Source organism: Bactrocera dorsalis, chromosome 1, assembly GCF_023373825.1.
Source record: "Bactrocera dorsalis isolate Fly_Bdor chromosome 1, ASM2337382v1, whole genome shotgun sequence".
NCBI lineage: Eukaryota > Metazoa > Arthropoda > Insecta > Diptera > Tephritidae > Bactrocera > Bactrocera dorsalis.
In genome coordinates this window covers 30,905,344-31,193,701 of record NC_064303.1, presented here as the reverse complement: position 1 = coordinate 31,193,701, position 288,358 = coordinate 30,905,344, and the positions used below count along the sequence as shown (strand labels likewise).

At 36.1% G+C, this 288,358-nt stretch overlaps 20 protein-coding genes and 1 long non-coding RNA gene across 46 annotated transcripts in view; 8 read left to right on the top strand and 13 right to left on the bottom strand.

Moving 5' to 3' along the window:
* LOC105223375 (uncharacterized) overlaps window positions 1–59,745 on the top strand; it is a 178,979-nt gene extending 119,234 nt beyond the window's left edge. Inside the window, exon 11 of one of the 2 annotated variants that reach the window (XM_049458302.1) lies at window positions 57,826–59,745. The gene's annotated coding sequence lies outside the window, so the exon portion shown is untranslated. Of the gene's footprint in view, window positions 1–3,414; window positions 4,916–57,825 lie in introns of those variants that run through there. The other variant, XM_049458307.1, reaches the window with a different exon arrangement.
* LOC125779481 (uncharacterized) lies at window positions 2,776–4,339 on the bottom strand. The gene is made up of 5 exons (XM_049460868.1): window positions 4,210–4,339; window positions 4,010–4,153; window positions 3,781–3,943; window positions 3,434–3,692; window positions 2,776–2,784 (listed from the first exon to the last, which is right to left on the bottom strand). Exons 1-5 carry the CDS (start codon window positions 4,229–4,231, stop codon window positions 2,776–2,778), a joined length of 597 nt encoding a protein of 198 aa, XP_049316825.1. The 5' UTR covers window positions 4,232–4,339.
* Window positions 9,040–9,953, bottom strand: LOC125779406 (uncharacterized). Its single transcript, XM_049460788.1, has 4 exons — window positions 9,797–9,953; window positions 9,504–9,733; window positions 9,278–9,431; window positions 9,040–9,216 (listed from the first exon to the last, which is right to left on the bottom strand). The coding sequence occupies exons 1-4, from the start codon at window positions 9,951–9,953 to the stop codon at window positions 9,068–9,070; spliced, it is 690 nt and encodes a 229-aa protein (XP_049316745.1). The 3' UTR covers window positions 9,040–9,067.
* LOC125778855 (uncharacterized) lies at window positions 15,695–17,888 on the bottom strand. The gene is made up of 2 exons (XM_049458365.1): window positions 16,117–17,888; window positions 15,695–16,018 (listed from the first exon to the last, which is right to left on the bottom strand). The coding sequence occupies exons 1-2, from the start codon at window positions 17,557–17,559 to the stop codon at window positions 15,992–15,994; spliced, it is 1,470 nt and encodes a 489-aa protein (XP_049314322.1). The 5' UTR covers window positions 17,560–17,888; the 3' UTR covers window positions 15,695–15,991.
* Window positions 59,746–68,036: 8,291 nt separating the features above from the next.
* LOC125779361 (jerky protein homolog-like) lies at window positions 68,037–69,023 on the bottom strand. Its single transcript, XM_049460708.1, has 2 exons — window positions 68,726–69,023; window positions 68,037–68,670 (listed from the first exon to the last, which is right to left on the bottom strand). The coding sequence occupies exons 1-2, from the start codon at window positions 68,755–68,757 to the stop codon at window positions 68,037–68,039; spliced, it is 666 nt and encodes a 221-aa protein (XP_049316665.1). The 5' UTR covers window positions 68,758–69,023.
* A 4,177-nt stretch (window positions 69,024–73,200) lies between these two features.
* On the bottom strand, window positions 73,201–74,694 carry LOC125779318 (zinc finger BED domain-containing protein 4-like). Its single transcript, XM_049460616.1, has one exon. It carries the CDS (start codon window positions 74,692–74,694, stop codon window positions 73,201–73,203), a length of 1,494 nt encoding a protein of 497 aa, XP_049316573.1.
* An 18,183-nt stretch (window positions 74,695–92,877) lies between these two features.
* LOC105232940 (long-chain fatty acid transport protein 4) lies at window positions 92,878–123,448 on the top strand. 2 transcript variants are annotated; one of them, XM_049451213.1, is made up of 5 exons: window positions 92,878–94,326; window positions 94,391–94,546; window positions 120,862–121,485; window positions 121,542–121,743; window positions 121,989–123,448. In XM_049451213.1, exons 2-5 carry the CDS (start codon window positions 94,518–94,520, stop codon window positions 122,928–122,930), a joined length of 1,797 nt encoding a protein of 598 aa, XP_049307170.1. In that variant the 5' UTR covers window positions 92,878–94,326; window positions 94,391–94,517; the 3' UTR covers window positions 122,931–123,448. The 2 variants fall into 2 exon arrangements, with proteins under 2 accessions (XP_049307170.1, XP_011213151.2); XM_011214849.4 differs by lacking the exons at window positions 92,878–94,326; window positions 94,391–94,546 and adding an exon at window positions 100,744–101,187.
* Window positions 123,449–132,294: 8,846 nt separating this feature from the next.
* LOC105232938 (uncharacterized) lies at window positions 132,295–178,611 on the bottom strand. Of its 2 annotated transcripts, none has more exons than XM_049461500.1 (10): window positions 177,336–178,611; window positions 158,795–159,213; window positions 153,723–154,046; window positions 153,453–153,636; window positions 153,286–153,384; window positions 151,723–153,222; window positions 147,604–151,652; window positions 138,993–146,797; window positions 135,511–137,339; window positions 132,295–134,219 (listed from the first exon to the last, which is right to left on the bottom strand). In XM_049461500.1, exons 1-10 carry the CDS (start codon window positions 178,090–178,092, stop codon window positions 133,234–133,236), a joined length of 17,952 nt encoding a protein of 5,983 aa, XP_049317457.1. In that variant the 5' UTR covers window positions 178,093–178,611; the 3' UTR covers window positions 132,295–133,233. The 2 variants fall into 2 exon arrangements, with proteins under 2 accessions (XP_049317457.1, XP_049317459.1); XM_049461502.1 differs by lacking the exon at window positions 177,336–178,611 and adding an exon at window positions 170,065–170,081.
* Window positions 168,918–170,856, top strand: LOC125780027 (uncharacterized). Of its 3 annotated transcripts, none has more exons than XR_007423527.1 (3): window positions 168,918–169,386; window positions 169,469–169,990; window positions 170,075–170,856. It is a non-coding gene; the product is annotated as an uncharacterized LOC125780027 (long non-coding RNA). The 3 variants fall into 3 exon arrangements; XR_007423526.1 differs by having other exon boundaries at window positions 168,918–169,774; window positions 169,832–169,990; XR_007423525.1 differs by having other exon boundaries at window positions 168,918–169,990.
* Window positions 178,612–178,808: 197 nt separating the features above from the next.
* Window positions 178,809–180,775, bottom strand: LOC105232937 (putative nuclease HARBI1). 2 transcript variants are annotated; one of them, XM_011214845.4, is made up of 6 exons: window positions 180,466–180,773; window positions 180,127–180,396; window positions 179,886–180,063; window positions 179,679–179,817; window positions 179,465–179,609; window positions 178,809–179,392 (listed from the first exon to the last, which is right to left on the bottom strand). In XM_011214845.4, exons 1-6 carry the CDS (start codon window positions 180,657–180,659, stop codon window positions 179,164–179,166), a joined length of 1,155 nt encoding a protein of 384 aa, XP_011213147.2. In that variant the 5' UTR covers window positions 180,660–180,773; the 3' UTR covers window positions 178,809–179,163. The 2 variants fall into 2 exon arrangements, with proteins under 2 accessions (XP_011213147.2, XP_029409119.2); XM_029553259.2 differs by having other exon boundaries at window positions 179,226–179,358; window positions 180,466–180,775.
* A 256-nt stretch (window positions 180,776–181,031) lies between these two features.
* Window positions 181,032–182,497, bottom strand: LOC105232935 (GTP-binding protein 10 homolog). The gene is made up of 3 exons (XM_011214844.4): window positions 182,340–182,497; window positions 181,766–182,288; window positions 181,032–181,708 (listed from the first exon to the last, which is right to left on the bottom strand). Exons 1-3 carry the CDS (start codon window positions 182,379–182,381, stop codon window positions 181,122–181,124), a joined length of 1,152 nt encoding a protein of 383 aa, XP_011213146.2. The 5' UTR covers window positions 182,382–182,497; the 3' UTR covers window positions 181,032–181,121.
* A 179-nt stretch (window positions 182,498–182,676) lies between these two features.
* Window positions 182,677–185,039, top strand: LOC105232934 (tRNA-dihydrouridine(47) synthase [NAD(P)(+)]-like). Its single transcript, XM_011214843.4, has 6 exons — window positions 182,677–182,834; window positions 182,895–183,051; window positions 183,117–183,417; window positions 183,476–184,233; window positions 184,294–184,434; window positions 184,505–185,039. Exons 1-6 carry the CDS (start codon window positions 182,803–182,805, stop codon window positions 184,928–184,930), a joined length of 1,815 nt encoding a protein of 604 aa, XP_011213145.4. The 5' UTR covers window positions 182,677–182,802; the 3' UTR covers window positions 184,931–185,039.
* Window positions 185,040–185,526: 487 nt separating this feature from the next.
* LOC105232933 (fructose-1,6-bisphosphatase 1) lies at window positions 185,527–195,016 on the bottom strand. 2 transcript variants are annotated; one of them, XM_049461518.1, is made up of 4 exons: window positions 194,835–195,016; window positions 190,098–190,133; window positions 186,555–186,895; window positions 185,527–186,455 (listed from the first exon to the last, which is right to left on the bottom strand). In XM_049461518.1, the coding sequence occupies exons 2-4, from the start codon at window positions 190,114–190,116 to the stop codon at window positions 185,778–185,780; spliced, it is 1,038 nt and encodes a 345-aa protein (XP_049317475.1). In that variant the 5' UTR covers window positions 190,117–190,133; window positions 194,835–195,016; the 3' UTR covers window positions 185,527–185,777. The 2 variants fall into 2 exon arrangements, with proteins under 2 accessions (XP_049317475.1, XP_029409120.2); XM_029553260.2 differs by lacking the exon at window positions 190,098–190,133.
* Window positions 195,017–212,020: 17,004 nt separating this feature from the next.
* On the bottom strand, window positions 212,021–213,162 carry LOC125778371 (submandibular gland secretory Glx-rich protein CA-like). Of its 2 annotated transcripts, XM_049455642.1 has the most exons (3): window positions 213,056–213,162; window positions 212,578–212,996; window positions 212,021–212,514 (listed from the first exon to the last, which is right to left on the bottom strand). In XM_049455642.1, the coding sequence occupies exons 1-3, from the start codon at window positions 213,108–213,110 to the stop codon at window positions 212,041–212,043; spliced, it is 948 nt and encodes a 315-aa protein (XP_049311599.1). In that variant the 5' UTR covers window positions 213,111–213,162; the 3' UTR covers window positions 212,021–212,040. The 2 variants fall into 2 exon arrangements, with proteins under 2 accessions (XP_049311599.1, XP_049311589.1); XM_049455632.1 differs by having other exon boundaries at window positions 212,021–212,996.
* A 3,709-nt stretch (window positions 213,163–216,871) lies between these two features.
* LOC105232932 (uncharacterized) lies at window positions 216,872–217,700 on the bottom strand. The gene is made up of 2 exons (XM_011214841.3): window positions 217,568–217,700; window positions 216,872–217,499 (listed from the first exon to the last, which is right to left on the bottom strand). The coding sequence occupies exons 1-2, from the start codon at window positions 217,620–217,622 to the stop codon at window positions 216,988–216,990; spliced, it is 567 nt and encodes a 188-aa protein (XP_011213143.2). The 5' UTR covers window positions 217,623–217,700; the 3' UTR covers window positions 216,872–216,987.
* Window positions 217,701–222,519: 4,819 nt separating this feature from the next.
* LOC105232941 (germ cell nuclear acidic protein-like) lies at window positions 222,520–223,695 on the bottom strand. The gene is made up of 2 exons (XM_049448986.1): window positions 223,548–223,695; window positions 222,520–223,487 (listed from the first exon to the last, which is right to left on the bottom strand). Exons 1-2 carry the CDS (start codon window positions 223,600–223,602, stop codon window positions 222,637–222,639), a joined length of 906 nt encoding a protein of 301 aa, XP_049304943.1. The 5' UTR covers window positions 223,603–223,695; the 3' UTR covers window positions 222,520–222,636.
* Window positions 223,696–227,917: 4,222 nt separating this feature from the next.
* Window positions 227,918–228,368, top strand: LOC105232931 (ribonuclease E). Its single transcript, XM_011214840.3, has 2 exons — window positions 227,918–228,074; window positions 228,142–228,368. The coding sequence occupies exons 1-2, from the start codon at window positions 228,020–228,022 to the stop codon at window positions 228,327–228,329; spliced, it is 243 nt and encodes an 80-aa protein (XP_011213142.2). The 5' UTR covers window positions 227,918–228,019; the 3' UTR covers window positions 228,330–228,368.
* An 8,780-nt stretch (window positions 228,369–237,148) lies between these two features.
* LOC105232930 (S-antigen protein) lies at window positions 237,149–256,577 on the top strand. 17 transcript variants are annotated; one of them, XM_049448148.1, is made up of 4 exons: window positions 237,149–237,287; window positions 237,350–237,586; window positions 251,298–251,434; window positions 256,518–256,577. In XM_049448148.1, exons 1-4 carry the CDS (start codon window positions 237,233–237,235, stop codon window positions 256,560–256,562), a joined length of 474 nt encoding a protein of 157 aa, XP_049304105.1. In that variant the 5' UTR covers window positions 237,149–237,232; the 3' UTR covers window positions 256,563–256,577. The 17 variants fall into 17 exon arrangements, with proteins under 17 accessions (XP_049304105.1, XP_049304104.1, XP_049304101.1 ...); XM_049448147.1 differs by having other exon boundaries at window positions 237,350–237,595; XM_049448144.1 differs by having other exon boundaries at window positions 237,350–237,604.
* An 8,761-nt stretch (window positions 256,578–265,338) lies between these two features.
* On the top strand, window positions 265,339–277,591 carry LOC105232928 (myosin heavy chain IB). Of its 2 annotated transcripts, none has more exons than XM_049448132.1 (2): window positions 265,339–265,437; window positions 276,975–277,591. In XM_049448132.1, the coding sequence occupies exons 1-2, from the start codon at window positions 265,383–265,385 to the stop codon at window positions 277,514–277,516; spliced, it is 597 nt and encodes a 198-aa protein (XP_049304089.1). In that variant the 5' UTR covers window positions 265,339–265,382; the 3' UTR covers window positions 277,517–277,591. The 2 variants fall into 2 exon arrangements, with proteins under 2 accessions (XP_049304089.1, XP_011213137.2); XM_011214835.3 differs by lacking the exon at window positions 265,339–265,437 and adding an exon at window positions 276,763–276,912.
* On the top strand, window positions 271,113–271,585 carry LOC125776431 (probable H/ACA ribonucleoprotein complex subunit 1-like protein). Its single transcript, XM_049448263.1, has 2 exons — window positions 271,113–271,258; window positions 271,321–271,585. Exons 1-2 carry the CDS (start codon window positions 271,204–271,206, stop codon window positions 271,509–271,511), a joined length of 246 nt encoding a protein of 81 aa, XP_049304220.1. The 5' UTR covers window positions 271,113–271,203; the 3' UTR covers window positions 271,512–271,585.
* Window positions 277,592–283,662: 6,071 nt separating the features above from the next.
* Window positions 283,663–284,147, bottom strand: LOC125776428 (translation initiation factor IF-2-like). Its single transcript, XM_049448260.1, has 2 exons — window positions 284,049–284,147; window positions 283,663–283,986 (listed from the first exon to the last, which is right to left on the bottom strand). Exons 1-2 carry the CDS (start codon window positions 284,101–284,103, stop codon window positions 283,745–283,747), a joined length of 297 nt encoding a protein of 98 aa, XP_049304217.1. The 5' UTR covers window positions 284,104–284,147; the 3' UTR covers window positions 283,663–283,744.
* Window positions 284,148–288,358: the final 4,211 nt, after the last annotated feature.

The window sequence follows — 288,358 nt, the reverse complement described above, 5'->3', positions numbered from 1 at the left end:
TCAAATATATGAAGTTAGCATGTCAAATGTAAAAAACTATGTGGCCCGACATTCCCCGTAATAAGTGGCCCGAGATTCCCCAAACGCTCATATTTACAAAATGGCGGTGGATAATGAACACAATGTAAAGTCGTGCAAAATTTCTTTTGTGTGTCGAAGGCTAAAGGCTCAACTAATATTATAAACATATTTACCTGGATGAATTTATTGGAAAATGTGAAAAAAATCAACTGCACACAGAGTTGAAAAAAAACTTTCGGAGTGTCGAATTTCTTTTTGTTGTCGCAGAGAGGTTATAACACGTGTTCACAGCTTGAGTGCTATATAAAAACTGAGCTTAGTATGAGACGAGCCGATGACAGTTGGTTGCAGCTCTCAACCTATACTAGGGAAAAAAATATCGCGCTGGCCCGGGATTCCCCACCTTCCCCTATACTATATATTAAATTAACTTAACATTTTATTTAATTTTACTCTCCTCTCTGCACTTCAAACGCAGCTTGTAACATTTTTTCGATAGCCCTAGCTTGTTTTGCCTCATCCATTTTATTTAAAATGGACACGGCTAAAGTGCTAAATGATTGCACAGCCGGACTTGTTGATTGTTGTTGTTGTTGGATCTGCATGGTTGTCTGTGTTGACCATTTATTTTTGAAAATTTCGTTGGCTTCCATCATTTTCTCGCCAACCTCGCTATTGGTTGGCCCAGATTGACCTCGCTATCTGCCCTTTTGGGTAGCCAACTGCGTAGAGCAGGATGGTGAGGGAAGCGAGGTGGATGAGGAAGGAGTCGGGGATGACGCTACGGCGACAGGAGGCTATGGCGACGGCAGCGATATTACTAGTGGATTGGGCCATAGCGGTGATGGCACTTCCACCTCCTGCACATGGACATGTGGCTGCAATCCACTGTCTTCAGTTGCAATCGGCAACTGACTCTAATCGGTTTCACAAATATTTTGTAAGAATCTAATCCTGTAAATTTAAGTTTTTATTAATACTTTTTCAAATATAAGTATGTATATTCAATTAATATACTAAAACTTACGGCCGTGATACAATATGTGGCTGAATGAACTTCATTGCGTCCAACAAATGCCACTGTCTTTGGACCTCCATCCCACTGCCGCTGGGGGCGTTAGCCTTCCGTACTTCCCTCCCATACCGGTCGCGAAGTGTGAGCCATCTTCTGCGACACATTTCTCCTTTATAAAAATAATTAATTATTATTAACAATATAAACAGTTATAAATAACATTGCAACTTACCACTTGCGTTCAACTCCCTTCCGATTTCACTCCATAAGGCATCTTTCCTTGATTGCAGCTTATAGAATGGACTGCCCTTGTTGTATAGTTCGGTTTTAGCTTCAACTAAAGCAACCAATTTTTTGTCTTCCATATTAATATTGTATTTTGCACAACGTATTTTACTACTTGATTCAATCCAATAAACGTTTCATTTGACGTTTATTTTAATGGCGCTTGTTTACATTTGAACATTGTTGCCATTGCTCAATGTGCAATATTATCAAATATTATTTATATTTGTGCTGTAAAACTCTGCAAAACGTTACACTTACGCAACATACTTACTTTCTTAATCCACGGCATATTGAAATATTTTAGAAACGCCTGAAAATAACTTTCGTTATTACTTCTTGCCATATATTTAGGATTCTCGGCCTCATTCATTAAAATTTTATGTGCTGCTATTATATGCTCGGCTTTCAATAAAGGCAAATAAAGAAATTTCTTAAATAGATTTTTGGCTTCTTTATCTTGATTGAGCTTTGCTATAAAACCATGGATTTTGGATGCTTTTCTTCGTAAAGCGTTTGTGTAGTGGAACCAGTAGCCCACTATTTCAACTGTTTTGTACACATTTTTTACTGCGTTACGTAATCCACTTTCAAAATCAGTGATTACGGTTTTGGTTGCAAGTCCAACACATTTGATTTCAGATATTGAAATAAGTGTGTATATGCCTCCTCCGATTTTGTTGACATCAAAATATATACGAATGGATATGCCTAAAAGCAGAAATATATGAAATCATCATTAAAATGGATAGATGTTCTTAATAAATTTAATAAACTTACATGTTCTGCATGAATTAAATGAAGTATAAGCAATTGTTTAAATAGCTTAGAAGCTGGAAGGATATTAAAAGTCCAATTTAATCTTGTGTTATTCTCTAAAGCTTTCAAAATATTAGCACCTCTGTCAGTCACAAACTTAATTTGTTCCATATTGTTAATGCCGAACTCACATAACAATGTGCTCAATTTTGCATAAATATTTGCAGCTATAGATCGCTGGAAGTCCATTGTTGTAATTTATCTTTTATAAATATAATTTAAACACAAGCTTTATTTCTTCTTTTAGTTATTTATTATTTCTTATTTTATATCGCAGCAGCACCAGCACCACAACTTCACTTACACAGCACAGAAAAGAAAAGGGCAGAAGCTAAAAACAGTGTTACCATAGTACACTTATTCAAGCATTTAAGTATTGCTGAATAAGTGTTGGTCAATGTTGTTTTGGAGACAGGAATAGGGGTATTCCAACATCCATAGATTTTAAACCCAAAATTAGATCGTAGAACTGTGATTTTTTTTTTCGTAGTGCATAGTGACTCCTAAAAAATTTGCAAATTTCATTATGTTCACTTACTTACCCTTTCTGCTGCCAGCAAACAGGGGACAACACATCAATTTTTTCTCGCCGAGGCCTCCAGATACTTCCTTCTTGATTTCTTCATGCGATCCTGCTAGGAAGTCTGAAAGAAAATATTCAAATAAATATGTAAATTCAATTATTTTTACTCACTTACCTTTTTCTGCACGTGTGCGCACTTAACCAATAATTAAAAATGTCATTCATGACATAAGGTGATGCCATGCCGTCAGTTTTTAATTCGCCTTAAAAATTTCATTCATGACATAAGGTGATGCCATGCCGTCAGTTTTTTAATTCGCTTTAAAAATTTTACAAGAGTGAATCTAAAACTTTTTTTTTCCAAACTATGAGGCATAACTCATGCTTATGAATTTTAAATTCAATTTTTATTGCAAATACCATATTTGAAAAATATGCTTTGCTAGCAAATAACGCAATTGCAAACCGAAAGGCTCCTTCTACAGCAGTACATGTATGCATTGCCCTTGAACTTACTGAGCAAGAGGTACTTTATTGACAAGTAAGAATTAAAAAAATAATTATTAAACCAAATTGTATTTAACATTTTCTTTGGTGGCAGGTCACTTTGTCGAAAACATACGACAAATAAAACAATAACGATAACATAAATTTGATGCTAAAGGCAAAATGTTTTTTATAAAATACAAATACAAATACAAAAATTACAAATAAATTTTTTGAGCTTGAAATATTTTTTGCATTATTTCAGATTTAAGCTCAGATTTGACATTCTCTGGTAATTTTTCCATTTCTGATTGAAAATATAAATAGAAAGGATCCTGTGGCGCACTTAAAATACCTGATGCTAAGGTATTCAGTTTTTGCAAGGCTGTTTGCATTTCGGTGTCAAAAGTTCCATGTTTTGGCTTCTTGCGTTTAAATGTTGGCGTAGATGAAGATTCATCCATGGAGGAGCTTATGACTTCAGGATCTCCGGCCATTTCGTCAAAAAGTTCTTGCATGCCAGTGTAGTTTGTAGTTGTTGGTCTGTAAATATATTCATGAAATTTAATACCTGCGCGTTTCTTACGCAATTTACTTTGGACTTGGTCATGAAACTAACAACAAAACTTACTCCTCATCTTCTACATATTTCCGTAAAAATTCCATTTCTGATAACAAAAAAGTATCCATCTGCTTTTGTACTCGTCTCGCGCTTCCACTTGAGGCGTTACTGCTGGCAAGCACGTTTTTAAATTTATTTCGGGTGCGTTTCCACAGCACTTGCATTTCATCCTCTACATAATAAAATTAATCAACACATACTTATTAAAGAACTATTTAGTAAATATAGTGCATCTTACTTGGCAATTCAAATGCGTCCGCGATTTCACCCCAAGCTATTTGCTTAAGCTTATTATTTTTGTACTCTTTTTGGCTGAGATCATACAAGAAGGTGTACTTTTCCTTTTGCACTTCTGAAAAAAGCTTTTTGAGCAACGCAAAATCTGAAAACGATTGACTTTAATTAAATGCTTAATAAATTGTAATAAATTTTAATTACTTTGTCCAGCCGGCGAAGACATTGCGAACTTTTGATGAAAGATGACAACAGCTGCCAATGGTTTACATGGTTGCCTACATGTAAATTTGTAGTTTTTATTCCAAATCGTACATCCAATTTGGCTGAAAATTACAAAAACATGAGTAATGGCAATCCTGATCATCAAGTTGTCCGGACAGAAAATCAAAATCAAATTGATTCGAACAAAGAGAGTTCAGCACATTTTCGTTACGCTCTCACTGAGACAAAGTGGGAAAAGAACGTGTAAAATTTCCAACAAAAGTTGTTCGGACAAGAACGATGAATCCGGCTTTACTTTAATTTTTGTGTAGGCATAAGTTATGTGTTCAGGATCGTTTGGCCTTTGAAAAATACTTTCACTCTTCTTGTTGGTATTTTTACATCTTAATTTTCATTTTGGATTTGATTTCCACCCTTATCATCTTTAAGATTGGCACACGGGAGCGTACGTCTTCCATAAGCTCCTCCATTGTAATCTCTGTGGGAATATCGAATATGATGCCCACTTTGGATATACAATGTTGAAAGATTTTTGGTTCGTATCCCTTATCTCGCAGTAGTTGGTTGTTGTATAGATCGTTTGCAACTCTTGCAGTCTTGCATAGTACCTTGACTCTCCCATAACCAGCTTTACTTATTTCATTAATGTCGTCGTATCCATATTTTAGTTTTTTTTTATTAAACCAGCGATCGAATTAAGAATGCTATTTAGGCAATTCTAAAAAAATATATATTTTACCAGGATATTACTCCTAGGTTTCTCTTTATTTAATATAAAAGTATTATACAATACATCTGACTATATCTAAGGTTTATATTAAACTAAGTTGAAGAACACACAGTGCGCGCGATGCACTGTATTTATAGCTTTATACTGATGTAGCGTGGCGTGCTGATTGGTTGTTTTAGGTGGCGTGATATTTGCTGTAGATTTTTGTGGCATGATGTTATCTCCCTTTGTTTGATTGTTCACGTTGTATGTGCGTGATATGCTGTTGCTAGGTGATATTGTTACATATATGTATATATTATATATATAGGTGAAAGTATTAACTATCGCGACCGCATTTATAGCACTTCGTTCATTTCCTCTATTTATTGTATCTATGTATACAATGAATGGACCTTGGTGATCATCGTACGTGTTTTTTTTTGAGGTTCGAATCTGCTTGGTGTGTTTGCTGTTGAAATTGGTTTTATAATAATATTACTTTCAATATTAATTTTACCATTGCCATATTTTGCTTTTTTGCCGTTTCTCTCACATTATAAGCCCAGGAGCCCCCGGGCTCCTCAGCCTCTGTATCCATTTTATGTTTTATGTTTTTGTTTGATTTTTTTTTTTTTTTTTTTTTAGATTTTTTTCTTGTGTTGTGCATACCGCTCTATAAACTGAATGGATAATTTAAAAATAAAAGAATCATCTTACCTTTTTTGTTCGCCACTTTCTCAAACCGGCTTAAAATTTTATGCGTTCTCCGAAATATTTTGCGTCACATCTATCGAAAAAAGCGTCAACGTCGTCAATTTGCATTTTCTCAAGAATGAGAAAGGAATTAACCCCCCGTTCAATCAATTATTTCGTTTAGCAAGCCCCAAGACTTTAATAATTCCAAGAATTCATCGTTGCCTTGGCCTGGTTCACCATAAATATCGCACATTTTGAATATAATATAATAATTTTTACAACACAACTAGCAAGCAATACAACACAAGAGCAACTGAAATGTGGCACGTGCCAGTTACGTGTTACTGCAGGTGTTTAATGTATGCAACTTCAGAATAAAAAGAACATCACTGTCGCCAAGTAAAATTTTTCTAAATTGGCTGATGCATATACAAACATTAATATGTATGTATGTACGCATTTTGAGACAAATTTTAGCAAATTTTAAATTAATAAGAACTCTTTTAAAAATAAAAAGTTCTTCTTTTTAATCAATTTAATAAGTATTTACTTTTCAGTTTCACAAATTATTGAATATTTACTAAGCACCGCACTCTACTTTTAGTTACAATACATCAATTCATCTTACGGGCACAGATTCGAATAAATTTGAATTTGTTAAAAATATCTCATAACTTCTGTGTTGTTTAATAATTTTGAAATCTCTTTTATGAACGTACAACAGTGACTTCACATAAGCACTTATAAATTTAATCAAATTATGATTTTGGTGTAAAAAGCAAGAGTTATAGGTATAAATGAAATGTTATAAACGCCATTGGATAAAACGGGTATTTCTCCGATTAATAATATATATATCCATGTATTAATTTTTCTCAAACGGATAGAAGCCAAACACCAAACGAATGCTCTCTATATAAAAAAGACCGGAGGGTGCCAAAAATGCAAAGTTCAAAAAAATGGTTTTAAATAGACGGTGCGGGCGCGTGTGTAGCGGCGAACGTGACTTCTAGAACTGTGTAGAACAAAAAACGGCACAGCGTCACCTTCTCGTTGGTATAAGATGAAAAATGGAACAAAAACAGTTTGGTGTGGAGATGATCAATGATGCCCTGTTTTTCTAATTAACGCGTTGATGTGGAGAGTGTTGTATTCACTGGTCAGTGATGCCCTGTTTTTTTCCTAATAAACATGTCGATGTGGAGAGTGTTGTATTCACTGATCAGTGATGCCCTTTAGTTGAATTAGTTCGGGCGACTGGAGCTCATCTCAACAATAAGGTTCTAGTAAAAATAAGTGGATGTCCTTATTGATTTGCTCTTTAATAGTTTTCTCTGGTCCACTGGCTTCTATAGCCTGGGAAACCATAGCTCGTATCATGTTCGCCAAGTCTGGGGAAATTTGTTGGGCAGGTGAGGGAGTTGTGTTATTCCCTAACACGGGTGGTCTGATTAAATTATTTGGATTTGCCATTTTCTTTTGTCGTTATTATCTGCTTTTTATTTTTTATAATTAATTTATCCTTTTAGATTTTTGTTTAGTTGATAAATCACTGGAGGGTCCTTGGGTGGTGAATCGCAATGTTTTTTTTATGTTATAAGCTGGAGGGTCCCCCCGAGGGTGGCGAATCACAGCTTCAGTAATATTTAATATTATAGGCTGTACAAGCCAATTTGTTATTTCTAGATTTTAGCTATGTACCTATTTTTCAAAAACTTCCTTTATTTAAAAAATTTTTTACTACTTATTTTCCTTTGTTTAAATTTTACACTATTTTCTATTTTTTCACAAAAACTTTTCTTTATTTAAATTTTTCACTTTTCTGACGTACATATATCTAAATTCCTTCTCTAACTATTTTTATTTCATTAAATTTAATTAAGAATAGGGTTTATATGGTATAATTAGTACTTATAATCTATTTTCTTACATTAGAAGCAGCTGCATTGTTGATAGATATGCCGGTAAGTGTGCTGATATCCTTTTTTCTTTACGGTACTCGGGAACACTTGCTTACTCCTTGCTGTTTTACTCCGGGTCGGCTGGTGTCGTGCTGTCGTTGGGGCGTCAAGGAAGTTCCACGTTCCTCTTCACGCCACTTTATGCTGATTTTATGTTGTTTTCAACAATTTCTTTGTAGTGTTATTAGTGTAGGATTGGGCGTTGTGGTTTTGGTTGCATTTTTGGCAACCTCGGCGTATGAGCGAGTTGGACCTTGGGCTCGTGGTTGGGGTTGGGGTTGAGGTTGTGGTTGTGGTGTGGTCTGTGCCGGGGGGCGGATAGCTCTTTGTGCGAGAGCCTTGGGAGGGGTTATGTCTTCGCTCTCATCGGAAGAGGATGAGGAAAGAAAGTCATCAATTTTGATGGTTTCAGGAGGGGATGTGGTGCGGCGCCGTTTTGGGATTTCCCGTTTGGATTCTTCCCGTTTGGGTTTTTTCCGGCGGCGGACTTCGATGAACACGGTGTCATCGGGCGGATCGATGCTCATTTGAGCATTTTCGGGAGAGGTAGTAGCGTCGTTGTCATTGTCGTTGTCGTTGGGGTTTGTGGTGATGGGGTTGTGCTTACTGAGTATGTGCTCTACTCTGAGCAGATACCCACGGAGGTCTTTTACGAGGACGGTAAGCTCGACCTCGCTCAGGAATTCAGGGTTTGGGAAATTCAATGCTGAGTTATTGCAACTCGCAATGTTTTTCCCTTTCAATATTTTTAGTGTCAATTTATCACTATGTATACACTGTGCACTGCACTGATCACTAATCACTGCACTGTAATGTTTTTCACAGCACTGTTGTATAGTTTCACTGCACTGTTGCTGTATAGTTTTCTGTAACTAAGCAGGCATACGGCCTGGCTAAACTTTATGTTTTGCGTTTGTTTGCGCTACTACACGTCCGTTCGCGTTGCTGTCAGCTGTTAGACTGTGTTAAAGCTAGCGTCTCTTGTTACAGCTATATGAAACGTTTATTTATTTATGTTTGCTGTCAGCAGTTTTGATGAGAATGTTTATACAATAATTCTCGTTTTTAAAAAGATCACGAAAGGCGTGAATCTATTGAGTTTGGTAAATTGAAATATCTTTATTTCACTTATATTTATACAATTGACATCTTAACCCAACATACCAAAACGCTTTGAAAATAACTTGTAACAAGCTTGTTGCCCTAAGCCTTATGCTTAGGAAACTGTAGTGACTACTGTTGTGAAAGGCTTTTTAATAATTATAGAATAAAGAAAAACGATCCCTCGCTATAAGCTTAGTAGTCGAAGTATACAACAAGCTTAGAAGTCTAATTATAGAACAAGCTTACTGAAATAATAGTTTTCTAAACATGCTTACAATAAGCTTAGTTTAGCAAAATTTTTATAAGCTTGTGAAAAATTTAAAAAAGTAAGCGTTTTTAAATTGTTGTATTTGTTATTTCTCATTTATTTCATTTCATTTGAGATTACAGTTGAGCTAATTTTTTTTGATTTATATTTTTCTTTGCTTTCTTGGCGGTTTTTGGCAAATTGGAAGAAAGACTTTGTGTTCCGGATGAATTCATCCTCTTCGATTCCAATAGCAATTGCAGCATCTGAAAAAATTGTGAAAAATAAATTAATATATACATTTAAAAAAAACATTTAAGTATTTACTTCTAATTGATTTCGATGTACTTAGACTGCGTACACTTTTTTTTTGCTCCGTCCCTTTCCAGCATAGTTTTTCCGCCAGTTCATCTACCAATAATTTTCTCCAACAATTTTTGGTAAAGTTGGGCTTTTTTGCAACAGTTTTGAGTTCCATTTCCTTTGATTAAAAATAAGAAAAAACAAATGATTGATTATCCAACAAATTAATTTAGTATTTTAGTACACTTACGAATGAAGCAAACAAATTTGGATCTTCCTGTAGCTGTTTTTCAAAATTTAAAAAATCCTCCATTGTTTGAAATGGCTGTTGTGGGATGACCAATTCTATGTTATATCTGTCCTGTTTTAACTCACTGACTTCCTTACGCAGAGATTTGACCTCCTGACGCAATAAAGTTATCTCGTTCGTCAATCTGATGAACATGGGTTCAAGACTCGCAGCAAATTTTTGAGATATTTCTAGAAATTAATGAAAAAAAGATAGAAAGTGCATACAAATTTATTATAAGCAAATATTTTTACCATCAAATGACACAGCTTCAACTTGTAAAGGGTTTTTAATCGAATCGTTATATACTGTTTGGAGTGTAGATAAATTTTGTGTTTGTTGAAAGATGTTGTTGAAATTATTAATCTGTTTGTCCGCCATCATGAATGACTGGAAAAAACCCGAACTCATTATTTTTATTGGAAAGAGCACAGATTTTATTTATATTTTTAGAAAGATGTTCGTAAGTGTCTTGCGAAAGTGTTAAATTTGATGTTTCCCAAATGTTGAGAAGAGATGATTCTAGCGGATTTTGAAACATAGATCTCAAATTCAAAACTTGATGACCAATAACTTTGCTATTTATTATTGATGAGACTTTATAAATATTATTTCCAACGCTGTAATAATTGTTTGGGTTGGTTTCTGACAGAAAAGGTATTGTTTTTTTTTCAAAATTTCCTTGACTTGAGGGATTAATGCTTTGCTCCACCAAACGATTATATAGTTGTACCGACATGTTGTTTTTTTTTTTTAAAAGTCTCTTTAATATTCCAAGTTTATTTTCAAATTTGAAGGCGCTGATAGTTTCGCTTGATCCATACAGCAAACAATCATTAGCCAGGTGAGTGAGACAATGAAAGTTGTAAACTGATATAGATGCATCATAATACTCAGGCAATAACTTCACAAAACTCTGCAATAACTCATCAGCACATCTATTGTTAGTTTGGCATTGCTTACTGTCCAATAAAATCCTCATGGATAAACTGAGTTGCAGAAAATGTAAATACCGTTTTTCGTCTAAAACAGTTTTTAATACAAACGGCCCAACATACAGCAGAAAAGTTCGAAATTCAGTCGCTTTATATCTTTCGAACTCTTTCAAATCTCTCGTACTTCTCCGGAATTCGCGTGGTAGCTTTCCTTTTAAAAACAGTAGCTGATCGTTAAGGTGAACTATATTTTGATTTGTAAGTGAATATGGTTGGTTTTTTTTTTGAATCCAAGCATTCATCAATGTTTTCACAACACCCAAACAAACAACATGCATGTAATCCATAGGAAAGGATTTTATAAGGTCTACGGATAAGTCTTCTATGGCCATGTGATTAAATTCTTTGTGGAAATTTGTATCCGATCTTTGTCTGAAACTTTCATCCGTCCGCAATGTGCTGTTTTTTTGAAATTTGAACACCATACGGTGATTTATGTGCTCACCTCTTTGGTTACATTTATGGCAAGAACTGTAGCCTGTATGACTTTTTATTCCCATTAGCAGCGACCTAGCTGGAGCATCACATATGATGGCACGACAATTAATTTTATATATTTTGTTTTTGTATGCAAAATTTTCGTTCATTAATTCTCTTAATTCGTCCACAAAAGGTTGTATAAACTCGTTAACATCTTTTGGCTTGCTGTTTCCACTATAAATGCCAACAGTTTGTACTGCCTCCGTACCATTAATGTTAATTAAAATTGGCCAGGCCTGCGCTAAGGAACTTTTCGCTACTGGAAGTCCGTCTATGTTTATATTTAAATCAATTATATCATTTAAATATGTTGTTTGACTTAAAAAATCGGTAAGGCAATCTCTTAGGCCGTAATGAACATAATTGCCGCCTTGTATTTGAGTTATAGGTGCATCACGAGGTGTTTGTTTTAAAGTTCTTGCATCCCGTGGTAGATATGGAAAAGTTTTTCGTAAGATAATCAGTAACTCATTGATTGCACTATTTGATATAGTATGCTTAACTGACCAAATAGCAAGATCTCTTTTATATCCGCGTTATTAATTAAGAGCTCAGCATTATCATTTTCCTCAGAACTGTAAATTTCATTTTCTGTTTCATTTATTTCATCACAAATAATATTTGCTTCACTAAAATCATTTTGACTGGAGCTGGTTGCAATATCCTCATCTTCATTATTCTTTTTTTTCTTTTTTGCACTTAATAACAAACTAACAACTTCACTAGACTCATTACGAACACACTGTTTTATTTTATATGGCATTTTAAATTATTTTAAGATATTATGTTCACTCTCACCTTATTCACTTCGTATAAAATTTTACAATGACAATGAAAAATGTGAAGACGCTATAGCGTTATAACAACGGCGCGACAGAATAACGGTAAACGAAACAGTAAGCTTAGGAAACTGTATTGAGCCTAAGTCTGTTGCAAGTGTTGTTGCAAAACTGTAGCGAGCGTAAGTTTTTTGTAAGTTTCATGTACACAACGGAGCTACAAAACTATAGCGAGGCCTAAGTCAATTACAATCATATTTGTTATGTTGTTACTATGTGAATAATTTTTCAAGCACGTTTATAAAAGTATTATTATTTTAAAATTAAATAAACTTTTCATAAATATGCTTATTAAATGTTTTCGAAAAATCATTACAATAAGCTTATTCTATAACTCTATTGTCGTTCGCTTATGGAAAGGTTTATTGGGAAGCCTAGATCAGAGGTGGGCACTCACACATATTGTTACATTTGTACACGCATATTATTACTATTTGTGTGTGAAGCAGCGAAAGCACGAATTTGAGCATGTCGTTCGGCACAACAACAGTGTACACTGAGTCTTGCAAGTTAACGTACAAATGTGCTATTCATGATTATTATTTATTGTTATTACTTTTTATTCTTATTATCTCATTATTATATTATTATCATTATTATATTATTATTAAGTTTGTGATGGCCGGAATCAATTAATTTAAATTTTTATTTCGTACGTGCGCAGCACGTCTCGCTTCGTTGACAGTCAGTTTAAAGAGAACGATAAAACTCATTCGCCCAGCAAAGCACACAAGACATTCCCAATTCACAATTGACACTTCTTACAGCAGTCGTTCATTCTATTACATTCATCGCATTCTCTTACATTCTATTACATTCTATTGCACTCTTACAGTTCGGCCGTCCTGACATTAAACCGACCTCGGTTTACTGATAATATATATTTACTTAATATTTGTTATTCTTGTTTTTTGTTTTTTTTTTTTTATATATATAAATATCTTAACTAATATTAATATCGGAAGTGTTGTCTTTTCTCACCTCTGGCACACATTTAGAGTCTGGATTAATCCATAATTTCAATTTACTTGCTTCTAACACTCCATCGTACGGCAGTTGTGTAATTTGACACCCCTCTATATCCCGTATCACATACCGATCATTCGGAAGTTTTTTATATATTACGTAAGGACCGCGAAATCGCTGAATCAGTTTTTTGTTATTACCCGCCGTGGTATCCACATTTTTAATAACCACAAAATTCCCCACTGAAAATTCGGGTGCCGCCCTGTGGTGTTTACCGAAGTACTTAAGGTTATACTCTTGAGATTTTTCTATGTTATTCAGCGCCTTTTTTCTCATATCGTATAAGTCTGTTAACTGTTCATTCGACTTCTCTTCCAAATATTCCGTCAGTTCGTCTACTATTTTACCTCGTTGTCCTATCCCAAACAGAAGTGCTGAAGGTGTATATTTTGTGGTGGAATGTACTGAATTGTTAATGGCATATTCTATCTCAATTAATTTTTTTGCCCAATCCGCATGTTTAAGAGGTTCTGATAATTTTGCTAACATCGGTGTCACTACTTCATTCACTCTCTCCACTTGTCCATTTGCTTTCGGGGATGCGGTTGCATTTCGCACTTGAACTATGTTGTGCTTTTGCAAAAACTCTTCAAATTCTGCTGAAGTGAAGCACGTTCCTCTATCATCTATTATTCTACGTGGCCTACTGTAATTCATAAAATAACTTTCTAATGCACTGCAGACTTCTCTTGTACTCGTTGCTGTTGCCGGGTATAATTTCACATATTTTGTAAAGGCATCGATGACCACTAAAATGTACTTCTTTTTTGATATTATCGACGGAAGGGGGCCTAAGTGGTCCACATGAATCGTATCGAAAGGTATCGGTATTTTGGGAATACTGTGTAGAGTTGCTGCATTATTATTTGAAGATGCTGAATAGTAAATACACTTTAGGCAATTTCGAATAAAATTATGTACGTAAGTTTTCATCTGCGGGAACCAATAATATTTTTTAATTGCTGTACAGCACTTTTCTGTAGCTAAGTGGCCCATTTTCTCATGCGTCGTTCTAATTATATTATTTATCATTTCATCAGGGACATATAGCTGTGAGTGACCTGCAGGTGATTTATGGTACACCAACCCATCTTTCAACTCAAAATTTTTCACTTCAGATTGTTCTAAGTTTTGTCGCAGTTCTACAATGCGGGGGTCTCTATTTTGCGTAACTTGCAAGTGAAAATCTAATTCCGCAGTGTCAATGTATGCAATTGTTTGATTAGTTCTACTTAAGGCATCCACGTGAGCCATGGATGTACCAGGTCTATGCTGGATTGAATAATTATAATTTTCTAAGAACAATGCCCATCTAGCAATTTTTGCTGAACTGCTTCTATTATTTAACGTCATAGCCAACGAATCACAGTCAGTAACAATTTTGAACGGAATGCCCATTAAGTAAGTATGGAAGCGCTTAAGTGCATAAATAATTGCTAAAGTTTCTAATTCGTAACTGTGTAATCTAGATTCAGGGGCGGAAGTAGTTTTTGAAAAGTAAGAAATCGGATGAAATTTTTTGTCATCTTGTTTCTGAAGTAACATTGCCCCAAAACCCGAGGCACTGGCATCGCAATGTAATTCTGTTTCAGCTTCAGGGTTGTAAATCGATAAAATAGGGGCCTCTAACAATTTTGTACGCAAGGTAGTGAAGGCTTGTTTGCACTCTTCAGTGAACTGAAATTGTTCATTTTTCTTCAATAATTTAGTCATTGGACGGGCAATCTTGGAGAACGAGGGTACAAAGCGGCGGAAGTATGAAAAAAGACCATGGCAACGTTCCATTTCCTTTCTATTCTTAGGTTCTGGATATTCCTGAATTGCTTGCAAGTGTGACCGTTTGGGTGAAATGCCAGCAGAGTTGGCTAAGTATCCTAAGTATTCTAATTCGTCGTAAGCAAATCGGCATTTTTTGGGCTGAATTCGAAGACCGTTTCGAGCCAAAATTTCAAAAAGTCTCTTAAGGGTTTCCAAATGAGACTTAAAATCTTTCGAAGCTATTAAAATGTCATCCATAAATACTACCACTAACCCCTCTTTGATGAGGTCACCTAAAATCAATTTTACGAAGCGCATAAATTCAGCAGGAGCGTTGCATAAACCGAAGGGCATATATAAATATTCGTATTGACCATCAGGAGTCACGAAGGAAGTGTATTTTATTGAATCAGGATGCATCTTCACGTGATGATATCCACTTTTTAAATCAATAACCGAAAAATAACTTTTCCCCCCCAAGTGTTCAATGCAATCGTCGACTAATGGCATAGGAAAATTATCGCGTATAGTTATTTTGTTCAGTGGTTTATAATCTACACATTTCCGGAGGGAGCCATCTTTTTTCGGTACAGGTACTATTGCAAAGGCATAAGGTGATCGACTTGGTCTAATTATTCCTTCTTTTAACAAATCATCTACTATTGCTTTTATTTCATTTCTCTCTTTATGGCATAATCGTCTTGGTCTACAGTATATAGGAGTTTCATGCGTAAGGTTAATTTTCATAAGATATTCTAAAGGCTTAACTTTTTCTGAAGGAAATTCGAAATAAACTTCTGTTATTGTTTGTCGCAACTCTGATGACAACCTTGACGGAAGATGTGGATTAATGTCTAAGGAATTCAAATCGGAAGGCACAATAGCACATAAATTTGCAAATTCTAACTCCATCGGGCTGATATTTGACTTTTCTTCAGTGTGTTTCACTATTATTTTCTCTTTCTCCCTTGTAACACCCCCTTGATTAAGCGATTCAATTGTACTCCTTGTGTGACAGAAGTGAGTGGCCAATAAATCAAATGAACACAGAACATCAGTAAGTTTTGACTCTAACTTCGTACAAATGGCAGCTTTATTTAATTCTTTCAATCTTTTCGTATCATAAATGTATTTTATTTGACACATTGTAATATTTGCTTTTTTCATAAAATCACGGCCTACAAGCATCGGTATTGACATAAGATTATTCGGCAAGGTTAATAATTTCTGATTGATTGATTGATTTCGGAAGTTTATTTTGCAATTGATATTCCCATACGTCTTGAGTCTATCATTTCCTAGGCCATTGTACTGAGTCTCTTTCAATTGATTTGGTAATTCGAATGGAACTTCACTCCGTTTGATTAAACTGCGGGGGCTGCCCGAATCAAATAAACAAAAAATATTTTTATTTAATTTAAAGTTTTTACTGTGTTCACTGTGTTCACGGTTAGGCTTATCAAAAACAACACTTACCATTTGCATTTCACTAATTGGTTCCACTCTAGCATCATTCATTCCGTTGGCATTAAGGACGGCAGCAACAGTGGTACGGTGTGGGCATTCACGATACACATGTTCGGTGGATGAGCACTTAAAACAGGAGTTCGCTGGTCGTTTCGGCAGTGGACATTGGCTTTGATAATGCCCGAATTTGGAGCAATTGTAGCATCGGATTGTTTCCATGGTTGGAGCTGCGGTAGGGCGAACTGACGTGGCGTTGGCCGCATTTGATCGATGAGTTGTTGGCTGAAGTGCACTGGCCGCATTACGATTAATTATTGCTATTTGTTTTGATCCTAATGGTGGTTGGAAGCGTAGACGTTCATATCGTTCCGCAAATTCCTTCAGTTCATTAATAGAGCGTGCTGGAAACAAATGACCGATTCTTGATGAAGTGTCACCTGTTCCACTAATAATCATTTCGATCAATTCGTCTTCCGTAATTTTTGAATACATCGCTATCTCTTGCATATCCAAAATGTAACGATGGGTGGTTTCATCAGGGCGTAAGCGTCGATTTTTCAGCAGTTGATACACTTCATTCATTGTGCGCATGCGGCCAAATTCACTAATAAGTTTAGCTTTGAGCTCTTCATAATCGGATACCGTAATCGTGCGTGCAAAAACCTGGGCTGTTCCACTCAACATACGACGACATGCAATGAATTTCATACGCTCATCGAATTGCAGCATTGCAAAAGCATCATCCAAGTCACTAATCCACTTATTCACATCGTAATGGTCATCGGCTGTAAATTTAGACATCATTGATTCAATGACACTTACGTCAGTCCAACGGGTTTTTGCAGCAGGTGCTTGCTGTTGTAGCGTAAGTTGATTAATCTCTGCTTGAAGCATCAACAGTTCGCGTTTTTTACGCAATTGGATCAGCAATCGTTCGGTCTCATCTTCGTCCAAATTGTTTGAAATTGTAGCACTTGGAACAACGGTATTCATTTGCACGGTTGTTACAGCAGTGGACAATTGGGCACTTGTTGTAGCAGTAGCCGATGGACCACTTGAAACAACAACACTCATAGCGGGGGTAGTTACCAATGCACGTGTATCAGCAGTTGACAATTTAGCACTGACATAAGCGGCAGTTGTTGTTACATCTGTAAGCACATTTGAATTTTGAACACTCGTAGTGGCGATGAACGTAGGTACACTCGTAACAACAGGTTGAATTGATTGCACAATCGTAGCGGGAATTGAAGTTTGAGTATTTTTGTCGGCGGCGGCATCTGGATCTTCAAGGGCATTCGCGTTTTCCTCTTTTTCACTTGCTTTCGTTACCTCGGAAATGTATTCATCATATAGCGGTCGCAACTGGTTCATCGTGGCATCAGGATCGAATTGAATACCCGTTTGCAGTAGCACTTTCATGACTTGGGCACGTGATAACAAATTCGACATCGTGGCAGCAACAACAACAATCAGGAAAAAAAAACGTGGTAAATGCACTGTCTACAGAAAACGTGAAATGAAAAACGAAGAATTCTGGTTTCGGCAGTGTTTTTTTTTGTTTAATTATGCGGCAGTCGATTTAAATTAACCCGATCCCACTTCTGAGATGTGATGGCCGGAATCAATTAATTTAAATTTTTATTTCGTACGTGCGCAGCACGTCTCGCTTCGTTGACAGTCAGTTTAAAGAGAACGATAAAACTCATTCCCCCAGCAAAGCACACAAGACATTCCCAATTCACAATTGACACTTCTTACAGCAGTCGTTCATTCTATTACATTCATCGCATTCTCTTACATTCTATTACATTCTATTGCACTCTTATTATTATTATTTAATAAGACTATCTATGTCTATTTCGCCTTCATAGGTCTTAATCCGGAGGAGGTCTGCTAAATGCTGGTCCGTCATTCGCTTTCTTTGTTTGTTAAGTATAAGTTTCATCGACGAAAAGGCAGATTCACAGTTGTATGTCGATCCAAACATAGAATACAGTCTGTAAATCTGATCCTTTGTCTTTGGACACTTCTTTTCGTCGATTGCCCTCCAAAATTGTTCGCCAGTTAGCAACGGAATTGAGAAATCTTGTCTCATGTTAACTAACTCTGGTTGCAGTTCAGGGTCTTGCTTTTCAATATCGCAGATAAGGGTATATTCGTGCAGATCTATTATATTCTTTATAATTTCAAAATCTTTAAATCTTAAATGATAATCTGTGTATAAGTTTTCTAGTATGTTGCAGTATTCTATGTTCCTATCAAATGTTTTAAATTTGCTATAGATTTCTGTTACTTTTTTCAAATTTAAAAGATTTCCATTTTTTATTTCATTTATTAGAATTTGAATTTTCCGGCTGAAATGGTGTACTGTGGTTACTAATTGTGTTATTATCGGTGCCACAGAGGCAGTAAAATTTGTATTTGGTACATCTTCGTAGGAACTAACTGATTCAGCATTTTCATCATCCTCATGTGTCTCATGTCCATGGTGCAACAACAGTCTCTTTTGCAACTCTGCTTTACGTCCAGTAGTGGAAATATTTAGTTCACGTAGTGCTTGCTGCAATTCCCTAATGTTTAGTGTCAGTATTGCTTGTCTGTCCATTGTCGCAATAGACTGTTACAATTCAACTTTTCACTTATAATTAAAAGTATTTCTAAACAAACTGCTAGAAATGTAAAAGTTATGAATAATTTATGTGTTAAATATAACGATTTTATATTCGACTTATCTGCTTTCTACGTCCCACTTCTCTGCTTCTTTGTTCAACTTCTATGTTTCTGCCTTCAGCTTATTCAACTTCTCTGCTTCTCGCTTCACGTATTCAACTTGTCTGCTTCTTCCCTCAGCTTATTTGACTTGTTTTACTTCTCTTCTTTCCCCGTTCAACTTCTCTGCTTCGCGCTTTTAACTTCTCTGCTACTTCGTTGGACTTCTCTGCTTCTTCGTTCAACGTGTTCACCTTTCGTTACTTTCAAACTGTTGGTTGATGCCACCAATTGGTTTCTATTGCTTACTTCTTCACACGATCGCTGTTTTTTCTCTTACTCGAATTCGCTGCTACCACTTATCGCTGGATCTGTATTTCATACGAGTGGACTATATTAGCTGCTTTTTCGCCATTAATTTTGAAATGGCGACTTCGTATGACGACGAACAATCAATGAGGCTTCCCGAACTTCCCAGAATTTTAGAATGTTTGAGAATTTGGAAATTTTTATAGCGTTTGGAGACGCTGGCCGACACTTGAAATATGTTTGTGTATTGCACTGCGTTTGACGACGCTTACAATTACAAAATAACGGACGATTAAATGTTGAATGTTTTTATAGCGTTTGATGACGCAATTTTTCAATGCACAGCAACAAATGATTTTAAAACTTTTTTCTTTCACAATTCCACCGGTTGAGCCCCCAATTTGTAGGGGTGGATTCGTGTTTATTTTAAAAAGGTTTATCAGTTGATTTTAATTTTACAAAAAGTGATATTATTTGATTATACGAACGAATCTTTTTTAATTTTACAAAAACTGATTTTATTTTTACCAACTGCTTGCATGTACAATGGTGCTCGTCCACGTGTCGACTGACTGTCGTTTCCAAAGTCTTCGTTACCCGTTTCTTTGTCGCTACTCGTTGTCTGTTGTAGTCAGTGTTGCATGTCACCGTCCATACGCTAGTTGTCTATTGTACCCTGCGAGAAGCATACTGGTAAAATGACTAGTAAAACGACCTGGAGCCGTGACGGGGACTTTCCGTAAATCTTTCAGTCACACTCTTAAGAGCCATGGGCACTTTTTTGACCGTTTCTTTTCATTACGTACCTAATTGTGTGATTGTATATACCGTTCTTACTCAAAGCTTAGTAGCATAACAAAATGTATAGCTGCACCGCTCATTCACGTTATATGTGCCCGGTGTTTTACCAGTAAATTAACTAGTAGCTTTTCCGCAGATTTACTAGTTTACTGACGGTCATTTTTTGAGAAAATGTGTGGTGAAATGAGAGTAAAACTTCTAGTGATTTGACAATTTTTTTGACCGTCATTTTGCAGTTAAGTACAAAGTGAAATACTAAGGTTTTTTACTTGCCATAATGGAATACCGCAAAATATATTTAGAAATAAAAATCCATTTTTTTTGTATGTTTTCTTTTATATTAGTATTTTAAGAAAAATTTACAATTTTGTTATAAGTTTTTTTTGTTCAGCAAATAGCGTTTTTGCTTTTGCCTGTTGTGGCTTTGCTCAACGCTCTTTCAGACTTCCTTTTCGAAGTCGATGTGTCCATGCAGTTTGAAAATTTCTGAAACAAATAAAACATAATAACAGAAAACTTGGTAAATAAAGTTAACAATAGTATGAATTACCAAATAGAGCCACGCTAACTATTTTTAATTCTGAAAGCGATTTCTTCCCGCACCTCCCATCCCAATTGAACAAACTGAGGACTTCGTCGCCAAAAACTCGCTTCACAACCTCGCCAATATCCCCAGAAGTGCCCTTTAAAGTGAAAAGATATGTTATCTGCAAAGACATTTGTGATTTTGTTAATTCATAAACATGTGTACTCTAAGAAAAAAAAAACAAAACTTTTCTTTCATAAATTCATTTGTGCAATTTGGTTTCTGTTTTCCTGAGAAGCAGGCAATAGTGAAAGGAGTGGTTTTCGGAAAGCCAACAATTGAATCAAGAATGGGCCATAGGGCTCTGTTCGAACTTTTAAATAGCCTTAAGCCGTCGATTCCAACATCTATTAACACTTCACCTTTTTCATTCAAAAATGGAAATGAATTTGATTCAAAATGCTTTTGAATGCCAATATACGTAAATTCTCCGCCGGAGATATTCTTTATAACTGATTTAATTTTTGTTGTTTCAAGCACAGTTTTTGCAGACAAGGGCAAATCATGCACTCCTATTTTTCTTAAAACACTGAGCAAATCGCTCAATTTGTAATTCAATTTCACTTTATTTTATTAAAAGTTATTCATTCGTTCACAATTCGCAAAAGTTGTATTCTCACCTCCTTATTTCACTTTTTTTTTTAAATTAGAACGAGATAAGCACTTCACTCACCTTTCCATCCTTAAAATATCCTTATAATATTGCGGGATTCCAGCTGTTTCACGTTCTAGTCTATCAGGTAGTGGTGCCGAAGAACTCCCAGGATTATCGCTGGTGATTTCGCTCCATCCGCTGCCCAAGGGTAATTTGGGTTAGATAACGCTGCCCAAGGAAAATTCGTTCCTTGGTGACTTAAATCTTCCTCGTTAAGGCTGGAGTGTCCTTTACTGCATTACACTACTGTTTGTTTGTAAACTTTCGACTTAATTTTCGCGAGCCCCACGTTGGGCGCCAATTAAACGATTTAAATTTAAGGCCTTTATTTATTACAGTTCACTGGCTGTTCGTTTGACGTGAGTCCTAAAAACTAACTTTACAATGATTTCTTAGTCTACAACTAACCATCGGCGTCGCGCTGCGTTGCTACCGTTCTGCCACCGCTTTGCCTGCGCGAATTCTATTCTGCTGACATAGCGATTCGATGGAACATTTATAGTCGTTCACCGTGTGAACGCAGTTATGCTGACACAGCGGTTCACATGGAATATTTGGCAGTCGACTGCGTAAACATAATTATGTTGCCTCAGCGGCTCGTGTAAGGTATCGGATTACATTAGTGTGAGCGACCTGAGTGAAGGTTGCGTCGACGGATGTGTCGTCGACTAAATGGTCATCGTGAGAGTTAATTCACGATAACTTATATATTACGCATACTGCTCCAATCCTGGGGTCAAATCGTTATGTCCTTGAACGTATCACTCGTCACGTAAAATCCTGTATTTCGTATTATGACATACGTGATCGTAACGTAATTTTTGTATTTTAGTTGACATTAAAAATAAAAGTATTTTCAAGATTAAGGACATATACATATGTACATTTTTGAATTAAATTTATTAAAGAATACTTTATTCGATTTCTTATCGTTTGGTTGATTGCATTGAGGAGGTGTCCATTTCTTGTGTGTAATAAGAATCGCAATTTTGAGGTTCGTAACTTATTGTAAATTTTATGCAGATGTTATGTAATGCCTCACAAACGTTAGCAAATCTTCCACTTCTGTGAGGTGATACCTTCCTCTCTTGCCATATCTCCACCGTCTTTTGTTTGCTTTGTTGAACGATACATCTACAAAGAAAATTTTGTTAATGAGGATTCAAATTTTTTTTTATACCTACGCTATTTCTACGATCTCTTAGCTATATCCGCACTATTTTGTTTATCCCCATCATTGTCACTAGAGCTCAAATAAAAAAACAAAGTTGGATCCATTTTAATATTTAATTAGCTCTTGTTAGTTTATTGAAAATTTCGCGACAGTTTTGACAGTTCCACATCTATTGTGACCTAAAAATTACTTTTCATTTATTTTGTTTTTTGACGAGTTTGGTTTGTTTCAAATTGCCTACAATGCCACCATTATTATCAATCGGTAACGAACCAAATACTTTAAGATGTGCAACACTTGGTTTCCTTAGGGCAGCCGCATTAATTGTTATGTCCTGTGGAAACAAATGTAATAAATATTTACAAATCTATTATCTATCTATTTACAATCTTCCAAGACGTTTTATAAGCGAACTTTTTCTTCCGCGCATGCAGCAACTCATCCTTCCTCTCATTGTAGCACTTTAGGAATAGAAGTGTCTCGGCCTTTGTCCGAACTTTTCTTTTGCTGTATATACATATATAAGTGTATTTTGCACTAACTCACCTTCTCTACCACCACCAGATTTTGTTTTATCAAGGAAAAAAAATGAACTTGTATATATGAATATATGTATTTATGAACAATGGCTTCCACTTTATAAATGTATAAATGTAAAAAACTATAGTAGGTAGTTAAATTTGTATCACTCCAAAACTGGATGAAAACGGCGAAACTCGGAATAAGCGCTGATGCCGCTCGATGATGAAAAACTCAGGAAAAACGATGATTTTAAATTTGATATAATTTGGAAAAACGCTGAGGTTGCTTGGTTTGACTGTTCGTACACGCGCGCTCACTGCTAAGATCCAAAGCGAAGTGAGTTGCCGTTCTTTTTTTTCCTTTTTTATGTTTTATGCGGAATCAGCTGGATGTGTGTATGTAGTGCGGAATGTGGGTTGTAAGCCCGGCTGACTTGTAAAGGGAGTATGGTGAAGGTGCGTGTCCATGATATGAAGTTGGGTTGATGTGGTGTGTGTGCGTATGTACGGGGGAGGATGCTCATTTATACAATAAGTATATAATTTGTGAAAAGTTTGTTTAAAAATTCAAATTTATCTTTTCTCCATGACAAACATTTCGTCGCAATAAATTGAATATCAGCTGATTGTTATTGCCCGCGTTGCCAACATAATGCATATATAAGCGAAAATGTGAAATAAGCTAAATGCGTTTTATTTGTCCATGATTTAGCTATTCGCTTATGATGGTCAAATAAAACACGGCTATAGTATTTCGCCTTCATCCTACACTTGGCACCACATCAATGAGATTTAATATTTTTTTTCTCCGTGCACTTATTAATTTTACTACGCTCCTTTTTGCTATTTATTAAGATTTAATTTAAAAAGAACACACCGCTTTTTAGTTTTTAACTTTATTTCATTCACACTTTAGAATTCAGGCGGTGGCGCGACCGCATTGTACGTCTTCTTAACAACTGATGCTTAAACAATGAATCTTATTTCTAATACAAAAATGGATGAACCATATGGACCGTTACAATGATGTCTGCTGATAGACGCTTCGTCAATTAACAGCTGATTTGCAGTGTTGCCATCTGAACTACATTATTCGTTCAGTGACAATACTGCCACATGTTATATATATTATTTCTTCCTACATATACTTCTTTTGTTTGTTTGTTTTTTTGTTCGGTTTTTTCCGTGCTCTTCTTTCCTTCACCAGTGGTGAATCACCACTTTCTTACGCAAATGACTTTTTTTTGTCAAACATTTTTTTTTTTCATTTTCATAAAGCAGAACCGACAACAAATCTGTGTAGCGTACGAATCCTTACGTCTAATCATCCTAATCACGTCTTACCACATCTAATACGACGCCTCTAGGTGTTCTTATAACACAATGCAGATAAAATATTTGGTTTCTTCTGAAATCACAGATGACTGTGGCGCGCATACGAAAACGTTGCGTGAATAAAGTTTACACTTTATTATTTTCTAAAAAATATATTTTTAGCTCCGTAGAGCGATCTTTATTTAATCACTTAAACAGTGTGAATTTTATGAACAGAAAAGATGTTGTATACAAGCGGGTGCTTGTATTTATACAAAAATCTTAGCTTCAAAGTAATATATTTATCAGTTGTAGTTTTGTGGTTTCTATTCTATTGTGGAAAAGTACTGAAGTGGAAAAGTACTGATGTGGATGACAATTAGTTTAGTTACTTGGATAGTGTTATCTTATAGTAAGTGATGGCAGCTTATTGCTAGGCAGATGTATATGTGTGGTAGCTATTATCAGTTCAGTGTAAGTCATGTATTAACTCGTGTGTATTTCTCTTAAAATTTTGTTCCGTTAACTCGCTGAAGCAGTGACGTTGTATTGGCGTCGTTTCGCCTCTTCGTTTCACAGCTTCGTAGCAGCGCATGATATTATACTTATAAGCAGCTAAGTTTGCCTCGCTCGATGCACGTTTGAGCTTTCAACTTTCTGCCGCAATTAATTAATTACTTTATTATTTGCAGTTAGAATGTTTTTATTTTTCATCGACACTTCATTTACAATCATTTCACGATTTTTAGCATATGTGAAGTAGCATCCGAATCAACAAACCATTCATCTTTATTACGAATGTCGTGAGAAAGCAAAGATTCGAAAATAACATTTTTTTTTATTAATGTAATTTGCTTAGTCTTATTAGAACAATAACGAGCAAATTTACCAATTTTCTTACAAGAATGACATCGAAACTTATTAGAATTCACTTTCGAATTTGATTTTTCTTTCGAATATAGTACATTTTCACCACTGTTATTTGAACTAACAAATTTTACATCTTGCAACAGAAGAGTTTTGACACTATCGTTGGTGAATTTCTCTTTTGTATTTTCAACCGCAAGTACGAGTGTGTGAAATTCGTCCGATAGACCTGCTAACATTAACGAAGCTGTCTATATTGAGACCACCGTTTTTCACTTTAAGTGACGTCATCACAATAACATTAACATATTCTTGCAATCATACAAAGTCACTAAGCTGGCACTGCACTAATTGCTTCGAAAGTTCTACTTTCCGCGTAAGATCCGTGTCTTCATAAGCATAGAACAATGAATTCCACCCTTGATATGTCGTTTGAGCTGTGGCAATATGAGAAAAGTTATTAAGTTCAATCATCAAAGTTATTTCAGCCAATGCACGCTCATCACATTCTTTATCCTTGTCCGGTAGCTCTTTTTCAGCTACCTTCCAGCAATTTTTTAACACAAGATATGATTTTGCGTGGTGCTTCCAAATATCAAAGTATTCACGCCCCTTCAATTTTTGGAACGGGAAAGCTACCCCGTTTGTCGCCATTTTCTTCAAGCAACAAAATCCGAAATTATTTAGTTAAAAATAATCAATCTGCGTTTAACAGATACAAAAATGTTTAGTTTACATGATTTCCGACATATTTTCTATAATATTCTGTGTCTGTGTGCTGTATAAACGTTGCGTACAAGAAATTGCTGTACTTTTGCCGTTGCGCGAGTTAAATAATAATAATATTGTGTTTATTATTTTATCTATTTGTTGAGTTTAATATCTACACTTTCACGTTTGATGGCAATACTAAGACTAATAATTAAAGGCGAAGCGAGGATATCTGCTGCCTCTATTTATATGTATGCAGGATTATTAAATATAATGTCAATGATTTTCCGGTACACTTCTTCAGCTTACTTTATTCACTGTGTAATTCTTTATTGGCGATATTTTATAGTGCATATATGTAGGATAGCCCTTCCAAATACACGCACTTGGTTCAACTTTATAATTAGTATACACTTTTATTTACAATTCATAAATGTTAAATGTTCATGTATAAACTGAATATGTGAAGTCCGTCCGTTTGACCGTCCTATATGTGTGATGACTGTTTAACGACTGTGCTCTTGTCCTGTTTGTTAAGTTGGTTGTGCCCTATCAGTGCTTTTTGATTTTCATAAAGCAGAACCGACAACAAATCTGTGTAGCGTACTAATCCTTACGTCTAATCATCCTAATCACGTCTTACCACATTCTTCTGAAATCACAGATGACTGTGAATATGTGAAGTCCGTCCGTTTGACCGTCCTATATGTGTGATGACTGTTTAACGACTGTGCTCTTGTCCTGTTTGTTAAGTTGGTTGTGCCCTATCAGTGCTGCCTATTGGCATAGGTCAGTGTTGCCCTTTGTAAGTGAAGTGAGTATGCGTACGTATTAAAAGGTGTGTCCACTACGTGTTGTCTTGTCATCCCTTCCCACATATATGTAGTAATTGTTATTAATTGACGAATACTACGTTAGCAATGTGTTAATTTATTTATTAATATTTCGACAGTTTATTTTGTACAAATATATATACATATATAGTAATTTCACTTTTATTTTCAATTTATTTTTAGACGTAAACTGCTATAAATACATGCCAGAGTTATATGTAAATGTTCGGTATCGGTATATATGTGTTCTATTCCACTTTTCATTTTCAACTGCCGTCTTTTGCCACGCGTTCGTCAGGTTCAACATTGTCAGGGTTGCATTAAATATGTTCGTTCAACATTGTCAGGCTTGTATTAAATATCTAAGTCTTTCGTCCACTGCGGTGTTGCCTTCCCACATATATTATATAATTAATATGCAAAATGAAGCAACGATCGCTTAAAGTTTAAACACTTTGTCTTTATAAACTGAATATTACCCGGCCTCTCGCGAGGCGGGACGTCTTTACGATCTTTACAAGGTGACGTTACAATCAGGAATGAATAATAATTTCCTCACTATGATGGACGCTAAGCCAAGCTTAGTAAGCCTTAACGCCCACGAAATCTTGTAATCCACTATTTCGAATCCACTATTCGATGTTCGAATAAGTGGTTGCCCATTATTTATTAATTATGATAAAATTCGGATGTTAATTCTAATCCCACATGTATCTGAGTAATGCTACAATAAGATATGAATATTGGCTCTAGTTACGCCAATGGAAAAGTACCAAAGTGGTGTTATCGCTTGTGGCTATGCGGTGCTGCTTCATGTGCAGAGTTCGTAATGTAGGCATTAACTTATTTGTTTAATTGTCTTTCTATCTTTATTGTGATAATTTAATACTCTTCTTTGATTTTTGAGTAAAATATCTTCTATTTCCGGATACTTTTCCCGATTGAAGAATACATCTTCCAGTTTGTATACTGTAGTTGAATGGATAGTTTTATTGTACTTTCGTACCGCGTTAAACAATTCTTCGTCAGGAGCTGTTTTGTTTTCGCTAGCTAAGCTTGTCGAAATTTCGATTAGCATACTGTGAACCTGTTTAACTTCACCGTTCGTTGTTGAATGTACACTCATTTTACTTTAAAAAGTTTGCATCATTTGTTTTGTGATTTGATTATCTCTTGAATCATATTTAGCATTGAATCCATAAGTTGTGTCATACATTGGGTAAGGTTGAAAATCATAGCTTCAACGCTTCCATTTGGTTGGTTTTGGAGCAATTCCATTTGTGCAGTATTGCTTTTCACAACGTTTGCATAGCTCCCTTTACGATTTACTGGTTTTGAAATATGGGACATTTCAATATTTTCATTAGGAGGTTACGACGTGCTTGAATCCGACAGACAGTTATATTCTTTATACACATTGCAACCCCTATAGTTTGCAGTGTGATTTCCCCCACAATTACTAGATTTTTTATTTAGATCCTCTTTTTTGATGTAGGATGTAAATCACCACACACCACACAGACACTGCGTATAGTGCAATATGCTTTCGTGTGTCCATACTCTTGGCAGTTTGTACATTGTACTGGACCATTTCTCTTATGTGGTTCCTCAACAGTGATTCTGCGATGAAGCAGATATTTTAAGTTATAAAGAGGGTGTGTTGCGTTTTTCTTTGTTTGATTAGAATTTGGCATCAATTCAATTTTAAACATTGGTTGCGGGACTTTGTTCCTGTTAAAAATATTTACTACTCATTTTATACTAAAACCTGAAAACTCTATACCTTTTATGACAGTAAATGTATGGAAAACCGTGAATTGTTGGGCTCCTTGGTCGGAGGCTGCACCAAGTGTATATATAAAACAAATCGAAACTAGGTTGGATGAGGTGCGAAAATCAAAAATGATGACACACGATGGTTGTGAAAAACTGAGAAAATTGCTGCGCATCGAAAATCAAAAAGTCCGCTGATGTTGCACGCTTCTTTCAGGACGAGCCCTTCTTTGCTCGTTGGGCTGTGGAGAGTGTGGTCTCCAAGTATGGAGAGTGTGCCAGTGTTGCTTTTTGAGTGTGACAGAGTTGCTTGATGAGTGGTGTGTTGTGTGGTGTAGTGGTGTATGAGGGCGGAAAGCTTAACTCATTTAGCCAGGCACTATGTGAAAATTGTTTGTGCCTATTATATTGCTTATTTTGGAAACAATCGCATTTGAGCTAAGCTCACGCAAATATATTGGAGGTGGTTTGGCAAGAAATATTCAGCTGAATTAAATACTGAATATTGCGGTTGAAAATACAAATATATGAATCCTTATTGTTTGATTATTACTCTTCAACTAACTTAACGATTATCAAAAATCTGTTAACAACGTTGAGTTCAAAATTAAAAATCTAAGTATTTAAAATCAGTAGTAAATCTTATTCGAGAGTGAGTGCGAGAAAAGAAAGAGTTTAACATATTTATATATAACTGGCATTCACGACTGTGGTGGTACTCTTTGCATCGTCGTTTGCTTGCTTAGTAAGGCAAATCGTTGCCATTCTTCTTACTATTTGGCGTACCTGGTTGAAATTTTTTGGTATTGACCGCTGATTTAATAGGACTCGGTTTCCTTTTTACATTAATGTAGCGATCAATACCAGACTGAACTGATGGCTTGTTACATTCTCATCTTGCATTTTATCTTCCTTTGCTATCCGGGTGATTGCTAGTACCTGCATGGTGGCTGCTGTCAGTGGGTTTGTTGTTGCCCGATTGCTGTTTACTGGTGCTTCTGCTGATTGCGCTTGCTTAGTCTCCCTCTCACCTGATCGCTGCGATGACTCATCATCGTCGTTACATTTGTTTTTGCCAGGAGTTGCTTTTGTTGGCTCGACAAAGCTGAAGTAGGCATTTAAAGTATGCTTACGGTTTTGCTGGTTATGAATTTCAAATGTACTACCAAAAGAATTAAACTAAATACTTGATTGTCATTTCCAATGATTTGCCACTTCTGTCCCGTTTAGATTACAGGTTATTAGTTTGGATTTTTCTAATATATTTTGTCTCCACCTGAATCGATCAAAAACTTCATCAAGGCTGGCGTGTCATAAACGTAGAGTCGGTAAAAGCTTTTTTGTATCAGAGTGTTTGCCAGTCTTTGATACTGAATTAGCTGGACTTGCCTAGTGTGAGTGGTTTCCTTGCTTCGGCTGTGGGTAGGAGCATGGCTGACGACATTTGGTAGCCTTATTACCAAACTTGCCATGATACCAGCAAAAGTCCTGTGCATTGCGTTCTACTGATCTGTTACGCGCTACACATACTGAAATAACCTCCTCCTCTGACTCCTCAAAACCAATTTCTTGCATAACCTCAGTATGTTGCTGTGACTGTAACTCTTCACGTCTCTCTCTTCCGACTCTAGACCCATGGATTTCCCCAGAGATACAATCTCCTCCTCTACTGAAACATTGGGCTTTATTAGATCGGAAAATGTTTTAATGTAATCCTCAGCTGCCTTCATATCTGAACTTGCTACCTCACCATGTCTGACAACGGAGTGAATACCGCTTTACCTTTTAATTCAATTATTATCTAAATACAGTATAATATGATCTCTAATTTTACGACCAATTTAGTTAATTGAGTCTCATTTCCCGTACGTATTTCTGTATTATTGCTTTCATTTAAAAAATATTTGCAATATGTTGAATTTTTAAACTGTATGCAGTTGTTATGCAACGCTGGACATACATTGCCGAACTTTGCCACCTTTTCAGGACTATACCGACTTCTTTTATCATTACTGAGAATTTTTCACCGGCCCACCGGCTGATTCAAGCATTGATGGTACTGCGGTTGATAAACGCCCGTTGAATTTTATTTTCCTATCCGTTGAAAGTAAATGCGTCTTTGGTCAACAACCGGAAAATTTAACGTGGGATCCTACCTGCGAAGGTCTAACTCCACGGTACTCAAAAAGTACAACGGATCAAATCAATGCGTTGATCAGCGCCCTGAAAATGCCAGGCATTTCCAGTACCAATTGGCAGTGTGGAATGGACACACTAACCACCTTGGTAGGGTTCGAGGCCCATCTAAAACCTCTGCTGTACTATGGGTCCGACACCCGGTTGCAATGCAACTCCACATCAAACTGACAAAATGTCAATTCTACCCGCAATTGGGTATAAACCACAACTCCCCGAGGGGCCTGTCCGCATGAGCAGGTTGGAGTTACCTCCAAGGGCTCCTGCTCCCCGTGGTACCAGAATTAAGTCTCCGGTCAGACTTCGTAGCCGAAACTACTACCAGTTGAGCTTCCATACTGCTCCGGACTGGTGGCCAACAAAGAATATGAGGTTTGGACCCCACTGTCACATCTAATACACACAACATAAACACACACCAACCATACTAAAAACTAACCCTAACTCACAGTTAAACGCCTTCGCCGCTTAAACAATTCACGCGCATACAACCCTAACAACTCGGTATTCCGATTGGTGGAGATCACACCAATAACATCTAAATGTGCATCAATACAGCTAATCCCAATACCACCCAGATTCTTAATACCTGAGTACATCGGGCATTCTGCAATAACATGAACCCAATCCTCAAACCGCGTCCCACACAAATACCATGACCCATCAGAAAGGTGCTTGTGATTCAAAAATGCATTCAGAGACCCATGCCCGGTAAACAAAAAACCCAGACTTAGACAAAAACTAAAATCTTGGGTTATCCGCAACAAAACCCAACATCCCGAATGTACTCATACGTCACACGGCCATTGGGACAATTGTCCCAACGTTCTTGCCACCTACACCCTAACCCTATCATCTAGAAGCCTCTTGCTCCCTAGATAACCCTCCCTCTCCACATCATCGTCAGAGATCCAATCACACCGCAGCAAGGAAACACTCAAAGCCCTTCTCAACCTGAATGCAACAGCACGCTGTATGACAATCAGACCAAGATGGGTGTGCTCCTAACAAAACCTGCATAGCATCCGTCGGAACAGTGGGACATACAGGCCGACATCATACAACGTGGCAGCGAGAAGAGTTTTTGGCGACCCGAGACCGTCATGCTGACTTCCCACCCATACAGCAGCTCCATAAGTGACACAGGCCACAACACAAGCCACGATATATGATGCGAACAGCACGACGCCGAGACCCCAATCACTCCTCAAGATGCGCCCGTATTTTGCCTATGACCGCCAGTATGCGCTCCTTAACCCTAACCAAGTGTGGAGTAAAACACATTCTTTCACTCACAGTCAGTCCCAGATACCTGACTTGCGTCACATATCTGATACTGACCCCATTCACAGGACACAATCGGTGGGACGAACCGGCGACAATCTACTTTCAGCAGCATTGCCACCGTTTTCTCCATCGATATGTCAACCCCCACACCTAACCCCCAAGAACTAACGATCTCCATGAGATCTCCTCCCACCCGCTCTAAATCACACCTTGAGCGACCTTCAACTATTAGAAGAAAGGTCGTCCGCATACGCACAACACCTACAAAATGGCTCGAGCTGCCCAAGCAAAGTGTCCATCATAAGGTTCCAAATATATATGTATGGACCACAGATGGAACCCTGCGGGCAGCACGAACCACTTCAATCTCCACACTATCATTCATACCAACCAGAGAAGACTTTCTGTCCGAAAAATAGCTCCGCCAAAGAGCCCACTTTCCGAACAGCCAAGCTCCTCCAATCGTTGCACCACTCGATCCTAGCTTCGGTAGTCAAACGCCCCCTTAAAGTCTACAAATATGCCAAGGACATATTTGCTGACATTATCCCTAACAGCACACCCTGAACATATAACCACGCATCCTCTACACTGCGTCCTTCCCTGAACCCAAACTGCCTATCCGACCACATACCCAGCGTTAGCTCCTGAAGCCGTTCCCACCATGACCCTTTTCCAGCACTTTTTCAAGTACTGGAAGGAGACTGATGCCCAGATAAGAACGAGGATCGCTCCTGATCTTATTAGGGGACTTCAGGAGAGAAACAATCCTAGCACTTTTCCACTCACGTGGAAAGTATCCCTCACACACGCAGTTATCGTAAATGGACTGCAGGTATTCCGGAATGAACTTCCACAAGCTTTTGCACATCTCTCCATTTCAAACCATCAAAACCAGGAGACCGTTTAGACCTGACCAGGCCAAAGGCGTACCCAACTCCCCATCATCTAATGGAGGGACAGGCACCTCTTGTGCTTGAGGTACCTGCACCTCCGACCTAGGAAAAGAACGCACCTAACAGAAACCCCCGCACACTCTCTCCATGACGATAACAAAGTGCCACCGACACGAAGAGAGGAGATATCCTGAATTTTGCGACCCCGGCAGATCTTATAGACCTGACCCCAGGGGTCGTTCCTATTCTCCCTAACGAAACTCCTCCACTCATCTTCCTTAATTTTAACTAACATATCCTTATATACCCTACTCACACAACTAAACTCATACCTAAGCTGGGACAACCTATCAGAATTGGACCGCCGGGCACGCTGAAACTTTCGCCTCAAACCGCCTGACAGCCCTCCTCTTCAAGGTTAGCTCACGCGTCCACCATTTAATTTTACTAACCCTACAAGCCCCACACCTACCAAAAACCCTATCATTAACCCTCCAAACTACCTCATAGAGACGAGCAATTTGCTCGTCAACCCCCAACTCCTCAAACTCTCGAAGCGGTATACTAAAATACCGCTTCCCTAACGGAGAGTCCATATTGGTTCCAGTCAGTACCAGCGGTTACGCCATCGCCGCAATGGACTCTCATAAGGGGGGGGAGGAGACCGAGGGGTAACCACAATTTGAATCAAATTATGATCACTCAATCCCCACTCCCCCCTTACCTCCCACCTAACACTAAAGGCCCTACTTACTGCCTCATTCATAAGCGTCACGTCAATATCACTCACACCTCTAGGCCCATCGAAAGTATACCACTCACTGGGCCTCATTCATAACGTGGAGGCTATTAGCGACCACCCATTCACTTAATGCCTCACCCCGACTGTGGCTCCGATATCCAGACGAATGCCGGGATAACTTACTGAACCACATCGGAGATGAGGCATTCGCATCCAACCCTAGGATAAATGGACTACCACCTACAAGAAGTAGAAGCATATCCATGTATCCTAGGTAGGGCTCTAGAGGCTCGCTAAATTTGCAGTACAAACTAGCCACAACCATTCTACCGAACACCCCCTCAATAGCCACACAAAACACCCAGCTGTGAAGAATCCAAAACTACACAATCCATAGCTTGGATTATTCACAACTATTGCAGCATTAACCCCAAGGTCCGAAAAGACCCTGAAACCTCCAGGAAGACTCCAACCACACCATTAGTGGCGTAGGGCTCCTGGAGTAAGGCAATACTGCACCCACCCTCACTCATACAAACCCCCAACCCACACATCACGGCGTACGAACCCCTGACAGTTTAAACTGTATAAACCCCCCCAATCAATGTCTGGCGAGGGCACGCTCAACAATGCCACAGTAAATCGGGCAGAACAGCTGACATCATAAGATGTTCAGCTGGCCTACCCTTGAATGCACAGTTGCGGCAATGTGGTGCATTGACACAAACTGGCAACCCTGTGGCCTTCCTGACCCGCACCTCCGACAGACATCAGACTTAGCCCTACAATCACGCACTCTGTGATCAAAACCCCATGCACCGGAAGCAGCCAGCAACAGGGCTGTCCAGTCGCACCCGGAAGGAAAACCACTTAATGTACACCCGACCTACCTCCAAGAGAGCGGACATCAACTTGTCCGTCCCCTCAAGGACGACATTGGTTCTACCATCAGTGGCCACCGTCTAGGGGCGACTGACCATCCTTACATCAGACTTTAGGCGCCGCCGGGCTGAACTCCCGGAGGTTCCAACGGAATAACTCCTCCATGAATTCCTCATGAGGGATTTCCGTATGAACCCCCTGAACCACAACCCGAGGACCCAACTTCCGGGTGACAGTGACGTCCAACCCCACCTCCTCAAACTTCTTGTTCTTCACCACTCTTTCCCTCTCCTGAGCAGAAGGAGTGCGAAGAATCGCCCCACCCCCCTTAAAGGGCCGAACATCATGAACCCTCACACCAAGTGAGGGACTCACCTCCTCGACCACCTTCTTAATAATCTCCTTAGAGGAAGTATCAGGCCCCTTACTCCTCACAACCACCGACCAAGTCTCTACCGGCTTCGGCGCAACCGGTGCATTCGCCTCAACACCTGAGCTGCAGGCGCTGGCATCGGTGCCGACGGAGCCGGCATTGACGCCGGCCGGCGTCAAGGAGCATCCCCCGCAACTTCCCCCTAAGGGCATCAACCTGCCCGCGAAGATGGGCATTCTCGGTAATGACCGTCATCAGGAGCGCCTCATATTTAGAGGCAAACTCCAGCAGCCCCTTCGCAACCTCCTTATCAAAATTCTTTGCCCCAAAAACTAACTCACTCAGCTCCCCGTTTAATTTCTTCGCAGCCACAACATGGCTGGCTACCCCCCCCCCAACTCCAAACGCTTCCTCCTCACCTTACCACCATCACGCTTACCATCACCAGACTTGGCTGGGTGAGCAACCACTTGTTCAGCGGTGCCACCCTTTACCACCCCCACTACCCCTACCACTCCCACTCCCACCCCCATCACTACGCTCCGCACCTGGAGACGACAAACGCGCCTTACGTTCGGTGGCGACCTCAAAGGAGGTCCCATCCCCTCCTCCCCGGATGACATGTCTGCCACCACGGTTGCAGACCCCGAACTATCAATCCCAGCGAGGGAATCACCCTCTTCTTACGTACCAGAGGCATCCCTGCCTTCCGAACTGACCTACCAAGCAGGCTGATCCGCCGGCAAACAAAAACACCAACGCAGAAAGAAACCACGAGCACAAGAAAAAACCCGGAACAGCTGCTCGCCGGGCGCGTGTGACTGAACACGTAGAAAAAAAACCTCTCAACCGCGCAAGAATGTTCAGTGGCAGTCGCCACCCAACCGGTTGACTAACGCGAAAAAAAAAAAAAAAAACAAAACGCGAGGGCCACCACCCACAAACCAAGCACAAGGCCTGAAATGGCCACTCAAAACGGGTGGCCGGACGGAACTTTGTCCCCGTACCACCCCGAGTCGACCGATGCAGCAGTGCACCAAGTCACACCGTGGGCACAAAAGCTCACTACCACGACCAAACAAGTCGCAAAGTTAATTTTCCCACACAAGGACAGGCACCAACACCTTTTGAACAAAAACTGCCCAAGTCCCCTCGCAACAACGGGTAACTGAACGCTGGACGCACAGCACAACTCTAACTTAGCAGGCAATTCAGCCGGCAGAGGATACCACGACACGGGTACAGCACTGAAACTGTGTGACAGCTCAGCACCTACAACCGTATGGCAGTCCACGCAACCGCAAAAAACCACTTGTGGCAAAAACCACTTTGCCCCCAAACCCAACAAAAAAACTGTCTGCACTACTACCCGCCTTACAAATTCAAAACCTGAAAAAAAAACTGCTATAAAAAAAACACCTCACTCGAAAAACCTACTCCACCAAAAAAACACTTGCCTCAAAATTTTGTGCAAGCACACACACCCAAACAAAACTACCTGTACGCAACAAAAAGCTACTCGAGCACTTGTGAAAAATTGTGTATGAACAAATAAATGTTTCACACACACAAACAAGTTTTCACTTGTTATTTCACAAGGCCTACGATTCAAAAAGTGTGAAAAAATTATTAAAAATTAATTACAAATGGTCACCCAAATGAAAAATTATGCCTATCTTGGCCTGCACCAATACAAAACTAGGCCTACCAATGCCCAACGAACACAAATATGCTTACCCACAGATAAACACAAGCACCAAGCACAATTCCAATAATTACCTATATTATTCAGCGTTTTTCTATATTTTTCAATTCAAAAAACTCGGAACTACACAAGCACACGTCTGCTCACTATGAAACACAATTATAGAATGGCCAGTCTAAACCGCTTCCTGAATCTGTAAATGATTTAAAATAATAAGAGCTATACATAGTTAAACGGTATATTTAAAAGTTTTCTTACGCTGCTTCAGCCAAACCCATGAGATTGCTTTTATCACGAAACTGAACCTTATGGCCATTTGGCGATATTTTTCATCTGAATCAGATGAACTTGCATAAAAAAACTGATGCGTGGAGTCCCTACGCACGGAAGGAAGTTAAACTTCTTGGTGATATTCGAAGAAATGCATATCATTTTGTATGAAAGAAAACTAGCGAGAGGGAAAGGATAAAAATATGGTTGAGTGACCAACACTTTCTTAAATTCACATTTTATAAATTTATTATGCAGAATTTATAAAGCAAAGTCTAAATCAATTATCATTTCTGGGTTCTGTATTTACAATTGGATTATGATAACTAAAATACGATATGAAATGTCTTACATCTATTTTATCTATTTTTCTCGCGAATACCGCATCAATAGTCGTACCTCCTTTTGTCGTATGATCATTTCTTCCATTGATCATTTCTAATGAAAATTTCTCTCTGAGGAATGCCAGTAATGGTTCAGCTTCTGGCAATGAGAAATTTACATTGAAATCTCTAGCAAGGAGTACCGGTTGTTCGCTATACTCTCTCTGATATTCCACAGCTGTTTTTCCTCTTCCTCGGTTGGCTGCCAGCTATCATTTCCAATTCCTCCTTTTCCCGCTCTGCTTTCTTTCGTGCTCGGTATTCACGATAATATTGTGCTGTTTTCCCTCCTCTTGAAACACGGGCTGCACTGTCTTTTTCCGCTCTAAAATCAATTTAAAATCAAACCATTAAAATTTTTTCCAATCCAATATTAGTTTCAAGAGCATTGAATGCACAAGGTGCATCTATTACGGACAATTGAAATATTCAAGAGAAACGTACCATCACATTTATTATTCTTATTTATAACAACTTTCATATCGACTACTGCTTCCACGCAAATTCGAAGTTGATCTAAAATAAATAAATAAATATAAGCAAACATACAATAGTATACTATACTTATGTACAGCCTTGGCCAAAAGTATTAGGCACCCCACTAATTACTGAATTTTTTGTTTTAACAACTGAAATAATGAAGTTTTATTAGTAAAACAGTGAAAATACAATGAATTAGTGATAATAACATTAATATTTAGTAGGTCCACCCTTCGATTTAATAACGGCAGCAATTCTCTTAGGCATGCTCCGTACAAGCTTTGCACATTCGTCCGCACTTATAGCGTACCACTCGTTAATTAAGGCATTCTTTAAGGTAGTTTTTGATGTTACACTGTGTTCCTTAATCTTGCGTTTTAAAATAGCCCACATGTGCTCAATGGGATTAAGATCTGGAGACTGTGCAGGCCAATCTAACAAAACAATGTTGTTATCTTCAAACCAACGCATCGTAGTCGCTGATTTGTGAGAAGGAGCATTGTCTTGCTGAAATTGAACCCCGTCTAAATTAGTATCGCCGAAAATGCGCGTTAACGAAGGCAGTAAAACAGCTTCTAATACATTTATGTACTTTTGACTGTCCATGCGACCCTCGCAAACGAACATTTCGCCGACACCATCAACAGCCATGCAGCCCCAGATCATAATACTGCCTCCTCCATGCTTAACAGTGGGTACAACGCAATCTGGATGATATTCTTCCCCAACCCGTCGCCTCACGAACGTCGCACCAGGTGTTCCAAATATCTATAAAAAAGAAAAAATAATGTTTTCATAAGATTTGTATTATGTCTTTAAAAATGCTCTAGGGTAAAAAGCTATGGCTGTTAATTCTTTAAGACGATCTAAACTAAGCTTACCTCGAAGTTTGATTCATCAGACCACAGAACATTCGACCAATCTTCTTCCGTGAAATGTTGGTATCGGCGAGCCCATTCCAAACGATTTTTCCTATTCTTTTCTGAGAGCCACGGCTTCTTTCGGGCTTTACATCCTTTTAAACCTGCTTCCAGAAGTCTTCTTCTAGCTGTTCGAGCACTAACTGGTTTACTAAATTCATCCGAAAGGACAGCTGCAAGGGCAGAAGAAGATTTTTTGCGATCCTTGAGAGACTCGCGTATAAGTATTCGGTCTTCTCGTTTACTGGTTAGACGCTTTCTTCCACTTTTTGATTTATTATTGTGGGATTTCGTCTCCACAAATCGTCTGATAGCACATTGGACCGCGCACTGCGAACATCCAAATTGGCAATCTCAACCTGAGACTTACCTTCTTCACTTAAAACTTGAATTCTAACTCTATCGTCGTAACTAATTTCACTTTTTTAGGCATTTCGGTAAATATGAACTGTTTTTGTAAGATTAGTAACTTTTCACTAAATGTAATTTACACTTTCACTCTCAAATTTTAAATGCGAAAATATTTTGTGAATTTCTTAAAAATGACAGTTTTTAGTTTTAGCTTACCCAGAGTGCTATGACTTTTAATATTACGCAATTTATTCGTTTAATCAACAGTTAAACACCCATGTAAGACATTTACAAAAAGAAGTGGTAACTTTGATAGCCACATTTGAGAATATTTGTATTTTAATGGGGTGCCTAATACTTTTGGCCAAGGCTGTATATAAAGTTCAGATGATTAAAAAAAAGTATTTAAGTTGTCTTTCTCTGGAATTGCTTCTAAATCTATCTCACTGCTTAAAACACCTTTTTCTATTTCTACCACATGCTTATCTTTTTTCCATTTTTTATTTTCTTTAATTTGCACAGTTTTCTCCGTATTTTCCGTGATTTTCAATAATTTTAAATATCCTTTCCGCGTATTGAAGGCGCTTCAAATGCCTTTTACTTTACATTTCCTCACTTTTATTCACTTTTTATTTACACGATTTAAAGGTTAATATTACAAATAATATAATTACCAAACACGACGCGATGCTGCATGAAACTATAATGCCGAAAAAGTACGACTTGAAAATTACGAATAAAACGCTTTCTCCATATGTAACGGATAAACATTTGTCGCGAAGTTTACAAATATTTTTACAGTAAATCATGCTTGTGATGATCGACATGTATGTGGGGTTCGTCTCTCCCTCCCTCTTTAATTATAATAACAACGTTCAAAATAAGTATTTATGTTTTTAGTTATAATATATTTATTCGTTCAGTTTATAGTTATAATACACATATTTCTTCCTTCACTCTTTTAGTTCTTGATTTTTAGTGTCTATTTGCTGCGCGCGTCTAACTTTTAACTCTAACTTCTGTTCGCTCACCGAAATGGGAGCAACCCACGATTGCACAATTAACGCTCTTGTGAAGCACCTCCATGAAGTTGTCTACATCGTATTCCATGAAGCGCTTCTGCTCACTGGTATTGCTCTGAAAAGCTGGTCCTTCCGTACAACTTGTGGCCATTGCTAGTTAATGAACATTCCTTCCTTTGTAATAAAAAAAATATTGAATAAAATGTGTTAAATAATTAAACAATTAACGCTCTTGTGTGGCATTATACTCACCTCCATGGAGTTCTCTACATCGTATTCCATGAAGCGCTTCTGCTCACTGGTATTGCTCTGAAAAGCTGGTCCTTTCGTACAACTTGTGGCCATTGCTAGTTAATGAACTTTCCTTCCTTTGTAATAAAGAAAATATTGAAAAAAATGTTTTAAATAATTAAACAATAAACGCTCTTGTGAAGCATTATACTCACCTCCATGAAGTTCTCTACTTCGTATTCCATGAAGCGCTTCTGCTCACTGGTATTGCTCTGAAAAGCTGGTCTTTCCGTACAACTTGTGGCCATTGCTAGTTAATGAACTTTCCTTCCTTTGTAATAAAAAAATATTGAATAAAATGTTTTAAATAATTAAATTCAACTCGACTTTTGCTTTACTGTTTGAAATGACTGGCATTTGAGACGATGAAATATAGTTTTTTACAAATCAGAAAAGAAATTCGAAAAACTTAAATCGAACTGTAAGTTATCAATCCCTCAGATACCGAATATGTACTCGTAGTGTCCAGGCGAGATCAAAATATTTGGAAAACCTCTTCCGTAATTTTTCATCGAGCTGAACTGCCATGCTATTCAAAGCGATTTTTTTATTTTGGCTCAACTTTTGCAGTTTATTGCTTAATGTCATATACGGGGGTAAGAGAAATCCAAATTTAATATTTTGCTCTCCTTGGAGGAAGTCCAAAGTTTCGGCTATTGGTTCCACCAGCATTTTATAGGACTCTAATTACTGGATATCCCCTGCTGTGTGTTTAAGACATCTTTGTGCTGTAGTAACTTTACGACGGCATCATATAATGAGTTCCATCTAGTTATTACAGGCAGAACCAATGATGAACCAATGGTACTCACTATTACCTCCGACGATTTAGGCCAACTGGATTTCTTCCACAGGTTATTACATTTTTCAAATATCTGGAAATATTGTATGATACAGTGTTTAATTTTAAATTAGGGAAATAACGCATATACATGCAGATTACCAATTAAAACATTTCTTCCAAGAAGACAATTATTAATTTTCTTAGAATAGCTCTTGCTTTTGCAGTGTTTGGCGGTATGACCAAGGCGTTGACAAGTTTTGCACCGCATTGGGTTAGGGTAGTAGGGTTTCACTTTAGCGCTACGCCAAGAAACGTCAACTTTATCTGGTAGCTCGAACAGATCAAAAGTAAGTAGCACAACTCCAGTGAATTGTGAAACTCCTTCCGCAGTTTTCGAAACTTTGTTCACTCCGACTACGCCTTGGTTACTCATATTTTCAATTATTTCTTTTTCACTGACATTGTTTAGGCAGGGTGCAGGTATTTTACAACAATTTCGCACACACCATGTAGCTTTTTAGTTGAAATGAACCTTTGGGCAATTTGGCTGTTTTTCACAAGCAGTAGCAGATTGCCAGCACGTAATTCAGAAATCGAAATAATTTCTTTACAATAGCTCCTAATGCTTTATGTACGGCGAAACAAGAATAATTAGAGATAGGTTTCGTTGAATCGGAAGCACTAACAATAATAAATTTCGGGATTTTTTTTTTTTTTTTTTGTAACAATAACTTTGTAAAACTTATACTTATAATATATGCAAATAACTCACTTTATACAGGATTTTTCGTAAATGTTGTCTTCTTCTTGTAGGGATTTCGTGCCAATAACTCACTTTATGCAGGATTTTTCGTAAATGTTGTCTTCTTGTAGGGATTTCGTGCCAATAACTCACTTTATGCAGGATTTTTCGTAAATGTTGTCTTCTTTTTGTAGGGATTTCGTGCCAATAACTCACTTTATGCAGGATTTTTCGTAAATGTTGTCTTCTTCTTGTAGGGATTTCGTGCCAATAACTCACTTTATGCAGGATTTTTCGTAAATGTTGTCTTCTTTTTGTAGGGATTTCGTGCCAATAACTCACTTTATGCAGGATTTTTCGTAAATGTTGTCTTCTTCTTGTAGGGATTTCGTGCCAATAACTCACTTTATGCAGGATTTTTCGTAAATGTTGTCTTCTTTTTGTAGGGATTTCGTGCCTATAACTCACTTTATGCAGGATTTTTCGTAAATGTTCTTTCTTCCACTAAGATTTTTGTTTTTTACTACCTTAATTCTTTAAGGATAGTATGTTTCACTGCCTTAATTCTTTAAGGAGTTTTTTTTTATTTTTTTTTTTGTAAAAAAAAAAAAAATTATTTCTCGCAATTAAGACTAACGATTTCTTCGTTGATACGTCGGTAGTTTCATCAACAATGAACGAAAATTTTATTTGTTTTAATTTTATCCCTTGCCTTATTACCTAAATAAATAAATAAATATTTTCTTGTGCAAAGAGGAAGAAAATGTGAATGTATATTACCTAAAATTTCCGCTACATTTGCTGACTTGGTTCTTGCCATTTGAAGAGCAGCTGCAATTTTTGAGTCCGGGCAGCATTCTTTAATAAGAGACGGCAAAGAATCCATCAACAGAAATGGCAAATTATGATATATCAAAAACATGACCAATGTCAGTTCAGCTTGACCCACTTGCTGGGAAAGTTGCTGCTTTTCCACATTCATGCATGATTCGATGTTAACTTGATCTTTTTTACGCTCAACATTTTGCAAGTGGCAGGATAAATTAGAATGCTTGTTTAAGTACGTCACGTTATTTGCAATTTTCTTTTCGCAGGCTATACCAAAGCTGGACCCATCGTTGTCTTGCAGCCAAGGAAATTTACTTAGCCAAGCTGACCTAAACTTTCGTTTAGTTTTTTTTGCTTGTGCTTCATGAGTGTCGCTATCAAGTATGAAAAAATAAGCGTTTGGAATATAATAATGTTTCCAAAGAACTAACCTGCTTTCAGTATCAGATAGTGAGACAATTATTTCCAATGGCTCTGACGGCTTGTTTTTTTTAATCAAATACGTCAATAACGGGATTATAGCTACTTTCTTCAAATCATAGCACAGCATACAAACGTCAAAAGTGAACAGTGCTGCCACTTGCATTAATAACATGACTATGAAATGTATAAGTGCTTAACAGTGCTGTCACTTATTTAAATTTATTTGAAGTACTTAAAATCAATAAATAATACACTTCAATTTAAAAGATCTAAAGAAAAAAGTAAGCAAAATGAGGGAAAAGTGCACAACTTAACATTAAGAAAAAAGTAAGCACTTTTGCTTACAAGTAATCAAAACGGCAACACTGGTGGCGTGACAAAGCGATTTAGCAAAATGGTACCGCTTAATGTGCGGGACCGCTTTCAATGGCGAAAATGCTGAATTGAAGCACGTTGGCAATGTTGCATTCGATGCTTTTGCTGACAAAAGTATCCAATGCAACATTAGGATATGTCACTTGAAATTCGATATAATTCTTAATATGAAAATTAAAGAGTTCGATGCCTCTCATGAAAAATACGTTGCCCACAATTAAGTGGAAAACAACAAAAGAACTTAGTTTATTTCAATTTATGTATTAATGACGTAAGTATGTAAACTAAATAAAAAGTGTTAAGTGTTTTAACATACATGTATGTTTATGTTAATATTTTGTGTGATGGTGAAGTGGATATCATAACTTATAACCTCTGAAGTGATGTGGGCCTCTGAAGTGATGCTGTCCTCTAAATGTACTCTGACCTCTGAAATTATTCTGACCTCTGTTAAATCCACCTCTGTTGAAACCTCTCTGTAGTCCTCGCTGACCTCTAACACCTTGTTGTCCTTGATTATACTTCTGACCGTGCCAGCAGTCCTTAATGAGATGACCAGCCTTGCCACAAGTGAAGCATTTGGATCTGAGTTTGGTTGCAAAAGTGACCATATTTTTCTCTTGCTTGCTATTTTCATCACTTGGCACTTTTGAGTTATTATTAAATAATTTACCAACGCAAACCATGTTTGCGGCATTATCGATTGTTATTGAATAAACCCGATCTATATTTATTTGAAATGATTGAAGAACATCCGTGATTGTATTGAAGAGATTCATTGCGGTATGTTTCACAAATATTTCCTTCATTGCCAAAGTTTCAATTTGTATTTCTCCATTTGCAATACATTGTGCGTTGATGCCTATTATAGATCGATCTAATCTACTTACCCAATCAACTTTAAAAGAAAGTAACCTGCAATTAGAATAAACATAGAAATTTAATTTGACAAAAACACTTACCCAATCAACTTTAAAAGAAAGTAACCTGCAATTAGAATAAACATAGAAATTTAATTTGACAAAACATTATAATCTGTAACTTACCGATTAGTTAATCTGTTTGTTATTTGAGAACGCAGCGCAGAGGCTCTTTGGGTAATTTCTTCTTTTATATTTTGTCTGTTAACCCTTTCAGGACCATAAGGTTATGGGACGTTATGCAAGTATTTTAGCTATTTATATTGACTCATTAGGTCTATAAAAAATAAATTTTCAAATCAAAACACACTAAACTACTTATTATAGTTTTTTTTGGAATTTTTTGGGACACCGATGTCCCTATGGTCGATAAGAGATACGTTTCACTCAAACAATCTCAATTTTACTTTTATTAAGTTTGCTTGTGAGAATGGGGTAATAGGTTAATAAAAACGCTTATATTATAGAAATACTGTTTATTAGTTATGATAATCAGCAAAACAATTTCTCTCATTGGTATAACATAGGTGAACGTTACACAGAACACACATATTGTTTGTTCGATTTTCTTTTTTATATTTCGCACACCTCTTTCTGGTGGAGGATTTTTCTATGGGGTGCATCGATAATTGCCGCTTCACATATTTGCTCACTGCACTATTTTTTGTAGTAGGGACTCCACGTTGTCTAGTATTCTAGCCGTTTACCAAACTCCTGGCGACTACCTGTCTGAACTGTAAGGTGGACAGCAGGCTTCCCTCTAATTGCTTTTTACTGTGCAGCTTAGTATATATGGTATGTGCATTATTTACCGATATATCGAACAAATCGAAGAAAAGGCGAAGGTAGTACTTTATCTTCGATCTTCGATCTATTTCATAGCACACCTTACGTTGATCCATAAGAAAGATCTACTCTACCCATATTTCTTATTATAATGTGACACAATCCTAGGACATTTGACATCAATTTTGTCGGCTGAACCAGCTTTGCGGCGCTTTACGATGTCCGTTTCTACAGGTGACAAAAAGTTGGTCAACAAATGTACTCCTTTATTATCCATCCATTTGACATAACTTATGCCATGGAAACTCGTTGAGTAAATATCGCCACGCTTCATTGTTTTGTCAGCAGGTGCAGTTTTTGGAAGTTGTTTCCTGTTAGTTCGAAGTGTTCCACACGCCTTAGTATTCTGATCAATCAGCTTATATTGTAGTAAAGGTGAATTGAAGAAGTTGTCCATATAAATTTCACATCCTAAGCCTTCAACCTTTTTCGTTAGCTGTAGTACTATTGATTCACCTAATCCATACTCGATTCCAGAAGTTCGTTTGCCCGTATATATATCAAATTCAAATAGATAACCGGTCGCAGCATCACATCGGCACCATAATTTGAAGCCCCATTTGACAGGCTTATTTTTATGTATTGCTTCATTACATTATGACCCTTAAATTTTATCATATGCTCGTCGATTGATTGTTTTACTGTGTTATTGAGGGCATTTTGAAACGATACATTGAAATGCTCTATTATTGGCCGAACTTTGTATGCCCTATCATAATTAGAGCTAGTTGTGTCTCTTACCTGCTAGTATGATCGCTTCTTCACATTCTTCGAACTCGACAAACATATTTCGATCGTAGCATAAATGTGATGAGGCGCCGTTGTCGACGCACTAAACGCCGGCATGTAACTGTTTCAACTCGACTGCCGCAAACAATCCGTTACTGTTGCTGTTGTCACTCTTCTGATTGTTGTATTGTTGTTGTCTTTCTCTGCACTGAGCAGCGAAATGCCCCTTTTTGCCGCAACTGTAGCATTTGAAATTTTTCCTCTTGTTCTTTGACCGCTGCCAGCTGTATTTTGCATGTTTGTATGTACAGTTTTGCCATTCTTTTTATCGCATGTACTTTCGCGCACCATAAACGCTTGCACATTACCTTCGGTCTGTTCCGAACTGGTACACTTTCGACGTTCACCCTCTTCGATCAACTTTATCTTTACAGCACTAAGCTTTGGTAGCTCATCTCGAGATTCTAATGCCACAACCAAATGCTCGAATCATTTTGGCAGGCTGGCGAGTAACATTATCACACAGAACTCATCTTGTAAACTAACTCTCCAAGCTTTTCAGCAACTGACGTAAAATCGCAAACATATTTCTGCACACATTTGCCGTCGCTCATACGCATACCAAGAAGACGCTTAAACAATGTCACCTTACGCACCGGTCCCTTTGGCCTATGAATCTCACGTAGAGTATTCCATGCCTCACTTGACGTCTTGCAATTCTTTACATGAGCTACATACCTGCGTCGACGCAATGCTCAACATCAAAGTTGCAATCGCCTTCTCATCCTTGGCCTTCCAGATAACAACCGCTTTGTCATCCACAGCTCCTTCTGGACACGTTGCTTCTCCTGACGTTACTGCCCACAACTCTTGGTGCACAAGTACACCTTTCACTTGTATGCTCCATGAGTCATAATTAGACTCATCTAATTTTTCAATTAAATAGAGACGAACTCATTATTTTTGTTGGAATGAGGATATTTTTATGTTTGAAATTTGTTGAAATGATGATATATTTACATATATTTGAAATACAATTTAATCTCTCTATTAAATTTTGCCTTTTTTCTTCGAGCACAACGTGTTCTTATTTCTTGTGAGTGAGTGTGTATAATAGTGAGTATGTTTAATTTAACAATTCAATCATAGATGGCGCTTTTCATATACCAATCATGTTATAGATTATAATATTTACTAAATTACAACAATTTTATATTCACTTTATCACTTGAACCGCAGGAATTTGGACCTGGGCCCATAACCTGTTAAATTTTGTTAAACCTTTTTATTTAAAGTATGTGTTTATTCTTTGGTGGTTGAAACAAGAGTGAGAAAATGTGTAGGTACAATAATGTTCAGTTACAATGCTAATTCATTTTAAATACATCAGAGTTGCATGTATATGTACGTTGTTATATGCAGGACTGCATTTCAACACTAGTCCAGGAGAAGATTTTTTTTTATTTTATATATACATATATATATGAATTTTTTTTATTTTATTTTGTTATTTATGTATATAAATTTTAAGTCTTTATTAATTATTTTGTTTTTCTTATGAATTATTTTCTTTGTTAATGAATTAATATTGTTATATTATGGTATATTAATATGAAAAATGAATTGACTGTAAATGAAAAAATGAACTGATAAAATAAAACACATAAACTTACATAAAAATAGAGTTATAGATTTTCTGATGTTCTCTGCATTAGGGTCGTCGGTTCCAGAAATGAATAATGGATCAGGTTGCTCTCGTGGGTGTGCGCTTTCGAAATTTGTTTGCATTTGCAACCATTTCGTGTTTATGCTATCATTCATTTCATTTACAAAATTGTGCAAGACGCAAGAACATTTTATTATTAATATAGCGTTTTTAATATCGTTGTCAATTCCTTTCCTTATCCTTCTAAACCTTGTCTTTAAGGATAATACATACAGACGCTTTGGAAACCCCGAATAGTCTTCCAACTGTTCTGTACTCAGCAGAAGAACCAAGGGCATACAAAGCGATAGCAATTTTTTATTCTAATGGAATACAATACAACATGTATAATATTGAGTGCGCCGGTTTTGGCTGTTACACCCCACGTTTATTGCCATGAGGGCTGATCTATTAAATCAGCCCTCACTTTATACACAACCTTTGCACGTACCTTACGAATAAATAATTTCTATAACAGGTTTCTTACGAAATATATATTTAGATTCACAAAAACGATGTGTAAGTGATTATCTCTGTGATATGATGTGGTCCGATTGCCTCTGTGATTTATTCCAAGAATATGACGTTGATGATTGCACTTATCTGCTCGATGATTGAAAAAATAAGAAGGAGGAGAACCAAGCCACATTTTCCCTTTTATAGCTTGGCTAGAGTGTTGAAACTGTATAACAGTGTGACCAGAGTGTGGGCAATGCATTGGCAATTTCATAATCGCGTGACTAGAGTGTGGGCAATGCATTGGCAATTTTATAATAATGACTAGAATGTGGGCAACGCATTGGCAATCCGTAACACAACGTCAAGTGGAAATTTTATAAAATGATGTAATTACTTACGTGTTTCCATAAACGTTTTGGGCTATTGTTATTTATTACAAAAAGCAATAAGGAATTTTGCATTTTTATCTCAGTTAATATTTTTTCCAATCTAAATTGTCGTCTTTTCCGTATTTCTGCCAACTCCTTATTACTGGCAGCAATCTGCGTAATAAAGTATACAATCGCGTTCTTTTGTTTTTCTTCCACATCTTTAATTTTTATTATTTTTTCTTTTTTAGTTCACGAGTAAAAATATTGATTCACGAAACTTTACAATTCTCCAAGAAGAATACAAATACAACAAATTTGACAGTTGATAATCTCATTTGCCTATGTAAACGGGTAGATTATTGAACAATCTTATAACGAGATTAAATTCATATGTAAACGTACTTCTAGTAATTAGTTATATACTAGCTTTGAGTGATGTTCAAAATCCTATTAGCAATAATTAGCATCTATTAATTTCATTTTTTTTTTAACTTACAAATTTTTATGCAAGTAGTAGACGTCTAGGATTTTCTGAAGCGATGCACGCTCATCAGACATAATCCAGATAGTCTCTCTTCTCCCATCGTGCTCCGAAGCCAAGTTTTAACTCTCCTTAGCGTACTAAATGAACGCTCCACCGTTGCTGTAGTGCATGGTAATGTACATAATATTTTGAGAGCTTTTCGAATTGAAGGGTAAAATTTATCTGCCTATTTGATCAATTCAACAACTTCAATTTCTCTTAATTCCATTTCTGATAAATTTTTATTTTTCCATAAATTGTACCAAAGTTTCAATTCATTGCTGACATCTAAATCGTAATGCTTTTCGAATAGTTTCGAGTTCTCAAAAACGGCTTCAATTGAACTTTTGAGCATATACAATGGATGCAACCGAGATAGCGCAAATGCCGATTTTAAAGGGTGATGTATCGATCCAATGAATCGATCAAGTACTACACTTGGCTCGAAAAATCGATTTTTCGATTAATCGATCTCAGATTGCCATCTCTAGTCGTCATTCTACCGCTTTCGTTCTGCTCATAACGGTCTCGTCTAACGCTGTCGCCTCTGTCGTCGTTGACGCTTGCGCTATATCGTGTTGCTCTGTCTTGCGCTTGCCTCTTTGGTGTTGAACTTTGGTTTGCTGTGACTGAGTGATTTGTACTTCTTACATCTTCGTATGCCTCGTTGTCGGTTTAGTCATCCGACTCGTCGTTTGAAGCATCGTCGTCGTTTACGTCATATTTCATCAAATTGCCCTCTTGCAAGTTGCGCAAAATATTACCAGCCAATTGCTTACCATTATGCCTCAGGCCCCCAAGACGTTGCAAATCGACACCAGATCTGCTTGAGTTAAATTGTTCTCAATGTACTTCATTTTTTCGACATACTCCGCGCTCTGCTCGGCGAAATTAAAACCAATAAACTCGCGCAACCGCTTTCGATTATTTCGGTCACCGTCGTACCCGAGCACAAATTTATGCAAAGCTACTGTGCTTGGTTTTTACTAGAGGTGGAGAAACATCGATGTTCACGGGCATCGATGTTTTTGGCGAAAACTTAATATAAGAAAATCGCTGTGTAACATCTGTAACAGTTTCAAAACGTGTATAAGAAAATTAAGGAGCTCTTACAATTCATTAATTAATGTTACTTAAAAAGTTAACAGCTAATATCAAGGTCATGTTATTTAGCTGGAGATGACTGCGGTGTGGATGCAAAAATACCATTACATTTCGGAGTTGGCGCATCGGCTTGAGAAGTCAAAAAATTACTGAACAATGAATCAGATAGCACTGCACTACGTGATGGACCCCCAATTTGGTGGGGATACCACATTGATGTAAGTGATGGCGGCTGGATCATGCTGACCATGTTTGAAAACATATTAGCTGTCTCACGACGATCCTCTTCCAGCATTTTGGCTGTTTCTACGCAATTTTTTTCCAATAATTTTTCAATGGTGCTTAAATAATTTGTGTTCTGCTCCTTTATTGCGCCGATTAAATTGTCCTGAGTCTGCTTCCAGTCTTTGGTAAAAGACTCCATTACCCTTTGGTAGGTTTTCTTTTCTGAAACTTGAAAATGATTGATCAATCAAAACTAGAAGTAACCAGGTCTACATACTTGGATTTTTAAAAGTTTTCGATGAACTTGCTTGGATTTGAGGGGGTTCAGATTCAGTTGTACCATTCTCCGAATTATTGTGTGAGGTGTCCTCTCCGCTATTGCTGGGCGATGGCTTAAAACTTCATCCAGTAGGTCAAAATATTCGCGTGTCTGTCTTTCAGCGCCACTGGTGTTATTATTACGCTTTACTTTATAGTATTCACTTTTTAATGCCTTAAACTTCGTTCTTATTTGTTCTGCATCCCTATTATGTCCCTTTGCCTTCAGTTCTTGAGCCACTTCTTCAAATACATTTTTGTTGCGTTTTACCTTACTATCAAGAAGTTTCAACACATGGTTCTCTTTAATTACTGAAAGCATTTCATTGAACCTCCAACAATCCGACCGATTTCGCGGTATGATTTTCCTTCTTCGTGAAGTTTAACAATTATTTCTCTTTCAGAGGAGCTTATTTCCTTATCTTTAGGAGACATTGTGTGTACTGAATTTAATTTCGAAGTGAAATAAACAAAAATCTTTTAAAATTGCTTCTCTTACAAAAAAGAACTAAAACTATAACTTATCGCTACTTTTACACTTTGTTATTACTCGGATAGTTCCCGTTTTAATAATTGTAGTACGCAGACTTTTTCTGCGCTTCCAGATGAGTATTTTTTGTAAATTTATCGATAAAACAATGTTGCCAGGTTTTTTATTGCCTTAAACGCTATGAGATTATGCAATATAATATATACAAGTTATTTTTTAACAAAGAAAATAAGATATAAGCATGTACGCAGACTTTTTCTGCCTAGTGTATATGCCATGTCATTATATGCCGAAAATACATATATTTATTTCCCTTCATATTCTCTGTTTGAGTATGTGAGAGAACTGTTAAAAATGTTAGTATTTCACAACGTGAATTCTGTAGTTGTGAGGTGAAATTCCGTATCGCAATTTTATAAAATGTTCGACATCGAACCTGCACCTTCTCTATGTTTTACATTCTCTGGTTCAACGATGGCTCACCATTTTCTTGCTGATTTTCATCACTTCCCTGCGCCACATGATTCACTTGTCTCCATAACTTGCTTTAGCAAATCTGTATTTACGTCTTGGAGTCGGCTTATTAGTTCGGTTTTTGTCCCGCTGGTCTTTAAATTTAACTCTTTCAACGCTTCTTTCAGTTGCACTACCGTTGAATTATTTAGGTCAATCCTGCTTCTGAAGTCTGTCCTTCAAGACAGAGTCAGATGACCGTTCTTTATTGAATTCAAAATGCGACTGCCGCTTACATGTTAAAAGAAACTTATTCAAAGTAAATATGAATGAATGAGTATATACAGTAGAACATTTAAAAATGAATGTGTATTATAATAAATTACAGAGATGCCAATCGTGACAAATACCTGTTGCTTGCATCTAGGATTTAGTTTATTTCTCTCTCCTGTAATCTTTTCATATATAACATCTCCGCATAAATATGTATAATAATCCCCCACCACCAATCGTATTGAATTTATTTTCAAAATAATTTTCCTTACAATTTGTTACTTTTATTAACTTCGAATTTATTAAGGTTATATTTGAATCAGGGTCATAGATACCTGTGCATTTTAGTGTATTATTCAGTATAACCTCAACTTCTATTAGTGAGGGAATATTTAGTTTTTTGTATCCTGAAATTGATCAATCTCCACCATCAAGTTTTTGCAGTGTTTTACGCTGTAATTTTTGTCTTCCTTGTACCAGCACAAGTCCCCAGGGTGAAATCTATTTTTCTTTCTCATCTTATAACATATTTGACAAGGTGTTTTTTTTTTATTTTCTATTTCTGGTTTAGTGAAGCGCTTTTTATGCATTCACACACTAAATACTTAGAAGAGTTGGATCTGTCATTTCTTGACGATCTAGTTTATTTGTAATATAAGTTGGCAATCCTGCGATAATCAAGTCAACAAGAGTTCTCATATCTATACCACTATTATATTATATTAGCAATCTCTGCTTTTTCAATGCGTATTCAAGCAGTGAGCCATTTAAATGTTTGAAATTCAGTGCATACATTACAGAAGACTAACTTTTATCCGCGAATGTTTTAAGAAAACGCACTTGCCATTTTTTCCATAGGGTGTTTAAACCATGTTTAATTAACATGGACTCATTCAAGAATAATCTCAAAATGCTAATTCTCTATCAGTATCACTATTTAAATCAAATCTTGCACATTCACTTTCAAAACTTTGCAACCATTGTTTAGCATTAGTGGTCTTGTTATCAAACTTCTTTAAAACATATTTTTCATTTAATTTGTTCAAACTGTTAGGTTTTTCTTCGTTTACCTTGGATTTATCACTTAGTTTCTCTGAGATTTCAAATAATTTTTCATCTGTAATAGATCATCTTGTGACATGAGTCATTTCTTGTAATAAATAATCATTAAACATCATATTTCCAACATCATCTTTGTACAGTGCTAAAATATAACTTGGTATGGACACCCACACTTTTCTATTATTACCTCTTCTCTGTAATATCTTTTTTATCTTCAAAAATTCGGGTAACTTTATCAATTGAGGGTGGTGTTTTACTGCTTGAAAACCTGGTGGTATGAGGTACGTTATTCCGTCCTCTTTGGCAATCGACTTTATAATCATTATGTTATTCTTTGGATCTTCATCTGCAGCCAACTCAACCTTAAATTGTAATTTCTCCATGATCTACTAATATCGAATCAACTCTGACAATTGTCGATTTATAATAGGGGTATTCAGACCGAAGCCTGTTAATTTGGTAATTCGTTAGTTGATACTTCGTTAAAAGGTTTAACTGTGAACATACTTTTTGCTCTACCTTGGTAGTATGGTAAATTTTATTCCGAAACAGCTGATTCAATTTTATTAAAGAGTTAAAATGCCTCAACAAAGTGCAAAATCAAAAATTTTCAATAATTTAATTGAAAATTATGTGGATCAGATCAAATTTATTACTGGTAAGTACTTTAAATTGATGTACAGAGGAGCATGGAACTAACTTTCAAATTATTTCAAGACATATTTAGTGAAGATGAAGATTTGGTAGAGGATACCATTGACGAGGTGTATGAGGATTTGCTCATTACACTAAACTGTCGTAGAGATATAGAAAATATTGTTCCAAAGTCAATTCACTGGTGCGATGATATTTTAACCACAATGGATGACAATCGGTTCCGTCAAATGCTGAGTGTAGACCGAACTCAATTTACTCACTTATTGACCCTCATATCAAGTGACGAAGTTTTTAAAAAATGTAGTGGCAAGCAATTCCCGATTGATATACAGCATATAAGAGCCCAATCTATACAGAATGACAGCTATTCTGTATAGATTGGGCTCTTCTGGAGAAAGTGCATCGATACGAAAAATTGCGTCAACCTACAGAAGCAACTCTCAACAATTTAAACTACTTAAAATAAAAAAATTCAACAAACAGCATAGCAAATACCGTGTAAGAATTGAACACTGTTTCGGCTTATTAAAAGAGCGATTTTGCAGTTTAAAAGAGCTCAGGATTCGAATTCGAAATAAAAGTAGTCAAAAATACTGTAACGAATGGATACTAGTATGCTGCATTCTTCACAATATACTACTTGATAACAGTGAAAATAAGAATTTCAATGAGAGTACAAATGAAGACATTTATGAAGAAGAAGTGGAAGAAACGACCTCAAGTAGCTTTGAATTAAAAAGGCAATCGTTATATCATCTTATGTTTCCAAATGCTGTTTTATTAAATAAAAAATTATGATCACATCAAAAATTCATTTTTCATTTTTACATATAAAAAGTTGTTGCATATAAAAAGTTGTACTTCAAGTTATCACATTTAGATATATTTTGTACATTCTTAAATTCTTACATATTATATTTACACTTTAGTTCAATCATCGCCAGTCTTTCTTTTTGCTCTAATTCTCCAATTTTTTTTATTTCAAAATCTTTATTTATCTTTTCTCTGTCCAATTCTAGCTTTAACTTTTCCAAATTTAACTTTTCTTTTTCAATTTCTATTCGTTGCTCAAAAAACTGTTCTCTTTTCTTTTGTATATCTTTAAGTTCACTAAGAATATTTTTTGGAGCACGTTTTTTCACTTTTTCGAGGAACGACGGAGTGGTAGGAAGATCTGTTGCTACCTCTGCTCCTACTGTTGTCTGTTCTGCATTGTCGTTAAGTGAACCCGATGGTTCCGCAGATGATTGTGATGATGCTGGAATTTCCACTACCTCTACAAGGTCTGCAAAATCGCTGCAGTATTGTGACACTTCAGGGTTGTACGTCTCTACAACACAATGGCTTCGGATTTACTCCCAAATAGAACCGAAAACCGTTCATAATTCGGCCACATTTGTGAAAGTTTTGCTGAAAGAACGGAGAATTATTAAAAAACCAAAAAAGTTTCACTTAACATTAAAGCCGCATTTACCTTTTATTTAGGAAACATCATCGCCAACGTCTATTCCAGCTTTGTTATACATCTGCTTCCAGTACCGGACCTTGCAGCGCAACATGTCCGTAGTCGCATCAATATTTGTTATTTCAACTAATTTTTTATAGTACAACTGGGCGTTTGGTTTCAATAAAAAATGTATTAAAGTGTTTAGTTAAAGCTAATTGTATAACATAAAGAACTACCTCAATTTCCACATTTTCTAGTAAATATTCTAGAATTAAATCGTTTTCCTCCTCACTCCATTTTTTTTGAGGCTTTGCCCTCTTACGTATCTTCTTTTGAGGTTCCACTGAAAATAAGTATTTAATGAAACTATTTGTTAAAGATATACTTACTTTTGCAAAATTTTTTCAAACTCACGAGTGTGCACCAAATTAATTTTTCCCTTTAAAAATAAGCAACGAACGCCACTTATTTTTCCGTTGAAAATGAATAAAGCAACGAACAACAAACAAGCAGCTGATGTGATATTACCGAGTAACGAAACAATTATCAAGCTTGGCAGCTGGATAGTTCGTTACTCGGTAAAACGATAGTCTGTTAATTTTACAAAAACAAAATACATGTAAAAACTACCGAACTAACGACTAACGACTAACGAATTAACAAGGCTGGTCTGAATACCCCTAATATGTGAGATGGTACTGTAGAATAACACACAATTGGATTTATCTAAAAACAGAAAGGTTTATTGTTATTATGTACACAACTTGAATTGGGATAAAATGTTTAAGTATGTACATTGTAAATCCCGGTCTATTAACCTAAAAACAGAAAATCGACAATTAAAGGTTTCTTCCTTCCAATAGCTTAGTAGACCAACGCTTTACTACTTTAACTTATTAAATTATTTAATTTATGCAGTTTACTTCTCTTACACAAATATTTTAACTATACTATTTTATATAATGCGAAATAAATGACTTCCTGAGCATGCTTTTCTGATTTTATCTCTGGTTAATGCCGTCTGTCAAATATCATGTCATATTTGTAAGGGTAGTGTTCACTCATTTCATTGTAAGGCTGCGTTCACAACATACAAAGCTTAAATATGTTTTATTAATTCTATTTTTATTGTGTCTTTCTAGCATCTTAGTTGGTGCTGATAAAAGTTTGTCTGGTATATTAACATGAGAGACTTTATTATAAAGTACTTCAAAAGGCTTCTCATTAGTTACCGAATGTATAGTTTTATTATATTGTTGGGCAGCTCTAAATATTGAATCTGAAAAGCTTATTAAATTATATTCTTATTTAATATAGCAACTTGTTGCTCCCGTATCTATTAATATTTTAAAATTTTGACCAGTAACCCTGTCATTTCGAAAAATATATGGCAGAGTTAATTTTGGCCTAAAAAATGACCCTCCTTAATATTATTAATGCCTGTGTCTTAATCGGTGGCTGCACATTCTGTTGTGTACTTCCTTGTGTCATTTTTTCTAAATTGTTTTGGTTAAAGGTTGTTGGCTTTTGCAACATACGGTTGCGTGTATGGATGCTTGAATCGACATCCATTGGTGTAGGTAGTGGTTGGTTATTCTGATAAACCATTCTTTGGTTGTAATTCCTTTGTGGCTGGACTTATGGGAACCGTAAATTATTATTGAAATTACCGTTATTGAATCTGTTGTTATTAAAAGTATGTTGCCTGTTATTGTTGTTAGGATTTGAACAGTTTTGATTTTTTTCCAAATTGTAATGCGAACGTCGCTGACATATTGTTAGATTCTAATTCTTGTGCTTTTGTCAAAGCATTTGGTAAATCGCTTGGCGATAGTGAAAATGGTATCTTTGCTTAGTTTCCATTTAGCCCCGTTATGAATGTGCGCAAGGCATCCCGCCTATTTTTGGTATTAAACTCTTTAGTTACGCCACTATCTGATCCGTAAATCATTATTGTTTTGTTTATTAGCAAGGTTAATTTCTCATTAACCTTTTTATAATATTCAATTATGGAATAATTTCCTTGACGCAGAATACTAATTTCTTGCTCAATTATGTGAGCTGGTCACTTATCGGCGTAAGCGAAATCTAATCGTGCTAAAATAGCATCAAAATTTAAAACTGTTCCGTGGTTGGACAAAATGTCATTAGCATCGTGAGTAATTTTATTTCTTAATATAGTCGATGCAGCAAAATACCTACGGCTGCTTCTTACGTATAAACTCATTGCATTGTTAGCCGATTCCCTCCAGCTAACATACATATTTATTCTGTTTTCCCCCAAATTCTGGTAAAGACTTTACTACTTCTAGGGATTCGTCACAGCGAATCTCTGAATTTATTACTTCAGGTTTGTAATCTGTTATTGTTGTAGACTTCGTTAAGTCTTCTATTTGTCTGCGCATTTCAGATATTTCTAATCTAAGTGATGCATTCGTTGCGGCAATTAGTCTTGCGACTAAGGTCTCATTTTCGCTAGTTAAAGCCATTTTTATTTATTAATTTTCCTTTTCTTTAAATATAGGCAATTTTCAATTTTATGGTTGCTTTTACAATAATCGCAATAATGCAACCTTTCGTATTTTGGAGCATTTGTATTACTCCCCATTTAAAACAAATATTCCTTTTTTGATACTTCTATCATCTCTATAGTCTCAGACATAACTGTCTCTTGATTATAATAATCCTCAAGTGTGACCTTCTTATCTTTTCCTATATATTTAAAAACTTTCTCCATACATTTAATTTTAAGTTTATCTTTATTTACATCCCTTTCTTTTTTGTTAATGCTATCGACTAATACAAATCCTTCAAGATTTCTAACTATTCTGTCTATTTCGTTATAGTCCAAGTCAGTTGGTAGAGCATCCGTCATTTTGTTTTTTATTTTCTAATTTTGATTTTAATTTTTATTTTTTGATCCTTTCTAGGAAAGGAGACTTTTATTCTGGAGGGTCTGGAGTTCAGAATCGCAGAATTGAGTTTTTATTATAAACCGGAGGGTCCCCCTTGCGGTGGTGAATCGCGGTTTCAAAATATTTTATTACTTGGCTGGTCGAGCCTTCAATGATTCTTAATAGTTTAAACTTAATTGCTAAAATTGATTGTGTTATATATTAATGTACTAATATATTTGATAAATATGGATAATAAAATCTTACTCCTTCTTCTCCTCGTCTTTTGTGGTGTGTTGTAATTTCCTCAGTCCTTGGTTTCCTTCGATAGCTACGCCGCTGCTTGACGTGCAATGCCTAATGATGTTTTGTTTTTTAAATATTTGTATTTTGCGATTTAAGTCACTCTTTTCTTTTTTATTCACTGTTCATTTTTAAAAATTTATTTAAAAAAAAAATTTTGTTCTTATTTATTCTGCGATTGTCACAACACAACAAGCAATGAAGTTTTTGCTCACTTTACTTCAAGTTTGGTTTGGCTTTTCTCCCTATTTTTAGGATACTTGTTTTTTCTTTTTAATTTTTAATGCGTTATTCGCATATGTACTACCTCTCGTATGAGGTTTATGTACGTTTACCGGTTAGTGTTCACTAATCGCGACCGTTATGGTTCTAGGGATACATTTCTCTCCATTTATACGACGAACACGTGCCTTAACGTTGGGCGCCAATTAACTTCCCTTGTGTGGGAAGTATTAAAAAAATATATTCCGTTCCGCTACGCACGGTAGAAATTAAACACAAGTGTTGATTTGAGCGTGATAATATGTGGTGCGCTTTGATCATGAAGATGATCACTCAATACGCTTGCCAATTATACACTGATCTTTATTAGTAAAATCACTTATATTTATATTCTTATAATTCTATGCTTATTACTAAAGATGCTTTGGCATTACAGTAAGTGATGAAATGCCAGAGCATTGGATTTCCAATTATTCTCATTATCAAAACAAATAATGGAATATTGAATTTTGCTTACTTATCAAAACAAATGATGTATTGATTTCTTATTAATTAAAGTATTCTGCTGATCAAGCAGTAATACTGTGAGAAGATACAATTTATTTACATTTATCATTAGGTCTCTGTGTGGCTGCTGCCGTTAACTTGTATACATATGTACGTATTTGGGGCAATAATACAGAAAAGATTTGATGAAACTCACCATGAAATCGGTCAATTTTTTACTTACATGTACATATACTTATGTGCTTTGAAACCCACAACTACGAACAGAATATCTATATACATACTTACATATTATGTGCGAGTTTTTTGCGTATTGCAAATATAAGAATCGTACATTTCTTAACTTTGGATCAGAACAAAATAAATAAGAAAATCTTGTTTTCAAGCGAATTTAAAATCGCACGTCATCGTTTTAACAAAGGACAACTTCTATAGGCAATTTAAGAAATCGAGTAATATGCAACTTGATATATTTTTGTTAATACATACGGTTATATTGTCTAGCACAAACTAGCGATGAATCACCAGCAACTGATATAATCACACTGTTCCCAATGCACAATTTAAAGAAAACTCAACTTATCCAGAGAACTTAAAACATAGAGGAGGTGCAGGTTCATCAGGACAGCGAACATTTGTTAAAATAGTAGTAAGGAATTCATATACATATGCTCCGCTGTATATACTTATATATGTTACCGCTGTTCAGCTACGCCTCCTCTGTTGCTACCGCTTTCTTCATGTGTTTCGATTTCACACTGTTGCCGATGCCGCCTTCTTATTTTTGCAAATGTTTCACCAACTCATTGGCACTGCTATTTCTATTACCAAGCCGTTATTTTTGCCGTTAATCATTGGCGTTCTAATGGAATCGCCTGACGCTCCTTGGACTGTCGGTACAGTACCTTCGTGGTCTTTACGTACCACCATCGCCTAACGATCCTTGGACTGTAGGTACAGTACCTTCGTGGTCCTTACGTACCGCTTATTACTTTTCAAAAAAATGTCTTCACTGATTCACGAACGCACACTATCATCAAAGTTTCGCCACTTTACTCGCTAGTATGTCATTTATTTTTGGCAAAAGGTTCACTTTTATTTCTATTATAAATCACTTTTAACCTTTTCCCGAAAATCTTACTTCGAGGCCATATCGCAAGTATGCCTCATAGTCTTTTAGTTTTAAAATCCGTTCACTTTTCCCGGGGTAATTGCACTTGGACATCCCGGACGAGCCCCCATTTGTAGGATTTTTAAATTAAAGTACATTTTTAAATTTGTAGAATTTCTCCTTTCTAATTAACAGTTTATTTAATTGATTATATATAAAACTTACCACTTGGTTTTAATACCCACTGCTTTTGGGACGCAATATATATATAAGTATGTGGTTGTTCACTTCACGTTAACAATTTTATTAAAGAAACAGAAAGGTTATAATAAAAGTCTCCTGGTCGGATACCAGTGAAGGTGACAATGTATATAGAAAAATGGATTATGTATGATAGATGTATTGAATTAGTGGACTCCCTGGTCGGGTACCAGTGGAGGTGTATATGTTTTTATAAAACGATATGGTGATGATGTGTTGGTTCAGCTGCTGCGCGTAGAGGATCTCCAGATGAATAACAAATGATGTTTTAGATGCGTCGAATAACGCCGGATGAATAGAAACTGATGTTTTAGATGCGTCGAATAACGCCGGATGAATAGAAAATGATGTTTTAGATGCGTCGAATAACGCCGGATGAATAGAAACTGATGTTTTAGATGCGTCGAATAACGCCGGATGAATAGAAACTGATGTAAAAAAGTGTTTTTAACCGCGTGCCGAATATGCAACTAGTATAACGTCCGCCGATGTGTACGTCTCGAAACAAGTGATCGAAAAAAGCCACGCTGCTTTCAGGACGAGCCCTTTTTTGCTCGTTGGGCTGTGGAGAGTTATGGTGGGTTGATGTACGGCGTGTATTGGTGTGTGTGTGTGGGTGTAGACTGCTGCTTCCAACGATGTTGACGATGAGTGTGGTCTCCAAGTGTAGAGAGTGTGCCAGTGTTGCTTTTTGCGTGTGACAGAGTTGCTTTATGAGTGGTGTGTTGTGTGGTGTAGGGGTGTATGAGGGCGAAAAGCTAACTCATTTAGCCAGATTATTTTAAAACTTGGAAAATGTCACTCAAACTTCACAATGACACGAGTGTGTTCCGCCGCGCTCGGCGTTACAATCCAGAATGAATACTAATGTAACATTAGTAATGTTCGCTATGATGGACGCTGAGCCGGGCGGTAAGGCTTCTACTACGTAATGCACAATTGACATCCACTATTTGACATTCGGATAAGTGGTTCCCACTTATCTGTTAATTTTAATGAACTATGGAATACGGACCTCAATTCTAATCTCACATGTATCCTCTTGTGTTTTGTCCTCAGCAATTCCATATTGACATGTAAAAATAATTATGATATGAGTTTAATTTTGTATGAATGCATGCATAGTAATATTTATAGTCAATTTGGACTTGCTTATTTAATAATTTTATTTGATTTTTACATAATATACTATACTATAAATATTTTTGTATTATATTTCTTACTAATAGAAATTAAATTTATCGCAAGAATATATACATATGGGTGTATGTAAATAATGAAGTCTCTTCACTTATAATTTTTTAAACTTTTATTTCTCCTGCTATGCAGGAGCAGCCAAATCTTTTCGATTACAGAGTCGGTCTTAGACTAACTATTTCCCTAAACAAAAGCCAATTCCTAACTTAACGCTACCTTAAGCGTCGCTGGCGCTGCCACTGCGGTTCGCCGTTGTTGTCGTTATTGCTGTAACACGCTACTCTGCGACAAAGCGTCAGCACTTTCCGTACCTATGGGAATGTTATTGTCGCTGATTTCGCATACTGATGTTATTGCTGTTGTTGTCATGCGCGGAAGGTAAGTTGCATCGTAAGCACTTCGATGCACTACAGGTGAAATGAATAAGCAGATGGTGGTTTGGCTATGTGTGTTAACTTATTCATACATCTTCTATCATATTAATCTTATGTCTTTGCACATGCTCATATCATAACCTTATTATCTGCTCATATAAATGTATGTATAGTATACGCATGTGCGCATTCAGAAATTCAAATCATGATTTTATCACTTATCAATGTATTACACGTGAATTAAGAATGCTATTTAGGCAATTCTAAAAAATATATATTTTACCAGGATATTACTCCTGGGTTTCTCTTTATTTAATATAAAAGTATTATACAATACATCTGACAATATCTAAGGTTTATATTAAATTGAATTGAAGAATACACAGTGCGCGCGATACACTGTATTTTTAGCTTTATACTGATGTAGCGTGGCGTGCTGTGATTGGTTGTTTTAGGTGGCGTGATATTTGCTGTAGATTCTTGTGGCATGATGTTATCTCCCTTTGTTTGATTGTTCACGTTGTATGTGCGTGATATGCTGTTGCTAGGTGATATTGTTACATATATATATTATATATATAGTTGAAGGTATTAACTCCCCCCTCCTTTAATAAAAAGATCTCTTGATCTTTTCCTTCATACTGCGGTGATGGCATCTTTCTTTATTAGATGTTCCATTCCTTGTGATTCCAGGATTTGTTCATATTTCTTCTGCTGTTCTTCCTTTAACTTAAGTGATTTACATTTTAATATGGCATAGGTTAACTTAAATCCTAAGTAGTATGTCAGTACAATGATTATGCAGAGAGTAAATATGGCTATGCAAGTATTCCTTATCGGGTGTTCCTCGAATGGAATAATGAATTTGTGCAGTTTTTCTATGTTATTAAATTAATATTTTGATTCTGGACTTAGTATGTCTAAAATTTCTATATTTTGATTTCCTTGAGATAAAATGTATTTTTTAATCTCCTCATCTTGATTGTGGAACGTTATGTCTTAATTTTTATATCTTCATTCTTTTCTTCTATCGTGTTGCATTGTGCTTTATTATTTAATAACATTGGAAGGGTGCACATATCTAGTTGTGTTTCTTTACAAATGTGGGGTCGTAACCCGGTTTTTGCGGGTTCAGCCCTAATAATAACGCACTTTGTCTTTTCTTTAATGTTTATTTCACTTTATTTGTTTATTTAATTTGCATTACAATAGCAGCTTTCTTGAAGCAGTAGTTAATTTACAGACACAAGTATGTGAGCGTTTGATGTAAAAAGTAAATATGAATAATGGCAAAATGCACAAGTACGTTTGATGTAAAAAGTGAATATGATATTTTAAAAACACAAGTAAAACTGATAATTCTGGTATAATGGCAAAATGCACAAGTAAGCGATAAACACAAGTAAGTCTTATATTGAATTTTTCCATGTCTGTATGAAATTGGTGTTATGTCATATGTTTCACATTTTTTATTGATTACAGGATATTTGTATACTATTATAAATGTATCCCCTATTCTACAAATATGAATATCTGGGTATTCCATTATATTTATTACCGGAACTTCGTTGTTTTCCAATTTCATAACTTGTTCTATGTCTTTCATATTCAGTGATGCTGAATAGAAATTTTTGTTTTTTGCGAAGTTAATCGAAGAGGTTTAAGTCTACCTCCTTTGGATCATTGTAGATACAAACTTCGTCCTTGGCTTCCTCTATGGGAACTGGTCCTAGGTGAGCTTTTGCGTTGTAAATCTACCACGATAGCTTGGAGAGCTGAGAATTCTGGTGATTGAGCCATCTTTGTTTTTAATTTGAGACACCTTTGAATACCTTTTGAAAAATTTGTTGTTTTCTACTCGTATTCTCACTTTGAACGAATTTATTTTGATTCCTTTTAACAGTGGGTCCCTGCTCGGGCGCCAATTAAGAATGCTATTTAGGCAATTCTAAAAAATATATATTTTACCAGGATATTACTCCTGGGTTTCTCTTTATTTAATATAAAATTATTATACAATACATCTGATTATATCTAAGGTTTATATTAAACTGAATTGAAGAACACACAGTGCGCGAGTTAAAGAAAAATAAAAGTCCACGAACTGCGAGTAAGAATAATATGTCTTTATTCGTTAACATCCGAAACTACAATTCCAAATTATTTCTAACTGCTTAGCCTATTTATAGTAGTGAGTAAGCAAATATTTTATATCCGCTATCCTTACAATTTGTTGTTTGCTTAATCGGACCATTTAACAGTCGATCTTTAGTTTGATCATTACTGCTATGACAACAACAACATTAGCTACTGACATTTGTCAGGTGATTTGGCGGTTGTCCTGATCGCCGATGAATGTTATTTTATCACAGCAATGTTGCTGCACATGTTGTTGTCAAACAAGTATCTTCATTATTTGTTGTTGCATTATTTTGTATTACTTGTTATTGGTTTTCGTCTAGCGGTGCATGTACATATATGTATGTTTATATTTAAGTAATTATGTGTAAGTTTGTAAATTATTATTTATACATATTTATATATATGTATATATATATATATATTTTTTTTACCGCTTCACGCCGACTCTGCTGCTGCAACCCGTTCGTTGCCAACTTGATCGTAACGCGTAACGCTCGCTGTCTGTTACGCTTATGCACCTGTGTTGCCGTATCCACTGCTTCTGCTGCGCTGTTGCGGCGGAACCGTTTCCACACACTGCTCGTTCGAAAACACGAGCCAATTGCAACCTATTTGCTGCCGACTTGTTGCTGACTCTCAACCTCGCTTTTTGTTACACTTGTGTACGTGTGTTGCCGTCGATCTTGCACTCTTCGCTGTTTCTGATGCGCTATTGCGGCGCAACCGTTTCGCTGTATGCTTGTTTGCCGATGCAAACCAACTCCAACTTGATTGTTGTACACGTACCATAACGTCGCTGCTTGCTATGCTTCTAGAAGACTCAAGTGTACTAAAACTGTACTTCACCTGTATTTTGTGCACCTCCAAAAACCGCTTCCAACGCTTAGGTTTGTCTCGCTGCTCCACTGTACAGTCTACCGAGTCTCGATCTGGTGCCAAATGCTGCTGTTTCGAGTTTGTTTTTGCAGTGCACAATATGGCCAATAAAGTTGAGTTGAGCCGAGTTGAATCAATTTATATCAAGATATAGCGTACGACCAACCGACCAACTGTAGAAAACGTAGCGGACTCGGTAAGTCCGGTTTGCTGAAACCAATGGCTGATGCGCAGGAATAAAACTGGACCAACTTCGCTTCAAAATAGATTTCACTTTATTCCATTCACTTTATTTTATTTCACTTTATCCAACTTTACAAACGATCAATGCTTTTATTAAATAACTGGTGCTTTACAATATATTCAACTAGATGCTTAATACACTTTACTGGTCGCCGTCCGCTATTCAAGTGAAGTCCGTTATTGGTTTTATTCCGTTCTAGTCCCTTTTTCGTTCAGTCAGTGTTGTCGTGTGTCAAAAACGTTCAGTTCGCACGGTCGCATTTCTTAGTCCTACATGTATGTCAATATGTGACTCCTCCACTCCTAGATTCAATGGTCTCCATTGAATATCTAATATTGAATGCTGTCAAGTTTTCTTATTATTACTTTTGTAGCTCTACATTTAAATTCATATTTTTATTTCTCTTATATATTATACATTTTACCAATATCCCTATTGCTATTAATAATGTTATTAGTATGCTTATGCCATAGTTTACATTTTTGTGTATTTTTAATTCTTTCAATTTGTTACGATAGCTATTAGGGTTAGGATCCTCCCTTTGTTGCCATAGCGCTGTGAAGCCTTGATGTCTAGCTTCTAATATTATTTTGTTTTCAACTCATCCAAAAATTCCGCTGAACTTCTCTTTTCCCCGAAATTGCTCAGAAGTATTTGTTTCAATGTTTCCCACTCACTAACTTGTCCATATCTGTGAATTATTTCCCTAGTTTTTCTACGCATCTTCCTTTCAGAATATTGAATAAAATTTTTTGATTACCTACATAAAAAGTTAGTATTGTGGGTAATATGTCTTCAATTTGCTTAATGAAGTCTGTTTGTTGGTTTGGATCTCGTCCATCAAAGTCTGCAATTCCGTTAATACAGTTCAAAGTGAGTTGAAAAATGGTATGGTGGATGCTTCCATTTTGAGAAAATTTTATTTCGAGTGAAAATTATATGAAAAAAAAAAATGTTCGTATTTATTTTGATTGAACTTAGTTTTATGTAATAAGTTCCTACTGGGTATATTAATTGCTTTTGTACAGTTTGAGAGGTACTGTCTACTCTCGTAGTGAAGATGTCTATCTAACAGTTTCAAAGAAATCTGGTCGAGACACATTAACAATTTTATCATTTTTGGAGTCACTGTTTTAGTGAAACATTATTATTTGACTTCGATTTTGCAACACTCTGTATACGAGCGATTGAATTTTTATTTTACACTATTGTGCGATAATTTTTACACATTGTTTTGTATTTTCTTACTTACCATAAAAAATTTTAATATGTTTTTATATATGTAGAATTAAACTTTAATAAATGTAGAGTTCACTTTATTTAACAAATGTAGAGTTCACTTTTATTTAATAAATACACTTTTAATGTTTGTACAATTTCACGTTCACAATGGTTTGAATGATTTGCTCGCAATGGCAACGAGGGCCGGATAACATGCGGCGCTTCCTTTATTAAAAACGAGTTACTTATGTATATTCGCGGGCCGAACGCGCTCGCCGTTACAATCAGGAATGCATTATATATCTTACGCTATGATGAACGCTAGCCTTACCGCCCACATCTTCCACCTAATCCACAGATGTCATCCACTCTTTGACATTTGGATCAGTGGTTGCCATACTGCCCTTATTTCTCATCCTACATATACAGTATTTTTCGGATATAAGAGCCGAGCGAAATGCTCAAAATTGGAACACTTTATCCGGGGAAGTCTTATATGAAAACCCCGGTTAAAAGCACTTTTGGGGCTTATATGAAAGTCCCGCTTTATGTACCTTTTGAAGCTTATATAAAAATGCACATATGAAACAACTACTTTTTTAAGCTACGAATATGTAAATATTTATTAGATACTTTTTAAAAGTACTTTAGTATACATACATGTGTATGTATTCATCACTACATAGTGAAAAGAAAAAAACAAAAGTAATATTCATGTAAAAAACAAAACATAAAAATGTAAGGAGCAAATGAGATCTTTGTCGACCATGCTTGAAAAAATTTTGCACAGAACGAAGTCTTAAAAAATTACATTATTTTGAAAAAAGAAGTCTTAAAAAATTACGTTTAAAAAACCAATTTGTTATTTTAGTTTGGAAAGACATCTCATTATGGAGAATGTCCTCCTTCCATGCTTTCTAATTCAGCAATGTATTTATTTTTTGGCAGGAAGTGGGCTCTGAGGCTGTGAATACAATGCAGAACTTCTGCAAGTGACGCTGTTTTTAACACTTCCTCAGTCTCCTCTTCATCTTCAGACCCGTCGTTATCAATTTGCAGTGGATCTGCTTCTGTATCAACAATGGAACTGACAATTTCCTCATCAGTCCAATTGCCATAGCACACAATGTCGTCATCACATACAATATATGTTTCAAATGAGCTTTGTGTATTTGCACCTGCCAGGCTCTTAACGATTTTTTCTACTTCAGCACTTGTATCTTCAAATTGCTGATCAGTGGGTGTAGTTATAAATTTTGCCTATCAAAAAAATAATAAAAAAAAATTAATGAATATAATAAGCAAAAATTGTGAAATTTTAACGAACGTACCTTTTTGAAACAGTTTGAATTGATTCAGGTTTCACCATCCAAAAGCTATGTTTAATCATATGAATAACTTGAAATATATTGAGTGATTTTTCAAATTCAGCCACTGTTTGTCCGCGTTCAATTGCAGCAACCTGTTTCCGAATAATACTTTGCCTATAGTACGCCTTAAAACAGTGGATATTCCTTGATCCAGAGGCTGAGTTATTGCAGTTGTATTTGGTGGCAAAAACTGAAGGTTAATGTTTGTCAAAGTGTCAGAAATCTTATGACAAGCCGCATTGTCAACCAGCAGAACAATTTTTCGATTCTGTTCTCTCATTTGTGTATCCAACTTATTTAAAACTTTACCCCAAATCTCCTGCGTCATCCACGCTTTCTTGTTAGAGTAATACTTTAATGGCAAAACTTTATTTTTAAAGCATCGCGGACTCTTTGACTTTCCAATGACAATGACTTCCTTAAATTCTCCCGTGGCATTGCAAATAAAAAGAAAGCGTTAGCCGGTCCTTAGAGGTCTTGAACCCTTTCACTGTTTGTCCCTTATGTGTAAGCGTTTTTTGCGGCAATGCTTTAAAGAACAAGGCACTTTCGTCTGCATTGAAAATATTCACCTGATCATAGTTCGCTATAATATGTGGAAGAGTTGTGCTCAGAAATATTTCTGCATTTTCCTTATCAGTGGAGCGTTCTTCGCCGTGAATATTTCTTAACTGAATGCCATTGCGCTTCTGTAATCGCCAGAGCCATCCTTGCGTTGGCGTAAAATCTTTTTTTAGCTTCACTGCAAGCTGCTTGGCTTTTTCCAGCATTAAGTTTGAAGAGATTACTGCTCCAGAGGATCTCAGTTGATTAAACCATATCATTAACGCCTGCTCCACCTGGGCTTCTTTACCTTGCTTCATTCTTTTTGCAGACAATTTGCGCGTGGACGATTTGTTAGCAATTTCGCCTGCGTTTCTTAAAATTTTATTTAGTGTACTTGAAGAGCACCCATATTTGGAACACAGTTCAGGTTTTGATATGGTTTTACTTTCAGCGATAACTTTAAGTTTCTCCTTTATGGAAAGCGTCTTTCTTTTGTTACCAGCCATCCTGTAAAAAAATAAACGCTACTAAATTTTGCAAACTTAAAAATTATTTCACTTACACTTTTGCCAAAAATTTTACATTTGCCGCCATTAATCAACAAACATATGTTTTTACAGATTGCCATACCGCAAAAAAAGAAAAAAATCAAATAAGTGTAGCCAGATTTTTCTTTTTTATATCCGGGGATTTTTGTACGTATTTCTTTAAAGGGCTCGCACATTTTCAATGTTATAAGCGGGTAAACCTTTTAAACGGGGAACACATTAACCGGGGATTTTTCTGTATATTGCTTATGTGCAATTTTTTGTGACCTGCTTTTATTTCCTTATAAGCGGGGAAATCTTTTAACCGGGAGGCTTATATCCGAAAAGTACTGTATATGTATTTTTCTTACTCTTATTTGTTCTGCTGTTGCTTTTGTTGTAATTGCTGTAACTGCTGCAGCTGTTGCTTTATAGGTTGCATCCAAACTCAAATAACCGCTACCGTTGTACGAATATTTTTCAGTAAAAATCACACTTTATTTATTTTTATATTTTGAAAGCTCATTATTCGCTGATATTGTTTGAGGTTTTCTTGCTGCGCATTTAACACGATAGGCTTTCTCCTGATTAAAAATTGGTTTTTTAGTACATCAATGCTGTTAGTTAATGCAGTTTCCTTTGCTAATCCCGCAGTGCTTTGTATTGAGTCATAAAGTAAGTCGTAGTATGATAAGATTTTGGTTAAATTAATCATGTGGAATAGGTAATCTGAATTTTCGTAGATGTAACTGGGATACGTTTCTGTTACCAAATATTTTTTATTTTCCACATTGGTCACTTGTAGCGCTGTTGCTTCCTTTAGGAGGATCATTATTACATCATGCGATACATTTTTAATGTTGTCTTTGTGTATTATTTTATTCTTTGTAGTTAACACTGTATTTTCTCTGTCTTCTTTAACGATGTGTTTAATGTATCTTTTATTATATTTTTCACGTCTACTAGTTTTTTTCGTAGGTTGTTTGTCCCGGTTTAAATTTTTTTAGAGTTCTTTTCTTGTTATGGTATTCTTGCATTTGTTGCTGTTTTTGTTCAATATTATTTTTCACTGTTTCACTAGTATCCTTGCTGAAAAGAAGATCGACTTGGCTTCCTTTGTGACACTGAGTGTATGGTTATATTCCTTGATGGCGGGAAAGATTTGTTCTTCCGTCGTAGATTTTTTATCCTGAGCTGAAGTGTGAGCTATCTCTAGAATGGTAGAGTGGAACCGTTCAACTTGCGCGTTGGACGTTGAATGATTATTTGCCGTACGCGTGTGCTTTATTTGTAGTTCGTTTAGCATACATGTCGTACAATACCAATGAATATGTTTTCGTTGTCCGTCATCACTTCGGTAGTTCGGAATTACTTGGCATAACACTTCTTCAAATATTTCGTGAAAATGTCTTTTTGTATCAAGTTTACGAAAATATGCATATTGTTGTGCCATTTTATTTTATTTTTTTAATTTGTTAACCGTTTTGAAATAAACTCGAATTTTATTTCTGAATTCACTGTTATTTCTTAGTCGCGAAGGACTTTTTACCGAATCCTTTTATTGACCGGTCCCTGCTCGGGCGCCAATTATGAATAGTCTTTAATTATTCTTTAAAAATATATTTTCCTTCGATTCCTCGAAGGTTCCTTTATTCAAATATTTAATACTTGTATACACAAAATATCATAACTGACTATGTCTAAATCTATAGTATTGTTGATTCTCGGTAGAACTATCTTTCTTTATGACATCATTCAACTTCCTATAATCTACGCAGAAACGGGTGCTACCATCTTTCTTTTTAACTAAGACGATAGGTGAACTCCATGGATTTATTGAAGGTTCGATTACACCGTTTTTGTGCATGTCTTCAATAATTTTGTTAGCATCCTCACGTTTTCCTAGTGGAACCCTACGCGGAGCTTGTCGGATTGATTTAGCGTCTCCGGTATTTATGCGATGTTTGACAATGCCGGTTCTTCCATTTCAACTCTTTGTACTTTGTGTGCTGGTATACTTAGTAGAGAAGCTGTTTCCTGTGTGAGGGCGTGCGAAATCGTTTCAGCAAACGTTCTTTTTGGCAATGCATATGTGGCGCGTTTGGTGTCCACATCACGAATTCTATTTATGAAACTTTGAATTTTCACCCTCTCAATGTAATCCACAGGTGCATCTGCATTTGCCAAATGAGCCAGTCGTTCTATTTCAGTTGCGAACTCTTGTAATGACTCGTTCATCTTCTGACCCCTATTTTGCAGTTCGATCTGGTGTATTTGTTTCCGGTGCTCACTACCATATCGTCTTTCTATCGCACCCATCAATGCCTCATAATTGTCCCGTTCACAATCTGGAATAGTCTGAAGGATTTCTGCCGCAGGTCCTTTCAATGATACAAACAAGGACGCCACTTTGTCCGCTGCATTCCAGTTATTGGTCATTGCTGTCTTTTCAAACTGAAGTTTGAAAATTTGAAATGGAATACATCCATCGAATGTGGGTGCCTTCAATCTTGGATTATTTGTTGATGGTGCAGAGCCATGCAGTTGCAGTTCTCGCATACGATTACTCAATTGAAGAACTTCTGATTTTAAATTTTCTTCGTCATTTTTTAACGTGCTTAATTCGTCTTCAAATTTTGAAAATTTCTATTGCAGTTGTTTTTGTACTTGTGTAGTATTTTCTGTAATTGTTGTAATTGTACCAAACGATTTTCTAACTGCGTATTATTTTCAGTCATTTGTTTGTAACTGTGATGTATTTTCAGCTATTTGCGTCATTTGCTATGTCAGACGATTTTCTGTTTGCACTGCATTTTCTGCCATTTGCTTAATAGCCACTAACAGCATGTTCATGTCTACACTTGATGATGTTCGTTGTTCTTCTACTTTTTCTTCTACCTTTGTAGAAGTTTCTGGGCCATCAAATTCGAATTCGTCCACATTAATTCCATCCGCTTCCATGCTACACGTAATCGAGCCTGCAGATACGCCTTTTGTCCGCTTATCGGCAAATTACGCTCCTCCAGTTCCTTTTTTAATTTCTGAATTCTCAATTCCCCGAATTTAACCATCTTGAATTTTGATTATTTGACAATCCCACTTCTGACACCAATTGTTACGAATTTACTGCTTACTAGTTGACTTTACTAGGTTCGTACCTATGGATTGACAAATAAAACCAAAAACCGTTTAATTCAATTTAACAAAATCTCTTTATTTCGCAATTCGTTTACACTATAGCAGTTTACTTTTAGCACTGCTTTATTACGTTGGCGCTGCTACGGCTTATATAGCCACGCACTCCTCGCTGATGCCGACGTGTACTTCTAGAATATCGCGTCTGGCAATTATAAGAACAAAATGCTTTACGTTCCATATACAGTTAATGTTTATGTTATAAGTAGACAAGCAGACAACCGCGGCGCCAAATGTTTATAATAAGAAATGCATATAGCAATACAAATACAAGTGGTACCAAACTTAATACTGCTTTTGTAACAGTATTTTCAAACTGAGGACAAGAGTTGCCTGCGCGTCGTTCTTTTATAGATGCGTGAGTAACTCGAGTTGGCTTTTGATTGGTTGTTACGGGTGATGTGATGTGAAGAAATGATGTCATGCTTATCGTTTATGCGGCAATCGCTTGTTCCAGTACAATCTTTACCTATGATGTCATGCCTTGTGTTCATGCTTTGTTCACGTGGTCTGCTGTTGCTATGCTGTATATATGCGTACTTGTAGGTAATGTGAGTCATACGTGTATGGCTGGGTGTTAACTCCCAAGCGCGAGTTAATTCATATACTTATGAATGGTTAAAAAAATATGTATTTACTTTTGCAGAATAAGATCTTTATTTTAGGCAAATTCACATACTTTAATGAACATGTTTTCGTATTATCCTATGGGTTATATATTATTCGTTAAGTTTATAACATATTCATGTTTTGTGGCGTAGGTCTAAAGTGTAATTGTATTATTTGTTGTAAACAAGTCCTTATCGTGCGGCCTATGCATGTGTATGCATGTCTTGCATTCGGGTATGGTGTGGTATGAGTTAGGGGTGTCCATTGCGGAAATACATCGATTTTTTTTCCGATTCAATGCATCGAATATATACATCGATGGTGTTCGATGCATCGTTTAAGAAACATCGATGTTTTTTCAAAATCGAGTGTTTTTTTTTTAAATTTAAGAAAATGGAATTATAAATAATAGAATTATAATAATAAAAATAATGTCATTCTTTATTAATACCAATATTCCTTAGGGATAGTTTGCAAAAATAAAAGCTTGTTTAATCTCTTGCCTTTAAGCCTATTTCTCTGCTGAGTTACGATTTGGGCCGCTTTTGAAAACAGTCGCTCTGACGGGACTGACGTTCCCACCATGGTTAGATATTTATATGCGATTGGCTTCAATTGTGGGAGCTGTATCTCCAAGTCCTTCCAAATTTCCAATGGGTTTTCAGTGAGTCTACCCACTGGGCAACGTAGATATATGGCCAGCTCATCAGAAAATAGTGTCATCGGCCTTTGACAATTTCCAACTTTTATGGACTAGCTTGTGGTGGTCCTCCCACAATGAATAGTTATCCTCATTTTTATCAGAAAGTTCCGATGACTCCGAATCTTTGGTCGTGTTGTGGCTGCGGCTTTCATGAGATCTTTTATTTTTCCTACAGCAGCAGAGCATGCAAGCGGATCCGTAAAATGCATTTTCTTGAATCTGGGGTCCAATACCGTGGCTATAGCGAGGGGAGTTACGTTTTTCGATGACACCCATTCTCTTCTGAATCTCCTTAAGAACCAGAGACTGTAGCTCTTTGGCAATCGAGTCGTCGAAGCTCAGAGGCTTAATTTTTAAAACGAGGCAATGAATAAGTGGTATTACTTTGCTGCTAGTGCAATACTTATCACCTGAGACCTCCTTCGTAGCAGCTTCTATTGGACGTAGTACCTGTAGAACTGAACTTAGATGTGCAAGTTCTGACGCATGCAGCATAGCTGGTGCATTTTTGTGTCTGATGATTATATTGTTAACAATCTCACGAAGTTCGATGAATCGCTCAATCATATAATATGTGCTATTCCATCTAGTAGGCACCTGTTGAATTAATTTAGTTTCGTCTGAGGTTGATTTACGGAGTTCGTTGCTTGCTATGTTGCTCTGTTTAAACCACGTCACAACATCTTTGACTTTGCTTATTAACTCGCGTAGTGGTTTGCATTGTTCTATTGAATTTTGTGCAACCAAGTTTAAAATATGAGCAAAACAAGGTATGTGCTTTTTACCAAAGGCTAGCTCTACAGCTTTCACCATATTTGGTGCATTGTCCGTCACCACAGCCGAAATTTGGTCTTTGTCAATACTCCATTCGTCGCAAGTGTTCAGCAGCATTTCAGCAATGTGTTGTGATGTATGGCGTTCATTTGATTGGCTTACTCCCAGAGTGATAGAAAACAACTCACTGCCAACACCGAAATGAGCTGTGACTCCAAGAAAGCTCCTCATGGACATCGATTCTGACCACATGTCAGTTGTCAAAGTCAGATTTTCAATGCCCGACAACTTTTCACGGATGATTCCTGATAGGGCGGCGTATTTGTCATCAACCCAACGAGTGAGTGTTGTTTTATTGGGAAGTTTATAACGCGGCTCAATCACTTTAAGGAAATTGCGAAAGCCTTCGTTCTCTACAATAGTAAATGGCTGATTATCCTTACACACCATATATACTAAGGCATTATTAATTTTAATAGTTTTGTCACCATTGGCCGAGAAAGCATAAATCTCTTCAAAACTAGCTTGGATAGTTTTTTGGCGTTTTGGTGGACCAACAGTTTTATTTTCAGGTTCTTTCAAGGCGTCACTTCTATCTGCTTCTTTAGTGGGTTCCTTTATAGATTTAAAACTTGTTGAGGGTAAAGAATCCGTAATTTTTGTTGAGCCATCATCGGTAAGCTCTCGGAAAGCTGCCTTATGAATATTTTTTAGGTGCCCCATCAGGTTGGTTGTATTTCCGCATGATTTAATGTTTTTTCGGCAAAGTCTGCACTTTGCCAAGTTGTTTCCTTCTTCTTTGTCATAAAACTTCCATACGCCGCTTTTTTTGGAGCCATAATGTTTGTTTTTCTAAAACAACAATATTAAATTCCATACAAAAAAAACATCAACTTATTCCATTACGATACTTATTTTTCCAATCAATTCCGTATTAAGATAATAGTAAAAATTTATATTTTATTCTTTTCCACACTTTTATTTTGTTAAACGTTTACACAATGTTTCCAAGTAAAAGCCCGGCAAAAAAAGTTATCCGATGTTTCTTGAAAATACATCGATGCATCGAATACATCGAATGCCTTTGAAAACATCGGATTTTTTCGATGCATCGGAAAGGAAACATCGATTTTTTCGATGCATCGATGTATATCGGACATCCCTAGTATGAGTTCAGTCTTGTGTTGATACTCTTGTTTATTTGATTAGGACAGATCTGGCATTTATTTTAATGGTAAATCCAAAGAGACTTGCAAATTTGCTATTGGAGGAGTAATTGAGTGCCTTGTACCATACCTCCAGTATGTAGCTTCTCTACCGGAAGAATTATTTCTTTTCTTAATGCGCTTGTACATTACCAAGAGATTTAAGAATTTTCTCTGCGCTGTGGTGCTGTCCAGTCTTATATGTAGATTTACATTTTTAACTTCGGTCACAACTTTCTTCCACAATACATTTTTTTCCTTCTACCCTACTCGTCCTCCATATTCAACCGTACTCTCAGCAATAACTGTGTCTCCGCATTACTGAGATTTTCTCTAAAAATTTAAAAATAATAATTTATACAATTATTATTAACATAATTTAACTAAATTTCAATACAAAAATTAAAATAAAACAGTTTTGCACTTACTTTTCGTCAGACATCGTAGTTAAATGCAGTAAACAATTTTTTGATAGAAATTATGAGTGACAGCTGATAGAAGTGTTGTCTTTTTGAACGCTTGATTATTGCAGTGCTGCAATATTGGCATTTCTTAACGTTCTGTTTGTTATGGAATCGTCATGATGCGCGTCATGATGCATTTACGAACGTAGCCATATTCGGTATCTTCATATAGGTATGTGTCGTCAGTTTCGGTGAAGATAATTTTTTTTATTTTTTAGATTGCTCACTGTGTAAATGACAATACCGGTTGTTTATAAGTTTATAATGTTCTTTATTTCAATGACAAGACCGATAGTTTATAAGTTTATAATGTTCTTTATTTCCCTTGCTTCGGAGCGAGGGCAGCCGTAAAGGTTGAGCGAGTAAATACAACTGAACTTTTTTAAAACTATTGCAGCGGCGACTACGCCTAAATATCTGTCTGAATAAACTGCACACGCTCTGCCGTGTGACTTGCCAGCGCAGTAGCAGCGATAGGTGTTTGTTGTTGTCACGCGCAACTCGTTGAGCGCGTCGTCAGCAATATCGTTGGCAGTGGAGTACCTGGCTTCTGTAGTTTGAAAAATAATTTCCGCACGCTCAGCTCCAGACGCATCGTCAGCGATTTCGGTGGAATTGAAATGTTGTCCGGAAGCGTGTTGTTGCTCTTGTTCTTTTGTTGTTGGCTACTATGGTGTGTTAACTTGTATGCTTTTATGTTTATTATTAAATTCAATAGGAGTGTTACGAATGTTATCTTTATGTAAGACATGTTGTCTTCCTCCTCTCTCTACTAAAACTGTGTCCTCCTGGTTTTCTATGACTATGTATTTTAAATATTTCTGTTCCGTTTTTGTACGTCGTTTTGACAGTGCGTAAATTATTTGTTTTGGTTCATAAACTTTTTGTGTTCTTTTTTTATTATAATATTCTAAAACTTTGTCTTTGTTTTTTTTTTTTCAATCAATTGTTATATTTCCGTATTAGTACACATTTTGACGTTTTGTACGCGTGAAGTAATCCTACTTCTGATTTAAAAGGTATTTTCAATGTTTTTATTCGGACACTTTCTATTTGCACAGGATGGTCTTTTATTAAATTTTAAAATTATAATTTACAAAGTTTATTGAATATAATATATTATCGCACGGGAGACAGCGTTCGCTTTGGCGGTTGAAAATCAAGTGTTGCTTTTGATATGACGTTGATGCCACTCAGATAAGAATTAATATTTCGCAAAGGGTTAATCTTTAAAATGAGAACTAGTCTTAGGATTTGCTTCCCGTTGCTAAAGCTTACGAAACTACTAAAAACTTCAGTTTTTAGTATCGCTTAACTTTGCAGTTTGTTTTTACTGACTGCGCCAGTTTTGGTTCTTCGAGCGGAGGAGAAAATAAAAATGCCGATGATTTTATTTCTGTGACATTATATTTTATTCTCTCCTAGTTCCTTTTCAATTGTGCTGTAATTGATTTCGTGTTTGTTAAGAGTTCGACTAATGTAGCTGATTGGATGTCCCAGCAAGATGGGCAAAAGCAAAGCTGTATATCGAAATTCTTTTCGTACAAAATTCTGAAAACTAACGTCGCGAAATTCTGTAGTGACAAAATTCTGCATTTACAAAATTAAGTATTTACAAAGTTCTGTAAAAGCGAAATTCCGCACTGACAAAATTCTGTATTAAAAAAATTCTGTATTGACAAAATTCTGTATTGAAAAAATGGTGTATTGACTAAAGTCTGTTTTTTATTTGATAATTTCATGTGCCAAGTGAGTTGCTATTAAATAGTCGTAAATCTTATCAATAAAAACAATTAGTATTTAAGAAAAGCAAAAGATTTATAAACTCCAATATTAACTTAAGCGATATTTATACAAAGAAAAAAAAGGTGCGTGGAGTCCCTACGCGCGGAAGAAGTTATACTTCTTAGCGGTGTTCAGAAATGCATAACATTTTCTATGAAAGAAAACTTAAATTCACATTTTATAATTTTATTATGCACATTTTTTAAAGCAAAGTCTAAATGAAGGAATTTTAATTCGGAAAGAAGTTCTGTCTCTTCGTTGCGGAAGGGAATATGCAGCGTAACCATATATCTTTTGTAATCCATCAACACGCGTTGAAAGCCCAGCAGTTATCGGTGAATTGACGACAGTTGATACATCAGTCGTTTTAGATGCTTCCGCAGAGATTGATGGAACAGCAAACGTTGAATCTTTTTTACGCGCTCTCTGATATTCCGCAGCTGTTTTCCTCTTCCTCGGTTGGCTGCCAGCTATCATTTCCAATTTCTCCTTTTCCCGCTCTGCTTTCTTACGTGCTCGGTATTCACGATATTATTGTACTGTTTTCCCTCCTTTTTAAAACACGGGCTACACTGTCTTTTTCTGCTGTAAAATCAATTTAAAATCAAAACATTAAAATTTTTGCCAATCTAATTGATATTAATTTCAAGAGCACAAGTTTAATGCACAAGGTGCATCTATTACGGACAATTGAAATATTATGGTAAATTTTGTGCAAACCGGACTTTTTGGTTATTTGATTCTAATTCCTGAGCTTTTGCTAAAGCATCAGGTGAATCTTGTGGGTTTAGAGAAAACAGTATGCCCTTAGTGGGGTATTTAGACCTGTTATAAAAAATTCTTCCCTATTCTTTTTGTTTAATTCTTTTGTAATATCCACGTTGTTCCATGTGTCATAATTGTTTTATTTATTAATAGAGTAAATTTTTTTTTTTTTTGACCAGGTTGTAATATTCTACAATCGACCCTGCCTTAAGATGCTTAGTTCCTGTTCTATTTGCAAAATCTTAGCGAGATAGAATTGCATCGAAATTAAGTACTGTTCCATAGTTCGTTAATGCATCGTTTGCATCATACGTTATTTTATTTCGAAGAATTGTGAGCGCAGCGTTAAGCGCTGCCTCCCTCCAACTAACATATGAATTCATGCTACTAGTAAATTCAGGTAAAATAAACTTCATTAAAAAAACGAGAGAGATTGCACTCCGGGAGTGCAGGCAGAAGTGAAAACTTGAACTTATGGCGCGTTGGGCACTTTTTTGGTTGAGCATTTTTAGGTGCGCTCGCGACATGAGAAATTGTACAAAAAAAAATCAAGTTTATCAAAGCAATGTGAACACTTTTTGAATGGACTATATTCGAAGGAAGTGGTTTTATTTAAATGATTAAATATTAGTAAATAGACATCGTTAAATCAAATTCTTCATATAAAAATTCAATTAATGATTGATGTTTGACATCTGCATAAACTTTGCAGATTTTTATATGAAATTGAATTTTATATGAAATCTCCCCTCAAATTCATAGGATAATGATAAAATCTTTTATTAATTTTCATCATAAATAGTGCGGAAGCAACATTAGAATAAATGAATAAATTTGAATACAAGAACTCTCGTATTGCTTGTAAAGACTGTTTTGGTGAAATATAAACGGCAGCCATTAATATTATTTGTCCATTAGAATGGCATTGGGAAATACATACTATATATCACCACATGTCTATAAATTCAATTACACCTATTTCACTTTGCACCGCCACTGCACCTGAACACAAACTTTTGTGCCGCTGGTCTTAATTCTATTTGCACTTTGTTACTCGCAATTCACCATAAATTGTATGCAATAAACGGCTACTTGAAACCGCTCAATCGTAATGATGCGCTGAGTAGCTACGGCTTGATCGTAAATGCATATTGCAAAGCATGATGAGAAAGCATAATGTTCATTTACAACAGAGCCGCTCAAAATAATGCGCAATTTTTCATGCCTATACTCGGAGTATAGGCAAGCAAATGCAGTCGAAGCATGTACGCTATGACGCTAATTCTGCCAGCGTCAAAAATTCACTCGAAATACAGGAATTCAGTTTCGAATAAGCATATAGAGGACTTAATGAGAATCAAAACTTACGATCTTGAAGTCGATATGGAAAAAATCATGGAAAGTTAAAAAAAATTAACTTAAAATTATTGTTGTTCTTAATTGCTTTTTTAATCAAAAACCATAATTTTTTATTTTTTTTCTAAATTTTTAATAACAAAATAACCAAATAGCACGATTTCACTCAGTGGCAGATATCAAATGTGTGATTGTATGCGTTGGTAAATAAATTGCGTATTATTTTGAGCGGCTCTGATTTACAACACTGCTTTATATTCTGACAATGCGGTGTGTTCATTTGCTAATGGCAACTCTTTTTCATGCGCATCATATGCTGATTACAATGCTTACGACACGACACGACAGTACGACAGTGAACTGAAAATGGCTGAGAAGCTGGAAGAGCTAAAGCAGATTCGCCTCTTATTCGAAAGAATGGCAGAAAAATGAAATGTTTATATAGGGTATCAACAAGGGTGTTCTGAATAATTTAAATGTATGAGTATTATAAGTATTGAATTTATAGCATAAAACTTATTTTAGTTTTTTTTATTATTTTTGTATACTATTGGAAAAAATGTATGCGAGATTTTAAAAAGCATTGACTGTTTTTCTTTTATTTATTTAATATTTGCTAATTCTTTATAAGTCTAACTAAAAAATATAGCTTCAAACTTAAAACGGTTTAGAAAGAGTAGAAAAATTCAACTAGAATTTCTAGAAATCTTTTTGGTATTCAGTTTTAAAGACTCAAGTTTAGGCGTGAATATTACGAAATCATTTGTTTTCTAAATTTACGCAAAAAAAGTGTGGCAGAAGCATCTCTTTTAGATTCAGCTTCTCTTCTCTGTCCTGACTGATGTATAGCTTCTTGTGTATTATTATTTTCGTTATCATCCTGTAGGTCTTCATCGATTTCGCTGTCTGTTCCTTCGTTCATAATAATTATGTTATGAAGTATAATACATGCCATTGCAATAATTTTCGGAAGGTGCGGGCGCTGCACTTCAATAAATTTTAAAATTCTGACCTTCTTTTTTAAAATACCAAAAGCTTGCTCAACGAAAACGCGAGGTGAACTCAAAACTGCATTAAACTTCGATTGTTGTGTGGTTAAAAAGCCATTGTTTCGATAGTGCACCATTAAGTTCATCTCGAGTGGATACGCACCATCTCCAAGCAGATGATAGTTGTGAGGTATTACAATAACTATTTGCTATTGATCTTTTAAAGGGGCTGTTTTGCCATACTGCTGCATCATGGCATCTGCCAGGGCAACCTATGAATACATCAGTAAATTTCATTTCACTGTCAGCAATAGTCTGTAATATATTAATTATAACTTTATTATATTTATATTAAAAAATTAAACAGTTAATGTAATTACTTGTATAATGTGGAGTAGGTTCCTTTACGATTATAGAAACTGACCGCATCTCTAAGAGGTTGGGATATCTGGACGTGGGTACCATCAATGCAACCCAGAACAAATGGGAACGGATTGCGGCGACTTGCTAAAAATTTCTAGCTTGTTTTCCTTTGTTCGTCAGGCGTATTTGGAAACTTTGGAGCGAGGCGATTCGCTGCCAAATAAGTCCGACTAGGCATATTTTTTCCAAAACAGTGCCGTCTCATCCGCATTGAATACTTGGTTAGCCTCATAACCTCCCAACGTTATTGCTTCTAAGAACTCTTTAGGAAATGCTCCTGCCGCATGTTCATCAGCTGAGGCTCCTTCTCCTGTAACTTTTACATTGTGTAGTGAATTTCTTTTCAGGAAATTTCGTAACCAGCCATTACTGGCATTAAAATGGGGTCGCTCGCTCTATTGAAGTGGAAGGCTCTTCATTTTTAATTGTTACATAAAATTGTTGCATCTTTGCTTTTAGAGATCTTGTATCAATAGGCATCCTCTTTACTGCATGGTCTTCAATCCAACATAAAAGGACACGTTCTGCTTTCAAAACTGCAACATCGCGAACATAAAACCCACGTAAAAAGCACCCAGCACTAGCGGCTGAAACCACTTTTCTTATCATTGTTTCGTTTTTCCTTATGGTAATAAGGAAATATTGTTGCTTCATGTATATTTGTACGCTTTGAGATTGTTGCAATCTTTTCCCCCGCTTTTAATTCATCTAAAATTTTAATTTTTTCATTTCAATTTAATTTTGTTCGTTTGGACGCCATTTTGCTATGTTTTCTTATGACATTTCTTTGTTAACCTTTTATTCAATTCTTTACTTTGACATCCAATAACAGCAGTGTACAGGGTGGTAGCTACAGCAGCGATTGTTTCCTTCGTTCGAACTGAAGGGTTTCGATGGTAAGGTCTTCTGTTGACTGTCCCATGCTCGGCAAAATTGTTTACAAGTCTCATTATGGTCCATCTGCTCGGAGCCGCCAAACGTGTATTTTTAAGTACATACGTAAAATTGAGATTTGTACTTGCTTGAATAATGAATCTTTATATATTCGAATAAGTTCAGAAACTACTGATTAAAGTCTGACAGGTTTCTTTAGGTATCTCATACCAAGTTTTTTGTATGCACTCCCATAACTGGTCTTAGATTAGAGAAAGATTGACTCGCCAAATTTTTTTTTTAGTTCTCCCCATAAATTTTCTATTGGATTTTAATACGGGGATTGGTTTGGCCACTTCAAAACGTTAACATTATTATCTTCAAAATATTTCTTAACCAGTTTGAAGATATGTTTTGGGTCAATATCTTGCTGATATACCCAAAGTAATGGTAAGTTTTCTTCAGCATAGGGTATTATCATGACATTTTCAAGTATTTCCTTGTACTCCGACGCTGTAATTTTGTTAGCTATCCGGTATATAGGACCTACTCCATACCAAGAAAAACATCCCCACACCATGACGTTTCCACCTCCATGCTTCGCATGCGACATTTAGTGGCATTTGCACCAAATTTTGCATGATACCAACAAAAATTGTTTGTATATTGAATTACCGGTCTTCCACGTGACATAGATCTACTGCGCTACCGTTAAGTGGATTTAACGTTCCGCATCAACTGTCCTACGGTTTTCGAAAGAGCAGCAATTTCATTTCGTATATCATTTAACTCACCTGCGATTGCGATCTAACCTCAAAAATTTGTCCACTGTCCTTCAGTGATAAGCATTCTGTGATAGAATCAGCAATTTTAACTTTGTCGCTAATTGGAATGCTCGTGGCGATGATAGGTGTTTGTTCGTACGGCGACAAGCGGCTGAGCCAGACATCTTGTAGTATGCCTTCGCTGAGCGTGGTACCTGCTGTTCGTCGCATTTCGTTGTACAAATCGCTGGGCCTTCGGCCACACAGTGGAAGCTCTTTCAATACACGTTGAAGACGGCGTTGTTGACTCTCGGCGAAATTTTCGATAATTCTACGACGAATGTAGCTAAATTTGTACATTGCTGGTGTATCTTTAATAAGAGGACGCATCTCTAGTAATTTTGCCAGAGGTACGCTTGCAAGTACTATGTTGAATTTGGCTGTATCAGAGTAAGTACGTGAGGCTTCAAACCAAAACTTTAGCGAGTAAAAGTAAGCCTCAACGCTATCCTCAGACATCGCCGGAAGTGGAATTCGTGGTGGAGTATTTTGCGATTCAAGCTGTTCCACGTCGCTATTACTATCCTTTGTTGATCTCGTTTTGACCATTTTCGCAATTTAAACGTATTAAACAATTATTTTTTTTATGTCTGGGATCACAAATGTAGTAATGCGAAAGTAGGCACGTGCTACTTGCTTGGCAGTTGATGTGAAAAAGGGGAGATTTATTGACATATCACAACTACGTACAATAGAATAGAATAAAGGATAAACAAAATGTCAAAACGCATGGTTGCATTGAGAATTAAAAATTAATTATTATTTATGGTGTTGCCACATATATTTATAACTGAGCTTGTACTCGAAAATCTCTGCATATTAATTTTTTGATTTGATTATTGAGTAACCATGAGGAGTTTTTATTTTGCCTGTATCCCTGCAGTGGAGTTGCAGACGCCTAAAATAATACTCCCTGTTTCAAACCCATCATTTTTGTATTCTGGTTTAAGTGATTCTCATTATGGTCCATCTGCTCGGAGGATTGCCGTCAAACGTACGCCTATACTCTCTTTGAACCGAAACTACGGACTCCAGTGCGTGATAGCGGCGGGCAATCCAAATTTTTGTTTCAGTGTCCCAGTTATCCATTTTTGTTAAATGTAGAAGTCAATCTGCAAAATAAAAAAAAAATTAACCAGATTCATTAAATAGAAAAAAAGTTATTTACTTTTTTTTTGGTAGCGGTTTCCATCAGCCACCCTGTAGTTCTTCGTCGTACGAGTTACGGTTTCTTCTCTTATCCGTCTCAGCAAATAGATACAAGTAATTGCTTTGGAGTCAAGAATCAGACTGATTCTGCCATCAGATCAGCAACTCAAGCCTGCTATAACGTGTGGGTGTACCGCACATTTCAACAAACTCAAAATATGCCGAGTCTGCTGTTTTGGTCACATACTGGCGGATCATGTGATGAAGCTTTCTTGTCGCCTTCTCTGCGAATCCAGCGTGATGTGAAACTGTTGGTATAACGTGGCTTGAATATTTTACCTGTATATCAAAACTTATCTATTTTTCTTTTGCCAATTTTTCAGGAATCTTAATTTTTTATTTGTAGAATTTTAAGCACTTTTTTCAAAGATCTGGCGCTGGAAGGACTTCTTCCCGTAGAATTTTTCCTATATTTTTCCTCAATGAATAGTGATGGCTTAAAGACTGGTTCGAGCCGAATATACAAGTTACAAGAAAATCGTTATTGAACCGAAACATATGTAGGTTTGTGTGTTGTGCGGTCCTCAGCCGCACTTTTCTTGGAATTAAAAAATAAAAGCAAAATTTCCCGCAATTGTCGAGAAGTCGGCTCAAAAAGTGACATTTTCAGTTGAGAATAAGTTTGGGATGCAAATCGATCTCCACACATATACGTGAATTATGGTAGGAAAATTAATTATACAAAAGTTTAAGTTTAGTATTCACAAAAGTGAATTACACCCGGCGTTGCTGCTGACTCCTCGCGTTCTTTGTATCTCTTCACTTCTTCGTGCCAGGCTGTCCTATTTTGTCTACCTGCCACCTTACATATATATTTTAATTATACACGATTTTCCAAGCTTATTGATAACTATGGAGATGATGCTGATGCTGATGCTGTTCAGTGGTTAACTGGCTTGTCGATTGCCCATGGCATGAATGTATTGCGCTGCCTAATGGCAGAGGACTAGCTGCAGATGATGCAGGTAATGTTGGGCACTCAACTGTCAAAGGTTCAAACGCAAAGCTTTGAATGTCCTTCGCTCCATCCACAGCAGCCGAACCAAGTGTGGCTAAAGCCCTTTGTTCAAAATCGCCCATCGTCTTTAAGCTTGGCCCTGCACCAATCAGCCTCTGGCTTATTTTCCAGCGCCTTACCCGCGTGTGTAGTTGGCTTTTCCAAACAATACATAACATATCACACAAACTAATATAAAACACTTACTTCTTTCCATTTTGTTGCTGTTCGTGTTGGCCCTCTACTTGCTTTTAACACCTCCACCAGTTCCTACCATAATTCACGCATTTTTTTAGGCGTCTTTGGCAAATTTATTCCTGTGCCTATTTCCGGCTGCGCCTGGCAAAATGATACATACGCCTCTATTTGCTCATTAGTAGCCATTTTTTCTGTTAAATAAAACTTAGTTAACTAAATTATCTTCCATTAAATATGGAAATATACGTGTACACTTACGTTGTAGAAGAATCTATTTTTAACGAATTAATAATTCGAATAGAAATATCAGCTGTTTCTGTATACATTATTTTGTTCAACACACGTGTGGGGGAAAGTTCTGCGTACTGAAGCTTTGTATTTTGTCAAAACTGTTACAGAATATCAAAAAATCTAATATTTCATTGGATACTATTTGTTGAATATCTTTTAGGTTTAGAGTTTATGAATAAAAGTTTCCTTTTTTGCGAAATTAATTGTATTAGCAATAGAGGATAATTCATTATACACTTCGGTAATCAATAACTCTGCTAACTTTGATAAAAGATTGAGTTTCTAATATTTTTTCTAAAAGAGTATTAATTTTTTTTTTGCTGTTTATTGTTTTCTATTAGCATATTTAATCTTGTTTTAATTTCAATTATATTGTCGGCTCTTTTTTTCAATAAAAGAAAATTTAAGGCATTATTTCCTCCATTTTTGCACCCTTTGTTTTTTGTGACCTGCTTCACATTAGTGACTGATATTTCTCGAATAGAGTTGAGACAAAAGCGACAGAATACCAAATAGTCACTAAAATAATTTCACCATAGATGAGTTCTTATTTGTGATTTGAGACTGTTCGCAGATACCTGCATTACTATATATATTTGTGGGGTTCGTCACCTTCTTCAGTCCGCAATATTCAAATATGTCTCTTTTGGTTTGAAAACATTTATTAGTTTACTTTTATCTAAAAGATACAATCCGCTTCTTAGTTACAACAACGTTATTCTTTTCGCTTTTAGTTAAAATGTACAATAATCTTCACTTCTTCTTAATTACAACAACGTTTCACTTTTGGTTAAAATGTACAATTCGCTTATTCTTTCCACTTCGCTGCGCGCGTCTGTTCTGTTTGGTGACCGACTTCTAACTCAAACTCTTTTTGCTCATCACCATCGGAGCAACCCACGCTATGACATTTCTATATTGTCCAGTTAAATTTAGTCTTTTCATTTTTAAGTTTTTATTACAGAAAAAGTTAGTTGTTATACATTTTTTTCACAGCTTTTCCATAAAAGTGAATGTTGGAAGTTTGGTTATAAAATATTTTTTGTAATTAATTTATAGCAGCTTTATGATGTGGAGGAATGAATTTTAGCAGGTCTATCATATTTTTCCTTCCTTTGACACAGTGCTGCCTTTAGGATATAATAAAGGCTGATATATATTTTTTAAACTTTGCGGTCTACCCACTAAATAGTTTCTTATATCAATGGAATGAATTTCTGTATCTTCATTATAGTCACATTTGAATTGTATGAGATAGGGTTTAGATCTTTATAACTTCATCCAGCGTATTTTAAACCAATTTACTGAAAGTACTGTGTCGGTTACTTTTCTGTTAATGGTAGACTGTTTTAAAGGTTTTGTTGACAAAAAATCTTGGTGGGTCATTTGGATTAGATGAAACATATAACATACGGAAGAAACGGAGGGAGAAGGATTGAGTGTATGTTGGTGGGGGATGAAGCATTATTGTTTGAAGTTGTAGCTTTAATGTTGTCATTAGAATCATTAGTGTTTGAAGTTTTTTCGATGTTGATGTATTTTTTTGAGTAAGTATTGTTGATGGAAGCTGTTAGATTAGCATAAGAGAATGGTGAGGGAGTAGAAGGCATTAGAGATTTGAGTAAATTGATGGCTTCACGCATCGAACACTTGTGGATAGTTTTAATTTTAAGTATCTCTTTAGACTGGACAAATTTTGGACAGGCGTTAAAGGAAGAAGGGTGTTCACCATCGCAGTAAGCACATTTGACTCTAGAGCATTCTGTGGGAGGGGTATGATTTGGGGGTAGGTTGCAGATAGCACGTTTGGTTTGTAAAAATTTGTCAGTGATTTTTTGGTTCTTAACCAAAAGAAGTAGGCTGCCGTCACGAAGCGATGTGATTTTGTTAATGTCTTTGCTTATGGCCTGAATACCTTTATGTACTGCAAAGCAAGAAGTGTATGCAATAGGTTTTCTGGCGTCCTGTGATTTGATTACGAGGTACTTGGGATCATCCTTCTTAGAAATAGGTAATTCCGGGAAGAATTCCAGCGTTGAATTTTCTGGCTTTTTCCTTTTGTTTTTAGGACCCGGGGATAATAGTGCAAACCTATTATCCCCCAGCCTGTTGGCCCCAGGGGGCATTGCGAAAGAATTTACGTTCTTACCCGATTAAATTGTGGATTTAACTTTATAATGAAAAGTATAAAAAACACGTGGAAAGTGTAACGAATTGAAGCTCAAAATGTCAAAGATAGGTTAAATTGCGCGTACACCAAGTAACGAGAAGCTATGCAGCGAGTACGTATATGTGCGCTCGATATGATAAAATCAACCGTACGCAACCAAAAACAACGAACGAACGAGGTCTAAATATAAATAAATAACTTCAATTCTTTTTGGGGTTCCATATTAAAAACCTGGGTTCACCGCCAATAAGTTCGTTACAAACCACGATTACAAAATAAAATATTCAAAGTCAAATTTTAAAACATGTCAATGAGCTGTGACAATATTTTTAAAATTTCCCTTGTTAGTTATATAAATTTACTTGTTAAAATTGTTCTACTACGAGGAAAAATAAAAATAATGCGCATATACTCGTATATAAAATTGACGAAATTATAGAAAGCAGAAAAGTTTGGTTGATTTAAAAATTTTGTCAAGCCTTATAGAAATAAATTTCGTAATTAAAATTGTATATTAAATAAAAAAAAAAAATTAAGCGTAAGCCACTTAAATAGATAAAGAAGTAAACACCTAAATGTATATAAAAAATATTAAATATGAATAAAAATGAGTTCAACAGAATTATTTTGTATTAAGATTTTAAAAAGGATAAATTATAATTATTCCTGTAGAAAATGTCAAAATCGATTACTATGAAAATAGGAATACCCAGTGTTTTCAAAAAGTTTGTAACTAAGAACCTAGTAGTACTTTTGAACTACTGTAAATATGTATAAATGGTTCTTGAGAGCTTACTTGTATATGGAAAAACTGGTTATAGTTAATATTAATATATGGGATTAATTAATATTATTTTTTCCTGGCATTTTGCAATTAAAAATAATCCTTTGTTTACATAAATAACCTATTTTCTAAAAATAATTAATCAAAAAATGCTGAGTTTTACATAAAAAAAGTTTTAAAGATAGAAATTAAATAAGCCAATAATAATATTGTTTTTGTATTAAGCGTTTATATACAGTTAGAAGGCCGAAAAAAGCGAATTTTCCAGAATTTGTACACATATTATGGTATTTTTTACTGTATTTTAAGTCTTAGTATTAGTAAAAATATTTATTTGGAAAGGCACTACAGCTGATTTCCGAGAGCTCCTCTTAAAACAGTCGTTTTGCGGTGGCCACTATACCTCTGAACTGGTTCCTCCAAAATTAAAAAACCAAGTAGATTTTGTTAAAATAATGTTAAATCTAGTAATTATTCGAAGAAATAAGCAATACATATTTTTTTTTACATAATGGCGGTTTCTAAAAAATTAGTAGATTTTTAAACTAAAATTGCAATCTTAAATAAAAAAATATAAAAAAAAATATTTATGGGTGAGAAAAAGTCTTCGACTAATTACTAAAAAATATATTTAAGAAACTCATGATAAAATTTAAGACTAGCCGTTTTCGGGTAATGTTGGCCATCGACTTTGAAAACACTATTTTGAGAAAAACGCTTTGGGAATGCAATTCCAAGCACTCTGAAACGCCTTTTCAAATTTGCGTGTAACTTCGAAAATATTCACCGGAACGATGTGAAATTTTCTTTGCATAATATACACAGTAAATATATCCACATTAAGAAAAAAAGTAGATTTCTGGGAATTTCTAACTGTATATAACCCTTTAATTTCTATAAATTGTAAATAAATTGTGTGATTGTTTAATTACATACATGTATAATTTATAACTGTTTATAACCATGATATTACATAGTAAGCAAATATTATATTTTTGTTGCTATTAAATTTAAGTACGCACTTGTAATACATTTTATAAAAAAAATTAAAAAATAAATATAATAAAAACACATAAAATTTAATAAAAATCGACGCTCGTTCCCTGCTATTACTAAAATATTTATTTAGAATAGGAAAGTACCATTTATGTATATAAATTTATTTTGTTTGCCAAAAGCAGACGAAAAGATATTAAAACATAAACTATAATTAACAATTTACGAAATTTTAGCAGGTGGCAACCCTTTTACTAATATTTTCAATTGTAAACATTTTTTGAGCCTACAGCTTGTAGAGTTTCTCGCGTGGATTGTTGTATTGTCACAACCTTCGCATTAGGATTAACCACAAAGTTTGAAGCTAATTCAAACCGATACTTTGGGTAAGTTATCTCGTCAATACAAAACTATGAGCATTGGAAAGTTTTCGGTGTTTAAGTCACGAAATTGTGAAAATAAGTCGACAAAACGTTCAGTTCGTCGACTTTAATTTTTACCGAACAAATAAAATTTGTATCCTCATTACTTATACGCCCTGTATAACCACTTTATATCACATTTTGATAGAGGATTACCGCAGCTTTGTTTTGAATGCGTGGGAAAAAGGTCGTGTACGCGAATTTTAGAAAAATATACTGTCGGTTTGAAGCCGCCACCACGAAGACCTACTTTAAAGAAGTTGGAGAACCGCTGGATGAATATGAATCGAGCTAAAAGGAGATTTTGTTGAGAACTAGATCACGATTTTACCAAATTTTCGTTTTTCTTTTCAAGATTTACCAATTATCGGACCACTTTCACTATAGTAAGTTATTGCGGTCTATATATTTGAGGTAAAATTAAATTTTAAGAAAAATATGTGAAAAAGAATGCTTCTACAGAGTTGAAGACAAATCGATAATAAACTCTAGTTGTAAGGAAAAGTGAAAAAAGTTAAAATTATCTCATAATAGCATTGGAGAAATATACAATCGGTACTAGCGTTGTAAATAATGCATAAAAAATAATTGAATTAACATTTGAACAAATTTTTTTTTGTAATACCGAAAATAATTAAAAATAATTTTTAAATTTTTAATCCCACCGGATATCGGATTGAAAAATAAAATTTAATGCCAAATAGGAGATTGAAATATAAAAAAATTAATCCCAAAAACCGTATTAAAAATTTTATTTCAAATTACATCCTTTTTAAATTTTAACTTCAATTTTATTTCAAATTACATCCTTTTTAAATTTTAACTTTTAAAAATCAAAAAAATTTAATCCCAAACTTAAAAAAAAAAAATTGTTTGAGAATTTAAATTTGTTCACAAAAAACTCATATTTTAAATGAAATATCTACATAGTTTAGCATGTTTTTTCTTATTTATATTAAATGGCTTTTAGTCCCATTATTTCAGTAAGAAATATGTTCATTTTATCCCTTTTCTTACCAGATTTTAATGTGAAAAATAATTTCCAATTTTCGAATGAAGTGTTTTCCAATTTTTGTAGAAGGTTTGGGACAAAAAATTAAATTAACAAATTTTAATTTGATTTTAGGATTAAAAATTAAATTTTCCATTTTAAACTTGATTTTAAATTAAAAATTTGGAAATTTATTGAAAATTTAATTTAAAATGAAAATATAATTTTTAATCCCTGTTTCAATAAATTTTCAATCCAAACCAACACAGTTCGTTTTTTTTCCACACTCCTGACCGGTACTATACTATACGCTTAAGGAATTGGTAAGAATATTTCGTATAGTCTATTAAGACTCAACTTGTCTTCGCCAACCAATAGCCATGCCGATCGTTCGAAGTTACTACAATACTATAGATGAACCTTAATTCAGTCACCAAAATCTTTTACAAGTACCCAATGATGCATGAGGGAGGTAGAGGTAAAAAATATTGGATAAATTGATGTTAAATTTCAGTTTTTTATGACCTTTTTTTAACAGGATAATACAAATACATTATTTGATTTATAAGCTTGGGCAATGCAATTGGAGTTTGGCATAAAAGCGCTGCATTTTCTCCAAAAATTTGACAGATGTTGCCGTTAACCGAGTTAAGTGAAATCTTAGCTGTATTAATTCCCAGAGAATCAAGTTGAAATAATTGTAATATCTCCTTTTAGTCATAGGACTGATGATCTTCCTACTACGATCTGTACTTAAAAAACAGTTTTTACGGATTGGAGACATTCATCCGGTCGTGTTCCTGGATTAACGCGATTTCCCATATTAGTCACAATGTAGGTGATATCTTATATTTCTCTTATTCGATATATTCATACATTAATAAGTTTTTTCTACTTTTCTAGATTTCCGTTCTTTATAAAATATGGTAGTATATCGCATCATAAAGTACATGAAACGGATAGATAACAAAAAATATAAGCAGGTAAGAAAACCGAAATTCGAATACAATAACAATTAAGAAGTAGTGGATTAGGTACATCCTTATTACATCACTTTGAACTCCGTTTACGCCGTATTTGCGACACTAAAATTCTTACATTTTAATATAATTTACGCATTTTTGTTTTACTACATTTTGAAATTTTTCGACAAACAAGCAAATTTTTTCTGCCAAAATACACTCGTGGCCACGCAAACCTTAGCACTATACTTTCTTAAAATTTTTTCGGACTTTTTCGTTCGTTCGGGATTTTTTTTTACATTTTTTCTTATACTTTTGGTAAGCTTAAGTAGACTAAATAGACTTTTCAAATAAGCGCAACACTTGAAATTTTTGAGTGGTAAGGTTTGCGTGGCCACGCGTGTATTTGGCAGAATTTTCAAATAATGTTTTTCCATAATTCCAGTGATCATATTTAACGGGCTCCGTAACAAGAGACTGCCGCCACCATATTTTACAGTTTGTCGCACACCAGTAGTACTGTTTACCATACGATTGGAAGCGATTGATCCAACCACATAACATTTTTAAAATCTTCTACGGACCAGTTTTTATGTGCCTTACAAAAGCTTAGACGTGCCTTTAATGTTTTTATTAGAGAGAGAGCATGGTTCTTCTGTTGAACGGTGACCCCAAGATCAATTCTTTGAAGAGCTCTCCGAGCTGACAGTTATATTTATGGGTATTGCTGCCTGTTGGATATAGTTAATTTTCATTTAATTTTCATCAACAACCGTATCTAATGATTTAAGAAGAAGAAGAAGAATTAACTCCTACTTTTTTTCTCCTTTAAGTTGGTCGCCTTGACGTGGCAAAGGAGCTTAAGTAATAGTAATGTGCGCATCCCAAATGGGAACGCACTCTACTCTTACGAACCAAGAGGGAGATCTCATAATTCCAACAATGGTGATATGGATGAATAAACCCTCGGTTTTACGCCCATCTCCTATTGTGGAAGTATGAGGATACCCGCACCAACACCACCCTAAGCCAAGGTGTTGAGGTACCCGTGCCGATGGCTGAATGGTCAGCGGGTGGTAATGAATAGCTGATCGCTAACGGTCCCCTCCGATGCCCGGGCGAGGTCGGAGGTATTAAATGCCTTCTCTACGCATACCGGCTCTGCGGACGAGTGACCAACTCTTTCCGGCCTACTCGTGGGACCAAAAATGAACAATGAAAATACAACAACAACAACTACAGCAACAACAACGAACTTGACGCCAACAACGACAATTACGGGAACATCTATACTACTACCGACATATCGGAATCCAATAATGAAATCCGAGGAGGACGACCTAATCGCCTTCAACCAGGAGACGATTAAGAGTACTACCGGACGTACCAGTAACAGTACACCGATAGTGACAGCAGCGGAAACCGCCAAACCAAGAGTGGAAGCCTCCACTTCCAATGCTGCCATTAGCACCAACCAAAGTGCACTGGTAGCTAAAGTAGACAACCGCCACAAGAAACGCAAAAAAACACAGAATCAACTGAGGAAACGCCGGTACCAGCAAGCAGTCTTTATACTTGGTAAGAAGGCCAAAGATCAGGAAGCCGGAACCCCAGTAGATGAGGACGAAATCAAGCGCCTTAAACAGATAGTGGAGGATTACGAAATCTTCCTGAAAAAGAAGCAATCCGAATCTCAAAACGAAAGTACAAATCAAAGCAGTTCCCTAAAAAGGAATCACTCAATCACCGAATCGCAAGGCACTCTGCCCAAAAAACCTAGGCGGAGTGAAGGGGAACAAAGCAGCTCAACAGCGGCAAGACATTTCTGCGATGTAGCCAGAGATGGCCTACAAGTAGCCGTTATAGACGTCAACTCCTCCTCACCAAGCACAGTGCAGGAACGATGGGTGGAGATCGACGTCAGATTGTCGAGTATGGTGCTAAGCTATGTACTTGACAATCCTGCGGGTCCTTACCCTGAGTTTGACTCTTCTGAAACCGTCAGGGGTTACAGGGTCATCAAGTGCGCGGACCAGAGCTCTCTAGATTTCCTAACGGGTAGCGTTGCTAAAATTAGCAACGCCTTTGTAGGCCTCCAACTGAGGCTTATACCCGCCAAGGATATCCCGAAGAGACCTCGTGCTCGCATTTGGCTACCTCCTCTAGAGGACCCAGGCGAAAAACTCCTCAAGTGTATCAAGCTGCAAAACAGAACTATACCAGGTATAAATAAGTGGCAGCTGATTAAGGAGGAGAAACCAAACAAAGCAAGTAGACCAATTCTAGTGGCGATTTGCGATGAGTCCATAGAAGCTCTTACGAAGGCTGACAACAAAATCAGCTTCGGCATTCGCAAGGCCAGGATAAAAATCTTCCAAGGCGACAAAGCGGCTGACGAAGACGACACGGACGAGGTCGACGACGCTAGCCAGCTGCTAAGGAACGGTGACATCAAGGAACCCCAAGATGAACAATAACCTTAGATATGTGCAGATAAAACTGCAGCACTCGAATAGTGCTACAGCCAATCTGACAACGCTTATTAACGAGAGGGCATCGACATCAGCCTTATACAGGAGTTTCGGTTAATGAAGACACTATTAAAGAGCCAAACAGCAGTAACGGTAACATTATTTACACACGTAACGAAGGTAAATCTAGGGCATGCATTCTTATCAATAAAATTATAACTTCATTCCTTTGTCCAAATTACAGTAGAGCAGATATCACAGTAGAGCAAAAGAAAAATACCATACCACCGGCATCACTCATTAAAGTAAGCGAGGACAACAAAAAAGGATGACTTCCTAATAAGGTGTGATGCCAACGCAAGGCACACCTTATGGGGAAGCGCCAATACAAACACCAGAGGTGAGTCACTCTTACAATATATTTTAAATAACAATTTAAGTATAGGCAACAAGGGGGAGAGGCCGACTTTTAGTTTCCCAAGCTCTGAAAGGTTTCCTGGTTGGGAGGAAGTACTGGACCACACGTTATTAACAGACACAGATAATCTCATTTTGAATGACTGGAGGATGTCCGATGAGACTTCCATGTCGGATCACTCCTGGATACTCTTCCGAATTCGCGATAAATTCGGTACTCTCAAAAACAGTATGAGAAAAATTTACTAGAATAGCCAATACTGCCTATATAAAGGCGGAAGGAAATGCTTGGACCTCCTCTGCAGAAGAGTCCCTGGCGGTACTTATTAAAATGCATTTCCTTGGGAGTCAGCAAACGGCGACAACGGAGGTTTAACCAGAACCACTGGCAAACGCAGCTGACCACCTAGGCCTGATAGTAAACAAAAAGAAAACTAAATACGCCATAAATACTTTCTCATCATTTAAAGTGGCAGGACCAGGCGAGATTATGCCAATAATGCTGCATAAGCATTTGACTGTCTTACATCCAAGAAGTTGGAAAAGAATTAAAGTGGTGTTCCTATAGAAAATCAGGCAGAATAACGCACGATAATGCTAAGAATTTTAGACCTTCAAGCCTCACATCATTTATGTTGAAGGTTTTAGAAAGGCTAATGGTCATACATATAAGAACAACCATGGCGGATACGTTATCGAAGTCCCAACATGTATTCAACCGAATTCTCTGACACATGGCGGCTTAGATGGCGAAACGATGTGCAGATGGATACAATTGATGCTCAAGAATAGGAAAATTATAGCATTAAACGGCGCTGCAACACAAACAAGTTATGCGGGTAGAGGGAATTCTCAAGGAGGGGTTCTCTCCCCGCTTCTATGGCTTGTAGCGCTGAACGAAATACTACTCCAACTAAACGGTAGAGGGCTGAAAGTAGTAGCACATGCAGACGATATAGTGTTGTTGGTATCGGGCATGTTTCCTGCAACAGTCAGTGAGATTATGCAAAGAGCACCACGCAGGTTAAACCAATGCAGAAATGATGCTATTCACAAGCAAAACCAAAATCCCCCAGTTTCAACTTGCCGTACTAAATGGTACAACGCGCTCTCTGTTCTCCATAATAATCTTTATAAATATCCGAAACCTATAAAATTTAACAATAATAATGAACATAATAAGACTCAACATTTAATAAAGGGTGGTCCATTTTGGGGGAAAAAACACAGAAATTCCAAATTTAATCTAGCATTTATTTTTTTGAAGATCATCTCGTTCAAATGTTGGCCGCGACTACATCTCAGATAGTTGAGTTCAATTTTCGATGATTCGTTCGAGCATTTCGTCTAATAACTGGCGAATGACCTGCGTGATGTTTTGCTTAATCTTAACAGTGTGATATCACACGAACTTGACGTGTTGTCTCAATAAACCCATTGAGTGATGCGATGTGTGGGAAGCAAACAAATACAAGCAAACCCGAAATCCCCCAGTTTCAACTTGCCGTACTAAATGGTACAACGCGCTCTCTGTTCTCCACAGCTAAATAACGGGTGATTTTTTTGAGGTTAGGATTTTCATGCATTAGTATTTGACAGATCACGTGGGATTTCAGACATGGTGTCAAAGAGAAAGATGCTCAGTATGCTTTGACATTTCATCATGAATAGACTTACTAACGAGCAACGCTTGCAAATCATTGAATTTTATTACCAAAATCAGTGTTCGGTTCGAAAATTTTTTATCGACAAATTTTGTTCAGCGATGAGGCTCATTTCTGGTTGAATGGCTACGTAAATAAGCAAAATTGCCGCATTTGGGGTGAAGAGCAACCAGAAGCTGTTGGACGCAACGTTACGGTGAATGGCGATCGCTATCGTTCGATGCTAACAAACTTTTTGTTGCCAAAAATGGAAGAACTGAACTTGGTTGACATGTGGTTTCAACAAGATGGCGCTACATGCCACACAGCTCGCGATTCTATGGCCATTTTGAGGGAAAACTTCGGACAACAATTCATCTCAAGAAATGGACCCGTAAGTTGGCCACCAAGATCATGCGATTTAACGCCTTTAGACTATTTTTTGTGGGGCTACGTCAAGTCTAAAGTCTACAGAAATAAGCCAGCAACTATTCCAGCTTTGGAAGACAACATTTCCGAAGAAATTCGGGCTATTCCGGTCGAAATGCTCGAAAAAGTTGCCCAAAATTGGACTTTCCGAATGGACCACCTAAGACGCAGCCGCGGTCAACATTTAAATGAAATTATCTTCAAAAAGTAAATGTCATGAACCAATCTAACGTTTCAAATAAAGAACCGATGAGATTTTGCAAATTTTATGCGTTTGTTTTTAAAAAAAAGTTATCAAGCTCTTAAAAAATCACCCTTTACTTGGGGGAGGTGATTAACACCAAACTGACATGGAAAATAAATATAGAAAAAATAATAAATAAAGCATATATGCCCTACTAATTGGGGCCTTAAACCTAGTACAATCATGTGGATGTATACGGCTGTTATATAACCGATACTTATGTATATATGGAGCACTGGTATGGTGGCCAGTGCTAAAGAAACAATACAACATCAGAGAATTAAATGGAATACAAAGAGCAGCAGGTGCTGGTGTTACTGATGCAATCAAGCCAGGTTCGACTGACGCGCTTTGTGTGGTCCTGCATCAACTACCCATAGATATCTATATTCACAAAATAGTTACAAGTTCTGCGATAAGAATAAATTAATTGGGTGGTTGGAAGCAGAAGATCTATGGGCATAGTGATATCTGAAACTAACTCAACGTTAATAAATCAGATTACACTCTCCTAATGCTGGGTTTCAATAGATACTTCCATGTGAGGATACCCTCTAGACGAGAATGGAGAAGGGGCATAACAGGGGAGGAAAATACTATTTCAGTCTATACCGACGGGTCCAAAATGGACTGTGGAGTAGGCACGGAAGTATATTCCGATGATCTAGACATTTCTCTCTCTATCTGTATACCGAACTCGACTAGTATCTTCCAACCGGAAGTACTGGGCTTAGAGAAGACCTGCAAAGCTCTATTGAATAAAAGGGTAGAGGAGCTCTCCTGGCCTTGTTATTGTCCATGACTAATTCCAGTCCTAGTCCTTAACTGCAGCAAAGCACTGAGCTCACTAGAAGACAAGCTACCAACCTAGACTTGATCTAGGTTCCCGGCTACAGGAACATTTTCGGCAACGGAAAAGCAGACGAGTTGAGAAAGGCTGGAGCTTTTATAAACGAATTCGAGGCAAAGCTAATATCAAGCCCGCTAGGATCAATCAGGAGAGAGCTCAATATACAATTTCAACAAGTTGCAATTAACAGATGGAAAAATATAACAATATGTAATATAACTAAACAGTTATGGTCAATACATGATAGGAAAATAACTACCGACTTATTAAATAGGTCGAGTATCCACAGACTAACAGCTACCACAGCAAGGCATTGACCATTTGGATAACATGCATCCAAAATTGGAATTCCCTACAACAACATCTGCCAAGGTTGGGAAATAGTAGGGAATAAGGAAACATTTTCCACTTTCTCTGTGAATGCCCAGCCCTATCGCTGATCCGACACAGAACTTTTGGAATCCATCAAGGAAAACACGTTGAATGCAAGTCTACAAAAAGCATTACGGACATTAGTAGCTTCATCGAAACCACAAAACCGAGAAAGAGAAGGTGAAACGTGATAGCAATAATAAAAAGGTCTACGACTAGTGCAACAAAATGGCACAGCTAGTGCTAATTGAGCCCGAAATACAACAGGACTGCACTCTTAGATACCTACCTCTACATTTTTAGCCATTAATAATGTAGCCCGATTATTCAGCCAGTTGTGGTACAAACAATTTATTTTTACTTTCATGGGTGATGGTTGCAGTTCTATTCTCTCATTTACAATATATAAAAATTGTATTATATCTTAGACTGGGCCAATTTGCAATTGTTCGCACATATATATAGTTGCCTTTAGTGAATAATGGTAACCCAAGACAGTGATAATACAGCACCACCGAAAACTTCATCGTTAAGGATTAAACCTTTTAAATCTTGCATTGTTCTGCACTCATCTCAAATTATAATTGAACTTTTCATCAACACTGATATTAAAAATGTCTTAGCGGTTCCACACGGAACATTGTTCAGGTGCAACAATCACTATAATTCATGTATACACAAATTGCTGTAATTTTACTGATATTTTTCCGCTTCGATAGTACTTCGGAGCGTCCGAGCACTGACTAGATTCGGTAGAGGGCGTTCCTAGCTAACGAACGAGTGGCTGGTCAGTTGTCTCCGAGCACTTAGGGAGTCAGGGCAAGCATTTTCGCGCGACGTGTTTCTGTGAGTGGTGCAAGCTGAAAATGCAGCGTTCGTTAAATTAGGGGTATGCGATTAAATTCTGTGTGAAACTCGTTAAATCTGCGACAGATACGTTTGATATGATCAAGCAGGCCAAATGTTGCTTTAGCAAGAAGTGGTGTGTTTCGGTGGTACCAGGCTTATTTGGAGGACCCGGAAGAGGTCGCTAATGAATGAGCAGATCCAAGTAATAACGATGCTCATTGTCTTTTTTTACATCAAAGGCAACGTCCACTAAGAATTTGTTCCTCCTGGACAAACCGTCAACGCCAAGTTTTAAGAACTTAAAGTTTTATCCTTGCTTTCTGAGATGACAATGCTTAAAAAAAAAAAATATTTCGATATAGCTCAGAAACTGAGAACTATATCATCTTTGGTCGACTAGTAGTGTGTGACTGTGAGTAAGATCAGTAAAATACGCCTCTGTAATATTGTATGTATACAAAAACTAAATGAAAGCCTGAAGAGGACACCTAATCTGTGGAACTACTTACCTAATTTTGACTTCAAGTTGTATATGTATAAAGAGGTAGTAAAAAGAAATCCATTATTTTATCAATAGATGGATAATGGGATCTGTATTTCACGTTGTATAAATGTGATATTTGGACCTGCAGTATCAATAATTGAACCGTCTGAGAGAAGCAATCGCACAGAAGCGTTTGTCGTTAGCCAAAAAGAGAGGGATTGTGTTCCATTGCGACAAAGTCAGACCATACACAACGATAGTGATCCCCCAGAAACTCTGGTTCTTATGTATTCATCATGTAGTCCTGGCGTAAAGTGATTACTATCTCCTCTTGTCTATGGCGAATGATTCGCATAAACGTAACGCTGTTTTTAGTGGTTTGATCATTAGCTATATTTATCTATTGTAATTATGCCTTTTGATTTTTTGATTTGAGCTAATTTTAAACAGAAAAATCTTCCTCTGCTCCAGACACTTTTTTTCAGAAGTCCGTATGGGGATCGGCTACGGGAAAAAGGGAATCCAAAGTTTTTCAAAATTACGCAAATGTACATTATTTTTATAATATGACTATATTATGGAGTAAAACGCCTCCTCTAACACACCAGAAAAAAATCACTCAGAAACACAATTTTTCTATTCTGTAAGTGGATATAACCCCTTAATGCCAAAATTATAGATTTTTATTTACTGGATCTTATATCACTGGCATTAAATTTTCCAACCACTTGTGAATACCACATGTTGTTGAATGCTTGTGAGCGTAACATATTCAATACAGTGGGGAGCACTTCTCTATGCTCCACTGATAATTTCAAAGCAAATATTTATTAATGCAAAATTGAAAAGATCGTTGTGGAGCGAAGTTGTTGAGCGATAAAGAGCAATGCCCAAAAGTAAAGGTCGCTGAGAACTGATTGAGAGAGAGAGAGAGAGGCAGAGAGTGAGAATAACACCAATACCAATACTAACTGTGTTGACTCTTCTTGAATGAAATGGGTTGCTAAATAACGGGGGGTGGAAGACCTCCACAGAGGCTGTGAATGCGTGTTGGAACATTTGGAATTGCGGACCAAGCACGAATACAAGTACAAAAGTGTTAATTATATTGAATAATAGATGTATGGTAACTCTTGGAACACTTTACTTAACATTATCTTTTGTATATTTCTTATTTTTTATATTCATTCACATAATATTTTTATATGTGAGATACTGTCAAGCATAGGAACAAACATAAATGCGAGCGAAGCAATACGTCAGAATTTGTATTATTTTGTGTTCATTACTATGGTCGCGTTTGGTTTCTGTGCGCTTCAGTCGTTGCTGTTACGCCATTGTGCGCGGTTCGCTCGTTCAATCCAAAGGCGGGTGAATATTTTTCGTTGACTTGCGTGTTAGTTAGTCCATCTGGCCACGTATCGTACGAACAACGTATGCCGTAGATGTGCGTTTTGTTCGTGGTGTTAATTAATTTAATTATTCAGACATATTTCGCGTATTGAATTTTCGTTCAAAGTACGCGTCTGAATATTTTCGAAAGTGCGTTCTACAATCACTCTTAGCGTTGTTGGTCTTAACCGGTTAAGAAGTGGTGGAAAACTATTGATTTTGAAAACAAAACAAAAATCGCAATGAATTGGCTTGTTACGGTTGCACCGGCAGTAGCTGTCACGCTGATCGCTGTATTGGTGACGAAAGTCGGCTGGCGCTGGTTTTACATTGCAGCTGTAACATCGAAGCGTGATCTGACGTGAGTTGCACCACTACAATGCCCACTGTTTTCAAACATGTGCACATATTTATTAAAAAAAATTGTTTTTTCTGTTGTGTCTAAAAGTTATAAAGTAGGTATAGACAACAGAAGAAAATTATTTAAATAAAATACATAAACTCATAACAGGTTTATATTTTAGCGGAAGCAATGCCAAAAGGCTTAAACCTTTTTGTTTTTATAAATATGTACACTTTTTATTACACATATTTAACAACAAATAACAGTATTGTGGTTAGTGAAACATAGAAAATTTTTAGTTTTGTTTACTTCTATATTCGGCAATCCCAAAAATATCTTACATTTCTATGCTAGAATACGCAGTCGTAACGTTATTTTTTATTGGGGCTTTAGAAAGCTTTTCATAAGCAGACGAACATACATACATACATACATACATTCGCGTAATTCACATGTTTGGTTTTTATATTTCTTGATCACACTCTCAATCAAATTTCCTCTTCTCGCTTTTTTTTGACCAACTAGTGACATTGAAACCATTTACTCGTACATTTTGTTTGTTATAGATGGTCGAATTTATTAGATATAATCTTTTATAAAACGGCTGCTGCACGTTCAATATATATAGACCGCGCCCCAGGATCTTGATATACATACATATATTGAACGTTTACTATGTCATATTGATGGATCGCGTTCCATATTTGAATATATTTAAATGTTTTGTAATTCAAATCGCATGATCAATATGGACGTTTATATATGTATGTAAATTCGCGATACGACGAAAAAAAGTTTTAGAAATTTTAAAATTGTGCGATTTTTAGTAAAAATGTATTATTTGTTTGTATTTGTATACAATTTTTAACATTTTCTAGGAACTGATGAATTTTTCACTAAGGTTCCTAGCAGTTTTTGCCCCAATCCCTACTTTGAATTTTTTTCTTCGAAGCTAAACCAGTTTTTCTTTGACTTTCTTCCGATATTTGTAGAAACACGAACGAAAAATTAAACAAATAATAAAGGAAACCCATTATTTAATATCTTTCTTTCAAAAACACGATTTATTACTAATAGGCTCGAGAAATATTGAACGCATTGCGAAAAATTGAGTATATCTTTAAAGTCCACGGAATCTTTCTGAAAAATATACATTCGTCTTAAAAATTCCACAATATTTTTGGGCTCATATTTTCCTATTTTTAGTTACTCTCTTTGTTTGCCCATAAACCTTAAATAGTGATTCAATACTCTCCTTAAATTTACCATGTGGTATTAAGAACACTGATTCTTTTGAAGTTCTTAATTCTGGTGAAATTTTAAGGGTTTCCATTCAAACTAGGCTATACTTTATTTTTAATATATTTTCGACTCATTAAGATGTTGGTAAATAACGTAATCCCACAAAGACGTGAAATTTTTAGTAAATCTCCATAATCGGTCTACGGGTTTTGAACACATACAACAAAAAGAGCTCAGATATTATTTTATTTTTTAACCATAGCTTGAATTCTCAACACGTTTCTTAAACATGTATATATGTATGTATGTATATTTTCTGCTTTCATCATGTCTCAATATTGTAGTTTATAGTGTTGATTTCTGCTATAATAACATAATTGCAGCTTCATGTTTATGTAGCAGCATTATATCCACGTTCAAGTTAAAAAAACGCGTTTGCGATTTTTTGAGAAGGCGTTGTATATAATAAAAACAATAAATTTATTATTGTGTTCCATCAGGACAAAGCCAGACTATACACAAGGATAGTGACCCCTCGTAGGTGGTACTCCTGAAATTTTCTCTGCCTATTAGGAAGACTTTTTACAAAAAAAATATATATATATATGTATTTATTATAAATATAAATAAATACAGATAATCATCGAAATTAATCAAAATTTCGATTTTTGTCAAAATGGCAGCTTTCCAAGAAAAGTTATTTTTTTGAAAAGATTTACGATTCGTGTGGCTTAAAACTCGAACTTATTATCAAAAATCTTATTCCTTCAATTATTACCTAACAAATATATCTAAGCAAATCATGTGAAATTTTGAAATCGATCGGTTTATCCATTTCGGAAAAAATTTTCTCATCGACTCTGAAAACGACTTTTCGAAAAAAATGCGCTTAAAGTTTTGGATGTCGATTACACTGAGTTAAAAGAATTTTACAAATCTCGAAAATCATTTGTCGGATCAACTTAAAATTTTGGAAGAATATTCCCAAGTATCTGGTGTGCATTCGATATAGTATGTGTAAATTTTAAGAAGAAAGCAAATGAAAAAGTATACCAAAAAGGCATTAACTTTGCTGTTAGTATATGTGTGTGGCTGCGCAATTGATTTGTCTTCGACCTACATACATCTTTTATTTACATTGGTACGTATGATATACATGTACATATGTATGAACTAATGTGGTGAAGCTGTTGTTGATTTTGCAATTAGCGGTTACGACTAAAAGTGTCACAATGACTGACACCTTGCAACCGAGTCCAAAGAGTCAAAATGTTATGGTTGGTCTTTGCGTGTATTGGCTTTAGATATTTTTGTAAATTCTACTTTTGTAGATACATACATATGTACATACAGCTGCACTTGCCTAACTCAAGTCAAAGAAGGTTTCATTAAAACATACAATTTTACAAAAAGCTGTAGAATATAGATATAGAGGGTGATCCATATCGAGGTTCTATGTTTCTTAAGAAAAAATGCAGAAACTTCAAATTTAATGGGGAATGTTTGAGCTGAATCCAATTCTCGATGACTCATTCGAGCCTGAATCGTAGCAGGATTGTCCACATAGACTTTAGACTTTGCATATACCCACAGGAAAAAGTCTATCGGTGTGATATCACTCGTTCTTGGTGGCCAATCGACCGACTCAAAACGAGAATTTATATTCTCACCGAAGTATTTTCTCAATAAATCCATTGATTGACACGATGTGTGGAAAGTGGCGCGGTCTTGTAGAAACCAAATGTCGCCGAATTCACGAGCTTCAATTACAGGCATAAAATAATCGGTTATCATGGCCCGATAACGGTCGCATTGACGGTTACGTTCTCACTGACGTCATTTTTGAAGAAGTATAGACCGATGATTTCACCGGCCCAAAAACCACACCAAACCGTTTTTTTTTTTTGGGTGGAATTACAGCTTCTGAATCTTTTTAGGTTACTCCTCGTCCCAAATGCGAAAATTTAGCTTGTTTGAACCAGAAACGGGCCTCATTGCCGAACAAAATTTGTATCGAAAACGTCGGATCTTCTTGGAACTTTTCAAGAGTCCATAGAATGGAGCGATGGCGCTTGAGATGGTCGAGCGGCTTTAGTTCTAATACAAGCTATGTATATTGTGTACGTTTTAAATTTAAGATCTCGACGTAAAATGCGCCAAGTCGTTCCATATGTCAGTCCGAGTTGTTGCGAACGGCACCGAAACGACTTTCCACAGTCTTCGTGTGCACTTTCATCTACGGCTGCTATATTTTCTTCATTGCGTGTTTGACGTAGTCTATGATCAATAATGAATACTGGGTCTCAAGATGGGTGATGATCTTTTGAATAGTTGAGCGGAGCGCGCCAAACACATTCTTTACAGAACGTGAATTCTCGTCATGAAGTTGAACTATTTGTAAATGTTGTTCAGGCGTAAGTCTTTTCATGAAAAACAGCTTGACGCGACTTACGCGTGGCTTGTGATAAAAAGGCTATTGAAAAAAGTACCTCTACTTGGATCACCCGATACACAGACGCATATTTATATATTGTATGTATAGATGTCATTAAGATTATATGTATGTATGTATCTGGGATAATTGCTGTGATACTTCATTCTTGCCATATTTTTGCACTTAAAGTTGACTCTCCAGTAAAACGGGTTTTTCAAAGTCTACCATCTAAGTGCTACAATATATACATACTTATGAATGTACATATGTACATAACATGTGTATTCAATTCTAGTATGTTTTATATATTTGTATTTCTATATACTTCCCAAATTCACACCAACAGCTGTTCAAAATTTAATTATTTATAAATATTATTCTATTTACATTTTACTTAATGAATAAACACTGTTATATGTATATATTAATATTTATGTAAATGAGTAATGTTAATAAAGAATTAAGTACTCTTATCTCGAGTCTTTGATGATGTTTTGGATGACACATTGATATTAAAATAAAGAAAGTTGTACTTTGACTCTTTTATACATACATATGCATGCACATATAAACTGTGTTAACAAAAGAGTAGGTACTTACTAGTAGTAGTATGTCAACACGTCATTAATGCATAAGTTGTGTTGATATACATATGTATGTATATATATATATAAATTTTATTGATATACCCAATATGTACATATACTATACATACATATACAAGTATGAGTAATGTTGAGCAATGAAAAATATTTGTAGTCTTTGTTGATGAATGCCTTACTATAAAAATACAATAATTTCATTAATAAATATATGAATATATAGACAGATGATATATCTTCTACTGAAGAACAGAACACAATTTTTTTTATTTCAATAATTAATTCTTAAACTTTGATATAGACGAAAAATAATATATGTATGTATTTTTAAAAACTCTGCCCTGGACGCGCCGTTGAATGCACCACTGCTGGTGGGACGTAGTCGATTTCTTGGTAATAGTCTTAAGCTTCCGAAACATGAAACATAAAAAAAACTTCTAAACTCCTGTTATTTAAAATCAAGTTTTTTTGAAAATTTGACAAGATGGCAGAGATATTTTGACAATGTTTTTTCGGTTAAAATAGACTGTTATGGTATCTTTTAACTGTATTTTAAGGCTTAGTATTAGTAAAAATATTAATTTTGAAAGGGACTACAGCTGATCTCCTTTAAATAAAGATGTGACCACTATATCTATGAACTGGAACCTCTGAAATTAAAAACCAAACTGATTTCGTTAAAGTAATGCCAAATCTAGAAATTAATTGCAGAAATAAGCAATTACATTTTTTTGACAAAATGGCGATTTCTCAAAAAAAAAACGAATTTTGACCAAAATGTTGGTGTTAAATTGTTTATTTGTTAAAATTTGAAACTAGTCGGCTTAGTCGATTTCAAATTTGCTTGTAACTTCGAAAATATTCAACGGATGATATGGTTCTTCTATGTGTATTCTTAAATAGTCGAAAAATTTTTTTGTATTTCTAATCAAACTTAAACTTACTTTTTTATATTTATAATGAACTTTAATGAACCAAATATGTACCACTTTGGTCGACCATTTTTCCGCTAGAGACATTATTCCATCAGTGTAAACTTCTGGTTTCTCAGCGAAAAACTGCGACAAGTAATTTTCACAGACTTCTCTTGATGCCAACTTTACTCCATTAAGGGAGTTCTGCATTAACCGAAACAAATGGTAGTCCGATGGTGCAACGTCAGGGCTATATGGTGGATGCATCAAAACTTCCCAGCCAAGCCCCCACAGTTTTTGCCGAGTTATCAAAGATGTCTGTGGTCTAGCGTTGTCCTGATGGAAGACGAAGCTCTTTCTGTTGAACAGTTCTGGCCATTTTTTTCGATTAATTGCTTCAATCTCTTCAGTTGTTGACAGTAAAATGTGGAATCAATCGTTCGAACAGGCCGAAGCAGCTTATAGTGGATGATTCCTTTCCAATCACACCAAGCACTCAGCATAATTTTTCGAGGCGTCAATCCTGGTTTTGCGACCAGCACCATTATCTTTTTCGCACATTATTGTCGTATTTGATCCACTTTTCATCTCATGTTACCATTAGGTTCAGAAATGCTTCGATTTCATTTAGTTTCAGCAAAGAATCGCAGATGTTAATTCGGTTCATTAAAATTTTCACAGATAATTCATGCGTTACCCAAACATTGAGCTTCCTTTATTAGCCAGCCTTTTTTAAATGGTTCAAGACCGTTTGATAATGAATGTTAAGTTCCTTAGCGATGTCATGGCTGGTTATCTTTTCCGTAATTTGATCGATTTTTTCAACGATAGGTCGACCTGAGCGAGGTGAATCTTTCACATCCAAATTTAAAGAACGGAAGCAAGCGAACCATTTACATTAAGAAAATAAAATAAAAAAATAGAATATTTTAAATTAAATATTATTTTAAATTTTTTCCTTGTGTATTTATTTATACATTTTTTTTATTATTATCTTATATTTTTATTGCATTTTTAATATGAGATTTTATTAATTTTGTTTTGTTGTATGATTATTATTCTTGCTTTCATTTATATTTCGTTTATTATTATTTATTGTTACTTTATTTTTACTTATATATTTATCTATTAATTATCAGTTTTTGATTTGTTTATAATTTCTTTCATTGATTATATGCTTTCTTTCCTTTTTTCTTTGCTTAATAACATGTTTTTATTTTTACTCAATTTAATTGCAAATATAATTTACAAAGTAATCGCTCTGCTGATCAGTTACTTAATCAATCAGTCAAGTAATAGTCTGTTACCTGCTCTGCACGTGTGTAAATGCAGTATTCATGTGTGCATGTATATGTGTGAACTAGCAAGATCAGTTGAGTTAGGCTTTGATTGTTCAACAATAGTCGCATTTACAATAAAAGCGCACTCAACTGATGTGAATGAAATAATAAGTAGGTTTTTAGTATAAGTAAATGCATAAAACGCAACAAATAGTAAAAAAATAAAAAAATGATTTTCTCAATGCAAAATATTTACGCTTTATGCACTTTACAATTGCAATTTTCTGCAAAGATAAATAAAATACTTAAAATAAATATATATTTATGACTATTTATATACTTAAACAAAAGTACATTCATTTTAAAAATAAAAATAAAATATTTATATTGATAAATAAATAAAATTTTCTTGTTTTTTTTGCGAATATACCATAAATTTGTTTGCATGTATGTGCTACTATGAACAAAAAAGAGTAAAACTTTTAAAATTCTTAACTCTCGCCCCTCTTAAAGTAATCCCCCTTGGCACCAAAATACTAGTGCTAACGTTTTTTCCAATCCTCGAAATAGTTGTTAAAGTCAATTTCTGCAATAACCTTGATTTTTGACCTACTTTGACGTGGGTTTTTCGGCTTCGGCTCATCTTTGCCACGATATTCGGTCGATTGATCGTCTGTTTTCAGGTCGTAGGCATAGATCCAAGACTCATCGCCAGAAGTAATAATAAGCTCCATGCTATGCTGGTGGTCGGAAAGCATTGTTTCACAGACGTTAACAAGGCGCTGTTTTTTGAAAGAATTTAGTGATTTAGGAAACAATCGAGTTTTCACTTTTCTCAGACCTAACTGATCTTTCAAAATGGTTTTCTCTGTTTCTTTCGATATTCCAACGATCCCTGTAAGATCTCTGTCTGTTAATCGTCGATTATCAAGCACCAATTCCTTTATTTTGTTGGCATGTTAAACCCAAAATTTACCAGGCTTGTATTTTACCTTCTTGAAAGTTTTTCGCTTGTTTTATAATTGAAAAAAAAAGTTGGTTACAAATGATACACCCTAATATACATGCATACAAAATTGGTTGCACTTTTAAAGTCGATAAAATTACACATCTAAGTCGACCTAGCGCACGTACGACCCTTTGAGGTTCAAGGTAAACGGTACAAAAACAACTATGCTAGCCAACAACGTCAAGCGGTAACTTGCATACAAATTAAAGAAATAAAGTGAAACAAAAACAAAAATAATCAAAATCAATTGAAATGGAATCAACGTAGCCGGTTGGCTAGCCTAAGTGGGACTCAAACTAAAAGTAAAATCGAAGCTTGAATTACATTTGTGGATAAAATCATAAAAATGGCTAAACTTCATAAAAAAGTGTGGATAAGGGGTCGATGACGGGCAATTTGGCTTGTCTCCAATGCTTAGTAATGGCCATACGAACTTAGCTTGTACTAACGCTGGTGCTATTACCTACTTCCTCTATTATCACACATGCATTTAAACTACATATTTATGTCGATGTATGTTTGTATGCATAAGTATTTGTGTTAGTAGTTGTGGAAAAGCACATTTTGTATTAAAAGCGTGTCGCTCAATGACGTTGCAAACTTTGGGTGCCATCGCGCTTCACTTGTCTGCCTCTTAATGAATCAACAAGCAACTATTTTTTTATTTTTTATTTTATTTTTACTGTGCTTTGCTTTGTGACGACGCATGCGTCTGCGCCAGCGAGGTTGTTGGTCGTATTTGTTGTGTAGTACGGAAGTGATGCGTCCATTGACCAGCGTTTAGGCAACCATTTTCGGTTGTTCACGTAGCTGAATGAGAATTTTTTAATTGGCTAGAGGCGCAAATGGCTTTTTAATAAGGGAACTAATGCAACATATACATATATAATGCATATGCATATACATGGAATACATACAACATACACATTTATACATACACACATATATAACGACTATTTGCATATACTTATTTTCATTACTTATTATATTTTTTAAATGCATTTCAAGGCACTTATTAAATTTTGTTGTTTACTGCCTCACACAATACAAATAACACTGTGACACTAATTAGCTGTTTAAGAGGGAAGATTTACGAATATACGTATAATAACTGTACAGTTTTTGGTTAAATTATTTTTTTATTATTTTTTTTTTTTGTTGTTTTCTAATTATCATACATACATATTTGTCAATATGCATCTGCATATAAGCGAAATAGTGAAATAGTTCCTAAAAGTTTTATTTATCGCTCTAAAGTTTTGCACAGGTCTTTTATCCTCAAGAAGCTGCTCATTTGTTTGAACAACCTATATCGGAGTACTATAGCATAAAGCTGTCATATAAACTGATATCAAACTGATCAAGCAAAATCTTCACGAAATTTAGCATGCATTTTCGTCCAAGGCAACGTTCCCTTCGAACTATTATAGCATAGCTGCCTTGTATGGAAAACTTTTCTATTTGACGAGATAACTTTACAAAATTTTTGACGTATTGTTCAGATAGGGCCATTATGGCATATACATAGCTGCCATACAAACTGGACGACCATGATCAAGATAAAATTTTGTTTATACCCTTTCATGTTTTAAGAAACTCGCCTCTGTAGAGTATTAGAGCTTTGGTGCGACAGAAGTTAATGATTTTTTGTGTTTATTTTTATACTCTTGCAGTCCAAATCCAACAAAAACAGTTTAAGCCCCTGGGTACCGAATATAAAGGGTGATTTTTTAAGAGCTTGATAAGTTTTTTAAAAAAAACGCATAAAATTTGCAAAATCTCATCGGTTCTTTATTTGAAACGTTAGATTGGTTCATGACATTTACTTTTTGAAGATAATTTCATTTAAATGTTGACCGCGGCTGCGTCTTAGGTGGTCCATTCGGAAAGTCCAATTTTGGGCAACTTTTTCGAGCATTTCGGCCGGAATAGCCCGAATTTCTTCGGAAATGTTGTCTTCCAAAGCTGGAATAGTTGCTGGCTTATTTCTGTAGACTTTAGACTTGACGTAGCCCCACAAAAAATAGTCTAAAGGCGTTAAATCGCATGATCTTGGTGGCCAACTTACGGGTCCATTTCTTGAGATGAATTGTTGTCCGAAGTTTTCCCTCAAAATGGCCATAGAATCGCGAGCTGTGTGGCATGTAGCGCCATCTTGTTGAAACCACATGTCAACCAAGTTCAGTTCTTCCATTTTTGGCAACAAAAAGTTTGTTAGCATCGAACGATAGCGATCGCCATTCACCGTAACGTTGCGTCCAACAGCATCTTTGAAAAAATACGGTCCAATGATTCCACCAGCGTACAAACCACACCAAACAGTGCATTTTTCGGGATTCATGGGCAGTTCTTGAACGGCTTCTGGTTGCTCTTCACCCCAAATGCGGCAATTTTGCTTATTTACGTAGCCATTCAACCAGAAATGAGCCTCATCGCTGAACAAAATTTGTCGGACGTAAAGCGCGAAACACATTTCGAACCGAACACTGATTTTGGTAATAAAATTCAATGATTTGCAAGCGTTGCTCGTTAGTAAGTCTATTCATGATGAAATGTCAAAGCATACTGAGCATCTTTCTCTTTGACACCATGTCTGAAATCCCACGTGATCTGTCAAATACTAATGCATGAAAATCCTAACCTCAAAAAAATCACCCGTTATGAGCCAATACCTATAGTTGACTTTCTACCGAAAATATTGGTCAATGTGTGAGATATATAATTGAAATTCAGAGAGAATCCTTTCCTGATAGTTGTATGTCTGTGTTCTACAAAAGAACTGAATCGAATCAATACTTCCCTTAGCCCCCATCTACCTAATATATAGCTTATCGAACTTCGAAATAAATACAAAAACAGGTACGAGTTTTCTTCTTATTTATACCTGATTGAATTTTATTTTTAAACTTTTTTTTATTCAAATTTGTATATGTGTGAATACAGATATACATGCTGTCTATATGTACACAAGTATATATGTATGTGTATGAATATATAATTTTTATATTATACAATAAACTTATAACTCCAAGTAATTAAAATTCTAATTGTTTACCGTCGCTTTGAATGCAAAATTCAACATAGAACTGCTACTTAAAATAAACAAAAAATATGACAAAAACAAAAATATAACAAAACTAAAAAAGTAAGTAGTAGTAGAGGAATGCCAAAAGCAAAAGTGAAGTAAAATCACAAAGCTTTGCTGGCTACCGTTCAATGTACCGGACGCCACCACTGACCTACAGAATTGTTTTACGTACAAATTTGGCGCTTGAAGAACATTTTCTGTTTCATTTTCGTTCAACACTTTATTGTCACTTTCAATCATTACATTGCGTACTGTTGGTGATCGCTAGCAAATATATGTGCATATGTATATATGTATGTATATGTGTATATATTAGTATTTACATATTTATATATTCATATATGTAATGGGCGCTGATTAATTAAGCACTATCGGCAATTTAGCTTATATACTCGTATAGTATTTTGAAGTATATACATATTTATATTGATGAATGTAAAATGCGATAAATTGAGGGCAGTATTGAGCGTTCGTTTAAAATTGAGATTTAAAAAAGCAACTCTACAACTCATATGGCTGATTATTAATTGCGAGTTTATTAAATCAATGGCTTGCGTTGGATATGCCGCGCGATGTTTTGCTCCAAGGCCTGAATCGAAGCTGGATCGGTTCCATAAACTGTAGGCATCTCCCCACAGGAAAAGTCTAAAGGTGTGTTATTACACGATCTTGGTGGCCAATCAATCGGCCCAAAACATGATATAATCTGCTCACCGAAGTGTTCTCTCAATAAATCCATTGTTTGTGGCGATCTGTGGGAGGTGGTGCAGTCTAGTTGAAACCAAATGTCGCCGAGATCACGAGCCTCAATAGTCGGTAATGATGGCGCGATAAAAGTCGGAATTGACGGTTACGTTTTCATCGGTATAATTTTTGAATAAATATAGACCGATGATTCACCCGGCCCACAAACCACACCAAACCGTCTTTTTTTGTGGATGAAATGGCAGCTCTTTAATTTCTTCAATTTACTCTTCGTCCCATATGCAGTAATTTTGCTTGTTTACATACCCATTGAGCCATCACTGAACAAAATTTGGTTCGAAAACCATAGAGTGAAGCAATGTCCCTTGGGAAGGTCGGACGGCTTCAGTTTCTGCACAAGGTGTAATTTGTACGCTTAAATTTAAGATCTCGACCTAAAATGCGCCGAATCGACTCTGCACGGTCTTCGTGTATACTCTCAGCTATGGCTGCTATATTTTCTTCACTGCGTGCTGGACATGGCATATTCGGTCGAATATTATCCAATTATGAATGCTGGGTCTTAAGATCGGTGATGGTGTTGCGAATAGTACGCTCAGTAGGCCGATTTTATTGACCATAAGTTGAGCGAAGCGCGCGAAACAGCTTCTTTAGAGAACGTGAGTTTTCGTTATATAGTAAACATATGTTCGGGCATAAATCTTTCCGTGATGAAATGCCGAACAAAAAAAACATGACAGCTTAACACAAAGGCTATTGAAAAAATACCTCTACTTGGATCACCCGTTATATACAAAAAATATCAGCGTTACGAGCTGAGTCGAACTAGCCATGCTTTACTCATTGCAAATATGCGAATTATGCTTCAGTTTTTGTCTGTGTCGAGATTGTCTCTTCAAGAAGTTGCACATTTGTTGGAATCCGCGATATCGGACCTCTATAGCTGCCAAACTGAGCGATCAAAGTCTAGTTCTTTTATGGACTTTATTTTAATTTGTAAAGGGTGGTGCTTCGGTATACCTGTAGTTAACAATGCTTCTTGTTTTTTTATCAATACAAATTTTAATAAAATTATACTATCGTATTTTTGTTGAATTAAAAGCTTTGCTACTAGTTTCCTATTATTCAATTTTTTCTCTCTAAAGAATAATTTTGTATTATTCTCTTAATTTTTGTTAACTTGCATTTTTCGCTTACACTTTAGTTTGCATTGAAAAAAGCGAAAAATATCGACCCAATGCGTTTAAGATTATTTCGACCTTTGAACATACATATTTTACTGTTATACATACATTCACATGCATGTTATTGAGGTTTTCTGTGTCATAAAACTACACTGAGATCTATATTTCTGCCTTAATCGCCATTTTTTTTTTGTATGAAACTGGTTTTTGCGCATTTCGTGCAGCTTTCTTGAAGTATCTAGCTGCTTGACTGTTGATTATGTCGGAGATTGGTGGTTCGGTTATGAAAATCGTCGAAAAGCAGTTTGTTATGCTGCAGCAACCTTGACGAAGTTGAGACGAAACTTCGAGGCGTCTTTTGTTTGAATTTGTTTAAATATTAATACATGTTTAAATAACTATAAATATATATACATACATATATACATGCATATATGTATTTTTTCGTATTTATAAACGCTAAGTGGGTAAATCATAACAGACTTGGTTATACTCATTCTAAATTTTTTTTCATATATTAGCTTTGTATTTATAAATCTTAGTAGGAAGTAAATTTCTACTTAAACAACAAAATAACCTATTATGAAAATTGCATGCAAAGAAGACTTAGAGTGCAAAACCATTTGCAAATAATACATCGATATTTTCTTTAAATTCAATTACAATTGCTTGCGGTAATTAGAGAAATAATATGTGGTTTGCTGCTTTATAGGCAATTCCAGATATATTTTCAAGTGATTGACTAAGTGCATCTTCGTTGTATTTGTCATGTGTTTACATAAAAATAAGGAAAGGCGGTAAATTCGGTTGCACTGAAGTTATACCCTTCCCAAATAAAAAAAAGTGTGCAACAAGAAATCGATTTTGATCGTTCAGTTTGTATGACAGCTATGTATATGCTCCAGTAGTTCGATCTGCACAATTAGTTGTGAGATTTTAGCGTTACTTAGGACAATAATCTACCCTAAATTTCGTCAAGAAAAATTATCAAATAAAAAAATTTTCTATACAAGTGCTTTATTTTTATACCTTGTACGTTCAAATTTTTTTCCAAATCGGCTCGAAAACGTCGGTTCTGCTTGATACAGCGAAGCGATGTCGCTTGGAAAGGTCGAGCGGCTTCAGTTTTTGTACAAACTGTGTTTTGTACGCTTTCAATTTTGAGTCTTGACGTAAAATGCGCTTAGTCGTTCGATACGTCAGTACCTCTATTTGGATCACCCGTTAATTTTTGAGTATGAGCGGCGCTAAAAACAAAGACTCCCCACTGCTGTAGTGATTCCGGTTTTTTCCGTGATTGAAACTTAAAAATAAAAAAATCCTCCATTCACTAGAAGATATTCTCCGTACAATGGTGATAAAAAAATTTACAAAATGGTGATGTTTTTTTTTTAATTTCAAAAAACAAAATTACCCTGTATTTTCAAAAGTTTGGTCAATTATGTACAAAAGGTTCGAATAAAATTACTCAATCCATATATAAGAAATAAATTTGCAAAAAACTCTTTTTTTTTACCTTGAAACCTTAACTGAGCGGCCACCCGTTAAAGGGCTTTAACTCAAAAACTAACTGAGTTATTGGGTTGAAATTGTAGTATGTTATTTTTAAAGATATAAACTATCGAAAATCGATTTTTTCAAAACCAGTTTGATACGACAGTTATATACTTTAGTTATCCGATCGAAAATTCTATGTTACCTTGGATAATAACCTACGTCAAATTACGTAGAGATATTTATTCCAATAAAAAAGGATTGCATACAAGAACTTAAATTTGACGAACAGTTCGGATAGCTGATCAGATTTAAACAATTTTTTGGAGAAACTAGCGTTTCCAAATAAAAACTATTTAATACAAGAACTTGATTTACATTGGTCAGTTTGTATGACAATTTTTTACTTTAGAAGTCCGTTCTGAACAATATATTCGGAGATTGTAATATTGTTCATGCCAAATTTCGTTAGTATATCTTGTAAAATAAAATAAAAGTTTTCCACACAATAACTTTATTTTCATCGGTCGATTGATGATCCGATATCGTCACTTCCGACAAATGAACAGCTTCTTGGGGAGAAATGGACCTGTGTAGAGTTTCAGATCGATGGATAACAAAAACTGAGAGACTTTGAAGAAGTTGGGCAAACTTATATACCCTGTTCGGGGTATAAAAATATATATACCTATACATATCTACATAAGGTATATAAGTTTTAGATGACATGCACACACTTGCATATTAAATTTCAACAATTCGCATAAATATTATACATACCTCTATAATACCCACAGTCATATAATTCTATAACCACAATATCAATCCATGAATCCATTAGTGTACCGGTAGTTGATTTGATTACTTGTTACGCTGAACTACAAGTTTCCATTTTTTTTATTTTTTCTTTACCGGTAGACCGGAAAAATTATTGAATTAGCATTTTATATATGAGTTCCATATTATGCAATGACGTGTGGTTTATTGCAGCAATATACAATATATATATGGGAATTTATAGCTTTATTGATGTATTTACACGTTCAAACATATTGCTGTTGAGTTCGCTGAGTAAACGGTATATTGCAAAGTAACGAATACTCGTACTCACGATGTTCAATAAAAGTCAACTGATGGATCATAATATTAGTTATAAGGAAGATACTTAACCGATGCACTTAAAAGCCTGTGTCTCACTGGTTATGTTTGTTCTAAAAAACATTGAATTTAATAATAGTGGCGCCGCCTATGTAGATTTAGGTCAATAGCATTATAAACCCTGTTTTTCAGTTTTTCGTGAAAATATTGACATTCTTTTATGTGCCTGCACAATCTCATATGTACTATGTTAGTTGTGCATCAAGTACCATTAAAGACTTGTCATTTTATTTATATTATAGAGGTCTTAAATCGAGACGTGCTTAAAGGAAATTATCAAGATAGCACTAGAGCGATTTCCATGCTGCTATCCAGAGTCCACGAGTATTTGTCAAGATAGCACTAGAGCGATTTCCATGCTTCTATCCAGAGTCCACTAACAATTGTCTGCTGAAGATATGACACAACGTCAGTTTGGCAAACTGATGATGTTATTAAATCTTACACATCAAGGCTTTTTGGCTTTCTACTATATATACTACAAAAGTTTATGATATTTTTTAATTAAAAAAACTACAACGCTGATGAGCCAATAAGGAAGGAACTTGTCTTTTTGTTGTAGACTGAGAATATACTCGTATGAAAGTTATTTGTCTTCTCACAGTCTACTCTTGGCCCTGACTTATGTTTTTCTTCTTTACTGGCGTAGACAACGCTTATGCGGTTCTAGCAGGGTAAACAACAGCACGCCAGTGGTATCTTCTTTTCGCTATTTGGCGCCAACTCGAGTTACCAAGTGCAGTCAGGTCCTTCTCCATCCAACAAAGGGAAGCTCTTCCTCTGCTTCCACCGGCGGACACTGAATCGAAAACCTTCAAAGCTGGAGTATTCCAATCGGATAACATGACCTAGTCAGCGCAGCCGCTGTCTCTTGATTCGCTGAACTATGTCATGTTTCCATCGTCTGTGGTACTCTCTGTTGACAATGCGCAAATAACCAATAATATTCTGCAAATCCTTACTCGAACACCCTTAAGATCAACTCATCCGATGATGTCAACGCCTATGCCTCTGCAGCGTATAACAGAACGGGGTTGGTGAGTGACTTGTAGAATTTACCTATTTGTTATACACTGGAGCCCGTTTCGTAGATACATACATAGTTATTTATTTCGTTAATTAGGGCTAAGTGCATCTTAAGTGTATTTACCCGACCAAAAAGTCATTTTTTTGTGCTTTAATTTTCCATCTCCTCAGTAACAGTAAAAATAACAGTAATAAAATTTTGTACTATATGAAGTATACTTAAACATTTTTAAGTTCCTTTACATCCGACCTATGTCTATTTTTAATAGATTTTTTATGGCTTTCTGCACTCATTAACGAAAGCAATTTATTTATATTTTAAACATTCACTTTCAATGGCGGCAGTCATTGACCTACAAGTATATGACACATATTCATGTAATTTATGTATGTAGGTACATTCGCTTTTATATACATATGTAAGTACACAAATACATATTTATTTATAAGGCGCATAAGCCGCCGATTAAAACTGTAGATATAATCAGAAAGCGTTACACATTAACCACTTAAAGATTTATATGTTTATATGAAGGTATGTATACTGTGTGTATGCCGCCGTTAGGTGAATGTACTTGTGAATGACTACTTATCTAAAGTAAATACGAAATTATTGAGTTCGAAATGCATTGCCCTGCAATAAGTCATGTAAGTATTATAATAATGTCTGTAATAAAGTCGTAAAAATATTAAATGGTTTCATTGAAATAAATTATATATTGCACATGCTTATGGTGAATTATGGGTTCACACTTGAGCCACAAAGCTATCTCTCGTCAAGCAATATCGCATATGATACCGACTGTGAAAAACCTCTTGGTGTACTACTGTGGGCAAAAAATAGTAAGACTTTTTATACTCTCGCAACAAAGTTGCTAAGGAGAGTATTATAGTTTTGTTCACATAACGGTTGTTTGTGAGTCCTAAAACTAAAAGAGTCAGATATAGGGTTATATATACCAAAGTTGTAACTTGAGTAAAAATTGAGATATCATGATGAAACTTGGTACACGTATTTCTTGGCTCCATAAGAAGGTTAAGTTCGAAGATGGGCAAAATCGGCCCACTGCCACGCCCACAAAATGGCGGAAACCGAAAACCTATAAAGTGTCATAACTAAGCCATAAATAAAGATATTAAAGTGAAATTTGGCACAAAGGATCGCATTAGGGAGGGGCATATTTGGATCTAATTTTTTTGGAAAAGTGGGCGTGGCCCCGCCCCCTACTAAGTTTTTTGTACATATCTCGGAAACTACTATAGCTATGTCAACCAAACTCTATAGAGTCGTTTCCTTCAGGCATTTCCATATACAGTTCAAAAATGGATAATAACCACGCCCACCTCCCATACAAAGGTTATGTTGAAAATCACTAAAAGTGCGTTAACCGACTAACAAAAAACGTCAGAAACACTAAATTTTACGGAAGAAATGGCAGAAGGAAGCTGCACCCAGGCTTTTTTTTTAAATTGAAAATGGGCGTGGCGTCGCCCACTTATGGACCAAAAACCATATCTCAGGAACTACTCGACCGATTTCATGGAAATTCGGTATATAATATTTTCTTAATACCCTGATGATATGTTCGAAATATGGGTGAAATCGGTTCACAATTGCTACACAATGCACAATTTGCTATTCCATCTGATGCCTTCTCTGTATAATATATACATTAGGAACCAATGATGATAGCGGAATAAAACTTTACACAAATACGGTATTTGAGCTGAGGTATCCCTTGTGGAAAAATTGTCGTGATCGGACTATAACTTTTCAAGGTCCCTGATATCGAACACGAAGAACTCAGTGCCTAACCTAACCTAACCTAATTTTTCATCGAAAATATCGGTAAATCTCTCAGAATTTAATTCTAATTAATTTTACAGCAAAATAAAAAATATGTAAATGACGGATAATGAAATCTCGATTATCACTTTATCATGCGAGAGTATAAAATGTTCGGTGACACCCGAACTTAGCCCTTCCTTACTTATTAATTTAAATTTCGTGCTGAAACCCATTCGTCGAAATGTTGTTTTTCTAGGTTGGTACGACAGATCACAATCATTAGGGTAGTGTACATAAAGTGCATTCAACAAAGAAGTTCCATTAAATTTTGTGTGGGGATTTAAATTTCTGGTGCCAAAACGATCAGAATGTTGGAAAAGGCCTTTGGTGATAAAAAAAAAACATAGTTTCAAGTATTTGACGATAATCTTAGGTCCTTGTACGTATTTGTAGGCGGCATTGATTGTAATAATCATCTTTTATTGGCTTTTCAGCTATTTTAGTGGGGCCATAAGAAAGGATAGTCACTACATGAACCTTTTTTAATTGGTTTCCACTCCATGATTCAAATTCGATGTGCATGCCGCTGAGGCTGGTGGATTCTGGTACGCCTGTCACTTAAAAACATATTATCTATTGGGTTTGGCCTCGGTTTTTGATATTAGTGTAGTAGTAGTTTTTTTGTTAAATTTTGGCCAAACACTCAAGAAATATCATTGAGAAAGCACCGTATTCACCTGATTTAGTTCCATGTGACTTCTGGATATGCTTCTAACTCAAAGAACCGCTTCGGGAAAACCGTTTTGAGTTAATTGAAGACATCAAAACAAATTCGACGCGAGAGCTGAGGTCGACTGACATAAAAAGCTGCTGTAAACACACTGTTTGACAGATCGCGCTAATTTTTGGCATCATAATTAAATTTACCTGTCTTCCCTATCATAATATCTGAATTCATGACACCTACTTCTTTTTTTGATCGGCTTCAATTCTGATTCCGACAACTATCAGATTCCATAACACTCCTGAACAATAATAGTTTTATCAGCTCCTTTCATGTTCACAGACTGGAGCATCGGAGCACCATATAGAAAAAACATAAGTTAGGCGTATAATTCATTCAGGGGTATTTTTTAAAGTTTTGTAAAACAATAGATGAACTCCCGTGTAGTTGTTTCCTTAGCTTTTCTTAACTGCAAACAAATATTTACAACCCTTAACGATAAGATTATCCCATAGGTAATTTGAGTAAATGTATTTACGAAGTCTTTTTAGCATGCACTTCACTTGGGTCAACACGGTTCAAAGTGCAATGATCGTACCAGCAACAAAGGGTATAAAACTCAGAAAGTAAGCAAATAGCAAATGATCGCGTCAAAGCGTTGCATAGGTGTTTGTGACTTTTAAATGCTAATCAGAAAATAAAATTCAGTTAGTTGTGCGCTTAGCAAAATCGTACGATTAAACTATTAAAGTATATTTTTTTTGGGATTCGGTAATTGCTTATCTACGAAGTTTTGTTCTGCTATGAATTAGGAGTTCGCAAAAAATTGTGGAAGAATTTATGATCTTTGAATTTGACGACACGTTTGTTTTTGTTATGCTAATCTACTTGAATATCTTAATATAAATTAAAAAATAAGAACTAACTATTTTTAGCACTTGATTTTTGAACTAATTTTATCTCATAAAATCGTATGAAAAATAGAAAAAACTTTGCCCTCGAACTCTATTTTACGCACGCACTTTCGTTTCCTTTCATTTCAGCGCACTCTGGGCTTACATTAAGCTGCTGCGTCTAACCAAAAGATATGAACGTGAAAATCTCACCATCGCCGACATATTCCAAATGCAAGTCAAACAGAATCCAAATAAATATGCGATAATCAGCGAGACACAACAATGGACCTTTCGTCAATTGGATGAATTTTCAAATCGCGTTGCGAACCTCTTTCATGCACAAGGCTTTCGCAAGGGTGACGTGGTCGGCTTGCTATTAGAGAATCGCGCTGAATTCGTCGGCATTTGGTTGGGTTTGTCGAAAATCGGCGTTATCACACCATTGATCAACACCAATCAGCGTGGCCCATCACTTTTACACAGCATTACTGTGGCGCACTGTAAATCCTTGATTTTCGGTGAAGGTTTCAAAGATGCCGTAGAAGATGTACGTAATGATATACCCGCTGATGTGCCGCTATATCAATTCAATAATGAAGCAAATGGGGAGGTAATCGCAACGGCGCGTGATATGACTACATTGCTGGAAACGGTAGAGAGACGTAAAGTAGCGACCACAGCGGATCGCGCCAATCATCATGATCGTCTGGTCTATATCTATACGTCGGGTACGACTGGATTGCCTAAGGCGGCGGTGATCTCACACGCGCGGTAAGTTTAAAAAGGGTTTGTGGCTTGTAACTCTCAATTACTCATAAACGTTTCAGCTATCTTTTCATTGCGGCTGGCATTAACTATACCATGGGTTTCCGTCAGGACGATATCTTCTATACACCACTACCACTCTATCATACTGCCGGCGGCATTATGAGTATGGGTCAGTCTGTTCTATTTGGTTCTACCGTAGCGATACGCAAGAAGTTCTCCGCCTCCGGCTACTTTGCTGATTGTGTCAAATTCCAGGCTACCGTAAGTAGTAACGCCTTCTATTAAGCACTTGAAGTTTTCGGCAGGCTCCATACTCTGCAAATATTTCATATCATCTAACTTTATTAATTGAACGCTAAGTAATTCTGCTTTAACTCATGGAGAATTGCTTGACCTTCTCCTAACTACACTCATCCATACGTTCATCCATCCATTCCATTTAAGTAATGGCACATATTGGTCGTTTATTCCATAATAAAATCCACACTTTTTCCCCTTATCCACAGGTCGGTCAATACATTGGCGAGATGGCACGTTATATACTCGCTACCCCAGCATCCCCCAACGATCGCGCCCATCAAGTGCGTCTCATTTTCGGCAATGGTTTGCGGCCGCAAATCTGGCCACAATTCGTCGAACGTTTCAATATACCCAAAGTAGGTGAATTCTATGGCGCTACGGAGGGTAATGCAAATATTATGAATAATGATAGCACAGTCGGTGCGATTGGTTTCGTCTCACGTATACTGCCGAAAGTATATCCCATCTCAATACTGCGTGCCGATCCTGATACCGGTGAGCCAATACGCGGCACCGACGGCCTCTGTCAACTATGTGAACCCAACGAACCTGGCGTATTTATTGGTAAAATTGTTAAAGGTAATTCAGCACGTGAATTTCTCGGTTATGTGGATGAGAAAGCTTCGGCAAAGAAAATCGTACACGACGTATTTCACAAAGGAGATATGGCTTTCCTCTCCGGTGATCTTTTGGTTGCGGATGAACGCGGTTATTTGTTCTTTAAAGATCGTACCGGCGATACATTCCGCTGGAAGGGTGAAAATGTGTCGACTAGCGAGGTGGAGGCGCAGGTTAGCAATGTTGCAGGTTATAAGGATACTGTTGTTTACGGCGTAACCATACCACATACCGAGGGACGAGCTGGCATGGCTGCTATTTATGATCCTAACAACGAAGTGAATTTGGAGGTGTTCGCCGAGAAATTGGCGAAGGTTTTGCCTACGTATGCGCGTCCACAATTTCTACGTTTCCTCACCAAAATCGATATGACCGGCACATTTAAGTTGCGCAAAGTGGACTTGCAAAAGGAGGGTTTCGATCCTACTACCATTAAAGATACAATTTACTATCAGACGCCGAAAGGCCGCTATGAAATGCTGACACCGGAGATTTATGAAAAAATCAATGCTCACGAATTGCGTTTTTAAGCGCATTTAATCACTGTTGAACGCGTCGCCTCTTTTGTGAGGTTATGTTTGCCTGTTTTCTAGAGTTTAAGCATTTTCTATTAAAATAAAAAAACTTTGTTACGTTAGTTTTTAGTACACTCTTTGTTCACACAAAGTTTGTCAACTAAAGATCAACTATACTTTTTTTATTACTTCGTACAATCATATGTAAAAATTGTTATCTTGCTGTTAGAATTAGTTGGTAGAATAATAACATTATGTAGTATAACACTTGTAAATATAAATTGTTTACACTAGGTTCGACGAATTTCTATCGATTAAACGATAATTGTTTGATAAGAAACTATTACAGCTTAAGTTTATTCTAGCTGAATTCCTTTAAAATACTATATAAGACGGTTGAGGTTTACGTACCTAAAGCTGTTAAAGACTTTAAATACATAATATATATATATATATATACATATTTCTAGTACGCACAAACCGATTTGGAAAATAAAATGAGATTAAAGTTTCAATAAATTTTTTAATTTTAATTTATTTTCATTATTGCATTAATAATCATCGAAATGCCAAAGTTTCTGTTCAAAAAACTCAACTATCTACTTAGCAGCATTCCTAAAGGTTATTTATTTCAGTAGTTTAAATTTTTTCTGTGTGTTGGACTGAGTTAAATGCTTATTGAGTTCTAAGAGTTGTTCAGGGACGCAAAATTGTTGATATTGGTTATTTATTTCGTATTAGAAATACTGGATTAAGTATAACCTGACATTAATAATCTTAATTTTATATGTAAAAACTGGAAAGCTGTATGACTTCCCTCTTGATTTACTAGCCATAATGAACTGATTTGGCTGAATATAAGTAAAGAAGATATTATGAAACCATATCTATGATATAATTTGGGGAATAAAGTATATTTATTTTGGTTAGCAGAAGAGGATAACACCGAATCAAAGACCTAATACGTGGTCACAATATAGTTTCGGGTTATGAAAACAAATTTTTACACATAATTTCTTCAATTAAAGAGGATATACTCTATTAAATACCATCATGAATGAACTTATTAGAACTTATAATTGTAGACTGAGAAATGAAGGAGTCAAAATTTTGGAAGATGCCGGAAGGAATTATACCGAACTACCCACCTATTTATCTACTTTAAAGTCATCCTGAGCAGTTTGAAAACAAGCCCTCACAAAGGGGAGGAATCGATTGATATCAAAAAGGATTTCAGTATTAGTATTCGTTATCCACACACACAAAGCCGCAGAGAGAAAACCTGGCATGGAGTTGATTGTAATGAGTCTACAAAATATCGTTTCAGACCACTGGACCCCATTGAGAACTACGAGTCCGGGAGGGTTTTTCTCCGATCTTCCACCTCTCTTGGTCACTGCACACTCATTCATACTTCGTTGCTGTATAGTACAGCCTTTTAGTATTTTTACTTGGAAAGTTTTCCGAGAGTTTTGAAATTAGGGAATTTTATAGATTTTGGTATGCTCTTGCCAAATTTCAGCTTTGCCACCTCGTATGTTTGCTGCTCGCGCCGCCATATTGAAAAAATGGCGCCCAAAAGCAGTTTTTTGATAATAACTCCTTTCCGGCTCATTTTACAGGAAAAACGTATTATACAAATTAAAAGTAGAGGAAATTTCCTACAATTTATGTCTGAACCTTTTCTTTCCTAAAATCAATAGTTTCGGCGTACGAGCACCGTAAAGTGTAATTCAATACACGTTTCGGCAGAAATACTCATTTCCACACCACCATAAGGTAGAGAAATCGGTGCATTTTTTTATCGTGGTATCCCCAGTAGGTCTAATCCACATCAGACTCACTATTTAAATATTTAGGTCAATTTCCCGCGCTTCATTCTTCTTGGCGGACCAGGTGTTGGGGTTTCATCGTCTTCAATACCGATCGAACTATCGAAGACGGAAGTTTCTTCGGCACCATCGACGATAGGATCATCAGTTTCATCGTGGTCCTCTTCGTTCTCGATTTCATCGTTTATTTGCTCGAGAATAGTGTCCGTTTCTTCTTTTTCAATGTCGTCTTGTGACGGAAGTGGCGAATTATCGCAAGAACCACCACAGTTCGTGCACACAACGGAGCACTTTAGTCCTGCTTTTCTGCATCGGCAAGCTTTTTGATAAGTTTCAGTAAGCTTTCCAGAGCAGTGGGATCGAATGTAGTAACAGGAATGAGCCCGTTCTTGGCTTTTTTCCATCCCCATTGTTCTGCATTTTTTTCGTTTCCATACCAATGCCTAATTTGGTGATAAGTTCGAAACGAGTGTTGTCGTGCTGCTGCTTCTGTTGGTGGTAGCGACGCAATATTAAATTTTCTCTTATATGCCGATGCTGTGAACCATGCATATCTATATTTATTTAGAGATGTACTTTTCCGACTTTTCACATCGCTGTAGCTGTATAATGCGACAAGGAAACGTTCTCCAGCTTTAGCAATGTTTTCTGGATCTGCATTTGGATTTTTAAATACTTCGTTAACCTCGTTTAAATCTGGGTTTTTTGGAGTACTTTAATAAATTTCATTTTTCCTTGATAAAATAATGCCGATCTGATATCACAACCACTAAAGGCATGTAAAAATGCAATATGATTTGAGGCTGTTTTATCTTTTATACTGCTTATGGAGTATATTTGTCGTGAAATTTTTCCTTTTCCTGGTTTGAGGATGTATATATTTGGAAGCGTTGATAGCGCTGTTAAAAGAACGAGAAGATCTATGTCTTCACCGACAACTACAACAAAATCGAATGCCGATGAGAAGTTTATTGCGGTATTAAATATTAACGTATCCGGATCTTCGGTGGCTTGTTTAACCACGAAGTGTTCAGCTTCAAATTTTATCTTCAACATTTCAATGAGGCGGTTCTTGTTTGCATCGTTACCCAGGAATTTACTTTGGGATACAGTTGGCGTCATTGTTTCGTCGAAAAGTATGTCTACCGAAGCAGTTTTTCGTGATCGTCGGGATCGTTTTACATACTTGGTACTACGGGCTGCTACATCTTCTGGATATCCCTCAAATACTATAATGGCATTGGAGGTATAGTGCGATCGGACGTAAGCAATGTACTATTTATTGCAAATAGATGAAAATGATTCGCCCTGTTGCCAAACGACTCGGTGTAATAAGTATCCTCCATCGATGATGTTATATCGTATTTTCAAATTTTTGAGACATATGACAGTTAACTTTTTCATCTCCGATAATTCCAGTGCTTGTTGTGATGATTTCCTTCAATTCTGGAAAAGGTGAATGTTTGGACAACCAATCCACCAATTTTTTGATGTCATCATTGTCACGTTTAACTCGTGAAGTTCTTATTTCGACATGCTGCTCGGAACTGGAAAAAGCTACATCGCAAAATTTCTCAACATCGACGAATTCTTCGTTAACTTTGACATCGAAGGATTCTTCGTTAACTTTGGCATCGAAGAATTCTTCGTTCCTATGGTAAGCGAAAGGGGTGACCTGTTACTTTTCGTAGGACATCGCTGTGTTAATTTTCATCGGTCGGGGTAAACGATACAATTATGCAGCATCGTTTACCTTGCTCGCTTACCAATGTCTACTATATCCAGCTATGGAAGTATTCAATGCTAGTGAGAGCAGAGAAATAGCATGACATTTCATGAGTTGGAAAACCTAAATTAAGATGGAATTTTGATTCAACTGAATGTTTAAAATTACCGACAACTCGCCCAAAATGGCATAGACAATTTTGGTGACTAATGTGAAGAAAAACTACCTCGTAAAAGAGCCACCCTAGCAGAGTCAAAATTTTTTGACACTGTTAATCATACAGCGCTACTGGAAAAAATTGATAAATTCACGCTTCCCTCAGGACTGAAGAGGTGGACCTTGAACGATTTGAGTTTTCATCAATCATCAGTACTATTTCGAGGTCGAAATTCCAAACGGAAAAGAATTAGATAGTGGGTTCCGTAAGCTGGTGTTCTCCCCTGCTACTTTTTAACTTCTACAATCCCTCCATAGTGAGTTTCCATTATCCCGTACGCCAAGGCTATTGAAAAAACAATCCCTACTTGAATCATCCGTTAAAACATATGTCCTGTGTGCAAAGTCTCCGCATAACATTAATCACATCTTTGCATCTCCCGCTAAAACCACTCACTGATCATTGACCTTTGAAATAAATAGACGTATTTGGTTTATAAACACGTTTATTCTCATTCATATATATATATTAAATATACTATATATCATATACTATTTTAATTCACAATGAATGTTGTTTTTTCTTAAAACAATTTCTTTTATTTTCATTTATATGTATGTATGTATGTATATGTTTTGCATTTATGCATTTTGTTTTTCACTTAATGCTAAATTTTATAGTTGAACATTTATGTATTGTATGTACGACTGCTACATTGGTGTCTCTTGAGTAAGTAAACAGTATACTGCCAAAAAATTGGAATAACACAGAAATAATGCGTTTTGTTTTAAGGATTTTTTAAAATTACATTTAACATTTTAAAATTGATTCTAACTTAAAATGCTTTTAAATTTGCATATCTTTCCATAACTTTTGAAAATTTCGAAAATTAAAAGTTTTATATTTTTTAAAATAGTTTCACGCGTTATATTAGACATGACACTGATTATAATAAAAAACTAAATTTGATCATTTATTGATTAATTGATTTTAATATTTGTTTTCATAAAAAAATTAATTATAATTTTTTTGTCAAATTGTTATTAAAAAATTTAATGTTAATAAAAAATTAAAAATAATTTTTCTTAAACCTTATTAATATTTTGGTTTTATATTTCAAAAATGTTTGAACATACCTTTTCATTGTATTTTATTTTTCTGACAAAATATAAATTATTTAAACATAGAAATTAAAAAAAAATTAAAAACTAATTTGATCTAGATCTTGTTTGTTTTTGTAATTAATCAACTATTTTTCAAATAACTTCAAGATTATTTTTTTTTGTTTTTGTAATTGATTAAATAATTTGTTTAAAAAACTGCAATATTTTTCAAAAATTTTTACATATTTTTTATTTTATTTTTCTATAATAAAATAAATAAATTAAATTTCAAGATAAATTTCTTGTTTTTGTAATTAATTTTAATTAACTATCCCTTTTTTGTTATTCGGAAAATTTTTTAACATAATTTTATTTTAATTTATTGTTTTATGTAATTAATTTTAAAAAACTGCAAAATTTTTTGCAATATAAATTAAAAAAAAGAATTTTTGTAAATTTTTTTTTGTAATTACCTTTAATCAATTATTTTTTAATAAACTTCAAAATTTTTTTACATAAAAAAACTAAGAAAAAATATTTTAAAAAATTTCATTATTAATTTTTTGCTTTTGTATTTCGGAAAACTTTGTAACATAATTTTATATTCTAATAATTTTATTTCTAATGTTAAAAAGCAAATATACTAAAAAATGGTTTTAAAAATTCCAATTTTAATATTTTGTTATTGTTTTTGTATTTTGGACATAATTTTTGTTTTTAATAAAAAAAAAGATTTGTAAATGCATATGTATGTATATGCATGTGCATATTTTTTGTCAAGTGTAATTTAACAAATTTCTTTTTATCTAAATTAATTTTTGTGCCATTTTCAGATTAAATTTTTTTTTAATTTTTTGTCTAACTCCTTTGTTTGTATTTTATGCATCATTCGCTATTAATAATTCATAATTAATTTATTTTTTAATTATTTATTTGTTGTATTGTTGTAAAAACAACTCGTTTTTTCAAATTTTTGGCAAGTTACTGCATAGAAAAAATTAAATACTTAATTAGGTATATCTATAGACAGAGATTAATAATACATTTTTTATTATTTTTTTAAGGTATACTTAGTGCTAAATAATAAAAAATATATTTAACATAGTTGATATTACTGTATTATGTTAATATATATTTCTGAGTAAAATTAAAAACAAAAGACAAAAGTAAATTTCAAAATATGAAAATTTACACTTAGCAACTAATAGGTACCAAATAAGTTTGAGGTTAGTTTTAAATAAGTAAGTTTGTTTTAAGAAAATTCAATTTTTAAATGAAATGCATTTTATTATCATTTCTATTGTTTTTTGTTTTGCAACAGGAAGTTTAGTGGATTTTATTTTGTATTTTATTTTTTCTTAAACAAAGAAATCATATAATATTTTTTCTTTGAATGAAAAGTATAATAATTAAAATTTAATTATTAATAATATTCAAAGGGGAATCATTTTTATTTTATTTCTGTAATGATTGTGGCGTATATGTTATTACAAAAAATAATAATAATAAGAAAATAATAAAATAAGAAATACACATTCTCTACACAATTTTCTTTTAAGTAACTAATATTAATAATAAAAATATTGTTTTTTTTTTTAACGGATTATAATTTCATCTTTTAAATTTCTTTTACATTTAAAATTATGGCATTTTACTCTTGATATTATTAATTTTTTCCAAATGATGTACACACTCTTTGTCCTTTTAGCTTTCTTTCTTTTGCTAAATTAATTTTTGTTTAATTTTTTACTTTGCAAAATTTTTTAATTTTTTTTTGTCTACTTCTTTTGTTTAACATATTTTTGTGTCTTTTTTTCTTTCCAAATTTTTTTTAATTTTTGTTAAAAGTTTTGTGTACCTCATTTAATTATATTTCACTTAATACGCAAATTTTAGTATTTTTTCAGATCAACTTTGAATTTTTTGAATTAATTTATTTTTTAGTTTTTACTTTGCTTGCTCTTGATATTGTTGTAACTTCATTTAACTACCATTTTTTATTAATTGTTGTTCTTTTGTAACTATAATGCTAAGTGCGTAAGTTTCAAATAATTAATTTATAGTTAATTTCTTTTCGTTGATTGCATACTCTAGTATAGTTGTTGCTTTCGTTTTTAATGTTTTTGAATTTTTTTTTGTAATAATAAAATTTTGTTTTGCCTTGTGCAATAATATTTTCCAACATTTTTATTTTGATTCGTCATTAGAAAGTTCCTTAATTTAGTTAAAAGTATTTTAACTAGCAATTTTAATGTAACAAAAGTAAAAGACTTTAATTTCAGTGCAACATTTTTTTAACAACTTAGTGCATTTTATTTATATTTTATATAAAATAAGTTTTTTCTAAATTTTTATTTAAAAAATTAGATTTCAAAAATGTTGTAACTTAAATTACAACAAAAATAATATTAATAAATATAATAAAATAATATAAACAATTTTTTACTAAATGAAAAAAAATTAATTGATAAAAAATATATTTGATTTAAAATTACATCTTTTTCAAGAATTTAGAATTAATAATTCCAACAATAACTTTCACTCATGGTATATTTTAAAATACATGTTCAAACCACTTGTACTAAATTTAAAAAGAATAAATTAAATTAAAAACGCTTTAAAAATGGTTTAAGCATTTGTTTTAATTTTATAAAGCATTTGAAATTTATTTTATATTTTTGTATTTAATAAACTGCAAGACCATAATTTTTTTCTGTTTTATTCTTTAGATCTGTTAAATTGTATTATTTAAATTAGAAAAAGTAAAATAAATATTGATAGGAAAATGTACATCTATTTTACATAATCCATTCATAATTTTTTATTTTGTTTTGTAAAAATAAAGTACTTAGTAAATGTTCGGGTAACGAATTTACCATACAAAAAATTTAAATAAATTAATTGAAATTAGAAAAAAATAAAAGAAGCCAAAATTTATTTTGATGAAAACCAAAATTTAAGTTCTCTATTTTTTTTTAAATAAAGTACTTTGTAAGTTTTTGGGAAACGAATTTACTATAAAAAAATAAATTATTTAATTGAAATAAAAAAATGACACAAAATTTTTTTAAATTAAAAGCTCAAAATTAAAATATCTAATTAAAATATCTAATTAAAATAAAATAAAAAATAAAAAATGGATTTAAAAAATGTATTAAAAAAATGCATGAAAAGTTGTTGAAAATTCGTTTTGAAGAAGCCTAACAATACCTTTTTTATTTATTTACTTTCTTTTCGTAAAAATGAAGTACTTAGAAAATTTTTAGAAAACAATTTTTTTATACAAAAAATTTGCTAAAAATCGCTTTGAAGAAGTCCAAATATAAACTAATTTTTTTTGTATCGAATACTTTTTTAATTCACGAATTTAAAAAATTTGCTTTCAAAGCAAGAATAATATAATATAAATTTAAATTTGCTTTTGATTAATTCAACACTCGTTTTTTTAACATGTTCTACCCGGCGCATTTTATCTATGTTTCTATACGTTGTGTGCACAAAATTGTCCAGTTGTTCATATAACGGCACTTTTCTAATTGTTTTGAAGAACTATAAAAAATAAATTTTATTTATGTTGAAAACGCCTACTACAAAAATACATTTATAATTCCCCAATCTATTATATTTCCACGGTCCACGCTGCCAGATAAATGAATTTGCCTGTGAACCAGATAAGCGCAGTGCCCGTGGACCGCCGAGTAGAACGTGTTAAATAACATAAAACAAAAACCTCAGTACATTTTAAAAGCTTGCATATTTTATAAAAAAATATAACATTTTATTAACATTAAAAAAATTAATTAATTGAAATATATAAAATATAATAAAATATTAAAAAAAAATAAAAATATACATATATAAAAATATATATATAAATATATATACATATATAAAAATATATATATAAATATATATACATATATATAAAAAGATTTGTAAAAAAAAAATATATAAAAAAAGATTTATAAAACAAAATATATAAAAAAAAAACAATAAAAAAATATTTATTTCTTTATGGTTTTTAAAAGTTTCTGGCCTCCTAGAAAATTTGATATATTTATACAGGTGTTTTGTTCAACTCCAAACTGTAATTAAAAAAATAATTTTTTTAAGTAATTAAATAAATTTTTTAAAGTAAAATTTATGAATAATTGTTTTAAAAAAAGTAATTTGTTAAATAAAAATCTAATTTTTATGTTCATATTTCAATATTTTTTTTAGTAGTTTTTAAATATTTTTAAAGTAATTTTTAAATATTTTTTTAAAGTATTTTTTCGAGTAAAATTTATGATTAATTATCTTCACAAATTAAGCTTTTAATGTAATTAAAAAATACTTTAATCCTCCAAATAAATAAAGAAAAAGGTAAAACGTGTCATTGTTGTCTTTTAATGTTAATGTATATTGTTCCAAACTTTTTTGAAATGACTAAACTTCTTATTTCTTATTTTCAATCAAAACAAAAAAAAAATAATAATAATAGTAATAAAAATAATAATAATAGTAATAAAAAATAACTAAAAAAATATGAAAAATATTAGTTTTAAATTAAATACAAGTGTTTGTGTTTGATATAAAATTTTATTTCATAGGTTAGAAAATCCAGTTTATAATTTTCGACATTTTAAAACCACTCCAAGGTTTCAAGAGGAACTTAAGAAAGAAATTGCAGTTTTGGAACATATTTTCTGCTTAAAAATAATTAGCTTACGTAAGTTTTGTTCATTAATTCTTACATTTTTATTGCCACTTACGTATATGTAATACATGAATATATACTCGTATTAAACCAACAAAATATTGATTTCTGGCTTTTTAGTTTTGTTAACTATTTTTCATATTTACTGTTAACACATGTATCTTTTGTCTGACAAAAGTGTATGCAAGTATGCTTTCGATATGAAAAGTTAAAATTCGTAAGTGATCGGGAATAAAGAAAATTGCATGTGAATGAACAATAATAGCAAAGGAAATTGTAAAAAAAAAAATATTTTAAAACCAAACAAAATTTATCTTAACAAATCTAGAATAAAAAAATTTCAATTTTTTTTTTATAAAAAAAAACTAAAAAAATAAAAAATAGTATAAAAAATAGAGAAATGTAAAATAGATGAAAAAATATATAAAAAGTTACATTTATGAAAAATCTTAAGTTAAATTATTTTATAGATATACAAAAGTGTCTATATTTCATAAAAATACAAAAAATGATTTATGTATATATAGTATATAATGTAATAATTATACACATAAATATGTGCACTATTTCGAGCTGCCTTCACGCTCACACACATCTCCCTCTTCCTATAATCTCTTCATACATATGCATATTTCTTTCATTTTTACTTTCGCACTTTCAATCGCTTACACTAACGTTAACTCTCTCTCCCGCTCTCTTTCTTTCTTTGCTGCACATTATAAACTCTCTTTAATTTTCGTTTTAACTTTTCACTTAAATAACTAATTTTAATTAATTTTGCTTCTTTTAACTTAGAAATATTTAATTCAATGGCCACAACAGCGCATCGTCATCTTCCTCCTCGTCATCATCATCCACCAGCACAGCATCGTCTTGCGACCAATTGGGAAATTGCTCTTGCACAGCATCCACAGCGTCCAAGTCAATCACTTCCGCGCTCTCAGCAGCTATAAAAGTGCTGCTTTGCGGCAACAAACGTTGCTCCTCAAAGTCCGCATAGTAGGTGTCATCCTCCATTTGCATATAGGCGTTGTCGGTCAAGTCCAGATTATCATCGGCAATATTCTCAGTGACAACAGTCGGCTCCAAATCTACAGGTGGTTCGTATTCCATGCGCACCATATCATCATCAGCGTCTCTAGCAGTACCAGCAGCACCACCGACAACACCAGTGACGGCATCCACACTACCGACAGGCGGCATATTGTTGACAGCATTCGTTTCCGCATCGACATCCATCAACCACGTGTGTACGGTGCTGACGCTTGTGCGCAAACTGCTGTTATCATCATAGCTGGTCGTGCTGGCGCTGTGCTTTATACCTACCAAATTCTGATAGATATTGACATCACTGTGCCCCAACTGCACTGTCGGCACCGCCTCGGCATGCAGTTTGCCGCCGCTCAGCAGACAATTCGGCTCAAAGTGACGCCGACATATTTTGAAGTTCATATTCTCATGCAGTTTCGGGTAGTAGTCGATTTTCAGGTTGTGACACCATTTTGTGCAGAGATTTCGTTGCGCCGGGAAGCTGTAGAGCTGTTGCATTTCATGACAAATGCGCACGATGCACTTGCTGCGGTAGGGTGCGGGCGGTTTGAGCATATGTGCTGCCGCTGTGGCGGTGCGATTGCGCAAAAGCATTGTTGGGCGTGCACCCAATCGCAATGTACCGTTACTGTTGAAACAGTCTGCACGGAAATGTGCGCTACAGATCTTCTTATCGGTGTTGCGGTAGAGGCCTTCATCGATTTTGAGTATTTGACACCACTGCCGATAGATATCACCTAGAAATAAAGGGATGGAGATGTTAAAAAAAATATAATGACATAAAATTAAAAATAGGTAACGATTACTTTTGTATTTATTAATTTTTTCTTGTATAATAGTTTTGCCCACCTAACGGAAACCTAACTTAACCTAAAACTAATCGCGGTAGATATAGGGTTATACGAGGTGCGTTCCAAAGTAAACAGGACTTTTTGAATTTAACGCCCCCTGGTGGCGCCATCTATATGTTGACTGGTGCGTTAGAATCTGCTTCTATATCGATTGTCGAGTGAGAATTTCATGACATTTCGTCGATTGTAAATGAAGTTATTGCGTTTTAAGTGTCAGTATGCTTGTGTTATCGGTGCGAAAATGAGCTTCGAACAAAGAGCCAACATTAAATTTTCAATTGATCAAACAAGTTTATGGCGATGATTGAATATCCTGTAGCAAAGTGCACGAGTGGTTTCAACGTTTTCAAAGTGGTCAAGGACATAAATGACGATCAACATGTGGGCCAATACATATCCGTGATCACCGGAAATTCCATCGAAATCGTGAATTCATCCAAAATCAGCTGAAATCATCATAGAAATTCATGGAAATGGAATTGAACATCTACAAAACATCGATTTATCGCATTTTGACCGAACATTTGAGCTTACGAAAGGTGTGTGTAGTGTTTGTTTCGCACAAATAGGCTGACGACCAAAATATGCTCAGAACCCAACATTTGAAGGACGATTATTTGACCAAAAATCACATTTTAGCCATTAACTACTCCCCGTATTCACCTGATATGACACCGTGCGATTTCTTCCTTTTCGGAAAAATGCATTTGCCCATGAAAGGAAAGCGTTATGCAGACGTAGGGAGCTAAAACACTCGTTCGACATGTTTTTGAACCGTGCAAAAAGCTGTATTGAAGCAGAAAGAGACTATTTTGAATAAAATAAAGTGATTTTGCCGAAAAAAACATTTGGTGCTTTTTTTTAAAGTCCTGTTTACTTTGGAACGCACCTTGTATGGATCAAAATGATCAAGATTATGATACAGATCCCTAAGGAGATGCGCAAAGCATTCCAACGAAAGTCCGGACCGGAACAGACAGGGATTTTTATCCGGCCAAGGACTGAGCAATCCAAATTAATTCTGTTACTACAATAACAAGTGCGGTCCAGCGTTAATTGTGAGCCAGCACCACATCCCGAGCCTCCAACTGATTTTTATCCAATATATTAAAGTCGGCTCTCTTGGTCTTCGTTTGCACAGCCTCGGTTTTATGTCTGAAATCTTTGTAGTTCTTACCTTTAGGGAAGCTATAGAACTCCACGCCATCTTTGCTCTTCTTGCGTCCACAATGCGGCAAACAACACTTTGTTTCCATCTCGGCAGGACGTTCGACACTATGTATGAGTTTGCTGTTGTGACCTAAACGCAGCGTGGGTACAGCCCAGACACGCAAACTATGGCCACCAATGCAGAATGGTTCGAAATGTTCGCTGCACACATTATAACTGCCATCCACATAGGTGCGTGGATCGATTTTCAAATTGAAACACCATTTGGTGAATAATTCAAAATCATCGGGGAATTTCGAGAATATTTTCAAGTCCGTACGTGTAGCGGTACTATTGCTGCAATTGGTAACGCTACAAGTGATGGCACTCAGCTTCGGCATCGTAGTGGACGCTGCCGCTGAACGACCAATGGGCGGTGGAATTTTTGTTGATGCGACTGGCGCAATCGAAGCAGGTGTGGGCAGTGCATTTGGTGCCGGCAAAAACAATGTGGGCACAGCATTATTGTTCAGTCCATGCGCGCTAAAGCAATCCGTCTCAAAGTGCAGCTCACAAACGCGCAATTCAGCATGATGACGCGCATCGTAAGCGATCTGTGTGCGTTCGACCCAAATTTTCACGAACCCATGATTGCTAGGGAAGGGATACAGGCGACGTTTACTTTGTGTATCAGCGCAAGCGGGCACATTACAATGCAACGGTTTGTGACTACTCAGCGGCAAACTGTTTGAAGATGGTATGCGCGGTGGTGATGCCGTCAGTGCGCGCTTATGCATTCTGGTTGGCTCATATTGTCCATTACGATAGATATCCGTGCTGTTGTGGCCCAAATTCAATGTCGGTATGGCATCGACGACTAAACGTTTATTATATTGGCCACGCTCGAAATGCGCGCTACATATTAGGTGCGTATTGCGCTGTGACTCATTGAAGAGTACGCGTAAATTGTATTCCCAGCGTTTGAGGAAGACCGGTTCTGTGGGGAAACGGAATAAACGCACACCGGACTCACGAGTGCGTCCACAGTGTGGCAGACAGCAGGCGCGCACTTTAGCGGAACCGCCGCGTACCAGTTGCAATGAGAAGAACGACGAGGCTGGTGTACCTTCTTTCACAGCGCTCGGTCTCTCCTCGCGTATGACATTCAAGAGTGAATTTTCACCATCACCCATATCATAAGCATTATCATCACCATCGTAGTAATCGTCGCCGTCATCATTGCTCGCGGTATACGCATAGTTGCTGCGTTTCGTTGCGCCGCCCATTTTGTGTGGCGGTCGCTCAATTGGTGCCAACAAATCCATATCTTCTTGCTTATAAGCCATATGTTTGGGCGCATCTGCGGGCGGCGCAGTGGAACTCAACTCATCATTTGTCGTATCCATGGTCTCCTCATTATCTATGTTGTCCGCATAGCCGCCGGCATTCGAATTTCTATAGACGCGCTCATAGTCTGCATCCCGTTGTTGCAGGTTTTTGGGATTTTCATTCGTGAAGAGTATGGTTGGCGCATGTTTGCCCAATTTCAAAGTCGGCACAGCCCATCTAAACAACTTGGCTTTGTTTTCGTAATGTATAATGCATTGGTTTTCAAAGTGTTCGCTGCAAATTTGATAGCGCCAAGGTGCGTCACCGTCATATTTGATGCCTAAATTGTGCACCCACTTCTCGAATTGTTCATGCATTGTGGGGAATTTGAAGGTGCGCACGTTATCTTGGAAAAGTTGCTTGCGACAGTGTGCCAGGCAGCATCGTCGCGAGCCCGGGATTAATTTGTTATAGCCATCGGGTGTAGTAGTTGACGCTGCGGCAGCGGCTGCTGCGGAAGTGGATGGACTGTGGGAAAATAAAAATAGGAATTTCAAGTATAAATATATTAATTTATTGATTTTGTCGTATGAGGATTACACTGATAGTGAATAGCGAAATTTTGCAAAATATAATGACCGCTAAACTTGATCACATTTGATCCGGACTATTTCTATAAATTTACCTAATTTGACACAACCTTATTTTATGTTCGTGTGAAGTTTGAGCTTTATATGTCAGTGTGTATTTGGCAGTGGTTTGTTTACGAGAGGAAAAGTTAGTTTTTGGGAAAGCTGAGGGCACTAAAGACCACCTCGAGTCGCGGCAAACATGTATGGACAATTAGATTAAGCGTTGGAAGGCTTGTATTGCCTCAGGAATCTATTTTAAGGTGCTATTAAATATTTGTATTAAAATATGTAAAATCTTTTTCTCAGTCCGGGTCAATACTTAATAATTGTATATATATAATCTCAGATGAGATATTAAGGCATACTACATCCGGGTCTGTTTATTTTGGATATATGGATCGCATAACAGATCCATAGTCACTGAGCCGAAGTAAGAATTGATTCCAATAGAAAATATTATACTGAAAGAAAGTCGTTTCATAGAACTGAAATGATTCATATCCACTTATAGTGCGAATCTGGGTTTTTAGATTAACATGTGTTTGAAATTTAGGGAATCCTCAAACGAATGGACTTCATACCGAATTTTTTAGATCTTGGAACCGCTAAACCAAACTCTGGCTGCCGAGTTGTGGGTGGGAAAAAGCCCTTGGAGAAGAGGGACAGTGAGCTTATTTATTGATGCTTCACAATTTGGGGGAAGGTTTTCTAGCAACTTCAATTTCAGACTTTCTGAATAGCATTTTTCAAGATGAGGTTGGAGGTTATTCCGAAGTCCTAAAGATATGTGACTATTCACTCCGATACCAGGCGATACTAGCCGTGTAATCGAAACCAGTGGAATCGTAAGTATTTAACTGTATAACTGGCAAGGGAAGTCAAGAATGGGAACTGGTCGATACTACACTCTCCATTTTCAGGGCGCTGGTCAACGCATTGATTTGATCCGTTGTACTTTTGAGTACCGTGAAGTAAGGCTGTCGTCAGCAGGTACCCACGTTAAACATTCTGGTTAGTTGTCCCTATCTACTACACTCTCCTAGGTGATCTACTACTAGATGGCCAGGCTCAGCGGGAGCTTGGTCAGCATTGGGCTACCATCAATTCTTCCGTTATCGCTAGACACTATTGGCCCAAGATCGACCCAAAGAGATCCAGTAAGCTCTTGGCCCTCATAATGTCTGGTATATCCTCAGTTTTGGGGGTTCTAACAGCGCTTACACTCTGAATCTTACCGTATGCCCGTTGCAGAAGCTAAATGGAAGGAGACGAGGTTGAAAAATCTCAACACTTCCTTTTTGATTATCAATGTTTACGAAATCAAAACTCAAACACTTGACACTTTCAGATATTCCACCGAGCTGGTGGGAATACAGATTAAACGCTTAAGCAAATTTTGGATCAGCCATCGAACCCAAACCTACTATAGTAAAGCTTAAGCGCCTTGTGCAACTAAGTTGACAATATTAACGTGGATTCGTGACAGAAAAGTCCTCTTCCTAACTAACCGCCACCAGGAAGTTTCGATCAAATGTTCACAATTACTTACCGTTCATCTAGCGGCTCTTCGTTTGCATTCCAAACCACATCATCATCTTCGTCCTCATTATCATCCTCATCATCCGTTTGATTGGCATCGTCTATCTTCAAATTACGCGTGGGCACCGCGTCGGCGCGCAGTACTTCACCATCGAAATCGGACGCTTTGAAATGCCATTCACAGATTTTATAATCATCTGGACGCGAACTATTAAACTCCATGCCGAGTGCATTGAGCCATTGATCGAGTAGCTCGCGCTCGCTGGGAAAGGCGAAATGTCGCGTGTACTCACGCCTGCTATGTCGACAATTGATGAGGCAGCAAATATCTTGATTGGCATCAGTGGACGACTGCAAGCGTTTGGTGCGCCAATTGTGCTGTGCTGTATGCTGTTTGCCCGCCATTTGGGCCTCGCTTTCATTGCTAAAACCATGCGGATATATATTGGGATCGGTATGACCCAAACGCAAAGTGGGCACTGAGCCAAATTTCAATTGACGCTTAACGCCATAATAGCAGTTAGGTGTAAAGTGCAGCGAACAGATGCGTATGCGTGAACTCATGCTGATGAGCGTCTCTTCCGAGAAGCGACAATTGTAAATCCATTTCTCGCGCAACATAATATTCGTCGGCAATTTATGCAAATGTAAACCCTCGTGTAGCGCGTGATATTGACTCGTACAATGGCGTACGGTACATGAGAGTAGCGGCAATTGAGAGGTGTTGCTGACATTTGCATCGACGGCGTACGAGCTGCTCGTTTCCAAGTCATCGGTGTAGTCGGCATGGCTTGAGTGCATTATGGCCGAAGTGGATGTAGGAGCAATAGCTGCACTTGTTGTTGTTGTTGTATTTTTCAATTTAGTTTTGAATTTTTTCAAGTGATTGATATCGAAACTATTCTCATAGATGCGCGCTGGACGCGAAGGACCCAAATTCAGCGTTGGCATGGTGCCGGGCGGTAGCTTACGAAATTGCATGCAAATCGGTTCGAAGTGGCGCTGACAGATGCGATAGCGCCAACGGCGCGTATAATCTACCTTAAGTTGTGTATTGTAGAGCCATTTGTGAAAGAGATACTCAGACATTGGGAATTTGAAGAGCGTTACACCGGGATCTTTTGCGTGACTATTGCAATCGGGAATGCGACAATGACGCGATGTATCGCGATCGATCGGCGTATTGTCTACAAAATCTGCATAGTCATCGTTATAGTCAGCGCTGGGATCGATATTATCATTGTTGTGGTGTGTGGGCGCGGCGAAGGAGCTACTCGTGTCCGCCTCGTCATTTAAGTCACTCAACACATTACTAGTTGTTGTTGTTAAGTTTTGTTGTTGTGGTTTCGTTTTATATTTACTTAAGCTATTCACATCGAATTCATTTTCATATATATGCGCGGGACGCTTAGGACCCAAATTCAGCGTGGGCATGGTGCCGGGCGGTAGCTTGCGGAATTGCATGCAAATCGGTTCGAAGTGACGATGACAAATGCGATAACGCCAACGGCGTGTATAGTCCACCTCCAATTGTGTGTTATGCAACCATTTGCGGAATTGGTCGAGTGGAAAGGGAAATTTGAACAGCGTGACGCCCGCATTGCGCGCGTAGCTATTACAACCGACAATGCGACAATGGCGCGCGGTATCGCGTTCCATTTGCGTCACTTCGTCGCCCAGCTCGTTAATGTCATCGGGCTCCTGTTCAGCGCCAGTGTCGCCAAAACTATTAAACATATCGAGTAAGCCTTGTTTCATTTGATTTTCAATGCCTTCGGCGGTGTAGTTCTCTTCGATATCCTTTTCTTGTTTAATATTTATAATGAAAGGCTGGTGATATGGTTTGGGATGCGTTGCCGGTTTATTTGTTGTTGTTGTTGTTGTTGCGATTTCTTTCCGCTCCTTCAATTCGGTTTTCACTACCAGCATTGGCTCAAGCAACGCGCGCTCTATCTTCTTCTCATCGTGCAAGGCAGACTTGCGCACTGTGCGCGGTTCACTTTCGCCAAACACTTCAGTTTTGTATTTAGTTATGTCGGATTTTTTCAACTTCATTTTATGCGCCTTAACATCCGATAACAACACATCATCATCATCATCATCATCCTCATTTTCTTCTTTTTCTTCAACTTCAACGTCATCAGCAACGTTGTCTTCGTAATACTTGGGCAACTTGGGCGGTTTGCTCTCCATTGTCTCCGCCGCTACTCTCTTATCCGAGGGATTCTTATAGATATCGGTTTTCTGGTGGCCCAACAGTAGCGTTGGCACCGCATACATGCGCAAGCGTTTATTAATACAGTGTTTTTCAAAGTGTAGCGAGCAGATGCGCGCATTGGTAGCCGCGACCATACTGATTTGTGTATTATATACCCATTTGTAGAGTAATTCTGCATCGTTGGGAAAATTGAAAAACTGTATTTCACCATCAGCGCTGAGCGCGCGCTCTGCCGGCGCTTTAGCGTACACACAACTGGTTATACAACATTTATTGAGTGGCGCGTTCAGTAGCAATGAGGCGCGTTTTGTTTCGGCTAGCGTATCGGGCGCTGGTAATGCATATAAATCGGGCGCGTCAGCAGCGCGTGGCGGCAATTGTAACGTGGGTAGCGCCCAAGATTTCAAACGTTGTATTTTTTTGGTCAATTGCGGGGCGCAGCTTGCTTCGAAATGTAATTCACATATTTTGTAGCAATACAAGCGATCCGGATCGATTATGACTTGTGTGTTGTGACACCATTTGGCGCGCATCTCGGCATTATCGGGAAATTTGAAGAATTTCAGCGATTTGGTGGTGAGATAATTCGAATTGCAACCTGGCACGGCACAGCTAATGCGACGCACGCACGATATATCGCACACTTTTGTGTAGGTCTCGTCCAGCTTATGCAAAATACGCTGCGTGTCTGCTGTGCTGTCTGATTTGAGTGTATCCAGCAAAGCGGCATGCTCAATGTAGAGTAATTTGAAATGCATTGGACATAATTTGGGAGATATTTTCGCAACTTTTACCGGAGCAGGAGCAGTAGCATCAGCATCCTGTGGCATGCTATTGTCGGGGGCGGTTTTTGGCGTTTCATTTTCAGTTGCCACACATACTTCTTCCGCCTGCTCTTCAGCGCTCAAACCAACACTCTCGTACCAAACTCGTCGTATATCATCCAAACGTGGAAACTCAAAAAGTTGATTTGTCAAACGCAATTCCATTTCTCTACATTCCGGATAACAACACTCTTCGTGTGGCGCTTTTGGCGTCTCCGTTTTCGGCCCGACACGTTTACGCTTAAATGCTTGACTCATTGTTTCTTCACTGACGGTGTACAAGTCAATTGCGTTGCTGTGTCCCAACTTTAGTGTCGGCATTGCGCCCACCTTGATACGTCCGTGCTCATAGCAATAGCTCTCAAAGTGTGCGCTGCATACTTTGTACGTATGCCAGACGGTGGTGCTGACTGGCAACTGTAGGTTGTGTGCCCACTTCTCAAAATGGCTACGCAACTTCGGAAAAGCGCTTAGCGTTATGCCTTCGGTTTGTTTGGTGTTAGTACAACCGGGTACGCAGCAGCTGATTAATTTCTCAGGGCGATCAAATGATTCCGGATTGTTGAAAATATCGCTCTCATTGTGTCCCAGCAGTAATGTGGGTATGGCGCGCAAAAGCAAGCCGCGATGACCGCCACCAACGCAACGCGACTCAAAATGCATATTACAGATTAGCGCGTTGCGACAATCGGCCGCGTTCATGCGTAAGTTATGGCACCACTTTTCTAACGTCTCGGCGCGTTCGTAGGGAAATTTGAAGAGCCGCACGCCTTCGTGCAAATTTGTGCGTCCACATTGTGGTACGCTGCAACTTTTTAGTTCTTTCATTTCAATTTTTATGGCGCTTAAGCTTTCGAATTCACTCTGGTGTATCTGCGCATCATCATGTCCCAAATTTAGTGTAGGCACTGAGCCTTTGCGTAAACGCGTGCCTTCGCGTTTGAAACAATCGGCAGTGAAATGTGCGCCGCACAGTTGGAAACGATAGCGTTTGGCTTGATACGGATAATGGCGACAATTCTCAGCCCATTTCTGCAACATGTGGCGTTTCGTGGGATAGTTGAAAAGTGTTACGCCATCTTTTTTCGATTTCAAGCAGGATATTATAGAACAATGATTAGCGCGCACATAACGCAGCTCGCCCCATTCATGCTCTTCAGGATGAAAACGTGACAGCTGTTTGGGATTTGCATGTACGACAGGCAATGGCACGCCGTTTTCGTCAGCACCCAATTCCATGGTCGGCAACGCCCATGGACGCGGTTTGCGATTGCCCATAACATGTGGTTCGAAATGGCGCGCGCAAATTTTCGCCTGTTTGGCGGTCTCTTCGTCTATGCGCGTATTGTCACACCATTTCTTGCGTAACCAATCTGGTTTGGGAAAGCGATACAGCGCGCTGCTTTCGACGCCACGTGCGCAATGCGCGATTGAACATTTCTGTAAAGTGCTTGTAGGCGCTGTTGGTTGCGTTGATTTGGCGCGCGTCATTTTCGAGGGTGTTTGTGAGCGTCGCGCTGTTGTGTTACTTTCATAAGTTGCCACTTCAGCTGGTGTTGGATTTTTGAGCGTGTCGTTTGTGTGTCCCAAATGTAATGTTGGTATGGCCCAACGTTTCAAACGGCGCTTGCTAATGCAGCGCGGCTCAAAATGCGATTCACAAATGAGACGTCGTTTTACATCCTGTACGCCAATCGCTAAATTGTGCCACCATTTGTCCAAGACATCTTTGTCGCGTGGAAAAGTGAAAAGATGTACATTATCGCGGCTGCGTCGTTTGCTGCAATGCGGTAGGCAGCAGCGTTCGTTCGTAACCATTAACTTCACCTTCGGCACGCGGAAAATATCGGCTTCGTCATGTCCCAAATCGATTGTGGGTAGCGCCCACGATTGCATTTGCGGCCGCAAGCATTGCGCTTCGAAGTGCAACGTGCAGATGCGCGCGTAGCGACACTTCTCCGCGGGCATGCGTATGTTATGCGCCCATTTTTGTAGCATTGTATCTTTTTTGGGGAATGCATATAGGCGTATGCCAGCATCAAGATCGCGCAGCTGATGGCACGTTTTAATGCAGCAGCGATAGTAGACTGCAGCGCTATCAGGATTTTGGTAAATATATGTGGAACGTCTACCGCTCTTAGCATGTTTGACCGGTTTTGGTAAATGCAATGTGGGCACAGCCCAGCTGCGTAACGTTTTACCGATGCAGAATTGCTCGAAGTGGCGACTGCAAATGCGCCATCGCCGACTGGTATGGCTGATTTCGTTAGTTAGCGCGTTGAGTCCCAAATTATGGCACCATTTTTCGCGTAATGCGTCGTCTTGTGGAAAATGCCAAAAGCGCACTGCCGCTTTACACACTTCCTTGTCATCATCATTCGCTGCCGCCGCCTCCTGTTTGACTTGATTCGTTGCGCAATCTTCAATACAACATTGGGCGCCACTCACGCTGTCAAAGATGGGATTTTCAAACAGCTTATGTTCTGTATCTTGATTTTGAGGTCGCGGTAAATGCAATGTCGGTATAGCCCACATAAAGAGACGTTTTTTGGCGAAGCAACGCTCTTCGAAATGCAATGCGCATACTTTATACAAATAACGATGCGATGGACTAAATGACACTTGTGTATTGTGCTGCCATTTGGCACGCAGCTCTTCCGCGCTGGGAAACGCGGCCAAACGCACGTTGTCCGTGAATTTCGTCGAACAGTTGGGCACACAACATTTCAGCATTTGTATGCGCGTCGAACTAGTTATGCGCGCATAATTCGCCTCGAGTTCGTCCAACGCGGCAGATGAGCCTTTGCGCGCATCGTCGCTGTAAGTCGCCATTTGATAACCCTCCATGTAGTGCAAAGCACATAGACGCACATTTTCAAAGAATTCGGTGGCGTCCTTTGATGCGCCGGTGAAGTTTAATTTGAAATAGTTACACCAGCGCTCTTGCAGTTTGAGCGTCGCTGGCAGCGCAAACAGTTGCATTTGTAGAAACTGCGCCATCTTACAATCATGCACAGCGCATTCATTGACACCTTTTTGCGGATACCATTTGCGTCTACCAAGACCGCGGCGCTTTTGTGGCAGTAGCGTGTTTTGTTTATAGATTTTAGAGGTGTCGTTATGACCCAACTTCAGTGTAGGCACAGAGCCATATTTCAGATTGGCGCGATCTTTACGTTGATAGTTGAGGCATTGGGGTTCGAAGTGGTCGCTACAAACTTTGTAGACTTGCACCAAACGCATGGTTGGCATTAAGCGCAAATTCGTAGCCCATTGGAGATAGAGTGAGCGTAGTTTTGGGAAGCGGAAGAGCGTTACGCCATCCACTTGATGCGATTTGCCGCAATGTGGCACGCAACAACGATTATAAACATTCAATTGTGCGGTGGGGGTTTGGGTTGTATCCGCGCTAGCCGCGCGCTCTGACGCGTTCGCTGCCGATTGTGTTGTATTTTTATATAAGTCATAAAGTGGATTACGCTTGAATTGTCCCGTGGTGTTGTATAAATTGCGTGTTGGTATTGCGCCGAAACGCAAGCGTCTACGACGCCGATCCACTAAACTGTAGGGGAAGTGTCTTTGACAAATGCGCAGGCGCGATGTGTGCGTCATTTTGATTTTTAACTGTGCGCACCAACGACGACAGTATCGACTGCCGCTTAATGGAAAACGATATAGCGTGACAGCAGCACCGGCGGTGCGTCCGCAACGGTGTACTGCACAGTAAGCGCGCTGTCGACGAGGGCGTCCAATATTATTCATCAACGTCCGATGTACTGCTGGCGCTTTGGCGCGCGCGCATCGCATATCAGGTGGTGGATCTGGTGGTGCTTTCTTCTTCCTACGATGTCTGAGGCAACAAAGCCGAAAAACCGAACGACTTATTTTGTCAGCGCCACAATGACGCGTACTCGCTGGTGCGTTGGACGTGGCCGCAGCTGAGGCTGATGCCGACGATGTGGTTGCTGATGCGGAATTCGAAGTGGTTGCAGTGAAACGTGTCGTTTCATCGGCATTACTGTAATTTGTATTGGAGTCATCTTCATAATTTGTCGGCGACGTCGTTATTGGACGCTTACGCATATTTTTTCCTGCTTTGTGGAGATTACGTACTTTTGTTGAGCTGGCCGGCGCGTCATTTTGTTGCGTATCATCGCTTTGGTTAACACATTCCACAAAGTCGAGTGGATCGCAGGCATTGTAACTGCTTTTATCATCCTCATCCTCATCGGCATCGATAAGCATTTCCACATCATCATCATCGACCTCGGCGTCTTTGCTGTCAGCGTTGTTGTCAATGGCGTTAACTTCGCTTTCACTGTCGCTGTCATCCTCCTCTGCAGGACTGTTGTATATATTTTCGGCAACACTTTCATCGCTCTCATCACTATCGTCCTCATCATCGTCTTCTTCGTTACCGTAGATGTCTTCTTCATCCTCATCTTCTACTTCGGCACCCTCCTCATCTTCATCTGCCGAATCGACTATGAAATTGTCGGCATCACGCGCTTCGTTGTTACTATACAACTCATCGTCGTCACCGGTTGCGGCACTAATACTCGGCGTAAAGTCCTCAACCGTTTCCTCTTCCTCTTCATCGCTATTACCAACGCCGGCGGAAGCATAGAAATCGTTTTTGTCATCTTCTTCATCGATGCGATAGTCATCATCGTCATCATTGTCTTCGTCATCCATTTCATCATCGTATTCGCCGATGTTTCCCAATTCGGTGTCACTAGCATCCGAATTCAAAATTTTCTTTTCCTCTAACGGCTATTTAAAGAAAAAAAAAAATTCAATAAAATTTACGCGCTGTTGGAAAAAGTGGAACATAAATTCAAATTCCATATCTAAATTAATGTCTTAGCTATATTGTGTTTGCACTTACTAGTGGATGAAGTGGAATATAAAATTAAGTTCCACAAATAAACTAGTTCCAACACATGTTGTTTTGGAAAGGAAATAATACCACATAAAAAGCATCCACTAGTGAATAAAGTGGAACCTAACATTAAGTTCCACAACTAAACTATTTTAAAAGCCCTATGTCTTGGAGTAATTAAATGACGGAATCAGAAATTTATATTCTATAAAATGTACTTACTAGTGAAATATGTGGAACACAAACTTAATGTCCACAAATAATTTGTGCTAAATATGTGCCACAAATATTTCGCGTATTTAAAAAGAAAAATATACTAATAAAATTAGATTTACTAGTGGATGAAGAGGAACTTAAAATTAAGTTCCACAAGAAAAGAACGAAAATTATACTTGCTAAAAATAGTTAACTAGTGGATAAAGTGGAACCTAAAACTATGTTTCACAAATTAACTATGCTCACTATCTAATGTCCTAGAAAAAAATAATTCGCGCTGAAAATAGTGTTCTAGTGGATAAAGTGGAACATGAAAGCAAATCCAAAATAAACTATATTAAAAGCGCTACGAGTGTGTCGCTGAGTGATTAACGAACGAGAAAGTATATGTTCCATAAATGTATTTCTATGTGGAACACAAACTTAAGTTCCACAACTAAACTATGCTAAATATATTCCACAAAAACTATTCACTACTTACATTTCTTGCCTTCATCGCCGTCGCGATCAGCAAAGCGTTGTCATACTCCAAAGGTTCGTTGTGCCCCAAATTTAGCGTAGGCACCGCATTGGCGCGCAATTTCTTATTACCCATCGCCTCGGGCGGGAAGTGTGACATGCAGATGCGTGCGTGATTGGCGCGTGGCTCCATGCGTAAATTTGCACACCACTTGCGCATAAGAGCCTCATCTTTGGGGAAGCCAAATGTACGTAAGTCATTTTCGAGTGTGCGCCGTTGACGGCAATGTGCCAAACAGCATTTTGGTAAAAAGACGCCGGGTAGATTTTTGGGATTCTCATAGATGGGACCGCTGTGACCGAGCGCATTGGTCGGCTTGGCCCAGGGACGTAACTCTTTACCGTCAATGCAACGTTTGTGAAAGTGTATACTGCAAATACGTAAGGCGGGATCTGAAGCCTTTTCGAGCGAAATTTTTAGATTGTGACACCATTTGCGCAAGATTTGATGACTTGTGGGAAATTGAAAGAGGCGCACGCCGTGTTGCAGGCGGGTACGTCTGCAGCTCGGTACACAACACTTAAAAATGCCAAGTGATTTTTTCATCTTTACGTTAGGCACTGCCGCCAATTCGCCGCTATTATTGTCATCATCTTCATCATCAACATCACGCATATCTTCATCGCCTTCGATATTACTTGCAGCATCAATTGTATCGACTTCATCAGCGATTGGTGCAGCAGGCGCTGCGGCTTGTACAGGCGGTTCGTTCTGTAGCAGCTCCTCGGCATTGCGCTCCAACAGCAATGTTGGTACGGCCCAGCGTAGCAAGCGCGTCTTGACAATGCAACGCGGCTCAAAATGTTGCTCACAGATACGCAAGCGTGCGCACTGATTGCGTGTCAATTGCAAGTTGTGCAACCACTTTTCGAGCACCTCATCGATAATGGGAAAACTGAAAAGACGCATTGTTTCGAAATCACCGCGTTCGCGTGCGCACGTGGCTACACAGCAACGCGCTTCATGGGGACGCGCTGCGCTACCCAATTCTGGTATGGCATGTAATTTGTGTTCCGGTTTTTGTTTCAGCTGCAAAGTGGGTATGGCCCAGGAGCGCAACCGTTGTGTTGGGCCAATACATTGTGCTTCGAAATGACGTGCGCATACTTTGTGCGTAAAACGAGTGAGGTCCGCTGCGCTAACATCTACATTGTGACACCATTTCTCTAATAAGTCTATGCCGCTTCCGACCGCAGTAGGGAATAAATAGAGGCGTTGTGCAGTGCGGCTGCCACTAACCTGATTACTACCACAACCGACAACGCAACACTGCGCACTGCAAACGATTGGTGAAGTGCAACACTTTTCATAAGTTTCGTTTAGTGATTTCATGGCCTCACTAAGTTCGTTGTCACCCTCCGCTAACGCGTTAGCCGCCTCTAATGTGGCTTTATAGAGCTTTATGAAATGCAGACCGCACAGTTTTGGCGTCTCGCTGAGCGCCTCCGTGTCGACTTTCATTTGTGCGCACCACAGCGCATGTAGCGGCAAGGCGGCTGGCATGTCATAAGGTTCGCTTAACAGCATTTTCGTTGCAGTACAATTGGGATAGGAGCATTTTATGTCGTCTTTGCCAACACAACCAGCCAGCTCAAATTCAGCCGCATCCTTATCGCTAGCAATGCGTGGACGCATTTTGCCGAAGAGCGATACTTGTATCTGCGCAGGATCGACGGGATACAAATCGTCTGTGTCATCATGTCCCAGATTAAGTGTAGGTATAGCGCCATAATTGAGACGCAGTTTGCCCAGACAAACCGGTTCGAAGTGATCACTACAAATTTTATATTTTTCACGATCCTTAAAGTCTAAAAAGTCCAATTTGAGGTTATGTTTCCAACAGCGGAATAGGCGTAAATTCTTCGGAAAACTGTTCATTTGTGCATCATCAAATTTACGTGACTTGCCACATGTGGGGACACAACACTTGGTCACTACATCGCTGTAACGTGCCTCTGGCGGTGGCACGGACACCAGCTTAATGTCGGCATCGTTATGGCCCAGTGCTAGTGTTGGTACAGCCCACTTGTACAGCATCTTTGAACCGACGCATTCGGGTTCGAAGTGCCGATTACAGATACGTACGCCACGGCAGTCCACCGGGTTCATTTTCAAATTGTTACACCACTTCCATAGTAAATCGACATCATCGCTGGGGAATTTGAATAGTCGTACGCCATCTAACTCCTTACTGGCGACGCAACCGCTTACTACACACTGCGTTTCAGCGAAGCTCTGCGCTTCATTCGCATACACATCCTCAACTTCCGGATCCAAATTCAATGTGGGTATGGCCCCGGGCATTAGACGTTTAGCGCCGAATGCGTGCGGTTCAAAGTGACGCGAACATACGCGATATTCACCGCGTGCGTGTTGCCGCGTATTGTGACACCACTTGCGCAGTACGCTGCGACTATGCGGAAATCGGAAGAGCTGTACGCCATCAGCACGTGTACGACTGCACGATGAAATGCAGCAGACTTGTTGTAACTTGACGGCTTTTAGACGCGCCGGATTCATATAGATTTTATAACCTGGTGGTGTATTCAGATCCAAAGTGGGCACTGACATCGGTATGGGACAACGTTTCGACAAGACGCGTGGCTCGAAATGTGTGGAACACAAACGACGATGACCATTACCGACTTGCGGTAGCTGCAAATTGTGGCACCATTTAGCCAACATGGGTCGATTGAGTACGGGGAAACGGAAAAGTTGCACGTGATCCGTATCACGTCGTTTGCGGCAGTGTGGCAGGCAGCAACGTGGTGTCCACGGCTTCAATGGCTCATTGGAATCGCGCATGCGGCGACGTTCGCGTTTCGTCTCCGACTTTATGATCACCTGCGGTACTAGCGGTTCGGGATTCTCATATAATTGCTCGACATTCGTTGCCAAATTGAGTGTGGGTAATGACCAATAGTGTAGGCGACGCTTTTTGCTAAAGCAAACCTCTTCAAAGTGTAAATTACAAATGCGTAATGTGGTAAGATCTTCCGTTTCCGTTTGCAAGTTATGCGCCCACTTCGCCAACAACTCGGGATCTTCGGGTGTGCGATAGAGTTTAACATCGTCGATCTTCGGATCACGTCGGCATGTGGACACACAACATTCACCCTCTTCTATACCCTTATTTGGCATTAGCGGCTTCGGCCACTGTTCGGCAATCTCTTCATCCGTTGGCAAACGATGTTTCGGCTCTTCAGCATGACCAAGTTTCACAGTGGGGACGGCCCACTTCTCCAAACGTTTATTACGTATGCAACGCTCTTCGAAATGTACCTCACATATGGCGTCATTGAAGAGTTTAGTGCCATCGGGCACTGGCTTCAACAGATTCTCACACCATTTAGTGAGCATTTCGAAATTCGACGGGAAACGATGCAGATTAGCATGATCGCGATCACGGTTGCGTTTGCAATCTTGCACACAACATGTTTCGCGTATATTCAGTTTTTTAATAACATCTGGATTGCGATAGATATTCGGATCGTCGTGGCCCAAATTCAAGGTGGGCACTGCAAATGGACGCATACAGCCGCCAATGCAGTATGGCTCGAAGTGCGCGCTACAAATACGCACACCCTTATGCAGCGTTTCGATGCCGATCTTCAGATTGTGACACCACTTGCGCATCTGCTCGGGACGACGCGGTATGGTGTGTAATGTGACGTTATCTATATTGCGATTACGCTTACAACTTGGCACAAAGCAGACTTCCAATGAATCCAAGATATTTTGTGTCGCGCTGCCGCTCATGGAGCTCACATCACCGGCCGTTATATTCGATATGCTAAATTTGAGCTTCGATACTGGATTGGGATACAAGCGTTCGCTGTGACTGCTGCTCGACGCTATGCTGTGGCGGTGACTGCTGTAGACCGGTGGCGGTGCGGAGACGTTATGGAAATTAAACATTTTAGACGGTGGTACCACCGGTGGTGTTGGCAGCTCATTCTCATAGATATTGAAGCGGTCGTTGTGCCCCAAATTCAAGGTCGGCACGGCGCCTGTGTGTGAGTAAAATTAAACATATGAATATAAAATAAAAATATACATTTTTGTTAAACTTCAGTTTACCTGGCGACAGTTTTCGCAAGCCCAGCGCCTCTTTGATAAAGTGCGCGCTACAAATTTTGTGATTCTTGCCACGATATATTGCCGGATCCAGGCGCAAGTTATAGCACCAGCGGCGCAGTAGCACTTCATCGCGTGGAAAACGATATAACGATAGATTGAAATCGGATGAGCGCGTACGCTTGCAATGTGGCAAACAGCATTTTTTCTCCTCCAAATAGAATACGCCCGGATTATCGTGTATTCTGCCATATGGTGTGCCCAAATGTAGAGTGGGCACAGCCCATGGCTTCAGCCGAAACTTTCCAAAGCAGCGATCTTCAAAGTGACGACTGCAAAAATGACGCGGCTCACGACTATTGACGGGCAGACGCGCATTCTGACACCACTTTATGCGCGTCTTCATGTCATTGGGAAAGTTGTAGAATTTGCAATTACTTTCACCACGCTGACTCGGACAACCGGGCATGCTGCACTGAGCGCGTTCGCCGACCGTAAATGTGTTGGTGATCTCACGATTCTGATATAAGTTCGCAACATCGTCATGACCCAAATTGAATGTGGGCACTGCCCAATAGCACAACGAGTAGCGATTAATGCAACGTTTGGGAAAATGTAAACTACAAATGCGATATTGGCTGTACGTGGAATCGGGTTCGGGAAACATTTTGAGGTTATGCAACCATTGATGCAAATACTTTTCATCTTTCGGGAATGTGAAAAATTGCAGCGTGGGACTGGACTGCTTAGTGACGCCGCAATGGGGCACACAGCAAACGGCGCCATCCTCGCCGGTGTCCACCACGCGTGTGCGCGACACCGCTGGTGTGGTGGGGAAGTGAAAATTGCCAACAGGAAATGCTGACGGCTTATGTTTGCTGCCGTTATTGTCATTACTGTTGTTGTGCTGTAAACTCGAAGTGTTGCTGTTGGAAAAATCATTACTGTTGCCATTGCTACCACTGCTGTGATTGTGCGTGCCAAATGCGTGCGAAGTGTCACCGCTTGCGCCACCTGCGCTAAAGGACTCATTAGTGAAGTCGCCAAAGCGACCACGCTGGCGTGATGGTGAGGCCAATGGCGACTGTTGTGCGGTGCTTAACGGCGGTGGCGGCAAAGGAGGTGGCGGCAGTGGTGTCTGGAGCGGATAATCTGGCGCGACATAAAGATCAGGTTCCACTTTTATTTCGGTTTTAATTTGTGGCATTTGAAATTCTGTTGTCGCGCTGCCGGTGGCACCAGTAATGCTGTTGCGGCGCATAAAATCTGGCTGAGCACCCGTTGGCTGTGGTTGTTGTGGCGCTGCATGTAACGGTTGTGTTGGAAATTGTGGATGCTGTTGTTGCAGATGTAATTGCTGTTGTTGACGTTGCAGGTGTTGTTGTTGTTGCGCGAGATGCGGATGCATTTGCTGCGGTGGCAGCGGCGGATGTGGCGGAGCTGGGTGTTGATGGTGAAAAGCGCGATTTTGTAGATATGAAGAGAAGCTATTGCTGTTGGGCACTGCAAAAAAAAATTAAATTCATTATTATGTATATATATTTCTCAAAGTAAATAATGTATTACTTTCTATAATGCCCATGGAGCAGTCTTGTAGATTATAATTAGCTGAATGGGTTGGCGGCACCGGCCCAAATGGTGCGCCACCAGCAGGCATGGGAGGTGCTGAAAAAGCAAGGAAAATAAAAATTTAGTTCTCAAAATATTATGGAAGTATGGAAAATTCTACGCACCTGCAGCACCGGCGCGACGATAAAATTTCCCACAAAAATACGGCGCTTGTATGCGGTGCTGATGCAATTGTATGCCTGTGTGAAACCACAAACGGCATACCGGGCAATCATAGCGCGGCTGATTGCGATGTTGTGGCATATGCGCGAATAGCAAATCGCGACTAGCAAAGCCCGCCGAACAGACCTAAAGTGGAAGAAAGAGAAGGCATGTGTTGAGACATTTTAGCTTGTTGCTTTTTACAATTTGGCTTGTCACAAACTGGCGCTTACATTACAGATATAATTGACATATTCATGCTGCATGTACTCGTGCACCTCGCACAGTTCGATAGTGTCAAAATATTTGCCACAGTATTTGTGACAGAAATACATATTTTCGCGATGTAGTTGTTCGTGCGTTTGCAGCTCCTCGCTGGATGTAAACGACATGGGGCATATAGAACACTTGAAATCATATTCGACAATTTCGCAAAGACTTTGAGAAACATGTTTGCTGTAGCTTTGCTTTTTGAAGAAGACCTGTTTGCAGCGCTGGCAAATTGGCAATGTGTCGGAACGTTCCGTTTGAACTTTGCGGCGTGGAAAGTTGAGCGGCTGTTCGTTGGATTAGATGAGGAGATATGGTTATTAATAAATATTTGCATTAAACGCAATTAAAATGATTGGAATGAGTTTAAAGTTAAATTTAAAACTAAAAAAAGTAAATGTATGCATTTTTTAAATATATATATATATATTGGTTTGAAAAAAAGAAAGATATACTCGACATTTCATAAACTTACTAAAACTTACTTACAAAGAGTGTATCAGTTGCGTGCAACTAATTAATAACGACGTAAGAGCATTTTTAGATTTATAGAATTTTAAATGTGTCTTAAATTTTGAAACATCAACTTGGTTACAAGAAAAGTATGGGTATATTTAAGGGTCAGTAGGGTAATCATTAAAAACAATTTTTTTTTTTTGCATTTTCTGTTCCCTTATACCCTTAGAATTAATGTAGAAACCCACTTTACCATTGGAAGGTTTCGAAAAAGGCCCATAAATAATAATACCATTCGCACCTTAAACTTTAAACGCGTGTTTCTCAAAACACACTTTTTTAAGGGGTTATATACAGTTAGGATTTTCAAAAAATCGATTTTTTTGCGTTTTCTTAATATACATATATACATACATACATATGTATATCTGAGTATACACACACAAAATTTCAAGTCGATCCGACGAATATTTTCGAAGTTATAGACACATTAGTGAAAGCGCGCCGACTACATGTAAAGTGCTTTCAAAACTTTAAACTTTTTTTTTTCGAAACGATGTTTTCAAAGTCGGTGAGTAAGATTTCGCAGAAACGGCTGAACCGATCGGTCTGAAATTTTTACACAAGCTTCTTAACTATATTTTTTAGTAATTAATCGAAGGATTTCCCCATCCGATGAAAATTTCTTATTTTTATAAACAATTAAAGACCCGAATTTTGGTCGAAAATCGAACCTTTTGCTTTGAGTAGCCGCCATTTTGTCAAAATTTTTTTTTTGCTAATTCCTTCGATCAATCACTAGATTATTTATTATATTAATGAAATTTATTTGGTTTTTGCATTTTAGATGATCCAGTCCAGAGATATCGTGCTCACCGCAAGAGGCCTTTTTTTGCGGACCTCTGCAAAATTGGCAATATCAACGTTCCCGATAATTATTTTTGGCAATAAAAATATGTGAATATAGTTTAAGGTTGTCATAATATACCTGCCAAGTTTCAAATCAATAAACCAAATAGTTTGCTTAGAAAAAATTCTTGAAAATGCCTTTTTTTCGGCCTCCTAACTCCTTAAACTGGAACTACTCAACCGATTTGTTTAATTTTTTTTTAGAATGTTCACAGAACGCCTGGCTATCGTCCCTATATTTTTTATAATTTATTGACGATGTTATGACAAAATGTATGCAAAAAATGACATGAGGAAAAATTGAAAAACAAAAAAAAAAAAAGATAATTACTTTTTTGTTTATCAACATTTTTTCATGATTCTAGTAGGAACGATAACCATTCACGTACTTTTTAAGAATAAATTGTGTTTTTGTGTTTCAGATGATCCTAACATGAGAAACCGCGGGTGAATGAGTGAAAAAACGCATCTCATTTACCCAGCCATTTCTCCGACAAATGTCATCAAAAAATTCCGAAAAAAATTATTTTATCAACTCCACGATATACCTCATGATATGTGAAAAAAGTTCTATTGTAGAATAAAAATTTCTATGAAAAAAAAATGTCAAAAAAGCAGGCCAGATTATTTATTTTATTTTATTTATTATTATTTTTCAATGACTCAATTCTTTAAAAAAGTTCATATTTTTAAGCAAAGCCATTATTGTCAATTACCGCTTGACATCAGCGTGGCACTAATTTTTGTTAAACGTCCTTTGGAATCACTTCTCACTCCTTTTATGTTCTTTCCTACAATTTGTTGAAATTTTTTACTTTGTACTGGTACGGCCTTAACCTTTCATTCAGGAGAGCACACAAGTTTCTTGATATGATTTAGATCTTGACTTAAAGAAAGATAATGAAAAGTCTGCAAATTGTCATAAAACTCGAAAATCCATGTTACGGGCATGTTAACGTAAGCAAATTACAGCATGACGTCGTTCTTAATCGATATGTACTTAAATTAGTCCATTCATCCATCAATTTTGAATATAACGCCATGGCATGGCACCACAAAACATTTTATTGCTGTCTCAATGCTTCACTGTTGGATTAGTGTATCTAGATTCCAGCTCTCTTCGTTTTGGGCACCTAACATAACTTTTCCCATCTAAACACACTTTGTTTGTCTTTTTTTCGTCACAAAACAGTACCATTTTGCATTAATTTGTTGTCAAGTGACTGTATTGCCTGCAAACGATTTTTTCTTTGCGAATAGAGATCAGCAGGTTCTTCCTGGAAATAAATCCAAAACTGTTTGCTTTTCGAAATCACCTTTTTATGGCGTCCAAGGCTAGTGCATTCCCATTTTGCCCAAAAGTCGATGCTTTAATTCCTCTTGACAGTTATAAGTGGATCCTTTTAATCATCCACAATACTTTCAATCAGTTCGTTTTCTCGTGATGTCGTTTTACGCTTTATTTTTCTGAGTGGAACTTGTGTTGTACTGTTATGCCATCGCCATCCCTTTCGAAATGTTTAATGAATTTGAATTTCCGCCATGTCCCTTCTCAAAACTGAACGTTAACGGCCCTAACATCTTCAGCACTATAGCATTTTTATTTATCCACACTTTTTTCATTAAAATAATTGTATACAGTAACTTGCAATGTAAATATGAGGCAAGCCATAGATAAAATATCTTAATTTGTAAACAAAACTGAAAACTATATACGCGTTTAGATGCACGACCGCTTTTATCACATTTTAATTAAAATTCCATTTCTCTGGATTAGAGGATTTTTGATAAGCATATTTGACAGCTGACAGAGAAACATACTTTCACGTGAAAGAAACTAATAAAAACATACTTTTTATTCCCTCAACATTTTACAAATTGGTCTAAAATATTCACAGGGGCACGTCGTTGTTAATTAGTGGCACACATATTATAAATTTGTAAAGAAAATATGAACAACAGACAAATATGTGAATTACCAAATAAACAATAATGAAAGTTATAAATTAAATAAATAATAAAAAAAATAATAATAAATAAACTAAACATAAATAATTGAAAATAAATCAAACATTAAGTTGAAAAAATAATATGAAATACATAAAAAAAAATATAAAAAAAATACTGAAAATCTAAAGCGCATTAAGATAATATAGAAAAATAATTAAAAACAAAACGAGTTATTTTGAATTATAACTAATTAACGTAAATAAAAAGAAACTAAAAACATACTAGTATTGATAGTAATAATAATAAAAGAAACGGCAAAATAAAGAGTAGTTTAAGTTTAAACGGTTGGTAAGGCTGCACTTGGAAAAGTATAAAGAAGATAATAGAGAAACAAATTTAGTAACTAAAAAAAAGCTATTTAAAAAAAAATAAACAATAAAAAATATAAATATGTATTACAAAAAAATTCAACAAAAATTAAGGGACAAAATATTATTAACCTATAAATAATAAAGACCTAACTAAAATAATAAAAAAAAACTATGATGCAAAAAATAAGTACAATTAGTAATAAAAAATTAATATTTGATAACAGAAGTTCAAATAATTAGATTCCAATTATAAAAGATTTTTTAAAATATATAACATATAATTAAAAAGGTAAAGTCAGTAAAAAATTAAATAAAAAAATAAAAAAAAGAAAAATTAAACAAAAAGTGAAAAACTACTGCATTCATAAAAAATAACAAAAAGATAAAAACTAAAAAAAAACAATATTTGAAAACAAGTAAAGCAAAAAAATAAAAAAGTAAGAGGTAAGTAAGAACAGAGAAAGAAGAAAGCGTAAAACTAAACGACAATGCTAAAAAATTAATGGAATTAAAAATATTAAATATATATTATTATACATATATAATATATAATATATAATAATGTAATATAAATTTAATTTAAACAAAAATTTAAAAAAAATAAGTTTCAAAAGTTTTAAATATAGTATATACATACATATATTTGTTTTTAATTACTCTTAAAGTAATATTAATAATTGAAAAAACAATAAAATTAATATATCCATATAAATAAAATTTCATAAAATTAAAATTCATATACAAAATACAAAAATAATTAAAGACATTTAATTAAAATTGTAATTTAAAAAAATTAAAATTAAAAAATAAACATAAAAAATTAATGCATAATAAAAAACAATGCTAAACAAAAAATTTTAAAATTAAAAAACAATAATTATTTAAAAGATTAAATATAAACACACAAATATATGTATATATATACTATATATATTTTTTAATAAGACTTAAAGTAATAATTAGAATTTATAATGATAAAAAATTAATGATAATTAAATTAATGTACATAACTTAATTAAAAAAGAAAAACAATTTAAAAATTTAATTGAAAAAGAAGAAAAATTAAATGAATATATCCATATAAATAAAAATAAAATCCACTTAATACAAAAATAATTAGAGACATTAGATATGTTTTTTTTTTTGTTTTTTAAATTATACCAAAAAATTTATAAATAAAAAAATTGCTAAAAAAATAAAACAAAAATTAAAGTATTCAAAAAAATATAACTAACCAAAGTTTTCACTTATCAAGCCAACTTAAGTAATTGCTATAAAAACCATAGTGACAATAAAAGATTTGCAATATTTGCTGAGTTTCTAATGACTTAACTGCATTGTTAGCTCACCTTATTCTGTGACGCTTCCGGCATTTCCTCTTTTATATGAATTTGTGGTTCCAGTTTTACTGTTAACAAGCCGGCTTCGGCCATGGCATCGTGCGATAACATTTGCTGTTGCAATTGTTGCTCACGTTGTTGTTGTTGCTGCTGCTGCAGATGTTGGTGTTGTTGGTGCTGCAGATGTTGCTGTTGTTGTTGCTGCAGATGTTGCTGTTGTTGCAATGCATGTTGTTGATGTTGCAATTTCTGGCGCTGTTTTTGCTGTTCCAACAGTTGCTGTTGTTGTTGCTGCTGGTGCTGAGGATATGGTTGTAAATGCTTAGGAAAATTCATATAACCAGCGTTAGGATTCATATTTGTGCTTCCTGTAGCAATGGCTTCATCGACCGTACTAACTTTATTGTACGCATCATCTGTGGGTTCGGCTGTGAAACATAGAAAATGAAAATCATTCGACATAAGACTCATTCGTGAGTTCGTAACAACTTGCCGAAGCCATACAGACACAGGCACACATAGGCATACACACATCCATACAAAAAGCAAATAGATATCTATAGCATATATACATACATATATATAATCGAGTTATAATACATAGACGGTAAGAGCGGCAAGAAAAGTTGCCATATAATCTAAGTATTGTATAAGGGAAGGCAAGTCAAGTCAAGGAGAGTCGATTCGATTCGAGTTGAGACGAGTGGAAACGACTTGCAGGCATGTAAATGCGGGGTGAGAGTCAAAGAAGTCATTAATCAACAAAATTTTGTTACTTCAATTTCGCATAAAACACCAGCAACAAATACAGGCGCACAGCACCAATACACACACACATATATGCATACATACATATGTACATATATTTATACACGCAAATGTGGTATGTACGTTTGTTCGTTTGGCCTTTGCGGTATGGGTGCAAACAACTACAAAAATATGTACGCTCATCAAAGGAAAAGGGATATTTAAATCCGGATAATGGATGAGATTGTTGGGCTTATAAGGGCACTATCGACCATTGCTATCCGTAGAATATTTAAGAAGAAGTATACATAAGCACACAGCACATACAAAACAAACATTGGAATACAGTTTGTATTGTGGTAGCTTATCGAGAAGCAAGTGTAGAGCGTTTTGCCTCCACACCCGAACAATTTATAAAGAGCTGAACAACAGAACTTGTATAATAAATTACAAAACCAAGATGATGAAGAAGAAGAAAACAATGAAACACAAAATAAGGAAAAATGAAGCTGTGTAAATGCAGCTCAAGATTGCTGCCGCCTTATATTTATTGTACATACATAATACATATTTACCCTATCACAGGTTCATAGCTAAATCGATAGTTATTTGCTTTTCCTAACGGTAGTTGAAAACAATGTTTTTCTTCCGCCTTAGATGAAAATAAAAAGCATAGCAGTAAATTGAGGTTAGAGAAAATTGGAACTACCCTTAAATGTTTGAGACTGAATTTGTGCTGTATAAAATTAATTCTGATGTAATCTGATATTAGCAAAAATCTTGAGCGTGTGCTTGGATTTTGTTCTGACGCCACACTGAGTTATATAATGACTTATCATAGAAACCATCGCAGCAGCTGTATGTTCACAGATTGACACTGTGTTTGGAACTTGGAACGAAACCAAGAGAACAAGATAACCGAATTATATATGCGACTTTGTATATACATCTCTTCGGTTTTAAATGTTAGTGTGTTGAGTACAGTTGTGCAGCTATAGCTTCTAAAAGGCGTTTAAGTTTAATATAAAGGGTGATCCATTCCGAGGTTCCACACTCTTTTAACGGAAAAGCACGGAAACTTCAAATTTAATGGGGAATTTATTATCATTGCAAAGAACATTCATTGCCATTTATTTTTTGAAGATTACCTCTTTCAAATGTTGGCCGTGGCTACGATTCAGATGGTCGATCCGTTGAGTAAAATTTTCATTGACTCGTAAGAGCATTTCGACTAGTAACTGGCTAATGACACGCGTGATGTTTTGCTCCAAGGCCTGAAACAAAGCGAGATTGTCCGCATAGACTTTAGACTTAACATATTCCCACAGAAAAAAGTCTAACGGTTTTATATCACGCGATCTTGGGGGTCAATCGTCCGGCCCAAAACGTGAAATTATCTTCTAACCGAAGTGTTCTCTCAATAACTCTATTTAAAGTTGCGATGTGTGGGAGGTGGCGCGGTCTTGTTGAAACAAAATGTCACCGAGATCTCGAGCTTCTATTTCAGCCATCAAATAGTCGGTTATCATGGCGCGATAACGGTCGCCGTTGACGGTTACGTTTTCATTGGCACCATTTTTGAAGAAATATGGACCGATGATTCTACCGGCCCACAAACCACATCAAATCGTTGTTTTTACAGTATGAAATGACAGCTCTTGAATCTCTGCAGGTTGCTTTTCGTCCCAAACGCGACAATTTTGCTTGTTTAAATACCCATTGAGCCAGAAATGGGCCTATTCGCTGTACAAAATTTGCTCCGAAAACGTCGGGTCTCGACGTAAAATGCGCCAAGTCGTTCCATACGTTAGTCCGAGTTGTTGCGAACGGCGCCGAAACAACTCTCCACGGTCTTTGTATACAACTACGGCTGCTATATTTTCTTCGCTACGTGCTGGACGTGGTCTATTCGGTCGAATATCATCCAATAATGAATACTGGATCTCAAGATGGATGATGTTGTTGTGAAAAATAAAAATAACATGACAGCTAGATACGACTCACGCGTTATGTGCCAAAAAGGCTTTTGAAAAAAGAACCTCTAACAGATCACCCGGTATATGCTATTAAAGTCCAATCGGAACAATTTATTCGGAGGTTGTTCCGACAAATATGCACTTTTTGGGGGGGGAAAACTGAGAGACATGACCAAATCGATTCAGCTCGTCACGTTGACCTTTTTATATTAAACATACATATACATATGTATATAAACAATAAGGTATACCGTCGTTTCCTTCGGGTATCGTCGGAACACTTAATATACAAGTAACTTTATCAGGGTATACAAATACATTTGCTTATGAAATTCTCAGGTATTTACAGTACAACACCCCCTAACTACCGTTCTTGATAAAAATAAACTGCAGACTTATTTTCCGGTTTTTGAAATACTTTGTTAAAGTTGACAAGATAGACAAACTGCGTTTAGTCTGATTCCCGTCAAGATCATAAACGTCATAAATGGAATGAATTAACAAACTTTTAGAATAAATGTCAATCAAGCTTTTCCTGTTTCTTTTTTCTGTAAATTAGAATTCTTGATTCTAGTGTATATAAAATTCCGTATGTGTTGTAATTGTTTTTAAAGTTGAAATGATTTAACACTTTCATAGATGTAGTTACTTGAACGATTTTTTAACGTCAAACGCCGATGAACTGTCAAAAAACTTCATGCTCATAGAATTTGTATGAAGCATTCCTGCTATTTTTGACAGTTTGAAGTTGATTGATGACGAAGGAGCAGGAAAAACAGTTGATAAAATGAGAAAATCGATACAAATTTTTTTCTAAATTATTGTTTCTGATATGTGTTCTATGTAGAATAAAATAAAGTTAAGTATTTCGATCATTTAAAATAACATACTAAAGTTGTATTAAGAAAGTATTAATAGTCGGCCTTAGGAGCGTTCGAGAGAAAGGAATGCGCATTGGCAACGGCGAGTATCGCAGTCGATGAAACGATGAGCTGTATGCGATATCTTGCGACATTGACATATTTCAGCGAAACAGGAGACAGTGGCTGCGCTGGCTAGGTCATGTTGTTTGGATTGAAGAGAACACTCCAGCTTTGAAGGTTTTCGATTCAGTACCCGCCGGTGGAAGCAGGGGAAGACTGCCACTCCGTTGGAGAGATCAGGTGGAGAAGGACTTGGTTGTCTCAAATTGGCGCCAAATATCGAAAAGATGATATGACTATCGCGTTGTTGTTAACTCGGCTACAATCACGTAAGGAGAGTCTACGACAGTAAAGAAGAAGATTACTCGGAGATATATGATCCGATCACTATATACTTTTTCCTGCATATTACGTATATATTGTTCATACAAGTATCTACTAATAGGTCATTGCACAGATCTTTTACTACAGAATTTTTTATTTGCTTTCATCCACGGAGAAAAACTGCAGCAATAGAGGACGATATTTTCGTGTAACTAAAAAAAATATTTAATTTCTTTCGTCAATATTATTATTGTGTATTCATAAGATAAGTGCAAATATACCCTCAAAATTTTAAAACAATTGAAATGGCAGTTATTTTTTTTAATTCCCAAAAATCGCATTTTTCACGCTATGATACTATGTGCCGCCCCTTAATAAAATTTAAGGAGTTGTCACAAAATCCAGATTTATTGATAAGGAGTATGAAAATATGTATGTAGTGATTAATGAATATATTTTTATTTATTATATTTCAAAACTTTTTGTATTTTTTTTTACTCCGTATTGGTTTTTTATGCTTCCCTAATGATGGTTCCTTTACTCGTCAGACAGAACAAAGACTTCGATTTTTACCGAAGTTTTATTTTAATTTTTTTTTTTTGGGAAATCAACTAAGTAAATTTTGATTGACATTCAAGATGATGCACTATATAAATCAACAATCCAAAAATTTTGTTATACTATATACTAAGTATCATATTAATTAAGTTCATTAAGAGAATATTAAGATTGTTTGAGAGAAGAGGCCGAAAGAATGCTTCTTCCAGACTAGCTGACCAATTTCATTTAATTTAAAAAGTATGCCATCTCAACCGGCTGAAAATAGGACATTCTCAGAGTTAATGGGCTAATTTCTCATTATCATACTAAGCGCATTCTTTGAATTTTACTGTTTTAAGCAAGTTCTGAAGGTAAGATTTCAGATGTGATAACCCCAACCGTATAATCAAGAATGATAGAAACCAAGAATGCGGCATCCAAATACAGATGTATGTATGAGGGCTATAGAAAAAAAAAGAGACAACATAGAAACATTGCCGGCCTGTAATTTAAATAATTTGATGATAATTTGAAAAACTGTTAAGGATTTCACACAATTATTTTTCAGGAATCTCATGAAATCTAAAGTAACATTTCGAAGTCGGGAACAAATGAGCATCTTAAGAAGAAAAGAAATAAATTTTTGGGTTCATTAAAGTAGTATTATTTTTTTATCATGAATAAATTCATCATCTATGTAAGTATATATTGTATATTGTCTGTATATATTGTCTTTAGATTCAGAAAGTACCAAGTACAGTGCGTTCAAAATATATTGTTTCATTTTGCGTAAAACTATTTATAAAGGCTTTTCCAATAAGAGTGCCGTTAACAGGAATAACGAATTTCATTTACATTTCAAATCGTTTTTGTTTTATTTAAACAAAAAAAAATGTTGTAGCGCTTTTAACGCTCTTATTGAAAACCCCGCTCTTAAAGTTGAGGACACTGACTCCGAATTTCGGTGGTTAATTTTACTAATTTCGACTCGTTGTTGAATCGTATATCCTTCCATGATGAAATGGCAAACCTTACTGAAGGGAAATGCCAAAGAGCGGGAAAAAATATAGCGTCGTTTGCTGTCCCTATCGGTCTACTTTTGTAGTGCCCTATTCAAAAGCCCTTTATGATGATTTATGGATGCCTTTGTGCTCATAGATTTAGGGCTTTGATATGCTTTACAAAAAAACTGAAACCATATTGTTACTTAAGATTAGCCAATAGGGAATGTTTCGGCTTTAATGAAAGCCAAGATGTCAATAAAACATTTAACATCAACAAGAGGCGACTACATGCACTCCAACATACCTGGAAAGAAAACTTTTTTGAACACACTTTACGAACATATTTTTCCAAAATCTATTGGGCCGTACACTAAGTAATTTCGTTTATTGACAACAGCTGATCTTATTGATTTTTTTCGTAGCCAACTTCGTTATATAAATATTTGAACAGCTGATGCAGCGGCCTATTTGTAATTTTTATTTTTCATTTTTTTTTGGAATAGTATATTTTTGGTGCCTTATCGAAGATGGTAGAAGAAACAGTCTTTTCAGCCAACGCCGAATTTTGTTCCGACAATGTCGATCTTGTGGATGCACTACGTCCTGGCAGGCCTTTGAAGTCGATGTGGAGAATTTCCTAACAATCACCCAGAAATTGGTCGCTGCAAATCATCATCGTGTTAGCAACTCAAGAGATTGCTGAAAGATTAAATTTGGTGAACGCGACCATTCACGTTACACAACTAAAAAAAAAAAGAAGAAATTACTTAGCAAACTACCCAATATCTTTACTGGTAAAACAGAACCATTTGCCATTTTAGCCATCTTTATGATCCAGCATGTGTTACACTCTCTACGTTCTGTACAATGGATACCTTTCCAAAAAGAAAAATGTGGTAAGTCATGGAAGGCAATAAAATATTGTACGAAAGAGATATAGAAACAGAAGATGACTAGTGACTTCTCCGTAAGTATATAGTAAAGCGAAAAAATGCTTATTGTATTCACTGCAAAATGACACAAGAGAGAAATTTTTCGACAATATGTATGCATGTATGTATTGTACTACAAATTGCTTAAAAATTCCAGCTTCGCAAGCTCGACAGAAAAGAACATACAGAAAAGCAATTTGTGCTAAAAAAAACTCTGTTCTTTCGGTACTTTAATCTATTGAAATAAATTTCGATTTTATATTTTTCTTCAAAAACAATTTCCGAAACTTTTGTGAGTGGTTAGCCACCCTAACTATTCATAAGCTGTCATAATAATGAAGGATGATGCCCCCTATCGAATATTTATGTATATACATATGTACATACTTGTGTACATAAAAGTCACAACATATTTCATAAAAGACATAGTTAACATAACGGTTTGTTGTATTACGTTGGGATTGAAGCAGATATAGAAATACTTAATGCATATTTTATTTTGTATGTATGTATATACATATATATATTTATATATGAAAATACAACCATCTGACTAACTGTATTTATATAATCTGTAGAAAGAAATTAGATATCGTTCCCACAATATTACAAATCAATAGAGCTTTGTGAGTATAACACCCTTAATAAATGATAAATACATTTCAAGAAACATACATATTATACACATACTAAAAGAGTTTTGAGCAGGTATAGATAAAAATTCTTTGCTGTAATGGCCTTCCAATTTTACTGGCGTCCGTCTAATCTGCAGAATGACGAAAATCGATTTATTTTTTGGCTCAGATTTAACCGGCAGTGTTAAGTATCGAAAAGCTTACACCGAAGTGCAGATGCTGTGTAAAAATTATTATATCGCAACGTGAATTGGATAAAGCAGTATTTGTAAAGGGTGATCCATTTCGACGTTACCGTTAAAGAAAAAGCACAGAAACTTCAAAATTAAAGAAGAATGTTTATTATCCTTCGAAATCAAATTTTTTGGCATTTATTTTTTGAAGATTATCACTTTCGAATAATGGCATTGGGTTCCTCTCAGATTGTCCATAAATCCATTGACTGCTGCGATGTGTGGGAAGTGGCGCCGTCTTGTTGAAACCAAATGCCGTCGAGAGCAAAAGCTTCAATATCAGGCATCATCGATTATCATTTTTGAAGAACCACAAATCACACCATATTGTTGTTTTTGAACCTCTGGCAGCTTTTGAACCTTTTTAAAAACGTCGGATCTCTTGGTACTTTTACAGAGCCCATAGAGCGAAGCAGTCTCGCTTAGGAAGGTCGAGCGACTTCAGTTCTTGCACAAGATGTTTTTGTATGCTTTCAATTTAATAGATCGACGTAAAATGTGCCAAGTCGTTCCATACGTCAGTCGCAGTGACTGCGAATAGCGTCGAATCGAAGTTATGACAGTCAACAGTGACGTAGGAGCCAAGTAGCGAGTGCGACGACTGTTTGTTTGATGATAGTAATGCTGGTTTACAAGCAGAGTGATGGTGTTACGCTTAGTATGCTCAATAAGCCTTTAATGTTGACCATAAGTTGAGCGAAGAGCAAGAAACACATTTTTTACAGAACGTAAATTTCAAAAAAAAGTCACGATCTGTCAAAAAAGGCTATTGAAAAAAATATCTCTACTTGGATTACCCGTTGTATTTGGATACCGTTAAGTTTTTCTCAGGATTCAGGTATTTCATTCGACCAATGTCCTTGAAATTTCAACTGACCAAAATTGGCGGCCGCCGCTTTGCTTGCGTTGCGATGTAGTGATCCTACTAAGATCATAGCTAAAGCAGTCGGCTCACAGCAGACATTCGAAAGGTAGGGATCTTCGAACTTTTAGAGTCCGTAAATTTTCGAATAATATCAAGACGTAGAGAGAAATAGACTCATTTTAATATCTAACAAAGGCGTTACCAGCATTAATATGTATGTACTTATATATATCTATGTATACTTATTATATCAGGCTCAGCGAAATCTATGGATCTATTGCATCACTCGGACCCGTGATCATCGTCAGAATCAACTCTAGGTAATACAGTAATATTATATGCCATACATTGAAGATTTATAATAGTTTGTTGTTATCTATTTAAAAAAACGCTTGTTTTTGCGATCAAGGATTAATTAATAAGATGTCTAGCGATGGAGGTTTTTTACTATAAATGAATGGAAATCCTTGAAGGACTAGTCAAAATTTTGATTTTTGATAAAATAGCGGCTTCTTCAAAACAGTTTTTGTGAAAAATGTACACACTCTGAGGCTTAAAAAATGTGCATTTGTTCTCATGAGTTTATTTCCGTTCCTGTTGTGTGGGAAGGAATATACATACCTATGTTACCTTTTATATTTCGGAATTTGGCAACCCTACTGTTACTATCTGGCAACTGAAAACTTTATTGTAAAGTTTGACCTTTTTGATGCTACACATAATCGAAACGTTTTGACATGCGACTGCTATTTGTGTTGTTTACAGTTACTTAAAATATTGATCTCGGGCAAAATTACAATTAAAACGAGGACATTTACGCGCGTCCATTTTTTACAATTTAAACGTAAAAACAGTGCATTGATAAACTTAATTAAATTTTTGGCTATGAAGCTCCATCAAGAACATTGTTTATGGATAGTATGGTGAATTCAATCGAGGTCGTAACCGCTCTTAAACGGATTTCGTAAAGGTCATCCAAAATCAGTTGTTGTTCCAGAAAATATTGATGTTGTGCGCAAAGTAATATTGCCAGATCGTCAGGTGACCTATCGTGAGATAGATACTTACATACATTCAATATTGCATGTGCATTTGACTGTAAAAATATTTGTTCACGTTGGAGTCCACAAATTTTGTCGATCGCTCTTTACGATTAATCGAGAGAAGTGTAAAAAAATATGCTTCGAAAGACGTCTATGAAATCGTGACAGATGATGAAATGTGGACTTATGCGTAAGGGCCACCGCATTCACCTTGTAGTCCTGACTTAAGAAGATAGATAGAAAATAATTGAGGTTTTGCACTGCGACCTACATACAAGTATGTTCTATTGTTCCCTCTCCTATATCACATATGTATGGTTACAAAGGTCCAGTATTCTGAACAATTCCAGGAGTTTGTTGGGCGCGACTGAGATCTGACTTAGGACCTAATGACCTTCAGTACAAAAAAAAAATAAAGTTCAACGTTTTTCGACACCTGAAGAGGCGGTTGATGGGTTCAGAACGCATGTTTTGGAGGAACCGCAATCAGAGTGGCAAAAGTGCCTCGGCAATTGGTGCAAACTCATGCAAAATTATATGCATGGAAAATAACAATAGTGATTTTCGTTGACCAAAATTTGTTTTTGTTCTCTAATCGCGGAGTATACAAGGCAACCTACGTATTGGCAAAATTTTCGTGTATAAATGTATACCGTGTAATCATAAGATCGCTTAAAAAATTGTTTATTATTTAGTGAAACAACTACTCTCGAGTAATGCCAAGGCAATTTGAAGGTATACATAAAATCACACCGTCTCAAAACACTCATATTGAAGCACCGTTATTTGAGAGATACATACATACAAAAACGTACGAATGTACAAGTGGAACAGGCGTTACCTTATCGAGAATTCGACAATAAACAAATCACATTGAAGCTGCAAAAAGTAACGGTACGAGCAAGTAACAAACTAATGAGACAAAAACGAAAGATAAAGACAAACCAACCAAAACATGCTGAAACAAGTACAACTAAGCAAAAAATTAAAAAATAAATTAAAAATATTATTATAATATGACACAAAAACAAAGCAACAACAGCAAAAAAAAGAAACAGATAACAACTACAAATGTATATATAGCTATACAGAAAACAGTTGGATCGATTGAATGGCTATTTAAGGTGGCTGGATATATAAAATTAAATGACACTGACGTTGCGCGCAAACAAGACGGCAAAACTGTATGATGTACGACGAGTACTACGATGCACGAGCTACGAGTACGGTACAGTAGATGCCAAGCGAAATGATTGCCCCAGAGCAGCTAACGAATAAGTAATCAATTTAGAATGTTTTTTGGTTTTTTATCTTTTTTTTTTTTGAAAATTACTGTACCTTATATATGATTTGTATGTATGTATGTATGTATAGAGAAGGTATGTATTTGTGTTGGTATTGTAATATGTATGGGTTATGGTTTCATAAAATGTATCTAACTTACTATCACTCTACTTATAGCTATGCGGACAAAAGCGACGGACAGTACGTTGTGCCATTTGGTATAGCTGGATAGCCGGACAGCTGCAGAATGAGATAGAAATGTGAAAATTTTGCCATTTTATTACACGGCAAGAAGAACGATTTTAATATGATAATAATTATAATTTATTATACCATTTCGTATTGGCAAAACGAATGTGTAGGACGAGGCACATCATGGTATGGTATTGTAGGGCGGCGGACCAATAAAGAAGCAAGCAACTATATCATATATACAAAGTATAGTAAGTTAGTTGGTATACTTACAAGCTACAATGATGATATGTAAGTATAGCTATGGATAGAGACTGAATACATTCTATTATGTTATGGAAAGTGTAGAAGACGACGTGTACAGAGACAGGCATTGTACAAAGTACAGATACAGAGCACAATGTAGTTGAAAGTACGTTGGAGCACAGAGCTCAGAGCTAACAAATCAAGCATCCATATACGAAGTAGAAGCAGCAGAGAGAAGCGCAAACAAAAACATACTTATAGGTAGGTAACGAACGTCTACACATACTATATACAATATATTTATATAGTAGCTACATGCTATAGAAATGAAATACTTTGTTGAAGCGAATCCAGTTGGGTTGGTTGGTTGCTTGCTTGGATGACGATGATGACGACGACGACGACGTTGAAAGTTGATTGTAATGGCAGATAAATACGAATACGACTGTGTTGTCGACGACGATGGTAGAACGACGATATGAAACCGACCGACCGGCTTACAGACGACACGAATGCCGAAACAAATGTGAGAATGCTGTTTTGCGACGTAGCAACGTAGCAACGTGGCGGACATTAAATGGGAGGCGTTGGCACGCCACTGATTTATAAAACCAGCTAGCTAGCTAGCCGCCAGGCAAACCACCGAAACAGTCAGTCAGTTAGTTAGGCAATGGAGCCACAGCTAACCAACGAACCAACCAAGCAACGAAACAACTAACCAATCTATAAAATCAGCCAACTACCTATACAATACACAGCTAGTGTGTACCTATACAACGGTGGATACTTTGAAAACTCGCATTACAGATGCACTCATACAGACATAAAAAATATATATCCATACAGTTAGAGATAGATGTATGCATACAGCCAGCCGAAAACCCGATGTTTGCGCTTACTTATATATATGAATGTAGAGTGCACTTGGACTCATCGTATAAGTCATTATAAGTAAAACGCTCTATAAAGCGAACTTTATACTGTGTATAGGGAGACTATACGTAGTTACAGATGTCGCTGTGCGGCAATTCGTGTAAATATCTCTGCAGAATATTGTATTTCCATGTGCTATGTGTAACCAGCGAATGTATCTACTATATAGGTATACATATATGTACATATAAATACATCTATCTATAACAAAATCTATACATACAGCCAATGTGGTTATAATCCCACTTGGTTTCGAAGCGTAATCATACGTTGAAATCTATGGAAACTATGAAAAGCTTTTGCTTGATTTTGGTTTCTTTCTTGTTTTCTTTTTTTTTTGCACAATTTATTACATTTTCTGCAAAATCATTACAATTTACTTTCGTGCGTTTTAGTTTTGCCTTCGGTTTGGGTTTCTACCATTTGGGTATGTTCAATTTACACTTTATTAGGAATAATTACGATGGTATATGGGGAAAAGCAGATAAAATAAAATGTGTTATGTATAATATATGGTAAGGAGTGTATATGGTATAAAGGAGAGTGTGTATATGGAGTGCAGTAAGGCGTAATCCCATTTAAAATTTGTACGGGTGCTGTGAGAGAAACCTAAAAACACAAAAAAAGAAGAAATAACAAGCGACCCAAACCAGGCGTATGGCATGCAGAGCGTAAATAATGATGGGTTGCTTGGATAGAGATGGAGTTGGATGAGCAACATAAAGCTGAAAATAAAGCTGAGACAAAAAACACAAAAAAAACGAATGCAAAAAACACATACAGAACACGAGCAAGAAAACCAACACAACAACAAAAACAATAACGTATATATAAAGTACACAGAGTATGACTATTGAAATTCAACGAACAAGTAAAACTTTTCGAACAAACTTTAATGTAGTAATTGGAGAAGATGCCAAAGCGAAGCGCACACAACGATGTATTGCGTAATATCTATACAAAAATGAATATATATATATATAGCTATAGATGTTATATGGAGCATTATTATATATGTAGCATAATGTCGACTATAGTCAACGAGCGAAGAACGACAACGCCGAAGCATTATTATAATGTATTGGTTTGTGCCGAGGGTTGGGTCTTGGCGTTGAAAATACCATTTTGGTATAGAGCAATATTTCCACTACTTGTTTTTATATTTTTGCACTAACGTTGCTCTGTGTAGATTTTTCTGGTATACACATTGTAGAGTTTTGTTAATTTTTTTTTTGACGTTGCGTGGAAATTATCAGAGAACATGCAAAAAGCAGAAGAGACATCTTATGAAGAATTAAAATTTGATATTGATTCTTTGACAAATCATTCTATACAAATAGATATACATTCATAATACATGTAGGTATATGTGTACATACAAGTATATCTGTATTGTAGAAATCCCATAAAATAGCTTTTCAATTCATGTACTAGAATTCGAACTCTGCTTATGTCATTAGCGATAAGGAACGAAGGAAAAAAACGAAAAGAGTGCAAAGATAAAATTTCATAAATGGAATACTTTGGAGAAATATTTATATTAGCCACCAACCAAATAAGATAACTTAAGCAGGTACTTTGTATGCGTATCTTGGAAAATTTAAATATAATCGTTTTGCCGATTTGATTTCTCTACACTTCTAGAAGTCATTTTAAGCTATCTACAAAGAAATCAAGTAAAATATACATATACAATATGTCTTCAATGAAACTCGAGAACAAATGAAATCCTTTCCGGATTACACGCGATCTCCAGCGGCCCTAAAACAAATAGATCCTTTATGCTGGAGTGATTGCGGCTTTCTCTGTAGACGAAATCTAAAATCAAATGAACTATCAGATCTTGTCCGTACAAAATGGCATCGTTTAGATTACGTTAAGAGGTATATCCCAATAGGGACAGCTTAGAACGCCGGACCGTTGTGGTACTTGAAAAACTTCTATATGCTGGATCATTACAAATCGACAAAGCACTTTGTTGAGATGGCTAATGTCAGTTTCGGCTATGTCGTCTGATTTATCGAAATATGTCTACGGAGAGATTTATTTTGCAAAGGCTGGACAATGGAAGAGAAAGTGCATGAATGTTTCCACCTTACTCTTCTCCACAAAATGTTAACAGGTAGCGTTCGTCAAGACTTTGAAAAATCAAAAATGCCTATTGGAAAGTGTCCAGTAAGAACTCCTGCGATTGCGGCAAGATGAACTTTGCTCAGAGCAAGTGGATAAGTGGATCAGTAGATCTCGTGCATTCTACTCCAGGCCAAAAGATTTTGGTAGTCGCACAGGAGCTGGTCGTCGAAGATCCAACTAGGTCTCATTAAGATGTGAGTGGTCCGGTAGTCGAAAGCTAAAGTTCACGGAGAGCTTCTTACAGAAAACTCCTCTTCAACCTTCGCTCCAATATTCGACCTATCCGTGAAAAAGCGCACTGCGAAAAGCTAATCAGAGAAAAAGCTTCCCCGAGTGGGCTCGGCAATGCAGTGATCAAAGTTTTCAGGAATGTAATTGAGAGGAGACCATATGCATGGGGAGCATATTGGCGAATTCTTGCCCAGACCCCTTTATATAACCAACTTCCCTGAGCATTTGAGCACACTTCGCAACTTCGATGCCGATGAGAGGCGCTCTTTGAACAGTCTCAAGCCTTTTCAAGCGCCCTTCCCCAGACGAATACACTATAGAACATAATTGGCTTGACCACGGTTTCGTGAGCCGGAAATTTTGATCGCTTTAGGTCTAAAATTGGATTTTTGAAAATGGTAGGTAGAAATATATGTATATATAAAAATATTGCAAATTTTAATTATGAAATTTGAAAAAAAACGACTACACTTTCAACACTGTACACTTACACTGTAACTCAAAAACTATTTTAAATAAAATTAAAATTTTAGTAATTTTTAAAAGTATAGCATATCGAAATATAATTTTTTTTCAATTAGATGTGTCCTTTAAAATAAAAGTATTTTATCCTTATGTGATTATTGAACAAAAAACACACATTTTAGCAACCCAAATTTTTTTTTTCAAATATTTCTTTCTCGAGTGCTTATGAAACTAAATTTTAAAACGATCTATTATTATCAAGTCACTTAATAATATGGCGCTTCTCTAAAATTTGTAACGAAAATATTTTTTCTTTAGTATTTTTATTATTTTATTTTTTTTGTTTTGGAATTTACGAATTTAAAGTACAAATCCCGAATTAACGCACGCTTAACAGCTTCGAATTAATACGAACAAGTTAGAATAATATCCTTCAATAACCGTTTTGAATTTTTAATGGTTAATCCATAATATTGGAACCCGAAGCGTTATTTATCATACATAAAAATCGCTTCGGACGAATGCCCACAATGTAATTCAGTAAGTTGAGTGTTTCTCTCTAGAGCCATCCCTAAATTATTCGAACAAATTATTCAGATCGGACAGTTACAGCATACAGCTGTCATATAAACTGACCGATCAAACTCAAGCCCTTGTATGGAAAACTGTTTTATATTTCCAAAAATTTGGCATACAACATTGCCCAAGGCATCAAAATCTTTTTATATGATTTTACGCTATAAAAAATGCACCTATGAAGTCGAACAACAAGCGTATGGAACATTTTGTTACATATTGTTTCATATAGACTGAAAAGAAGTCTAGCTTTGATTTAAAAAATATTTTTTTTGTCTTTAAACATATATGTGTTACTTTTTACACCTTTGCCAACTATTCATATTTGTTGTTGCTGTAATATACGTTGAGCGTATTCACTATTTGTAAAAATCCCGTATATGGTATGAAAACCTGAGAAACTGACAAGGATTGAAAATTACAAAACAGTTTAAATATTTTAGCTCTTGAATGATGACTCAGCAATTCTTTTTTCCGCATGTAATACCGGATTAAAAGAAATTCATATATGCTTGATTTAAGGGTAAAACGCACTTTTTGTCAAAAACTTGTTTTGATACTCTCAAATGGTGCTGTAAGATATTATCTTATCAGCAGATGTTTTTAAGATAAGATATTGCATTAGGAAGATATTAGGACTTGCCCTACCTCTTTGTCGAGACAAATAACAATTTTAGTGTCTACATGCGGAATATCTGCTATTGGATACGTTAAACACAGTAAGTGTTCGATTTCATAATATAGAAGAAATCTATAAAAATGTTCCAATGACTGTCAGCTCAGAAGAAACCCGAATTTTACGTATGGAAACTGCTTAATAAGTTATATCGAAACATTTACCTAGTTTCTTTCTAAATAATTTTTTATGTTTGGAAAAATGTATAAAATTCTTAAAAGAGAGGAATTTTGGGTGTGACAGGTGGGAATCGCACCTACACCGAACTTTTATAACTTAATATAGTAAAATTTATAATAAACAAATGGTATATCAGCATATTCTATTGTGTAGACACAATGAAAAATGAATTATTTCAAAAAAAATAAGAAAAAATATATAACGGGTGATTTTTTTGAGGTTAGGATTTTCATGCATTAGTATTTGACAGATCACGTGGGATTTCAGACATGGTGTCAAAGAGAAAGATGCTCAGTATGCTTTGACATTTCATCATGAATAGACTTACTAACGAGCAACGCTTGCAAATCATTGAATTTATTACCAAAATCAGTGTTCGGTTCGAAATGTGTTTCGCGCGCGCGTGTTTTGTTCAGCGATGAGGCTCATTTCTGGTTGAATGGCTACGTAAAATAAGCAAAATTGCCGCATTTGGGGTGAAGAGCAACCAGAAGCCGTTCAAGAAACTGCCCATGCATCCCGAAAAATGCACTGTTTGGTGTGGTTTGTACGCTGGTGGAATCATTGGACCGTATTTTTTCAAAGATGCTGTTGGACGCAACGTTACGGTGAATGGCGATCGCTATCGTTCGATGCTAACAAACTTTTTGTTGCCAAAAATGGAAGAACTGAACTTGGTTGACATGTGGTTTCAACAAGATGGCGCTACATGCCACACAGCTCGCGATTCTATGGCCATTTTGAGGGAAAACTTCGGACAACAATTCATCTCAAGAAATGGACCCGTAAGTTGGCCACCAAGATCATGCGATTTAACGCCTTTAGACTATTTTTTGTGGGTATACGTCAAGTCTAAAGTCTACAGAAATAAGCCAGCAACTATTCCAGCTTTGGAAGACAACATTTCCGAAGAAATTCGGGCTATTCCGGCCGAAATGCTCGAAAAAGTTGCCCAAAATTGGACTTTCCGAATGGACCACCTAAGACGCAGCCGCGGTCAACATTTAAATGAAATTATCTTCAAAAAGTAAATGTCATGAACCAATCTAACGTTTCAAATAAAGAACCGATGAGATTTTGCAAATTTTATGCGTTTTTTTTTTTAAAAAAAGTTATCAAGCTCTTAAAAAATCACCCTATATTTTAAAAATTTTAGGGAACAAGTGCAGGTTTTAAAACTTCAGACGTCCTTTGATTTATTTATTTATTCAACCTGCTACAATTATTATTACATGTTTACCAAACTATAATATACATAATTTGCTCAGGTTCGTGCTAAGCACAGGCACGCCATCGAATTTTAATTCACAGATTCGCAGGGCTGCATAAGTATGTATGTATGTATATGTACATACATATGTATCTGAAAAATTGAGGGACTAGCTTACGTATAACTATACAGACGGACAGCCATGACTAAATTGACGAAGCTCGTCCCGCTGATTATTTATACATATGTATATATACTCTACAGGGTATCTGACCTTTCCTTCTTTATGTTAGAAGCTTAATGGCAAACGAAATAATTAAAATTATTTCAAATCTTTACAAAATAAGAAAATAATACAGATTTCAATGAATAATCTCGGTTTTTCAACAAAGCAGGACACCTTCAGACCATAGGATCTATAAGATCCTACCAACGTTCAAATGATAATCATTTCCAAATATCTTTCACTATCTGCAACAAATATATGAAATTACTTACCAACTAACGTTCAGTTTCACTAAACTGGCCTGCACATAACCTTAACACCTTTCTAGCAGCGTACCATATTAAGATCATGTGCAATATATGTACATACATATATTTTGCACTTTCCTTCAAGTGTTTCAATTTTATTCTTATATATAAAAGCCTCTTGGACGATTTTAGCAAAGAGATTTTCTATATCTTAAGTATCCTTAGGTGTTTTTTAGGTTTGACAATTCTTTGCAAAATTTCCCGCAAAGTAAGGATACAAACAAGTGACACTAGTACCAACAATTAAATGTTACAATTTTTTTTATAGGAAGTAATATGTGATATATTTTTAAATAGCATAATTCTAAATAATAAAAGTAAGTAAAAAAAGTTGGCTTTGGAAATGGTTTATCAGTTTTGAAGCCGAAGTAGCACATGATAATACCTGATACAAGCAAATACTGCACTATGTGCTTTTTAAAATGCGAGTGTGTATGTACATGCTCATATGTATGTACATATAAGCATATGATATATATGTATATATAGTATATGTATGTATATTTTATTCACAAAAAAGGTCTCTTGGTGTTTGTTTAAGTTTAAAATGCATTACCCATAACAAACACAATTTTGTTTCAGTCCATTTTTCTAACAAATAGTTCAGTTTTTTTTTCTTATTTATCACTTAAACAAAATGAAGTAGCACATACGCAATGTTTACTCACTTTTTATTATCAATTCTTCCATTTCGATAGTTGGTGTGAGAATTTGCTCCAGTGGCTCCATTTTTATTCTTTCCGGTGGCAAAATTGTGTGTTGTTGTTGCTGCTGCGGTTGCTGTGGTGGCGGCTGTGGTTGTGACTGCGATGCCTGTGTGTATGCACAACCGCCCACACTAGCTCTCCTTCCACTTTCACTAGAAGTCGGCATGCCAGACATACCGGCGTTGTACGCGCCACCGGCGACAGAAGAAACATTGACATGTGAAGGCAAATAACCACCCACTCCGCCACCCGCAATGCCTACACCAACAGCTGGTGCTGTAGACGTGGCCGTAATTGCCGAGGCATTTCCACTACCTATATGATGGGCAGCCATATCAAGGTCAAAGCCGCCGCCACCGTTCCCACCACCAACGAGGCTACCACCACTCGTGTCATATAAACAACCACCCCTACCTAGTGTATTTCCAAACATGCCAGGCATGCCATTACCACTCCTCATACCGGTGGCCGCAGCAACATGTGCATGTGCTACGGCAGCAGCAGCATATTGTGCTTGTTGTTGTTGCTGCTGATGGTGATGATGTAGCTGTTGTTGTTGCTGTTGATATTGTTGATGCCATTGTCGTTGCTGTTGTTGCTGCTGATGATGATGGTGTAAGAGCTGTTGTTGATGGTGGTGGTGTTGCTGTTGTTGTAGTTGGTGATGCTCAAGTTGTTGCTGTTGTTGTAAATGTTGTTTGTTTTGATTTTGCGACATGGCGTTGTGGAAGTCAAAACACAACACTCACAACGCCGCCGTCGCACGTTTTCAACGTAGCCGGTAGATTTTTTTCTCTTTGCCGCTCTATTTCTCCGCACTTTCCGTTTTGTTATTATTTTTTCAACACTTGTTTACGCTATGTATTCGGCACACGTTTTCGTATATAATTCGGCTCGTGCTTCTTCTTATTCTTTGTCTCCCACTTGCGCGCAGTTTTTTATTTTTTTTTTCGTTTTTGCACGGCGCCTTATATACTTGGAATTTTTTGTATATGTACAAGCAGGGACCTCTACTAGCTTTTACATGTTAAGCTGATTTTCACACACATTTTTCACAAACAAATTTCTGGTTTTCCTTAACAAATTGTAATGCAAACACAAATTAACCACTTTAACTTGCAAAGGCACATAAAATTTGTTTTTATTCCTCAAATTTTCCACTATTTTTCGGCAATTTAAAAATTTTTTCACGAGACGTGCAAATTTTTCCAGCTATCACCACTAAGTTCTTCTCTCTTTTGACTAGTGTCAAATTTGACAATGGACATCGAATTGCTTTCGTGTAGAGCTGCCATGTACCAATGAGTAAAAATTTTCAACTCTCCAAATTGGGCCAATGTTATAAATTTGTAGACTTGAGACATGTGTGGGTTAACGATAAGTTGAAAACATTTTGAAATTTGTGGGATACATAAAAGAATTAAGGCAATAATGACAAGTGATTTAAAAGTTATTCGTTTAATAAAAATATAACTTTCATGTAACAACATATCTGAGGACAGTAAGACACAATAAACACAAATACAGTTACTTCAAAATTTACGATAAGTTCTTTCACGTAAAATATAGTGACATACATGAATGTAAATTATTGTTAAGAAATACTAATATGCATTTCAAGTACAAAAATATAAAAGAAAATACAAACATAAGATAACACACATTAATAAAAAATTATGTAGTACAAAAGGATCACAAAATAAATGTAGTTTCGTACAACAAATAAGTTCGCTTTGCCTCTTAAAATTAAATGCAATCTCTATGACCATTGCAGGTATTTTTGAAATTATTAATATAGCCCATACAGATATTTTTTAATGTATTCCCGATTTGCGTGACCACTTGTCCATATATCCTCGCACATTGCATTTGGCAGTGGTTTACGTTTAGGTACCACTGACATTAGATGTTCATCTATGGCACAATTTTTGGAAAGCAAATAATTATGTATAGTCACACAGGCGGTGACAATATTTGCAGCAATCTGGTGATTGTAAGGCAAAATCGTTTTGAGGCAACTATATTAATGATGAGATAGATATAAGTACGTATTATAACCTTAATTAAACTGGTAATTTCGTGAAACCTACCGAAAACGTGATGTAAGCATAATAGTAGCAGTATCTAACACTGTAAGCATTGCTTCTAATCGTGCATTAAATCGAAAATCCGGTAGAGATCTTGGATTTCTATAGGGATTAATTAGGATATCATCTAAATTATAACCACGATCAGCTGAAAAACATTTCCATTTCTTATTTCTCTACTAAGATTCTTTATAAGTACATATGTATATATATTTACCTACTAGCCATGCAGGTGCCGTTACAGAGAGATTTTTCATAATACCATATATGTGACTATGTTTCCAGACGAATATGTCACTACTTCCACCAGGCGCTCGAGGATTCACATTTAAGAAACGATATTTATTATCACAAACCTGTTTTAGCAGAAAGCAATTAAAATTACATGGCTATAAGCGAATCACATATACAAAATATTATTTACCACTTGAACATTAATAGCTAAATTGCCATGTCTGCATTTAAAATCTTGCTCTTGTGTTGCAGCTACTTTAGAAAGACGTACATGGAAACAATCCATTACACCAACTACATGCGGTATACCGTAGAGAGAATTAAAACCGTGCTTAATACCCAAAGTCTCTTCGTTATTTGAGGGGAATCTGGATGTAAAAAGTTTTAAATTTTTAGTATCACCTACTATTTTATCCTACGTGCTTACTCACACAATATAATCGGTGGCGAGAAAATGTACTATTATCTCGCATACCTCGGGCACACATCGTTGTAAAATACTTTCTGCGTAACCTCGAAAAGCATCTAAATGTTGTAATGCACCAAAATGGCCATGCGCTAAATATGTAAGCGTAGTTAGTACACGTAAATCGAACGGCATACGATTATTATCTAGTTCTGGACGATAGTAGGTACGGAGACAGAGTACAAGTAAAAAATCCTGGAAGAGCCACTTGTCGAGTCGGAAAATATTTTTAAAGCTAATTCAAGTCGTAATAATATATCAATTAAGTGGGGTTTATAAGAGGTTAATAAATAGGAGCACTTACTAATCATCCGATATGTCAAAGGGATTAGGAAGTACTCGTAACTCCTTACAACGCACAAATGCTATAACTTCTTTTGCAAAAAGCTTTTGAACATTCGTAGTTGTGAAGCGACCCTCTTCGCAAATATATTGTTTGTCCTGCAAACAATCAGTTTGTAGCCCACTAAATAGGCAAGTGGCCAAATCCAAATCCATTTGCGACAATATTGTGTTTTAAACGAAATTCAATTATTTTCAGAAGCAATTGATTGAACAATTATTGATATTTTAAAATATAGAAATTCGAATTTCTAGATGTAACGGCACATTTTCGAAAAAAAAAGAAATGTTGCCAGATTCAAAAAAAACAAGAAACAACTTTAACTTTGGTGTCGCCGAGCTATGCCATCCTCCACAAAAGTTTGTAAACTTGGTTTTGATTGATATATAGTGGTGCGACATCGGCGGTTCCGACAAATGATCAACAGGGAGAAGAGCACATGTGCTAAATTTGAGATCGACATCTCAAAAACTAAGAAATCAGGGATTTGGTCAAATCAACAGAGATGTAAAAAAAAAATTCAAAAGTTGTTTTTGTTATTTAGTAAACAATTATGCTTATTTAATACACTTTTTAAATAAATATACCAGTTTCGTATATAACTACATGCTATAAAATTAAGTTATTTTTGGTCCTCGTTCACCAACTTTCCTTTTTAATTGTTCGCGTAGTTCCAACGCATCAGGCACATATTTTCGCTCCGCTACGTTATCAAGGACGTCTCGCAGTTCCTCTTTAACAACATCGATGCGTTTTTCGTTTTTCGCAGATATAGGTATAATACGTTCGATATTAATAAGTTTTGATGGTCTTATTTCTTCCGGACATTTTTCTAAACCATTCTCCAAATTATTGATAAATGGTTTTATAGCTTTGTAAACATCGGAAGCACCTTTTAAATCCATTTTATTTACAAGTAATACGCACGGCTTATCCAACAACGTCTCGTCATATAGTTCTAATTCTTTGTTGAGCGCATAAATATTTTCCAAACAATTTCGTTTCGCATGCTGTGCACCTAAACGGAAGCCAAATATGTCCACCATAATGAGTAATAGACGAGTACGTTCGACGTGTTTCAGAAATTTATGACCCATGCCAATATTTGCATGTGCACCCTCAATTAGACCGGGCAAATCAGCAAGGGTTATTTGACGTAAATCAGGATATTCTAAAGTGCCGATTTGAGGACGTATAGTTGTGACTGAAGTAAAAATAAAAATTATTACTGTGTTCGGAACTAGCATTACCTAGAACTTACATGGATATGAGGCAATTTTCGGATTTGCGTTCGAAATAGCTTTTAGCAGTGTACTTTTACCAGCATTAGGAAATCCAACAAGCCCTACATCGGCAATCAATTTTAGATCCAATTTTACCGTACGATGATCACCAGGTGTACCTAAAAAATTATTGCCCGTACAACCGCCAGTGCCACCGCCTGCTGCTATGCATGTTGCATTATCTTCATTTAAATCACCCAACAGCTGGCCATTTTCGTCATATACTTGTATACCCGTTGGCACTTCGACACGTTCGTCCAAACCTCGACGTCCAAGTATGCGCACTTTACTGCTGTCTTCACCACTTGAAGCCGCTATACGCTTTGTTTTGTACTTCTGTGCTACATTGCGCAGACTGACACCATCTTTAGCCACAAAATATACGCAACCACCCTGGCCTCCAATACCACCATATTTTGGTACGCCATTTCCTCCGTGTCCACCACGCACTGTCAAACGCAGACTGTCGATGAAAGCGTTACGTAGGTGTGCGCGTACAACCTGCAGAAATTTAATAAGAATTTGGCGCACAAATTAATGACAACTACACACCTTCTTTTCAGCTTTTAATAAACACTTAAATAGTTGCACCATTTTGCAATTTTATTTCATGCCGAAAGAATTGCCGGTTGCAATATAAAAGTGCTATGAGCAGCAAATTATAAAATTGACAAATAAAAATCAGCTGTTTGTACTGATAACGGGTGAGTGCATAAAGATGCGGTCCTGCCAAACTTGTGAAAATTAAAACAAGTTTCAATATTTTTTTTTTTTCTATATTATATATGTGTTAAAAATGTAACTTTTTCCAATTTCGTTCAATCGTGAATTCGTCCTTTTGCTAAAAAGCAACGTTTGTGTTCTATACGAATTATAAATTATGAAAAAAAGTAGTTTGTGTTTTCAATCAGAACGTGGCATCTCTATTCACAATTATTTTTTATCAACACGTGCTTACCGCTTATTCAATGCATTTTCATTGCAATTATTAGAGCAGCACAAGAAAAGTAAACAGATGGAGCCAGGAATTTGCTATATAAAAGAGGAGTAAGTAATAAAATATATAAATAAATGCATATCAATTAATTTATTAAAAATCTTTTTAAGGTACCTTGTACCCGAAATAAAAAACAATGCTGCACACAAAGATCCCGTTGAGCACGATAATAAAAGGAAATCTGTCGAAGATAATGCAACAGAGAATGGAAAACCAAAAAAATATCAAAAAACGAATAAAAAAGAAAGAAAACGTGGTCAAAATAAAGTGAGTACCATGTTAAAAATATATTAATATATAAAAAAACAATGCTAAAATCTATATGAAATTAGAACCGCCCAGTATTCAAGCAAGACAGTTCACTATTCTTATGTCATTCATTAATGAATGGTCCGGATTTGGAAAAATGTGCACATGCAAATTGCCGGTATGTACATGATCTAACTGCATACTTAAACTCGAAACCCGAAGATCTGGGTGTAAAATGTCCAGTATTTGACGCTATAGGATTTTGTACGCGTGGTGTTACTTGCCGTTTCGCCAAAGCGCATCTGGATGCTAACGGACGAAATATCAAGTCGCCACATTATGACGAAAATAAAGCGCGCACAAGTATGAATGGAATAACAAGCGGTAAATTAACTTTTTCTGTTAATGTTTTCTTTTTTAAGTAAAATCACATCGTTTTTAGAACTACAGGTGAGACTTCGAAAGCGTGAGTATGATTTCACACGCAGCAAACAACTAGTCAGCCAAGCCGACAAATTGCGTGACGAAAAGAAAAAGAAAGGAGAGGTGAATGACAGTGAAAATCCCGTTGGAGGCACAGTTGTTGAAGATAAAACCACTACTGAAGCAATTGTGAAAGCAGTGGACCCACCTAACACTGAGAAACCAATTGGTGCAGTTGTAGATGACGCAGAAACTGATGGACGTGATATAGCGCAAAAGCCACCTGTCGATTTCGTCGAAAAACTGATACTTTCTCCACTGACTACTGTAGGAAATTTACCATTTCGACGAATTTGCAAGGAATTTGGTGCAGATATAACATGCGGAGAAATGGCTTGCGCTGTGCCACTTGTTAAGGGACTCACTCAAGAATGGGCTCTTACGAAGCGACATGCAAGCGAAGACGTATTTGGTGTACAGTTATGTGGTAATAATCCAAATATAATTGCGCAAGCCGCACAACTACTACAAGAGACTGCAAGTATCGACTATATTGATCTAAACATTGGTTGCCCCATTGAATTAATTTATCAACACGGCGGTGGTAGTGCGCTTATGCGTCGAACAAATATATTGGAAACAATTGTACGTTCATGTTCAGCAATGTCGCCAAAAATACCATTTACTGTGAAAATGCGTACCGGTGTCTATGCCGACAAGAGTGTAGCACATGAGCTTATGCCATTAGTGGAGGAGTGGGGTGCAGCCGCTGTAACGGTTAGTAACGTAGATTTTTAGTTGAAGCTTTTATTTCATAACTTTCAATTTGATAAATAGTTGCACGGACGTTCACGTGAACAGCGTTACATGAAGAGCGCTAACTGGCAGTATATTGAGGAGTGTGCAGCAAAAGTAAAACATATACCAGTAATAGGCAATGGTGATATACTAAATTTTGAAGACTACATTGAGAAGAGGGTAGGTATACAATGAAATAAATTATATATGTAAACATAATTATTAATAATTACTGTTTCTCATTTACAAGGAACAAGCGCCACACGTTTCTTCTGTGATGATTGGACGCGGTGCCTTAATAAAACCTTGGATTTTCAAAGAGATTAAGGAACAAAAGCCTTGGAATCCCACTTCTATGCAACGTTTTGATATTTTACGTAGGTACGTTAATTATGGCTTGGAACATTGGGGATCTGATATGAAAGGTGTGGAGAATACACGTCGCTTTTTGCTTGAATGGCAATCGTTCATGTATCGTTATATACCCTATGAACTCTTGGCAAATCCGCCACAGCAAATCAATCAACGTCCCCAAAAGTTTCGTGGACGAGATGAAATGGAAACGTTGATGAGCTCGCCCAATTCAACTGATTGGGTACGCTTGAGTGAAATGTTATTGGGACCGGTGCCGGCTGGATTTGAATTTGTGCCAAAGCATAAAGCTAACGCATACTAATAATAAGCTAAAGTTAGGAAAGTGTTATACATATATGTATGTATATATAATATTAAGTTTGACATTTATACCTGTATCATAACGTATAAAAAATTTTAAATAGCATGAATTAAGTTTTTCAAATATTGTGTGAGGAAAAATTCGAAGCGTGCAAACTAAAATTCTGTCGTTAGAGTGATAGTGTTTCAAAACGACCGCTCGTAGCATAAAGTGTTTGGTTTAACTGTGTTGAGACTTTAATATAGCACAATATTTAACTATTAAAATACGTATTATGCGCAGTGCCAATTGGCAAATAGGAGCATAGTAAAAATCGACTCAAAATAGTTTCTGTAGGATTTTGATATTTTTTTTTTAATATAATATGTTAACTGCGGTTGTAATATGCGGTTGGAGCTATAATATCCTTCACAAATAAAAAATCGGAATCCTTATGTTGCGTCTAAAAGTATACAATCCAAATAACATGACATCAGTAACGGTAAATTGAACTTTAGCCTATGTAAGCTACAAAAGGAGTGTTAAAATCGAATGTGCTTAATTTTAATTAATGAAATAAATAATGTAAACAGTTTTTCTTTTACAAAATATTTTATTATTTATTTATTTTTTAAGCTACTCCTAATTTTTTTTTTTTTTTTTGCTTTTTTCATTTTTGTTTTTATATAATTTTTCCATTGTCTTCACATTTTTTTAAACTAAAACAGGCATCATCATCTTAGGCTAGTAAACGATAAACTTATGTATATTGGCAATCTCTTAGTCATTAATAAGTCAAACGTGAGCAAAACAAACAAACAATAAATGTGTAGTTGTGAATTTCGTGTAAAATTTTCGCGTTTTTCCACTACTTTTGCGCGGCTTGCACGTAACTTAACGCTTCCTCCACATCCTGCTTAGAGCCCAGGAAAATCGGGCTGCGTTCGTGTATTTTCTGCGGCACAATATCCAAAATGTCAATGCGTCCGTCACTGGCCAAACCGCCAGCTTGTGTCATCAAAAATGCCATCGGATTGCATTCGTACATCAGACGCAATTTACCGTTTGGCGCCGATTTAGTTGCAGGATAAATAAAAATGCCACCATACTTAATGGTACGATGTACATCGGCCACCATTGAGCCAACATAGCGTGCACCATATGGTTTACCCTTGCTGGGATCCTTTTTAGCGGCAATATAACCGAATACGCCCGCATCCCAATCGGAGGCATAACCCTCATTAATCGAATAGATTTTACCCTTTTCCGGTACACGCATATTCGGATCGGTCAAAATGAATTCACCAATTGCCGGATCGTAAGTAAAACCATTAACGCCCGCACCCAAACTCAATACAATAGCGGTGGCTGAACCATAGAGCGCATAACCGGCGGCAACAATTTTATTACCCGGCTGTAATGCATCTTGTATGGTGGGTTCACCTTCGGTTTGACGCCGGTAAATAGCGAAGATTGAACCGATCGAGACCAAACAATCGATGTTCGAAGAACCGTCGAGCGGATCGAAGCAGACCACATATTTGCCCTGTTGTGTAACGGTATAAAAGAATTACATATAGAAATTTATTATTTTTGGCATATAATTATTATTATTTGTATATTTTCTTGGCCTTTGCCCACATACCTGTCGCTCCAACTCCACCTCAATCACATTCTCATTCTCCTCGGACACCAGCAGCGCCGTGGTGTATGATGATTTTAACATATTGATAAACAATTCATTCGAAAGCACATCCAGCTTCTTCACCTCCTCACCTTGCACATTGATATCGCCCGCTATGCCATGCAATTTAGCTATGCCAGCCTTACGCACCGCCGAGGCGATAGCCTTGATCGCTGTCTGTATGCAATTGAGCAGTTGTGAAAGATCGCCGGTGGCATGTTTGAACTTGCGTTGCTCCTGCAGCACAAAACGCGTCAATGTCATGGCATTGGAATCGAACGCTTGACCGGTTTCCATATTCTCTGTTTGAGTGCGAGTCAAAGTGAAATTAGTGTTTTGTCGCAAGCGTGTATATGTATATGTTTATATAAAAAGTATGAAAAAGTGCATAAGCAGTTACACGAAACATACATACAGATATATGTAAGTATAGTTATCAACGGAAGTGGCAACAACAAAATTTAATTAGGTGCGGTAAGTTGATTTATATACATATGTACATATAACTCAAGTATAAATATTTTTCAATATACGTTTTTTATATGCAGACGTTAGTGAGTGCTAGTGGTAGAGCCAAATATTGGGAAAAGGACAAAGGTGCATTTAGAATTAAATTAGTTAGGTTGAGAAGCAATTGTTTTAGAAATGTTAACAAGCACAATAATTTAGAAAATTAGACACAACATTTTCGAATTACATGTGTTTTGGAAAAATAACGGTTTATAGGTGCATATAAGGAAGTAGCAAAAGCGTGAAAATTTGCTAGGAGGAAGATATGTAGATTTTTTATAATAGAAGTAGTATGTACATATGTATGTATGTACATACATATGTTTACATACATACATTTTTAAATGAAGCAAAGCATTGCGATAATAATTTGATTTATTTTATTTATATAACACATTTTCAACGTTTTGTTGAAAATTTATAATTAAATTTAGAAAATAACTTATAATATAATTTTAAATTTATTAATCTCAAGATTTTGTACTAAAATAATAAAAAAATAAATAAATTGAAATATAATTTAAAAATAAATAAAATTAAAATAGTTTATACAAAATACTTGAAAAAAATTATCAAAAATATAAAAATATTCAAAAATAAATAATACTTATTTCAAAATAATTTCGAAATATAATTAAAAATAAATAAAGAAATAAGTTTTAAAAATAGACGTTTATAAATATTTAGTACGTATGTACTTAGATATGTATGTAAATACATACAATAAAAATAATTTCGAAAAAGTTATATTAAAAAAAAAAACAACTTTGCTTAAAACAAATTTGTAAAATATACATAATTTAAAAAAGTTATGCAAAAATAATGTATTAAATAATTAAATAAATTTTTTAAAAATAATTCAGTAAAAATTATTTATTAAATAAAGAAATAAATGTTTTAAAAATTATTTATCGAAAAGAAAGAAAAAGAATGTTATTTTAAAATATTTATTAAAAAACTAAATAAAGAAATTTATTTCAAAATAATAAAAACAATTAAACAAATTTATTAAAAATACTTTCGAAAAAGCTGGAAAAAATGTAATAAGTTATAAAACAGAATTCAATTTTTCATCAAAATAATATCCCAAAAAACAGATATTTTTGCAAAAAATAATTTCGACAAAGTGTTCAGAAAAAGTTTATTTATTAAATAATTTAGTAAATGTATTCAAAATAATTTATAAAAAAGGAACAACTAAAATTTTATTTTAAAATACAATATTTATTAAAAAAAAACTATATAAAAGAAATCAATGTCTAAATAATTTATAAAAAAACAGATTTATAAAAAGGATTTTAGAAAATGATATAAAAAAATTCTTTATGAAAAGAAAATTAATTTTTTGAAACTAATTTTCAAAAGAGTGACAAAATTTTGCTTTAAAATAATTTGTAACTAATAACTAAAATTTTATTTTAAAGTATTTAATATACATAAAAAAAATTTCAAAAAAAACATGTTTTAAAAAAATTTAAAAAAGTGATTTTGAAAATGACTGAAAAAATTAATGAACAGAAAATATTTTAATAAATAAAATAAATTTATTAAAACTAAATTTTAAAATATTTCCAGAATTTTTTATATATTTTTTAACGGATCTAAAATTTTCTTTTAAAACAATATATGTATAAAATAAATAAATAGTTTCTAAAAGATGCCAGAATGTTTTTTACAATAATTTATAATAGAATTAGTAAATGTTTATTTTAAAATAATCGATAAAAAAACTATTTTAAAATACTTATTTCGAAATAAAATTATTGATTTTTAAGAATTTATTTATTATATTTTTCTTGTAATTTTTTTATTTTATTTTTTAAATATTTATGTATTTTTTTTTATTAATTCTAATTAATAAAATATTTTTTTTTATTTTTTTATTAATTATTTTAAAAAACTTTCTGGAACAACAAAATGTTTTTATAAAATAAAATATCGAAAAATTACAAAAAAAAATATTTTTTTTTTCAACCAAATTAATAATTAATAAAAAAAAATAAAACTATTATTTTAATATACATTCTCAAAAAAATTTAAAGAATAAAACAGACAAAAATACAAAAGAAGTATTTCCCAATAAATAAGGAATAAATAAATTGTTTTAAAATACTTTCTCAAAAAGGATTTTTTAATAAATAAAAAATCGAAAAAAAACAAAAAAAAAAATTTTTAAAAAAACAAATTATTGTAAAAAATTAAAAACAAAGATTATTTTAAATATGTATATGAAATAAAACAAATTAATGAAATTTTATTTTAAAATAAATATAAAATATACATACATACACATGTATGTATGTACGTGCATATGCATAAGGTGCGCTCCAAAGTAAACAGCACTTAAAAACAGAACAAATGGTTCTTTCGACAAATTCAATTTATTTTATTCAAAATAGTCTCCTTCTGCTTCAATACAGCTTTTTGCACGGTCCAAAAGCAAGTCGAACGAATGTTTTATCTCGTTGGCCGGTATGCCCGCCAGTTTGTCGGTGCAAGGCTTTGAATGGCCTCTACGTTTGCATAACGCTTCCCTTTCATGGGTAAATGATGATTGGTCAAATAATCGGTCACAAGCGTCGATCGATGAGATGGCGAATTATCATGCAACAAACGCCAACTTTCCTCTTCCCGATATTCGGGCCGAACACGTCGAATACGGTGCACCAAATGCTTCAAAACTGCAAGGTAAAATAGCTCATCAACGTTTTGACGGGTGGAACAAATTCTTTGTGGACGTTTTGGAGATGTTTCTGGGTCCTGTTTACTTTGGAACATACCTTGTATATATTTCAAAAGGCTTTTGAAAAAAAATATTAAAGTTATTTACTACTACAACTATTTCACACACAACAATAATTAAATACAGGTACATTAAAGGAGGGATATTCCAATTATTTTACAAAGGATTCTAGGTGCGGGAGAGTGGCTTAGGCAAAGCATACAACAGCAACAATTTAGGCGAACAGGAATTGTTAATTCTGTTGTACTTACTTTTGGTGGGTGCTGCCATTTTGATAGCTAATTAACCTATTGTAGAAATTACAACAAAAGTGAAAGTAAATTATTTATTTATTTGGTAGAAAATATTTCTGCGCATTTAAATTTATTAAAAGTAAAACTTGCAGCTTTTTATTTATGTTTAAAAGCATAAATATTCAAAAGATGTTGAAATGAAATAAAAAAAATAATAATTAAAAACGAAAGTAAAAAAATAATAAAAATTATTAAATATCGGCCTTAACAAATACAAAGGAATTCATACAAGGACTTGAGTCCGATCTGAATAATTTCTTCAGAGATTGTACCGTTGCTTTCAACAATAACTCGAGCCAAACCAAATAAAAAAGTTTTCCATATATAAACTTAGTTTCGATCGTACAGTTTGTATGGCAGCTATGTGAAGGGTGATCCATTTCGAGGTCTATCTATCTTTTTAGAGAAGAAACACAGAAATTTCAAATTTAATGGAGAATGTTTATTATCATTCAAAACCATATTCTTTAGCATTTTTTTATATTATCTATTTCAACTGTAGGCTGCGATCTCAGATGGTTTATCTGTTCAGTCCAATTTTCGATGATTCGTTCGAGCATTTCCACTGATAACTGGCGAATGACACGCGTGATGTTTTGCTCCAAGGTCTGAATCGAAGCGGGATTGTTCGCACACGAAAAAGACTACCGGTGTGATATCACACGATCTTGGTAGCCAATCGACTGGCCCAAAACGTGATAGTATCCGCTCACTGGAGTGTTCTCTCCATAAATCCATTGATTGATGCGATGTGTGTAAATTGGCACCATCTTGTTGAAACCAAATCTCGGCGAGATCACGAGCTTCAATATCAGGCGTCAAATAGTCCGTTATTAAAGCGTGTTTTTGAAGAAATAATGACCGACGATTCAATCGAATCTGGATGAAACGGCAGCTCTTGAATATCTTCAGGTTGCTTTTCGTCTCAAATGCGGCAATTTTGCTGTTTAAAAAATCATTGAGCCGAAAATAGGCGTCATCACTGTACAAAATTTAGCTTGAAAACTTTTGATCTTATAACTTTTCAAGAGCCCATAGACTGAAGCGATGTCGCTTGGGAAGATCGAGCGGCTTAAGTTATTGCAAATTGTATTTTGTATACTTTAAAATTAAGACGTCAGTGCGAATTGCTGCGACCGCGTCGAGTCGCTCCACGGGTTTCACTGCGTGCTGGACGTGATCTAATATTATCGAATAATGTATGCTGCGTCTCAAGATGGGTGATGTTGTTGCGAATAGTACGCTCAGTCGGTCGATTATGTTGACCATGAAGCACGCGAAACACATTCTTTACAGAACGTGAATTTTCGTAACATAGTTGAACGATTTGTAAACGTCGTTCAGGCGTAAGTTTTCCATGATGCCAAACAATACTAAACAAAAATAACATGACAGCTTGCCTGATTTGTCAAAAAAAGGCTTTGAAAGAAGTACCTCTACTTTGTTCAGCCGTTATATCCTATAATCGCCCGATCTAAAAAATTAATTGAGCTAATACATATGTTAAAACTTTGGGAAATTTTCCATGCGATATTCCGTGAAGATGTCTTGTCTAATAAAAAAGTTTTCATTGGAGGAACCTAATTATGATAGTTCAGGCGGATAGCAGACAGCCATGACTAAACCGACTCAGCTCGTCACGCTGATCAATAATGTATACTATATGTCTCCGACGTTTCCTTCTGTGTTTTGTAATCATCGGGGTCAACTTAGCATACCCTGTTTAGGGTATTAAAAACACAGGATTAGAAAAATGGCTATATAATTATTTCAACTTCAAATATGAGGACTTCCCAACGCTTAAACTTTCCTACAGGCCACCAAAAAACAAATACGAAACATACACACAATGTTTTCTTGTTGCTCAAACAAAGAAAAAACAACAAAAAATACTTGCATACTTTTTTAGTATCAGCAGGCAGTAAACGGAATTTATAACTTTTTCCACACGCTTGAACCACGGTGTTATTTAGGGGTCAAAATAACACTCTACAAGTGATTTTCATACGGATATGTGATAACATTTAATCAAAATATGACTTTAGTGTTGTCATCATATTTAATGCATACGCCAAGATAACGAAGTAAATATTATCAACAAAGCAGAGAGTCAAAAATTGCTGCTGTCATGTGGAGATGTGTGTATGTATGCTACCATATGAGTACACACGCCCACCTTGTCAATGACAAACACCGCCAATGTGAACTCTTATCAGCGGCCAAACAAGTGTTTGCACTTTTTTCTGGGTAATACACAAATTTTGTGCTACATATACATATAATGAAATGACGATTGTGAAATTATTTAGCAAAATTTTGAATGAACTGCATTTCTTTAATTCAGCAAAATTATATATTTAGCCATAAGAATAAAGAAATTATAAAAACTGTATTTTACGGTTTGCAATATTTTTATAACTTGAACAGGGTGAACAGGCAAGAAAGTTGAAATGTGCAAAATACGAGAGGTCCGTGGTAAAAAGAGATATCGCTCTGAATATGTTTACAGGTGTCTAAGTAACCGGAACGGAGCCGGATTTACATCCGACACTATGTATCGAAATTTTCTCAGGAATGTTTACTTGCGCTACAACAACAACTAAAAGTTCTTCTGAGGACACTTTTTATTTGTGAGGGATATTATAGCTTCGTTGCGAATGAAATTAACTTTTTTTCTTGGTTTAAATAGATCTTCATAATAATTGTTGTCTGAACTAAAGAAATTCTTTTTTTGTTGTATTAATTCAGTATTATTTCTTATTAAATATTTATGAAATAATTTTTTATTAATTTACTATTTTTTATAAAATATTTGTATTTTTTATTTTGTTTTATGTCTTCTTTTTTCATCTCTGCTATCTCTTCTTTATGTTATTATTTTTATTCGTTTTTTGTGGGTGTTTGTAAAGCTTTTAGTTAAGTAATAGGGTATTTAATAATATTATTTTTTATGTATTTATATGTTTTTTTTTCATGTTTCTGCTTTTACTTTTGGTTTTTTGTTTGGTTTTTATTTATTTTAATTTCTTCTAATATTATTTTTATTGTAAGTGATTTCTTATTTTATTCATATTTATTGTTTTCACTTTAGAATGATTTATTTATTTTTAACAAAAAAATTAATTAAAATATTGATTTAAGCTATATTTTACATAATCAATTTAAATTAATTTAAAATAAACATATTTTTATTTACGTCTACGTATTATTCATTTATTTTAAGTGATAAAATAGTATTATCTCAATGAATGCCAATCACAGTTGCAAATAATGCATTAAAAAGATATGTAACTGAATTCAATTTAAATAGTTTTATCATTTTCTATTCCAAAAATCTTGATTAAAAAACTTACAAATTTTTAAATAATATATAATAAAATATCGTACCTATTTTATTTAATTAAAAAATTTAAAATTTTTTCTAAGCACCGCAAAATTGTTTAATAGGGTTAGTAGGTTTTCAAATAATGTATTAAAAAATAATTGAATTAATATTTCAATAAATTTTTAATTTGTAATTCTGAAAATTTTAATTTAAAATAGTTTTACATTTTTAATTCCAAATATTGAAAAAAAAATTTAACTTTTTTTATTTTTAATTCTAAAAAATTTTAATTAAAAATAATGTTTTACATTTTTAATTCCAAATACTGGATTGGAAAACAAAAATTAATAAATTAATTAAGTTAATTTTTTATATTTTTAATCCCAGATACCTTTTGAAACAAAATTAATCCAAATATTGGAATGGGAAAAAATTGTATCCCCAAAATTCGAATAAACATTATATTATTATTTGAATAGAATATTTTGAAAAAGAATGTATATTTCTAATTTTATATCAACATAATTCAGCACCTTTTGTTTTATTTATATTTAATTGCTTTTAATTTTAGTCCACCTTTTTATAAAAAAAAATAGTTTATCAATTTTGATTTTGATTAAGAATTTAAATTTTAATCTCAAAATAGGAGTTTAAATTAGGAAATTACAAAATTAATCTAAAAAGATTAAATATTAAAATATTTTTTTCCAAATTTTTTGAAATAATAGAAATGAATTTAGTCCGAAAATCAAAACCAAAAATTGATAAATCATTTTTGAGTAGGAAAATTAAATTCTTAGATAAGAAATAAAAAAAGTAAAAATTGTAAACAATTTATATGTTTTTCTTCTTTATCTTAATATTTTATCCTTTCTCACTTTTACTAGTTCATATTGGTCGATCATCTGTATAATATTAATCCGATATACATATTAATTCTGCCATATAAATTTGTATATTCTTTAATGTTTTCTGTAGCTAAAATGCTTTTTTAGAACTTTGGTTCCCAACACACGAATTTGACAACTGTCCAAATGAATAAAAAATAATATAGACGTACATATGTATGTACTCGCATAAAGTAAAAAAAAATGACTTTCACTTTTCCTTCTCATACAGATCTTTGCGTCACATTTTTGAAAAAAACATCATTAATATGCAAATGTACTACATATGTATTGGCATCAGCTAATGCCTCACACACTTGCACATAAACAACTCAGCAACACTCAATTGCTGCCAGAGTTCACTGTACTTCTTCTCATTATTAACTTCACACACTTTTCACGTTTTCCGGCGAACATTTTATAACAGCAACACTTTACTTTTTGTTGTTATTACTATTTATTGCTAAAACATCCTTTACTTACACTATTTTTTGCACTTAAAAAATGTTCGTAACAATATATGTATGTATGTTTATATTAAAATCGCCTGTATGAAAATTCCAAATTTCAGGTTATTCTTCCACTCCACTCAATTATTTCGTGTCCACAATGCACGAATGGATTTTCGAGACTGAAACGTTTGAATGCCGAAAACAGAGTGTGGAAAAGTCAAAGCGAAATGGTATAAATATAAATAAAGTTAATACATGTGTGGCTATTTCGCATGGTCGTGTTCATACACGTACATGCATGCATGTGTATGTATGTATATTCTCGTAAATGCGAGTTTTCGGGTTTCGTTGTTGTTCCATTTTGGTTTGTGATAACTTGTTGAGCTTTACGCTATGATCCCACAGACCGCAGGCAACAAAAAAAATCAAACAAACTGATAAAAATGCATACACACCGACCCACATTTTTATTTTGAATCAAACTACCCTGTTGGTGAATTAATTATGAATTAATATGCAAGAAGTATGAAGTTGAACTGAATTCCTGTAAATGTTTACCCTTTAATTTTTCATTTTGGATCTTTTTTTTAACTTTGAGTCTGTCTGTCTGTCTGAGAATTTGATGAAAGTAATTTCCGAAGGCACCACAGTAGTCTTGATTAAATAGAAGAGGTCGTTCATGGCTATAATTCTTTGGAAATTTCGACGTTGACTATATCACTTTTGACTCTAATTTTTTTTACTGGAATATAAAAGAGATTTATGTTATAAAAATATCTAAAATATTTAGAATAATTTTTGGCGAATTTACGCGTAATTCATTTCACCCTATCTTTAATTTAACCTTTTTAAATTTTTATTCTCTATTATTGCAACCAAGTCCTATTGGGCCTAATTGCACTTTTCCATTCATACTTGTATGTACCTGACCTTTCTTTTGGTCTTCATTTTACTTAAGTGATAAGCAGATAATCGAGTTTACCATTTTATCAAAACGTGGCAAATAAGACAACGTCCGCAAATTCATGATAAAATGGAGAAGAAGAGTGTGAGAAAAAGGTGTGAATTTGTGGTTGCACCGGTTTAGTGGTTTCCTACTGATTGTGTGTAGTTGTCGACCAACTTGTGATATCCTATTATTGAAGCTAAATATTAGCTCGGAAATTACTTTTTATGAGTATGCTATAAAAGTTGGATTTAATAAAATATTTATATAATATATAATAAACTATTCAATAGTGAAAATTACATATTTTCGGTATAAGAATCCAAGGGATTGTACTTGAGATTTTTTGAATATGTTCATAGAAATAAATTTCTTTGGAAAAATAACGAATTTAAGGTTGCTTTCTCAATGTATGGTGACCAGCCTTTCAGTCCAGTTAATAGAGTTGTCCGTTTAATAGATTTTTGGAACTGGATATGGCTATTCAAGTTGTAATACTTGGATAAGTACTTTGAAATTTTTTTCTAGGAGAAGCCTCTGCACAACTGTCCTTAATTTAAACTTTTATCAGAATTTCTACGGTCCGCTTTGCCGCTTTAAATATTTATATAATATATACTCAATTGATAGAATAGTAAAAAACACTTGTTTCTTAATCCAAAACTATCCCTTTTAGCGATTGGGTCAAAACTTTCGGGCAAGTAGTAGCAAGCCTTATATACTTACATATGTAGATTAAGGTGCCGGTTTCAAGGAAAATTTAATTCTGGAAGGCCTTCTTCTATAGTTTGGTATGTTACATACATATATTATTATACAAGATGATACATGAGAATATATATTTTTAAATTTATTGTTTAATATTCTCATGGGAGCCTCTGTTCCATATAGTTTTGAGTTCATTCCTATTTTCAAAAGAATATTGAGAAAAATACTTATAATCGAAAATTATTTGGGATTATTTCTCATAAATATTTTTTCTATGGTATAAGTAAGTAGTTAAGACACTTTTGGAGGCTTCTTCTTATGTAAGGAAATTAATAGTAAGATTATTGAAAGTATGGTAGTTGTGTCAATAAACGATAGACTTGATACGTTTCTCTGTATACATACATATGTATGTACTACTTATATATAGGACAACCTAACCGCATATACATATGTACATACATATGTATTTGTTTTCGAACAAATATTGAAAATATTTTCAATATTCTTCTGTCTTATTTTTTATAGCTCAACGCTTATCACTGAAAGGTCAAAATCTCAAGGCAAGCTAGCTTAAAAGCAGACTGTATGTATGTATGTATAATATATTATGTATAAGTGTATATACATATGTACATAAATATTACTATTTGACTCTAAATTAAACTTTGAAGGTGTGTCGCTTAAAAGTCAAAATCGGAACTGTGCTTATGCTTAAAAAACATTGAACAAGCAAAGCTTCTTCTTCTTGCTTGGAGGTGTGAGCAAAACAAGCAAGCAAAAATTACGAAAGAGCGTCTTTGACAAAGCAGTAATAATAAAACAAATTTAAGCAGATTTTGTTTAGTGGTAGTGAATGTGAAGAGCAGCACATATACATATAAGTATGTATGTATGTATATAAAATGAGATGTACTCGTATATATGTATGTTAGTAACCTGCTATGTAGTACTTTTAAGTTCAGTGTTAAGTAATTTTGGGGGCCCGTCTGCGTGCTACTCACAAATATTCATACATTTGTGCATAACTAACACAGCCGATTGTGTTTTGCTTGTTTTCTACTTTTGCCCCTTTTTTGACCGTGTGCTTGTGTGATTGCGCCACATGTGGCTTTTATTGACTTTATTTATCTTTTATTGTTTTTGTTTTTGTGAATGAACTTGTTTTTAAATTTTGTTTTGTATTCTTTAACTTATTTCGTTTATGTAGGAATGTGTGTTTGAAATTTTTTTAATTTTTTGAAATTTTTAATAAAAAAAATTCAGCGTTAGTTGCGCCTAGCAACAAGTATTACCAGCGGTTGTTATGGTATATACGGTAAATAGGGGAACATTTTTTTTTTAAGTGGATTACTTGTTTATAAAAACAAACGGATTCTCGGAAAATGTCGACATTTTACAATTTTGATTTTCGCAGTAGAAAGACGTTTGGCTGCATTGTTGAAATAAATTTAGGCGATATAGTACTTATGAAGGTATTGATGTAGTATTATAATTTTAATTTCGTTTTTCGGAAAAAAAAATTAAAAATTTTAGAAAATACTCCGAATTCGTTAGAAAAAAACGTTTGTTAAAATTCAAAATTTTCATTTTTGTTTTTTTAAATACTCCGAAATTTTAAGTTGTTGCGAGAAAAATGTCAAAAATTTTTAGAAATAAATTGGTCCGAAAGTTAAAAATTTTTAAATTTACGAAAACAAATCTATTTTCAGATTTCAGATAAAAATTGTATTAAGTTATTTAAACTTCCTTAGCTGAATCAACTGGAGATTCCGAAAAGTTTCAGATGTTTATCTCTTTATACACTTTATTTTATGAAAAAATACTCCGAAATTTGAAGAAAAAATTCGAAATTTTCATTTTATGAAAAAAATGTTTAGAAAAAAATTACTCCAAAAATTAAGCATTTTTTATTTACGAAAATTTCTAACAAAATAGTAAAAACAAATCTATTTTCTCATTAAATGCAAATTTTTTGCTGAGTTATTCTATTTTATATATTTCTTTTGCTGAATCAAAAAGAGAATCGGAAAAGTTTAAAGTCCTTATCTCAAAATTCAATTCATTTTATAAAAAAATATTCCGAAATTTTCAGAAAATACTCGGAAAAGTTCAAAATTTTCATTTTATGAAAAATTGCTCTGAAGTAGTCAGAAAAAGGCCAAAAATGTTGAGAAAAAATTACCCCGAAAATTAAAAAATTTTACTAAGGTATTCTATTTTAGATTTATTTTAGCCGAAAAGCTTTAAATCCTTACACATATTATATTATTAAGTTATTTCTACATTTATTGCTAAGTAAAATTTTGAACAAGCATCGTTGTGTTAGAATATTAAAAAAGGGATTCCGAAAATTTTCAAATTGTTGTGTTTTTGCTTTACTCCAGTTTTTATTAAAACACCAAAATTAAACGAAGTTTTCGTTTAGTTATAAATATTTGTGTAAGATGTTTTTCGAAAGCATCAAGTGTCTTTAGTTTGCCAAAATCAGAATATCGAAATGTTTCAAAATTGTCATACTTTTAGTTGCTGTTAACAATTTATTTAGAAATACTTTGCCTCTTCTATTTTAAATTTCGATTTCTAAAAGAAAAATAAACGAGCTTCGATATTTTGTGAAATAAAAACGGAACGAATTCTTGGTATCAAATTCCAAGCTTTCCATTGTTGTTAAGAAGTTATCCTGAAACAACTTCTTTATTTTACAATATTGTATTGTGAACTTTGACTCCTAAAACAAAAAAATGATTGCCTATGTTTTCGAAGATGAAAAATGATATCCCTGAAAATTTCGGCTTATTACGTTTTGGAAACACAATAGAATACATTTTAAAATACAATAGTAAAGCAAATGTTTGTGAAAACTTTTAAATATTTTATACTTCGAAAAAATCCACTGTTTCAATTTTCTCCAATTTTTATCAAAACATCAAAATCATTAACATTTTTTAATAGTGAGATAAATTTTTTCATAAACTGTGTTCTGAAAACCTAAAGTTTTGTTATTTTGTGTAATTTGGAATAACGAAAAATTTTAAATTCTGATATGTTTTTGATTTTCATTGCGAAGTGTAACAACTTAATGTATAAATTTACTTTTTTCTTATAATCCAAATATTTTGCGATAACCAGTGACGTCAGCCGACGTTTCTACTCAATTTAATTATTTTATGTACAAAGTTCACAAGTCTATTTTAAGTATTTATAAATATAATTTAATACTAGTATATTGACCAGTTTATTGTTGTAAAATATATGTAAAACCATTATTTGAAGTATGATTCTGAAATATTAAATTTATAATAACTTAGTAAAAAATAAATAGGTATAAGGTTCAGTAAAAAGATATTTGTTAGTGAACCAATAGGTGATTTTAGTATTCTAACAGGTGATACAAGTAGGGGTACTTTTTTTGACAGATAACCCACGTGTCAAGCTGTCCTGTTTGTTTTTTTTTTGTTTCGGACTTTTTGGCAAATAATCAAATTTCTTCTCAATTGGTTTCAACAAGATGGCGCCACTTCGGTGAGGCGTTAATGTCACGTCTTGATTGGTCACCAAGATCGTGTGATATCACACCGTTGGACTTTTTCCTTTCTAAAGTCTATGCGGATAGTGCCGGTTCGATTCAGGTTTGTGCAAAACATCACGGGTTTCATTCGCCAGTTACCAGTCGAAATTCTCGAACGAGTCATCGAAAATTGGACTGAATGAACTCAGGATCTGAGACGTAGCCGCGACTAACATTTTGAAAAGATAATCTTCAAAAAATAAATGCCAAATAATGTTCTTTGGAGTGATAATAAACATTCCTCATTCCAAATTTGAAATTCTGTTTCTTTAAAAAAGTAGACTGAAAATAGATCACTCTATATATTAGACTACATGGCGTTAGAAATATATAATTTCGTACAAAAAAAAAATTTCTCAGACCGTGAAAATATGACAAATTTTAGAGTTTTTCTGAAGCGGCGCATATGGCTTCCTGGAATGGCTGACAGAAAGGTTTTGTCATGTGTTTGCTGAGATTGATAGGGAATCCTCTGATATGAGTTGGTTCATTAAGGGAAAAATGTAATTCAGAACTGTACAATCAACTGACAACGTCTAACCACACACATAGCCAGAAGCTTGTTAGCTTGGTTTTTATGAATCCAACTTTTAGGTCCGGACGTTACACTCAGTGATTACCTGATCCTGACTATGACGCATGATTTTGTAGGTAGAAAGTTCGCCTCAATGTTATCGTATATCTCATACACCTCACCGTTCCATCGACTGCGGTACCAGTATCTGCCGCAGAACCTTTCTCTCGAAAACTCGCATCGTCGATTCATCAGTGTTGTCATCGTCCATGTCTCTGCGCCATATAGCAGGAAGGGAATAATGAGCGACTTATGGAATTTGGCCATTGGTCGTCGAGAGAGGACTTCACTTCTCAATTGCCTACTCAGTCTGAAGTAGCACCTGTTGGCAAGAGTTATTCTGCGTTGGATTTTGAGGCTGACGTTGTTGTTGGTGTTGTTGCAGACTCCAAGGTAGACGAAATTAACTACGACTTCGAAGTTATGACTGTCAACAGTAACTTCCCCCTGCGGGTAGGGGGGACCCCCTCAGGGTTCGGGGGGGAAACCGAATATACCCGCGGTAAGGCATGCCTGTCGTAAGAGGCGACTAAGATCCTGGCCGCCAGTCCAGAGTTGTGTGGAAACTCAACTGGTAGTAACTTCGGTTACAAGGTCATATCAAAGACTTTAACCTGGTACCACGGAGAGCAGTTAGCCCTTGGAGATAACTCCAATCTGCTCATTGGGTTTGGCACTTTGTGGAGATTCGTGGTGGCTGTGGTTAAAACCCAAATCGCGGGAAGAACTGACTTTGTCAGTTCAAATGTGGAGTTGCATTGCAACCTGGTGCCGTGCACATAGTACGGTAGAGGTTTTAGATGGGCCTCGAACCCTACCAAGGTGGTTAGTGTGTCCATGCCACACTGCCAATTGGTACTGAAAATGTTTACCCAGTTTTCAGGGCGCTGATCAACGCATTATATTGATCCGTTGTGCTTCTGAGCACCGTGGAGTTAAGCTGTTCGACAGTAGGATCCCACGTTAAACACAACTAAACGTTGTCAACAGTGACGTGGCAGCCAAGTCGCGAATGCGATAACTGTTTGTTTGATAACAGAAGATATTTCGTATTGCCCTCGTTCACTACCAGACCCATTTGATTTGTTTCCTTATCAAATCTGGAGAAAGCAAAACTATCGGCGCGGTTGTTGAGGTTAATGATATCAATATCATTGGCGTACGCCAGCTGTTGTAAAGTCTTATAGAATATTGTATCTTTTCTTTTCGGATCTACAGCTCGAATTATTTTCTCCAGGAGAAGATTGAAGAAGTCGCACGATATAAAGTCGCTTTTACTGAAACCTGCACCGATCTTGAAACCTCCTGTTAACTACCGCATCTTTGCTCCAAAGTACTTTTTTCAAATTCACAGTTATATAGCTGAAAATAATCTACAAAAGTGGTGGAGCCTTTTTATTGTCCTCAAGTTTATTTAAGAACTTGCCGTATCTAATTCAAATTTTCATAGAATATTCCCAAATATACATTTATACATTCGATACATGAGAAAAACAAGTACATTTTTTAAAAACACAAGTGTACATACAAGGTGAATTCCAAAGTAAACAGGATGTTTTTGAATCTAGCGCCCCCGGTAGCGCCATCTGTATGTCGAATCTGCTATCTTTATCAATTGTCCAGAATTTCATGACATTTCATTGATTGGAAGTGAAGTTATTGTGTTTTAAGTGTCAGTATTTTTATGTTATCGGTGCGAAAATGAACTTCGAACAAAGAGTCACCATTAACTTTATTTTAAAATTGTATAGGCCATTCAAGATGCTTGCACCGGCACACTGGCGGCCATAACGGCCAACGAGCTAAAACACTCGTTCGACATGCTTTTGGACCGTGCAAAAAGTTGTATTGAAGCAGAAGGAGACTATTTTAAATAAAATAAATTGATTTTTCCGAAAAAAAATTTGTTCTGTTTTTTTAAGTCCTGTTTACTTTGGAACGCTCCTTGTATTTGTTTACCCTCTTTGTTGGCTTTTCCATTGATCGATGGAGGATCGATGACCATTGATTAATAGCTTACTAATTTCTATAGATTTCAGTGTATCACACCATTGCTATTCATTTCATACTTTTAGGCGCAGTTTAAAATAATTTTATTTAATAAATATTGATTACTTCTTAAAGAAAATATATAAGTTTAGTGTATATTATATGTACAATGTACATAAACCTAAATAGTTGCAGTTTGCTACAACAACCTCAAAAATATATATCCAACAATCATGAGTTTTGCTCCTTCCCTTCTTTCAAAACTTTAAAGCGCCTACAAACAAGGGATGAGGTCAATCAAACACATATTCAATTCAACGCCCCACTTTTAAAGTGGCAAATAATTAGACAAGTGCAACCCACAATTACCGTTGCTTCTGTTACGTTTTTATTCACTACTTTAATAATATTACTTCCAATCATTTATTAAATTAACTGTGATTTAAGGGTGACACATGTATGTAAATTTGTATTTTACTTGGCTATTAGTTGGTCGAGGGGGTGCATTAAAGGCTGCTACCCTCGTATTTTCAGCTAACTCGATTAGTATGTGACGTGTGTATGGCACACGTGAGGTATGTGTATGTATACTCATATAATTTTGTGGGCGTAACTGTTTGATTTTTGTCAGAACTTTGCTACATAGACTTAGTAAATATTATATTTATACATATCATGCACACGGTATATGAATGTGTGTATGTCAGTTTTTCAAAGATTTTGATGTTTGATAAGAATTTATACAAATACAGGGTCCTCCAATTAATATTTCCTTCTACGGAATTACCAATTATTAGAATGCTTTCATCTAAAAGCTGCTTCCATTAGAATTATCGTACATGATTATTGAGACTCCCCCCCTAACTCGTAAGATTCTGTTTGATTCTCCAAGTTTGTTTATAGATAGGTCACGTCGTTCCAACATATCTTGACTAAAAGCTGGAGAAATTGGTGTTAGCGTTAGAGTAATCTGGAATCTCTATTTTTTAGCATAATTTCTTGGATCTACTATTAAGCTGGGCTTCACTTGAGAGAATCATTACCTTCAAGCAAACTCGCACCTGTTCTACAATTTTGAAGGATAGTTATCATTCATAATAGCTTTTCTAGATCCACATTTCTCCAAATTAGATGTTTATTTTTCAAACTATTGTTATCCGGATTATAGTGATGACTTCGAACTAGGTGGACTTTTGGTCCGGGTGCTGATAATTCTTTCATCACTATGTTTCGACCCAATGCTGCTAACTAAGATAAGATAAATAGATGAGAATTGCACCGCAACCTAAGATCTATTGTACCCTTTCCTAAGTCTAAACGATCCACTTAGCCTCAGCATATTGATAAGTTCCAATATATTGCTAGATGCGAATGAGGCGATGTGATCCTTATTTGGAAAGATGAACCCAAGGCCCTTTATCCTGCGTTTGCAGACTGCTGTGCGGTCAAATAGCAAGATCATCAGCCGATTCATTCCCGGCTACACTTTTGTGACCGGGTACCTTTAGCCATTCTGTTCAGCCTGCACCAGTAGCGATTTGACTTCGTAGACAGAGATTGTTTTAATGCCGCGGACTGTCGCTAAGTGTGGTTAAAAGTTTGTTGCGATAGTTGCTTTGGAGATTTATCTCTACGAACTGAGTTATGGCAAAGGCCGCTTGAATTATGCTCGGAAAACGTCCCATAGGTATGCAGAGCTTGGTGCTTGGTTCTACGACTCTTGCACCAATTCCCTAATACGTTTTCGAGCCGCTGGTGTACCACTTTATTATACTATCCCTAAGCAGTTGCTCGAGAGTGGAATCATTCCATTCAGCCTTACTGCTAAGGTTAACCTTCAACTTCTTGATGAAGTTTACCCCTTTGGTAATGAAGTCCTTTGGGAGAAGAGTCAATGGTATTATACCACTTAAGTGCTTCATACGCTGGGATGAAATTACCTTACCTCTGCCAAATTCTTCTGTTGTGGTTTAAAGCAGTGTGTGTTTGGCTACACCTGACGGATTACAAGGTGAAGTGGTGTGAGTTTAAGCTTGACTTCAAAGGATGACGTGGGGCATGTGCACATGGCATGCAAGTAGTTACAGCTTCGATAGTTGCAGCTTTACTGAAGTCTGCGATGCTTTTGAGACCCCAGCCATCGCACGATCATGGTGTACAATCACCTCACACCATTACACCTTTAGAAGCTTTGACTATGGTCAAGTCAGCATGCTGCTTCCATGTCGTTGCCGTTGTATCTATAAAACGTCAAGTTAGTTCTTTAAAATCAACGGCTGGAAGACATGGATTAGGGATTTTAAGCAAAAGCTCAATGGGGGCTAACAAAACCGATCATGTTAAAATATCGAAAATAATATTACAAAAAGACGTTTGTTATAGAGCTAGAATTTCCGGTGATCAAGGATTTTGATTGGCTCACATGTTGATCGTCATTTACATATGTCCTCACGACCACTTTGAAAACGTGCACTATGCTACGGGATAGGCAATCATCGTCATAAACTTGTTTAATCAATTAGAGCGATTCAGTAAAAGTTTTAGCAATTTTAAAATAAAATTTAAGGTTGGCTCTTTGTTCGAAGCTCATTTTCGCACCGATAACATAAAAACATACTGACACTTGAAACGCAATAACTTCACGTCCAATCTGAGAAAATTTCATGAAATTCTCACTGAACAATCGATAAAGACAGCAGATTCTAACCCACAAGCCGACATATAGACTCCACCAGGGGGCGCTAGATTCAAAAAGTCCTGTTTACTTTGGAAACGCTCCTTGTATAACGCGTGAAAAAGGTTGCTAATACTAATAAATCAAGCGATATAGGCCCCAGAAATAGCAATACATCAACGAATTGGCAACCTTTTGCCGAAATTACGGATCATTTATCACTTGATGATGAAGAGCCCTTTGATGAGCTTCCTGATAATGACGTATCTTTGAATCTGCCAAATTTTGAGTACTTCGTCTAATATATCTTTCCAACGACTAAATGATATATTGTTTGATAATGACTTAATTCTTAATGATGATATATTTGAGCCGGCTAATGGTAGTAGAACTGAATCTGTCTCCTTTCAAGTTGTCGATGCTACTGCTTCAAGGAGCCATTCAACCGAACCTATTAGGATGGAATATTAACACTTAATATCATCATGCATAGATATACGGTAGATTCGGTTTATTAACTCAATGCATAGACTCGGAATAAACTTCCAAATGATATTCCCCACAAGAGTGTATGAGAAGTCGACGTATAACGAACTCTCACTCCCTTGAATTCCCCGAAATATGAATGTGGAATGCATAGGTATTTTTTGACTATGCCGAGAAGAAAGACCGCACTGGCAACTCAGCAGGAGGCGAAAGTTCCAAGGTCCTTTTGGAAACCTAAGCGTCTTTGGACCCAAGAAAACAAGAAGCAATTTAATCCCGGACAATTAAAAAGTTCGTATTCAAAATTATTTCCGAATTACATTAGGATAGATTTAGCAGATCCCATAAAGATAAAATATTTGGAATTAAAAGTTCATTACCTAAAAAGTTCACACATTTTTTCTGGGTTCTCCAGAAATTGTGTTACAAAAATCGTCTAACAGGGCAAATAACTGTCGCTGAGCCAGAGTAGATCTAATTCTTCGGTTACGACTCGAAGCTTTAATCCATTTAGACTCTGCACCCGAGTAAATGTAGCCGAATTTAAGTTTGGTATAGTTTCCAGAAATTACACTGTTCGAAAAGCTGTAACCATATTTGCGTTCAGAACTACCCAAGTAAATATTTTTTCAAGGTCGTTGCTCACTATTACTATTTTTACTGATTCTGGATCAGTGATCAAATTAATTATTTATATATTTTTTAAAAAAGTATTTATTTATAATGCTCATAAGAATCTGTTTATGGAATGAGGTCGCATAAACTTCCAAATCACTTGAGGTTTAGTGCTTAGAAGTGTAGAAGTAAAAATCTATAATTTTTCCATTGAATTGAAGGTTTTACGATTTAGTTCAACTTGGAATTGTTGTCTCGTAAAAACTTTTAGCCTTACTCAAGCTTTACATAAGGTCTGCAAAGCAGACCAGCTTCAGGAGATTCTGCGAGAATGTCGCCACTACGCCAGAAGCAGCTAGGCTAGGTAGTAATAGCAAGATCAAAAGGAACGATGGGACGTTTCACGACCAATGCAGAGGACAGAGCCACGGAGCTTCTGCGGGCGCACTTCACGGAGACAGTTCGGGAGGACCAGTGTCCTCCCATGACCGAACACAGGCCATCCCGTGAGGATTGGAGTATCGCCAGACGGCTGTTTACGGCGGACTCAATCAAAGGGCAATGGCCTCGTTTGAGAGATTCAAGTCTCCGGGGGTGGATGGCATCTTTCCGGCGCTGTTACAACAGGGGGAGCAACTCCTATTGCCCCACCTGTTACGGCTGTTAAGAGAAAGCCTCGCTTTGGCGTACATCCCCGAGATATGGAGGACAGCGAAGGTGATCTTCATACCCAAGGTAGGTAGGAAAGACTATTCATTGGCAAAAATCTTACAGGCCAATTAGCTAACATCTTCTTACTAAAAACCATGGAGAAGATCGTGGACCAGGAAATAAATATGAATGCGCTGAAGAGAGCACCGCTGCATCCGGCTCAAAATGCCTACAGAGCGGGCAGATCAACGAGCACTGCCCTGTACCAGCTGACCTCTGAGATAGAGAGCTCACTAGAGCATGGGAAGTGATGCTTTGTGCGTTTTCTTGGATATCGAAGGTGCCTTTGACAATACGTCCCACAAGAGTGTAGCCAGGGCACTGGAGAAAAGGAATGTGGCAGCACCGGTGCGCAGATGGATACAAGCCGTACTGCGCTCCAGGGTTGCGGAGACCACAGTAGGCGATAGAAGGATACGTCTCGCACAACTAGAGGCTGCCCACAGGGAGGTGTGTTATCCCCCTTACTATGGAGCCTAGTTGTGGACGACCTGTTAGCACTGCTAACGGACAATGGGATCCGCTGCCAGGGGTATGCGGACAACATTGTGATCATGGCCAAAGCCAAATACGAAGACACTCTATGTGACTTGGTCCAAAGAGGTCTAAACCTAGCGAAGGGGTGGTGTAGGGAAGTTGAATTGAATATCAACCCCTCCAAGACGACCGTAGTCCCGTTTACAAGACGCAGGTCCCTACCCGGTCTTAGGAATCTCGCACTTGGGGGAAGTGAAATAGTGATGACCAGCAGTGTCAAATACCTGGGTTTGATGCTTGACTCCACTCTGCGTTGGAAACAACATTTAAACCTGACCGTGGTCAAGGCGACAAAGGCTTTGATGGTGTGCAATCGACTGGGAGGAAAAGTCCTGGGGCTGTAAGCCAAGGATCGTCAGGTGGTTGTACACCATGATTAGTGCAACCGATAATCACATATGGGCGGTGGCATGGGCCTCAATAGCGTCTCAAACTTCTGTTAAGACAAGACTGTTGAAGCTACAGCGTTTAGCCTGTGTCTGTATGACGGGTGCAATGCGAACCTGTCCAACTGCGGCGGCACTGAAGGCTTTGCTCGAACTGACACCGCTGCATTTGGTTATCGGTCAGGTATCCAAGCACACACTTCTGCAAATAACGGCGGAGGGGTGCGGAATTGGCAAGGTAATCTCATCCCTGAGGATGGAGACGATAAGTGGCTTCGTACATTGGTCCTCCTCCCGAGGGATACACTACAAAAAACGGTCAACTTCAGGAAAAGATTCAAGGTCACCCTTGGCAGTAAAGACGAATGGGATGTCTCCAACTTCGAACTGATGCTGAGGAATAGCACGCTAAGGTGGTACACCGATGGCTCTAAAAAATGTCAGAGGGAAATCGGCGCAGGGATTGTAGGCCATGCACCAAGCTCTCCATACCCTAGCATTTTTCAGGCAGAAAAGTTTTCGCAATAAGCCAGTGTATCGATATTAACCTCCATCGCAACTATCGTAAATGAGTCGAATAGCGATCCTCAGCGATAGTCAAGCGGCGCTAAAGGCGATCTCTTCCTATGAGATTAAATCGCGACTATTGCAGGAGTGCAGGGAAAGGCTGAATAGCCTTGCAGAAAAGAACAGGTACACCTAAATCTGGTGCCTGGTCACAAAGGAATAGCCGGCAATGAGCTGGCCGACGAGCTCGCCCGCTCCGCAGCCTCCACCCAGGATGGTGGGACCCGAACCCTTCATGGGGGTGGGACCCCACGCCATGAAAGAGCTGCTCCGTAAGAAAGAGGTAGAGGGCAGGGAGCAGCATTGGCACCAAACTCGCGGTATGAGACATGCCAAGCTGCTAATGGGGGGAACAAGCTCAGGTTACTGGTCGCATGGTACATACCGGCCACTGCAAAACTGAATAGGCACCTGCATAGCATGGGCCTATCCTCTAGTGCAAGTTGCCGGTTCTTCTGCGATAGGGAGCCTGAAACCCCGAGAGCACCTGCTGATCGACTGCACAGCAGTCTGGAGACGCAGAGCAAAGGCCCTTGGATTAATGTTGTCCGATAGGGATTCACATTGCCTCACTAGCACCCGGCAGGCTGCTGGATTTTATTCATGCGCTGGGGCTGAGTGAGTCAATGTGAGCCAGGAGAGAGGGCACAATAGACCAAAGGTCGCAGTGCATTCCTCAACTTTCATTCTAATTCTAATTACTCAAGCTTTTTTTGAGACAAATATTTCACTAGCTAAATTATTCACCATAGATAGAAACAGATAGTAACCCCTTGGGGATGCATAAGAACACCCAAACCAAGCTTTCGCAGCTTCTGTTGAGTCACTATCGATGTGTGTGGACTGGCGTTGTCCTGCTGAGACACAACTCTTCTCTTATTGGTCAAATCTGTCCGCTTCTGATCTATTACTTCCTTCAGATCGTCCAATCATTGATGGTACAGGTCGGAACTGATAGTTGGGTTTCAATTTCAGCCTTTTTTAAATGGTTCCAAAAGTTTTTTGTACAATGTTTAGTTCCTGGGCAATTTAAACAGTGCTTACATGAAGGCCAAACTCGACGATATTCATCATTCGATCGATATTTCCTACAATTGGCCTTCTGTAGTGTGGTATATATTTATCATGAAAGTTACCGCACAAGAAACTGCTGAGTTTTAGGACGAATAACATCATGAGTTGAATATTTGTGCCTATTTTGTGTTCCATAACCTTTTCTAAACGGTGGTTTGAGCCGTATATTTTACTTTGGATATTGCGCTGAAAACACAACAGATTTTTAATTTTGTTTAGCTTCATTCTGTCTCTGGACATTGACTGCACAAGTGTTTCTTGTTAATGGAGAAAGTTCAAGGACTTGGATGCACCCCAAACGAATTACTGGGCAAACAGCTAACAAAATATTTATTTAACATTTCAACGCAGTCTGCAAATATCTACAAATATATCTACAATGTGTACTTAAATAACTCTACATATGGCTGGATATATTTCGAAAGTATTTGATACGCACCAACCCATATCGCAAAAGCACTCAACGATCGACTGTAACAGAAGAATATGGGAAATTTACCGCGTTCAAAGTTAAGCCGTAGTCTAAAGATTGGCATTTTCCTTTTGGTTTGTTGGACAATAGTAATACTTTGTGAGCGTAAGCTAAGTTTTTTAAAAATTTGCATAAGCATTAATTTTTGTTTTATTTCTTCAGTTTCTAATCGCTATCTGAGGTCAACGCCTCTGCCTCTATTTTCGACAGTTCTGACACAATCAGATCTCACGCACAACAAATCGGCATTTTTCGAACAAAGTTCGGCTAGCCCGATACTTGAACAGTACAATATTTTTGTAACCCCGGTCAGAAGTACGACGCCAGTGAAAGGTTTACTAAACACGCTAAATCAGACACAAGTTAAATAAGGGCTGACGCTTTGTTATCATTTCGTAAGTTGTTACAACTGTGAACTTAGGTGGGTGCTATGAAAACTGTGGCGAGTGAAACAATGCTTTGAGCAGCTTTACTGATTGAAAATATTATAAATAGTTTTATGTACGAGTACATCCGATTTTTTTTTTTATATTTTTACTAAGTAAATCAACCTAACTTTTTAAAATTGCGTTAAAATAAAAATCTTTGTTTTTGTAATTTTAAATAACTTTAACAATATTTTAGTAAATTGATTTCCAGAACGGAAATTTTTTCTTTATATTTGGTCAATAAGCTTACCAACTAACATATTCGGAAGTAGTGGGTGTCAGAATTACTTGGTAATTGGGTATTTCTGAGGAATTATCAACTGGAATCTGTGTTTCTGAACCATCGTAGTTCGAACCAGTTGATATTTCTAAGGAATTATCAATCTATGTCGCTGACTTATCGTAATCGGAACCAGTTGGTGTTTCTGAGAAATTATTGAGTTTAACCTGTGTTGCTGACTCTTCGTGGATAAGATGTCTTAAAAGTTAATAACTTAGCGTTGAATATGAATGGCGAAATGGTTTGTCCGGAAAGTAATAGGACTGATTTTTTTCCACCGCGGCTGTACATCGGAGCTTGCGCACACCGACTGGATTCGGGAGAGGGCGTTCCTAGCTAACTAAGGAGCGGCTGGTCAGTTGCCTCCGAGTACCTGGAGAGTCAGAACAAACATTTTCGCGCGACGTGTTTTTGTGAGTCGTTTAAGCCGAAAATGCAGCGTTCGTAAGAGCAGAGGTACGCGATTAAATTTTGTGTGAATCTGCGACAGAGACGTTTGATATGATCAAGCAGGCTTACCCAGATGTTGCTTTAGCAAGAAGTGGTGTGTTTCGGTGGCACTCTTCCGAGTGGCATACACTGGCGCCTCCTCGCCCAAAAAAGAGAAGAATGAGCAAATCCAAAGTGAAAACGATGCTAAATGTCTTTTTTGTCATTAAAGGCATCGTTAGCGAAGTTTTACATAGAAGTTCTCAAGAGCCTCAAATGAAGGTCAATCGGGTCCGACAAGACATCGCAGCCGAATGGAAGTTGCACCACGACAATGCCCCGGCTCACACCGCCTTCTTGTGAACAGCTGCTTAACTAAGGCCGCCATCTCAACGCTTCCGCAGCCGTTCTACAGCCCACATGTTACCCCCCGGAACTTTTTTGTTTCCTTGCCTGAAAACGCCGATGAAAGGCAAACATTTTGAAATGACAGAGGCGATCCAAGCAGCATGCACTTCGGCTCTCAAGGCTATTCCGGAGAATGTCTTCCGTGACGCCTTCAATGGTTAGAAATCGCGCTGGCTGCGTTGCATCGGAGCAGAAGGAGCCCATTTTGAAAGTTTTTAAAGAATTCAGCGTAAGAAGTGGGTCCTCAATCATCTTTCCGTATCCCAACTTAAATTTTTAAAATTACGGTAAAATAAAAATCCTTGTGTTTATAATTTTCAACAACTTAAATAAAGTTTTAGTATATTAGTTTAATTAACGGATTTGCTTAATATAAGGTTAGTTATTGACCATGTTCATGTTCGGTGATAGATTCAGTTGGTAGTGCTGAGAAAGTATCGACTGGAACTTGTGTAGCCGACTCATCGGTGTTGGAAGTTAGTGTCGCTGACTCATCGTTGTCGGAACCAGTTGGTGTTTCTGAGGAATTATCGACTGGAACCTGTGTTTCTGATTCACCGTCGTCTGAACCAGTTGGTATTTCTGAGGTATTATCGACTGGAACCTGTGTTTCTGATTCACCGTCGTCTGAACCAGTTGGTATTTCAGAGGAAATGCCGGTTGGAGCCTGAGTTTCTGACCCCTCGCAGTCGGAATCACTCGGTATTTCTGAGGAATTATCGACCGGAACCTGTGTTTCTGATTCACCGTCGTCTGAACCAGTTGGTATTTCAGAGGAATTGCCGGTTGGAGCCTGAGTTCCTGACCCATCGCAGCCGGAATCACTTGGTATTTCTGAGGAATTATCGACCGGAACCTGTGCTTCTGAACCATCGTAATCTGAACCAGTTGGTATTTCTGAGGAATTATCGACTGGAACCTGTGTTTCTGAACCATCGTAGTCGGAACCAGTTGGTATTTCTGAGGAATTATCGGTTGGAGTCTGAGTTTCTGACCCATCGCAGTCGGAATCACTTGGTATTTCTGAGGAGTTATCGACTGGAACCTGTGTTTCTGAACCAGTTGGTATTTCCGAGGAACTATCGACAGGAAGCTCGGAGTCGTTGGGTTTTACTGTTGAGAGCAGTTTGCTGAGTATAGAAATTAACTTCTCTAAGGAACCGATTTCATCTGGAATGGAACTTATGATGTTCTCGACGGGATTTAGATCGGAAATAATTTTACCACCGACTGGTTTGGCATCTTTGACCACATCAATGTTGCCCAAATCACTGGCAGCGCCGCCAGTCTGCTGAAATTGTTTACCAACGTCCGTTATGGGCCCACTTAAAGTACTTCCTGTGGAATTAGGTGGAGATTATGAGTTTTTACCTAAATAATTTTTTTCTGTTACTTACCTAAGCAGTATAGAGCTAGTAATGCGTACAAGGCTGTGGCTGCGTGTGTTCTCATTTTCTTTAAAATTTAATGTATTGAATTTGTATTTCCTCTTTGAAAGTCGTCGAGCTTTTGATAAAGGTCATGGACTTTGAATACTTTTATACGGAGAAAATTATGAGGAAAGCATAACAAAGTTATTAGAAGATTTGCTCATTCACGTAAGTTAATTTAATTTAATGTTTTTCAAAACAAAATGATTCGGTTTTGGGCAAATAAACAAACAAAACAAAAACAATGTAAAAACGAAAAATTTAAATGATCGTTTTAAGAAAATTTTAAGCAAATATTTTTATGATTTATGTTTGTTTAGAACTGTTTCTGGCGCAATGTAAATAAATACATATATTTGTTTGCCTAAAATTGGAGTTAAAAATATTTAAATTCTGTATATAGTAAATAACAAAGTTAAGTGTACAACTTATTCAACTTATTTTAAGAAAATTTGGCATCATCTCTTTGTAATAATAATGTGTTCTTGAGTCGAAAAATAGTAAATTCGGGTTAATACTTCCTCTAGTTAATACTTCCTATAGCATTTTCCATTGACCTTATACTTTCTGTACCTCCGTGTAATTTAAGTAAAACTTAAGGTGTCTTGTTAAAACTAGGTACACATTTCCTTGGCCCCATAAGAAGGTTGTAATTGCAGATAGGATCATTATCGCGTGACAAAAAATTCCCTGAATCGAAATACTAAGTTGAGATTTGGCACAAGGGATCGCATTGAATAGACAGTCGATAAGTCGAAAATACTTAAAAAGTGGATGTGGCACCGCTCTTTAATTTCTCACAAAACACCACAGCTAATTCAACCAATGTTCCTCTACCTCCTCTTCATACACTCTGGAAATGAAAATAAAATAATGTGACGTCCACTTCCCTTATGACAGGAAACTACTAAAAGTCCGATAAGTCAATATCAAAAGTTAAAATGAAGAAATCGAAATAAAACTGCCCAAAGAGTGCTTTGAGGCCATGGAACATTATGTCAAAACCGGACAGTTAATTCTCAAGCCCCCAGCTACGGAAAATGTGTACACAAAGCCTAAGTCCTTGTGCCAAATTGTGGTAAAATCGGGGCAAAAATAGCCTAGCACTCGTAAACCTCATATCAATAAAAAGTTCGTAGGCGGATACATAGATGGTAGTAATAATATTAAATTTGACAGCTGTCGAACTAATGGTTTATGAGATATTGCATTGTATGTGAAGCATCTTTTGTAATTTTACAAAAAATGGATCAAAAGGAATTCCGTGTGTTAATAAAACATTACTTTTTGAGGCAAAAAAATTGTGTTGACCATGGACGGTAGACCGACGAAAACATCAAAAAATTCGCAAAATAGTTTTGGTAGCCCATAAAGTGAAATTGTTCGAAAGCGCTGACACTCTAAAGATATCAAAGGAATGTATTGGATACATTGTGATTAAATGTTTGGGTATGGCAAAGTTAACTGGATGTACTATAGCTTAAGGGGTCAGTAGGGTAATCTGGCCTGTTTTTTTTTTTTAATTTTTTTCATACTTGTAGAAATTTTTATTCTACAATAGAACTTTTTTCACACATCATGAGGTATATCGTGGAGTGTATAAGCAAATTTTGACGGGGAAATGGCTGGCACGATTTCTCATGTTTGGATCATATGAAACACAAAACCCTATTTATTCTTAAAAAGTACGTTAATGGTTAACGTCCCTACTAGAATAATGAAAAAATGTTGATAAATAAAAAATTAATTAACGTTTTCTTTTTTTTTTTAATTTTTTCCCATGTTTTTTACGTAAATTTTGTCATAACATTGTCAATAAATAACAAAAAATTATTAATTTAGTAGGGACGATAGCCAGGCATTTTGTGAACATTAAAAAAAATTAAGCAAATCGGTTGGGTAGTTCGTCCGGAATCATGTCCGCCAGTTTAAAAAAAGTGTGTGTTTGAGAAAAACGCGTTTAAATTGCCAGGTGTGCACTCCGAGCGCTCCGTACGTCGAGCGGTATTATTATTTCTGGGCCTTTTTAGAAACCTTTCAATGGTAAAGTGGGCTTCTACATTAATTCTAAGGGTATAAGGGAACAGAAAATGCACAAAAAAAAATTAAAAAAAAAATACCCTTCTGCCCCTTAATACCGAAAATACTTGAATTTAGTCGACGAATTACCCCAACCTCGTTAGGATTAAATTTACGTAAATTCATTGAGACGGGTCATTTTCTTCCGTATGTAATACTATGTTGAAGTGACTAACGTTTATTTAAAGTTGTTCTCTTGATACGTCGCCATCACTGTAACGGAAGTACTCGTACTTGTATATTGCTTATCGAAAGCTTTTATTTTCCTTAGCAACATGTTGCTAACTAATGTTATGTAAATGCTTAATAGTGAATATCATATGATTGTTGGCTCTTCTTAGGCCTACAGCTTAACTCATTTAAATTTTTAGTTTTATCTTATATTTTCATTAAAATCTAATAGATGCATGTGTGGATAAAAATATAGTCAACTTACTAAGTTTTATTCGCCTTTTCTTAATTTATACATCTATATATTTTATATATTGTATATTTATAACTTCTTTTTGCAAACTAAAATGTCACTTAATTTTCAATAAAAAAGTAATATCTAAAAGTGTATGCCTGTTCGTGTGGCAAATAGTACATAAAACATGTGTGCACTTGTGTATTTAACTAAGAAACCTCAGTAATTTCTTTGTCCGGCAAATTTAATTAAATTTTCTTCAAGTTTCTTGCAAATTGAAAGTACCTAAAAGTTACGGAAAGTAGTAATGAAACAGAAATTTTATGAGAGCGTATTTACAAAACTGTCTTTAACGTAATGGTATATACTAGATGTAGATACATAAATATGTATATGTAAAAAATTATCTTAGAAGCTCTATAAAGTCCTAATTTTGTAAGGTTGTATGAATAAATTTCAAAAAGGAAATATATTTCCAATATTTCGTGAAATTTTTCCCTTAGCGAGTTATTACTTAATATCTAAAAGAACTAAGGTCGAACAGGTCTTGTACCGTATATTATGAGGACAATATACTTTAATGCCAATATTGTATGAATTCAGTAGGCTCTGTATACTGATTACAAATATTCCCGATTTTTCGTTTTACTTTTTATACCGACTTTTTTAAATACCGTATTTTCTTAAGCACAAAGAGAATAGGCGTCGAAAGTGTGTGTATTCGGTAAAACCCATCGTAGCTCCCACATATTGGTTAGTGAGAGATAGTAACCTTTGTAAATTCGTAATCTTTAGTCTATCTCCATATATTCAGTATAGCGATTTCGTTCATTTGGATGACTCTATGTCCATACCTTAATGAAATGAATCTGTTCAAAAGACGTATTCTGCGGATTTATATATTTTTAAGCAATCAGAACTTTGAGTAATCCCTAAAGGAAACTGCGTTAAAACAAAAATAAAATTAGCGATAACTTTCGGAGGATCAAAGCACTTGAGGTATGAGAGGCTCTAGCTAGTACAACACCTTTGAATATGAAAGGGCTATCCCTATAGTGATTATGTGATAAAAAATTATCAAGTACAATTGTGAAACTTTTCACAAACCTCTTAGTAGGAGCTTAACATAAATGCATCACAATAACATCGAAGCAACAGACACAATTTTAATAACTTCTACTTGATAGAACCATAAGGAGAGACTCTCCGTTGAACACATTTGATGCAAATGAAGTGGACCGTCAATGATATAATAATTTCCGTATCCGAAACTAATTTTTAAACTTAAAATAAAATTCATAGTATTTTTGATGTTAAACAACTTTAAGAACTTTTTAATAAATTAGGTTTTCGTTTATGACAATATCAATAACAGAGAATTATTTGCTTAAGGTTAGACCAATCAGCATATTAACTATTTGGAAATATCGACTGAATCGGCTGTTGCTGACTCATCGACGGATTCAGTTAGTATTTCTGAGGAATTATTGACCGGATCCTCTGATGCTGACTCAGTTGCCTCAGAATCATTTGATATTTCTGTAGCAACAACAGTCGAACTTTGATCGTCTTGTGGCCCAGCTTCCGTTGTCTCAGTAGACTCGACTGCCACCGTAGTTGAGGCTTTATCTTGGTCGTGCTTTGCATTGACGTTGAGTTTAATTGATGATAGCAGCTTCTTGAGTATAGAAATTAACTTATATAAGAAACTGATTTCACTCGGAATACCGATAATATTCTCAATGGGATTTAAATCGGTTATTTTATCAACGACTTCTTTGGCGGCATCTTTGACAGTGTTAACACTACTGAGAGCTGAATCTATGTTTGCAGTATTGGATATTTTGCTACCCAATTCATTGACAACGTTGCCAGCCTGCTGAAGCGGTTTACCAATTTCCGTTATGAGGCCACATAATGTGCTTCCTGTGGAATTAGTTGGAGGATATGAGGTTTTACCTAAAATTTGGTTTTTATTTTTTTCTGTTACATACCAAGACAGGCTAGAGCTAGGAGTGCGTACAAGGCTGTTGCTGCTTGTGTTCTCATTATGTTAGAATTTTTACGAGTATTTCCTCTTTGAAAGTCGTCGAGCTTTTGATAAAGGTCATGGACTTTGAATACTTTTATACGAAAATTCTTAGAAAAGCATAAACAAGTTATTAGAATATTTGCTTATTTACAATAGTTATGTTTTTCAAAACAAAAATATATTTTTATTGACTAAACAAACCAAAAAGAACAAACAATGTAACGCGTATTCATATTTTTGTTTTGACTCATGAAATATGCTAAATGGTTTAGTGGTTGTCTAATTCAGGTAATTTTAAGTAAATATTTTCGTTTATATTTAAATAAATATAAATTTTTGCTTAAAATTCGAGATAAACTTAATGTCAACTAAACTCTTTTCTTCATCCAGTTTTGGGCATTCTTAGAACGTAGCGACTTTCAAGACGTTACTAACGGGTGATTTTTTTGAGGTTAGGATTTTCATGCATTAGTATTTGACAGATCACGTGGGATTTCAGACATGGTGTCAAAGAGAAAGATGCTCAGTATGCTTTGACATTTCATCATGAATAGACTTACTAACGAGCAACGGTTGCAAATCATTGAATTTTATTACCAAAATCAGTGTTCGGTTCGAAATGTGAAAATCCGCTTTTTTATCGACAAATTTTGTTCAGCGATGAGGCTCATTTCTGGTTGAATGGCTACGTAAATAAGCAAAATTGCCGCATTTGGGGTGAAGAGCAACCAGAAGCCGTTCAAGAACTGCCCATGCATCCCGAAAAATACACTGTTTGGTGTGGTTTGTACGCTGGTGGAATCATTGGACCGTATTTTTTCAAAGATGCTGTTGGACGCAACGTTACGGTGAATGGCGATCGCTATCGTTCGATGCTAACAAACTTTTTGTTGCCAAAAATGGAAGAACTGAACTTGGTTGACATGTGGTTTCAACAAGATGGCGCTACATGCCACACAGCTCGCGATTCTATGGCCATTTTGAGGGAAAACTTCGGACAACAATTCATCTCAAGAAATGGACCCGTAAGTTGGCCACCAAGATCATGCGATTTAACGCCTTTAGACTATTTTTTGTGGGGCTACGTCAAGTCTAAAGTCTACAGAAATAAGCCAGCAACTATTCCAGCTTTGGAAGACAACATTTCCGAAGAAATTCGGGCTATTCCGGCCGAAATGCTCGAAAAAGTTGCCCAAAATTGGACTTTCCGAATGGACCACCTAAGACGCAGCCGCGGTCAACATTTAAATGAAATTATCTTCAAAAAGTAAATGTCATGAACCAATCTAACGTTTCAAATAAAGAACCGATGAGATTTTACAAATTTTATGCGTTTTTTTTTTTTAAAAAGTTATCAAGCTCTTAAAAAATCACCCTTTACCACGTGCTATGCGTCTGATCCCATATACTGAAGTGGTAATTTTCCAAATCGGTGTTTAAGCGAAATTTTCAAGGTATCTATTCTGGACGTGGTTTCACTCATATTCTCCATTTTGCCATGTTTCAACATGGATTGATCCAGGCGGTTTTTGACGTCCTCATTTGATGTGAAGGTTTGACTCATCAAACTTGTATGAGGTCTGGCATGGAACACTACACCTTTTCTATTGCACAGTTCTGGCCTATGCTGTTTGAGTGCATAACACAATTTATCCACCTGTTCATAAGACACATCAGAATTAATCATGGTACTGTCGGTCAAGAGCTCAAAATAAACCATCTCTTTGAAATCCCACCAAACAGACAACACACCCTTTTTTTTTGGTGACTATGGGCCTTCGAAGTGATTTGAGCTGGCTCATCTCTATAAAGGATCTACATGATCTCATGTTTCATTTCTGCATACAATCTACTTTTCGTCGCCACTTAAAAAGCGCTAAAAAGTAATCACTTCTCTGGTGTTTTACAATTCATATCACATTCATTAATACTACGAAGCAAATTTCTTTCTGTAAGAACCTCTAAGTCAAGCTTCGAAATTAATCCCAGACGTTTCATCTACTTGTGAATGGCCGCGTCAGACAAATTTTATTGTACAGCAATCTCTCAAGTTGTTATTCGACGATTTGCATCTATTAACGGCTTTATTTTATCCACATAGGCTTGAAGAGGCCTTCCAAAACGTGGTGCATTCTCAAGAGCGAAATTGCCGTAAAGAAGTTGGCTGCGAAATAGTTTAATAAGATCAGCCAATATATATTCTTCACAAATGTTTATGGCTAAGCCTTTCTGTCGGATCACTTCAAAAAATCTGTAAAAATGTTATCTGCCCTTCTTTTGCCCTCCGTGCTCTGTAAAAATTCATCGAAGTCCCTCACTGATTTCTTGGACACACTCTAAGATAACTTTGATATCACAGATGTAATTTTCTACTTGAAAGCGAACAAAATTTTGGTTGTTTTTGTTTTTGTCGGACATTCAGTAGAATTTCGGGTGAGGCTTGAGAGAAAGTTGAACCAATAGCAAAAAAAATTAGGCCGGCAGATAGGGCATAAGCCACATGTTTATTTTTTTCGCGTAATGCGTTAGAGTGATTATCGTTTGTTTTAATGTTTTTCAATAACATTTTTATATTGCCATCACTGTTACGGAACTATAAACACGCTGAAAGCTTTCATATTCATTAGCAACATGTTGCTAACAAATGTTGCGCAAATACATTTAAAGTTGACCCATTTGTTTCTAAAAAAAAAGAACAAAAGAAAACAATGTTTTTTGTTCATTTCAAAAATAATTTATTTTGGTCCAAGGGGATTTGTTTCAGCTAATATTTAAAAATTAGATCGCGTAAATGGGCACCTTTAGCTTTGACAGCTAAATGCACTCTTTTTTCGACATTTTCCATGACTTTGGCCAATGTTTCGGATGATATGGCGGCTGTTTCACGTCGAATGTTGGCTTTCAGTTGAGCTAAGGTCTTTGGCTTATTAGCGTATACCTTGGATTTCAAATAACCCCACAAATAAAAGTCTGGTGGCGTCAAATCTGGTGATCTCGGTGGCCAGTCAACATCACCATTTTTCGATATCAATCGCCCGGGGAAAAATGGTCGCAATAAATTGATTGTTGGTCGAGCTGTATGGCATGTAGCCCCGTCCTGTTGAAACCAGAAGTTATCCATGTCATTTTCGCGAATAATGGGTATCACAAAATCCGTTATCATGGCTCGATAACGCTCACCATTGACTGTTGTCGTGGCTCCATCATCGTCTTCGAAAAAATACGGTCCGATGATCATATTCGCGCAAACACCGCACCAAACTGTTACTTTTTGGTCGTAAAGAGGCTGTTCTTCAATTAATTGAGGATTTTCGGTGGCATAAAATCGGCAATTTTGCTTGTTTACGCCTCCATTCAATGAGAAATGTGCCTCGTCCAACATGATGAGTTTTCGCCAAAAGTCAAGTTCGTTTTCAGCCATTTCGATGGCCCATTTGCCAAAATTAAGGCGTCGCGGATAATCAGCTGGGTTTAGTTTTTGTGCCATTTGAATTTTATATGGAAACATCTTCAAATCTTTATGAATTATGCGTCGGAGAGTGGTGCGAGAGATGTCTAATTCCTGAGAGCGGCGATAACTCGATGTCGATGGAGTCTCCTCAATACTGGCTCGTACAGCTTCGATATTTTCATCAGAACGTCTTGTGCGTTGTCTGGATGCATGACTGGCATTACTGAGATTACCGGTGTTCACAAATTTTGCGTATAAAGACTTAATTGTGTTCTTAACTGGAGCACTTTTCACTTTATTTTTTTTGCGAAACGCACGTTGAGTTAACACAATTGAAAAGTTATTTTGAATATAAAGCTGAACAATTTCAGCGCGTTCTTTTGGAGTGTACTGTTCCATGGTATAAATTGTCTTCGAATGACGCTTCTAACGCGGTATGACATTAGCCGATTTGTCAGCGCTGTTAAAAGTTACAGCGTTGCCAGATGGGTCAACTTTAAATGGCCTACCCTGTACTGAATGCTTTGTTTACTCTTCTAAGGTATTCAGCTTAGCTATTTCCAATTGTTTTTATACTCTTGCAGCATGTTGTTACGGAGTATTCTACTTTTGTTCACTTAACGGTTGTCTGTATCACTTAAAACTAATCGAGATAGATATAGCGCTATATATATATAAATATATATATAAATGATCAGGTTTACGAGATGACTTGGTGCCTGTTTGACTATCTGTTCGTTCGTCCTGAATGTAATTAGTCGGTTATGATCCTTGCAAGATGCAGTATAAAAGTAAGTATAAAATGTTCACTTACACACGAACTTAGCCCTTCCTTACTTGTTTCTTAAATATTTATTTTTGTTGGAAACCAGCATATGTAGTTTACTTACGAAGTTTTTTTTATAGCTTTTATTGCAATTTGTAATTTCTTCTTGCAAATTATAATGAAATGTCGAGTTAGTGTAATTTTCAATAAGAATGAAAAATCTATTTGTTAGTGCTTGTTCATTTGGCAAATAGGAAATGAAACATGTGTACTTGTGTCTTCAACCAAGAAATGACGGTGTTTGTTTTGTCTGGCAATTAAATTATACTGGCAAATTGAAAGTAACGAAAAGCCACGGAAAACAGTGAGAGGGTATTCACAAACTGTCTAAACGATATACTTATATATACATATGATTTTTAACCTTCTTCTTCTTCCTTACCGGCGCAGCCGACTTAACAACAGCGCGCCAGTTGTCTCTTCTTTTCGCTACGTGGCGCCAATTGGATATTCCAAGAGAAGCCTTCTCCACTTGGTTGAAAGCATTTTCGTCGTCCAAGTCCTCCGCATATGAAGAGGACTGTCAATGAAATTACCGTTTTATAAACCAATTTTTGTACTTATCTTTAATAAAATTACTTTTTTTATTTTAAAGAGCTTTAAGAATTTTTTAATAAATTAGATTTTCGTTTATAACAATATCAATAACGGAGAATTATTGCTTAAGGTTAGGCTAATAAGCACATTAACTATTCGGAAATAACGACCCATTTGTCTGATGCTGTCTCAGCATCGTTGGAATCCCTAATATTTCTTAGGAATTATTGTCATGGTCCTCTGATGCTGACTCATCGTCGTCGGAATCACTTGGTGTTTCTGAGGAATTATCGTCCTCTTTCTCTGATGCTGGCTCATCTTGGTCGGAATCATTTGGTATTTCTGAGGAATTATCGTCCTCTTTCTCTGATGCTGACTCAGCGTCGTCAGAATCCCCTGATATTTCTGAGGAGTTATCGTCCTCTTCCTTTGATGCTGACTCATCGTCGTTGGAATCATTTGCTATTTCTGAGGAATTATTGTCCTCTTTCTCTGATGCTGACTCATCGTCGTTGGAATCATTTGCTATTTCTGAGGAATTATCGTCCTCTTTCTCTGATGCTGACTCATCGGCGTCGGAATCACTTGGTATTTCTGAGGAATTATTGCCCTCTTTCTCTGATGCTGACTCGTCGGCATCGGAATCACTTGGTATTTCTGAGGAACTATCGACTGGGTCCTCTGATGCTGACTCATCGGCGTTGGAATCACTTGATATTTCTGAGGAATTATCGACCGGATCCTCTGTAGCTTCTGTAGCTGACACATCATCTTCCTCGTGCTCTTCAGAGTGGTTGGGGTTCACTGATGACATCAATTTGCTGAGCATAGAAATTAACTTATGAAAGAAATCCAATTCCGGAACTGGACTTATGATGTTCTCAATGGGATTTAGATCGGAAATTTTACCACCGACTTCTTTGGCGGCATCTTTAACAGTATTAACGCCATCGAGGGCGGGTTCTATGTTTGCGACATTGGGTATTTGGCTACCCAATTCATTGGCAACGTTGCCAGCCTGCTGAAGCGGTTTACCAATTTTCGTTATGACGCCACATAATGTGCTTCCTATGGAGTAAGTTATCAGGTTATTACATACATTTTTGTTTGTTATTTTTTGTTCCTTACCTAGGCAGGATAGAGCTAGAAGCGCGTACAAGGCTCTTGCTGCTTGTGTTCTCATTTTTCTTTTATGTTAGAGATTGTATTTCCTCTTTGAAAGTCGACGAGCTTTTGATAAAGGTCATGGACTTTGAATACTTTTATACGAAAATTCTGAGAAAAGCATAAACAAGTTTTTAGAATATTTGCTTATTTACGTCAGTTAGTTTTATGTCATGTTTTTCAAAACAAAATTCTATTTTTTTAGCAAAGGAAACCAAAAAGAACAAACAATGTAATGTGTATTCATATTGTTGCTTTAACTCATGAAAAATATGAATAGTGGTCTTACTAAGAGTATTTTAAGTAAATATTTTTATTTATATTTGTATAAAACTGTTTCAGTTTGATGCCTGTGAATATACATAAATATGTACGTTTGTCTAAAGTTGGAGATAAACTTTATGTCTACTAAACTATTTTATTCATCCAGTTTTGTGCATTTCCAAGACGTAGGAACTTTTAAGACGTTACCACAACGATAGTAACTTTTGTAGAACTTTCTCATAAATCTTATTCCAAAAGTTTCATATTGCGCACCGAGGGAATAGAGAACTACCCAATTTAGTTTTCTCTACTGAAAAATTGCGTTCTACAGTCTCAACAAAGATTTATCGTACCGCATTCCTCCTTCTTGATAACGTGTTATTCTCAGATTGATCACCTTTGGAGTAAAGATATCCATATTTTATATGTGAATTGAATCGCACGGCTTTGATGCCATCTTCAAGAACCTCTGCAGTTATTAAGAAAGAGAATGGGCTCGTTTTCTCTACCCAGTCGCGTTCATATATTGGGTAGTTGTAAAAGTATTTTCGTATTTTGTCAATAGTTGTCATTGCAGTCGTTTATCTCGAGTGCTACCAATCACATTGTGATATATAATATAGTGTTGGAAAGGTGATATTTCAAAAATATAACGGACCAAAGTAACATCTGCGATTCTTTACTGAAACGAAACGAAATCGAACCACTTTTGAAGAGAACGGTAACGGGAGACGAAAAGTGGATCAAATACGACAATAATGTGCGAAAAAGATCATGGTTCAAGCGTGATGAAGCTCAAAAAATGGTAGCAAAGCTAGGATTGATGCCTCGAAAGGTTATGCTGAGTGTTTGATGGGATTGGAAAGGAATCATCCACTATGAGCTGCTGTAGCCTGGTCGAAGGATTAATTCTACATTTTACTGTCAACAAGCAATCGAAAAAAAACGGCCAGAACTGATCCACAGAAAGGACTTCGTCTTCCATGAGGACAACGCTAGACACAACTTTGATGACTCTCCAAAAAACTGGGAGAGCTGGCAAGTTTTGATGTATCGACCATATAGCCCTGACTTTGCACTATCGGACTACCATTTGTTTCGATCAATGCAGAACTCCCTTAATGGAGTTGAGTTGGCTTCAAGAGAAGCCTGTGAAAATTACTGCCGCAGTTTTCGCCAGAAAAATTTTACACTGATGGAATAATGTCCATTTTGATAGTAAAACAGTAAAATATGCCGAAAATGCGGTTTTCCATCTTCGATAGATCACTACAAAAACTATTTCGAAAATTGCAGAAAATTTTTATAAAGAAACTTTATTATTCTATATGAACTGCTCAACTCTGTAATGGTAAAGCGGTTATGTATGAAGTTGGCTACGAAAAAGTTCAATAATCAGCTGTTGTCAACAAACGAAATTATTTAGTGAATGACCCTATGTATATTACCATACTGACTCCTTGTGAAATCTGCTTCACAACTAAGAGAGCAGGTAGTCCATATGTAATTTTGGCGAATTAAATATTGTATTAGGATTATTTGTTTCTGTGGAACATTCACTACAATTTCGGATGAGGCTTACGAGAAAGTTGAACCAATAGCTAAAAAATACGTCTGTTAAGAGTAGCCCGGTATCGGGAAGTCGTATTAAACGTATGTTGTCTTCTTTTTCTTTATTGGCGTATATTTACGCGGTTATAGCCGAGTTTACAACGCGGTGCCAATCGTTCTTTCGAGATGTTTCTACCTCACCCTAAAAACATCGACATCGAATATTGTCTACTGATCACAATTTTATTTGTTTATTTAAAGATTCTTTTACTAAAGAGGGTCGTAATTCGCTAAGAGTAAAGAACTCATTACACCTTCTATTACTTATACAGCGCCTAAAGTAATTGAAATTAATAATTTGAACGAGTGTTAGATGGTCACTAAAAGCTCACAATAGTCCCAATCGCTTCTGGCACACTTAACAGACTTGCAATTCTTTGGAACTAGGCATTCCTGATCTAATCTCGAGATCACGATCACTGAACTGTAAGTCAGTATCACTGCCTTGTTATCGAAGCGATTACCGACCTCACACTAATCCTAGCAGTTTGTTGTAAACTCAACCGATTTTCAATTCCTTGAAACTAGGTATTCCTCAACCAGTCTCGAGATCACGGTTACTGAATTCAATATCAATATCGCTGTCTTGCTATTCGATAACGACACTCTGTCGACATATTGCATCAGAAAATATAAAAAAGAATTTTTTGGAAATTGCTGAATACGGTAGGTTAGATGATAAATGGCGTAGTTATTAGAATTAAAAATACCAAACAAATATTTACAAGTAGTATACATCTAACAATAATTCTTAGGGCTAGAAATAATTTTGTATGAACAAGTGTTTTATGTTAATTTAAATATGTGTCATATATTTTATAGACATAAGAATTCCTTTGTGGTTCATTTGCGATTCGTGTATAAATTTTTATATACTCTTTGTTAGAAGGGTGGTGTGGTTTTGAAACAAAGTCTTTTAAGATTTTATTCTTCGAGATGTAGAACTTCCAATACGAATTTCGTTAAGGTCCTCCAAAATCAATTGCTATTCCAGAAACTATTATTGCTGTGAACTTCTACACATCACTCCATCTCTAAGGCACTATTTATTTTCTGAAAACTCAGGGTTAACTGTCAGTAGTGAAGAGCATATCAACATTAATGTCATATCCACTACGAAAATTAAGGTTCAAAAGTTCTTAAGTCTATTTAAGCGATTTTTTTGCAACGGCATTTATTTATTAACTGTCGCCACAACAACAGAAAAAAACTATTTTATATTGCGTTTTATTATATTTATATTGTATTTAATACCAACGACAATGACACAAATATATATTATTAAACAATACATTTCAGAACAATATGAAGTATATGTACATATATGTACATATATTTATTCATTGTACTTATTGTCATGCATTTATTAAGTAGGTAAAACGAAAGAAAATTGGTGTGAAATGCAAATTTATTTTAAAAATATTTAGCAAAAAAATGGCAAAATATATTAATAAAATTTCATAAATTTAATTAAATGTAATAACTTTAATAAATTTTTTTTAAATTTAATTTTTAACCTTTTTTAAATTTTAAAACTTTTGTATTTTGAAACAATTTCCAAAAAATTAAAAAAAAAAATTTCAAAATATCCAAAAATCTTAAAAAAAATTTAAGAAAAATGTTCCAAAAAAATTAAAAAAAAAAATTGTTGAAAAAATTTCAGAAAAATTAAAGAAAAAATTGCTAGTCTTTAAATAAAAATAATTTCTTTTCGTTTATAAGAAATGAATACCATTTTTGCAAAGGAATTTTTTTAACTCGAAATTTTTTTCTTATATTCAAAATATAACTTTTTTTTTCAATACTTTAAGAGATTTTGCAAAAGCAATTTTTTTAATATTTTATTTTATTTTTGTAATTTTTAGATTCGAAATGTTTTCCTATTACATATATACATTTGTATATATTATTGTATTTGTATATTTGTCAACTATTTTATGAACAAAAAATCTACTTTTTATTTAATATATTTTTTTTTTGTTAAAATCGAAAGTTTTTTGTTTTAAAAGTATATTTTCTAGATCAATTCTTTAAGTAATTTTTTAAAGGAAATAACTTTTTTTTTAAAAAATTAACCACCCTAATGCGCATGTACTCTGAGATCTATTTTTTAATATTTTATGACCAAAAAAGGTTTTTGTAATTTTTAGATTCGAAATGTTTTCCTATTACATATATACATTTGTATATATTATTGTATTTGTATATTTGTCAACTATTTTATGAACAAAAAAATCTACTTTTTATTTAATATATTTTTTTTTGTTAAAATCGAAAGTTTTTTGTTTTAAAAGTATATTTTCTAGATCAATTCTTTAAGTAATTTTTTAAAGGAAATTTTTTTTTTTAACTTTTTTTTAAAAAAAATTAACCACCCTAATGCGCATGTACTCTGAGATCTATAAACAAGCAAATATTTGTTTTATATGAAGGTATCATTCATCCCGTGAAACATACATATGAAACTGGATCGATATAAAGCTTTCGTCACATAACCGATGCCATCAGTTTGAAAGAATTTAACGCAAGTGATATAACCAAAAATTTCAATAAAACTGAAAATGAAAGCTATCGTGATAATTTGCCTTTTTGGATTGGTCTTGGCTGTCTACAATGGTGAGTAGCAAAAATTAAATTAAAATTGAATAAAATTTAACTGAATTTCTCTTTTAACCCGATTTAGCTCAAGCCGATGCCTCTGTTGAGAATGTTGACGACGTGAGCGATAGTGAGAGTGATGAATCCTTGCCAGATGATGTGTCACCCGAGGATGAGGAATCTGATGAGTCACCTGAAGACGACGACCCGGAGGACCTAGACAGCGAAAGTGATGAGAGTGATGAAACTGTTGAGACTCGGCCACCACAATAAATTTTCTGTTGTTTAAATAAATATTAATTTAGTAAGCGATTTTCCTTGTGTTTTTTATATATTTTTTATTTCATATGGTAGTGTACTATATACTGTGTTAAATAGCTCTTCTCCAATTCTTAATGAAATAGTGATAATTATTGGAAGATTGTGGGTTAAACCTTGGTTATTAAACATATTTTCCATTTTTTTTAAATTTTTGTACTTGGTTTTTGCATTACTTATTTTCAATATAAGCTCAATCTTATAAAAAATTCTTTAATGATACGTGGCTCATACAGTGTTGAATTTACAACAACAATCGAATCTAAATTGAACAGGTGTTTGGGATATGCAAGGTTACGTCAACAAAAGTATAATGAAATTTATAGAAAATGAATTTTTGAGAGTAAACCTACTCGCGGAAAGTAAGAAAACCTTCACGGTGGTGTCGATCACCATAATTTTAAATTTAAATTTTAAAATTAAAAATATACTTTCAGCGTTTTTTTAAATAATTATTGTATATGCTTAAGTCAAAAATACCTAAGAAACCTCTCAGTTGATTGGAGCATAGCATATAATGATGAATTTATTTTATCACATTGTGATGGTAACCCTGCCAAAAAATAGAAACTCTAAATATAAGATGGAGTCATGTGTAGAAGTTCACGCAAGTGAGGGAAGTTCTCTGATCGCCATTCACTTGGGAGTGGCCAGACCGATTCTTTTGCATATGTCTAGAGCAGCTCACGACTTCCGGTCTTTGTCCAAGTATCTTCTGGGTAGCCTAAGAACATCCGTTTGAAAGCGAGCTAAAGTGAGAAGGCGAAACATCCCCTGCATAGGGTTGTGCATTGGGTTTGGGATGAAAACTAATCGACAGCCTCGGATAAAAAATTGAGGACTACGATTTGAGGTCATGCACCTGGAATGTCCGGTCCCTTAATTGAGAAGGTGCCGCTGCCCGGCGGGTTGATGTCCTCCTTAGAGTGAAGGCTGACATCACCGTCGTCCAAGAAATGCGATGCACGAGAAAAGAACTGAGGCGAGTAGATCCTTGTGACATTTACTACAGTGGCCATATAAAGGAGCGCAAATTTGGTGTGGGATTCGTCGTGGGAAAGAGACTCCCTCGCCGAGTACTAACATTCACCCCGGTAGATAAACATCTAGCCATAATCCGCATCAAAGCGACGTTCATCAACATCGCTGATTTTCGCCCACGACCCAATAGAAAAGAATGTCTTCTATGAGCGCTTGGAGCGCACCTATTATATCAAAATCGTGCTTGGCGACTTAAACGCCAGGGTGGGCAAGGAAGGTATCTTTGGCACTACGGTCGGTAAACTCAGCCTCCACGATGAAACATCCCCAAATGGATCGAGGCTGATCGACTTCGCCGCGGCCCAAAATATGGTAGTACTAGATTCCAGCATAAGAAGGTACATCAAGCTACCTGGCTGTCTCCGGATCGAAAAACCACCAACCAGATCGATCATGTTGTGATAGACGGAAGACACGTCTCCAGTGTTTTAGATGTGCGTTCGCTCCGAGGTCCTAACATCGACTCGGACCACTACTTTGTTGCAGCCAAGATTCGCTGCTCTGTGCAGCAAAAAACCCACGTCAACAAACACAAGGAAGGTTCGACGTCGAGAAGCTGAAATCAGAACAGACAGCAGAACGATTTTCTACTCGACCTGCACTTCTGCTCTCTGAAAGCACAGACTGCCAACCTCGCAACGTCACGATTGACCACAACACGTGCGGGATGGAATAGATAGATAGAGTTGAAGAGGGAAGCGAGGCGCATTTGCAGACAAAAAAAGAAGGAAGTCGAAATGAGTGAGTACGGAGAGCTTGACAAGACGACAAGGGTAATGCTCGAAAATTCTACAAAAATATGCGGCGACTAAGAGAAGGTTTCAAGACCGGAGTATATCTTGTAGAACGCAAGGAGGTGACCTAGTAACCGATGCCCAGACCATACTAAAATTGTGGAGGCACACTTCTCCAGACTGCTGAAAGGCAGTGAATGCATAACACCGGGAGAAAGCGAACCCGATTCCCCAAACGATGACGATGGAGCATGCATCAGCTTCTTTGTAAAAAATGGTCGGATGAAAGCATGCCCAATCTACAAAAAAGAAGACCCCACAATCTGTGCCAACTACCGTGGGATAAGCCTCCTCAACTTCGCGTACAAGGTTTTATCAAATGTACTGTGTGAAAGATTAAAGACCACCGTCAACAAACTGATTGGACCTTATCAGTGTAGCTTCAGACCTGAAAAATCAACAACCGACCAGATATTCACCATGCGCCAAATCTTGGAAAAGACTAGTGAAAAGGGAATCGACACACATCAACTCTTCGTCGATTTCAAAGCTGCCTTTGACAGCACGAAAATTAGCCGCCTTTATGCCGCGATATCTGAATTTGATATCCCCGCAAAACAAATATGGTGGTGTAAGCTGACGTTGAGCAACACCAAAAGCTACGTCAAAATCGGGAAGGACCTCTCCGAGCCGTTCCATACCAAACGATGTTTCAGACAAGGCGACTCCTTGTCGTGCGACTTCTTCAATCTACTGCTGGAGAAAATTATTCGAGCTGCAGAACTTAATCGAGCAGGTACAATCTTTTATAAGAGTGTGCAGCTGTTGGCGTATGCAGATGATATTGATATCATCGGCCTCAACACCCGCGCCGTTAGTTCTGCTTTCTCCAGACTGGACAAGGAAGCAAAGCAAATGGGTCTGGCAGTGAACGAGGGCAAGACGAAACATCTCCTGTCATCAAACAAGCAGTCGTCGCACTCGCGACTTGGCACTCACGTCACTCTTGACAGTCATACCATTGAAGTCGTAGATAATTTCGTCTATCTTAGAACCAGTACAAACACCACCAACAATGTCAGCTTGGATGTCCAACGCAGGATAACTCTTGCCAACAGGTGCTACTTTGGATTGAGTAGGCAATTGTGAAGCAAAGCCCTCATTTGACGAACAAAAACCAAACTCTATAAGTCACTCAACATTCCTGTCATGCTATATGGTGCAGTGGCTTTGACGATGACAACAATTGATGAGCCGACGTTGCGAGTTTTCAAGAGAAAGGTTCTGCGAAAGATTTATGGTCCTTTGCGCATTGGCAACGGCGAATATCGCATTCGATGGAACGATGAGCTGTACGAGATATACGACGACATTGACACAGTTCTGCGAATTAAAAGACAGCGGCTACGCTGGCTAGGTCATGTTGTCCGGATGGATGAAAACACTCCAGCTTTGAAAGTATTCGACGCAGTACCCGCCGGTGGAAGCAGAGGAAGAGGAAGACCTCCACTCCGTTGGACCAAGTGGAGAAGGACCTGGCTTCGTTTGGAAGATCGAATTGTCGCCACGTAGTGAAAAGAAGAAACGACTGGCGCGTAATCGCGTAAGCGGTGTCTACGCCAATAAAGAAAAAGAAGTAACTATAGTGGACTCTTTAATGGAAGAATCCGTTCAAGTGTAAGATATATGTACATATAAATGAAATTCAGAGATAATCCTTCCCTGACAATGGTATGATATATGTGTCAAAATGGGTTGAATGGACCCACTACTTCCCTTAGCACCCATATACTTAATATAAAGATTTTCATGATTTTATATCGCATATATGTATATCGGCCAATACGTGAGTTATCTCAATGAAAATGGCAGATGGCAGGTTATGCTTCTAACAGTGTATCTTTGTGCTTAAAATGGATAAAATTGGTCTAAAACAGAGAGCTGCAACGATCACAATTTTTTCAATCATACCGATCATTGACTCAGATTTTTTGTGACGGAAAACTTTTGTTTCAACAAAAATGAATGATCGTAAGCGAACGTGCTCAAAGCGAACAATCAGTTGCAATCACTGTTGCTTGTTTCGTAATGATTTTTCTCGATCGAACGCCTTGTGTGAGCAGCAAAGAATGTTCGAGAATGCTGCTTGCATTCAGCTCGATCACAATCATACCCTTTGGTCATACCGGGTGGTTTCTGCCAGCAGCGCAACCGCTGAGCGTTCTTTTTCTTTAGCTGGAAATATTATAACTGAAAAAAGAAATAGGCTCGGACCATGTTCAGTTGATAATTTATTGTTTTTAAATTCATTTTTTTAAAGTTTTAGCGATTAAGAAACCAAGTTTATTACCTTCTTTTAATTTTAAGTTTTTGTTTATCTCAATGAAGAAGTGATAAACATTTGAAATTTGTGTTCCCTAATATTTTAAGCATTACCTTTGTTTATTAATTTTAAGCATTAATTGAATTTTGGTTTTAAGCGTTAAAAATGAAGAAATATATGCAGTAATGTACATACATACATATTTGCAGGGCAATTCTCCATCTGATTGGTTCAATCACAATCAATTCAAACGCACACTTGATCGATGTATAAGTTTTCGTGCATCATTGGATTTGATCGTGTTTTTCTGTACAATCATTTCCAATCATCATACCGGAACCAAACAATCAGTTTCAATCAGTAAGCAGAGCAATCAAATCAATTGATCGAACTCCTTCGTTTTGAGCACGAAACTCGATCGAACAATTTTATTGCGAACCTCTGTGCTGAGTTGTGACCGTTTTGAGCGAGGGTGATCAAATCGGATCGATCATACTCAATGCAGGTCTCTGGTCTACAACTTGACCTAGCTCCTATATAACTAATAATGGAACAACCGCGTGACTTTACTCAAACTATTGATTGTTGACGGTATGCGAGGTACCTCAATAAACCCAGGGAATATTTTATTAGTATGAGGTATTGTCAAAAATAGATAAATCGGGTTGATACTAGCCCCCACTCCCATATACTTCATATAATATGATTTTCGTTTTTCTAAACTACGTTTTCTGTGTGAGTTGTATATTTAAAAAAATCCCTGAGTATACGTTTTCAAGTATACCTGAGCAATGTCCAAATTAATGCAATCAGCCCGTCCCCTTCTCTGCCCACAAAACACCCCATATAATGATTTCCGTTTTTCCACCTGACTTTAAACCGATTAGGGTCATCAAAACGAGTGGTATTTTAAAGAAATTAAATGGACAAGTTTCCTTAAAAATTATTTTGTTTACAACTGAATGTGAATGGATTTGGTCTAGATCTTAAACTAAATCTCATTTCCCCTAATATAAAGAATTGTGAAACCTTGTTCATATATGTTCATTTTCGCTTCTTTTCGATTGAGTGCGGTTCGGTTCTTATCTTACATTTACTCATCAAGTAAATGACCTTCAAGATAAATTATCCGAATATCAAGTTCATTTATTAACGTACAAAGTACTGTCACTTAATTACTGATGACGTGTAACACTAGTATACTTACTTGATACACTTGTAGTATACTTATGCCAAATAAAACCACACTAGCGCACACTGTATTTAATTTTTCACTTCAATTTTGTATTTTTTTCTTTTTTTTCTTTGTATAACAATTTAATTATTTTGTATTGGTTGTCACACACTGACACTGCGGCGAAATCCGGAACTCACGTCAACGTCACTCTGGCGGGAAGTCACAAACTAGGAAAAATGCGGAGGTTGCGGTTAGAAATGTAAAATGTAAAAGAGAGTGATCCCGTTCGGATCTATCCCTTTTAATAGTTTGGGTGGTGAATATTAAATTAATCCGAGTCGTCTCGATAATGATCGTGTGGTTGTTGTGTTGTAATAGTGAGCGGTGTCAGGTACTGTGTTTGATGCGTGTGTGTGTAGTGGTGTGTGCTGAACTGTTGTGTGATGAGATGTTGTGACGTGACGTGATGTGATGTGACGTGTGATGAGGTGATTTGATGTTGCAGGATGCTCTTGCTCATGTGAACAATTACCATTAGAATCATGAACAAATTCAGCTTAGTTGCTTAGATGACAACAAAATTTTTATCGCGTTTAAGTTCCCTATTTCAAGTGCCTACTATTATGAATAAGAATAATAAGCTGGATATAATATCTCCTGGTAAGCCGACATACTGGCCCAGTGATAGAAGAAAAATACCAGACTTAATAGATTTTGCTGTAGTCAAAAATATAGATAGATCGCTTATGACAGCTGATACATGTACAGACTTATCATCTGATCATTCTCCTGTACTAATAAAGTTATACGAACAGCCCATGATATTTGAGCCAAAAGTTTCTCTAACATCACATAAAACTAACTGGTTGAAATATAGAAAGTATATCAGCACCCACATCAATATTGATTGCAAAATAAATACAGGAAGAGACATTGATGAAAATATAAGAGAAATTAATGACGTAATAACTAATGCAGCTGTATTGGCAACACCAAAAAGAAATAACAAACCAGTTGGTTTTAGAAAGATCACCAATAATGAAATAGAGAAACTTGTAAATGAGAAAAGGCGAGCTAGGCGGGAATGGCAGTTAAATCGATCCCCTTCAACTCTGCTTCAACTGAAATCTGCTGTACGAAAGTTAAAAAAAGCACTTAAATGCGAAGAGGAACACAACACTGAAAATTATATAAAGAAACTGTGTCCAAATTCTCGCAAGCAAAATTCTCTTTGGAAAGCACAAAAGTCTTTCAAGCCACCAGTAGATTCCAACATGCCTCTAAGACAGTTGAATGGTAATTGGGCACGTAGTGATGAGGATAAGGCAAATTGCTTTGCAAATCACCTAGAAAAGGTATTTCAACCCAATTGCCCAAAGAACAACTTTGAGTTGCCAACCTTGCCCAATACCGCAAAAGAGTCGCATGTGTCTATTAGGACTTCTACTTCTGAAGTTACTAGAATAATAAAAGAGCTTAACCCCAAAAAATCACCTGGACATGATAATATTACCCCAAAAATGCTAATTGAGTTACCAAATATTGCCGTAAAGGTGCTCTCTTTGCCCTTCAATGCAATTCTTAATCTCGGACACTATCCAAATTCGTGGGAAAAGTCGCAGATCATCTTGATAGACAAACCTGGAAAAGACTTAACACAGCCGTCTTCATACAGACCAATCAGTCTTCTACCCTGTCTTTCTAAGATATTTCAAAAATTGTTACTATCAAAGATGACTCCTTTCCTCCACAAAAATAATATAGTACCAATGCACCAATTTGGGTTTCGTGAAAAACATAGCACGATTGAGCAAGTAAATAGAATTACTAACGAAATAAGAAAAGCATTTGAGCACAGAGAGTACTGTTCAGCTATTTTCTAGACGTGGCTCAGGCGTTTGATAAGGTATGGCATGAGGGCCTTTTATACAAGATTAAAAATATTCTACCTTCAAAATTATATAAAACATTGGAATCGTATTTAAAAAATAGAAAATTTATGGTAAAAGTGGGAGATTTCATATCTGATGAAAGACAGATAAGGGCTGGTGTACCCCAGGGCAGTGTTCTAGGCCCAACACTATACATCATATATACAGCAGATCTTCCAACAGCTAACAATGTATTAACTTCTACTTTTGCGGACGACACAGCTATAGTGAGCCGTAACAAATGCCACATAATAGCATCAAGAATATTAGCCGAGCACTTAAAGTTTGTCGAAGAATGGCTAGCTAACTGGCGTATAAAGGTAAATGAACAAAAGTGTAAGCATGTTACATTTTCGCTTAGACCAAAAATGTGTCCGGCAATAAAAATTAACAATATTTTAGTACCCCAAGCGAATGAAGTAACCTATCTTGGTATTCACCTAGATAGAAGACTTACGTGGAAAAAACATATATCTAGTAAAATAACTTGCATGAAGATAAGAGCTGCAAATTTAAATTGGCTATTAAATAAAAACTCCAAACTTAGCCTAGACAACAAAGTGCTTTTATATAATGCGGTCATAAAGCCGATTTGGATGTATGGCATTCGACTGTGGGGTACGACCTGTGCAATTAATATAGACATAATACAAAGGTTCCAATCAAAAATGCTTAGCTCAATCACGTGTTCACCATGGTACATGCGTAATGAGAATATCCATAAAGACCTTGGTATTTCTATGGTAAGGAAAGAAGTAGAAGACAGCAGAATTAAATATATATGTAAACTCCGTGATCACCCAAACCCTTTGGCTAATGCTTTGGTACATTCCTGCAATCAAACACGCCTTAAAAGAAGAGATATGCCCGCGTACTGAGGAGCAATGTATCACCAAAACACCTCAATCATTTGCTTGAGCGTGTCTAGTTTTTAAATAGGTTTAAGATTTTATTACTTATTGTTAGGCTTTCAAAACAAAAAGCAGATTCAATAAATAAAAAAGATATTGAAACAAAAAAAAAAAAAAGTGCCTACTATTATGCTATAAAATATGAACTTAACGATGGAAGCGACTCTCGAACGTTTTGAAAAAATGAATAATTAAATATTGCTGAATAACAAAGCTTCTAAACTTTTTCAACTTCTCGAAAGGTTTGATGATTTGAAAGCACCGCAGGTAAATATCGTAACTTAGGAAAAAGAGTTATTATTGAAGTCAATATCTTTGCCAAATGCTTGATCTGCGCCCTAGCACGGTAAATGGACAGATCTATGAGTTTTTAATGGATTGCATGATTATGAAAAGCCGATGAATTTTGTAAAAAGTATCTCTATTTCTGAAATTGGTAGTTTTGTTGTTATCTGCGGACAAGCGACCAATATGCTGCGACTGAGAATAAAAATTTTGTTCACGGTTGAACTTGAAAATTTACTATGAAACAGCGTTAGTCTTGTCTAGCCTGCGATCTAATATTTATTTTAATAATGGCGTATGGTAACTAATTTCATGCATTTTATTTACTTAAAAGAATAAAAGATTGTATTAACAGTTGGTTTGAAATTTTGCTATTTCACTTTCATGAACTGCTATATAAGGGCTAAGGTACCAGAATATTATTAACAGTTTGACGAAGTTCATTTACTGGTGAATATGAAATTCTTTACGGTATTATTTTTTATCGCTTTCGCCGTGGTCCTTGTTAATGGTATGTTTCTCTAACAGAAAGTAGCTCAGTTTCTGGCAGATTTTAATATTAAAATTTTCTAGGCCAACGAGGTGGACCTGGCGGACGAGGTGGTCCACAACTAGGCGGCGGTCCTGGAGCTCCTGGTGGTCTTGGCGGCCCTGGTGGTCTTGACGGCCCTGGAGGTCCTGGTGGTCTTGGCGGCCCTGGCGGTCCTGGCGGCCCTGGTGGTCCTGGCGGTCTTGACGGCCCTGGAGGTCCTGGTGATCTTGACGGCCCTGGTGGTCCTGGTGATCTTGACGGCCCTGGTGGTCCTGGTGGTCCTGGAGGTCCTGGTGGTCCTGGAGGTCCTGGTGGTCCTGGTGGTTGTGGCCCACTTAATTCCACTACTGTTGCACCATCTACCACCACAACTGTTGCAGCGAATTCAACAACTACTGTTGCAGCGAATTCAACAACTACTACGACCACACTCGCTCCATAAATTTATCATTAGTTGCTTCAGTTATTATAAACAAATAATCTGAATTTGTAATAAATGAAAAGAATTGCATTAAAATTTTTCTTTGTATGCTTAAGAAAATTAAAAGTTTCGAAAAATTCTCTGATTTCTAACAGGGAAGGATAAGTAAGAACAAAACGACGATGAATTTTTATCTTCAAGTTACTATATGTACTTCAAATCCAGTTAGGTTCGATCATGTGGTAATTCTCGTAGTTATTAAAACACAAAGTTCAATTTTCAATTCAGTTCATTTTCGTAGTAATAAGCTTCCTCCTAATATGTTAAGCGAAATGCTCTTTGACTCATCTTCGGAATTCATTCTGGTATCGACGAGGATAGCTACTAAAAAATGGTCACAATCATAATTTGTTCCTTGACTGAGCCTATTTTGTATTACAAAGCGCCGGAATTCTTCGTTCTGAATACGGATTTTCCAAATATTGTACTGGGTTGTATTTTGCCAGCCAGATTAATAATTTTTACTGAGTTGAGTTGAGTGAGCATACTTTAATGAACATAAAACAGGACAAAACATTAATTCCGGCTGCACCAGGCTATAATAACTTTCACAAGTGTATGCTTCATGTCAACTGCTTTGCACAGCACGAAAATAAGCTGCTTTTATGTTGCTATGCAATATTAATACGGCTGTGTAAACTGACATTGAGCAATACCAAAAGCTCCGTCAGGGTCGAGAAGGATCTCTCCGACCCGTTCGATGCCAAACGAGGTTTCAGACAAGACGACTTCCTCGACTCTCTACTCCTGCGACTTCTTCAATTTACTCCTGTGAAAATATTTCGAGTTGCAGAGCTGAATAGAGAAGGTGCAATCTTCTATGCTGGTGCGCCGATTACATTGATATCATTGGCCGTTAGTTCTGCTTTCTCCAGATTGCATAAAGAAGCGAAGTAAATACAGTAGGGGTATTCGCTTGCTCTTGCATATTGCAAAAATACTATACCGAAATATACAAGGGCACGAGAGCACCCATTGCAGAATCTAGTGAAATATGAACGGCTGATTTGGTCAATTTATTGTGAATGACTATTATGCATGGCTATTGTGAATTGGGGCACCTTCTGCACACATTTTTAACAAAAAATACGGTAACAAATCTTTATAATTTAAATAGAAATTATAAAATCTTTTTAAAATTTACCTTCCTCAACAATTTAACAACGTAATATGTCTTTATGTAAAATGGCGGCTAAAACAGGGTTGCAATTATATTTTTGCATGACATTACACGCAAATATACAAGGGTTTTGGTATGACATATTTTACAGCCATTGCAAATAATTTGTTGTTGTGTTTTGTTGTTGTGCCGGTGCACCAAGAGGAAATATATGCAATTCTTGCACAGTGCGAAGGTTTTGCAAGAGCAAACGAATACCCCTATTCTGTCAAGTAAGAGCGTGGTCGTGTTAATTTATAAAAACAATTATTTTATGAAACTTTCATATTTATATATACTATACATTGTACACATTATAAACAATGATGCAATTTGGTCAATAATATGACCAGTCACCACCGGCGTCGATAATTGCCTGGCATCTCCGAGGCATGCTTTCTACTAATGTGACGGCGCATTCTAGTGGCCAGGATCTCCAGATTCGACGAATTTCGGAAGACACCTGCTTCAAAGTGTATGTGCGTCTTCCACGAAGCTTCTGTTTAATATATGCCCACACATTTTCAATAGGGTTTGCATCGGGCGACTGCGACGGCCTATCCAATGTAACGATGCCAGATTGAGTTTTCCACTGAGTACAGAGGTTGCTGCGGTATTTAGGATCGTTGTCCTCCTGCAGGATTCAATCTTCATTTTTTCTGTTGAACCATCGTTAGAGATAGCAGTAAAGCCTTTTTGTAGATTTTTATAATTTTATCGGCATTGAGGTTGTCAGTAAAGAGGTACAAAGTGGCGAATCCCTGCTTTGAGAAGCAGCCCCAAAGATGCACCTTTATTCCATGTTTTACGGTCCGCTGAACAAGTCTATTGGTGGAAGTTGACCAGGTCCGCGTGAGAACAGAACGTGCCCATATAGAACATTCGTCAGTAAAAACAAGTAAGGAAGGGATAAGTTCGGGTGTCACCGAACATTTTATACTCTCGCATGATAAAGTGAGAATCGAGATTTCATTATCCGTCATTTACATATTTTTTATTTTGCTGTAAAATTAATTAGAATTAAATTCTGAGAGATTTACCGATATTTTCGATGAAAAATTAGGTTAGGTTAGGTTAGCCACTGAGTTCTTCTTCGTGTTCGATATTAGGGACCTTGAAAAGTTATAGTCCGATCACGACAATTTTTCCACAAGGGATACCTCAGCTCAAATACCGTATTTGTGTAAAGTTTTATTCCGCTATCATCATTGGTTCCTAATGTATACATATATTATACAGAGAAGGCATCAGATGGAATTCAAAATAGCGTTATATTAGTGAGCTGTGAACCGATTTCACCCATATTTCGCACATGTCATCAGGGTGTTAAGAAAATATTATGTACCAAACTTCATTGAAATCGGTCGAGCATTTCCTGAGATATGGTTTTTGGTCCATAAGTGGGCGACGCCACGCCCATTTTAAATTTAAAAAAAAGCCTGGGTGCAGCTTCCTTCTGCCATTTCTTCCGTAAAAATTTGTGTTTCCGACGTTTTTTGTTAGTCGGTTGACGCACTTTTAGTGATTTTCAACATAACCTTTGTATGGGAGGTGGGCGTGGTTATTATCCGATTTCTTCCATTTTTGAACTGTATATGGAAATGCTTGAAGGAAACAATTCTGTAGAGTTTGGTTGAATTAGCAAAAGTAGTTTCCGAGATATGTACAAAAAACTTTTTAGGGGGCAGGGCCACGCCCATTTTTCCAAAAAAATTACGTCCAAATATGCCCCTTCCTAATGCGATGCTTTGTGCCAAATTTCAGTTTAATATCTTTATTTATGGCTTAGTTATGACACTTTATATGTTTTCGGTTTCCGCCATTTTGTGGGCGTGGCAGTGGGCCGATTTTGCCTTCGAACTTAACCTTCTTATGGAGCCAAGAAATACGTGTACCAAGTTTCATCATGATATCTCAATTCTTACTCAAGTTACAGCTTGCACGGACGGACGGACAGACGGACAGACGGACGGACAGACAGACATCCGGATTTCAACTCTACTCGACAACTTTGTTGCGAGAGTATAATGACATTTTCAAAATCTCTATCAATATTCTCATGCGCCCAAGAGAGACGCTTTGTCACAAGTTTTTCAGTCAACAGAGTTCATTGTGTTGTGCCATTTCTGATGATGAGTATGAAGAGTATCCGCTGGGGAAAACACGATATGAGGAAGACATGGACTCCGTGGGAAACACCAGGTAGAGAAGGACCTAACCACACATTCTTAATTGGCGCCAAACAGCAAAAAGGAAGAACAATGGGGCTCGCTGTTGTAAAGTTGGCTATAACCGCGTAAGCGATGTCTACGCCACTAAAGAAGAAAAGGAAGAAGGAGTATTCTTAAAAATTTAACTGGGAAGTTTTATGTCGCTACATAACATAAACAATAAGTAAGAATTTGTTTGAATAGTAGTTCTAACCCGATGGCATAAAAGCAATATAAATCTTTACAAATAATAATATTCCGTTTTAATTGCAAAATAGCCAACTTTATGTTTGTGAAGATATGGTGAATTTAAAGTCGATTGGGCAATTTTTTCAGGCCACAGACAATTTGAAAGCACCAAAGCTCGAAAGAAGTAAGTCTAAAATGCGACCAAACTATTAGGCTATATATTGATTAAAGCAACATCGAACAACAATGTCCCTCAATTTTTGAATGCTATTTGGTTTATGGCGTCAAATTTAGTGCTTATAATTGCCCACAAGTTCTCAATAGGTTTGAAATCAGAGCTATTTCCAGGCCATGGAAAAGGCTCAATCCCCAAAACATCTTTATATTCGTTCAGATATGCAAAGTAAAAAGTTTATTTGTAATAATTAGTGTGTATGGAACTTCAAAAATTATTCGTGAAATAAAAAGTTAGTGGTATCCTTACCGACTTTGACCGATGACACGGTGCAGAATCATCTTGAAAAATTACTTTTCTTACGATCTCAGTTAAAGTTTCGATGGCAGGTAAAAGATCTTTTTTTATTATTTCTGCGTACCATTTAATATTACTATTTTCCCAACTTTTGGATTCGTCCCCAAACCATAATGTATGACGAATGCTTTACAATACTACGAACATCATTGTATAACTGTATCGTTCTTTGACTCAGCGACGAACCATGACTCCCGAATCTGATCTAGCAAGGTTTATTTCGCTTTTGTCTGAAAACATAGTATGATTATTTTCATTTAGGGCCAATTTGCTCTAACTCTGGACCAATGTAGACGGGTAAAATGTATTTTTTGGGGGTTTTGCGGCTCTTCGGGCTTTCTCTTTCAACCGACGTTTAACAATTGAGCAGATTAGTGCCATTCGATGAATATCTTTAAAGTCCGCATCAATTTCTGCCTTCCCGTTTTTTCGTCTTCCTTCGGCTGGCTTTCTGTTGATCAGTTGAAGCCGCTTTTTTCGACTGCTTGCTTCCAACTCATCAATTGTTGACCGTAAAATATAGAATCAATCGTTCGAACAGGCTGGAGCTGCTCATAGTGGATGATTCCTTTCCAATCCCACCACACTCAGAATAACCTCTCGAGGCGTCAATGGCTTTGCGAGCATTTGTTGTGATTCACCACGCTTGAACTATGATCTTTTTTGGCTATGTATAAATAGTTCAAAACCGTTTGATGATGAATATTAAGTTCCTTAGCGATGTCATGGCTGCATATGTGACCGTCCTGGTCAATCTTTTCTAGGTGAATCTTTCATATCGAAGTTTCCAGGACGGAAGCGAGCGAACCATTGTTGTGCTACACGAACTGAAACAGCATCGTCTCCGTAAACTTCACAAAATTCATTGGTGGCTGGTGTGGCATTCTTCCCTTTTTTATACAAAAATTTCAAAATAAACCGAATTTCTTCAGTATTTTCACTCTTTTTTGAACAGCTGTAACCCTTTTTCAACTTTCCCGAATTTCAGTTAAAAGAAGCTTAAAATCTCACCTTTCCAACACCATACAGTATGACGCAATGTGATTGGTCGCACTGGAGATATACTACTGCAATGACATCTTTTGACAATATACGAAAAAACTTTTTCGACTACCCAATATTAAATTAAATTTTTCTACTTTAACCCCAAAAAACATTGAGGAATGAAATAACTGACATTTGAAAACGGGATTTTCCTTAAACAAGAGGGTACTTTCTATCGGCTATATTTTCTATTTAAAGATTTTTATTTATTTATACATTTGTATAAAATATTGTTTTAACAGTTGGTTTGAAATGTCGCCAAATTGCGAAACTTTATTGGTTGAAATTTTGATGAAATTCTGCTATGTAAGGGCTAAATTTCCAAAATAATATTATCAGTTTGATTATTTCTTATCGCTTTCGCCGTGGTCCATGTTGATGGTATGTTTCTCTAGTTAAAAGTTGCTCAGTTTTTTGCAGAATTTAATATTAAACTACTCTAAGCCAACGACTTGGACATGGTGGACTAGGCGGACGTGGCGGCCCACAACTAGGAGGACGCGGTGGTCCTGGCGGTCGTGGCGGTTGTGGTGGTCTTCCTGGACCACGTAATTCCACTACTGTTGCACTAGCTGCCAACTCAACTGTTGCAGCGAATTCAACAACTACTACGACCACACTCGCTCCATAAATTTATCATTAGTTACTGCAGTTACAAATAATCTTCAGTAAACAAATAATCTGAATTTCTAATAAATGAAAATAATTGCATTAAAATTTTTCCTCATATGATTAAGAAAATTAAGTTAAAATAGACGACTATAGATTTTTATCTTCAAGCTACTATATGTATCTACTTCACTACTGGTAATTCTCGTACTTAATTTAAGCTTCCTCCTAATATGTTAAGCGAAATGCTTTTTGACACTTCATGTTTCAGCAATGTTTTTGTGTCGGTATCTTGAATTTATATTGGTATCTATAGCTACCAGAAAATGGTTATACTCAGTATTTATTCGTTGAATAGGCCTATTTTTAGTACAAGGTACCGGAATTCTCCGTTTTGCATACGGATTATCCAAATATTGCCACATATTCTGTCTAAAGGGTTGTATTTTGCCAGCCTGGTTAACAATTTTGACTGAGTTGAGTTGATTGCGAGGTGGTTCTGAGTGAGCATACTTTAATAGACATAAAACAGAACAAATCGTTAATTTCGGCAACATTAAGGTATACCTTTCACGAGTGTATGCTTTATATCAATTGCTTTCGACAGCACGAAAATTAGCTGCTTTTATGTCGCTATGTCTCCATTTGGTATCCTCGCAAAATTAATACGGCAGTGTAACCTGACGTTGAGTAGTACCAAAAGATCCGTCAGGGTCGAGAAGGATCTCTCCGCTATTTGACTAATTTGGAAATTTCAAACTAGCGGCAAGCTTTATCAAAAATTATGTCCAAATATAACCCATATTAAATTATTAACTGCTTTGATTAGAACCTTCCAAACCTTCTAACTATTAGAAACTTTTTCGAAAGATAAATGTGGACAAAGTAATGGAAAACGCACTGATCAACATTTGTACAAATTGAACTTAAATCATTTTTATCAACATTATAAAAAAAAATTGCTCATTATTTATTCAGTGTACTTTTCTGCCAACACAGTTTGCAGCAGCGCTTTACGCACACAAGTGAAAGCTACATACTATTGGATTGGACAACACTGGTATATAACATCAGAATGCTTATTCTCCCTAAAGCCCGTTGATACATGTGATACAAATTGAAGCAAATTAGTTGCCCTAAATTTCCCTTTACGAAAACCATGCGGAGAACAAGAAATTAGTGGGGAAATCCGGAAGGTTATGTCGTCTGTTATAATTGCTTCAAAAAGTTTAGATATTGCTGACAACTTTGCTATTAACCTATAGTTTTCAATAGAGGACCTAAATCCACTCGTGTGTAAAGGAATTATAAATGACTTTTTCCATATAAGTAGATGGAAATAAGCCTGCTTAAAAGATGAATTAAATAGTTTTGTTAATTGGATTGGTATATGTATATTTTTGGCACATTTTTTAAGAAAGCATGAGGGAATCATATCTGGGCCATAAATAAATGATTGTTCTAACATATTTCACTGATATAAGACGTCTGCTTCGGAAATGGTGAGTGCATTAATTACAGAAATCGGACATAACTTGTGCTGATGCGGAACATTTTTTGGAGATTTTGGAGAGTAATTGGATCTAAAGAATTCAGCAAACATATTAGAAATTGTGTGATTGTCACTAGACATAGTAGACTTATATTTCATCGCGGACGGAAAATTAGAAATCTTGCGTTTGGAGTTGACGAAACTATAGAACAATTGTGGATTACATGTAATAGTATTTTTTACTTGGTTTATATAATATAATTATTATATAATAACATATTTTGCTAAGTTCAGCAAATTATCGACGCAATTTAGAATAATTTGAATAGTCAACAACTAAACTAGTGTTTTTTAAGGGGGTATTCTACTCTAGAAATCGAAATTTAAATTTAATAAAAAAAAAACCAAAAATATTTTTAGTATCCATTTTTTTATGGTGTTTTTTATTGATATCTTAAGAATACAGAAAAAAAATTTTACAAAAAAATATTAAATATTAAAATAATTAATCAGTAAAGATGCTGTTATAGTCCCTACCTCAGGAAACACGAAACAAAAATTTTTTGAAAAATGGCGACTGCCTGAAAATAAAAATAATTTTTTACGCTTTTTTTGAAATTCCTGAATTTTTTTAAAATATTAAAAACAAAAGATTAAGGATTATATAAAGATAAAGGATAAAGGATTATATAAAGAAGGTTCACACAAAATTTCAAGTAAATCGGTTGTATAGAACTTGAGATAATGCCGGTACCGTGTGGAAAAAAGTAATTTCGTGAAAAACGCGTTTGAAAAAGTGAGTCCGGCCGAACCGGGCCAGGTACTGCGTCACTAAAGTAACTGTAGCTCTTAAAATAATTTTAATTTTTAAAAATCCTTTGGAGGATATGTTCTTGAAGGTCTAAACTGTAAATATATAAAAAAATAGAATTTTTCAAAATTCTAGAGTAGAATACCCCTTTAAGTTTAAAAACACGACATTTTCTATTTTTTAATTCTCTTGAAACCATTTCTCTCGAAAACCATAAATTAGAACTCATTCTTTGAGCAACAACACATTTCGGAACTTATTTTTCAAATAATTTTAAAATAGTTTCATTAAAGAAAGTTCGTAATTAATCTTCCTAAAATTAGTTTTCGCAAAGTTGAAAGGTCTTGTGTATTATTATGAACAAAGCTGGCTATGATCCCGATATTAATTTCGAAATCAGGATGTTACAAGTCCTCTGGCAGAACCAAAGGATCGCATCGGACAACAGAGAATATTGAAGCATTATCAACGTGAACCAGATGTGAGAACTTATCAAACTTGAAATTAATTTAATTTGGTTAAGACCCAACTCCGGCATTTGACATAAGCGAGTACACAGGAATGATGTAATCATCAATAGATTTCCATGATACACACGGTAAATAGAAAATTTCCAAAACAATCATGGAATCAGTATTATTAGCCATGGAGAAAACATTATTTATTAAAGAAGCATGCAGCATATATACAGATAAGTCCGATTGAGGCGGTATATAAGATAAAGTTAAATAGATATGGCCACTATTAGCGCAAATTTGAATGCACTTAAATTCTATGAAGTCTGCATGCAGAACATCAGATGGAATTGAACAAGATACCACCTCCTATTCTGCTCAGTCGGTCATATCTAAAAATTTCAAAATCGCTATTGATTATTTCATTATCAAAAATGTGGGGCTTTAGCCAAGTTTCTGTGAAAGCAAAGATTTTAGGCCTAAATTTTTCGGTAAGGCTTTCAAGCTCATGGCCAATCTCCTTGAAATCATTGCGCGTCTCCCTAAAGACTTTAAATAATTCAATTTCTGTTGGTCTGCGTTTTATGCAAGACCAGCGCAAGCCCTTACTGTGAAGAATAGAATCCAATATCCTGCCTGTCAGGTCAGCACATTTAAGATGGGCAAGCTTATCACATAGCCAGCAAGAGACAAAACGTTCCGACTCTCCTTTCACAGAACAGTTCGGGAAATTGTAAACGATAAAAACAATACTAAAAAAAATATAAAAAATTTAAATAATAAAAGTAAAAAGAGCAATGTCAAAAATATTTATAACAAATAATTGGTTATCACGATAACGATAAATGTAGCGAGTAGTTTGAGATGCACTGTGACACACGAAAATTGAGAAACTCGCAAACAGCTGTGAACAAAGTTGGAAAACGAATAAAAACAAGAAAGGAATTAAGGTAAGCAATATAAATTAACACTAACAATTGCACTATTTAAAAATGTAGTAACAAACAATTTGTAAATGACTCGGCGGAATAAATTAAAATTAGCCAACACATAATTAAAGTAAATTTCACTTACTTTAATGGCACAATTTAACAGATCACTTAAATCAGATATTTTCACCACAAAGTTTTAAATATAAATTAAACAAATTTGCAAGAGCACGAAATTTCACAGCTGTAAACGAGAAGGGTTGCCAGATTACATGTTATCTCAATTAATATGGGAGAGCTGGGTTATGCTAATAACAGTGTATGTGTCTTTGTGCCTAAAATAGATAAAATTGGGCGACAACTTGACCTAGCCTCCATATAACTAATATCAGGATTTTAGAACAACCGGCTGACTTTACACAAACCGTTGATTGTTGAGTAGATTGTTGTTGATTGATTGAGTATGTGAGGTACCTTAATAAAACCCAGCGAACATTTTATTACTATGTGACATTGTCAAAAACATGTAGATAAAATCAGGTTGATACTACCCTCCACTCCCATATACTACTTCATATAATATATTGATTTTCGTTTTTCTAAACAAAGTTTTCTGTGTGAGTTGTATATTTAAAAAAATCCCTGAGTATACGTTTTCAAGTATACCTGAGCAATGTCCAAATTAATGCAATCAGCACGTCCCCTTCTCTGCCCACAAAACACCCCATATAATGATTTCCGTTTTTCCACCTGACTTTAAACCGATTAGGTTCATCAAAACGAGTGATATTTTAAAGAAATGAAATGGACAAGGCTACTTAAAAATTATTTTGTTTACAACTGCATGTGTGTCTCATTTCTCCTAATATAAAGAATTTTGATACCTCGGTTGAGGTTTTTCACATCAATTCTATATATTAATTTATTTATTTTCTCTTCTCTTCAGTTGAGTTCGGTTCGGTGCTTATCATACATATACTCATCAAGTGAGTACATGACCTTCAATATAAGTTAGTAAGATACCAAATTTCAACAGAAAGAAAGATCTTAAAAAAGTAACTAGTAAATTTAATACGTTCACCATCTACTTGTAAACAGAAAGAAGATAATTCGGTTGTTGTACTCATCGGTGCGGTACCATTTACATACGGTAGGGCATGTGGTCCACAGTGATAATTTTATTAAACAATCTTATCTGAACATCAATATAGAATTCTTGTTTTTTAGTACAATCACTCAATTACGATTCGAATCATGCACTAATTCACCATAGTTGCTTGGATGACAACAAAATTGTTTAGCGTTCAAGTTCTCCACTTCAAAGAGCCTATTATTATGCTACAAAATAGGAAATCTAACTTTGGTAGCGACTCAAAAACGTTCTGCCAAAACGAATACACCCAATTCTTTTTCTACACGGTTTCTTTACACGGATTTAAAGTTACACGGTTGAAAAAAAAAATTAGTCTAGTACGGTATCAAAATTACTGTCTTGTAATTATAATTGTTCTACCACACTTGGCACCATTGCTGAAATGAACATATATAGTAGTAACTGGAAAATCCCCTTATTCGATAACTTTTACCTACACATTTTGATCACATGATATTTAGTCCATAAAATATTGCTCAATTAAAGTGTGTAAAGATTATTAAATAATACTTTTGTTCGCGCTGTCAATTACATTTGAACTTTTCTTACCTTAATAAGTGAAAAACTATTTTATCTATAAATTTTTAGTTAAGCTTTAAAAATAAAATTTTTGCTCTTACTACAGATAACAAAATGTCCAATTTTAAGCTTTAATGTCAATAAAATGCCATATGAACATAAAATTTATATGCATATCAGAAATTTTATGGTTTCAACATTTTTTACACGGTTTTTCGAAGTAAATATAGTGCTTTATTTCATCTTACAAGTTTTCAGATGACATGGAACGTATACCTCATTTTACTATAAGAAACGCCTCTTATTTTACACGTTTTCTTTTTACGCGGATTTCGGAGGAACGTATCCACCGTTTCAAAAAAGAGTTGAGGGAACACTTCTCCAGCCTGCTGAATGGCAGTGAAAGCACAACACCGGGAGAAGGCGAACCCGATTCCCCAATCGATGACGATGGAGCAGACGTTCCATTACCCGACCATGAAGAAGTTCGAATAGCAATTACCCGCTTGAAGAACAACAAAGCGGCAGGGGCCGATGGATTGCCGGCCGAGCTATTTAAACACGGCGGCGAAGAACTGATAAGGAGCATGCATCAGCTTCTTTGTAAAATATGGTCGGACGAAAGCATGCCCAACGACTGGAATCTAAGTGTGCTATGCCCAATCCGTAAAAAAGGAGACCCCACAATCTACGCCAACTACCGTGGGATTAGCCTCCTCAACATCGCATATAAGGTTCTATCGAGCGTATTGTGTGAAAGATTAAAGCCCACCGTCAAAAAACTGATTGGACCTTATCAGTGTGGCTTTAGACAACCGACCAGATATTCACCATGCGCCAAATCTTGGAAAAGACCCGTGAAAGGAGAATCGACACACACCACCACTTCGTCGATTTCAAAGCTGTTTCGACAGCACGAAAAGGAGCTGCCTTTATGCCGCGATGTCTGAATTTGGTATCCCCGCAAAACTGATACGGCTGTGTAAACTGACGTTGAGCGGCACCAAAAGCTCCGTCAGGATCGGACCAGTTTCAGACAAGGCGACTCCCTATCGTGCGACTTTTTCAATCTGCTGCTGGAGAAAATAGTTCGAGCTGCAGAACTTAATCGAGCAGGTACAGAGTGTACACACTCAATGTCAGCCTAGAAATCCAACGCAGGATAACTCTTGCCAACAGGTGCTACTTCGGACTGAGTAGGCAATTGAGAAGCAAAGTCCTATCTCGACGGACTAAAACCAAACTCTATAAGTCACTCATAATTCCCGTCCTGCTATATGGTGCAGAGGCTTGGACGATGTCAACAGCGGATGAGTCGACGTTGCGAGTTTTCGAGAGAAAAACTCTGCGAAAGATTTATGGTCCTTTGCGCGTTGGCCACGGCGAATATCGCATTCGATGGAACGATGAGCTGTACGAGATATACGACCACATTGACATAGTTCAGCGAATTAAAAGACAGCGGCTACGCTGGCTAGGTCATGTTGTCCGGATGGATGAAAACACTCCAGCTCTGAAAGACCTCCACTCCGTTGGAAGGACCAAGTGGAGAAGGACCTGGCTTCGCTTGGAATATCCAATTGGCGCCACGTAGCGAAAAGAAGAAACGACTGGCGCGCGGTTGTTAACTCGGCTATAATCGCGTAAGCGGTGTCTACGCCAATTAAGAAGAAGAAGAATAGCAAAGCTTCTAAACTTTTTCAACTTCTCGAAAGGTTTGATGATTTGAAAGCACCGCATCTTAATTTGAAGCTAATATCTTTGCTAAATGCTTGATAGACAGATCTATGAGTTTTTAATGGACTGCATGACTATGAAAAGCCGATGAATTTTGTAAAAAGTATCTCTATTTCTGAAATTGGTAGTTTTGTTGTTATCTGCGGACAAGCGGCCAATATGCTGCGACTGAGAATAAAAATTGAACTTGAAAATTTACTATGAAGCATCGTTAGTCTTGTCTAGCCTGCGGCCTAATATTTATTTTAATAATGGCGTACTGTAACTAATTGCATGCATTTTATTTATTTAAAAGAATAAAAGATTGTATTAACAGTTGGTTTGAAATTTTGCTATTTCACTTTCATGAACTGCTATATAAGGGCTAAGGTACCAGAATATTATTAACAGTTTGACGAAGTTCATTTACTGGTGAATATGAAATTCTTTACGGTATTATTTTTTATCGCTTTCGCCGTGGTCCTTGTTAATGGTATGTTTCTCTAACTGAAAGTAGCTCAGTTTCTTGGAGATTTTAATACTAAAATTTTCTAGGCCAACGAGGTGGACCTGGCGGACGTGGTGGTCCACGACTAGGAGGACGCGGTGGTCCTGGAGGTCCTGGTGGTCTTGGTGGCCCTGGTGGTCCTGGAGGTCCTGGTGGTCTTGATGGCCCTGGTGGTCCTGGAGGTCCTGGTGGTCTTGACGGCCCTGGTGGTCCTGGAGGTCCTGGTGGTCCTGGCGGTCCTGGTGGTTGTGGCCCACTTAATTCCACTACTGTTGCACCATCTACCACCACAACTGTTGCAGCGAATTCAACAACTACTACGACCACACTCGCTCCATAAATTTATCATTAGTTGCTTCAGTTATTATAAACAAATAATTTGAATTTCTAATAAATGAAAATAATTGCATTAAAGTTTTTCCTTGTATGCTTAAGAAAATTAAAAGTTTCGAAAAATTCTCTGATTTCTAACAGGGAAGGATAAGTAAGAACAAAACGACGATGGATTTTATCTTCAAGTTACTATATCTACTTCAAATCCAGTTAGGTTCGATCATGTGGTAATTCTCGTAGTTATTAAAACACAAAGTTCAATTTTCAATTCAGTTCATTTTCGTAGTAATAAGCTTCCTCCTAATATGTTAAGCGAAATGCTCTTTGACTCATCTTCTGAATTCATATTGGTATCTATAGCTACTAAAAAATGGTCATAATCATAATTTGTTCCTTGACTAAGACTATTTTGTATTACAAAGCGCCGGAATTCTTCGTTCTGAATACGGATTTTCCAAATACTATATTGGCTTGTATTTTGCCAGCCAGGTTAATAATTTTTACTGAGTTGAGTTGAGTGAGCATACTTTAATGAACATAAAACAGGACAAAACATTAATTTCGGCTGCACAAAGCTATAATAACTTTCACAAGTGTATGCTTCATGTCAACTGCTTTGCACAGCACGAAAATAAGCTGCTTTTATGTTGCTATGCAATATTAATACGGCTGTGTAAACTGACATTGAGCAATACCAAAAGCTCCGTCAGGGTCGAGAAGGATCTCTCCGACCCGTTCGATGCCAAACGAGGTTTCAGACAAGACGACTTCCTCGACTCTCTACTCCTGCGACTTCTTCAATTTACTCCTAGTGAAAATATTTCGAGTTGCAGAGCTGAATAGAGAAGGTGCAATCTTCTATGCTGGTGCGCCGATTACATTGATATCATTGGCCGTTAGTTCTGCTTTCTCCAGATTGCATAAGGAAGCGAAGTAAATACAGTCTGTCAAGAAAGAGCGTGGTCGTGTTAATTTATAAAAAAAAATATTTTATGAAACTTTCATATTTGTATATACATACATTGTACACATTACAAACAATGATGCAATTTGGTCAATAATATGACCAGTCACCACCGGCGTCGATAATTGCCTGGCATCTCCGAGGCATGCTTTCTACTAATGTGACGGCGTATTGTAGCTAGCTAGCTAGGATCTCCAGATCCGACGAATTTCGGAAGACACCTGCTTCAAAGTGTATGTGCGTCTTCCACGAAGCTGTTTAATATATGAACACACATTTTTAATAGGGTTTGCATCGGGCGACTGCGACGGTCTATCCAATGTAACGATGCCAGATTGAGTTTTCCACTGAGTACAGAGCTTGCTGCGGTATTTAGGATCGTTGTCCTCCTGCAGAATCCATTCTTCATTTTTTCTGATGAACCGTCGTTAGAGATAGCAGTAAAGCCTTTTTGTAGATGTTTATCATTTCCTCGGCATTTAGGTTGTCAGTAAAGAGGTACAAAGTGCTGAATCCCTGCTTTGAGAAGCAGCCCCAAAGATGCAACTTTATTTCATGTTTTATGGTCCGCTGAACAAGTCTATTGGTGAAAGTTGACCAGGCTCGCGTGAGAACAGAACGTGCCCATATAGAACATTCATCAGTAAAAATGACATTTTCAAAATCTCTATCAATATTCTCATGCGCCCAAGCGAGTCACTTTGTCACAAGTTTTTCAGTCAACAGAGGCTTCTTCATTGTGTTGTGCCATTTCTGATGATGAGTATGAAGAAGGGTTCGGATAGTTTCGTAGGGTACATCTAAACCTTTTGCCATTAATTTTGCTTGTCCTTGCTGCAGTGTTAAAGCAGGATTCCGCGAAAACAGATTCACTATTTTTTTCATCTTTTTTGTTCACCTTTCCTATCGAACCACGTTCTGATAAATCATCGACTATATATAGCTGGATCCACTTCTGTACAAATGCCTTCGACTTTCTCAAATATTTACCAGCCACTGATTCCCACATTTCGGGTGGATGCAAAGGAACACAGCTTCGTAGCGCGATGCGTACTTAGCACTCATCGCGTTTAACGTGATTCTCTTTCAAAATATCAACGACAACTGAACTTTTGTTGACAATGCATCAAGGACAAAGCTTCCCTCTATCCGCTCGCGAAGAAATTAGAGCGAAATATTTCATTAACTGTCGTTAAAGTCGACCGCGCTCTTACTTGACAGACTATAGGACTGCTAGTGAACGTGGGCAAGACGAAATACCTCCTGTCATCAAACAAACACGCGACTTGGCTCCCACGTCACTGTTGACAGTCATAACATTTTCATAACTTTGAAGTCATAACTTTGAAGTCGTAAACAACATCAGCGTCAGTCTCGAAATTTAACGCAGAATAAATATTAAAACCATGTGCTATTTCGGTCGGAGTAGGCATTTGAGAAGTAAAGTCCTCTCTCGACGAAAAAAGACCAAACATGACTTGCAGTCATCATCTCCGTCCTGCTATATAATGCAGAGGCATGAACGATAACATCGGATGATTCGGCCGAGCGAGTTTCCAGGAGAAAGGTTCTGCGGGAGAAAGATCCTTCAGTCGACGGAACGATGTGCTGAACGAGATATACGACGAAATTGACATTGTTAAGCGAATTAAGAGACAGTAGCTACACTGGCTAGGTTATGTCGTCCGAATGCATGAAAACACTCTGGCTCTGAGAGTATTCAATGCATTATCCGCTGGTGAAAACACGACATGAGCAAGACATGGACTCCGTGGGAAACACCAGGTAGAGAAGAACCTAGCCACACATCATTAATTGGCGCCAAACAGCAAAAAGGAAGAACAATGTGGCGCGCTGTTGGCTATAACCGCGTAAGCGGTGTCTACGCCACTAACGAAGAAGAGGAAGAAGGAGTACTCTTAAAAATTGAACTGGGAAGATTTATGTCGCTACATGACATAAAAAATAAGTAAGAATTTGTTTTAATAGTAGTTCTAACCCGATGGCATAAAAGCAATATAAATCTTTACAAATAATAATATTCCGTTTTAATTGCAAAATAGCCAATCTTATGTTTGTGAAGATATGGTGATTTTAAAGTCGATTGTGCAATTTTTTCAGGCCGCAGACAATTTGAAAGCACCAAGGCTCGAAAGAAGAAAGTCTAAAATGCGACCAAACTATTAGGTTATATATTGTTTAAGGCAACATCGAACAACAATGTCCCTCAATTTTTGAATGCTATTTGGTTTATGGCGTCGAATTTAGTGCTTATAATTGCCCACAAGTTCTCAATAGGGTTGAAATCAGGGCTATTTCCAGGCCATGGAAAAGGCTCAATCCCCAAAACATCTTTATATTCGTTCAGATATGCAAAGTAGTTAGTGTGTATGGAACTTCAAAAATTATTCGTGAAAGAAAATGTTAATGCTATCCTTACCGACTTTGACCACTGACACGGTGCAGAATCATCTTGAAAAATTACTTTTTCTACGAGCTTAGTTAAAGTTTCGATGGTAGGTAAAAGATCTTTTTTTATTATTTCTACGTACCATTTAATATTATTATTTTCACAACTTTTGGATTCGTCCCCAAACCATAATGTATGGCGAATGCTTTACAATACTACGAACATCATTGTATCACTGTATCGTTCTTTGACTCAGCGACGAACCATGACTCCCGAATCTGATCTAGTAAGGTTTATTTCGCTTTTGTCTGAAAACATAATACGATTACTTTCATTTAGGGCCAATTTGCTCTTACTCTGGACCAATGTAGACGGGTAAAATGCCTTTTTTGGGGGTTTTGCGGCTCTTCGGGCTTTAAAATTATTTTCTCTCAACCGACGTTTAACAATTGAGCAGATTAGTGCCATTCGATGAATAACCTTAAGCTCCGCATCAATTTCTGCCTTCCCGTTTATTCGTCTTCCTTCGGCTGGCTTTCTGTTGTTCAGTTGAAGCCGCTTTTTTCGACTGCTTGCTTCTAACTCATCAATTGTTGACCGTAAAATGTAGAATCAATCGTTCGAACAGGCTGGACCAGTTCATAGTGGATGATTCCTTTCCAATCCCACCACACTCAGAATAACTTCTCGAGGCGTCAATGGCTTTGCGAGCAATTGTTGTGATTCACCACGCTTGAACTATGATCTTTTTTTGGCTATGTATAAATAGTTCAAAACCGTTTGATGATGAATGTTAAGTTCCTTAGCGATATCATGGCTGCTTAAGTGACGGTCCTGGTCAATCTTTTCTAGGTGAATCTTTCATATCGAAGTTTCTTCACAAATTTCATTGCTGGCTTGTGTGGCATTCTTCCCTTTTTTATACAAAAATTGCAAAATAAACCGAATTTCTTCATTATTTTCATTCTTTTGTGAACAGTTGTAACCTTTTTTCAACTTCCCCGAATTTTAGTTAAAATAAGCTTAAAATCTCACCTTTCCAACCCAATATAGCATGACACAATGTGATTGGTAGCACTGGAGATATACTACTGCAACATATTTTGACAAAATACGAAAAGACTTTTTCGACTACCCAATATTAAATTCAATTAAAATTTTCTACTTTAACCCCAACAAACATTGAGGAATGAAAAAACTAACATTTGAAAACCGGATTTTCCTTAAAAAAACCAGAAAATCACACAACTGCAAAGACATTTACAAACGGGAGGGTACTTTCTATCGGCTATATTTTCTATTTAAAGATTTTTATTTACTTATACATTTGTATAAAATATTGTTTTAACAGTTGGTTTGAAATGTCGCCAAATTGCGAAACTTTATTGGTTGAAATTTTGATGAAATTCTGCTATGTAAGGGCTAAATTTCCAAAATAATATTATCAGTTTGATTATTTCTTATCGCTTTCGCCGTGGTCCATGTTGATGGTATGTTTCTCTAGTTAAAAGTTGCTCAGTTTTTTGCAGAATTTAATATTAAACTACTCTAAGCCAACGACTTGGACATGGTGGACTAGGCGGACGTGGCGGCCCACAACTAGGAGGACGCGGTGGTCCTGGCGGTCGTGGCGGTTGTGGTGGTCTTCCTGGACCACGTAATTCCACTACTGTTGCACTAGCTGCCAACTCAACTGTTGCAGCGAATTCAACAACTACTACGACCACACTCGCTCCATAAATTTATCATTAGTTACTGCAGTTACAAATAATCTTCAGTAAACAAATAATCTGAATTTCTAATAAATGAAAATAATTGCATTAAAATTTTTCCTCATATGATTAAGAAAATTAAGTTAAAATAGACGACTATAGATTTTTATCTTCAAGCTACTATATGTATCTACTTCACTACTGGTAATTCTCGTACTTAATTTAAGCTTCCTCCTAATATGTTAAGCGAAATGCTTTTTGACACTTCATGTTTCAGCAATGTTTTTGTGTCGGTATCTTGAATTCATATTGGTATCTATAGCTACCAGAAAATGGTTATACTCAGTATTTATTCGTTGAATAGGCCTATTTTTAGTACAAGGTACCGGAATTCTCCGTTTTGCATGTGGATTATCCAAATATTGCCACATATTGCGTCTAAAGGGTTGTATTTTGCCAGCTAGGTTAACAATTTTGACTGAGTTGAGTTGATTGCGATATCTGAGGTGGTTCTGAGTGAAAATACTTTAATAGACATAAAACAGGACAAATCGTTAATTTCGGCAACATTAAGCTATGCCTTTCACGAGTGTATGCATTATATCAATTGCTTTGGACAGCATGAAAATTAGCTGATTTTATGCCGCTATGTCTCAATTTGGTATCCTCGCAAAATTAATACGGCAGTGTAACCTGACGTTGAGTAGTACCAAAAGATCCGTCAGGGTCGAGAAGGATCTCTCCGCTATTTGACTAATTTGGAAATTTCAAACTAGTGGCAAGCTTTATAAAAAATTATGTCCAAATATAACCCATATTAAATTATGAACTGCTTTGATTAGAACCTTCCAAACCTTCTAACTATTAGAAACTTTTTCGAACTCTGAGTTCTAAAGAATTGGCAACGTATCTGAAAATTACGCCTGCACAAATATTTCTTAAAACCATTTGATATAACAGCCATATGACAATACTTCAATTTTTTTGACAGTTTACTTGAATACAAAATTTGAAAAGGTGGCAACCTTACTCAAAAATATTTTAGAACACTTCGTCACGCACCTTGAAAAGTTCCCTCATTTTATTTAATGTTAATGATTTAATTTTTACACGCTGATGTCATCCCTATTCCAAAATATGTGTATGATTTTTGAAACCCTCTTGGTTGGCTACTCATATAATTTTTGAGACCTTATGAGAGGTTTATCTTCCAAATCACTTAAGATATAATAATGAAATTTGCTCAGAAACAATACCGACCGACCCTTACCGACACTTTAAAAATAAATGATAACCCGCCCACTCCTCGTATAACGGTTCTGCTATAAACTACCAAAAACGCGATAAGTCATTAAAAACCAAGCCAAAGAAGCATACTCTAATATAGGCCTCACCAAAAATATAAAAAGAATTTTTGTGGTAAATGGATTTCTAAATTCTTTAAACCAACGTTTAACAAAACTAAAAGCGCCTTTAGCTTTAAACGCCATGGAATCAGCGAAACTGCATACTTGCTCCAACCTAAAGTTTTGTATTACGTAAAAAGTAGGGTGTACAGGTCTACGTGAAGAGCACATCGATTTATGCATATCATTTCTAAAACACCAAGAAACTATGTTGTTTAAGTCTATTTGCAGCTGACATCTTTCGCTATTTGAAGTATATGATTTAAAAAGTTTTATCGTCAGCATATAATATAAAAAGGATATGTCATTAATAAATAACAAGAACAGAATTGGACCAAGATGGCTACCTTGAAGAACGCCTGAAGGAACATTGATTATGTCAGAAAAAGTATCGTTAAATAAGACTTGTTGAATTCTATTGCTAAGATAAGAAGCAACCCATTTTAGAAATATTGGTTGAAAAACAAGAAAATCAAGTTTATTCAAAAGAATTGAATGGTTTACTTCATCAAAAGCTTTACTTAAATCTGTGTATACGAGTATAACATCAGAATGCTTATTCTCCCTAAAGCCCGTTGATACATGTGATACAAATTGAAGCAAATTAGTTGCCCTAAATTTCCCTTTACGAAAACAGTGCTGAGAACAAGAAATTAGTGGAGAAATCCGGAAGTTTATGTCGTCTGTTATAATTGCTTCAAAAATTTTAAGTATCACTGACAATTTTGCTATGCCCCTCTTAAGTAAAGGAATTATAAATGACTTTTCCATATAGATGGAAATAAGCATTTCTTAAGAGATGAATTGAATAGGAGAGACAGGTGTAAAAAAATGGCGCATCCTGGTGACATTGATCCTGACTCTCCTGGTGGTCTGAAAACCAAAAATCAAAAGAAATTTTTAATCAGTAAGGATGCTGTTATAGTCCCTACCTCAGGGAACACGAAAACAATTTTTTTTTGAAAAATGGCGACTGCCTGAAAATAAAAATCATTTTTTACGCTTTTTTTGAAATTCCTGATTTTTTTTTTAAATATTAAAAACATAGGATTAAAGATTATATAAAGATAAAGGATAAAGGATTATATAAAGAAGGTTCACACAAAATTTCAAGTAAATCGGTTGTATAGAACTTGAGATAATGCCGGTACCGTGTGGAAAAAAGTAATTTCGAGAAAAACGCGTTTAAAAAAGTGAGTCCGGCCGATCCGGGCTAGGTACTGCGTCACTAAGGTACATGTAGCTCTTAAAATAATTTTAATTTTTAAAAATCCTTTGGAGGATATGTTCTGAAAGGTCTAAACTGTAAATATATAAAAAAAATAGAATTTTTCAAAATTCTAGAGTAGAATACCCCTTTAAGTTTAAAAGCGCGAGATTTTCTATTTTTTATTTTACATAATTCTCTCGAAAACCATAAATTAGAACTCATTTTTTGAGTAACAACACATTTCGGAATATATTTTTAAAATAATTTTAAAATAGTTTCATTGAAATGGGAAGCACTTAATTCAATATTACTTTAGAAAGTTCGTAATTAATCTTCTTAAAATTAGTTTTGGCAAAGGTAAAAGGTCTTGTGTATTAATATGAACAAAGCTGGCTATGATCCCGATTCTAATTTCCAAAGCAAGATGATACGAGTCGGAGTCGGAGTCGGATCGCATCGGACAACAGAGAATATTGAAGCGTTATCAACGTGAACCAGTTCTAAGAACTTATCAAACTTGAAATTAATTTAATTTGGTTAAGACCCAACTCCGACATTTCATCTAAGAACTATGTAAAAACTCATTAAGACATATGCCAGTACACAGGAATGATGTAATCATCAATAGATTTCCATGATACGTAGGCTGCTATATATATCTCTGGCGTAGGCAACATTAAGTTGCCAGGTGTAATCTGACATTTCCATTGGAAAGTTTGACATTTTTTAGCATAACATCACTCAGAACGTTTTGTCATTTAATTGTGAATTGTTTTATTTAGAGGGAATTAAAAATTGCATCTCGGCCAAAAAATGGAATTAGTTCGTGAACATTTTCGTGCGATCATTTTTCACAACTTTCGACGTGGATTATCACGACAAGAGTGCATAGATGAACTAAAACCTTTGTATGGCTATGAAGCACCATCTTATAGCACTGTGAAAAACTGTTACAACGAATTCAATCGTGGCCGACGCTCGCTCAAAGACGAATTCCGTGAAGGTCGTCCAAAAACAGCCGTTGTGCTAGAAAACATCGATGCCGTACGTGAACTGATAATGCAAGACCGTCATGTAACATACCTTCAGATAGAGGCATGCCTATGCATTTCTCCCACCAGCATACATTCGATATTGCATGAACACCTGGCCGTAAAAAAGATTTGTTCTTGTTGGATCCCGCACAATTTGACAATCGCTCAAAAAAAGGCTCGTGTGGATTGGTGTAAAGAAATGCTGAAAAAATACGATCGCGGTGCTTCGAAAGACGTTTATAAGATCGTCACAGGTGACGAATCATGGATCTATGCGTATGAGCCCGAAACAAAACAGCAATCGACCGTGTGGGTCTTCCAAGACGATTCAAATCCAACGAAAGTTGTTCGTGAAAGAAGCACTTCGAAGCAAATGGTCGCCTGTTTTCGTCGCCAGAAGATGCTGTTGAAGCATTCAAAAACCATGTTTTGGAGGTGTCTCAATCGGAGTGGAAAAGTGCTTCGAAAATTGGTTTGAGAGCATGCAAAAGTGTATAAATCTTGATGGAGAATATTTTGAAAAAAATGAAACCATTTTCGTTGATAAATATTCCTATTTTCATTACTAGGCCAGAGATATATATAGCAGCCCTCGTACACACGGTATATTGAAATCTTCCAAAACAATTATCGAATCAGTATTATTAGCCATGGAGAATTGAGGCGGTATATAAGATAAAGTTAAATAGATATGGCCACTATTAGCGCAAATTTGAATGCACTTAAGTCCTTTGAAGTCTGCATGCAGAACATCGACTTCTTCAGATGGAATTGAAGAATGAACAGCAAACAAGATACCACCTCCTATTCTGCTCAGCCGGTCATATCTAAAAGTTTCAAGATCGCTATCGATTATTTCATTATTATCAAAAATGTGGGGCTTTAGCCAAGTTTCTGTGAAAGCAATGATTTTAGGCCTAAATTTTTCGGTAAGGCTTTCAAGCTCATGGCCAATCTCCTTGAAATCATTGCGCGCCTCCCTAAAGACTTTAAATAATTCAATTTCTGTTGGTCTGCATTTTATGCCCTTACTATCAAGAATAGAATACAATATCCTGCCTGTCAGTCCAGCACATTAAAGATGGGTAAGCTCGCCACATAGCCAGCAAGAAACAATGCGTTCAAGTCATAATGATAGAAACTATATTAAATAATAATATAATAAATTTAAATAATAAAAATAAAAAGAGCAATGTCAAAAATATTTATAACAAATAATTGGTTATCACGATAACGACAAAAGTAGCGAGTAGTTTGAGATGCACTGTGACACATGAAAAGTAAGAAACTCGCAAACAGCTGTGAACAAAGTTGGAAAACGAATAAAAGCAATAAAGGAATATAAATTAACACTAACAATTTAAAAATGTAGCAACAAAATAATTTGAAAATGACTCCGCGGAATAAATTAAAATTAGACAACACATAATTAAAGTGAATTTCACTTACTTTAATGGCACAATTTAACAGTGATATTTATCTTAATAGATCACTTAATTCATTTATTTTCACCACAAAGTTTTAAATATAAATTAAACAAATTTGCAAGAGCACGAAATTTCACAGCTGTAAACGAGAAGGGTTGCCAGATATCATATTATCTCAATTACAATGGGGAGCTGGTTATGCTAATAACAGTATATGTGTCTTTGTGCCTAAAATAGATAAAATTGGGCGACAACTTGACCTAGCCTCCATATAACTAATATCAGGATTTTAGAACAACCGGCTGACTTTACACAAACCGTTGATTGTTGAGTAGATTGTTGTTGATTGATTGAGTATGTGAGGTACCTTAATAAAACCTAGCGAACATTGTCAAAAACATGTAGATAAAATCAGGTTGATACTACCCTCCACTCCCATATACTACTTCATATAATATATTGATTTCCGTTTTTCTAAACAAAGTTTTCTGTGTGAGTTGTATATTTAAAAAAATTCCTGAGTATACGTTTTCAACTATACCTGAGCAATGTCCAAATTAATGCAATCAGCACGTCCCCTTCTCTGCCCACAAAACATCCCATATAATGATTTCCGTTTTTCCACCTGACTTTAAATCGATTAGGATCATCAAAACGAGTGATATTTTAAAAAATGAAATGGCCAAGGTTCCTTAAAAATTATTTTGTTTACAACTGCATGTGAATGGATTTGGTCTAGATCTTGGTCTAAATCTCATTTCCCCTAATATAAAGAATTTTGATACCTTGGTTGATGTTTTTCACAGCAATTATATACATATATTAATTTATTTATTTTCTCTTCTCTTCAGTTGAGTTCGGTTCGGTGCTAAATGTATGATTTACTCATCAAGTGAGTACATGACCTTCAATATAAGTTAGTAAGATATCAAATTTCAACAGAAAGAAATGAAGATCTTAAAAAAGTAACTAGTAAATTTAATACGTTCACCATCTTCTTGTAAACAGATAGAAGATAATTCGGTTGTTGCACTGATCGGTGCGGTACCATTTACATACGGTAGAGCGTGTGGTCCACAGTGATAATTTTATTTAACAATCTTATCTCAACATCAATATAAAATTCTTGTTTTTTAGCGTACAAAGTACTATCACTCAATTACGATTCGAATCATGAACAAATTCACCATAGCTGCTTGGATGACAACAAAATTGTTATAGCGTTCAAGTTCTCCACTTCAAAGAGCCTATTATTATGCTACAAAATAGGAAACCTAACTTTGGTAGCGACTCTCGAACGTTCTGTTAAAACGAATACACCCAATTCTTTTTTTACACGGATTTAAAGTTACACGGTTGAAAAATTAATCTAGTACGGTTTCAAAATTACTGTCTTGTAATTATGTTTGTTCTACCCCACTTAGCACCATTGCTGAAATGAACATATGTATAGTAGTAACTGGAAAATCCCCTTATTCGATAACTCTTACCTACACATTTTGATTCCATGATATTTAGCCCATAACATATTGCTTAATTAAAGAGTGTAGAGATTATTACCTCGCAATATTTTATCAATTGTTCGAGCTATCAATTACATTTGAACTTTTCTTACCTTAATAAGTGAAAAAGTATTTTATCTATAAATTTTTTGTTTAGCTTTAAAAATAAAATTTTTGCTCTTACTACAGATAACAAAATGTTAAAATTTAAGTTTTAATGCTCAATAAAATGGCATATGAATATAAAATTGGTATGCATATGAGAAATTTTATGGTTTCAACATTTTTTACACGTTTTTCGAAGTAAATATAGTGCTTTATTTCATCTTACAAGTTTTCAGATGACATGGAACGTATACCTCATTTTACTATAAGAAACGCCTCTTATTTTACACGTTTTCTTTTTACGCGGATTTCGGAGGAACGTATCCACCGTTTCAAAAAAGAGTTGAGGGAACACTTCTCCAGCCTGCTGAATGGCAGTGAAAGCACAACACCGGGAGAAGGCGAACCCGATTCCCCAATCGATGACGATGGAGCAGACGTTCCATTACCCGACCATGAAGAAGTTCGAATAGCAATTACCCGCTTGAAGAACAACAAAGCGGCAGGGGCCGATGGATTGCCGGCCGAGCTATTCAAACACGGCGGCGAAGAACTGATAAGGAGCATGCATCAGCTTCTTTGTAAAATATGGTCGGACGAAAGCATGCCCAACGACTGGAATTTAAGTGTGCTATGCCCAATCCATAAAAAAGGAGACCCCACAATCTGCGCCAACTACCGTGGGATTAGCCTCCTCAACATCGCATATAAGGTTCTATCGAGCGTATTGTGTGAAAGATTAAAGCCCACCGTCAAAAAACTGATTGGACCTTATCAGTGTGGCTTTAGACAACCGACCAGATATTCACCATGCGCCAAATCTTGGAAAAGACCCGTGAAAGGAGAATCGACACACACCACCTCTTCGTCAATTTCAAAGCTGCTTTCGACAGCACGAAAAGAAGCTGCCTTTATGCCGCGATGTCTGAATTTAGTATCCCCGCAAAACTGATACGGCTGTGTAAACTGACGTTGAGCGGCACCAAAAGCTCCGTCAGGATCGGGAAGAACCTCTCCGAGCCGTTCGATACCAAACGAGGTTTCAGACAAGGCGACTCCCTATCGTGCGACTTTTTCAATCTGCTGCTGGAGAAAATAGTTCGAGCTGCAGAACTTAATCGAGCAGGTACAGAGTGTACACACTCAATGTCAGCCTAGAAATCCAACGCAGGATAACTCTTGCCAACAGGTGCTACTTCGGACTGAGTAGGCAATTGAGAAGCAAAGTCCTATCTCGACAGACTAAAACCAAACTCTATAAGTCACTCATAATTCCCGTCCTGCTATATGGTGCAGAGGCTTGGACGATGTCAACAGCGGATGAGTCGACGTTGCGAGTTTTCGAGAGAAAAATTCTGCGAAAGATTTATGGTCCTTTGCGCGTTGGCCACGGCGAATATCGCATTCGATGGAACGATGAGCTGTACGAGATATACGACCACATTGACATAGTTCAGCGAATTAAAAGACAGCGGCTACGCTGGCTAGGTCATGTTGTCCGGATGGATGAAAACACTCCAGCTCTGAAAGACCTCCACTCCGTTGGAAGGACCAAGTGGAGAAGGACCTGGCTTCGCTTGGAATATCCAATTGGCGCCACGTAGCGAAAAGAAGAAACGACTGGCGCGCGGTTGTTAACTCGGCTATAATCGCGTAAGCGGTGTCTACGCCAATTAAGAAGAAGAAGAATAGCAAAGCTTCTAAACTTTTTCAACTTCTCGAAAGGTTTGATGATTTGAAAGCACCGCATCTTAATTTGAAGCTAATATCTTTGCTAAATGCTTGATAGACAGATCTATGAGTTTTTAATGGACTGCATGACTATGAAAAGCCGATGAATTTTGTAAAAAGTATCTCTATTTTAGAAAGTGGTAGTTTTGTTGTTATCTGCGGACAAGCGACCAACATGCTGCGACTGAGAATAAAAATTGAACATGAAAATTAACTATGGTGCACCGTTAGTCTTGTCTAGCCTGCGGTCTAATATTTATTTTAATAATGGCGTACTGTAACTAATTGCATGCATTTTATTTACTTAAAAGAATAAAAGATTGTATTAACAGTTGGTTTGAAATTTTGCTATTTCACTTTCATGAACTGCTATATAAGGGCTAGGGTACCAGAATATTATTAACAGTTTGACGAAGTTCATTTACTGGTGAATATGAAATTCTTTACGGTATTATTTTTTATCGCTTTCGCCGTGGTCCTTGTTAATGGTATGTTTCTCTAACTGAAAGTAACTCAATTTCTGGCAGATTTTAATATTAAAATTTTCTAGGCCAACGAGGTGGACCTGGCGGACGTGGTGGTCCACGACTAGGAAGACGCGGTGGTCCTGGAGGTCCTGGTGGTCTTGGCGGCCCTGGTGGTCCTGGAGGTCCTGGTGGTCCTGGAGGTCCTGGTGGTTGTGGCCCACTTAACTCCACTACTGTTGCACCATCTAGCACCACAACTGTTGCAGCGAATTCAACAACTACGACCACACTCGCTCCATAAATTTATCATTAGTTGCTTCAGTTATTATAAGCAAATAAGCTGAATTTCTAATAAATTAAAATAATTGCATTAAAATTTTTCTTGTATGCTTAAGAAAATTAAAAGTTTCGAAAAATTCTCTGATTTCTAACAGGGAAGGATAAGTAAGAACAAAACGACGATGGATTTTTATCTTCAAGTTACTATATCTACTTCAAATCCAGTTAGGTTCGATCATGTGGTAATTCTCGTAGTTATTAAAACACAAAGTTCAATTTTCAATTCAGTTCATTTTCGTAGTAATAAGCTTCCTCCTAATATGTTAAGCGAAATGCTATTTGACTCATCTTCTGAATTCATATTGGTATATATAGCTACTAGAAAATGCTCACAATCATAATTTGTTCCTTGACTGAGCCTATTTTGTATTACAAAGCGCCGGAATTCTTCGTTCTGAAAACGGATTTTCCAAATATTGTATTGGCTTGTATTTTGCTAGCCAGGTTAATAATTTTTACTGAGTTGAGTTGAGTGAGCATACTTTAATGAACATAAAACAGGACAAAACATTAACTTCGGCTGCACCAGGCTATAATAACTTTCACAAGTGTATGCTTCATGTCAACTGCTTTGCACAGCACGAAAATAAGTTGCTTTTATGTTGCTATGCAATATTAATATGGCTGTGTAAACTGACATTGAGCAATACCAAAAGCTCCGCCTGGGTCGAGAAGGATCTCTCCGACCCGTTCGATACCAAACGAGGTTTCAGACAAGGCGACTCCCTCGACTCTCGACTCCTGCGACTTCTTCAATTTACAGAGCTGAATAGAGAAGGTACAATCTTCTATGCTGGTGCGCCGATTATATTGATATCATTGGCCGTTAGTTCTGCTTTCTCCAGATTCCATAAGAAAGCGAAGTAAATACAGTAGGGGTATTCGCTTGCTCTTGCATATTGCAAAAATACTATACCGAAATATACAAGGGCACGAGAGCACCCATTGCAGAATCTAGTGATATATGAACGGCTGATTCGGTCAATTTATTGTGAATGACTAGTATGCATGGCTATTGTGAATTGGCGCACCTTCTGCATACATTTTTAACAAACAAAACTGTAACAAATCTTTATACTTTAAATAGAAATTATAAAATCTATTTAAAATTTACCTTCCTCAATAATTTAACAACGTAATATGTCTTTATGTAAAATGGCGGCAAAAACAGAGTTGCAATTAGATTTTTGCATGACATTACACGCAAATATACATGGGTTTTGGTCTGACATATTTTACAGCCATTGCAAAAAATTTTCTGCGTGTGTTTGTTGTTGTGCCGGTGCACGATTTGGAAATATATTCAATTCTTGCACCGTGCAAGGGTTTTGCAAGAGCAAGCGAATACCCCTATTCTGTCAAGTAAGAGCGTGGTCGTGTTAATTTATAAAAAAAAAATGATTTTATGAAACTTTCATATCTATATACACATTGTACACATTATAAACAATGATGCAATTTGGTCAATAATATGACCAGTCACCACCGGCGTCGATAATTGCCTGGCATCTTCGAGGCATGCTTTCTACTAATGTGACGGGCGTATTGTAGCTAGTAGCTAGGATCTCCAGATTCCGACGAATTTCGGAAGACACCTGCTTCAAAGTGTATGTGCGTCTTCCACGAAGCTTCTGTTTAATATGTGCCCACACATTTTCAATAGGGTTTGCATCTGGCGACTGCGACGGCCAATCGAATGTAACGATGCCAGATTGAGTTTTCCACTGAGTACAGAGGTTGCTGCGGTATTTAGGATCGTTGTCCTCCTGCAGGATTCAATCTTCATTTTTTCTGTTGAACCATCGTTGGAGATAGCAGCAAAGCCTTTTTGTAGACTTTTATCATTTTCTTTGCATTTAGGTTGTCAGTAAAGAGGTACAAAGTGCCGAGTCCCTGCTTTGCGAAGCAGCCCCAAAGATGCACCTTTATTCCATATTTTACGATCCGCTGAACAAGTCTATTGGTGGAAGTTGACCAGGCTCGCGTGAGAACAGAACGTGGCCATATAGAACATTCATCAGTAAAAATGGCATTTTCAAAATCTCTATCAATCTTCTCATGCGCCCAAGCGAGTCGCTTTGTCACAAGTTTTTCAGTCAACAGAGGCTTCTTTTTCAGATCATGAGTATGAAAAAGGGTTCGGATAGTTTCGTAGGATACATCTAAACCTTTTGCCTGTCCTTGCCGCAGTGTTAAAGCAGGATTCCGCGAAAACAGATTCACTATTTTTTTCATATTTTTTTTTTCACCTTTCCTATTGAACCACGTTCTGGTAAATCATCGACTATATATAGCTGGATCCACTTCTGTACAAATGCCTTCGACTTTCTCATATATTTAGCAGCCACTCGGCTCGCGAAGAAATTAGAGCGAAATCTTTCTTTAACTGCCAGTAAAGTCGACCGCGCTCTTACTTGACAGACTATAGGACTGCTAGTGAACGTGGGCAAGATGAAATACCTCCTGTCATCAAACAAACACGCGACTTGGCCCCACGTCACTGTTGACAGTCTTTGAAGTCAGTTCGGACTGAGTAGGCAATTGAGAAGTAAAGTCCTCTCTCGACGAAAAAAGATCAAACATGACTTGCAGTCATCATCTCCGTCCTGCTGTATGCTGCAGAGGCGTGAACGATAACATCTGATGATTCGGCCGAACGAGTTTTCAGGAGAAATGTTCTGCGGGAGAAGGGTCCTTCAGTCGACGGAACGATGAGCTGTACGAGATATACGACGACATTGACATTGTAAGCGAATTAAGAGACAGTAGCTACGCTGGCTAGGTTATGTCGTCCGAATGCATGAAAACACTCTGGCTCTGAGAGTATTCAGTGCATTATCCGCTGGTGAAAACACGACATGAGGAAGACATGGACTCCGTGGGAAACACCAGGTAGAGAAGGTCCTAGCCACACATTCTTAATTGGCGCCAAACAGCAAAAAGGAAGAACAATCGGGGCGCGCTGTTGTAAAGTTGGCTATAGCCGTGTAAGCGGTGTCTACGCCAATAAAGAAGAAGAGGAAGAAGGGGCGGTAAACTAGTCAGAATATTCTTAAAAACTTAACTGGAAAGATTTATGTCGCAACATGACATAAAAAATAAGTAAAGCAATATAAATCTTTAGAAATAATAACATTCCGTTTTAATTGCAAAATAGCCAACCTTATGTTTGTGAAGATATTGTGGATTTTAAAGTCGATTGTGCAATTTTTCAGGGCGCAGACAATTTGAAAGCACTAAGGCTCGAAAGAAGAAAGTCTAAAATGCGACCAAACTATTAGGTTATATATTGTTTAAGGCAACATCGAACAACAATGTCCCTCAATTTTTGAATGCTATTTGGTTTATGGCGTCGAATTTTGTGCTTTATAATTGCCCACAAGTTCTCAATAGGGTTGAAATCAGGGCTGTTTCCAGGCCATGGAAAAGGCTCAATGCCCAAAACATCTTTATATTCGTTCAGATATGCAAAGTAAAAAGTATATTTGTAATAATTAGTGTGTATGGAACTTCAAAAACTATTCGTGAATGAAAATGTTAGTGGTATCCATACCGACTTTGACCGCTGACACGGTGCAGAATCATCTTGAAAAATTACTTTTCCTACGAGGTCAGTTAAAGTTTCGATGGCAGGTAAAAGACTTTATTTTATTATTTCTACGTACCATTTAATATTATTATTTCCCCAAATTTAGGATTAATCTCCAAACCATAATATATGACGAATGCTTTACAATACTACGAACATCATTGTATCACTGCATCGTTCTTTGACTCAGCGACGAACCATGACTCCCGAATCTGATCTCATGAGGTTTATTTCGCTTTTGTCTGAAAACATAGTATGATTATTTTCATTGTAGGACCAATTTGCTCTTACTCTGGACCAATGTAGACAGGTAAAATGCATTTTTGGGGGATTTTGCGGCTCTTCGGGCTTTCAAATTATTTTCTTTCAACCGACGTTTAACAATTTGGCAGATTAGTGCTATTCGATGAACATCTTTAACCTCCGCATCAATTTCTGTCTTCCCGTTTATTCGTCTTCCTTCGACGTCCGCTTCAGGGCTGGCTTCTATTGATCAGTTCAAGCTGTTTTTTCGACTGCTTGCTTCCAACTCATCAGTTGTTGACCGTAAAATGTAGAATCAATCGTTCGAACAGGCTGAAGCAGCTCATAGTGGATGATTCCTTTCCAATCGAACCACACTCAGTATAACCTTCACAAAATTCATTGGTGGCTTAGGTGGCATTCTTCTCTTTTTTATACAAAAATTTTAAAATAAAGCGAATTTTTTCATTATCCTCACTCTTTTTTGGAACAGCTGTAATCTTTATTCAACTTCCCCGAATTTTAGTTAAATGAAGCTTAAAATCTCACCTTTCCAAGCCCATACAATGTGACACAATGTGATTGGTAGCACTGGAGATATACGATTGCAACGACATCTTTTGACAAAATACGAAAATACTTTTTCGACTACCCAATATTAAATTGAATTTTTCAGACATTGAGAAATGAAATAGCTGACATTTGAAAACGGGATTTTCCTTAAAAAAACCAGAAAATTACACAACTGCAAAGACATTTACAGACGGGAGGGTACTTTCTACCGGCTATATTTTCTATCTAAAGGGCCAGTTACTCGAAGGCAATAGAGACTGTAGTAATAATAACATCGGCCTATCAGGTAGTCTTGGAAAAGGAAAATAGAAAGATTTTCTAAGGGATTTACTGACATTAATTTCCTTTCGATGACGTCACTACTAAATCTATCGACAATTATTAACTTGCTTAAAAAATCTCAGCTAAGCATGGAGCTCAACATATTTACAAATATATTTGGAGATGTAGAATTATTTGGATTGTGGAACTTGGATTGTGTTAAGAATATCAAATAACTCCTTTGAAGCCAGTAAAAAATCAAAAATTCGCGATCAAGAAAGTTCCTATGCTAGAAAGCTTAAACTAGTCTAACGCCATACAGACTGAAGTCAAAGGAAGTCCAAAAAGTGACGACACCATTAGGCTCTAGCTTTTTTAAAGCAACCACCGAAAAGAAAATTTAAATTTTTAAATTTCCAAGTGTTTCTCACAGTTTCGAGTGAGTATAAAATTTTCGGCAGCAACCGAGCGTACTTTTCCAACTTGGCTTGGGCTTTGACTTCAATTATAAGTGGCCAAAGAACATGAAAATTCCCCGTGAAGTACCATTAGTCTAGTCTCGACTGCAGTCTATTATTTATTTTAATAATGGCGTACTTTAACTAATTGCATTTTATTTTTATTTACTTATACATTTGTATAAAATATTGTATTAACAGTTGGTTTGAAATGTCGCCAATTTGCGAAACTTTTTGGAAGAAATTTTGATGAAATTCTGCTATATAAGGGCTAAATTGCCAAAATAATATTAACAGTTTGACGTAGCTCATTTACTAGTGAATATGAAATTCTTTACGGTATTATTCCTCATCGCTTTCGCCTTGGTCCTTGTTGATGGTATGTTTCTCTGATTAAAAGTTGCTCAGTTTTTTGCAGAATTTAATATTAAACTATTCTAGGCCAACGACGTGGACGTGGTGGACCTGGAGGATTCCGTGGACTTCGTGGACTAGGCGGACGTGGCGGATTTGGCGGTCCACAACTAGGAGGACGTGGTGGTCCTGGCGGTCGTGGCGGTTGTGGTGGACCACGTAATTCCACTACTGTTGCAGCGAATTCAACAACTACTACGACCACACTGGCTCCATAAATTAATCATTAGTAGCTTCAGTTATTATAAACAAATAATCTGAATTTCTAATAAATAAAAAGAATTGCATTAAATTTTTTCCTTGTACTCGTATGCTTAAAAAAATTAAAAGTTACTAAAATTACTCTGATTTCGAACCGAAAAGGACAGGTTAAAACGAAACGCCGATGGATTTTTATCTTGAAGTTACTATACCTACTTCAAACCCAGTTAGGTTCAATCATGTTTTAATTCTTGTAGTAATTAAATCATGTTTTAATTCTTGTAGTAATTAAAACACAAAAAGTTCAACTTTCAACTCAGTTCATTATAGGTCTATTCAGCTTCCTCGTCATATGTTAAGCGAAGTGGTCTTTGACACTTCATAAAATGCAATGTTTTCGTGTCGGTATCCTAAATTCATATTGGTACCTATAGCTACCAGAATACGGTTACACTTAGAATTTTTTCGTCGATTTTTAGTACAATGCACCGGAATTCTCCGTTCTGCATGTGGATTGCCGCATATTTTAGTTTTGCTTGAGCCCGTATCCCCGCAAAATATGATAAGTAAACATTAGTGAAAACATGTATTAATTTATAATTATAATTAATAAGTATAATTTATTTACTTCTGCCCTTGTTGCACAACTATAGTGATCAACTCACGTCTGCGTCATTTATAAGTGCGAATACACTGATACTCAACATGCCTCGCAAGAAGCAAGTTGATGCTAGCGCATGCGGTAGCTGCTCTGAACCAGTACGAAAAAATACAAAAGGTCTAAGATGTGCATTATGTCAGAAATGGTACCACGTTGAATGTCTAAAATTGAGTAATGAAGAATTTAAAGTCATTGCTACTAATATCAAAAAACATGATGTACAGTGGAGATGCATCGTATGCAGTGAATTTGAGGTTAGTGTTAGAGACATCGATATTGCATCTGACGAGGAGTCAGATGTTAGCGGAGATGACAGTATTGATAAATTCGAAATAATTCTCAAGAAGAAATTCGAAGAGAGAAGTACACAATCTTTCCAAGCAGAGCGTTGCCACTAAAAAAAAATGTTCTAACTTGAGTGACAGGATCCTCTCCGTAGAAAACAAGCTCAACTCCTTCAGGAATGTATCATCTCCAGAAGACATCATAAAGGAGATGAACGATCGAAAAAGGAGAGAGAGTAATGTCATTGCCCTTGGCATCACTGAATCTACTAATGCTGCTGGTAATGACAGACTGGAAGCCGACAAAATTTCGCTCTCGGCAGTCTTACCTTCGAAATCTCTGCCAAGATACCTCAATTCAAGATCCGAAGACTAGGTCGTCCGTCAACCGGCCGTACACGTACCCTGCTCATCGAGACTCGTTCAGTGACCGATGCTAGGGAGATTTTCAAGCTTAACCAACGTGATGAAATGACAGTTACTTTCAAATCTGATCAGGCTCCAGCACAGCAGTCTCATCTCTGTGGTCTACGATCCAAAGTTGATACTCTTGGCAAAAATGGTGACACAAGCAAAACAATACATTCAAGGAGTACCGCAGATAGTGAACAAAAATTTTCCCTCGATCAGTGAGAAAAAGAAACCTAAAGACTCTTCAGATTTATTACCAAAACACCAGAGGCCTTCGGACAAAGCTGTCTAAATTTATGACAGTATGAACGGCTAGTGGTTATTATCTGTTCTGTATCACTGAGTCGTGGTTAAATTCGTCAATAAATCATGGCAAGGTAACTGATAGCACTTATACTATTTTTAGAAGAGATAGAGATCCTATATGCACTGGCCTAGAGCATGGTGGTGGCATCTTCATCGCCGTCAAACGTCATATCCATGTTGATTTAATTACCATAGATGAAAGAGATTTGGAATTGGTCTTCGTAAAAATCAAAGGTGACTTCAATTTGGCAAGCAGCATCCCCGAGCCGATTGCGGCAAATTTGTATACGATGGACTTGCTTTACTGGAATGCATCCAAATAAACAACATAAACAACTTCCAGAGCAATCTTCTGGACCTCTGTTTCAGCAATATTGAGGCTTACGTGGATAAACCTCGCGTTCATGAGGACAAATATCATTCCGCCATCATCATAAATCTAAAATTTCAACTCAGCTTAGAACATTTGAATCCAGCCACTTACTCATTCAAGAAAGCTGATTACGTCAGCCTCAACGCTTTTTTTCACCGAGTCAATTGGACGGTACTGTACGAACTGGACACCATTGAAAGTAAAGTCAATTGGTTATACAATAGTCTTGAAGAAGGAATATCCCAATATGTACCTGTTCACAAAAAATCTATCAGTACCTATCCCTGCTGGTTCTCCTATGAACTCATGAACAAGATTAAACTCAAAAAATTAGCACACACTCAATACAAGAAAAAGGAAAACCAACACAATTACAACCGTTATAGTACTCTAAAGATAAAAAACAAAATAACATTGATATATCATCCTCAATGTCCTGGATGGACCAAATAGCTGACACCGGCCCTGATATTAGCAAACTTTTCACCTCATATTTCAAGTCTACATTTTCCACACATACTAACGGCAATCAGCTCGTTGTTGCTAACTCAAATGGATCATCAACCAACGTACACAGCTAAAAGGTCCAATACAATGATGTTCTCAAGCAGCTACTTAAATTAAATACATATAAATGTGCCGGACCCGATGGGATACCAAAAATTTTCGTAAAAAAGTGCGCCATCGAGCTTTGTGAGCCCCTCACACATATTTTTAACTACTCTATTCAATCAGGTAGTTTCCCTCGTACCTAGAAACTGTCATATGTGAGTCCAATACATAAAAGTGACCCAAGATCTGAAGTAACTTACTAAGGGCCCATCTGCATCCAATCTACATTAGCCAAGCTCTTCGAAAAGTTGGCTCTTGCTCAACTATCTCTAACCTTCAAGGATATCATCACTATAAAACAGCATGGATTTGTGGGTGGCAACTATATACTCAACGCACTGAGTGAAGAACAAAAGGTACATTCAATCTACACTGACTTCAGTAAAGCTTTTGATTGTGTTGACCATATGATACTCGTCTCAAAACTCAATAACTATGGCGTCAATGGCACCGCCCTGGATTGGCTTAACTCATATTTAACTGACAAGTTCCTACAAGTCAGGGTTAACGGATATCTGTCTAGAGAATATGAGGTCACGTCTGGAGTTCCTCAGGGATCGCATTTATCACCACTATTCTTTAATATTTTTATCAATGACATTGTAAACAATATTCAGTCTGAATGTCTGCTATATGCCGATGATTTGAAAATATTCAGAATTATTTCAAACGATTCCGATGTCATACAACTATAACAAGATATCGACTGCCTGTCAACCTGGTGCCTTAAAAATAATATCGATCTCAATGTTAAAAAGTGTGCTGTCGTATCCTTCTTACGCTCTCATAACAACATTGTCACCAACAACAAACTCAACAACGAGTATCTACAGGAATTAACCGAAATCAAGGATCTAGGAGTTATAATAGATAACAAACTCACATTTGCAAAGCATATTGACAAAATAACTGTGCAAGCATTTAAAATGCTAGGACTAATGATCAGAACAGGAAGGGATTTCAACAACCCAAATTCTCTGGTCAGTCTATACCGCTCACTTGGCTTTATAATCTGGTCTCCATATACTGATACACTCATCAACAGAGTTGAGAGAATACAAAACAAATTCTGCAAGACATTGTTGTTCCATCAATCGTTAAGGATGCAGGGACTCTCCACTGAGGACATCCTCTCCCGTTTCAGACCCAACAGCATAACATCGCGTCGGAAGGTTTCTGATGTGGCATTTTTCTACAAAATTGTCAACGGTCTGATTGACTCAAAAGAACTCACAGAAACTACGTATACCACGGACCAAATAATAAGATTGCTAATCTCGTAAACTCACTACACACAGACATTGATTTTTACGGAGGAAAATACAATATCAAGCCTTCATCTCGCACACCAAAAATGTACTGTTTATCTACCACTAACTCGTTACTTACATTCAACCGATTGTGTATATAACAGTTTCCACATTCTTATCTCTATACCATTTTTTTTTTTGGTACTTAATTTTGTATATATTGGCGTATGGTAAATAAAATAAGTCAAAATTAATACGGTTGTGTAAACTGTAAGATCCGTCATGGTCGAGAGGGATCTCTCCAAACGGGGTTTCCGACAAGGCGACTCCCTATCGTGCGACTTCTTAAATCTACGCCTGGAGAAAATATTCCGAACTACAGAGATGAATCGAGAAGGCACAATATTTTATAAGAGTGTAAAGATGATGGCGTATGCCGATTATATTGATATCATTGGCCTCAACAACCGCGCTCTAAGTTCTAATTTCTCTAGACTGAAAAAGGAGGCAAAGCAAATAGGTCTGGTCCTGGCTGCAAACAAACAGTCGTCGCACTCGCGACAACAGTTATCACTTTCGTAAATTATTTCGGCTATCTTGGAACCAAGATTAACACCAACAACGGCGTCAGTCTCGAAATTCAATGCAGAATAAATATTAAATCCACTGTGCTATTTCGGACTGAGTAGGCAATTGAGGAATAAAGTCTTCTCTTGACGAAAAAAGACCAAACGCTACAAGTCATTCATAATTCCCTTCCTGCTATATGGTGCAGAGGCATAGGCGATCATATCATCTGATGAGTCGGCTTTACGAGTTTTCGAGAGAAAGGTTCAACGGAAGATTTACAGTTTTTCATTCAGTCGATGGAACGTACGAGATATACGACGACATTTACAGAGTTCTGCGAATCAAGAGACAGCGGCTACGCTGGCTGGGCCATCCTAATGGACGAGGCCACTCCAGCTGTGAGAGTTTACGACGCAGTACCCGCCGGGGAAGAGAAAGACCTCCTCTCCGTTGGAAAGATCAGGTGGAGAAAGAGAAGAAGAATGATTTGCACTTCAGAGTGGCTTAAAAGATCCTTCGCCTATTACTCACAAATAGACATATCTAAGTAAGTCGTGTGAAAATTTAACTCGATCACTCCAGCCATTTTGGAGCAATCTCACTTGGTCTGGCTTGCGTCGAATCAACTTCCAGTTTTCTTAGAATCGTTAGTCTAGTCTAGTCTGCAGTCTAATATTTATTTTAATTATACTTTCGTTAATTCCGGAACTTTTTCGATTTCGTGCATTTTATTTTTATTTACTTACCATATGAATAAAAATTGTATTAACAGTTGGTTTGAAATTTCTCCAATTTGCGAAACTTTATTTGTTGACACTTTCATGAACTTCTGCTATATAAGAGCTAAGGTACCAAAATAATATTAACAGTTTGACGAAGTTCACTTACTGCTAAATATGAAGTTCTTTACGGTATCATTCCTCATCGCTTTCGCCGTGGTCCTTGTTAATGGTATGTTTCTCTAGTTAATAGTTGCTCAGTATTTGGCAGATTTTAATATAAAAAATTTTTAGGCCAACGAGGTGGACGTGGTGGACCTGGAGGATTCGGTGGACTTCGTGGATTTGGCGGACGTGGCGGACCTGGCGGTCCACAACTAGGAGGTGGTCCTGGCGGTTTTGGTGGTCCCGGCGGTTTTGGTGGCCCTGGCGGTTTTGGTGGTCCTGGCGGTCCCGGCGGTCCTGGCGGTCCTGGTGGTCCTGGCGGTTTTGGTGGCCCTGGGGGTTTTGGTGGTCCTGGCGGTTTTGGTGGTCCTGGCGGATTTGGTGGCCCTGGTGGTTTTGGTGGTCCCGGCGGTCCTGGCGGTCCTGGTGGTTGTGGTGGTCGTCCTGGCCCACGTCCTTTCAGGCCACTTACATCCACTACTGTTGCACCAGCTGCCAACTCAACTGTTACTCCCTCAGTTATTGCTAACTCAACTGTTACACCCTCGGTTGTTGCCAACTCAACTGTTACTCCCTCAGTTATTGCCAGTACAACTGTTACACCCTCAGTTGTTGCCAACTCAACTGTTGCAGCGAATTCAACAACTACTACGACCACACTCGCTCCATAAATTTATCATTAGTTGCTTCAGTTATTATAAACAAATAATCTGAATTTCTAATAAATGAAAATAATTGCATTAAAATTGTTCTTTGTACTTATGCTTAAGAAAATTAAAAGTTACGAAAAATTCTCTGATTTCTAACCGGAAAGGACAAGTTAAAACAAAACGGCGATGGATTTTTATTTTCAACCTACTATAACTACTTTAAATCCAGTTAGGTTCGATCATGTGGCAATTCTCGTCGTAATTAAAACACAAAGTTCAACTTTCAACTCAGTCCATTATCGGTATATCAAGCTTCCTCCTCATATGTTAAGCGAAGTGGTCTTTGACACTTTTTAAAAAGCAATGTTTCCATGTCGGTATCCTGAATTTATATTGGTATCTATAGCTACCAGAAAATGGCCACACTCAGAATCTATTCATTGACTAAAGTTATTTTTAGTACAATGCACCGGAACTCTTCGTTCTGCATATGGATTATCCAAATATTACGGCATATTTTAGTTTTGCTTGCATCTAAAGACTTGTACTCGTATTTGCCAACTAGGTTAATAATTTCGATTGAGTTGAGATGAGAATAAGAAGGTTAAGTGAGGGCTGAGCAGATTGGGTACGTAATGCTTATAGAGAAGGAGTTATATTGTTAGAAAGATCAGTGATGTTGTTCTAATGAACACAAAACAGGATAAAACGTTAAATTGGGCTGCAAAAAGCTATAATACCTTTCACAAATGCATTCCTTACAGCAAATATTTGTCTAACTAATTCTAAAACCGTTTGCAATCAACGGTCAGTAAACAACTTTGAAAACGATTTTAATCAGTTACTAAAGTAGATTGAGAGCTTTAGCTTTCGATTCATCAGTGAAAAAGCTCACTGCTTTCTTTTTCCAACGACTTCGCTCATATACGACTCTGTCCCATACACGGCTCAGTGATTCAAGTTATCGGGGATGCAGTCCAAGTGAGAGATGATTTCGGAATATTTGTCTTTGCGACCCTTATGATGTCCGACTTCGCCGGAGTCTGATAGCAACTTTTGCAGCAATGCAATGCCCTTAAGTGCCAATGCTACCATCACAAAAGCACACGATGTACTTCTTCGAACTGAAACGATAGCTTACCTAAAATATGGGTTTCACTGAGCTCAAAGCTGGTCAAGGAATGCAAGTGGCATCAAGTGTCAATTCCGTCAAGATGGGAACGAGCGGAAATTTCCTTGTCTTCTGCATTCGTAAATTCTCCCAGGCCTTGCGCGATCTCAGCAAGTGTTAGTCAGCAACTAGCATTTACAGGGTTGTCGAAACCTCCTGGCTCAGATATTAATCATTTCAGTTAATTGATGGCGGCTCTAAAAATTTTGTCGATATAAAACGGTCTTTTTGCTCTAGCTGTCCAATTGAGATTGTTCGTGACCTCGGGAAGAATTAGTCTATTTATCTAATTTAACCTAACATAACACTGTTTAGGATATAAAATAAAATATAACGATTTGTTCACATTCTCAAAGTTATAACGGGGTAACAATCAGTTCAACGTAGTTAAGATGTTTGGATGTATGCGGAATTATTGGTCTCTTTAATTAGTTATATTTCAGTGATATTTAGGCTTAGACCAATCTAGAATTCTGAATCGAATTGCTTAATATCTTAATGTTATCAGATTTTAAAAAAGTAAGAAATAAAGCATGAAGGCATTAAAGGAAATGAGGCAATTATATTTTGTCCGCTCGACAATACGTTTCAGCAGTTTATTTAATTTCTTTGGACTAACTCATTTCTTTTACCAAGCAACATTACTTATTTTACTGTTTCACTGAGCAACAAAAACTTAAAAATAGTTTTATCTACGTATTCAAAAGGCCCGTTATAAAAATAATAATATTTATTTTATTAAGAAAACAAATAACATTTACTCAAGTGTGCTTTGTTACTTATTTGACGTCTGTGAAACACGTGTACGTAGATGACTAACATATGCAAATGGTATAACCTTCTTTAACAAAGGGAGCATTCACTCTTCTCACATGTCTTTAGGATAAAGTTTTTCGAAGGATTGCGTTGAGAGTTGAAGGAAAAGAATTCTAACTTAGCCTGAAACGCAGGAAACCACTTCAATGACATCAAATACATTTCCTACCTTTTCTTCTGGAAAAATATATTTGATCAGTATAGACATATCATAGTACTCCTTCATTATTTTCCCTTTCATTTGGCTTACGGTAGTAGTCAGTTAACTTATGCCTATTTTCATGACTTCTTTGGAGGGTGGTTTTTTTATAGGAAAATAAAAATGAGTTATCTTAAATATTTAGAGTCTTTTTATTTACATATTGAAATTATAAAAAAAATGTATTTAAAAAATTTAATACTTTATTACTATTATTATTGTCACTCGAAGTTGGAACCTCAAAAAAAAATGCACGGGGGTGGCCCGGTTGATTTTGGCTCTTGATGTTATCTGAAATAAAATATTCTTGTTTATTCTTAATCTATAGACATGCCATTCTGATCGGAACTACTGAAGTTAAATTTCAAGAGTAAAGTTAGTTCCGACGAGAACTATAAGTGTGTAGAACAGCCTGTTAAAATTTGAATGCAATCGGTTCAGTAGAAAAAAAGTTAGGACCCGGGCCGACCAGAAAAACGTTTTGAGAAAAACGCGATTAAATTTCAACAATTCCGACAGAGAGGACTCCGAGGCGCTTTAGGAAACTCGTTATAACTCCTGAAATATTTCGAATTTCTGTTTGAAATCTTCACAGTATATTCTCAAGTGAAATTTTTTTTATTGCAAAAAATAAGTCAAAAATTTGTAAATTTTTTTCTTTAAATACAATATCACAAAAAAAGTTAGGGGTGAAAAAGAACGACGAGAACTATAAGTGTGTAGAACAGCCTGTTAAAATTTGAATGCAATCGGTTCAGTAGAAAAAAAGTTAGGACCCGGGCCGACCAGAAAAACGTTTTGAGAAAAACGCGATTAAATTTCAACAATTCCGACAGAGAGGACTCCGAGGCGCTTTAGGAAACTCGTTATAACTCCTGAAATATTTCGAATTTCTGTTTGAAATCTTCACAGTATATTCTCAAGACATTGTACTTTCAAATTAAGCAAAAAAAAAAATAGATTTTTTGAACCCAAGTTACCAGACTTACTACCTTAAACCTTCACTTTCCACACGGTATCAAGCTCGATTCCGTGCAGTTTTAAGAGTCAGAAGTCGTCCAATATTTACTCCTGTTATTACGTAGTATAGATGTTAAATAATTTCGGCAATAGTTTGATCACGTTTATTTTATATTTACATAGTTACAACAGAAGTTGTTTGCATAGTTGGTTTAAAATTAGAAATTCTCATTAATACATTGTGGAAAAAAAGTACCCGGAAATTGTAAATAAACGCAAAGTATTTAAATATTCGTCAATTTTTATTTTGTCACCTTTAAAGTAATCTTCACCAGATGTAATACACTTATGGCAACCATTTTTCCAGTCCTCGAAACACTTTTCACACACTTTTTGGAATAGTCTTTAGCTCCTTCAGCGAATTTTATTTTATTTTTTAGATCGTCCGAAAATGGCTTCCATTCCGATGATCGTTGACTTGTTTGCATGTCAAACCATGTCTCATAGGCGGTTATAATGCTTTCTATGAATGTGGGATCGGAATTCGCACGATCAAGAATAATCTTTCGATCATCTTTGAAGGCTTTGTACTTGTAGGTTTTTGTTTTTGATAAAACTGAAAACTTGTGACAAATTCTTCGCTTGATATTTATATTCGGGGAATCTAATTTAAAATTTCTGGGTGCTTTTTGTCACAATGTAAATAAATACAATGTATATGTTTGTTGAAATTTTAGTGAAACGCAATTAGAGTATATAAGTCTTAAGAAACCAATGCGTAATCAACAGTTTGATCGTCCTAGTTAATGGTACGTTGCTTAAGATAAAGGCGACTGAGTTTGTTTACAATTTTAAAATAATAAATTCCAGCACAACGTGGATCTGAACATCATGGACATGGTGGATCTGGCGTTGGCGGACGACCATCATTTGGTCCTGCATTTTCATCTGCTGCACCATCAACTGCTGCGTCTACAGACGCTGAATAAAGTTCTGTTGGGAGCATTAACTTTTTATATACAAAAATTAGTTTATCTGAATGGCATTTAAAGTAAAACTTAAGGAAATTTCAATAAAAAACATATTTATTTATCCGTTAAAGACATTGAGTTCTTAAAATTTTCATAGTAGATAGCACCATTTATTTATTATGTATATATCCTTGACAGTAGAAGAAGACAGGATACATTTTTCTCCTAAATTAAAGTCTCTACTTTAAAATCATCTCGCTACGATCATCTACTTGAACCGCTAAGAAAAAAAAAGATCTGTCACATGGTGGTTCAAATTAGAAAGTTTTATTACCGATTGCTTGCAAGTTTAAGGCTTCCGTAATAAGGAAAAACACGAAGCACTTCTAAGAAAACGGTTTGTTTAAATGGTACAATGCCAGTTGTCTTTGTAGAAATCAGTTAAACCGTCCCTTCGCCATTTATCGAAAACCAATCACGTGTCATAACTAAGAGCCACAATAAGTCATAGAACTTTTATTTGCCATAACGTATCTTATTAGGGAAGAGCATAAGATCAGGTGTTTTCTAAGGCAGCAGAAGGTAATATCTATGCCGAGATACTTAAGAATATTTGTAGTAAGGTGAATTTTAAAGAAGAAGAGATTAATATAAACTATAAAAGCCGGCTTCTGCGAAGCACTCAAGACCACCCTTCAAGAATGTGCAACTGTAGCCGACCTTAAATCAAAGTCTAGTATAGAGATTAGGTACTACAACTCACTTAGTGTAGTGAAAGTGTAGAAGCCTCACAGTGTAGATGGCATAAATACAAAAGAATAAAACTCGAAATGTCAGACGAATCGTACTTAACTGATTACGCACACGACATTGCAACAGTAATTGCAGCACGAATCATAGAAGAAGCGCGAAGAAAGCTTAATCAGGTTACAGAACATCCAGCTATTATACGGACCTGAGATCTGGGCAGATGTGCTTAAAAATAAAAACCAGCGTAAGGTAGTGGTCAGAGTGCACCGCGACGCACTGTTATCTGGTCAGGGATACTTCAAAAAGTACCTCCACAAAATAGGAAAAGTCGAAAAGCATGACGATGTCGAAAAGTCTACAACGATGTGGCAGGAGACAGGAAAAACGCGGACAATTTAATCAGCGCCATGCTGGAGAGTGGAGCAAACGAGGGTCGCGGCGGATGACGGACTAGAATAATAAAAGCTTATGGAAAAGCCGTACGATGTGGCAGGAGACAGGAAAAACGCGGACAATTTAATCAGCGCCATGCTGGAGAGTGGAGCAAATGGGGGAATTATAAAGGAATTCGCAGCAGTTTTGTTACACAGCAAAAATCGGGACTTGGACGCAAGTGCGCACCGTTGCTGTGACTACAGCCCTTTTGATGAAGGAAGGTAAAAAAAAAAAACAAAAAAAGAGAGGGGAATATGGATGTTATAAAATTTTGAAAAAGTAAGCATGGCATAACGAAATCGAAAAAGGCGGTTTTCCAATAATAATTTATCTTTTTTCAATGTGTTATATCTTTGTCTAGCCGACATATAACTTATATCGGGATGTGAGGTACCTTAGAGCGACGGCGGGTCGGGCAGACAGTCAGCCATAATTCAACAATATCACGAGAACGTCAGTTCACGAAGAGTTTTTCTAGTTCCTGTTCAGTTCAGATTTTAGAGTCTATTGGAAGATATTAAATGCAGGATAGTTAGTGATTTTGGAGCAGTGGTTGAACCTGAAGAAGAACGTATTCGACCACAACAATGGTCCACAGAATTACAGCTGGAACATACCTGATCTACCAAATGTTCTCGTGGCTATAATACTCCTACCCTTGCTCGCTTTGTTGGTTTTTCTTACTACGACAGAAAAAAAACTGAAACATCTTTTATTTCTAAGTGTTTCAAGAAGATGAGCGAAGCTAAATCGATATTATTGATGTAGACATTTTAATTTAAGATAAAAATACAAGTCATACATTTTTTTATCCCGATCCCCTCTAGTGTCAAGAGTTTTAGTCAATAATTCAATGATTTTTTTAACGATGTAAAAATATATTTTTTTTTAGTTTTCAGTTCAGTTTTAATTTAAATCACATTCAGGTAAACAATTTTTTTTTTACTTCATGGAGCATCTGTGGGCGCAGCAGTTGAAGGTGCAGCAGATGAATATTCAGCTTCAACAGATGAAGATTCAGCTTCCACAGATGAAGATTCAGGAGCAACAGATGAAGATGATGGTTGTGGTCGTGGTTGGCAAGGGAGAGGACCTTGAGGTCTGCCTGGGCGCGCTCCAGCACCACCAAATCCTCCAGGACCTCCTACTCGTCTTCCACCAAGTCCTTGACGTCCAGATCCTCGTTGGCCTAAAAATAATTTATACCGAAATGATGAAAAGGTTCAGCAATCTTTATTTAGTATAACATACCATTAACTAGGACAACCAGGAAAGCGATAAGGAATAATACAGTGAAGAATTTCATCTTCTCAATCAAAATAACTTTGTCAAATTGCTGACTTCGCAGTGGTTTCTTAAGTCTTATATAGCATAATCGCACTTTACAAAATATTTAACAAACAATTGTTAGCAAAATATTTATATAGTATTTGTAATTCAAATTTAATTCAACTGTCAATATAAATTCTTATATAAGTACATATATACAAACAAATAAATGGCAAATAAAAAGCACCGAAATTATTTCATATACGAAATAAAAAGAGTAAATGTTTTACTACCGGTAGACTAGAATGGTCTAAACATTCGGTTTCGTGAAATAACATGCATTATCCATAACTCTTCCAAATTAAACATTATGAGATAGTAAAAGCCTGTACTTTGGAAGATCGAATTTGGGAATAAATTGTCTTATATCAATATGAAAATGAGGTTTTATTATACATACATATGTTTCTTGAAGAACGCGAAGGCGAGAAAAGTAAATAAGTAGTACAATGATCCCATATCTCTATCAACTAGAAAAGACTTAACATTGTACAGTATAAAGGCAATGAAATTATTTTTTGAGCTTCGTTTTTCGCTTGTAGACGGTCAAGATAGAGTTCTATTTGGCCCTATTGAGGCATTCACGTAAGAACATGTGTCGGAAACGGCCGGAATTGTGGAAGAACAATTCATGGAGTTTACACGATGATAATGCACCATTGCATCGTGCCACGATTGTGGCCGAATTTAAAGCCAAAAAAATGAATACCACCGTATTCGCCAGATTCGGCTCCCTTTTAATTTTTTTTGATCACCGAACCGAAATTGCCGCATCGTGGAATCCGTTTTCAATCGATCGCAGAGATAAACAAATGGTTAAGATTGTTTGTTAAGACGATTTTTAGCCATATTTTAGCAAAAGAAGTATGGTTCTGCTTTACCAGAGCTTTTTGTCAAGTTTTTCCGACAGGACGTAGGGGTAGGCAGTAGACATACATACAAGCGTAAAAAGAAGCTCAAACAATAATTTCATTGCCTTTTTACTGTACAATGTTAAGTCTTTTCTAGTTGATGGAGATATGAGACCATTGTACTACTTTTTTACTTTTCTCGCCTTCGCATTCTTCAAGAAACATATATATAATAAAACCTCATTCTCATTTTGATATAAGACAATTTTTTCCCAAATATGATCTTCCAAAGTACGCATTTACTATCTCATAATGTTTAATATTTGGAAGAGTTATGGATAAGTGCATGTTATTTCACGAAATCGAATGTTTAGACCATTCTAGTCTACCGGTAGTAAAACATTTACTCTTTTTATTTCGTATATGAAATAATTTCGGTGCTTTTTATTTGCCATTTATTTGTTTGTATATATGTACTTATATAAGAATTTATATTGACAGTTTTTTCCAATTTTTCCAATTACAAAGGACTATATAAATATTTTGCGAACAGTTGTTTGTTGAAAATTTTGTAAAGTGCGATTATGCTATACCTGTAGATGGAAATATTATAAAGCAGATATCACTACGAATTTATAAGCAACTGTAGATAACGGAGCCATCAACAAGTCGTCAAGATAAGAGAAAGAAATTTTCTGCAAGTGATGAATAGCTAACATTATTTTTTAGAAGAACCACAAATCATAATATAATATATAAATTAAAGAATAAATCGCATTAGCAGATGAAAAGGCAGCTAAAACTTTCCAGAAGAACTAGCTAAAATAATTGAAGATGGAGGCTATGTCCCCAACCAAATTTTCAATTCCGATGAAACGGGTTTGTTCTGGAAAAAACGAAGATGTCGTCACCGCTAGACTAGAAAACTGAAAAACTCTGACGTGTTTGGTCCTATCTGTTACTTGATAACGAGATGAAGCCACTTCTGGATCAGACGAAGAAGGGCCGGCGTAATAATTGGCTCGGATGACTATGTCAAGCACACCGTCAGAGGAAGCACACACCTGATAGGAGAGTCACTTTTTGATTTTATATGCGGTGAAAACCTCAGGATGTAGAACCTTGACGTTAGGTTAGCCTCGAGAAAATGCCAACAAAGCCTCGAGGAGAGCCTTCTACGGACGTGTAGAGGCCTCTTATGAGTCCGCATTCTCGCAGAGAAAATCCTACTCTGCCTTCCAGAACTTTTATAGCAAAATCCGAAAAAATTGCTAGTGGTTTTAAAGTTGCTAAAGATCGGGTAACATTTTTATTGTGAAAGCAAAGCTTCTGGTGACAAAATTTTAAAGCCTCTTTTAATTAACTCATCATAATGGTCATGTGCTTTGAGAGGAAAACACATTGAAGCGCTGTCGGTTCATTGGATGGCGAATAAAAAGGCCTGGATGACTGAAGATCTATTTACGGAATTATTTGAAGAATGCTTTGTTCCTGAAGTTAATATAATATTATATATGGAACAGCAATATCTTGATTTTAACGTGCTTTTGCTCATATACATATAATGCGCCAAGTCATCCCGTTTTAGAGCATCCAAATATTTAAGTAATATTTTTGCCACCTTTGTTCCTTTGTTCAACCATTAGATCAGGGTATAGATAGAATGGTTGAACAAAGGAAGTGGTATTAGGTGGCAAAAATATTACTTAAATATTTGGATGCTACGTTTAAGCTTTATTATATTCAACAAGCATTCCAACATATTTTAGATGCAGTAGAGAAGGACAACCTCACGATCGTTGATGCATGGAAGAAATATCCTATTTTGAATTGCATTACATATACTTCAATGGCCAAAGAAAAGTTATCATATATAAGGGTATCAAAATTAAATTCCTGCTGGAAAGCACTTTGGCCAGAGTGCGTCAAGAGTGGTACCTTGGTGCCCCAAGCATCGATGGAGACTTCTGAAATTATTGCCTTGGCTGAGGCTGAGCCTTAAATCGGAGGAGAAGGATTTGAGGACTTACAATTGAAGAGATAATAGCGATAACGACGAGGAGAGGAGTACGTTAACTAACTGCTAGTTTAATAGATGACGGTCTAACATTTGGTAAAAGTATGGTGAATAATTTCTTAAAAAATTATCCTAATATGAAACTTGTCCTAAAACTCGAACGAGATATTAATAATTGTATTGCTGGGTACAAATAGTTGTATAAAGAACTTAAAAAACCAAAAGTTCAACTTTCTATAAAAGCTTTTTAAACACATGTAGGTCATGTGAACTCGTTATGAATAAGGGACACAAACCTTCTTTACTCATAAATGGAGATTTAGACTGAGAGCTTATGATATACGAGGTGTGTTCAAAAAGTGTCGCGAATTTTGTCCCCTTCAAAGTAATCCCCATGAGATATTATACACTTGTGCCAACGGTTTTTCCAATCTTCGAGGCACTTCAAAAACTCATTTTTTTTATCTTCTTCAGCTCCTCCTTCGATGCCGTCTTTATCTCGTCAAGAGAAGCGTAGCGTCGGCCTTTCACTGGGCACTCTTCAGTTTAGGGAAACAAGAAAAAGTCACAGGGTGGCCAGAACTGGGGGAATACGGTGGCTGGCGGCATCATTAGTGTGTGAGAAGGTGCGTTATCGTGGTGCAAAAAGCCAATTTTTGTTTCTTCCACAAATCCGGGCGTTTCTTGGCGGAATTGCTTCGCGCAAATTGCGCATAACTTGCAGGTAATATATCTTATTGACCGCTCTTCCCTGTGGCAAGAAACTCATGATGCACCACGCCCCTGCAATCGAAGAAAACTGTCAGTTACGATTTCGCGATAATTTTTGAACACACCTCGTATGTATCCTTGATAACCCAACGCGTTTTGGGTTCAATCGAAATATTTGTAAATTGACATAGTGTAGGTGGAGGGAAAATTATTAGAGGTGATAAAAGCAAATAAGTTCAATTTATTCTATTTTCTCTAATACTTTTCACAATGCAACAAAATTCTTTACAGTCTGCAAAACTTCTTTACAGTTCTATTGAATGCGGAAAAGTGCAAAAACACAAACTTAATCATACATAAAGAGTTGTCTAAATAAAAGGCTTCTCATAATAATAATATTTATTTTAATTTCGCGCAGAAAAAAAACATTATTTACTCAAGTGTTCTTTGTTATTCATTTGACGTTCGCAAAACGCAGGTTCTTTTTTTATTTGTAAATGATTAATAGATATGGTGGGGCATAATCCTTTGTTATGTTGGTTTTCAGCCAAGATAATTAATCAAGGGATATTTGATATGCCGCTCTTCTTAATCAAAACCTCTTCTTCCTCTTCTTTTTTTACTGGCGTAGAGATCGCTCTTGGCTTTAACCT

What these genes read in the sequence shown, in the direction of transcription:
- LOC125779481 (XM_049460868.1), bottom strand. Translation starts at nt 4,231, where the DNA reads ATGTCTTCGCCGGCTGGACAAA. An exon ending in GTCTTCGCCGGCTGGACAAA is followed by an intron (nt 4,154 to 4,209) that starts GTAATTAAAATT and finishes AATCGTTTTCAG; the next exon opens with ATTTTGCGTTGCTCAAAAAG. An exon ending in AAATATGTAGAAGATGAGGA is followed by an intron (nt 3,693 to 3,780) that starts GTAAGTTTTGTT and finishes ATATATTTACAG; the next exon opens with ACCAACAACTACAAACTACA.
- LOC125779406 (XM_049460788.1), bottom strand. Translation starts at nt 9,953, where the DNA reads ATGAGTTCGGGTTTTTTCCAGTCATTCATGATGGCGGACAAACAGATT. An exon ending in TGAAGCTGTGTCATTTGATG is followed by an intron (nt 9,734 to 9,796) that starts GTAAAAATATTT and finishes ATTAATTTCTAG; the next exon opens with AAATATCTCAAAAATTTGCT. An exon ending in CAAATTTGTTTGCTTCATTC is followed by an intron (nt 9,432 to 9,503) that starts GTAAGTGTACTA and finishes TTTTAATCAAAG; the next exon opens with GAAATGGAACTCAAAACTGT.
- LOC125778855 (XM_049458365.1), bottom strand. Translation starts at nt 17,559, where the DNA reads ATGTCGAATTTGTTATCACGTGCCCAAGTCATGAAAGTGCTACTGCAA. An exon ending in CAATTAGTGAAATGCAAATG is followed by an intron (nt 16,019 to 16,116) that starts GTAAGTGTTGTT and finishes TGATTCGGGCAG; the next exon opens with CCCCCGCAGTTTAATCAAAC.
- LOC125779361 (XM_049460708.1), bottom strand. Translation starts at nt 68,757, where the DNA reads ATGGCGGCAAATGTAAAATTTTTGGCAAAAGT. An exon ending in GTAAAATTTTTGGCAAAAGT is followed by an intron (nt 68,671 to 68,725) that starts GTAAGTGAAATA and finishes ATTTTTTTACAG; the next exon opens with GATGGCTGGTAACAAAAGAA.
- LOC125779318 (XM_049460616.1), bottom strand. Translation starts at nt 74,694, where the DNA reads ATGGGGCACCTAAAAAATATTCATAAGGCAGCTTTCCGAGAGCTTACC.
- LOC105232940 (XM_011214849.4), top strand. Translation starts at nt 101,069, where the DNA reads ATGAATTGGCTTGTTACGGTTGCACCGGCAGTAGCTGTCACGCTGATC. An exon ending in GCGGTGATCTCACACGCGCG is followed by an intron (nt 121,486 to 121,541) that starts GTAAGTTTAAAA and finishes TAAACGTTTCAG; the next exon opens with CTATCTTTTCATTGCGGCTG. An exon ending in GTGTCAAATTCCAGGCTACC is followed by an intron (nt 121,744 to 121,988) that starts GTAAGTAGTAAC and finishes CCTTATCCACAG; the next exon opens with GTCGGTCAATACATTGGCGA.
- LOC105232938 (XM_049461500.1), bottom strand. Translation starts at nt 178,092, where the DNA reads ATGTCGCAAAATCAAAACAAACAACATTTACAACAACAGCAACAACTT. An exon ending in CTTGCGAAAACTGTCGCCAG is followed by an intron (nt 151,653 to 151,722) that starts GTAAACTGAAGT and finishes ACTCACACACAG; the next exon opens with GCGCCGTGCCGACCTTGAAT. An exon ending in CGGCGATGAAGGCAAGAAAT is followed by an intron (nt 146,798 to 147,603) that starts GTAAGTAGTGAA and finishes TTCTTTAAATAG; the next exon opens with CCGTTAGAGGAAAAGAAAAT.
- LOC105232937 (XM_011214845.4), bottom strand. Translation starts at nt 180,659, where the DNA reads ATGGATTTGGATTTGGCCACTTGCCTATTTAGTGGGCTACAAACTGAT. An exon ending in CTCGCCACCGATTATATTGT is followed by an intron (nt 180,064 to 180,126) that starts GTGAGTAAGCAC and finishes TTTTACATCCAG; the next exon opens with ATTCCCCTCAAATAACGAAG. An exon ending in GGCACCTGCATGGCTAGTAG is followed by an intron (nt 179,610 to 179,678) that starts GTAAATATATAT and finishes AATGTTTTTCAG; the next exon opens with CTGATCGTGGTTATAATTTA.
- LOC105232935 (XM_011214844.4), bottom strand. Translation starts at nt 182,381, where the DNA reads ATGGTGCAACTATTTAAGTGTTTATTAAAAGCTGAAAAGAAG. An exon ending in TATTAAAAGCTGAAAAGAAG is followed by an intron (nt 182,289 to 182,339) that starts GTGTGTAGTTGT and finishes AAATTTCTGCAG; the next exon opens with GTTGTACGCGCACACCTACG. An exon ending in GAAAATTGCCTCATATCCAT is followed by an intron (nt 181,709 to 181,765) that starts GTAAGTTCTAGG and finishes TTTTTACTTCAG; the next exon opens with TCACAACTATACGTCCTCAA.
- LOC105232934 (XM_011214843.4), top strand. Translation starts at nt 182,803, where the DNA reads ATGGAGCCAGGAATTTGCTATATAAAAGAGGA. An exon ending in GGGGTGCAGCCGCTGTAACG is followed by an intron (nt 184,234 to 184,293) that starts GTTAGTAACGTA and finishes TTTGATAAATAG; the next exon opens with TTGCACGGACGTTCACGTGA. An exon ending in AAGACTACATTGAGAAGAGG is followed by an intron (nt 184,435 to 184,504) that starts GTAGGTATACAA and finishes CTCATTTACAAG; the next exon opens with GAACAAGCGCCACACGTTTC.
- LOC105232933 (XM_049461518.1), bottom strand. An exon ending in AGGTGGAGTTGGAGCGACAG is followed by an intron (nt 186,456 to 186,554) that starts GTATGTGGGCAA and finishes GTTACACAACAG; the next exon opens with GGCAAATATGTGGTCTGCTT.
- LOC125778371 (XM_049455632.1), bottom strand. Translation starts at nt 213,110, where the DNA reads ATGAGAACACACGCAGCCACAGCCTTGTACGCATTACTAGCTCTATAC. An exon ending in ACTAGCTCTATACTGCTTAG is followed by an intron (nt 212,997 to 213,055) that starts GTAAGTAACAGA and finishes CTAATTCCACAG; the next exon opens with GAAGTACTTTAAGTGGGCCC.
- LOC105232932 (XM_011214841.3), bottom strand. Translation starts at nt 217,622, where the DNA reads ATGAGAACACAAGCAGCAACAGCCTTGTACGCACTCCTAGCTCTAGCC. An exon ending in CCTAGCTCTAGCCTGTCTTG is followed by an intron (nt 217,500 to 217,567) that starts GTATGTAACAGA and finishes CTAATTCCACAG; the next exon opens with GAAGCACATTATGTGGCCTC.
- LOC105232941 (XM_049448986.1), bottom strand. Translation starts at nt 223,602, where the DNA reads ATGAGAACACAAGCAGCAAGAGCCTTGTACGCGCTTCTAGCTCTATCC. An exon ending in TCTAGCTCTATCCTGCCTAG is followed by an intron (nt 223,488 to 223,547) that starts GTAAGGAACAAA and finishes CTTACTCCATAG; the next exon opens with GAAGCACATTATGTGGCGTC.
- LOC105232931 (XM_011214840.3), top strand. Translation starts at nt 228,020, where the DNA reads ATGAAAGCTATCGTGATAATTTGCCTTTTTGGATTGGTCTTGGCTGTC. An exon ending in GGTCTTGGCTGTCTACAATG is followed by an intron (nt 228,075 to 228,141) that starts GTGAGTAGCAAA and finishes AACCCGATTTAG; the next exon opens with CTCAAGCCGATGCCTCTGTT.
- LOC105232930 (XM_049448144.1), top strand. Translation starts at nt 237,233, where the DNA reads ATGAAATTCTTTACGGTATTATTTTTTATCGCTTTCGCCGTGGTCCTT. An exon ending in TGGTCCTGGAGGTCCTGGTG is followed by an intron (nt 237,605 to 251,297) that starts GTCCTGGAGGTC and finishes GTGGTCCTGGAG; the next exon opens with GTCCTGGTGGTCTTGACGGC. An exon ending in CAGCGAATTCAACAACTACT is followed by an intron (nt 251,435 to 256,517) that starts ACGACCACACTC and finishes GCCAACTCAACT; the next exon opens with GTTGCAGCGAATTCAACAAC.
- LOC105232928 (XM_049448132.1), top strand. Translation starts at nt 265,383, where the DNA reads ATGAAATTCTTTACGGTATTATTTTTTATCGCTTTCGCCGTGGTCCTT. An exon ending in CGCCGTGGTCCTTGTTAATG is followed by an intron (nt 265,438 to 276,974) that starts GTATGTTTCTCT and finishes AAAAATTTTTAG; the next exon opens with GCCAACGAGGTGGACGTGGT.
- LOC125776431 (XM_049448263.1), top strand. Translation starts at nt 271,204, where the DNA reads ATGAAATTCTTTACGGTATTATTCCTCATCGCTTTCGCCTTGGTCCTT. An exon ending in CGCCTTGGTCCTTGTTGATG is followed by an intron (nt 271,259 to 271,320) that starts GTATGTTTCTCT and finishes AAACTATTCTAG; the next exon opens with GCCAACGACGTGGACGTGGT.
- LOC125776428 (XM_049448260.1), bottom strand. Translation starts at nt 284,103, where the DNA reads ATGAAATTCTTCACTGTATTATTCCTTATCGCTTTCCTGGTTGTCCTA. An exon ending in CCTGGTTGTCCTAGTTAATG is followed by an intron (nt 283,987 to 284,048) that starts GTATGTTATACT and finishes AATTATTTTTAG; the next exon opens with GCCAACGAGGATCTGGACGT.